Source organism: Hyla sarda, chromosome 2 (assembly GCF_029499605.1).
Source record: "Hyla sarda isolate aHylSar1 chromosome 2, aHylSar1.hap1, whole genome shotgun sequence".
NCBI classification, from domain to species: domain Eukaryota; kingdom Metazoa; phylum Chordata; class Amphibia; order Anura; family Hylidae; genus Hyla; species Hyla sarda.
This window is the reverse complement of record NC_079190.1, coordinates 317,812,744-318,074,699: the sequence shown is the minus strand read 5'-3', so window position 1 is coordinate 318,074,699 and position 261,956 is coordinate 317,812,744. Positions and strand designations below refer to the sequence as shown.

Genomic DNA, 261,956 nt, shown 5'->3' with positions numbered 1-261,956 from the left:
GGATAGTGCGGGAGACGCTGATTCCTATGATCTCTACCTTGGCCTGCCCAAGCCTTTAATCTTAGTTTTATTATGCCTGTAAATCTGGCTGTAACTGGCACAGGCAGGGTTTCTTAAGCTTAACTTTCACTGACGTCAGCGCCGCCTGTCCGCAGCGCCGCCGGCTTATGTGTATTCATCCCCCCTCCCTCCAGTTAGGAGCGGCGAAGAGAGGGAGAGCTGGAGGGAGGGGGGATGAATATTCATAAGCAGGCAGCGCTGCGGATGGGCGGCGCTGACGTCAGTGCCAGTTAAGCGTCAGTGCCAGATGGGTTTTTGTTTCAAGTCCCATGCAAGGATATGCGACTTCCAGTACGCCGCCGGCTTATGTGTATTCATCCCCCCTCCCTCCAGTTAGGAGCGGCAAAGAGAGGGAGAGCTGGAGGGAGGGGGGATGAATATTCATAAGCAGGCAGCGCTGCGGATGGGCGGCGCTGACGTCAGTGCCAGTTAAGCGTCAGTGCCAGATGGGTTTTTGTTTCAAGTCCCATGCAAGGATATGCGACTTCCAGTACCTTACTCCACAAGCTCCACTCTGCATCTCCTGGTGAATGGGGCAATCTGGCTTGCAAGCCACATCCCATCTCACAAAAACATGCACACATTTCAAGCCCCACCCCTTTTATTATCTACCCTTTTTGTGAATCGGTCTGACTTCCAAATCATGCCCAGTCCCACAAAGCCATACCCTTTCTATTTTCAGCTTACAATATCTTCATTAAAAATCATGAGGTCGGATATGAGGAAGGGATATGAGGAAGGGATATAAGGAAGGTAAATGAGGTCGGGATATGAAGACGGGGGACTTGGAAAGAGGTCGAGATAGGAGGTCGGGATATGAGGTCGACATAGGAGGATGGGAAATGAGGTCAAGATAGGAGGTCGGGATATGAGGACGGGATATGAGGATGGGATAGGAGGACGGGATAGGAGGTCGGGATATGAGGACAGGATAGGAGGTTAGGATAGGAGGTCGAGATATGAGGTCGGGATATGAGGATGGGATAGGATGACGGGATAGGAGAATGGGATAGGAGGTCGAGATATGAGGACGGGATAGGAGGTCAGGATATGAGGTCGAGATATGATGATGGGATATGAGGTCGGGATATGAGGTTGAGATATGAGGTTGAGATATTAGGACGGGATATGAGGTCGAGATATGAGGAAGGGATATGAGGTTGAGATATGAGGATGGGTTTTGGGGTTGGCATATGGCAACATTATATGAGGTCGGGATATGAGGATGGGATATGAGGATAGGATATAAGGACGGTAAATGAGGTCGGGATATGAAGACGGGATGTGAAGAGGGGATATGAAGTCGAGATAGGAGGATGGGAAATGAGGTCGAGATAGTAGGTTGGGATATGAGGACGGGATATGAGGACGGGATAGGAGGTCGAGATATGAGGATGGGATATGAGGTTGGGATGTGAGGACAGGATATGAGGACGGGATATGAGGTCGAGATAGGAGGATGGCATAGGAGGTCAGGATATAAGGACAGGATATGAGGTCGAGATAGGAGGACAGGATAGGAGGTCAGGATATGAGGACGGTATATGAGATCAAGAGAGGAGGACAGGATAATTGGATGGGATATGAGGTTGAGATATGAGGACGGGATAGAAGGTCAGGATATGAGGTCAAGATATGATGACGGGATATGAGGAAGTGAAATGGGGACGGGATATGACAACAATATGGGATATGAAGTCAAAAGCTTCCTCCTTTGTTGATTTTCCTCCCCAACAAGGATTAGGAAGGAAAAACCGGGCAACACCAGGTACTCAGCTAGTAGTTGTTATGAAATGATGCCACCATAAAGTAGGTGTATAATACATGTTAATTAGTATCTAATTTATGTGACATGGCATCTTTTTAATGAGTAGAGAATTTCTAATCCAGATAAGTTAATTTTCTAAAATCTTTGTACAATTTTGTTGTTCTTTTTTATAGATTTCAGACTCATGCTGGAGTCCTAAATCTCAGACTGCAGCTGGGACACAGACAAGCTCAGCACTCCTCCCTGTCTGTGAATCAGACAGGCAGGAGCCAGCACTGTGCTCTAGAACAGCAGGGCATACTCCTGACTCTGCCTTACTGCATACCCTCATTCATTTTACTATCTTTCTTCTCTCTGCACATGCAGTTGTAAACAGAGAGGAGAAGATTCAGAGCTGCCAGCTGCTGTGTTCACAGCCTTTATGCTGGGCCACGCCCCCTTCCTCTCTTACACTAGGACGGCTGAATGAGCAGCCAAGAAGACAATAAATCAGGTAGAAAGAGGGGTTTTGAATGAAAAGAAACACAGGGATAGTGTCAGTGAGAGTCAGGGACAGATGGGGGGGGGGGGGGGGCGATTAGGGAGAGTTTAGATCATGATAGGTACTCTTTAACATAATTGGGTACAAAATGATTAATTAACCCAACAATAAATTCTTCCTCCTCCAGGTCTGAGGTCATTCCTCGATCAAGCTTGCCAAGTGCACGACCGTGCTCACCAAAATTGCCGCAATGGGTATTCGGAGATGAGCCGGAGCTGATCGAGTACATGCACAGAGTACTTCAACCATTACCTGGGAAGCCACTCCCACCAATCCCAACTGCAGAAAGGGAAAGGGCCCGTCAAGAAGCCGAGCTGGCCGAATTGAGGGAAAAGTTAAAGGCCCATCACAAGGAACTCTATGCCCCCAAGCACGTGCATTTGCCTTATGAAGAAAAAGTGCAGTATCAAGAATATACCAAAGAAATGGATGCATTGTACATACGTAAATGGGATCACCCCCGAGAAGGGGAGGAGCCATTAGAAAGAAGAAAAGCAACTGTGGCCAAGTTCGACAAGGTCAGAGGTTATGGAACAATCCTTGACTGCCACACTGGGCAGACCATCCTCGTAAACCAGCGAGCAGTGCAAAGGCCATATCTCCATAAGAAGTTCTACACCTTGGAGGTGGGTGAAATTGTAGAGTACACCCCCATCCAGAGCCTTCGTGGAGAATGGGCTGCAGCGGTCACCAGACCAACAGCCCCAACACAGCTTCCCATCAAATATTTTCCGTCAACTGATTGGGAGTCCGATCTCTTCAACTTGAGGCAGAAAAGGTCTGCTCCTAAAGCCTCCACCAGCGTACCCAAGGAGGAGGAGCTTCAACAGTCAAGATCATCATCTTCTATGTACAGCAAAGAGTCAAGTTCTTCATTTTCTACAGATCGTCAAGAGTCAAGTCCTGCTCAAGTTCAGGAAAGTAAGCCCAAATTGCGGGCACCAAAGACCGTGCCTAGACCCTCTCGGAGCAATGAGAGTTTGTCTGTTCCAGAGGCACCAACGCACGTACCTAGGCCCTCTCGGAGCAATGAGAGTTTGCCTCCTGCACAGGTACCAGTGTATGTACCAAGGCCCTCTTCTGACATGGAGAGTTTGCCTGCTTCCAGGGTACCAACGAAAGAGTTTGGAGATGGTACTCAAGCCCTATTGCCCGACTTTGATCCTGGCTAGTAAGCCTAAAACCCCTTCTCAAGCTGCCATCCACAACTCCATCCTCACAAATGTGGTGTGGCAAAGCTATGTCAATTCCAATCCTGCCCCTGATGTTGGCAGATATAGGGGAGCCAAGAGAGGCACTACAAAAGTAAAGAAGAACATCTTCTAATGAGACTCTAAAGTAATGTCATATTGTTTTCTGTCTAACCATTTTTGTCTTACAGCAACTATGTTCAAGAATTGTGCCTAGCAGGACTGTGCTAAGATTGTTCCAGTTCAAAGTTCAGCAACGTAACCACTAAGCTTGTGCCTGACTATTAAGTCAAGAGACTCCTAGCCTGTAGGAGATTCATCCCGTACCCGGCTGAGTTGTGGTTAAGGCCGTGTTTACCTTTCCCTTCCATGAACTCCTAGTGTAGGTGGACTGCTGATTCTATACATGCCAATTTGTATATTTTCCATGAACTCCTAGTGTAGCTGGACTGCTGATCCTTACACGTCTATTTTATGTATATACCAGCAGCTTCATAAGAACTCTTAAGTTAAATGTTGCACTTATCAGGTGAATGCGCCTGAACCATGTTGGAGTGTTGATAAATGCATAGTATAAATGTATATGATTCTTGTACACAAGAAAGTATCCTCGTGTCTGTGTACATAAAAAATAAGTAAGGTTTGTACATAGAAAAATAGTCTAATGTCTATGTACATAAAAAGTAAGTCAGAGCTGTACACAGAAAATATCGATGTGCTGCACGTGTACACTCAACACTAAAAATATAAATAATTCTTGTACATATAAATGTATAGAATGCTAAAGGTGTTTAGTAGGTAACTCAACAGGGGACACCTCGGCTCCTCCGAGGGTAGTATTATTGCTGTCGCCCATCGCTAGCATCTGTCTCAATAAAAACAATAGGGAACATTGCCCCTTAAAATAGTACTTGCACACATAGTACCCTAGATTTCTGACTTAAATGTACTACCTCAAGTTTCTCTAGTACATACATCAAAATAAATATCTCACTTAAGAAAACACTTGGGAATTGTAGCATATTGATACCCAATTCCTGCCACTGTTAGGTACACTTCTTCTTCTCTTTCATTGCGTGTGTGAGATGCTCTGCCTGGCCAGTAGGTGCTCTGGCTAATACAGAATTGAACACATAATTCTAAGAATAACCTAGTTAAGTTGTTTTGAAAGTGCTCTAGGGGTAAGTAGCGTGTAGCCGATAGACCCTAGCAGCCATCCTTGCTGTGACCTAGCTTCCGGCTAGCCAGTATAACCTTATATGTACTAACAGGTAACTTATTGTTGGCAAAGAAATAAAATGTGTGAGATAATAAAATTGTCTAGTCAGCTTGACGCTAAAGGTATAGAGAGCTGAACTAATGTCTAGATAGTCTCATGTATGGAGAGTTATGCTAATGTTCAGTTTAGCCTCCAAGAATGTGCAGAGAGCTACTAAAATGTCTTAGGAGCTATAAACTACATGTCAGATAGCTGCCTAATTGTCTAGTAAGCTTAGAATGTATAGTAATTAATGAAAATGTCTAAGAAGCTAGAAACTAAAGGATAGATAGCTTCGTTAATGTCTAGATAGCATTTATGTCTAGATAGCACCAATGTCTAGATAGATTTCTATTGTCTAGTCCAGATACTTGTAAGAGTATGTAATGTAAATGTGTTCAATGTTTACTTAGGATGTATAGCAAATTTGTAGATCATCCTGTCCTAGTCCTGGTCCCTCTGTCTTAGGGGACAGGTGTCGAGGTCGACTTATTTTAAGTAAGGGGGTATGTGGTGTCCCGGTACCGTATCCTATCCGGTACCTGCGTATGTGGATCCCTTTAGCCAGAGTCCCTAGGATGTCGGGGTCCCCATTGTCTAGTTCACCCCTGGTCACCTCTCATCTAGATAGTTATTGAGCTAATGGTTTATTTAGGATGCATGTAAATATGATTGTATAAATGTTTATAAATGGTTAATTACCTGTATACAGCATAGCAGGACCTGCGGGTCACATGATCGGGAAAACTCTATGTTTTTTGCTTTAGGACCTTTGGAGGTCCCTGTGACGTATTCTACCCATCACTCCTTGTAACGGTGAGTGACAGTTACCGGGAACCAATCCAAAACGGCCCTGCCCCTGCCCATATAAGGGAGTGGCGGCCATTGCTCTCTCTCTTTGCTCCTGCGCTCCTGACAAGGAAGGACCTGTATAGCTATCTCCCGCAGTGAGTTAGACTTGAGCCTTGCGGCAACGTCTGATCGATTCTAAATTGAGAGTGTATCAATCCCTAAGCACTCTGCATGATCACCGGACCTTATCTATCCCCTAAATCCGGACGGATCTGCAAATATTACCGTAAATTCAGAGACTGTATCTAAAAGTCAAGGTCCGCAACAACTGTCAGTCATTGCACTATATAGAGACTGCGTTCCTGAGACTGTTATTGTGCATTGGATGTACTGCAAGCCTTTCAGTAAAGTTTGTTCAAGTTCAAGTACCTTGTGGACCTTCAGTCATTTTGTATATGCACCGATCGTTACTGGGAAGGGCGGCGATAGGCCGGAGAATTACCTCAACATACTAGCCCTCAGCCTGGCGTCACGAACTATAGGGTTAACATTAACCCCTCATTTACCGAAACAACACCCCAGCTACCATACATCCCCCAAGGGCTACCACACCTGCAATGCACCCATATGCCGGCCCCCTCAAGACCTGTATCCTCCAAGTGAGTCTACATGGTACATACTGCACCGTACAGTACAGAAAGGAGACACTCATTGAATATAGCAAACTCAGGATGCAACTTGGGATCAGTACAGGAAAAGTAATGTATGTACACAGTGGCTCCACCAGCAGAATAGTGAGTGCAGCTCTGGAGTATTAAACAGGATGGAACTCAGGATCAGTACAGGATAAGTGTAATGTAATGTATAACTACAAGGTGTCTACACAGGTCGTGGGGACCCCCTCCCCCATCCTAACCTCAAACACATACCTGCCTTGATCACTGTCTCCTGAATTCACGGCTCCCTGCGACACCTGTGTTTGGGAGCCTAATGTGAAGCGTCATGTGTTCTGCCTTTTTTGCTCCTCCCTTTTTGTGGCTCCGTCCTCATATAATGATATTCCATCCCCCAGATTTGTGGGGTTCATATGCCCATATCTCTAGTACTAAATCTATAATTTGTTTATGCATCCCAGTAAATATATTTCAGCCTAAAAAAGAGCAGCCATTTAGATCTTACAAAAGGAAATAAGGTGTGTGTTGAGGGGGTGGGGTTTATTAAAATCTGGAAGCAGATTAGTTGTTCTACTTTTCCTCTGCACTAGTATTGATCAGACAACCTTTTAAATACGAAAGAAGCAGTCTTATTGGTGAGCAAGTACTCCGTTTTTCCTTTACACCTGTTTCATTAATATCTCCCCAATGCATGGTTTCAGTAGGCTGCTTCAGGAGATGGAAATAATGTTATGTAGCACCAAAGGGACATGTCCATGCCTGTCAATGGACACAGATGTGAGGATGTAGATCGCAACATTCCAGTTCATACACTGCTGCTTCATGTGTATGTGAAATGTTACGGTATACAATACTGATACATATCTGTAATGATCATTCAACATGATTGCAGCATAACAGAACCTGTCCTATCCGAGGTGTCCATCATGCTATAGTCCATTATTGACAGTAGCTGATCACGGGGGTCCAACTGCTGGGGCCCCCCAAAATATCCAGGTCGGGACCCCAACGCTTTCAGTGAGGAGAGTGTGTTGTCTACTGGTAGACGGCATGCACTCCATTCATTTCTATGGGAGCGACAATGACACCCGAGAGCTGCACTCGGGTCTTTTTGGCGCTCCCATAGAAATGAATGGAGCGTGTGCCGGCTGCCAGTTCCCCTCCCATTGATCGCGGGGGTCCCCAGTGGTCAGACCCCCCACAATCAGCTACTTATCCCCTATCCACAACAAATTTTTGAAGGAGATCTCCTTTAATAACTTTAGGTAAAACACTGACTGGTGTTGCAGAGTAGGTACTTTAGGATTAACAATATACATTTATATTTTAGTTGTGAAATTTGTATTTATTGAATGATAATTTTTTTTATGCATTCTACTTTTGACTGGAAACAAGCCAGTGAAGTCTTCATAGTGTATGGTAATTACAGAGTTTATGACAAATTACTATATTATCAATTGCACATACTGCTGCACTAAAAGGCTGGTTGTTATGACAGGGAATACAAAATTAAGCTATTAGAAACACAATAAGAATCTTGGCCTATATACATCTTTGTCATACACAGTGGGGTAACATAGGCTGCCAGCACCTGAGCAAGGCAAGAATTTGTGACCCCTAAACTGTGCACTGTTAGCAAAGTGTGATTACTGTCCAGGTCTTGTCTTTTCAAAAAAACATAAAGATCTATAGCTGGAGCTGGGGACTAATTTTCCAGCTAAGCAGTCTGCAACATCACGCTGGCTGACGTAACAGCTAGAGAGGAATCGAAGCTGAGCGAACACGAATTTGTTACGAATTTCATGAAATATTCGATTCGCAATGAATGCGAATATCGCCGCGATTCTATCGCGCGAATCGCTTCATTAAACTCCATTTACTGCAGTCCAGGCTCCAGGGCATCTAAAATGGCGGATCCACATGTCAGTATATGGGGCAAGGAACGCTGGGAAGGCAAGGTGGGAAGGGAAGTAGGCGGGATGAGCCTGAATCACATGCAGGATGCAGCCCATCAGCAGCCAGTCACCCCTGTGATGTTACAGCCTTATATATTTGGCAGCCGTTTTGCGGCTCGTCATATCATTCATTACACTCCATAGAGATAGGACAGACATTGCTGTTTGTGTTACACAGAAAAGCTCATTCCAGCAGCGTTTCACATTCTAGTCACATCAGCATTCTGGTGGACAGAGAGCAGTGGTTTTTTTTCACTGAAAAGGATTTTTACTGCAGTCATTAACTTCCCAGTTACTTTCTTCGGCATTGTATTACAGAGAGAGGCAGATAGCTGTGTGTTGCCCCATACATTTCAACAAGCTGCCTCAACTTCATAAACCTTAGCAGAGGAGGCAGGAATAATTTTTCAGCGCATTTCTGTGTCTTTGTTCCACAACAAATCATCTGCTGGTTATACTAGTCTGCAGACGGTATCGTACCCAGCAGTCCATTCCTAATAGTCTTTGACAGAGTGCAATTTTGTGTTTAGTACACAGCTTTTTTGTGCTGCAGCACTGTTGTGTACTGCTGGTGTTGTGCAAAAAGTGTACTATACCGCATTTTTCTGCCCTCATAAGTGCATAACACATACGTACATCTAAGTAGTGTACTATTTTGTACCTGTTAATCTGTCAAGGGCCTACATACTGTTAAAGTCCAGGCAAAAGTAATCTCGGTTTTACTAAAATACGTTTTTTTAAAGCATACTGTACCACATTTTTCTGCCCTCATGAGTGCATACCACATACGTACATATAAGTAGTGTACTATTTTGTACCTGTTAATCTGTCAAGGGCCTAGATACTGTGAAAGGAAAGTCAAACGAACACATCTGCTGCTGCTCTAGACAAATACTGCTTTAAACGTAGTGAAACGTATTGTACTCCCCTCATATACGCACTAAGTATGTCGGGCAGAGAAGGGCCAGGACGTGCACAGAGGAGTGGCAGAGGCCTAAATTAATCAGGCAGAGGTCGCAGCAGACTAGGGGCAAGTGACAGCAGGAGTCGCAGCGAGAGGCCTGATTTCCCAGTATCAGTTAGCGGTCGTGTCTCGTCCAGCAACCCATCTGCTGTCATTGATTGGTTAACACGGTCATCCACTTCATCACAAGTTACATCTGATACCCCCAGTCAACAGTCGGTGGGTTCCTCAGACACAACCCTCAGTTGGCATGGCTCGGGAGCAGTCCCTGTCCTCCCATTGCCTCTGTCCTATGCTGTTCCCTCCCCTAAAGAAATATCTTATGCTGTGGGTTCAGCTCCACTTTTCAGTGAAGACGATCTAATAGTGGACAGTCAGCAGCTACTGCTCAGCCAAGAAGGGGAGGAGACATCTGCCGCTTCCCCCGCTAGGCGGGCAAGTAGTGATGAGGAGAGTGACATGGGAGGTGGTGTTGCCAGGGTCCTGAAGCAGGGTCCTGAAGCAGACACTGTTGAGGAACCTGAGGAGGACATAATTGACGTGCAGACACTTGTTGATGATGATGAAGCCGATTGCAATTGGGAGCTGGGTGCTGAGTGGCCTTTATCAGCATCAGGAGAAGAGAGTTGCAGGTTGCCCGAGAGGCAGCAGCTGAGCCAGCAAGGTGGTAGCATGGTTGTCAGTCAGCATGGTGGCAGAAGTGGAAATTCTGGAGCCAAACGTACCCAGGGGAGACCACCTGCTTCACGGCAGCCTACCTTCCCAGGAGGTAGTGGAACAGGGGTTCCTGGAGACGGCGGCAGTAGCAATCAATTAGTGTGGACTGTTGGTCTGAAAATCAGCTACTCGGCGGTGTGGCAGCTTTTTATCAAGCATCCGGAGGAGGTTCACATAGCCACATGCAAGATATGTTGGCAGAAGAGGAAGCGTGGCCAGGGTCCCAATGTTGGCACCACTGCCCTGCGTCAACATATGCTTTCATACCCTTCTTCTGTCGCTCCAGATACTACTGCTCCTCCTACTTTCAGTCAGCCATTCCTCCAACAATCCATCGGCGAAGCCATGTCTAAGAGACAACACTATGCTCCCACTCATCCAATAGCACAGAAGCTGAATGTGCTCCTGTCCAAGTTGCTGGTGCTGCAGTCCCTCCCTTTTCAAGTGGTGGACTCTGTACCTTTCAGAGAACTGATGGCTTGCGCTGAGCCGAAGTGGAGAGTGCCAAGCCATCATTTTAGTACCAGCCCTGCACAATTTTGTGGAAGAGAAGGTGGGCCAGTCCTTGAGCCTGCCAGTGTGTACTAAAGTGCACGGCAGTGCCGACATCTGGAGCTGTAACTATGGTAAGGGACAATACATGTCCTTTACGGCTCACTGGATGAATGTGGTTCCTGCACAGCCACAACATCAACACCGCTTCCTCCTCCACGCTTTCAGACCATTGGTCCTGTGACAGTGTGCGACTCCACATCCTCATCCTCCCCGTGTCCTCAGCCTCCACCGCCCAGACAAGTCTCAGTGGCCCTTCAGCATACCATGTGTGCAGGGCACGGTGGTGTCATGCTGTTCCTCACATGATTTGCCTTGGCGAACGGAGTCACACAGGGGAGGAAGTGCTAAAAGTCATTCGAAAAGAAATCGAAGCATGGATTACTCCACGAAAACTGGAAATCGGAACCATGGTGACTGACAATGGGAAGAACATCTTACATTCACTGCAACTGGGAAGGCTAAGCCATGCGGCCTGCATGGCACACGTGTTCAGTCTGGTTGTGAAGCAGTTCCTGAAGTGTTTCCCCCCCATTTGCTAGACATCATAACAATGGGAAGGAGACTTTGCATGCACTTCAGCCACTCGTACATGGCAAAGCACATCCTCCTTGAGCTGCAGCATCAGAACGGTATCCCCCAACATAGTCTAAGTTTGTGATGTTGCCACACATTGGAATTTCACCCTCCATATGTGGGACCAACTGTACGAACAGAGAAAAGCCATCACCGATTTCTTGATGATCCAATTGGATTTGTGTACTCCCCTTCAATGTGAACCAGTGGCAGCTAATACGTGACACCTGCCGTTTGCTCAGGCCCTTTGAGGAAGCCACATTACTAGTAAGTAATTACGAGATGAACGACAGGATTCCACTGCTTAATTTCTTACAACACGTATTGAAAACGATGGCTGGTCAGGGCACTGGAGACGTGGCGCCTACATTTCACGGCCACATGAACCCTGTGGAGGAGGGGGAGGGCCGCATGAGCAACTGGAGGAGGAGGGGCACAGTGGAGTACAGTTTAGGTTTGCCAAATGGGCGGTTTTACACTAGTAATCTGACAGGAGAAGAGGAGCAGGAGCAGCCAGAGGAGCTAGAGGGTTATTAGGAAGGCGAGACAGAGGACCCAGACACACCATGGCAGTATGAAGTGGTGATGGAGGCAGGGAGTCCCTCCGAGTCACTTGCACAAATGGCACGATGCATGCTCACTTGCTTGAGTAGTGACAGCCGAATTGTCACCAATCAGCAGCGGGATGACTTCTGGATCTCCACTTATTGGACCCTTGCTACCTCTACAAAATAGGGGCGTTTTTTTCACCCACTGAGTGGGAGGACAAACTGACCTACTACAGAGGCATCCTATGTAGTCAGTTGGCCGATGCCTATCGGCACCATCGTCCATCCTCTCACAGGTCTGAATCGGAGGGCTCACCTTCCACTGCAATGGCTCCTGGGGAGGGGTGGGGTGGCAGGAGCAGTACCAGCTCCATCAGCAGCAGCCTGAGTCTAGAGCCGCATAGTGAAGAAACTCATCAGCAGCAGGTACACCTGGCTCCTCATGCTTCAGCCACCTCCAGGATGTGCCATTCAGCCAATATATGGTTTATTGATGCTGCTGGGCCTGGGCCTGGGCCTAAAAAAAATTATGGTAGCACTAGCTACCAAAAATCTTCAATTTAAATTTCCAAATTAATCTTTTAATCTTAGGGATTGTGAAGCCCTAGTGTTTACTCATGCTCCTGCCAGCTCTAGGCTGTGTCATTCAGCAACTATATGGTCTCCTCATGCTGCCAACCCCTCCACACTGTGTCATTCACCCACTATATGGTCTCCTCATACTGATGCCACCTCCAAGCTCTGTCATTGTGCCGCACTGCGGCAGTGATTCTAAAATCGATGCCTGCAATCTACATGTCATAGTGAATAACAGTATTATTTCCATATCCCAGCACACTCCATATGTGTGTTAGAACAAAGCAAAGTGTTCTATACCCCTTGAGGCTCTCTGTAGTCCAGAAATAGCCGTTTTTAATATAGATTCGCTGTGAATAAATTAAGATTGAACCAATTTTTTTATTTTTTATTTGGTGAATCGGCCAAATAAAATTTTTCAAAAGTTCGCTCATCTATAGTAACAACATTATTGCACCACACCAGTAAGCTTGCGGCAAAGCAGTGCACTTTATAGGCTGCTGATCATAAGTGAAAACAGTTCCCAAGTGCCTCCACACACAGCTTATTCATGACTAGTGTTGAGCGGCATAGGCCATATTCGAATTCGCGAATATTCGCGAATATATGGACGAATATTCGTCATATATTCGCGAATATTCGCATTTTCGTTACATTCTCGTTTTATTTTCGCATATGCGAATATTCGCGTATGCGAAAATTATCATATGTGAATATTAGCATATACAAAATTTGCATATGTAAGAATTCGCATATGCGAAAATTAGCATGTGCTAATTTTCGCATATGCGAAGTTTCGCACGCCAGTCTCACACAGTAGTATTACAGCCTTCTTTACACCATACAAGCTGGAAGCAGAGAGGGGTGATCACTGTGATGTGTACTGTGAAGAAAAAATAAAAAATAAAAACGAATATTCGTAATTACGAATATATAGCGCTATATTCGCGAAATTCGCGAATTCGCGAATATGCGATATTCGCGAATAATATTCGAATTGCGAATATTCGCGAGCAACACTATTCATGACCACTAATGGACACCTTATATTCAATGGGTGAGGCAAAGGGCACCCAGCCTAGCTAATTTACAGTATACTTTACATTCTTAGGAGCTCAAAATCTCCCAGAATTTGGGCCCCTTAGGTTTTTGCTCCCAAAAGAAATAACCAGCCCCGAGCCCCCCTCTACACTACACCACTGGGCACATTAAATTTTCTTCAGCTTCATAAAGAAAATTTCTAGGTTTGACTGACTTATTTTATGATTGCTAACATGAAAGTTGAGTGAACTTACAGTAAATTGGCTCGTAACGAACCTCGCGGCTCGGCCATTGATTACTTTAGTCTGCATTAATTAGTTAAGCTTTCCAATTCCTCTAGTATACTGGAAAAGGTGAATACAGTACTAGGAGACCTAGGACTGTAGTCCCAAACTTTTTCACTTGGAAAGCTGAACTAATATATGCAGACTTAAGTAATCGATGGCCGAGCAGCGAGGTTAGTTACGAGCCAACTTACTGTAAGTTCGCTCAACTCTACTAAACATGATCTTGATCATAAAGTCTACTCTAAAAGAATTCAGAAAAATAATCCCAAATTACTGATGGCATATGGTTAGCATTGCATACTCAACTTTAAAAAAAAATTCTAAAATGTGTGCACGAAATGCAAACCAACAATGAGGTGGAAATGATGTGAAAGTAGTAAAGGGGTATTCCAGTTTCAGAAAATTGTATTTAAATAAGGCTGTGACCCCAAGATATATTACTTACTAATATAGTGTTATCACAGATTGTAGTGGCTCCATCATGCTTTTGCATGATTCACCACTGATGAGAAGTTGTGTAGTTCTTTCATTTTCAATATGTTATTGTCTCCAGCTTTTTGACTCTCCTAAGTCAATTCATGATCTGCTGCAGTCTTAGAATGCCTGGCTGGGTCTGGTTTCTGAGCTCCGGCCACATACCCCCAAGTGATGTCATTACCTACAGACCAGCCCTACAGCCTACATAACCATCTCCCTGTCATATATACTTAGAATGAGTTATGTTTACATCATGCTGCCTTGTGCTGAACAATGCCACAGGGAATGAGTGTAGGAGGTACTGGAACTTTACTGACCATGCGATAATCTGCTGTGAAATGAGATGTTCTGCAACAGCTTTCAGTCGGGAACTGGCAGGAGTGCTGTGGGAGGGCAGTAGGCTGAGTGGGAGAACTGTGAGGAAGAGCCAAAGAAAACCAATGCATATTGGAAATTGTAGTACTGAGCAACTGCAAGTTTTCATTTTTTTTTATAAGTGTAAAATGAAAAAAATTATCCAAGTTGGGTATCATTAGAATTGTACTGACCCATAAAAAGTTGGCATGTCAGTTGTACCATATTGTAAACTCCGAAAAAATTACTGCCCCACAAATTTGCACAATTCAATTTTTTTTTATTTTGCCCTACATATAATTTTTTCTGGCCTCATAATACCTTATTTGATACAATAAAGTGCATCAATGAAAATGACAAACTTGTCCTACAAAAAATAAGCTACAATTTTGTCAGTGGAAAAATAAAAAGTTATGGGTCCTAAAAGGTGAGAAGAAAGAAAAGTTAAGCCACAAATCAGAATTTGAAGGTTTGTAAAGGGGTTAATGGGCTTGTATAAGATTACAAAGTAGGAACTAATGCTATTCCTGTCCATAGGTTGTACCTAGTCCTGCAACTGAGGCCAATTAAATCTGCTATACCAGATATGGCCCATAGAATAATGAGGTGCTGTTTTTTGGTAACAAAAGTAGAAGTAGATGAAAGTATGTTTCGATATCTTAATTTGTTTTGATTCCCAAGAGACAGACAAATGCCCCAGAACAGCAATATTTATGCCTCCAGTTCTATTGTAATTTCATTAGCACTCAGCCCTATAATTGTTGGCGAGATTTTAAAGGTCAGTAAATGCACAAAATGTTTCTGTGCCTGAGGATGATATAGAATATTTTATTAGCAGACAAAGTAATTAAAATATTCTAATCGTCCGCTGTGTCTTAGTCCTTAGTGGTTTTTGCATCTGATTGGTTTGGGAAAAGCGGAATTCCACCTGTTATCTAGATTTAGATTATTTTCTTTTAATATCCACCACTTGAAAAAAAACATTTAATGGACTTAATTATTTGAAGGTAAAGTGCTCTGAAGGATGTTTACAATGTTGATTTTATTAGAGATTAAATTACATTTACTTTAGTTCATGAAATAGTACATATATTATTTGCTACCTGACTTTCACGTTCAAGACTCACCAAAGTGCGGCATCATGAGTGAATAGCAATGTTAACTCACCTATGTGTGCTATGAGATCACTTGTACCTCTTGTATGGCATTAAGAAGATATTACACAGTATCACTGTCATCCAGCCCCACATGTATGCAACATTGCATTTTCAATCTTCATAGGGAATGCTAATGAATTCCCGGTTTACACGAAACTAATTAGCTGCTTAATTACTTGGCATAACATAATTAGCAGGGTGCTTAACACTAATTAGTAATTCGTGAAATGACTACTGTTGCCAGTTTTGAATCAGGGAAAGCCGTATTGATGCTACATGCAGAGCTTGGTGTTGCTGTCCAACAAGAATAGCACTAACTAGCAGAGTGACAGCAGAAATGGATGTGTCCATTTGGGATAATGGTTTGGGATTGTAATCTGAATAAATAATCATGTTACACTTGTAATGATAGGAAAGGTTCGGTAATAATATTTTAGCAAGTGTAGAAGTACTATCACACAAAAAATGCTTAGGCACATAAGCCCTGATTTATCAAAGTGTGTGAGAAAAACTGGTAGGGCTCACTCACTGTGTGGAGGTCACACTTGATAACTGACCCTTGTCCCATGGGTTCCCTGCCTGACTGTACACTCTCATAGACCACAGACACTCAATACAGACCAATCAGGTTTAATGATGCCTCTATTGTAGATCATAGGCCAGAGGAGGCCAATAGTGTAAACTGCCTCGCTCATCATGGAAGCAAGGGATAGATGAGTATTTTTCTTTTTTTGGGGAAGACAGTTCAGTTTTAAAGGGGGTGCTCATGTATTAAGGCAACAAGAGGGCTATATCTTTGTTTAGGGACAGTAAAGGGTTCCTATTAATGTGCAGAGTGCACTGAAGGGGTACTTTGTCTGTGTGTGGTTACTTAGGAAACACTATTACTTTGAGAAGTACACTAAGGGGGAGGGCAAATAATAACAGCTACTTTGTGCCCCTTTCAACATTTTTACAGTGGTATGCACCAACATAGTGTGAGCATAGCCTTAACGTGAGGAGTACACTAAGGGTACAATTTGGCACTTCTTTTTGGGGGAATAACTATAGTTATGAGGGCACTGGAGGCAGTTGCAGGCAAAGTATTGGAGGAAAAATACTGTTCAATGTTCAGCTAGTTATGGTTAGTTTGTGTAACAATCACGGAACAGGTAGGATAGGGTGCTGGAAGCTAATTCTACAGTTGTGAATAGAATAAATCCTCAAGAAGGGTGAACAACTCAGGAAGGGTGATAAGAAGTGTTGAGCACGAATATTCAAAATGTGAATTTTTACCGTGAATATTAGTGTTGCTCGCGAATATTCGCAATGCGAATTTTATTTGCGAATATCACATATTTGTGAATTCGCGAATATTCGCGGATATAGCACTATATATTCGTAATTACGAATATTCTTTTTTTTCACAGTACACATCACAATGATCACCCCTCTCTGCTTCCAGCTTGTGTGGTGGTAATGAAGGCTCTAATACTACTGTGTGAGACTGGCGTGCGAATTTTCGAATATGCAAATTTTCGCATATGGGAATTTTGCTAATTTTTGCATATGTTAATTGTCGCATACGCGAATTTTCGCATATGCGAAAATAAAAGGAGAATATTACGAATATGTGAATTTTGCGAATATATGCAGCTCAACACTAGTGAATATCGGTGCTTCATTTTGAAATATTTAGAATATAATGATATATATTCGTAATGACGAATATAATTTTTTTTAATGTGAATTTATGCAAATATTTATGTGAATAATAGCACTTCCAGACTGGACACTGATCCCTCCCTTCTTTGAAGGGAAAGATATCATTCCGCATACGCACTTTGGGAATTTCATTACGAATTTTCGCATGGAAAACAAAAGAGAACGAACATAGTGAATATGCAAATTTCGCAAACATAGGATGAATATTAGTCCATATATTCACAAAATATTGCAAATTCGAATATGCCCCCTGCCGCTCATCACTAGTGAAAAGATGTCACCTGTGAGTCACTAAATATAACTGTACTATGTTAATTTATGTGCCCTTTAGATCTTCAGTTCAAAATGGATTAGGATGTGCCTCTCTAGTTATGCTCTTAATCCCTTAAAGACTGAGCATTTTTCCGTTTTTGCACTTTTGTTTATTTTTCCTCCTTACCTTTTAAAAATCCTAACTCTTTCAAATTTGCACTTAAAAATCCATATGATGGATTATTTTTTGTGCCACCAATTCTACTTTGTAACAACATGAGTCATTTTACCCAAAAATCTATGGTGAAACAAAAAAAAATCATTGTGTTACAAAATTTAAGAAAAAACACAATTTTTGAAATTTTGGGGGCTTCTGTTTCTACACAGTACATTTTTTGGTAAAAATGACACCTTCTATTTATTCTGTAGGTCCATACAATTAAAATGATACCATACTTATATAGGTTTGATTTTGTCGTACTTCTGGAAATAAAATCATAACTACATGCAGGAAAATTAATACGTTTAAAATTGTCACCTTCTGGCCCCAATAACTTTAAATTTTTCCGCGTACGGGGCTGTATGTGGGCTCACCTTTTGCCCCGTGATTTGAGGTTTTTATCGGTACCATTTTTGTATTGATTGGACTTTTTGATTGCTTTTTATTCATTTTTTTCATTATCTAAAAAGTGACCAAAAATACAATATTTTGGACTTTGGAATTTTTTTATGAGTACGCCATTGACCATGCGGTTTAATTAATTATATATTTTCATATTTTTGACATTTACGCATGTGGCGATACCACATATGTTTACATTTTTCATGGTTACATGTTTATATTTATGGAATTTGGGAAATGGGGGGTGATTTAAACTTTTAATAGGGAAGGGGTTAATGGGTGTTTTTTTTATTTACTTTTTATTTAACTTTTTTTTTTTTTTTTTTACACTTTTAGTCCCCTTAGGGGACATTTAGGAGGAATCATTAGATTCCTCATTCAGATCAATGTGGTTTCTTAGAACCACATTGATCTGTGTGCTCTGCGCTCGATTGATAAAGCCTTGCCCTGCCAGGTTTTATCATTCTCAGCGCAGCAGCCAGCATGGAAGGAGAGGTAAGCCCTCCAGCTACCTCAGCAGTTGATTGCGGTCGCGCTTTGGACCACTAGGGATGGTTTAAATGTCCCTTTAGACACCGCTGTCAACTTTGACAGCAGCGATCTAAAGGGTTAATAGCTGGTAAGGGCAATAACCGCATGTCGGCTATTAATGCTGGCTCCCAGCTACAGGAATCAGCTGGGGGCCGCCCCGCTATGACGCGGGCTCAAGTTGGAAACCCCGCGCCATACAATGGTTGCCGTCTCAGGACAAGCCAGCTCGTCCTTAGACAACAACCAATTAAAGAAGTAGTCTCGTGGAGAAAAAAAGATTGATTATCTTCCGCTCTCCCATAGAGCTATATGGAGGGGGCGTGGCGGCCACTCTGGGGGAGAGCTGGGGCTACATTTAGGAGATATCGGGGGACCACAATGCTCGGACCCCCCAGCGATCTAAGACCTATCCCCTATCCTTTGGATAGGGGATACGTTTTTCTACACGAGACCACTACTTTAATTTCATGATCTTTCCTAAAGGGGATCCATCTGGTACTTTAAAATTGATCCTTAGGACAATATTAGAACAGTGTGGGTTCAATTCTAGAGCACCCCTGCCATTCAGCTATTTGATGTGGTCAAATCCATACTGGTCTAATATTGGTGACCTATTCTAAAGTACCAAATAACCCCTTTGAACCTCATTCATACAAGTATTTTGTGTTCATTTCATATGGTACAGAGCCCTGATATGGTTTCAATAATAGATAATTACAGTTAGTATGGTTGAAAAAATCTTATATCCATTAAGTTCAACCAAGGAGATAAAGGGAGGGGGGAGGGTATGATTCTATATTTCTGCTTATACATTAAAGTTGTTTTGTTCTAAAGAATATATCCAATTCGGTTTTCAATCCCTCAACTAATTTTGCAGTAACCAGTTCCTCAGGTAGACTGTTCCATAAATTCACAGTACTTATATACTTAAAGGGGTACTCCACTGGAATGTACTGGAATATATATATATATATATATATATATATATATATATATATTTGTAATCAACTGGTACCAGAAAGTTAAACAGATTTATAAATTACTTATATGAAGAAATCTTAATCATTCCAGTACTTATCAGCTGCTGTATGATCGACGGGATGTTCTTTTCTTTTTGAATTTCCTTTCTGCCTGACCACAGTGTCTCTGCTGACACCTCTGTCCATTTTAGGAACTGTCCAAAGTAGGAGCCATTCCACATAGAAAACCTATCCTGTGCTAGACAGTTCCTAAAATGGACAGAGGGGTCAGCAGAGAGCACTGTGGTCAGACAGAAAGGAAATTCAAAAAGAAAAGAACTTCAGTGTATCATAACAGCAGCTGATAAATATTGGAATGATTAAGATGTTTTAATAGAAGTAATTTACAGATCTGTTTAACTTTCTGGCCCTAGTTGATTTAAAAAAAAATGTTTTCTAGTGGAGTACACCTGTAAATGGGCACTATTCAGATACCAAAAATGTTTAAGAACTAATCTGTGCTCTCTCCTGTTTGATTGGACTACTCTGTGCTCTCTCCTGTCCTATCAGACAGCACAGGGGAGTCCTGTCAGACAGGAGAAAGCATAGAGAAGTGCTAGGCCACCCTCACTGGACATTGTCCATGCCCGTGTTTAAGCTTGGACAATGATTTCTATAAAAAGGAAATAACATTTTTTATGAAGTGTGTTAGAAAGGTTAATGTTTTGCCAGGATGTACAACATATAAAAAGTTATTGAATCTGACAGTGCCCATTTAAATAAGTTGATCATATCCCCTCTTAAACGTCTCTTCTGGAAACTTAACAAATTATATTAATCTTTCCTCATAGCTAAGAAGTTTCCTGCTAAGTTCCATATAAAACCAAAAAGAACTACAGAAATGTAAAATCCATACATAGATGCAATTGCTTTAAAACAAAAATGAAATGCAGATAGAGAGAGATAAAAAAGGTAAAATAATCAGATAACAAAAATAACAAAAAACTAACTGTAAACAACAACAAAAATATATAGTATAGATTTGCATTGCAATTCAGACTACAATATAATCAAATTATTCAGCCATGAGCCATATTGGCATAGTGGCAGAATAGTTATGTACACAGCTGTGCCACTTTATCCTAAATTGCCTATATGGCTGTATCTACCCTAATTTAAATGTTATAGCATTCAGATAATTGTGCCGGTTTGTAAATAACAGAGTTGATACTAAGTAGTGTCAGTGCACCTTGATGGGGTGCAATACAAGAGTCCTGGTGTAATAGAGGATTCAGTTTGCCAGTCTAAAATAGTACAGACTAAAATCTGTGGTGCTAACCATATACAAGGTCCATGGCATGCAATTTAATTGCTGTTAATTGCACAAGCTGTTAATTGCACAAAGTAGAGGTAATGGTTGGCATATCCTGCGCCATCACTTTATACGTTTTTTTAATCGCTGGTTTCTCTTCATATTTTCACTGGCAAGACCACGACCCATGACAGAGTGCTCAAACCACTGTTTCCATACCACAATAGTTTTTCATGTAGTAGACATAAAAGACATTGCTACCAACCTTTTTGGCCTATTAACTTATCCTGACCTATTTAGCTGGCATATCCCCCCTTCATTTTATAGCTGCTTTGTTTGTTTATAATGTTGTTGATACAGGATAGGAGAGACCAGATGTATTTGGAAAGAAAAGTTTGTACCCTCTTTTGGATGAGGTCCATACAAACAATCAGCTTACAGTTATTGTCTTATAATATCCTAATATCTCAAATCCAGATCCATTTGTAACAGTGCACTGTCCTCTATTGTGTTTACCGCTTTACAGAGTTTAGTATCATCTGCAAAGATTGCTACTTTACTATTCAACCCCTCTATATTAAATAGGACAGGACCTAAGACAACCCCCTGTGGTACCCCACTAGTAACAGTCACCCAATCAGAATAAGTACGATTAAGAACCACCCTCTGTTTCCTATCACTGAGCCAGTTACTTACCCACTTACACACATTCTGCCTCAGCCCAATCCTTCTCATTTTATGCACCAAACTTTTATGTGGAACCATATCAAATGCTTTGGAAAAATCCAGATATAGGACATCCAGTGATTGCCCCTGGTCCAGTCTGGAGCTCATCTCCTCATAAAAGCTGATCATGTTAGTTTGACAGGACCGATCCGTCATAAAGCCATGCTCATATGGAGTCATACTTTTATTTGTATTAAAATAGCATCTCTTAGAAAAATATAGATAAATATAATGAAGAAAGTATATGACCAGTCCTCAAGGATATTGAAATAAGAAAAAATAAGTGAAAAGGAGAAAGAATAAAAAGGAAGAAGCAAAAAGATAGAGATAAAAGATATGGACAAATTAACAGATGGTAGATCACAAATAAAAGTGGGAAATAAATGGAAATGAAACTGACACTGACTACAGTAATCCTATATTGATTATAGTAATAATAAAAATACCTGCAAAATATAACTTAGGCTGGGTTCACACCACGTTTTCTTAAATACGGTTCCCGTATACGGTTTGGAGGCGGGGCTTAATCGCGGCGCCCGCACTCAGCCATATTCGGGAACCGTATTTAATGCAAGTCTATGAGCCGACCGGAGTGAACCGCAGCCTCCGGTCGGCTTCGTTTTCGGCCGTATGCGGTTTCCCGACCGCAGGCAAAAACGTGGCCCCTCCTCCAAACCGTATACGGGAACCGTATTTAAGAAAACGTGGTGTGAACCCAGCCTTAAACAATCATGTGCATTTATTGAGTAAAAATAATATTAAAACACCTGGGCAGGGCCCTTGCCCAGGTATTAGAAAATGTGCTTATTAAAAAAAAAAAAAAAAAAAATTATAGATTGCCAACCTTCTTATAAAAATAATTGTTCATAAAATATTTTGTATCAGATAGCAGCCAATGACCAAAGTGAATGTAATAGTTCTAATCTATTTTAGCAGCCACAGTAGTTGGAATTGTTCATCTCATGAAGCCAATGTACTGTATTGGCAACAAAGTAGATACAAAGTGTCCGTTAAATGTAGCAGATGAGATGAGCGATACAGTTATACCTTCCACTTTACTTCAAAGAGATCCGTTTAGTGTAAAAAAGAACGATCACAGTATTAGGACATTCAGAGCGGTACCTTACTTGTAGTCTTCACCGTATTGCACGGCAGCTGACCGTCTCCGGAACAGCAGACTCCTGGAGACTGTGATGAATCAGCACCCGCACGGACTAGAACGAGGGCAACCACCATGCTGGAAGTTGTAGTTTTGCAACAGCTGGAGGTATCAAATTTGTTGATTGGTTGATGCCGGCTCACAGCTGATTGCTACTCCTTAGGCCGATGGGCGAATAGTGCCCAGCAAAACTCCATTCACCCACCGCTTCATATTGGATGCCGGCTCTCTACACTACAGAGGACAACATCTCATCATTTGGGACCAACGTACCTCCACAAACGCCTTCCCGGAGGAACCCCTACACCTATGCTGCCGTGCAATACGGTGAAGACTACAAATAAGGTACCGCTCTGAATGTCCTAATACTGTGATTGTTCTTTTTTACACTAAACGGCTCTCTTTGAAGTAAAGTGGAAGGTATAACTGTATCGCTCATCTGCTACATTTAACGGACACTTTTATCTACTTTGTTGCCAATACAGTACATTGGCTCCATGAGATGAACAATTCCAACTACTGTGGCTGCTAAAATAGATTAGAACTATTACATTGACTTTGGTTATTGGCTGCTATCTGATACAAAATATTTTATGAACAATTATTTTTATAAGGAGGTTGGCAATCTATAATTTTTTTTACATTTTTTTTTAATAAGCACATTTTCTAATACCTGGGCAAGGGCCCTGCCCAGGTATTTAAATATTATTTTTACTCAATAAATGCACATGATTGTTTAAGTTACATTTTGCAGGTATTTTTATTATTACTATAATCAAGATAGGATTACTGTAGTCAGTATCAGTTTCATTTCCATTTATTTACCACTTTTATTTGTGATCTACCATCTGTTAATTTGTCCATATCTTTTATCTCTATCTTTTTGCTTCTTCCTTTCTATTCTTCCTCCTTTTCACTTATTTTTTCTTATTTCAAGATCCTTGAGGACTGGTCATACAATTTCTTCATTATATTTATCTATATATTTCTTGGTCTTGGGGTGATCAGACCTTACCAGTTAACCTCAGGCTATTTATTGATTGAGCTGCACTGCCCTTGATTTTATTCTACATCTCTTAGAAAACCCTCAAACTATTTACATACAACAGAGGTTAAACTAACAGGTCTATAATTCCCGGGGTCACCTTTTGGCCCCTTTTTAAATAAGGCACCACATTTGCCATGTGCCAGTCTTGGGGAACCTTCCCTGTCACTATAGAGTCCCTGAATATTAAAAATAGGGGTCTGTTTATTACATTACTTAATTTATTTAAAACACGGGGTGAATGCCATCTTTATCTGGCGATTTGTCAATTTAGATTTTTTGTAGGCGGCACTGTACTTCTTCCTGGGTTAGACAAGTGACCTTTACAAAAGAGTTTACCTTATCTCGCTTTATTTCACCTGGCATTTCATTTTACTCAGTGAATACAGTGGAGAAGAATTTGTTTAATATATTAGCTTTTTCCTGATCCCCGTTTATTATTTCTTCCTCATTATTTTTTAAAGGGCCTACACTTTAATTTTTAACCTTTTTGCTATTTATATAGTTAAAGAACATTTTGGGGTTAGTTTTATTCTCTTTGGCAATTAATCTTTCTGTCTTTATTTTTACATTTTTCTCTATAGCTTTTTAATGCTTCTTCACTGCCATCCTGTTTTAGTAGTTGAAATGCTTTATTTTTGTGGTGTATTGCCCCCTTAACATTTGAATTCATCCATATTGGTTTTCATTTATTTCTGACCCTTTTATTCCCATAAGGTATATACATCTGACAGTCGCCACGCCCCCTCCCATAGGCTTACATTGAGGGGGTGGAGTGTGATGTCACACAGGGGCGGAGTCGTGACGTCACGATACCCCGGCCCTGTGATTGGGATTCATCAGACCCGATGTTCGCTCCGGAGGCTGACGATAGCAGGGTGCTGCATGAAAGATTTCGGGGGTCCTCAGCGGCAGGACCCCCGCGATCAGGCATCTTATTCCCTATCCTTAGATAGGGGATAAGATGTCTTAGGGCCGGAGTACCCCTTTAAGTCCCTCTCACTTTTATACTTACACTCACTGTATACAGACACACAATCACTAGCTCAGACAATCACTTAGTATACTTTTTTTTATAGCTACCAGACACCACCACTCACTGCCTGGAAGTGAATGCAAAGGGCTAGCTGGCTGCAAACAGTTGCAATTTATCAGCTGCTAATTAATTAACTACTCCATCTACTCTCCACCTGTATTCCTCCCAAACAAAGAGAAAATAAAAAAAAAAACAGGCACAGAACTAGAGGCAAAATACAGGAAATAAACAGAGTAAAAACCATGATAGCATGGTAGTATCAAATTGGAAAGCAGAGGAAAGTCAGGTAACATGCCAAGGTCATAATACACAGGACCAGTATAGCAAAGAACAATACAAGAGCTAACACTGGCAATAGTTAGAAGCAGACTTCAGGCTTATAAAGATCAGCTCAGGAGGGTCCGGTCACTAAGGCCGGAGCCAATTGGCCTGGTGCCTGCAACTCCTTTGTAGTCAGAGCATGGTATAGGTGCAATTGTTACTATGTTCTATTCTTGCACCAAATTTTACTCATTGCCAAATGGGAACAACCAACATCTTTCCCCTCCCACTTTGTGTTAAATTTCCATCTTGCAGGAGTTATAAAATCCTTCTTATAGTTTCAAACAACAAATATCTTGTTGGGGCCATATTTTCCTTATATTAGCCCCATCTTTTAGTCTACAGCTTGTGCTAGAAATGGAAATTACAATGCAAATCCATATTTTTCCCTAACACTTACTGATCATTTTTTACTCTACTTGATCTGAAAAAAACATATGCCAATAACCCCTTAAAGGGGTTATCCAGGAAAAAAAATGTTTTTATATATCAACTGGCTCCAGAAAGTGAAACAGATTTGTAAATTACTTCTATTAAAAAATCTTAATCCTTTCAGTACTTCAGTCACCAGAGACCCGATCAGCCCGGAATAGCAGAAAATCGCATGTCTGAATTGACATCCGATTTTCTGCGATCGCCGACATGGGGGGGGTCTCAGGACCCCCCTCGGCGATGTGCCGGGATGCCTGCTGAATGATTCCAGCAGGCATCCCTGTCCGGTCCCCAACCGGCTAGTGTCGGGGACCGGGATTCCCACGGGCATGTGCATACGCCCTACGTCCTTAAGGACTCGGGATGCAGGGCGTATGCATACGCCCTTCATCCTGAAGAGGTTAAAAAATCATAACTCCTACAATTTTGCACCAAAAAATTCATATGATGGATTATTTTTTGTGCCACCAATTTTACTTCGTAATGACATCAGTCATTTTACCCAAATATCTACAGCGAAACGGAAAAAAAATTATTGTGAGACAAAATTGAAAAAAAAATGCCATTTTGTGGGGGCTTCTGTTTCTACGCCGTACATTTTTTGGTACGGCATCTGTAGGTCCATACAATTAAAATGATACCCTACTTATATAGGTTTGATTTTGTCGTACTTCTGAAAATAATCCTAACTACATGCAGGAAAATTTATACATTTAAAATTGTCCTCTTCTGACCCCTATAACTTTTTTATTTTTCCGCGCATGGGGCGGTAGGCGGTATGAGGGCTCATTTTTTGCGCCGTGATCTTTTAGCAGTTCCATTGTTGTATTGATCGGACTTATTGATCGCTTTTTATTCATTTTTTGATTACATAAAAAGTGACCAAAAATACACTATTTTGGACTTTGGAATTTTTTTGCGCGTACGCCATTGATTGTGCGGTTTAATTAATTATATATTTTTATATTTTAATTATATATTTTTATAATTTTATAATTTCCACACACGGCAATACCACATATTTTTATTTTTATTTACACAGTTTGTTTTTTAAATGGGAAAAGGGGGGTGATTCAAACTTTTATTAGGGGAGGGGTTTAATGATCTTTATTCTCTTTTCTTTTTCCCTTTTTTTTTTTGTAATGTTATAGCTCCCATGCCTGGATCTCAGGCACTGAGCAGTCATTCGGCGATCGGACACCAGGAGTCAAGGTAGGAGACCCTCCTCATGTCCCAGAGCTGTTCGGGATGCCGCGATTTTGCTGCGGACATCCAGAACAGCCCCCTGAGCAAACCGGCAGTGACTTACTGTTACGCCGAGCGCTCCGGGTCCCCGCTCCTCCCCGGAGCGCTCACGGCGTTCTCCTGTTCGCAGCGCCCCGGTCAGACCTGCTGACCGGGTGCGCTGCGATAATGTCCCCAGCCGGGATGCGATTTGCGATGCGGGACGCGCCCGCTCGCGATGCGCATCCCGACCCGCTTACCAGACTCGTTCCCCGTCTGTGCTGTCCCGGCGCGCGCGGCCCTGCTTCCTAGGGCGCGCGCACGCCGGGTCTTTGCGATTTAAAGGGCCGGTGCGCCACTGATTGGCGCATGGGTTTTAATTAGTGTCTTCACCTGTGCACTTCCCTATAATACCTCACTTCCCCTGCACTTCCTTGCCGGATCTTGTTGCCATTGTGCCAGTGAAAGCGTTCCTTGTGTGTTCCTAGCCTGTGTTCCAGACCTCTTGCCGTTGCCCCTGACTACGATCCTTGCTGCCTGCCCTGACCTTCTGCTACGTCCGACCCTGCTCTTGTCTAATCCCTTGTACCGCGCCTATCTCAGCAGTCAGAGAGGTTGAGCCGTTGCCGGTGGATACGACCTGGTTGCTACCGCCGCTGCAAGTCAATCCCGCTTTGCGGCGGGCTCTGGCGAAGACCAGTAGCAACTTGGAACTGGTCCACCGACACGGTCCACGCCAATCCCTCTCTGACACAGAGGATCCACCTCCAGCCTGCCGAATCCTGACACTTACTTTCACTTTAGACGCGGCGTTCAACTTTGAACGCCGTGTCTAAAGGGTTAATAGCGAGCGAGACTGCGATCAGTGCCGCGCGCTATTAGCCACGGGTTGCGGCCGTTGTTAGAGGCCGGGCCCGACCAGTGTTATAGAACGGGAGCGGACTCAGGGCGTACAGGTACACCCTTGGTCCTTAACAGGTTAAACATATGGGTACTCCACTGGAAAAAAAAAATTTTGTTTAAATCAACTGGTGCCAGAAAGTTAAACAGAGAATGTAAAAAACAGTTAAACGACTCTAGCACATACCAAAAACTAAAACATGATCCTACTCAGGAATACAGTCAACAATTACAGTTACTTTGTAAGGAGGCAGTGGAAGATGGTATCCTCAATGAGAAGGAACATCAATTTATAATAGGGACCCCAGATCGCTTGCCGATTTTTTACTGTCTCCCGAAGACACATAAGTGCCTGATCAACCCCCCCGGGTGTCCCATCGTGTCAGGGATAGGCTCAATCACTTCGAACCTGTCCCAATATGTAGACAGATTTCTCCAACCATTTGTGCAAAAAACTCACACATACCTTAAGGACACCACTCAAGTTGTTGACATCATCGAAAAATTTGAGTGGTCCGACAAATACATACTAGCCACTTTGGATGTCTCTTCACTGTATACGATTATTCGACATGATTTAGGGATAGCAGCAGTCGAACACTTTTTGAAACATGGGCACATCAAATTATCACAGATTAATTTCATCACTTCAGCCATCCGATTTATTTTGACACACAATTATTTTTATTTTGAAGGGGATTATTATTTACAATTAATTGGTACCGCTATGGGCACCAGGTTTGCGCCAAGTTATGCCAATTTATTTATGGCAGCTTGGGAGGAAAGTAACATCATACCCCATCTTGGCGCAGGCCTGGTGCTCTGGAAGCGGTACATCGATGATATTATTTTAATTTGGGAGGGAGACATGTTAAGTTTAGAGCACTTTATTCTAGGTTTAAACACACAAGATTATAATTTACACTTCACATCCACAATCAATAGGGAATCCATCAATTTTTTGGATATTGTTATCAGCGCTGATCGGGATGGTCTTACTTGCAAGACTTACTATAAACCAACGGCTAAAAATAGCTATATAGGGTTTTCGAGCTGCCACATACCTAGGTGGCTAATGAATGTCCCAAAGGGACAATATCGAAGGTTAAAAAGAAATTGTACCTCAGATGACCAATTTTTGGTCGAGGCCAGCCTCCTTACAAATCAATTTAAGGAGAAACACTATCCCGATCAGCTCCTTGAACAATCTCTTGAAAATATTAAACTATTAGACAGAACCACCTTTTTTGAAAACACTAGGGAAAAAAAAGAAGCCGATTTTGGAGGAAAATTAGTAATTCCCTTTAATAATTCATATAAAAAAGTTGAAAAAATAATACGGACACATTGGCATTTGCTACAACAAGACCGTGAGGTGGGGGCACTTTTACCATCACGTCCCCCGATAGTATATACTCGGGCCCCAAATTTGGGCCTTACGGTTGCACCATCCATAAAAGCTCCCCCAAGGAAACAGAATGCCACCTGGTTAAATACAAAGGGATTTGTGAGGTGTGGGACATGTGCTAATTGTATGAAAATCAAGGGCCCTAAAAAAGTTCTAGAGATCTGTTCTAAAACTAACACGTTTAAATGGAAAATAGAAGAGCTAATTACCTGTAACTCAAAAGGTGTGCTATATATAATCGAATGCGGCTGTAAAAAGCAGTATGTGGGTCGTACCAAAAGGGCCCTTAAGATGAGGATAGCTGAACACCTCAATAACATCACAAATAAAAACTTAAAACATCCGTTATCAGCTCACTTTTCTACCATCCATAACAGCGATATGTCTTCTCTCTCCTTCACTGGTTTCCAATTAGTCAAACAAGATTGGCGTGGTGGCAGTTATCTGCTCAAAATGTCCAAGGCTGAAAGTAAGAAGATCTTTGAATTTGCAATTTTAGAACCAGGGGGACTCAACTCCAGTTTCGAACTATTTGGATTTCTGTAGGGGATGCACTTGGCCCATGGGATCACCCCTGTAGTGTTTTGGGGGGGTGCCCCATGGACTGACTCCATCCTCTACACTGACATCTTACTTATACATCTTTATTTGATTTCGCATTTATCTATCTTTACTTCTATTTTTAGTTTATTTTATTATTTTATCTTTCATTTGTATTTTCTATATTTCTCTTTTTACACACTTACTCTTTTTACAAAAAATTTTGATTCTTATTTTTATTTTTATTTTCATATTCATTTATTTTTATTTTTATCTACATTTATTTTTATCTTTATCTCATTTTGTTTTAATTTTTCTTATTTTTCCGAGTTTTCTTTCTATTTTTCTTTTTCTTTTTCTTTTCATTTTTATTTTTATTTTTATTTTATCTTTTATTATATTTTTTCACATTTTTCCCTAACTTTTTTTCTCATTTTCATCACAATATTATTTTTAATTATAATTTTTATTATTTTTAATTTTTTTTTGCAATTTTTATTTCATTTCCTCCCCATTTTTATTTTTTATGTTCATTTTCATTTTTATTTTTATTTTTATTTTCATATTCATTATTTTTATTTTTACTTTCATTTTATTAATAGTGTTTACTTTTTCACTGTAATTGTGGGAAAGATATTTAATTATAAACGTTTTGCAATCCCACGGGTGGCTCAGTCGGTTTCACCCATGTACGTAATTCAAAACATCTATTTTCCGTCTTCTGACGGTATTCACATACACATTCATTTATTTTGCTCTCTAGGTAACTCTTTTGATTATCCATTTCATGTTTTTGTTATCACTTAGAATACTGTTGAATCATGGGATTCGTGCTCCTATAAATAGATAAACATTGTTATTAACCATCATGACTACTGAGGAAAGGGTCGTATCTGAGAACCCTGAAACGCGTCTAGTCCTGTACATTAATCCTGTTCACTGGCATTTATGCTCTTCATGAACTTAAGCTATTGCTCACGGAGCAAGTTCATCACATTGTGGATCTCCTACGCATTAGTCGATTTAGGCTAGTGTCCGGTCCTGATTTTACCTGGCCAGCTCCGGCTCAAGCTGACGTCACACGCCATCTACACGAGGCAAGTTCCATCTACCCAGCGTGTAGTCTCCGGCTTCCAGGTCCAGCGGTGAGGAGATCGATATCATCAGTGCCTGCCAGCGCTTGGTCTCCTGACAAATTTACCATCGGCGCTTGCCAGCGCACGGTCTCCCGGCGATTCCATCATCGGCGCCTGCCAGTGCCACCAGCCTGGGACGACCACCACCGCATAACACCTTGAGAGTTAAAGCCACAGCACCATCCAAGACCGCTGACTGTGATATCTAGGCAAGGGAGCTGACAGAGCTACATCATCCAGGACCGGTAACAGAGTATCCACTTTGATTTATAATTGCCACACAAAAGGACATTTATACTGCATCTTCACAATACCGTAAAGACGTTATATGAATTTGTCTACATAGAGCTATCTTATATGCCAGTGATACTTTTTAATATTTTTACATTTTAAGATCATTTAATCTTGTACATTTATTATAAGTGTTTTTCCTCACAAGGGCCCTGTGAGGAGTAATGCACTATACGTTTTAAATAAATAACCATTGAATTATTATTGGAGTACGACCCAGTCATCCATTGCCTATTTAATCAATCACACTACCTTGGAAGGTCCGGGCAATATTTTTCTATACATATTTCGTTATTTTTTGCAGCTGTGGTATAGTTGCATGCCCTGTTGACCTGAGGTAGGGTTTACACATTAATTGTGAGCTGCATTTGCACCTTTTTTCCTTTTCTTCAGATTTGGGAATTACTTCTATTAAAAAATCTTAATCCTTCCAGTATTTATCAGCTGCTGTTATGATCCGCAGGAAGTTCTTTTTGAATTTCCTTTCTGCCTGACCACAGTGCTCTCTGCAGACACCTCAGGAACTGTCCAGAGTAGGAGCAAATCCCAATAGAAAACCTCTCCTGCTCTGGACAGTTACTAAAATGGACAGAGGTGTCAGCAGAGAGCACTGTGGTCACTGTGGAAATTTAAAAAGAAGATAACTTCCTGTGGATCATAACAGCAGCTGATAAGTACTGGAAGGATTAAGATTTTATAATAAAGTAATTTACAAATTTGTTTAACTTTCTGGCACCAGTTGATTTAAAAAAAAATGTTTTCCAGGGGAGTACCCTTTTAAGTAAAACACTTGTGGGAAAATTAATTAACACCTTTGTAGATGTAAAGTTGAGTAGTTGCCCATAGCAGCCAATCAGATTGCTTTGTTAATTTTTAAAAAAGCCATTGAAAAAAGGAAAGATGCTATCTAATTCATTGCTACGGACAACTGGGCAACTTTTTATCTGTACAGGTTTTGATGAATTGCCCTCTTTAACTTTTGTGTTTGAGGGATGTTTCATGAATACAGAATGTTCAGCTATTTTACATACATTCTTTTGCTTCAAGTCTTAGATTTTTGTATTTGCTACGAAAAAAAAATATGGCTAAACATCCTCTAATAAAGGGGTAGGCAACCTTTTGGTAATCCTATGCCCAATTATTTTTTAGAAGTTGCTTGGTGTGCCAACAAATGGGTGTGGCTTATTGTGGGTGTGGCTTTATGTGGGTGGGTTTTGTGGGGGTGTGGCTTGTCACATGGTGGAGTTTTTTTCAGAATTGTCTCTATAGATTATTCTCGCTGCAAGGACCTTACAGTGAGAACAACCATTTTAACTCAGATCTGCATAATACAGACCCCAGAATCAGTCCCCACCCACCATACAATCCCCAGAATCAATTCGCACCTTAATACAGACCCCAGAATCACCACCCATCATAATACAGACCCCAGAATCAGTCCCCACCCACCATACAATCCCCAGAATCTATCCGCACCTTAATACAGACCTCAGAATCACCACCCACCATAATACAGACCCCCCAATCACCACCCACCATAATACAGACCCCAGAAACCCCACCCACCATAATACAGACCCCAGAATCCCCACCCACCATAAAACAGACCAGGGCCGGACTGGGACCAAAAATAGGCCCGGGCATTTTAGATTAAGCAGCCCATTTTGATTGTGGGAGTGGCTATGTGGAGGCAGAGCCAGAAACGGGAGAGGCCAAATGTTAATCACAACTGGGTACCTAACAGAAAATGTATACTATATAAACATTAGGCTAGAGTAAAGCAGTGTAGGTGTATTTCAGTGTGAATAATGCATTCACAAAAATGCACAAAGCTTGTGTCTGTATTTTTAACATTAATTTGCTTAATGTCTATGGGAAAGTAGTGTCTGTGCACATAGTATGTAAAAAAAAAGGGCATATTTTCTATAACTGTGTAAAAAAGTGACGGATGTAAAAAAATACATTTCCCCCATAAAATTATATAGAGCACATTAATGTTAAAAATACAAACTCAATCTTTCTGCAATGAAATAATGTATACTAAGACCAATATTACCAGTATACAAGGAGGAATATTATCACCATACATATTACTATCACACTGTTACTGACCAAATCCTGTATACTGGGACCAATATTACCAATAAGAGTATACATGGATGATTATGACCATACATATTGCCATCATATTGTTACTGAACAAATCCTGTATATTGAGACCAATATTAGCAATAATAGGAGTATACAATGAGGAATACGCTTCTAATAGTGGTACCTCCAAATCTGTATACAAGGAGCAATATGACCATACATATGATATATTACCATCATACTGTTACTTATCAAATCCTGTATACTGAGACCAATATTAGCAATAAGAGTATACATGGATGATTATGACCATACATATTGCCATCATATTGTTACTGAACAAATCCTGTATATTGAGACCAATATTAGCAATAATAGGAGTATACAATGAGGAATACGCTTCTAATAGTGGTACCTCCAAATCTGTGCTCGCTGCAGGCTCTCTCACCTTCCCTGTTACGTCAGTGGCAGCTCTGGCAGGCAGTGGTTAGCAGGCACATTGTAACAGCACAGCGGACCCACAGTGTAGCATATGTACACAGTGACCTCACCAGCAGAATAGTGAGTACAGCTCTGGAGTATAACACAGAATATAATTCAGGATCAGTACAGGATAAGTAATGTAATGTATGTACACAGTGATCTCACCAGCAGAATAGTGAGTGCAGCTCTGGAGTATAATACAGGATATAAATCAGACAGGATAAGTAATGTAATGTATGTACACAGTGACCTCACCAGCAGAATAGTGAGTACAGCTCTGGAGTCTGGCCACTAGAGGGAGCATCTTCCTGTTTGAGCTTCCTGTGAGCGTTTGGTGTGCTCGACCTTGAGAGTGATCCACCTCTCTCCCAGGAGCGACCTTCCTTTCCCCAGAAGGAGGGTTCGTTTCCTGGTATGAGCGAGGAGCGGAGAACCCCAACACCTGCCCCCCGAAGTAGGTCCGCGGGGGGCAGGGGGAGCCAGCGACCAGTTGCAGAGGGACCAGCATCAGGAACTGCACCAGAGGTCTCTGGGTTAAGGCGCTCTGCCAGGAGATGCAGCGATGTATCTCCAGCACCTCCTGAGCCCATGGAGACGAAGAGTAGCCGCAAGGCTGCTCCAACAAAAGGTACTACAGGTACTATGGACTGTGATACTCCTCCTGGAGCAAAGCCAAATGCCCATGGAGGTGTGGAGGAGGATTGGGCAATGCCCAGGGCCCAGGAGCCTGGAACCACCTATGGATCCCGTGTTGCAGAGATACTTCAGGGATATAAAGAAGCAAGGAGCAGCTTGTATAGGCTCCAGGAGGAGGTACAGGAGGCAAAAGCCTTAATGGAAACTGCGTCAAAACACCAGAAGGCTGAGCTGTCAGCAAGGATTAAACAGCTTAAAACCAGCATCAGCAATCTAAAGAAAAGGAAAACTTTTATTTTGGAGAACAGCGGGCCATTTAAAGAAAAGCTTCAGAATGAAGATCGCTTTGCAGAAAAGGAGAGGGAGAAGCAAAGAAAGCTGAGGGGGCATCAGCCACGGGTGGAGGAGGAAGGAGACGTTGCGGAGGCCGATAATGTTGAGCCAAATCCACCCGGGGGTCTGCAACATCTCACCCCATACAGTGGGCTCCCTGCAGGGCAAGTGGCAATGTCATCTGGCTGCGGCCCTGGCGGTTCGGGGGATGAGAGTAGCACCAGTCACCAGGGAGGGGTGCTGATGGCCCAGATCCAGCTCCTGGAGTCCCCAGGTCGCCTCCAGGACTTCACGTTTGGACATGAGTTACCAGAGGAGGCACCTGGGGGAAGGAAAAAGAAGAAGTCAAAGAAGACCAAGCTCCAGGAGCAGGTAACATTTGTATATACCCCCCTCCCTGAGCCCCCCGGACTGGCCGCAGGGTCAGCTCACTGTGTGAACCCCATTTCTCAGCCCAGCCTGAGTTCTGCTGTGGACTCAGTGCAGGAGAGTGGGGAGAGTATGGAGTCTAGTGTGGCGGTGAGCTCCATAGCTGTTTGCAGTAACAGTGGTGGAGCAGACAGTGTATCGGCTGTGAGGTCGGACAGTGATATTTGCCCAGCGATGGGCAGTAAAGGCTCTGGCACATTGGGTTGCTCCCTAACGGGAGGGGGGGGCGATTTTGTGCCAGAGTCGGCTGCGGGAGCTCCGGTGGCTCTGAGCGTTGGCACTGCTGTTCCTTTGGAGCAGCGGTGTCGTCGTGGAGGAGCTGCCGGGGCTAAGATGTCTTCGCCTCCCAGAAAGACTGGACTTAAACCCCTATTTTGTATTGGCGCCGCTGATCCAGATCAGCGGCGCCCAGGAGCAGGAAACTCCAGTACTGATGAGGCGGAGGGTACCAATAAAAACAGGGCTGGGGCCGCTAATAAGCAGGCTAGGCAGGCTTCCCGGTCCTTGTATAAGGGACCGGTGACCTGTCCTGTGGTGGTGGCTCCAGCTCTGGTACCCAGTGATGCTGATGGTACAAAATCTGCACCAGAACACACCGGTCCAGCCAGTATGAGTGAGAAAGTTAATGTAAAAGTGAATGAAGGAGTGAATGTATCTGTTAATAATCTGTCTGGGGCTTTGAATGGTGGTTTGGGCTGTAGCACGGGTGGAGGTATGGGGGGCACATTAGCTAAAACATGTGACAATGGTTTGGGTATGGATTATGTGGAGGAGGGTGGTGAAGGGGCGCAGATTAGTGGTGGGGATGTAGGGCCTGGTCCAGTTGCACCCCCAGCGGTGGCAGCACCGGTACGCAGCTACGCAAATGTCACCGCTGGGGGGAGGGGGGCACCTTCCTCGTCCTCTGGCTCTGGGGAGAGCAGTTTGCAGCAGCGTCTCCTGGGGGCCTTAAGGAGAGGGGAGAGATCGATCAATGTAGAGGGTAGGGAGGTTGATCTATCCTTCTGGATAGAGAGACATGGTCTTTCAGCCTTCCGAGAGGAAAGAGGGGGGGATAATGTGTGGTCCCTCCCTACAGCCGGGCCAGGTGGTCTCCGTAGGAATGTGGTCCGGCTGAGATGGAGAGGCAGTGATACATGTCCTCCAAGATCTAAAGTTGTTGAGCTTCTGCTGAAGTTGGGCTTTAAGGCAGCTGACATCTACGCCTTAATACATCCTTATGGTACCCCTGAGTTTGATATCAGCTTTGTTCGGCCGGAGGGGCTTGAGCTCTTCTGGTCGAATTATGAGCTGATAAAGAACGAACCCGGCTGGCGAGACTTTGCCATTCAGGCGGTGTCTCGCCAAAATAATGTCAAGAAAGTGACCGTTTTAACCCGTAACGAATCACTCTCTTGTATTGACATCATGACGTGGCTAGGTCGGTATGGAGAGGTGGTGGAGGTCCCAAAAAAGAACAGGGATGAATATGGCATCTGGTCAGGGGCCTGGACGTTTATGGTCAAACTGAGGCGTTCAGGAAACACAGTTACCCATATACCATCTGCAACCTTCCTCGGAAGAGATCGTATCCAGATCTTCTACCAGGGTCAGCCGAAGCTCTGTCACAGATGTGGTGACCCCACACATTTTAGTGCCAATTGCACTGTGCAGAAGTGCACTCTGTGTGGGGAAATAGGTCATCTCGCTGCATCTTGTGCGGAGATTAGGTGTCACCTGTGTGGTGACTTAGGTCACCCATTCAGTCGCTGCCCTCGTTCCTTTGTCAACGCGGTTGTTGCCCCGGTGGGAGTAAGCCTTGAAGTGGATTCTGCTGGGGCGATGGCCGTCGGGGATGAAGGGGTGCAGGGGCCAGGGAAGAAAAGTAAGCAGAAGACGCCTGCCCAACTGAGGCGTCTCAAGAAGCGCCAAAGGGATAGGGAGATTCAGGACTCACAGGAGCATCAACCAACTGGGGTGACTCCTGATCCTGTCCCTGCGGCCAGTCTTACTGCTGAGGCCCTGGGGGATAGTGAACTGGATGAGGAGATTGGGAGGATCCACAAAGAGGGGGGATGAGGACAGTGGGGGATGGGCAGAAACAAAGCGGGGTACTCGGAGGAATAAAAAAAGAGGAGATGTAATATCTTCTCCCACCTGCCAGATGCCAAAGGAAGGTACAACTGATCTCCCTCTGATTGGTCTCTCCAACCGGTTCCGAGCCCTCCGCGACATTTCCTCTTCGGAGGGGGAGGAGGCGGGGGGGGAGGTTCCGGATGTTGCGGTGGGGCTCACAGGAGACGCTGAGTCCTCTCTCCCTGGGGAATCTTTGTCTTCAGGGGGGGAGACTGGCCCAGAGTCAGGGGACGAGGAAAATGTATATAATGGGAAAATGGACACATCCATCTCACTAAAAAGGGGTAAACCATCATCTGATGAGGAGGGTGGTGGGGTGGATGGGAAGGATGGTGGGAAAAAGAAAGCTGTCTAACTCAATCACCCTCGATGGCGGCACCCTCTCCGTTGACTCTGGCATCCATTAATGTTGCCAGCATTAAGTCAGATACAGCTCGATTTGCGGCCTATGATTTTTTTGCCCATATTAATGCTGATATTTTATTTTTGCAGGAGACCAGGCTAACAGATATGTCATCTATCTACAAGGCTAAAAGAGAGTGGAGGAATGGGCCCTCCTACTGGTCTCTTGGGGCCGAGCCGTATAGCGGAGTGGCGGTCCTTTTTACTTCAGCGGTAGAATGCCGACGGGTTATCGAGTTAGAAATGGGGAGGTGCCTGATCTTAGATGTCCTCATGAAGGGACAAGAACTTCGCCTTATCAACATCTACGGCCCACAGTCTAAGTGGGACCGGAAGTGTCTCTTTATGAGGATCAAGCCCTATCTTTTTACAAGTCGGCAGGTGGTCTTTGGAGGGGACTTCAATGCTGTCACGAGGCCCCAAGATAGGGGAGGTTCCAGAGACAAGCTGACTTATGATAGCGTCGCCCTTAATAGCATAGCAAGTGAGGCTCGCCTGGTGGATGTTCACATCCGGTACACCCCAGGCCACGCGGGATTCACCTATCATAGGGGTAGTTGTAGGTCTAGGATAGACAGGTTTTATTTGAAGGAGGAAGCCGTCTCTTCAGCAGTATCTGTTGTTGAGGTGGAGTTCTCCGATCACTGTTTAATTTTGTTTTCTCTGAATGTCACAGAGACCCCCCGGATGGGCAGAGGCTATTGGAAGCTGAATTCGTCTCTCTTGGAAGAAGCGGAGATAAGACATTCCTTTGAGGATTTTCTTCAGAGCCAGGTACCATTGCTGGGCCTTTGTAGCAGTAAGTCAGAGTGGTGGGAGATCTTCAAGGAAAGGGTTGCGAGATTCTTCCGCCAGCTCTCGGGCCTCAGAAGCCTAAATAGGTACCGTTTGTACCAGGGCCTGAGGAAGAAACTTGAGAACCTTGTCTCGACTGGAGGTAGCCGAGAGGATATCTCCAGAGTGAAGTCCTTGCTGATGAAGTGCCAGTACGACAGACACGCATCTTTGGTTTTTGAGAGGGATTACGGGAAGTACCGCTCGCCCGACCCTTACAGAAACTGCAAGATGTCAGTGAATAGTAAAATAGTCTCAGGACTGATTGATAGTACGGGATCCTTGAAAAGGTCCAGATCAGGGATCCTGGAGGTCGTCAGATCCTTCTACTCGCACCTCTTGGGAAGGAAGGATCTAGATCGAGATAAGGTATCAGCTTTCTTGGCTGAAACCATCCCTGAACCAGGAGTAGACCCCTCTCTTGACATTTTGACAGAGATGATCCGGGAAGAGGAAGTCAGGATGGCGATTGATGGGCTTGCCCTCAAGAAGTCACCCGGTCCGGATGGCTTAACATCTGAGTTCTACAAAACCTTTAAGGACACTTTGGTTCCCCTCTTGACTGCGGTTTTTAATGAGTGTCTATCCTCGGGCACTCTGCCAAAGACAATGAGGAGGTCAGCGCTGATCATCTTGACAAAGGGTAAAGACCCGTCCCACATTGAGAATTGGCGTCCCATAGCTCTTCTCAATGCGGACAGAAAGATTCTGGCAAAAGTGCTGTTTAACCGGCTGGTGGAGTTTGCACCCCGGCTCCTTTCGGGGGCTCAGCATTGCTCTGTTCCGGGCCACAGTACATTTAGTGCTGTGCTCGGTGTCCGGGAGGCTGTGGAGCAGGGTAGGGCTGGCCACTGGAAGGGGTACTTGCTGTCCTTGGATCAGGCAAAAGCGTTTGATCGGGTTAACCATGAGTACCTCTGGTCTGTTCTTCTGAGATATGGCCTGCCGGGGGGGTTTGTTGATTGGCTTAAGACCTTGTATGCAGGGGCAGAGAGTTTCCCGCTTGTGAATGGTTGGATTGGTCGCTCCTTTGAGGTTGGGTCTGGTGTCCGTCAGGGTTGTCCTTTAAGCCCTTTGCTGTACGTGTTTGCAATTGATCCTTTCCTTAGGAGGATTGATTGTGGACCGTTGGCGGGGGTGAGAATGGACCTGGCGGTGCCGGATTCGGCTCTGAGGGCGGTAGCATATGCTGATGATGTCACTGTGTTTGTCTCCTCACAAGAGGAGGTCAGATGGGTGATGTCAGAGGTGGACCGCTACTCGGAGGCATCCGGGTCCAAGATCAACCAGGATAAGTGTGAGAGTCTCTGGCTGGGAGGGGGAGATCCTAGTTTTGATCTCCCGGACGCCCTTCCAGAGCCCCAGGAATCTGCAAAAGTTCTCGGCATTGAATTTGGCCAAGGGGATTACCCCAAACAAAACTGGGACAGCAGGCTTAAGATCGCCGCTCAGAAGGTGGATCAGTGGAAGGGTTGGTCTTTGACCCTCCGGGAAAGGGTTAACCTGATCAAAACATTCCTGCTCCCTTTGTTGATATATCTGGGCAGTGTATGTATGTTGCCAGAACCTCTCTGGACCCGGGCCTACAGTGTGTTCTTCCAGATGTTATGGGGGAATAGACTGAACCTAGTGAAGAGGGAGGTTACTTACCGTACAAGGAGACTAGGGGGGTTGTGTATGGTCAACCCTGTGGTGTTCCTAGTGAATACCTTTCTTAAGACCAATATAGCAAACCTCTGGTCAGAGAGGGCTCCTCCGTGGGTATCCTCCTGTAGGGGATGGTTTCGGCCTTTCTTCCAGGAATGGGAGACAGGAGGGCAAGTGAAGGATCTTCGCACACCACACGGGCATCTCCCGGCTTACGCTACCCCGGTTCTGAAGGTTATTCGTCGGTGGGGTCTGGGGATGGGGGAGATTAGGACTCTGTCGAGGAAATTCCTTGACAAGAGGGTCCTGTCTTCTCATTTCCAGAGGCCATTGGCGCTCAAGGACTGCCCAAGTCGGGATCTGGAGGTGGGTTTAGAGCTTTTGAATTCTATCAGGATCCCCTTGAAGTTTTGGGACTTGACTTGGCGCTGCTTCCATGGGAAACTGTGTGTGAGGGACAATCTGAAGTGCAGGAGCTCTGATGACCGGGGATGTCCCCGCGAAGAGTGTGGAGGCATGCTGGAAAGCATGGAGCATTTTCTGCTTCATTGTCCCTTTAACACAGAGGTTTACACCAGGGTGGGCGCTTCCATTGGTTGGCCTCGGCTGGCCAGTCTCTCCTATGCGGAATGGGCCTATGGGGCATTCAGAAACCTTGGAGGCTGGGACCAGTACACTTTATTCCTAGTCAGCTCAGTGGTCAGGTACTACACGTGGAACACACGGTGTTTAGTGTCGACGCAGCGTAAAATCCTCCCTGTGGATGTGGTGGTTAGGAACATTCTCAGTGACCTGGTGAAGGTGCGTTCTCTGGAGTACGAGAGGCTGGGTGCTGGCAGGGCCTCTCGTCTATGGAGGGGCTCTGCCTTTAAAGTGCCTTAGCCTGTTGTCTCCCCCTGGTGGTGGGCTGATGCTGGCACATTAGTCTTTTTGTTTTGAGCAGTTGGTTTATGGTAATATAGGGCTTGCAGGCGCTGAACTTGAGCTTTAGGGGTTTGTTGTTTGGCTTATATTGTTATATGTATTTGTTATTGTATTTATTGTTGTAGTCTATTTGTATACTTATGTATTGTATATATTGTTAGTCTGTGTATATTTTATGTAATGTATATATTGTATATATTGTGTGATGCCACCTGGGGTTTGGGTTTAGTTTAGGTTGGGTGGTGGGTTAAAAAGGGGGGAGGGGGTTTGTATGGGACTTTTATATATACAGAAAATCCTGGACTGGTTCATGGACGTCTGGTAACATGTACTGGGGGCATGGGATGCGGGACCAGCTCAGGGCCCAAAAAAAAAAAAAAAAAAAAAAATGTGGTGTTATTTTGTTTGTGTTGGTTTTTATTATTTTGTATATATTATTATTGTTGTTGTTGTTATTCTTTTTGGTATATTACTGGTATTGGGTTTTTGGTATTGCAACTGGGCCAGGAAATTCACATTTAGTATTAGTGTATATAGTTTATTAGTATGGTATGGGTATTATGGGTATTATAGGAATCTGTCTTTTGTAAATATTGTATATATTTGTTTGTGTGCAGGAATGAGTGTGGGGTGGACCGGTGTTGTATTTTATGCTATGGTGATGGTTTTATGATCGTTATATTGATTATGTTCTGTCGGATATGATATGTTTATGTTTTGTAATTTTTTTATTGTTATGTTTGAAATTTTAATAAAAGATCTACAGGATATAACTCAGGATCAGTACAGGATAAGTAATGTAATGTATGTACACAGTGACCTCAACAGCAGAATAGTGAGTACAGCTCTGGAGTATAAGGCTGGGTACACACCACGTTTTGTTAACTACGGTTCCCGTACACGGCTGGCAGGAGGGGGGCGGGGCTTAATCGCGGCGCCCACACTCAGCCGTATTCGGGAACCGTATTTAATGCATGTCTATGAGCCGACCGGAGTGAACCGCAGCCTCCGGTCGGCTTCGTTTTCGGCCGTATGCGGTTTCCCGGCCGTAAAAAAAAAACGCAGTCGACCGTGTAGTTGCAGCGCAAGCACCCAGCTCTGCCCGGGTAGCTCTGTGTGTCCGCTCATAGTGGTGGATTTCCTGCTGTAGAAATCATCCACTACAAGAGGAGACACAGTCTGCAGTCATTGCCGGCGGCAGGTCCATCCGCAACATGAAATAAGCTGCGGATGCGCCCTGTGTGACCCTGCACTTAACCCCTTAACGACACAGGACATATATTTACGTCCTGCGCCGGCTCCCGCGATATGAAGTGGGATCACGCTGCAACCCCGCTGCATATCGTGTTGGTCCAGGCGCTCATCAACGGCCGGGACCCGCGGCTAATACTGCACATCGCCGATCGCGGCGATGTGCGGTATTAACCCTTTAGACACGGCGGTCAAAGCTGACTGCCGTGTCTAAAGCAAAAGTAAAACTATCCCGGCTGCTCAGTCGGGCTGTTCCGGACCACCGCGGTGAAATCGTGGCGTCCCGAACAGCAAGCAGGACACCAGGAGGGCTCTTACCTTCCTCCACGGTGTCCGATCGCCGAATGACTGCTCCGTTCCTGAGATCCAGGCAGGAGCAGTCAACCGCCGATAACACTGATCGCTGCCGTGGTAACCCATGGCAGTGATCTGTGTATAGGATCTGTGTATGCAGTGATATAGCCCTCTGTATAAAAAAAAGTTAATTAATATGTATTAACCCTTTCCTGAGCAAAAGTTCAAAAAAATAAATAAATATAAACATATGTGGTATCGCCACATGCATAAATGTCCGAACTATAAAACTATATCATTATAATAACCGCAAGGTCAATGGCGTACGTGCAAAAAAATTCCAAAGTCCAAAATTGCATTTTTTGGGTCACTTTTCAAACCATAAAAAAATGTATACAAAGTGATCAAAAAGTCTGATCAAAACAAAAGTGGTATTGATAAAAACTTCAGATCACGGCACAAAAAATGAGCCCTCATACCTCCCCGTCTCCATAAAAATAAAAAAGTTATAGGGGTAAGAAAATGACAATTTATCTAGTTATGATTTTTTTCAGAAGTACAACAAAATCTAAAGTATATAAGTAGGGTATCATTTTAACCGTATGGCCCTACAGAATAAAGATAAGGTGTCATTTTTACCAAAAAATGTACTACGTAAAATGGAAGCCCCCAAAAGTGTCAAAATTGTGTTTTTTCTTCAACTTTGTCGCACAATGATTTTTTGGCATATCTGAGCTATCATAGACAGATATGCCATTCAGGAGCCCAGAAAGGCTAAGTGTCAATTCCTAATCTAGCTTTCCTATGCTCCTGAATGGCATGTCTGCTTATAATAGCTCAACTATTACAGATAGATTTACCTCTAACTTTTGGTCAAATCTGTCTATAATAGCTGAGCTTTTATAAGCAGACATGCAATTCAGGAGCATGGAAAAGCTATGTGAGGAATTGTCACCTAGCTTTTCTGGGCTCCTGAATGGCATATCTGCTTATCATAGCTCAGCTATTACAGACAGATTTACTATATGCTATAGGTAAATCTGTAAAATAGTTGGGCTATGATAAGCAGATATGGCATTAAGGAGCCCAGAAAAGCTGGGTGACAATTTCTCACCTAGCTTTTTCATGCTCCTGATTGCCATATCTGCTTATCATAGCCCAGCAATTATACAGATTTACCTATAACATATAGTCAAACCTGTCTTTAATAGCTGAGCTATTTTAAACACATATGTCATTCAGGAGGCCAGAAAAGCTGGGTGACAATTTCTCACCTAGCTTTTTCATGCTCCTGATTGCCATATCTGCTTATCATAGCCCAGCAATTATACAGATTTACCTATAACATATAGTCAAACCTGTCTTTAATAGCTGAGCTATTTGAAACACATATGTCATTCAGGAGGCCAGAAAAGCTGGGTGACAATTTCTCGCCTAGCTTTTCTCGGCTCCTGAATGGCATATCTGCTTATCATAGCTCAGCTATTATAGACAGATTTGACTATATGTTATAGGTAAATCTGTAAAATAGCTGGGCTATGATAAGCAAATATGGCCTTCAGGAGCCCAGAAAAGCTGGGTGACAATTTCTCACCTAGCTTTTTCATGCTCCTGAATGCCATATCTGCTTATCATAGCCCAGCAATTATACAGATTTACCTATAACATATAGTCAAACCTGTCTTTAATAGCTGAGCTATTTTAAACACATATGTCATTCAGGAGGCCAGAAAAGCTGGGTGACAATTTCTCACCTAGCTTTTCTCGGCTCCTGAATGGCATATCTGCTTATCATAGCTCATCTACTATAAGCAGACATACCATTCTGGAGCATGGAAAAGCTAGGTGACAAAATTGTCACCCAGCTTTTCTGGGCTCCTAAATGGCAAGTCAGTTCATGCCTAGTGGACTAGTGGTACCTTTGGGGGAAGACTGTCTCCAGGCCTTCTGTAATTTGCTCCAGCGGCAGGACCTCTTTTGGTGTGGCGGCACACAGCAGTTTGGGCGTGGGCCGGAGGGAGGAGGAGTCTTGTACGCTGGCCTGGTCATGTGTGGGATGCAGGTCAGCAGAGTACGCGTCGCAGCGCCAGCGACGTCCCCGAGAGGCCTAAGGTAAGCCAGTGGGCCGGTCTGGGACAACGCAGGGCCGGCCCACTTTAATAGTAATGCTGTGGCGGCCGCCGGGCGGCCTGTGCCTGCAGGCATGCAGGCGGCCTGTGCGTGCTTGTGCTGGCTGCCTGGTGACCGGCCTGTGCGGGCGGCTTTTGCGGGTGTGCGGGCGGCCTGTGCGGGCCGCTAGTGGGCCTTTTTTCGGCCTATTTTACGGCAGTCTGATGGCCCGGCCCACCGGGCATTTGCCCGCTATGCCCAATGCCCAGTCCGGCCCTGAAACAGACCCCAGAATCACCACCCACCATAATACAGACCCCAGAATCACCACCCACCATAATACAGACCCCAGAATCACTACCCACCATATACAGTCCCCAGAATCACCACCCACCATAATACAGACCCCAGAATCACCACCTACCATGAAACAGATCCCAGAATCACCACCCACCATAACACAGACCCCAGAATCACCACCCACCATAATACAGACCCCAGAATCAGACCCCACCATAATACAGACCTCAGAATCACCACCCACCATAATACAGACCCCAGAATCACCACCCACCATAATACAGACCCCAGAATCACCACCCACCATAATACAGACCCCAGAATCACCACCCACCACAATACAGACCCCAGAATCACCACCAACCATAATACAGACCCCAGAATCAGACCCCATCATAGGACAGACCCCAGAATCACCACCCGCTATAATACAGACCCCAGAATCACCACCCACCATAATACAGACCCCAGAATCACCACCCACCATAATACAGACCCCAGAATTACCACCCACCATAATACAGACTGCAGAATCAGACCCCACCATAATACAGACCCCAGAATCACCACCCACCATAATACAGACCCCAGAATAACCACCCACCATAATACAGAACCCAGAATCAGACCCCATCATAGGACAGACCCCAGAATCACCACCCGCTATAATACAGACCCCCAGAATCACCACCCACCATAATACAGACCCCAGAATTACCACCCACCATAATACAGACTGCAGAATCAGACCCCACCATAATACAGACCCCAGAATCACCACCCACCATAATACAGACTTCAGAATCAGACTCCACCATAATACAGACCCCAGAATCACCACCCATCATAATACAGATCCCAGAATCAGACCTCTCCATAATACAGACCCCAGAATCAGACCCCACCGTAATACAGACCCCAGAATCAGACCCCACCATAATACAGACCCAAGAAACAGGTCCCACCATAACACAGATGCCAGAATCAGACCTCTACATAATACAGACCCCAGAATCAGACCCCACCGTAATACAGACCTCAGAATCAGACATCTCCATAATACAGACCCCAGAATCAGACCCCACCATAATACCGACCCCAGAATCAGACCCCACCATAATACAGACCCAAGACCCAAGAAACAGACCTCCACCATAACACAGACCCCAGAATCAGACCCCACAAAAATACAGACCCCAGAATCAGACTACACCAAAATACAGACATCAGAATCACCACGCACCATAATATAGACCCCAGAATCAGACTCCACCATAATACAGACCTCAGAATCAGTTCCCACCATAATACAGACCCCAGAATCAGACCCCTCAATAATACAGACCTCAGAATCAGACTCCACCATAATACAGACCCCAGAATCAGACTCCACCATAATACAGTCCCCAGAATCAGACCCCACCATAATACAGTCCCCAGAATCAGACCCCACCATAATACAGACCCCAGAATCATCAGACTCCACCATAATACAGACCCCAGAATCAGACCCCACCATAATACAGTCCCCAGAATCAGACCCCACCATAATACAGACCCCAGAATCAGACCCCATCATAATACAGACTCCAGAATCAGACCCCACCTTAGTACAGACCCCAGAATCAGACCTCCATAATACAAACCCCACTACAATACAGATCCTCCCCCCTTTACATAATACAGACCCCAGAATCAGACCCCACCACAATACAGATCCTCCCCCTTTATATAATACAGACCCCAGAATCAGACCCCACCATAGCCCAGACTCCAGAATCAGACCCCAGTATCACCACCCTCCATAATACAGACCCCACTACAATACAGATCCTCCCCCTTTACATAATACAGACCCCAGAATCAGACCACACCACAATACAGATCCTCCCCCCTTACATAATACAGACCACAGGATCGGACCCCAGTCGAGTTGCACAATAATATACATACAGTTACATTAACTGACTCACAATCCACATCTTTTACAGTCGTCTTTCCTTCTGTTCTCCATCTGGCTCAGACCCCCATGATGACTTCTTCCAGCGAAAATCCATCACTGCAGTATCTACAGAACAAACATCTTAGTTTCTGCATTTTTTCAGTGCAGTCCCCAGGAGTGCAGAATTCGGTGCAGTTTATTCCATTTCAAACAGTGTTACAGAGCAGGCTACGTTTTAGCAACCTGTATTCACCTTTGTCAAGTATAAGAGGTGACGAAACGTAGCCTGCTCTGTAGCACTGTTTGAAATGGAATAAACTGCACTGAATTCTGCCCTTTATACTTTGGTGAGCTACGCATTTCCTTAAATATAAGTAGGTAGGTAGCTATGCAGGTAGGTAAGTAGATATGGAGGTAAGTTCATAGGTAGCTAGCAAGGTAGGTAAATGGGTAGTATGTAATGTATGTAGATAGGTACTTAGGTTGCTATGTAGGTAAGTAGCTATGTAGGTAGGTACAGAAAACAGATGTTGAGGCAGCACAGCCAAAATGAAATATGGAAAGCGGGTGCAGGCTGATGTTAAACAGTCCCAGTCACAGACTGTGTGAAGATATCCAGCAAAGAGGTTTAGCAGCACACCAGAGAGTTGCAAACAAAAGGTGATTTTAATTCTCCATATTCAGATACAATGTTTCAGCAGTATCTCACTGCCTTGAGAAACCTCTGAACCTCTTTGCTGGATATGTAGGTAGGTAGCTATGTAGTTAGCTAGCCAGGTGGCTAAGTAGGTGGGTATGTAACCAGAAAATGAATAAGGTAGGTAGCAAGGCAGGTAATTGTGTAGGTAGCCAGGTAGGGAAGTAGCCAGTGCTCCTTCCCATCCAAATCATCATCCCTCTCCCTGTCACCTGCATCCCCCTCCCCGTCACCTGCACCCCTTCCGCCCCGTCACCTGCACCCCCTTCCCCCCCATCACTTGCACCCCCCCATCATCACGTGCACCCCCATCATCACTTTGCACCCCCCATCTTCATGACTTTGCACCCCCCATCTTCATGACTTTGCACCCCCCTCTCATCATAATCACTTTGCACCCCCCTCATCATCATCATCATCATTACTTTGTACTCCCCTCATCATCATCACTTTGCACCCCCCTCATCATCATCATCATCACTTTGCACCCCCCTTCATCATCATCATCATCACTTTGCAACCCCCCTCACCATCATTACTTTGCACCCCCTCATCTTCATCACTTTGCACCCTCCTCTGATCATCACTTTGCACCCCCTCCCCTCTTCATCATCACTTTGCACCCCCCTCATCATCACTATGCACCCCCCATCATCATCATCATTTTTCCCCTCCTCTCATCATAATCACTTTGCACACCCCATCATTATCACTTTGCACCCCCCTCATCACTTTGCATCCCCCCTCATCATCATGACTTTGCTCCCCCACTCCCCTCATCATCATCACTTTGCACACCCCTCCCTCAACATCATCACTTTGCACCCCTCCCCTCATCATCATCAGTTTGCAAACCCCCATCCCCCCTCCCGTCACCTGCTCTGCTAATGCCAGGATGATTTAAAAAAAATAATAATTTTACTCACCTATTTCCCACGCAGGGATCTCCTGGGCAGCACAGGCTGGCTGCTATCTCCCGCTACACTGTGTGGAGGCAGAGTTCACAGGTCTTTTCTCAATGAAGCCGCAGCTCCTGCAGCTCACACTGAGAGGAGGCTTAAGCTGTGTGTGTGTGTGTGTGTGTGTGTGTGTGTGTGGTACGCTCACTCACCTGGGGATCCGGGACAAGTGTCCTTGATCCCCATTAGCTGAGTGAGCACCTCTCCGCCCGGAGCCAGCCTCGCATGCCACTCAAAAGTGGCTGCTGATCCCTGCTCTAAGTAGTATGATTCCATTATTTTTGCCAGTGGTTGTATATTCAGGAACAAAACAAAAACTTAAAACATTTTCTGTGACTTTAAAAGTAAATTTTTTTGGGAAATGCTAAATAATAATAATAATAATAATAATAATAATAATGAAAGGTTCAGTACATTTATGACAGAAGTTTGACCATGACAAAGTTTTGTATTTATGGCAGCATTGATGGTTTAGTTCCGTACAGCATTCCTATAGGCAGAAGAACAGTTTGCAAAGTCCCAGAGAGAGGAACTGAATAACCAGCTCATGTAAAATGGTCAGCTTATGATGTTTTTGTCCTAGGCCTTTACAAGAGTTATACATAAAACACAATTAATGGCTCAGGCAATTTATATGGCTCAGGTTCCCTCCATTCCGCTTAGATTTTTTTTCTCATTATAAATGTTCTAGTGTTGTATACGATAAATGCAATCTCTTCACTTCAATCTAATCCGGTGCCTTTTCACATTTAATGTCCCTTTTGTAGCTCTCATGTCTGTATCTCCTACGCTCAAGAAGAGAAGCATAGGCCACAACATTCCATACAAATCTCAAGGCAGTCGGCAGATTCACAGCAGGCATCTACTATGCCACAGTCAGTGCTGCAGGAGTCAGCACAGTCCGGACATCCACCCATGGAGCAGCACGAGCAGCAGAACCCAGCAGAATCGGCTGAACATGAACCGCATGTCAAGACATCCAGTAGCAAGTTACACAGAGAAAGAAATTGACAGAATAACAGGGCCAGGGTACAATGCACACAGCAATCTGGGGAAAAAGGAATTGTATGAAAAGTTAAACACTGAATGTTTCAGGTTAATACATATTAAAATTCAAATAAGGTGCATAATTTATCTATGAAGTTTCCAAGGTTGGGACACATCTGGTTGACACACTAGTAAACTATGCTTCAGGTAAGTCAATTTAAATGAGAAAAATGTGGTCACTGTTGTCCATAATGGCAGAAATGCAGAATGTAGAAAGAGCTAGGGGAAACAACTAGTTAAACATAAATGAAAAACACCCTAATGACAATATATGTCTAACCCCTGAGATTGCTAAAACATTGCACATTCACCAACACAGCTTGAATATAAAATCTAGAAAGAAAAGTTCACATAAAAATGTTTCCACAGTAAAATTCCATGCAAACACAAAGTGATACATAAAACCTCAGCAGACATAGATGTTATAACCGTTGTTGACTTACAGTATATTTTTAATCTTGTCTGCTTGAAAAACAACCTAAACCACAAATATGCAAAAGCATGAATAACAAAATTATGCTAAAACCATAGATTTGCTCTTACAGACCCCAAAATTTATAATTTTTAGTTGCAATGTTTGCTAAGCAGGGGCCTTAATACTTTACTCACCGTTAACACTGCTGGTTCATTTGGCAACAGATAACATGGCATTCAGGACTCATAAGGCTGGATGGCTAGGTAGGAATTGTATTAAAGTGTCCCAGTCATTTAAGAAAAAAAATAATAATAATTTTGACAATTCTTAGAGACATGTCAAAAGTTTTGATCAGTTGGAGTCGAGCGTGGATAAGTACAATATCATATTTTTTACTTTTTATACCATAAAAAATGAATGAAAGGGGATCAAAAAGTCTGATCAAAACAAAAATGATACCAATAAAAACTTCAGATCACGGCGCAAAAAATTAGCCCTCATACATCCCCATATGTGGAAAAATAAACTCTTTTATGAATACTCTTTTATGATGCTTTCATATGCACAATATACTTATTTGTAAAGTAACATACCCTCTTGGGCACCAGGGGGGAGGTATGGGGGTTCACTTCCATCATTACTTGTTCGACTAATTTGTTTCTTAATAGGTGGTTGGGAAGAGACCTTTTTCTTAGAACTGGTCTTGGGGTTGTGAGGGAAATTGACTTCTGGGAAAGGATTACACTGTGTTCCATTGGTGATTTGTGGAGCTTGGGTCACAGGAGATTGCACAGAAGATTGACCTGCAGGAAAAATACAATGTTATTCACCATTACATCTAGAGATGAGCGAATTTTTGAAAAATTTGATTCGAGCGATTCGCTGAATTAAAAAAAAAAAAAAAATGTGGTTTGGTACGAATTCATTCGTTGCAAATCGCTATTAAAAACGGCTATTCCTGGCCTACAGACAGCCTCAATAGGGGTGTAGAACACTTTGCCTAGCTGTAACATGCAAAGGGTGTGTGCTGGGTTAGTGAAATAATACTGTTATTCATTATGACATGCAGATCCGAGGCCTTGCTATTAGAATCAATGTCGCAGAGCGGCACAATGACAGAGCCTGGAGGTGGCATCAGTATGAGGAGAACATACAGTGGCTGAATAAGACAGCGTGTAGGTGGCGGAAGCATGAGGAGACCATATAGTCTCAATATGGGTGTAGAACACTTGTAGAAGCCTTGTCCTAACATGCATAGGGGGTGTGCTGTGTTAGTGAAATAATACTGTTATTCAGTATGACATGCAGATTACAGGCATCGCTATTAGAATCACTGCCGCAGAGCATCAGAATGTGGCAGCAGGGGGACCATATGGCGTCAAAATTGAAGAGAATAAAGAGAATTTTTATGTTATTTTTATTTCATTTAATTTGAATTTATTAACATTTTTTGAAATACCCATTCTGGTGAGCATTGAGCTGGCAGTCCTCTGCCAGGCAAGATACCCCCTGTTCCAGCCCGTGCCTCTCAGCGCCCCTCTGACTGTGAAAGTGCGAATGTTTCAGTTAATCAGTTATTGTCACGATGCCGGCTGGCAGGTAGTGGATCCTCTGTGCCAGAGAGGGATGACGTGGACCGTGCTAGTGGACCGGTTCTAAGCCACTACTGGTTTTCACCAGAGCCCGCCGCAAAGCGGGATGGTCTTGCTGCGGCGGTAGTGACCAGGTCGTATCCACTAGCAACGGCTAACCTCTCTGGCTGCTGAAGATAGGCGAGGTACAAGGGAGTAGGCAGAAGCAAAGTCGGACGTAGCAGAAGGTCGGGGGCAGGCGGCAAGGTTCGTAGTCAGGGGAGATAGCAAAGTTCTGGTACACAGGGTATAAACACACAAAAACGCTTTCACTAGGCTCTAGGGCAACAAGATCCGGCAAGGAAGTGCAAGGGAGGAGACTAGATATAGCCAGGAAACAGATGGGAACCAATTAAGCTAATTGGGCCAGGCACCAATCATTGGTGCACTGGCCCTTTAAGTCTCAGGGAGCTGGCGCGCGCGCGCCCTAGAGAGCGGAGCCGCGCGCGCCAGCACATGACCGCAGGAGACGGGAACGGGTAAGTGACCTGGGATGCGATTCGCGAGCGGGCGCGTCCCGCTGTGCGGATCGCATCCCCAACGGCCATGACAGGGCAGCGCTCCCGGTCAGCGCTGACCGGGGAGCTGCAGGGAGAAAGGCGCCGTGAGCGCTCCGGGGAGGAGCGGGGACCCGGAGCGCTAGGCGTAACAGTACCCCCCCCCTTAGGTCTCCCCTTCTCTTTATCGGGTAACTGCCTCCCCTGGGATGAGGACACCGGGAAAGGATGGAGGGATTCCTCAATGGCAGGCAGAACCGCAGGAGTAGGAATGGGGAGAGAGGGCAGAGGGCGAGACCTGGCACGGGGCAGTGTGACACCAGGACGAGGGCCATGAGGGGACACAGAAGCTTGCCTGGGAGGGGGGGAGGGGCATTTCCTGTGGCAGGCAGAGTCCTTAATGACCTTAGGGGGACCGGATACAGGAGGAACCACAGAGTTACGGCAAGGGATACTGGGAACCGGTTTTAGACAGTTCTTGGCACAAGAGGACCCCCAACTCTTGATCTCCCCAGTGGACCAATCCAGGGTTGGGGAATGAAGTTGAAGCCAGGGAAGTCCAAGGAGAATTTCCGAGGTGCAATTGGGGAGGACCAAAAGTTCAATCCTCTCGTGATGAGATCCGATGCTCATAAGAAGGGGCTCCGTGCGGAAACGTATGGTACAGTCCAACCTGGCTCCGTTGACCGCGGAGATGCGGAGTGGCTTGACAAGACGGGTCACCGGAATATGGAATTTATTCACAAAGGACTCCCGAATAAAATTTCCAGAAGCTCCAGAGTCCAGGCAGGCCACGGCTGAGAGGGGAGAGCTGGCTGAAGTGGAAATCCGAACAGGTACCGTTAGACGTGGAGAAGCCGACTTGGCATCAAGAGACGCCACACCCACGAGAGCTGAGTGTGAGCGTGCGTTTCCCAGACGTGGAGGACGGATTGGGCAATCCACCAGAAAATGTTCAGTACTGGCACAGTACAAACAAAGATTCTCTTCCTTACGGCGATTCCTCTCTTCCAGGGTCAGGCGAGACCGATCCACTTGCATGGCCTCCTCGGCGGAAGGCCTAGGCGCAGATTGCAGTGGAGACTGTGGGAGAGGTGGCCAGAGATCTAAGTCTTTTTCCTGGCGGAGCTCTTGATGCCTCTCAGAAAAACGCATGTCAATGCGAGTGGCTAGATGAATGAGTTCATGCAGGTTAGCAGGAGTCTCTCGTGCGGCCAGAACATCTTTAATGTTGCTGGATAGGCCTTTTTTAAAGGTCGCGCAGAGAGCCTCATTATTCCAGGAAAGTTCAGAAGCAAGAGTACGGAATTGTATGGCGTACTCGCCAACGGAAGAATTACCCTGGACCAGGTTCAGCAGGGCAGTCTCAGCAGAAGAGGCTCGGGCAGGTTCCTCAAAGACACTTCGAATTTCCGAGAAGAAGGAGTGTACAGAGGCAGTGACGGGGTCATTGCGGTCCCAGAGCGGTGTGGCCCATGACAGAGCTTTTCCAGACAGAAGGCTGACTACGAAAGCCACCTTAGACCTTTCAGTAGGAAACTGATCCGACATCATCTCCAGATGCAGGGAACATTGGGAAAGAAAGCCACGGCAAAACTTAGAGTCCCCATTAAATTTGTCCGGCAAAGACAGGCGGAGGCTAGGAGTGGCCACTCGCTGCGGAAGAGGTGCAGGAGCTGGCGGAGGAGATGGTTGCTGCTGCTGTAGCTGAGACTGAATCTGCTGTAGCTGCGACTGGAGTTGCTGAGTCATGGTGGTCAAGTACGACAGCTGGTGATCTTGTTGGGCAATCTGTCGGGCTTGCTGGGCGACCAGTGTGGGGAGGTCGGCGACAACAGGCAGAGGAACTTCAGCGGGATCCATGGCCGGATCTACTGTCACGATGCCGGCTGGCAGGTAGTGGATCCTCTGTGCCAGAGAGGGATGACGTGGACCGTGCTAGTGGACCGGTTCTAAGCCACTACTGGTTTTCACCAGAGCCCGCCGCAAAGCGGGATGGTCTTGCTGCGGCGGTAGTGACCAGGTCGTATCCACTAGCAACGGCTAACCTCTCTGGCTGCTGAAGATAGGCGAGGTACAAGGGAGTAGGCAGAAGCAAAGTCGGACGTAGCAGAAGGTCGGGGGCAGGCGGCAAGGTTCGTAGTCAGGGGAGATAGCAAAGTTCTGGTACACAGGGTATAAACACACAAAAACGCTTTCACTAGGCTCTAGGGCAACAAGATCCGGCAAGGAAGTGCAAGGGAGGAGACTAGATATAGCCAGGAAACAGATGGGAACCAATTAAGCTAATTGGGCCAGGCACCAATCATTGGTGCACTGGCCCTTTAAGTCTCAGGGAGCTGGCGCGCGCGCGCCCTAGAGAGCGGAGCCGCGCGCGCCAGCACATGACCGCAGGAGACGGGAACGGGTAAGTGACCTGGGATGCGATTCGCGAGCGGGCGCGTCCCGCTGTGCGGATCGCATCCCCAACGGCCATGACAGGGCAGCGCTCCCGGTCAGCGCTGACCGGGGAGCTGCAGGGAGAAAGGCGCCGTGAGCGCTCCGGGGAGGAGCGGGGACCCGGAGCGCTAGGCGTAACAGTTATGGTTTATTGTTATTGCTCTATCAATTTTTTTTAAATTTAAATTTAGAATAAAAAGTGTGGTTACAAAAAAACTAATCCAACAAGGAGTCACATGTCACATGGCGAAATAATGACAGAGCCTAGAGGTGGCAGAAGCATGAGGAGACCATAATCTGGCAGAGTGACACAGCCTGGAATTGGCAGAAGCAAGAGGAAAGCATATAGTAGCTGAATGACACAGCCTGAAGTGGCAGCAGCATGAGGAGACCCATAGGGCCTCACAATCCATAAGATAAAAATATGAATTTTCTAATTTAAATTGAATATTTATGGTAGCTAGTGCTACCATAAAAATGTTTAGGTAATGTCCCAGCAGCATGAAGAGACAATATAGTGGCTGAATGACACAGCCTGGAGCTGGCAGCAGCATGAAGAGACCATATAGTGGCTGAATGACACGGCCTGGAGTTTGCGGCAGCATGAGGAGGAGACCATAGGTCCTCACAATCCCTAAGATAAAAAGAGGAATTTACAAATTTAAATTGAAGATTTATGGTAGCTAATACCACCATAAAAATGTTTAGGTAATGTCCCAGTAGCATGAGGAGACCATATAGTGGCTGAATGACACAGCCTGGAGGTAGCGACAGCATGAGGAGACCATAGGGCTTCACAATCCCTAAGATTAAAAGATTAGTTTTCAAATAGAAATTCAAGATTTATGGTAGATAGTGCTACCTTAAAATGTTTTCAGTAATCTACAAGCAGCATGAGGAGACCATATAGTGGCTGAATGACACAGCCAGGAGGTGGCGACAGCATGAGAAGACAATAGGGCTTCACAATCCCTAAGATTAAAAGATGAATTTTCAAATTTTTATGGAATATTTATGGTAGCTAGTGCTACCATAAAAATATTTAGGTAATGTCCCAGCAGCATGAGGAGACCATATAGTGGCTGAATGACACAGCCTGGAGCTGGCGGCAGCATGAGGAGCCCATATAGTGGCTGAATGACATGGCCAGGAGTTGGTGGCAGTATGAGGAGGAGACCATAGGGCCTCACAATCCCTAAGATAAAAAGTTGAATTTTCAAATTTAAATTGAAGATTTATGGTAGCTAGTGCTACCATAAAAATGTTTAGGTAATGTCCCAGCAGCATGAGCAGACCATATAGTGGCTGAATGATAAAGCCTGGAGCTGGTGGCAGCATGAGAAGACCATATAGTGGCTGAATGACACAGCCTGGAGGTGGCGACAGCATGAGGAGCTTCACAATCACTAAGAGGGCTTCACAATCCCTAAGATTAAAAGATTAATTTTTAAATTTAAATTGAAGATTTATGGTAGCTAGTGTACAAGCAGCATGATGAGACAATATGGAGCATGGAGTTTGTGGCAGCATGAGGAGACAATATAGTGGCTGAATGACAAAGCCTGGAGTTTGCGGCAGCATGAGGAGTCCATATGGTGGCTGACTGACACAGCCTGGAGTTTGCGGCAGCATGAGGAGACAATATGGTGACTGAATGAGAGTCCATTTTGCGATGGTGACATTTTATGAAATGTACAGAGCAGCATATGTTTGCTATGGGAAATTTCTCCTGATCTGGACAGTTCCTAGAATGGGCAGAGGTGTCATCAGAGAGCACTGTGGTCGTGACAGAAAAGAAATCCAAAAAGAAAAGAATTTCCTCTGTAGTATACAGCCACTAATAAGTACTGGAAGGATTACAATTTGTTAAAAGAAGTAATTTACAAATCTGTTTAACTTTCTGGCATCAGTTGATTTTCCACCAGAGTTTCACCGCTCACTACATGATGGCACAGTCAGATATATAACGCATATCTCTGACTGTGCCATCATATAGTGAGCGGTGAAAGGCAGGTAGAAAATAGCAACTAGTCCATTCATAAGCCACACACTACCTTTTTTGCCCCCTGCTTGGGTGAGGCCTCTTAGATTAAATACAGAAATAGCACAGCAGCACAGAGTATTTCTGAAGGGAACTGTAGTGATGCAGGCTGTGTGCTTCACTACAGTTCCTAACAGAAATACTCTGTGCTGCTGTTAACCTCCTCCGAATGCTTGATGAAAAACTGCCACACCACCAAGTAGCCGATTTTCCCACCAACAGTCTGCACTAATTGGCTGCTACTGCCGCTGTCTCCAGGAACCCCTGTTACACTACCTCCCGAGAAGGTAGGCTGCCACGAAGCAGGTGGTCTCCCACGGGCACGTTTGGCTCCAGAATTTCCACTTCTGCCACCATGCTGACTGCCAACCATGCTACCACCATGGCTCAGCTGCTGCCTCACGGGCAACCTGCAACCCTCCAACTCTTCTCCTGATGATGATGAAGCCCCTTCTGCACCTGGCTCCCAATTGCGATCGGCATTATCATCATCAACAAGTGTCTGCACGTCACTGATGTCCTCCTCAGGTTCCCCAACAGTGTCTGCTTCAGGACCCTGAACGCTGGCAACACCACCTTCCATATCACTCTCCTCATCACTACTTGCCCGCCTGGCGGAGGAAGCAGCGGATGTCTCTTCCACTTCTTGGCTGGGCAGTAGCTGCTGACTGTCCTCTATAAGATTGTCCTCACTGAATAGTGGAGCTGGACCCCATAGCATAAGATACTTCTGTAGGGGTGGGAACAGCATGGGACTGAGGCAAAGGCAGGACAGGGACTGCTGCCGGGCCATGCCAACTGAGTGCTGTGTCTGAGGAACCCACGGACTGTTGACTGGGGGTATCACATGTCACTTGTGATGAAGTCGATGACCGTGTTAACCAATAGATGATGGCAGATGGGTTGCTGGTCGAGACACGACCGCTAACAGATACAGGAGATCAGGCCTCTCGCTGTGACTCCTGCTGCTACTCGCCCCTATTCTGCTGCAACCTCTGTCTGCGCCTGATGAATTTATGCCTCTGCCACTCCTCTCTGCACGTCCTGACACTTCTCTGCCTGACATACTTAGTGCGTATATGAGGGGAGTACAATACGTTTCACTACACTTAAAACAGTATTTGTCTAGAACAGCAGCAGATGTGTACTTTTGACTGGCCTTTTATAGTAACCCTTAAGACTTTATCAGGAACAAAATGGTACAACACTTAGATGTACGTATGTGGTATGCACTTATGAGGGCAGTAGAATGCGCTCCACTATGCTTAACAGTATTTCTCTAAAACAGCAGCAGGTGTGTACTTTTGGCTGTCCTTTCACAGTATCTAGGCCCTTGAGGCTTTAACAGAAACAAAATAGTACACCACTTGTATGTAAGTATGTGCTATGCACTTATGAGGGAAGAAAAATGTGCTACAGTACGCTTAAAATAGTATTTGTGTACAACACCAGCCAGTGAGTACTTTTGCCTGGCCTTTCACAGTATCTAGGCCCTTGAGACTTTAACAGTAACAAAATAGTCCACCATTTAGATGTACGTATGTGCTATGCACTTATGAGGGCAGAAAAAGTGCTACAGTACACTTAAAAGCTTTTCTGTTCAAAACACAGCGCTGTCTGTCCCTATCTGTCTCTCTGTAGGCAAAGGCTGAATTGACTGGCTGCAATATGGCTGCCTATTATATAGGGCTGGGACATCATAGGGGTGATTGGCTGCTAATAGACTGCATCCTGCATGTGATTCAGGGTCATCCCGCCTACCCTTGTTCCTGCCCCCCAGGATACCTTGCCCCATGTCCTCACATGTGGATCCGCCATTTTAGATGTCGTGGAGCCTAAACCACACTAAATGGAGTTTAATGGAGCGATTTGCGGCAATATTCGCATTCGTTGCAAATCAAATTTTTCCTGAAATTCGGAATGATGTCGGATTTGTCACTTTCGATTCGTTCATCCCTAGTTACATTTATATGTGGACAATGTTTTGTTTTTTTTAAACACACATGGGCATTACTAATCTTAATACAAAAACACAACCAACTGCTGTCTTAACAATTTAAAGGGGTTGTCCAGTTTTCACCTTTTTCTTTTTAACCTCTTAAGGACCAGGCACGTATGAGTACGTCCCTGCACCCTGGGTCTTAAGGACCAGGCACGTACTCATACGTCTGTGGGAATTTCGGTCCCCGCCGTGCGCCGGGCAGGGACCGGACCGGGGTGACTGCTGATATCTATCAGCAGGCACCCCGCGCAAATGCCCAGGGGGGTCATCATGAATTCACACTTGCGATTTGCGCGATTCCGGGTCATTCCGGGTCTATGGTGACCCGGTGACCCGGAATATAAGGGGGATCGCGGGTGTCTACGACACCCACGATCCCCCTGAAGAGACAGGAGTGAGGTGGTCTAGACGCGACCATCAAAAGCAGATCGGGGGCGGGGGGGTTGACTTTCGTTTTCCCCGTCCTGCCCACCCACAATAGGTGGGGCAGAATGGGGAAACCGAAGAGGGCCGGCGCCGGAGTCCACTTACCGATCTGCGGAGGCTGCGGGCGACGATCGGCATTGGAGATTGGCGGGCGACGATGTCGTGCAGCAGGCTCCCTGGATCCGACGGAAGCCGGTAAGTTGCCTAGCAACATCTGGAGGGCTGCAGTCCGAGACCACTATATAGTGGTCTCTATACTGTAGCACTCCAAATGTTGCAAAACTACAACTCCCAGCATGCCCAGACAGCTGCTTGGGCATGCTGGAAGTTGTAGTTTTGCAACAGCTGGAGGGCTACAGTTTGAGACCACTATATGGTAGTCTCTGAACTATAGCCCTCCAGATCTTGCAAAACTACAACTCCTAGCATGCCCACACAACTGTTTGCTGTCTGGGCAAGCTGGGATTTGTAGTTTTGCAGCATCTGGAGGGCCACAGTTTGCAGTGGTCTCTATACTGTAGCTCTCCAGATGTTGCGCATCTGCAAATCCCAGCATGCTGGGAGTTGTAGTTGCGATCCCTCCAGCTGTTGCATAACTACATCTCCCAGCATGCCCTTCGGTGATCAGTACATGCTGGGAATTGTAGTTTTGCAACAGCTGGAGGCACACTGGTTGGAAAATATTGAGTTAGATAACAGAACCTAACAAAGTTTTCCAACCAGTGTGCCTCCAGCTATGTCAAAAGTACAACTCCCAGCCTGCATGGTTTGTCAGTACATGCTGGGAGTTGTAGTTTTGAAACAGCTGGAGGTATGCCCCCCCCATGTGAACATACAGGGTACATTCACACGGGCAGGCTTACAGTAAGTTTTCTGCTTCAAGTAAATTTTTCGCCGCAGCGCAAACTCCTAGCAGGGAACTCACTGTAAACCTCCGCCAGTGTGAATGTACCCTAAAAACACTACACTACACTAACACATAATAAAGGGTAAAACACTACATATACACCCCCTTACACTGTCCCTCCCCCCCCCCCCAATAAAAATTAAAAACATATTGTACAGCAGTGTTTCCGAAACGGAGCCTCCAGCTGTTGCAAAACAACAACTCCCAGCATTTCTGGACAGCCACTGACTGTCCAGGCATGCAGGGAGTTTAGCAACAGCTGGAGGCACCCTGTTTGGGAATCACTGGCGTACAATACCCCTATGTCCACCCCTGTGCAATCCCTAATTTAGTCCTCAAATGCGCATTGGCGCTCTCTCACTTCGAAGCCCTGTCATATTTCAAGGAAACAGTTTAGGGCCACAAATGGCTTATCTCCGAACTCGGGAGAAATTACACTACAAATTTTCGGGGGCTTTTTCTTCTTTTACCCCTTATGAAAAGGAAAAGTTGGGGTCTACACCAGCCTGTTAGTGTAAAAAAAAAAATATTTTTACACTAACATGCTGGTGTTGCCCTTTACTTTTTATTTTCACAAGAGGTAAAAGGAAAAAAAGACCCCCAAAATTTGTAACGCAATTTCTCCTGAGTACGGAAATACCCCATATGTGGGCGTAAAATGATCTGCAGGCGCATAACAAGGCTCAAGAGTGAGAGCACACTATGTACATTTGAAGCCTAGATTGGTGATTTGCACAGGGGTGGCTAATTTTACAGCGGTTCTGACATAAACGCAAAAAAATAAATACCGACATGTTACCCCATTTTGGAAACTACACCCCTCACAGATTGTAACAAGGGATATAGTGAGCCTTAACACCCCACAGGTGTTTGACAAATTTTCGTTAAAGTTGGATGGGAAAATGAAAAAAATTATTTTTTTTCACTAAAATGCTGGTGTTACCCTAAATTTTTTATTTTCACAAGGGAAAATTGGAAAAAAAGCCCCCCAAAATTTGTAACCCCATTTCCTCTGAGTAAGAAAATACTCCAAATGTGGATGTAAAGTGCTCTGCGGGCGAACTACAATGCTCAGGAGCGCCATTGGGATTTTGAAGAGAAAATGTGTCCGGAATTTAAGGCCACGTGTGTTTACAAAGCCCCCATAGTGCCAGAACAATGGACCCCCAAACATGTGACCCCATTTTGGAAACTACACCCCTCACTTAATGTAATAAGGGGTACAGTGAGCACTTTCACCCCACAGGTGTCTGACAGATTTTTGGAAAAGTGGTCCGTGAAAATGAAAAATTAAATTTTTCATTTGCTCAGCTCACTGTTCCAAAGATCTGTCAAATGCCAGTGGGGTGTAAATACTCATTGCACCCCTTATTAAATTCTGTGAGGGGTGTAGTTTCCAAAATGAGGTCACATGTGGGGGGTCCACTGTTCTGGCACCACGGGGGGCTTTGTAAACGCACATGGCCCCTGACTACTATTCCAAACAAATTCACTCTTCAAAAGCTCAATGGCGCTCCTCCTCTTCTGAGCATTGTAGTTCGACCGCAGGGCACTTGACGTTCACACATGGGGTATTTCCATACTCAGAAGAAATGGGGTTACACATTTTGGGGGGTATTTTCTGCTATTAACCCTTGCAAAAATGTAACACACACATTTTAGTGAAAAAAATATATTTTTTTTACATATGCAAAAGTCGTGAAACCCCTGTGGGGTATTAAGGCTCACTTTATTCCTTGTTATGCTCCTCAAGGGGTCTAGTTTCCAAAATGGTATGGCATGTGTTTGTTTTTTTTTGCTGTTCTGGCACCATAGGGACTTCCTAAATGCGACATACCCCCCAACCAAAATTTGCTCTCAAAAAGCCAAATATGACTCCTTCTCTTCTGAGCATTGTAGTTCACCCGTAGTGCACTTCAAGTCAACTTATGGGGTACCTCCATACTCAGAAGAGATGGGGTTACAAATTTTGGAGGGTATTGTCTGCTATTAACCCTTGCAAAAATGTGAAATTTGGGGGGAAACACACATTTTAGTGAAATATATTTTTTTTTTACATATGCAAAAGTCGTGAAACACCTGTGGGGTATTAAGGCTCACTTAATTCCTTGTTACGTTACTCAAGGGGTCTAGTTTGCAAAATAGTATGCCATGTGGTTTTGTTTTGCTGTTCTGGCACCATAGGGGCTTCCTAAATGCAACATGCCCCCCAAAAAACATTTCAGAAAAACGTACTCTCCAAAATCCCCTTGTCGCTCCTTCGCTTCTGAGCCCTCTACTGCGCCCGCCGAACACTTTACATACTTTACATAGACATATGATGATATGTGCTTACTCGAGAGAAATTGGCCTACAAATACAAGTATACATTTTCTCCTTTTACCCCTTGAAAAATTCAAAAATTGGGTCTACAAGAACATGCAAGTGTAAAAAATGAAGATTGTGAATTTTCTCCTTCACATTGCTGCTATTCCTGTGAAACACCTAAAGGGTTAAAACACTGACTGAATGTCATTTTGAATACTTTGGGGGGGGGGATGCAGTTTTTATAATGGGGTTTTTTATGGGGTATTTCTAATATGAAGACCCTTTAAATCCACTTCAAAACTGAACTGGTCCCTGAAAAATAGTGAGTTTGAAAATGTTGTGAAAAATTGGAAAATTGCTGCTGAACTTTGAAGCCCTCTGGTGTCTTCCAAAAGTAAAAACTTGTCAATTTTATGATGCAAACATAAAGTAGACATATTGTATATGTGAATAAAATTTTTTTTGGGGGAATATCCATTTTCCTTACAAGCAGAGAGCTTCAAAGTTAGAAAAATACAAAATTTTCAATTTTTTCATCAAATTTTGGGATTTTGCATCCAAGAAAGGATGCAAGTTACCACAAAAATTTACCACCATGTTAAAGTAGAATAGGTCACGAAAAAACTGTCTCGGAATCAGAATGATAACTAAAAGTATTCCAGAGTTATTAATGTTTAAAGTGACAGTGGTCAGATGTTCAAAAAACGCTCTGGTCCTAAGGTGTAAAATGGCCTGGTCCTTAAGGGGTTAAAGGGTCCAAAACACTGTGAAACAAGAAAATAATGGTTACTTACCAAGATGATCCAGTGGCAATCCCCTTTACAAGCTAAATTTTTTCTTTTTAAAGATGCATGTGTGTGTGTGTGTGTGTGTGGGGGGGGGGGGGGGGGGGTTAAGGGGAAAAAATTGAATCTGCCCTGGGTGACAATACTCTAGGTATTCCCTTGGCTGTTTTTAACTTGGATGCTGACTGCAAGCAGGAGCTTGGGCTCAACACTGTCAAAAATCAAGTGACCATGGAAGCAAAACAGAGGTAGAAAGGCGCTTATTTTAAGTTTAGAAAAAATTTCGCAACCCCAATCCTGCAAATGCAAAAAATAGTGGCGATGGAGTCCATGGAATAATAGTAGAGATCGGGAGAATCTGCTCTCTACACAGCAGCACCTACTCTCTTCTTCAAGTATATGAGAGTGTATTCAAACTTAGCAAACAGAGAGCTATTAAAATGACACTAACCCCTAATATAGCAAAGAATTCATCAAGGGGAAAAAAAAACTGATGTTTCTTGACTGGCCTCATGAAAAGTCAGATCTAAATCCCATCACGGTTCTGTAGGGTGTTAGTAATATTTTGCTACCTGTGCACAGGCCAAATAGCACATCTGTAAAGTTTATATTGCAAAGTCTGCTTATGAGTGTTTCTTTTTTAGTTACATCACCTTTATTTTTATTTATATATAGAACAAGGTTGAAAGCAAGAATTCTGCTTCAAAAAATCTACAGTGTATCCGCTCTGTGTGAACATATCCTTTTGGTATGTTTGGAATTGTACATCTGCCCTATGTTTGAATAAAGCCAGTCATTCTACAAAAAAATTAATAAAATAGTCTTCCCCAAAATGTTGTTACAAAGGTGGCATGTAGTTGTCTACCTACAAATGTCTTCTTACGTTGTTCATCCCCCATTAAGACTGCTTCTTCATACAACGTGTGCACTGACGGCTGCTTTTTCATAGACTTCCATGCAATTTTACGGCTGTATTTGTGTAAAAAATATGCTTTGTTTTACACAGTGTAAACATGCAGCATTTCAAAAGGTCACATTTTTCTCTAGGCATCAAAGCTCAAAAACATCACTAGACATTCACCATAAAAGAGTTAAAGGTTTTTAATGATGGGGGTATGCTAAAACATTATCAAACTGTTATATCATATGGGAAGAACTTTAGGGACCATGCACACTATGGATAATTTGCCTGAAAAAGCCCATTAGTCAAATGGAGTTTAAGTTGCAGGGTGCAATATGTGCTGAAAATTCTGTGTGAAATTAAAGGGTTTATCCAGTCCCTTTAGCATACCTTGTGTGCAGGGCACGGCGGTGTCACGCTGTTCTTCACAGGGTTTGCCTTGGCAAAGGGAGTCCCACAGGGGAGGAAATGCCAAAAGTCATTCATGAAGAAATCGAATAATGGTTTACTCCACGAAAACTGGAAATGGTAACCATGGTGACGACAACCGGGAAGAACATCTTGTCTGCTCTGGGACAAGGAAGGCCGAGCCATGCGCCCTGCATGGCACGTGTTCAATCTGGTTGCCAAGCGGTTCCTGAAGTGTTCCCTCCATCTGCAAGCCATCCTAACAGTGGGAAGGAAACATTGCATGCACTTCAGCCACTCGTACACCTCAAAGTACACCCTCTTTGAGCCGCAGCATCAGAACGGCATACCCTAACATAGTCTGATTTGCAGCGTTTCCACACGTGAGACTTCCACCCTCCATATGGTGGACCGACTATGCGAACAGAGAAAAGCCATCACCGATTACGTGATGATCCAAGCGGATAGGGGGACTCCCCTGTGTAACTTCAATGTCAACCAGTGGCAGCTCATACGTGACATCTGCCGTTTACAAGTGTTGGAAACAATGGCTGGTCAGGGCACTGGAGACATGGTGCGTACATCTCATGGCCACATGATCCCTGTGGGGGCTGAACTGGAGGAGGAGGGGGAGGGGCACCGTGGAGCACAGTTTAGGTTTCATGAGAAGGGCGGTTTTTCGAAGCATCTGACAGCAGAGGAGGAGCAGGAGCAGCTAGAGGAGCTAGAGGGTTATATGGAAGGTGAGATAGAGGACCCAGACACACCGTGGCAGTATGCAGTGGAGATGGAGGCAGGGAGTCCCTCCGAGTCAGTTGCACAAATGGCATGATGCATGCTCACTTGCTTGTGTTTTGACCACCAAATTGTCACCATTTGGCAGCGGGATGACTTCTGAATCTCCACCTTATTGGACCCCTGCTTCCGGCACAAAATGGGGGCCTTTTTTACACCCACTGAGAGGGAGGACAAACTGACCTAATATAGAGACATCCTACGTAGTCAGTTGGCAGATGCCTATCTGCGCCATCGTTCATCCTCTTGAAGGTCTGACTCTGGGGGCCCTTTGCACTCACCTTCCACTGCCATGGCTGCGCCTGAGTATACAGTCGCTGACCCGTATAGTGAAGCAACTCATCAGCAGCAGGTAGACCTGGAGCAGGACCTGAACCAGCAGGTGGTGGCATACCTTGACATGACCATGCCAACACGCCTTGAAGATCCGCTGGACTTCTGGGCAGCCAAACTTCATTTGTGGCCGCAACTAGCAGAGTTTGCCCTTGAAAAGCTGTCCTGCCATCAGAGAGGGGATTTAGTGGCGGGGGCCATAGTCACCCCAAGTCTGTCCATGAAAAATGTGGAGAGACTGACCTTTGTGAAGATGAATCAGGCATGTATCAGCCAGGATTTCCCCCCACCAATGCCTGATGCATCAAAGTAGATTGACCATGGTGCCACACCAACACTTCACAAATATGGATAGTGCTAAACATATTTAAGGCGCTGCTCCCCAGTTACATTATCAAAAACCAAGAATACGGGGGTTTTAATCAAGTCACAATTGTGTGGGTGCTAAATGTACCAATGAGCATAAACCAGAAAAGAGAGAAAAGTGTAACACTGAAAGAATATCAGCACACCAATATTATAATGCAATAAGACAAATCTTTATTAAATGGACACATATCCCCTGTAAACAATTACACATCTGTGATGGGGAGGGAAAGTTGCACCCTGGGAAATGGCAGTGTTTGTAGGTGGAAATAGGGAGAGGTTCCTGTGTGGAGCCACCCTTTTTAGGGCGAGTAACACTTGCCAAGACGGGAATTAATATTGGCCTTATTAATAGGGCCTTACAGGGGAATTTTTACCCCACCGATTACAATGGACCATATATTGTTCCACCTTTTAGAGCACATGGTGTTTTTTGCACACCTTTCCTTTTGTTTGATTTAGAAAAAAACATTTGGGTACATATATTTTATCCTAAGCATATTATTAAAAGTTAAGTTTTAAGTAATGCATATCCTCAATACTTACTTACTGCACACTAACTCTTTTACAAAAGAGATAATTTTCTTCTGCCTACCGGCCTCAGCTACTATTCTGATCCTGCCACCCGCCTGATGCCACACATCTGATGCCAAGTTCTCCTTTTTTCATCCTCCCTTGTCACGGGGTACTGGGATTGGCACCCACCACACCACTCTGTCAGCGGGTCAGATTCAGGACTCCTGATGCTGCTGCTGTCACCTCCAGGCTGTCTCATTCTTCCACCATATGTTCTCTCCATGCTTCTGCCACCTCCAGGCTTTGTCATTCAGCCACTATATGGTCTCCTCATGCTTCCACCACTTCCAGGCTATGTCATTCAGCCACTATATGTTCTCCTCATGCTGCCGCCAACTCCAGGCTGCGTCATTAAGCCACTATATGTCCTCGTCATGCTGCTGCCACCTCCATGCTTTGTCATTCAAGCACTCAATGGTCTCGTCATGCTGCTGCCACCTCCACGCTGGGTGATTCAGCCATTATATGGTCTTCTCATGCTGCCGCCACCTCCATGGTGTGTCATTCAGCCACTATATGTTCTTCTCCTGCTGCTGCCACCTCCACGCTGTGTCATTCTGCCACTATATTGTTTCCTCATGCTGCCGCGACTTCCAAGCTGTGTCCTTCAGCCACTATAATTTCTCCTCATGCTGCCGCCAACTTCAGGCTGTGTCATTAAGCCACTTTATGGTCTCCTCATGCTGATGCCACCTCCAGGCTCTGTCATTGTGCCGCTCTGCGACAGTGATTCTAATAGCGATGCCTCTGATCTGCATGCCATACTGAATAACAGTATTATTTTACTAATCCAGCACCCTATGCCTGTTAAAGCAAGGCAAAGTGATCTATACCCCTATTGAGGCTCTCTGTAGGCCAGAAATAGCCGTTTTTAATAGCGAATCCCCACAAATAAATTCGGGCTGAAATTCATTTTTGGGGAAAATTCGGTGAATCGGCCGAATCAAATTTTTCATCTCTAATGAAAGCTCCTGAGAACTGACTTTTTTGCCATTTGTTATAATCTGAACCTGTAAATAAAAAGGGAATATGAAAAATTTTCATACTTGATAGTTGTAGGGGCTCCACACATTCTGTTGAATCAGAGGTCACATTTATTGATTCTTTTTGTTTTATTTGTTCCATTTTCACTCCATTAGTAGGTCACTGGGAAAACAAAGAAACAAACAAACCATAACATTTAGGACAGTCAGACAAGATTATAAGGACACAACTAATATAATTAATTTTGGAATTTTACAATCTAGGGTATGGGGGTAGAGTGGAAACAGGACACATTTCTATTCCCAAAGAGGGTGGGGGTATAATCTGTGCACATTGCTTTGGGGATGTAGGGGTTGGTTGTTGGTGGAATTAGTGCACATTACTATCCATGTGTGTGTGTGTGTGTGTGTGTGTGTGTGGGGGGGGGGGGGGGGGTTCTGGAATCAGTACAGATTGATATGCACATGGTGGGTGCATGGGGATGGTAGTGTAATTGGAGAATTGGGGGGGGTTGAACAGCATGATTTCTAATGTCCTCTGCTTCATGACTTCACAACTCCATCTCCATCACTACTCGAGCTATAGAGTAAAATGATGGTAATACTGACAGTTGATGGGGGTTTGTGTGCGAATTCTCACAGCATGTGTAAGTGTGCACAATAATTTATGTTTGTTACAGCGTGTCACCCCAGTAGTAAGTAGATTACATAAGGTGTGTTACAAAGTTTCAACCCAGAAGTAAGAAGATTACACAAGGAGGAGGTTGTTATAGTGTGTCACCCCAGTACTAAGGTGATTACATGAGAAGGAGGTTTGTTACAGTCAAAAGGTGACCCCGGAAATAATAGGACTGTTAGTTTAACCTCTATTGTATGTAAATTGTTTGAGGGTTTTTTAAGAGGTCCTATTTTGGAGTACAGTGCCACATAAAAGGTTGGTGCATAAAATGAGAAGGATGTGGCTGTGGGAGAATGTGTGCAAGTGGGTAAGTAACTGGCTCAGTGATAGGAAACAGAGGGTGGTTATTAATGGTACTTATTCTGATTGGGTGACTGTTACTATTGGGGCACCACAGGGGTACGCCTTGGGTCCTGTTCTATTTAATACATTCAATAATGACCTTGTCGAGGGATCGTATAGTAAAGTAGCAATCTTTGCAGATGAAACTAAACTCTGAAAAGTGGTTAACACAATAGAGGACTGTGCACTGTTACAAATGGATCTGGATAGGTTGGAGGTTTGGGCCAGGAAATTGCAGATGAGGTTCAACACTGATAAATGTAAGGTAATGCACATGGGGAGGAAAAATCCAGGCTGGGATTATGTATTAAATGGGAGAACACTTGGGATGACTGACGTGGAAAACGGACTTGGGAGTCTTAGTTAACAGTAAATTTAGCTGTAGTGACCAGTGTCGGGCAGCTGCTGCCAAGGCAAATAAAATCATGGGGTTCATCAATAGGGGCATAGATGCCCAGGACAAGGAAAGACTTCTACCGCTGTGCAAATCACTATTCAGACCACACATAGAATACTGTGTACAGTACTGGGCACCAGTGTACAGGAAAGATATTGTGGAGCTGGAGAGGGTTCAAAGTAAAGGCAACCAGAGTAATACGGGGAATGGGAGGACTACAGTGCCCAGAAAGATTATCAGAATTAGGGTTATTTAGTTTAGAAAAAAGAAGGCTTAGGGGCGACCTAATAACTATGTATAAATATATCAGGGCACAGGACAGAGATCTCTCTCATGATATATTTATACCCAGGACTGTATCTATAACAAGGGGGCAACCTTTTCGTTTAGAGGAAAGAAGGTTTCTACACCAGCACAGACGGGGGTTCTTTACTGTAAGAGCAGTGAGACTGTGGAACTCTCTCCCGGAGGAGGTGGTCATAGTGAATAACATTACAGTTTATGGATATTAGATTTATAGGGGTTGATCCACAGATTTATTCTGACTGCCATATTTGGAGTCGGGAAGGAATTTTTACCTCTAAGATGAGGGTTTTTTGCCTTCCTCTGGATCAACTCAGTAGGGACTCATTAGGGATATAGGTTGAACTTGATGGACTCAGGTCTTTTTTCAACCTTATGAAATATGATACTATGTCACCCGAGTAATAAGGTGATTACATAAGAAGGAGGTTTGTTACAGTGCGTCACCCCAGTAGTAAGGTGGTGCATGTCAAACGGTAGGCCAATGGGAGGGGTCAAGGGATGGCAAAATTAGCTTTTGCCTAGGGTGGCAAAAATCTTTGCACCAGTCCTGTTGTGATGTCTGACTCAATGAGCAAGTGCAATAGATGTTTTTCATAAAAAATACAATATAACAATTTATGGATAATAGATTTATGTGGGGATCTTTGATCCAGGGACTTGTTTTCATTACCATATTGGAGTTGCCTGTCTTTACTGCTCAATAATGCCCTGTCTTGATTGCCCTATAATGTCCCATCCTGACTGCTCTACAATGCCCTGTCCTGACTGCCCTATAATACCTTGGCAATAGCAGTATGTGGAGGGGCATGTTAACATTAAAAGGGTACTCCGCCCCTAGACATCTTATCCCCTATCCAAGGATAGGGGATAAGATGTCTGATCGCAGGGATCCCACTGCTGGGGACCCGTGCGATCTCTCCTGCAGTCCCCCGAGTCATCAGCTCTCCGGAGCTAAGTTTGCTCCATGGCTGATGACAGGGGCCGGCAATTCGTGACGCCATGGCTCCACCCCTTGTGATGTTGTGTTCCACCCTCTTAATGCAAGTCTATGGGAGGGGGCGTGGCAACAGTCATGCCCCCTCCCATAGACTTGCATTAACTCTTTAAGGACTCAGCCCATTTTCAGCCAATTTTATTTTTGCATTTTTGCTTTTCCTCCTCGCCTTCTAAAATTCATAAAACTCTTTTATATTTCCATTTCCAGACACATATGAGGGCTTGTTTTTTGCGTGACCAGTTGTTCTTTGTAATGACATCACTCATTTTACCCTAAAATGTATGGTAAATCCCCCCAAAAAAATTTTGTGTAGAGAAATTTAAAACGAAAATAATAATTTTGCAAATTTGGGGGGTTTCGTTTCGAGCTGTACACTTTACGGTAAAATATACATGTTTTCTTTATTCTCTGGGACAATACGATTAAAATGATACCCATGGTTACATACATTTCTATTATTGTACTGCTTTAAAAAAAATCTCAAACTTTTTTTTACAAAATCAGTCTGTTAATAATTGCCCTATTTTGACCACCTCTAACTTTCCTATTTTTCCATATTCAGGGATTTGTGAGGGCTCGTTTTTTGCACCAAGATATTTTGCGCATTTTCTTTTATCTGTGATCTTCTGCTCTGGTCTGCTGGAAGGCAGATCAGTGCAGAAGACCCCGAGAGACGTACGGAGGAGGGTGAGGGGACCTGCGTCCGCCATCTTGGCTGATCTGATCCCCGCGACAGTGGCGCGGGTAATCAGATCAGCCATTATAAGTGCTGCACTGCAGCAGATGCCGTGATCTGTATTGATCACGGCACCTGAGGGGTTAATGGCAGACATCAGCGCGATCGCTGATGTCCCCCATTACCGGCGGGTCCACAGCTGCCGGAACCCGCCGGGAATGAAGCAAGCGCATCTCCTGCCCTCATATCACAGCCGCGCCATAAATGTACAGCGCTGTGCGCTAAGAGGCGCTATGCAGCGCCGTACATTTATGGCGCATGTCCTTAAGGGGTGGGGCATGATATCATGAGGGGGTGGAGCCATTACGTCATGTCCCTCTGTTCCCGGCATCATGAGTCATCAGCCACAGAGCTGGAGAGCTGATGACTCGGGATGCTGCAGGAGAGATCGGGGGTGACCCCAGCGGGACCCGTGCGATCAGACATCTTATCCCCTATCCTTGGATAGGGGATAAAATGTCTAGGGGTGGAGTACCTCTTTAAGTCACTCAGCCTCCTCCATAAGAACACGCTGCAAGCTAGAAACTAGCGTCGGTGCAGTGAGGATGAATGATGTTGTGCAGTCAAATGTCCCCACATATACCACCATGATATGAACAAAATCACTGCAAGGATGGCACAGAAGCACTAATTGAGGGGACATGCACCAGAACGAGCAGCAATGTACACCAGACAGAAGTATTGTTAGGTGGTGCATCAGGCTATAAGATCTGGGGCTTCAGGTCTCCCTCCCATGTGTGCCATCATTTTTGCATGGAGAAGTAGAAGAAATTCAGTGAGGAAATCCACTGCGACTTTCACTACCATTTACTTCAATAGGGCCTGGGGACATCTGCAAATCTATCGCACATTTTTCAGGGATCCGTTGAAGGGAATTGTAACGAAAGTTGCAACAATTTTCCTGCAATGGGAAACCAAATTTGAGTTTATCACTGCATGAATGTACCCCAAAACAGGACACTTAAGGCAGGGTTCAGGTGCAGTGGTAGTTTTACCACAATTCGGCATAATACTGCGATGCGGTTACTTCCTCCATAATTTGCCCATAACAGCCAAACAGATAGTTTTTTAGTTTTTTTTTCAGAAACCTTATTAAAAATGAAAGAAACAATCTGATGCTATGGGCAAGTTTTCCTCCGCACACATTTTGATAAAAGGTACCACAAAAGCAAGGAAATCTGAGGTAAATTGTGGGTTTTACTGGACAGTGATTGGCACCTGCATACTAGATCCATGCAAACCCAGCAGGACATGTGGACTGTACCTCACTGGAACAATCTAAACGTCCGCTTCAGTAGAGCCAAAAGCTACATTTGTTGAGGCTAAAATAAAAGTACTAAAATGTTACTTAAAGTAGACATTTTATGTAGATCTTTATCAAGAATCAGGTCTCAGAATATATTCATGGTGTTATATAATAAATGTAAGAGAATATAGTAGCGCACAGAATAGTAAATTACTTTCATACTTCTCTTTTCCTAAAAAATTCTTCGGAGCTGTGGAAACATGTGCCAATCATTAAAGGAGCAGCAATTGTTTGCTCTTTATAGCATCACTCACCTATTTGGCGCTAAGCCTTTACACAGCACTCTTTTATATCTTCTTATTCAGCCACCTTTGTACAATCTTCTGCCTGTCTTCCACATTTTGTTTAGCATGTCAATCCTTTTATATGTATCCTCTCATTCCTGTGCTGTATCCCCTTCTTACGCCCATCTGCATAGTCTGGGCTCTTCCCTGCCCCCTAGTTCTCTGAATTCCAATTAGTTAATTTCTTACAGACTATTCTACTCGACTCCCCTTCCACATACCTCTACTTCTCTTGGTTCTCCATTCAAAAGGAACGTTTTTCCCTGAGTCCTTTTCCTCTTCTGCAGACCTCTTTACTCAGGAGAGGTCTACTTACTTTTACTGTTCATTCTCTCTCTTTACTTAGTTTTGGAAGTCTCACTGGAGTCTGTCTGTGAGTTTCCTCTCTGGGGACAATGTGGGAGTTTATGTGACCTTAATAAGCAGGTTCTGCAAACTAGATCCATAAATATACACTTGTATTTACAAATGTAAGGTGCTATTTTAAATCCCTTGCTCTAAGCCTAAGGTTTTCACAAACTTTATCGAACACGCTTTTTTTTCTCAAAAGTAACATTTTTTGAAGTTTAAATGTAAATACGTCGTTCATTTTGAGATCTTATTTATGCAAGAGTTTAACCCCTTAAGGACTCACTCAGCCCATTTTGGCCTTAAAGGATATATGCAGTAAAAACAAACTTTATTTCCCTGTGCCCGGGCTGCAAAAAGAAAAAAAAAACACATTTTACAGGCACCTGTAAAGGCAGCATAAAGTGGTCCTTCAGCAGCAGATCCGCAGCGTAATACGATAATGTGAACGTACCCTAAGGCGTTACATATACATCAGCATTGTGCTCTGCTCTGTTCCATGCTTTTTTCTGCCGAATGGACCCTGAATGGGTCAGAGCATAACAGCTCTGGTTCTTGAGGGGTCCCATTGACTTTGAATGGGGTCCGTTGGTTTGGCAGAGAAAAAATGACTGCTTGCAACTTAGATGAACTCAGCAAAGGAGCTCTTCACAACAAAGAACAACACTGATGGGAATGAGGTCTAACATTCTAGCTGTTCTGTGTCTTTGGTTTAGTTTTATACTGCACAGGTACAGTTCTTTGGTGTCATCGTTGCTTCTGGTTCTTCCTCCTTTGCCTGCAGATCTGGAGTTTAGACTATATCCTGGCTGTGTATTTTGAGACTTTCACAAACCCCTCTTTGTTCCCCGTGCTGCACCCGATCACATGACTTAATTGCTACCAACTCTGTATTTGTTTTTTAAAGTTTTCAGAAATTATTATTCTTTTCTTTTATAAATGAATTTCTCTGTGAGAGATCCTGTATGAGACATTAAGTGGGGGTAGAGGTTGATCATTTCAGTAAGTTACTTTCCAGTATGAAATGTATGTGTGTTTTATGAAAGTACTATTCACTGTAGGTAATGTTGTGCAGGATGTAGCTTTAACCCTAAATTCAGTGACAAATCTACATAACATGCTAAGAAGTATAATTCTGTTTATTTTCCTGAGTGAGCTCAAAATGAGGAAAAATGAATCACCTGTATCAGTGACCCAAGGGTCTTGTCTGTTACCATAATTAACAGTGATGGTCAAAGTCAATATTTATTTAAATAACACATATTAGTGCTATATTAATTTGTACATATGCTAATGTGCACAAATATTCAACTTAAAGGGGTACTCCGGTGAAAAACTTTTTTTTTTTAAATCAACTGGTTCCAGAAAGTTAAACAGATTTGTAAATTACTTCTATTAAAAAATCTTAATCCTTCCTGTACTTATTAGCTGCTGAATACTACAGTGGAAATTATTTTCCGTTTGAAACACAGAGCTGTCTGCTGACATCATGAGCACAGTGCTCTCTGCTGACATTTCTGTCCATTTTAGGTACTGTCCAGGGTAAAAGGAAATCCCCATAGCAAACATATGCTGTTCTGGGCAGTTCATAAAATGGACAGAGATGTCAGCAGAGAGCACTGTGCTTGTGATGTCAGAAGACAGTTCTGTGTTTCAAAAAGAAAATAATTTCCGCTGTAGTATCCAGCAGCTAATAAGTACAGGAAGGATTAAGATGTTTTAATAGAAGTAATTTACAAATCTGTTTAACTTTCTGGCACCAGTTGATTTAAAAAAAAAAAAAAAAAAAAGGTTTTCACCGGAGTACCCCTTTAACCCCTTAAGGACTCAGCCCATTTTGGCCTTAAGGACTCAGACAATTTAATTTTTACATTTTCATTTTTTCCTCCTCGCCTTCTAAAAATCATAACTCTTTTATATTTTCATCCACAGACTAGTATGAGGGCTTGTTTTTTGCGTGACCAGTTGTCCTTTGTAATGACATCACTCATTATACCATAAAATGTATGGCGCAACCAAAAAACACTATTTTTGTGGGAAAATTAAAACGAAAAACGCAATTTTGCTAATTTTGGAAGGTTTTGTTTTCACGCCGTACAATTTATGGAAAAAATTACATGTGTTCTTTATTCTTATTGTCAATACGATTAAAATGATACCCATTATTATATACTTTTATATTATTGTTGCGCTTAAAAAAAATCACAAACTTTTTAACCAAATTAGTACGTTTATAATCCCTTTATTTTGATGACCTCTAACTTTTTTATTTTTCCGTATAAGCGGCGGTATGGGGGCTCATTTTTTGCGCCATGATCTGTACTTTTTTTTGATACCACATTTGCATATAAAAAACTTTTAATACACTTTTTATAATTTTTTTTTTAATAAAATGTATTAAAAAAGTAGGAATTTTGGACTTTTTTTTATTTTTTTTCGTTCACGCCGTTCACCGTACGGGATCATTAACATTTTATTTTAATAGTTCGGACATTTACGCACGCGGCGATACCAAATATGTCTATAAAAAAGTTTTTTACGCTTTTTGGTGGTAAAATAGGAAAAAACGGACGTTTTACTTTTTTATTGGGGGAGGGGATTTTTCACTTTTTTTTTACTTTTACTTTTACATTTTTTTACATTTTTTTTTTACACTTGAATAGTCCCCATAGGGGACTATTCATAGCAATACCATGATTGCTAATACTGATCTGTTCTATGTATAGGACATAGAACAGATCAGTGTTTTCGGTGATCTTCTGCTCTGGTCTGCTCGATCACAGACCAGAGCAGGAGACGCCGGGAGCCGCACGGAGGCAGGAGAGGGGACCTCCGTGCGGCGTTATGAATGATCGGATCCCCGCAGCAGCGCTGCGGGCGATCCGATCGTTCATTTAAATCGCGAACTCCCGCAGATGCCGGGATCTGTATTGATCCCGGCACCTGAGGGGTTAATGGCGGACGCCCGCGAGATCGCGGGCGTCGGCCATTGCCGGCGGGTCCCTGGCTGCGATCAGCAGCCGGGATCAGCCGCGCATGACACGGGCATCGCTCCGATGCCCGCGGTTATGCTTAGGACGTAAATGTACGTCCTGGTGCGTTAAGTACCACCTCACCAGGAGAAACATTTACGTCCTGCGTCCTTAAGGGGTTAAAGCGCTGCTGTTGTTAGAAACAACTTTTTTTTTCCATTTAATACTTCCTTAAAAACTAAGCATTTGTGGTCTCTCTCTGTCTCTTTAATTTTGAAAACAAACCCTGGTATCTAGGACTTTTTGGTCCTGGTTACTAAGAGAAGGACAGAAATTCATAAGGGAGGGAGAGTGGGGGTGTGGTTTTCTCTCTCTCCTCTGCTTACTCAGTAGAGTGTATAAGGCCCCTTTCACACTACCGTTATGCACCTGCAAAAACTCCCGTCATGAACTCCCGTCAGAAAGTCCATAAAACTGCCGTCAGAAAATCCCATTCATGTCAATGGAACTTTTTTACCATCCTTTAGCATCAGTTATGTTCTGTTATGACTAACGTCCATTATTTTTGCCTGTGTAAATAAGGCTCCTTTCACACTGAGCATTCATCCGTTATTAAACGTCCGTTTTCTGTGTAAAAACGGATGTATAATAACGGTTGAAATAACAGGGTCTAACGGCTGAATAAATGTTCATCCATTAAGACCGGTTATAACATCCCTCATGTATGGCCGAACACCTCTGTCTGCAGATTCCCACAGCCGGGACTACTACTACTCCCATCATGGAACAGACTTCTTTCCATGATGGGAGTAGTAATTCCCCAGCTGCGGGAGTCTGCAGACAGCTGGGGAGGCTACATTAGTGTTTGTACTACTACCGCCATCATGGAACAGAGTCTGTTCTATGATGGGGGTTGTAGTACAGGGGCTGAGGGATTGATCGCACCAGGTCTCAGAAGATGTGATCAGAAGTTATTAAGCAGGGGAGCGGGCGGCATGGTCAGCAACCCTGCGATGTATCGTATAACTTTCATTTTTGAATCCCCCCGCAGGGAGCCCAGGAAGGCCGGTACTGAGGAGCCATTCAGGGCTCCTGCCGGGGGATTTAAAAATGAATGTTGTGAGTAGCGGGGGGGGGGGGGGGGGGGGGCATATCTATATTAAAAGTGCTGTGGGGGGCAAGATATATAGCACTGCAGGGGGGGGGCAGACATACAGCCAATATATCTAGCCTCCCAGCGCCTTTATAATATGCCCCCTGCAGCGCGGCTGGCCCGTTGCTGCAGATAGAAATACATTTCATACGTAGCGCTGCGGGGGGCAGTGGGGGGGGCAGATAACGCTATATGTCTGCCCCCCCCCAGCGCATCTATATACATATACACCTGCAGCGCTATGAATGAAAAGTATATCTATTAGCAGCGCATAGTGCCTGTCACTGGCACTATGCCACTATGCGAATCATTCAGCAGGCATCCCATGCAAATGCCTGGGGGGGAAGGGGGGTCCTGAGACCCCCCCCCCCCCCATGTTGGCAATTGCCGCAAATTGCCGATCAATTCAGATTCCGGGCTGATCGGGTCTCTGATCTCTGATCGGATAGCCCAGAAAATAGGAATGATCAGAGCTGTCAGCGACAGCTCCGACCATCCTTCAGGATAGGAGTGAGGTGGCAGGTGTGCAATTGGCCGATGGATGTCGGGGCAGAGAGGGGGGAGATGGCGGCGAGGTGCGGGGGCCGTGGATGCGGCGGGGACCGGCTAAGGCTACCTCCGATCACGTGGGGACCAGGGACTGGCGGCAGGCAAGTGGTGCAGTGGCGGTGTTAGATGCTCCAGTGAAGATCACCGTAAAGTGATCTTCAATGCAGCTTCTAAGAGTTTAAAACTACAACTCCCAGCATGCCCAGACAGCCTTTGGCTATCCGGGCATGCTGGGAGTTGTAGTTTTGCAACATCTGGAGGGCCACAGTTTGGAGACCACTGTGCCGCGGTCTCCAAACTGTGTCTTTCCAGATTTTTCAGAACTACAACTCCCAGCATGCCTGAACAGTCTCAGCATGCTGGGAGTTGTAGTTTTGCAACATCTGGAAGGGCACGGTTTGGAGACCACTATACAGTGGTGTCCAGACTGTAGTGCTCCAGATGTCAATTCAAAGAATGCTGAGACTGTCCAGGCATGCTGGGAGTTGTAGTTCAGCAACATCTGGCCCTTCAGATGTTGCCGAACTACAGCTCCCAGCATGCCACGGCAGTCTGGGCATGCTTGGAGTTGAAGTTTTGCAACATCTAGAGGGCTACAGTTTGGAGACCACTAAACAGTGATCTCCAAACTGTTATCCTCCAGTTGTTGCATAACTACAACTCCCAACATGTCCTTCGGCTTCTCTGGGCATGCTGGGAGTTGTAGTATTGCAACAACTGGAGGTACACTGGTTGGGAAACATTGTCTTTTTCCTAACTCAGTGTTTCCCAACCAGTGTACCTCCAGTACACTAACTCAGGGTATCTCTGTACTCGGGAGAAATTGCGCTACAAATTTATGGTGCCTTTTATCCTTTTACCCCTTATGAAAAGGTAAAGTTGGGGTCTACACCAGCATGTTAGTGTAAATTTTTAAATTTTTTACATTAACATGCTGGTGTTGCCCCATACTTTTCATTTTCATAAGAGGTAAAAGAAAAAAAAAAGCCCCCCAAAATTTGTAACACACTTTCTCACAAGTACGGAAATACCCCATATGTGGACGTAAAATGCTCTGTGGGCGAACAACAAGGCTGAGGAGTGAGAGCGCACTATGTACATTTGAGGCCTAAACTGGAAATTTGCACAGGGGTGGCTGCTGGTTACAGCGGTTCTGACATAAACGCAAAAAAATAAACTCCCACATTTGACCCCATTTCAGAAACTACCCCCCTCACAGAACGTAACAAGGGGTACAGTGAGCATTTACACCCCACAGGTGTCTGACAGATTTTTGGAACAGTGGTCCGTGAAAATGAAAAATTTACTTTTTCATTTGCACAGCCCACTGTTCCAAAGATCTGTCAAACGCCAGTGGGGTGTAAATTTTAACTGCACCCCTTGTTATGTTCCTTGAGGGGGGTAGTTTCCTAAATAGTATTCCATGTGGGGTGTTTTTTTTTTTTTTTTTTGCTGTTCTGGCTCCATGTGGGCTTCCCAAATGAGACATGCCCCCCAAAAACCATTTCAGCTAAATTCGCTTTCCAAAAGCCCAATGTTGCTCCTTCCCTTCTGAGCCCTCTAATGCACCTGCAGAGCACTTTACATCCACATATGAGGTATTTCCTTACTCAAGAGAAATGGGGTTTCAAATTTTGGGGGACATTTTCTCCTATTACCCCTTGTGAAAATGAAAAATTTGGGGTAACATTAGCATTTTAGTAAAAAAAAAAAAAGTTTCGTTTTCACGTTCAACTTCAACGCAAAGTCGTCAAACACCTGTGGGGTGTTAAGGCTCATTGTACCCCTTGTTATGTTTCTTGAGGGGTGTAGTTTCCCAAATAGTGTGCCATGTGGGGTGTTTTTCGCTGTTCTGGCACCATGGGGGCTTCCTAAATGAGACATGCCCCACAAACACCATTTCAGCAAAATTCCCTTTCCAAAAGCCCAATGTTGCTCCTTCCCTTCTGAGCCCTCTAGTGCACCCGCAAATCACTTAACATCCACATATGATATATTTCCTTACTTGAGAGAAATGGTGTTTCAAATTCTGGGGGACATTTTCACCTATTACCTCTTTTGAAAATGAAAAATTTGGGATAACATCAGCATGACAATTCGTCAAACACCTTGTAAAAATTAAAAGTATGGGTCTGCAAGAACATAGTGTAAAAAATGCAGATTTAGATTTATGAGTTATTTCCCACAGAAAGGCCCCTCAAATCTACTTCAAACTTAACTAGTCCCTGAAAAATTCAGATTTAGAAATTTGTGTGAAAATGTTGAAAATTGCTGCTATACTTTGGAGCCCTCTAATGTCTTCAAAAAGTAAAAACATGTCAACTTTATGATGTCAACATAAAGTAGACATATTGTATTTGTGAATGAATATATAATTTATTTGGAATATCCATTTTCCTTACAAGCAGAGAGTTTAAAAGTTAGAAATATGCAAAATTTTCATGACATTTTGGGAATTTTCACCAAAAAAGGATGCAAGTAACGACAAAAATTTACAATGCAAGTAACGAAAAAAGTAGAATATGTCATGAAAAAACTACCTCGGAATCAGAATGAAAGGTAAAAGCATCCCATAGTTATTAATGCTTAAAGTGACAGTGGTCAGATTTGCAAAAAAGGGCTGCGTCCTTAAGGTGAAAATGAGCTGCGTCATCAAGGGGTTAATAATTCATTCATTAGCTTTATTATAGTGTTTCCGAACCTGGGGTTTGATCGGAGTAGTAAGGGAAAACTGTGCTTTATAGGGTATCGGAGTAGTGGGAAATTGTGCTTTATAGGGTATCCAAAAGATTGGGCCTTATAGAGACTAGGGCCCAGATTTATCAAACCGTGTGAGAGAAAAAATTTAGGGATTTTCCCACAGCAACCAATCACAGCTCAGGTTTCACTTGACCAGAGCTCATTAGCTGAGCTGTGATTGGTTGCTGTGGGAAAATCACTCCATTTTTTTCTCACTCCACAAGTTTTTCTCTCATACAGTTTGATAAATCTGGGCCTATGACCTTGCTAGTGGGAGAGACAGAGAGGTTTGGGGGGAGGATAGAGGAGTTGGGGGGGGGGAGTCTGTAAGGGGGAGACAGAAGAATCTAGGGGGAAATATGGATGTAGAGGGAAAAGGGGTCTGGGTATGTCAGAGAAGATGTCACCTGGGAGTTACTATCATCTTGTATTCTGTGTTCCATCAGTGCTGTAGTCACTTGTAAGGCCTTTAGCAAACGTGTGAAAGATAACTCCCAGCATACCCTTATCATTACTTAAAGTGGTACTCTGGCCCTAATACATCTTATCCCTTATCCAAAGGATAGGGATAATTTGTATGATCGCGGGGTCCTGCCGCAGGGGACCCTCGCAATCTGTCATTCCGCACCCACCTTTGTGAGCTTGCTGCAGTGCTGGAGGCTCAGAGTGTGTAGCGTGACAACCACGGGACCGAAGTATCATGATGTCATGACTCCACCCCGTGTGACGTCACTCTCTGCCCCCTCAATGCAAGTCTATGGGAGGGGGCATGATGGCTGTCATGCCCCCTCCTATAGACTTGCATTGATGGGGCGGAGCGTGAAATCACACAGGGGCGGAGTAGTGACGTCACGATACTTCGGCCCTGTGGTCGTCACTCTACACACTCGGAGCCTCCAGCCTCCAGAAAAAAATAAAATGCCAACTTTTGGGGGCTTCGGCTTCTACTCAGTCCATACAGTCCCAACGATACCAAACTTATATAGGTTTGATTTTGTTTTACTTCTTTAAAAAAATTATTACTTTTTGTACGGAAATTAGTACGATTAAAATTGCCCTATTCTGAACCCTATAACTTTTTTGTTTTTCCCGATTCAAAGAAGGCACTGCGCTCACCGGAAAGTCCATGGAGGTTTTCTTTATTCCATACAAAAGTGAAAAGGAGTGAACACGGCCATACCAGGCAGTGGGCTAAGACGCCGGAGGCATTTACAGGTGTGACAGCTGTTTAATCTGTGAATGCCTCCAGTGTCTTAGCTCACTGCTTGGTATGGCCGTGTTCACCCCTCTTCACTTTTGTACAGAATAAAGAAAACCTGCATGGACTTTCCGGTGAGTATGGTGCCTTCTTTGTATCGATTTATGCCTAGCGTTGTGTGCTTTTCTACCTTGCACCACTGGACCCCAGCAGTATACGTTGTCTCAGCTAGACCTGATGCATTATGCTTCACCTGTGACTGTTGCACCCTTGCAGTTATTTTTGTTTACATTTTTTTTATTAGGAAAATGGGGGTGATTTAAACTTTTATTAGGGAAGGGGTTAAATCACATTTATAAATTTATTTATTTATTTTTTACATTTTTACACTTTTTCTTGGTCCACATATCGGACTATGATATACAATCATTAGATTGCATACATGGAACATAGTAACATAGTTCATAAGGTTGAAAAAAGACCAGAGTCCATCAAGTTCAACCTATAACCCTGATGAGTCCCTACTGAGTTGAATTGATCCAGAGGAAGGCAAAAAAAAACCTCATACTAGAGGTAATAGCATAGCATTGATCAGTGTTATTGGTACTCCATTGCTCTAGCCTGTGGAGGCTGACTGGAGCCTTGGAGAACAGATTGAACAGCGAGGAAGCAGGTAGGGGCCCTCCCGCCATCCTCTCAGCTGATCGAGACCGATCAGCAACTTGGATCGCGATGTCTAAGGGGTTAATGTCAGGCATCAGTGATGTCCAGCATTAGACACCGGAACGGTGGCTGATAGCCGCCAAGACCACCCCACTATGACGTGTGCTCAGCTTCTGAGCTTGCGTCATAGAAGGGAAGCCGGCGCAAAGGCATACATGTACGCCCTGCATCCTCAAGGGGTTAAATCCTCAATGATCTTACGCATGTTGCGTATACGATGCAACATATGTAGTAGGAAAATCGTGTAAATCTTTGGCTCCTTCAGACAGCTCCCTCAGACAGCTTCCTCAGTAGTATGTATGAAAAAATAATTTGCGAGGGAGGAGATGACACAATTTTCTACCGCCCGAGTGACACCAACCCTAGATACGCCACTGAGCATATTAGCTAAATCCTGTACACATTTGCACTGTATACATTTGCTATTGATTTTCGAGGACATAAATATATATAACACAGGGGATAGTTGACTACTCGTTCCATAAATTCATTATAGCTTATGGATATCCATAAATTTTTTATGGCTTACCCCTTAAAAGGTGTTTTGCTACCATAGTCGCTTATGCCCTATGCACAGTGAATGAAGCTTGCTGCTTTGCCAAAGTTGCAGTAAATGTGCGTAAATCTGAAAAAAGTTGCATCTGTACTCTCAGATGCTAGCCACTTAAAGGACAACTGCAGCGGCATTACACTTATCCCCTATCCACAGGATAGGGGATAAGTGTTTGATCGCGGGGGGTCCGACCTCTGGGACCCCCCCCATCTCCCTAAAGGGGCGCCGCCATAAACGCTCATGGTGAGCACTAAGGCGCGTAGCGTCGACCTGGACGGTGACACCCTGTCTCCTCCCTGTCCCCATACAGTTCTATGGGGGATGTGGGGAGGCACGAATGCCTCTCCCATAGAGATGTATGGAGGATGCGGATGGAGAAGACTCATGGGAAATGTATTGAAGAGAGAAAGAAATCACAAAGCAATTTTTGCGTTTGCCTTCTGGCCAAATTTCCAAGAATTACAAACAATAATCACCCCAAGTGCTCACTGATATCCGCGACAGTCCATAAGAGCTCCATTCAATCTTCACCCTTTCTCGGGCATGTGGAGTTCAGAGGACCTTCCTTCCTCTCACGAAGGAGAACCGCTGAATGAGCGCCGGACACTTCCAACTTTTCGGAGGTCACGCCCCCTTTCTCAAGCATCCCTATCGTGCAACCACCACCCCATACATAGTCATCAAATCTCGCAAGAAATTTTCTCTGCAACGAGAAGGTAAGTGTTAAAAAGATATAACAATCATAAAAACTATGTATCTAAAATAGCAGTAATATATTAAGATGTTAGAATTTACAGAAAAGCCGTAAAGTTACAGATTTCATTCATTCCATTCGGTATCAAAGAGTTTAAGGTTTCAATCCAAAACACCTCTCTCTGTAATAATTTCTTTTTAATTTCTAGTTCAGTTACGCCCTCAATTTCTTCTATTACCATCCATCTTAATTCACATGGTTGATGTCCATGTTCCAAAAAATGTTTAGCAACACCAGTTTCCCCATATTTCTTTCTGATTCTTTTTCTACTGTGCAGGTTGCCATTTTCCGGATCAGCGAGCGATGTTCGCTAATCCGGCACTTGATGTTTCTCATTGCTTGGCCAACATATACACGTCCACACGGACACTTCAACAGATAAATAACTTGCTTGGAATTGCAGGTATAATACCCCTGTACAGGATATTTATTTCCCTGTAGTGGGTGGCTGATAAAATCACACCTGATTATACTGCTGCAATTCTGACAATTCAGACAAGGAAAAGTTCCCTTCTTTTTAGTTTGTAAAAATGTTTGTTTTGCCATCTTCTTTTTCTTTATATCCGCTCTTATCAGATAGTTTGCCAACGCCTTTCCTTTCTTATAAATAAACCTTGGGGGTCTCACGAACATTTTCCCAAACTTCGGATCTGCTCGGAGTAACCCCAGTATTTATTTATTGTTTTTTTAAATAATTGAGCATGATTATCAAATGTAGACAAAAATTTTACATTATCCTCTCTTTTCTTTTTTGTCTTTTTAGTTTTCAATTTCTCTCTTGGAATTTCCTGTACTTCATTAGCAATTTTTCTCACCCACTCTTCATCATAACCCCGTTCTGTGAATTTCTTGATCAATATTTCTTTATTTATGACATATTCATCAAGACTACTGCAAATGCGTCTAGTTCTGATGAATTGTCCACAGGGATCCCTTTAAATGTTTGGGGGGCATGCTGGCTCTGTCTCAAAAGCAAATTATTCCTGTCCGCTTCTTTTTTATACAGCGTGGTACTTAAACGTGTACCCTCTTTATATACTTTGACATCTAAGTAGTGTATCTGCTGGAGATGGGCATCAAATTCCCTTAACTGCTCATATGAGCCTGACCATACTAAGAACACGTCATCCACGTAACGTACCCACTTCTCCACATAGGAGCTTGTGGGCAGTGACGGGATGAAGCGCTCCTCAAATTTAGCCATAAAAATATTTGCTACACTAGGTACGACAGGGGACCCCATCGAGGTCCCCTGTATCTGCAAAGAGAAGTCATTCCCAAACCGAAAGTAGTTTCTGGTCAATACCATCTCCAGCAGATCCATTAAAAATTAAATTTTAGAATTGCTCAGTGTCGAATTTTTAGACAATTCTTCTCTAATGATCATCATTGCCTCATCTGTAGGAATATTCATATATAGACTTTTAATGTCTAAGGTGCATAACCATGTATCTTTAGTAACATGAAGATCATGGGAAATGTAGTCTTCAGTTGATAAGCAGTGAATACTGTGGGAGCAAGGGGGCATAGTTTACCTGAGTATCATTATCAAAAATCAATATAAACGGATCCACGAGGCACAGTGACTATATATTAGTGCTCCACATGCCTTATCTTAGGAATGGTGAAAGTCGGATAACCCTTTTAAGGGTGGGGTAGGCTTGTTATTTACAGGTATGTTGGATAAAAGGAGGTGATGTTATTTACATGGGACTGTATGTTGGAGGGAGGGATGTGGGCAATATTTTTACATAAGACTGTAGAAACCCTTCTAAACACTTCTAGTCTTTTTTAGACTGTAAAATCCCTTCTAAACACTGTATTCTTTATGTTATGAGCTATCCTTAATCCTTCTGAGAAATTACAATTTTAAAACATTTTATCTAATAAGCAAATGTCAGGTAGTGGACGAGTAAAGTGCAGGCATGAGCTCACCTACAACCACTTTCCCTGCCTACTTGACAATCAACCTATGTGACCAATCCAAAACTAGGCCTTACTCTGAACAAGTACAGGGCGTAGTGATGTCAAACACAAAAACACACCAGTATGTAGGTCAAGAAGAAATTTATGACACAAAGGGTTACCAAGAAACAGACCAGGGAGCAAAGAAAAGGTGAAAAGCAACCAGGCAAAAAAGACACAAAGAGCAGGGTGAGATAGGCCAAGTCAGAACCAGGAAGTCTCGCAGTGCCACTAAGCAAAGGGGTAGTCAGGAAACAAGCCAAAAGGTTGAGAGAACAAGAAGACAGTATAATAAATATAGTTATAAGAAGCTAGTGCAAGAACAAACCTCTATCACAAGCAACTAAATGAAGCAAATCTGTGATTTAAAAAGCCTGCTCCAGCAGGGTGCGGATACCATGGGTCATCAAGCAATGTGCAGCGCTGCAGCTGAACACAAGGGGGTTGGAGCTCCTGCCAGAACCAGACACGCCTGTTTGTACTGGGGTAAAGCTGTGGATGTTGTGTATAAGATAATGCTGACAATAAGGGAGGATATGTAAATGGATTAGCAACTGGCTCAGTGAAAGGAAGCAGCGGGTGGGTATCAATGGAACTTACCCTGGCTGGGTGACAGTTACAAGTGGGGTACCACAGGGGTAACCACTAGGTCCACTTCTATTCAATGTGTTTCTTAATGACCTTGTAGAAGTATTACAGAGTAGAATTTCAATATTTTTAGATGATACTAAATTGGGTAAGGTGATCAGCACACCGGAGGATAACATAATATTACAGAGAGATCTGGGGAAGCTGGAGGATTGGGCAGATACATAACAAATTAAGTTTAATGTGGTTATGCACTTGGGCCATAAAACAAAACGTACAGTTACGTGCTAAAAATTAAAACATCAGGTAAAACTACTACTAGACTTGGGGGTACTGGTGGAAGTAAACTTAAAGGGGTAGTCCAGTGGTGAAAAACGTATCCCCTATCCTAAGGATAGGGGATAAATTTCAGATCGCGGGGGGTCTGACCGCTGGGCCCCCGTGCAATCTCCTGTACGGTGCCCCGGCTCTCTGGCCAGATAGCTTAGGATAGGGGATACATTTTTCACCACTGGATATCACCTTTAAAGGGGTATTCCAGGCCAAAACTTTTTTTTATATATCAACTGGCTCCAGAAAGTTAAACAGATTTGTAAATTACTTCTATTTAAAAATCTTAATCCTTCCAATAGTTATTAGCTTCTGAAGTTGAGTTGTTGTTTTCTGTCTAACTGCTCTCTGATGACTCACGTCCCGGGAGCTGTGCAGTTCCTATGGGGATATTCTCCCATCATGCACAGCTCCCGGGACGTGACATCATCATTGAGCAGTTAGACAGAAAACTTCAGAAGCTAATAACTATTAACTAACTATAGAGATCTGTGACAGGCAGCGGCTGCCAAGGCTAACAAAGTCATGAGATATATCAAGAGAGGCATTGAGGCTCGTGACAAAGACAGGGTTTTGCCTCTGTATAAATCATTAGTCAGACCACATATGGAGTATTGTGTCCAATTCTGGGCACCTGTATGTAAGAAGGACATGACTGAAATGGAGAGGGTGCAGAGGAGGGCGACAAAGATAATACTGGTATGGGAGGATAACAGTACCATAACGGGTTATCAAACTTGGGGTTATTTAGTTTTGAAAAAAGACATATTAGGGACAGTCTGATCACAATGTACAAATATATGAATGGACAGTACAGAGATCTTTGTAGTGATTTTTATATAACTTGGCCGGTAACCATGGCAAGGGGGCATCCTCTCCGTCTAGAGGAAAGAAGGTTTCACTATCATCATAGACAGAGTTTCTTTCCTGTAGGAGCAGTGAGACTATGGAACTCTCTGTCACATGATGTTGTGACACAGTAGGGCTTAATGTTGAACTTGATGGACTCTTGTCTTTTTTTAACCTTATAAACTATGTAAAAAGAAGGGACTACTGACTCTGCGCCTTCCGATTAGACAGAACATGTTTTGAGTCCTTCATGTGCTCGATAAGGTTGGGGTGACTGACCTCCCCACTGAAGTGTAAAGTAGCCTCATTGCCAAACACTAGCCTGTCGGCAAAATTGTCTCTTCAATTGACTCTGAAAGTAAATGCAAAAATCATGGCATTTCAGTTTGTCATCTAGCTTCAACTGCTGAAGAAGAAGTAATCTGTATGGCGTACAATCGTACAACTGTGTTTTTGTAAGATATGCTATACAGTGGTCCCTTAACATACGATGGTAATTCGTTCCAAACGACCCATTGTTTGTCGAATCCATCGTATGTTGAGGGATCCGTGCAAGGTAAAGTATTGGAAGCTGTACTCACCTGTCCCCGCCACTCCGGACCAGGTCCTCACCGCTCCCGATGCTGTCCAAGGGGCTCCCGATGCTGTCCCGCTGCTCCGGTATCTTCTTCGCGATCCTCCGGCTTCTTCCGCATCTTCTTCAGGGTCCGAGCCTCGCTTTCTGGTGACGTTATTATGCTTCTGCATCCCTGGAGAAGATGCAGAAGATGCCGGAGGATCACGAAGTGGACCCGGAGCAGCGGGAATAGGTAAGCAAACCTGTCCGGGATGCTTAAACTGCTATCCGACCGCAGCTTAAGCATTTTGCGCTGTCGGATAGCAGTTAATGCGATGGCCCCGACATATAAAAGCATTGTATGTCGATGCTGACATGGACATGCGATGGCCTCTGAGAGGCCATCGTATGTCGATTTTATCATATGTCAGGGCCATCGCAGGTCGGGGGGTTACTGTACTGTGGTTTGTGTCACCAGTATTTCCATCCTAGTCGGTCTGTTCAACTTTCCAGTACAATGGTAGTATACAGCTCAAATCATGTTCACTGTTCTTTCGGCATCTTTGGGCAGCCAAGACTTTTCCCATGATCCAGTGGTTCAAATAGCTTTACCCAACATGAAATGCAGTTACTATGCGGAGCTCATTTCCAAATTTTTCTTAAAGTTTCGCTGTACTGTCACAACAGACCCTGTTATTGCAAAGTCAAACATGTGCCTCAGTATCGCCATCTTAGGTCACACTATGGAAGCACAATTCAAATTTAGCTCTTGAAAATTAAACTTGTGCAGTACTGTGATAAGTAGCTATGCGCAACTAAGCCAGTTTTGCCTTGAGTCACTATTTACCACCGATGTTACTTTGACTATAAGCCTTTACTTTTGTACCATCCTTTTGTAATTACCTAGTATAATAAATTAATTGTATGATATTATAATATTTGGGGGAAAAAATTGGCACAAAGTAATAACATTCTGACCTTTATGATAAAGTCACATAGTATGTTATAATATCTGGTAGATGCTGACCTCCATTTTTTGGGAAGACAGTGTCCTGCATCTGTTTCTTAGTCTAAAGCAGACGGCAGCAGTAACAAATACACAAAACAGCCATGACAGTCTTTGGATTTGCTTAATTCAGGCCTTATAATTAGAATGTTTTCACGGAAGTGATTATATATATTTTGCTGTGTTATGTTTTATTGTTTTGTACCTGTAGCTTTAATAAGACTAAGTGGAAATTTCAGCCATGATACTAGGAGGACACTTAAAAAAATTGAAGTTATCACATTACAATAGACCTCTTCATAAACATGATAGACAGGGGATTGCTGACCATGTGATCAGACATGAGAATCTCTCCTCCCATGCTAATGTTATGTGCTGGGTGTTCTGAATAGATGGAGATGCTGTTTCCTATGAGACTTCTATTGCTGGAACATGAACTTCCAGTCATCTATATAATACTGAAAGGTTATTTTAAGAATGATAGGGAGAGGGAAATCTGAATTTAAACTAATAACTACATTCCAATCACTTAAAAAAAGGCTCGGTCTAACATCTGGAATTGTGACCCATTACATGGATATACTTCACAACTGACTGACAGACCACCGATCTCTGGACTTCTAAATGATCAGATGCCCTTCCATTGTAGAAAAATAAATTTTTTTCTACTTTGGCTTATCTTAGTGAGCATCCCTTCCCCCTGTATTTAGATGTGTTGATGTAACATCTTTTGTGCTGTTCTTTTAGTGATTCATTTGTAAATGCACCTGATGTAGGAGTCTTTGTACCTTCAAAACTCCCAAACATAATGGTTTCAGACAAGGGTCAATCCTGGGGAAAAAAGTGTGAGAACTCTCCCAAAATTTCCAGCCACACCCATAACCACACCCACAGTCACGCCGAAGCACACCTATCCTCCTTCACATATTCAATGTTCTCCACCTGCTCTGCATAACACACCGCACATGGGGCTAACACTCCATTCAATGTTCATGGAGCAGTCTCTTAAGAATGAATGAAGCGCTGGTCCACTTCCTTTAATTCGGGAAACATTTATCCTCCATTCTGGTAATTAGTGGTGGTCCCATCAATAACCATTTGTAGGAATACTTATTTAGCACCAATAATATCATTGCCACGACAGACCATATAAATGATTTCAGTGAAGTTATATCCAGTGATTCCCCTATCTGCCTAAATAATACCACCACACCATAATTACTATCATTACAACTGCAGACCATATATGAGATTTCAGTGTAGTTACATTGGGTGACTCATGTGCTGTGTTTTCTGATCTTACCATCTTAGATAGTTCTGGTAACCCATATTTTGATCCAGTACATGTCAAGCATTCACGCTCAGGAGATTGGGTACCACATTTTAACGTGGCTAAATATGTGCAATCATGTTTTTTTAAAAAAACCCTGGACAAAAAAGATAGAAATAAACTCAGAGCAGAATGTCCAAGACATCACTACCATGACCCCTGAAATTGACCTGACCTTAGTAAAGTTTTTGGCTACATCAGGGAAGAATCCTAAAAAAGGTCTAGACCGTTCACTGAAGTCTTGCCAGGACAAACTTATTGACATTTTAGGTCCTTTGACCAAGATTATGACTCTTTCTGAGGAAGCCCTTGCCTCCAATACTCCAATTGACCCGCACATCCTTCATGGATGGATTCAGAGGGTGCAATGCTTTTTTGGCAATGCCAACTCGGCTCTATCTTCAGAAAGAAGACGCTCCATATTACTTAAGTTGGATCCCCAACTCACTCATTTAGCCCCAACAGAGCCGGGACCCTCGAAAGAGGGATTCTTTTTTGGAGATTCTTTTATTAAAGAACTTAACAAATATGTAGGTTTATTCTCCAGTCTCGACAAAGCACAGACTTCTCTTAAGAAAGTCTTTCATTCCAAGGTTTTCTCTAGGGCTGGGAAAGGAAGGGGCCGCTTTCCCAGCCGTAACAATCAAGACCGGCAACAACACCAAGGCCCCTCTCCTTTCAGAACATCTCTACCTACAGGATCCTATTCCTCAGGATATTATTATTCATCCCCTTCTTCCCTTATCGTGGAAGACCATGGCGTGCCAGAGGTTCCAGAGGTTTCCAAAAGACCAGACCCTCTTCAGGTAAGCTCATCTCTCTTTTCTCTCTCTCAGATTCCTCTAGGAGGCAGACTAACCCATTTCTTCCAGATTTGGTCTATGATCACAGACTCTTGGATCTTAAATACAGTAAAAGGTTATCAAATAGAGTTTCGATCTCCTCCCAAACTCATCTTCCTCATCCTATCCATTCTTTGATACAAGACCAAATCCTTATAGATCTAGAGATTCAGGATCTTCATGCCAAAAATGCCATAATTCCCATAGATACCCCTGCACATGGATTCCTCTGCAATTTATTCCTTGTCAAAAAGAAGGATGTCGGTCACAGACCAGTCATAAATCTAAGATCCCTCAATACTTTTGTGAAATATCCCCATTTCAAGATGGAGGGCATCCATCTTCTAAGAGATCTTCTCCTTCACGGAGATTGGCTGATCAAGATAGATCTCAAAGATGCTTATCTGACAGTTCCTATTCATCCCTCTTTTCAACCTTATCTCCAATTCTCTTGGAAAAAACTAATATGGCAATTCACTTGCCTCCCTTTTGGACTAGCATCTGCGCCATGGTGCTTCACCAAATTCATGAAGCCAGTAGTCGCTCTTCTCCGGAGCCGAGGTCTTTGTCTGATCATATACTTGGGGGACATCCTGATCATGGCTCAATCTCTTCATCTCATCCATCTACATTCAATGGACTCTTTCTCTCCTTCCAGATCTAGGGTTTGTAATAAATTTCATAAAATCTATATTGACCCCTTCAAGGGAAGTGGAATTTCTAGGATTTATGGTGAACACTGACCTAGATATTTTAAGTCTCCCGTCGAAACGATTCGACGAGAAATTATTTCGGTCCTGAACAAGAATCTTATTTCTTTGAGGAACATTGCCAGAATTGTGGACCTATTAGCCGCTATTATAAGCTATTTTTCCAGCCCCCTTACATTACAGGGCCTTACAATGTCTCAAGATCCAACATCTTCAGAATGGTCTGAGTTATTCGGACTCGATTTCCCTCACTCCAGAGACGAGAGAGGAATTAATTTGATGGCTCCATCATTTGCAATCATGGAATGGGAAAGACATTTTTCATCCATATCCAGATTTTTCCATAAAATCGGATGCGAGCCTTTTAGGCTGGGGAGCCCGTTGTGGCCCTCTCTCCACCGGTGGGAAATGGTCCTCGGACGAATCAATTGCATACAATCACATCAATTGCCTGGAACTTTTAGCCGGTTCTTGGTTCTCAAGAGCTTTGCCAAAGACAAATCCGATTGTTGTATTCTTCTTCGGATGGACAATGTTTCAGAAGTTCAACACGTCAATCGTTTAGGGGTTACGAAATCGAAAATCTTAGCAGATATCACCAAGGATTTTTGCCATTTCTGTCTGGACAGGAACATTGTCCTCAAGGCAGAGTACCTTCCTGGTCTTTCCAACAGTATTACAGGTTGGAATTCTCGGTATCTCCTAGATGCCAGCGATTGGCGTCTGGATCCTTCCATCTTCTCTTTCCTCAATATTCTTTGGGGTCCTTTATATTTAGACCTCTTTGCTTCTCGTCTAAATCGTCAACTTCCACGGTTCTTCAGTTGGCGTCATGATCCAGAAGCATTAGGCGTAGACGCCCTTGTTCAATCTTGGCCTTCAGAAACTCTTTATGCCTTTCCTCCCTTTTCTCTGATTCCCAGAGTTCTCCTACACATTATTTCCCAGAAATCGAAAGTAGTGTTGATAACTCCTTGGTGGCCATCCCAAGCGTGGTTTCCTCAACTTCTAGGAATGAAGATAGATCTTCCACGTATCATTTCCATGTCTCCTTCAATACTTCTAGATCCTTCCGGGAATCCCCATCCTCTAGTTCTTTCAGAAATCCTATATCACATAACTTGGCTTGTGTCAGGGGATTATCGTCTGATCAAGGACTTTCACAAACATCTAGAGACATCCTTTCAGATGCATGGGCACCAGGCACCAAATCTGCTTATAGATCTGCCTGGAAAATTTGGTCTCATTGGTGCACACAACGGGATTTGGATCCCATACACTCATCTTTAAATGATATTTTGAATTTCCTTTCCTTTTCTTGCGACATGGGAAAAGCGTATTGCACGATTAATGTTTATCATTCGGCCATTTCTTTCAATCATTCACTAATTGATTCTTTACCAGTAGGTAGACATCCTTTAGTTTGTAGACTTCTATAAGACATTCGTTTCCGAAGACCACCTCTTCCTAGATATAAGTCTACTTGGGATGTTAACATAGTATTATCTTTTCTTGACAATTTGGGTCCTAATGAAAATTTTTCTCTGAAATTTCTTTCATTCAAACTTTTTATGCTCTTATGTTTAATCTCTTGTATAAGAGTCTTTGATGTTAAGGCTTTAGATATATCTCATAGATCCTTTTCTCCTCATGGAGTTTTATTTAAAATTTATAGATGTACTAAAACAAATCTACATTCAGTATTTTATCCTTCTTTTCCTCATAATATCAATCTTTGTGTTATCAATTGTTTACAATCTTATGAAAATAAAACAAACACCTTACGTCATTCTTCTTCTTCTCAATTGTTAATTTCTTACTGTAAGCCTCATCTCCCGGTTTCTTCGGCCACTATTGCCAGATGGATAAAACAAACCATGTCTCTGGCGGGTGTTGACACCTCTATTTTTGGTGCCCACTCCATCAGGGGTGCTATGTCTACCAAAATCATTCAATCCGGAGGTTCACTTTCAGATCTAATGAAAGCTGCAAATTGGTCATCAGATTCTACTTTTAATACCTTTTATTTCCGTCCTTCTCCTCATGTTTCTATGTCAGTAATTTAAATTGATTGTATAGCTTTAAACATGCATAATGTGAGCCTCCGTCTTTAAATAAAATTGGAGATTTTCCTAGTCTTGATGACAGATTTTATTAAAGACAGGAGGCGAATATTATCCCTCCGTTAACCCTTCCTATTCATTATGATGTGTTTTCTTATATTTTCTTTAGCCTAACTTGATGGTGCACGGAATTCTACGTGGTCAAGCCGTCAGTTTCCTACTTCTGCTCTAAGTTTGAAGATACAGTTCTTCGTTTGAAAATTAATTGGGTTTTTTCCTTCTCTTCACCTCCTCGCAACAAGAAAGAGGATTAACAGTTGCACAGTGTGGAATATATGTCCTATGATACTTGTTGATTGGCTGTTACACTAAAGTTTTCTGCACTTTTTTCTTCATAATTAACCTTGCTGCTGTGAGTTATATTAAAAGAAAGAATAGCATAATATTCGCCTCCTGTCTTTATATATTCTAAAATCTATATTTTCCGTTATCAAGACTAGGAAAATCTCCAATTATGTCACCTGGTGACTGCAGATTATATCAAGGATATCTGTAGCCTCTCACTTCTTCAGCCATCCCACTCCCTATAGCAACAGAATCCTCATTCATATTTTGCTGCAGCACATTTTGCTACCTATTGGCGTAAAGGGGTATTCCGGCCAAAGACATCTTATCCTCTATCCAAAGCCCCTGGATAAAACCTCTTTTGGCGAATCGCGTCAGAGGTTTGGTGTGGGGCTGGGGGCAGTCCTGGGTACTGCATCAATCCACTGCTGCTATCTGTGTTTTAACCTGTGTTCATTGTTCACAGTTGTTTATATTTCTGCAGGTATTCCTACATGTTCTCTGTGCACTTTATAGTGATTGCTTACCATAGTATTTTTGTATGCACTGATCACTTTATTTCTTATTTGGCATACTTTGGCACCTTGCACTTTTTTTTTTTTAAACAATTGCAGCAGCAAATTTCGCCAGATACATTGAGTACTTACCTATACAAGATTTTCACCCCAGCATCCATTTTTGTATTGGTCTTATTCATATATATGCATATTATTATTTTCTTGTGTATATCCTAATTTTATTTGTATGCATACTTTTTATCACATATATCTTTAAAAAAAGATATAAAATAAATATAAATTTTTTATATTATTTATGTTCCATTACTTCTTTCGGGGTTACTTTTTGGTGTGCTTGGCGCACCGTTAGGTGGTATATTGTTAAGAGTCGTGAAACACTGGCACTTTATCCTACAATTTAAAGAAGACCTCAAAGCACCAGGAAAGAAAACATACATTGTATGATAAAGTGCCATTATTTGTATGATCCTTTTCCCAGACCAAAAGATATGACATGCCCCCTATCATTTTATGGCCATTAGTATACTAATGCACACCACTGCATTCTGTTGGGCAGAAGATTGACCAATACAAGTGCCAATTGACGATATACAAGTCAATCAGCTCATTTTGAAGGACAATTTACACAGGGCAATTGTTGGGAGTCAACAGTTGGATTTTTTGTTCAGTTGTTCCCCCCCTATTGTTACATAGTTAGTATGGTTGAAAAAAGACATACGTCCATCAAGTCCAACCAGGGAATTGAAGTGAAGGGTGTAAGGGGATAAGGGATGTAGTTTTATCATTCTGCATAAGCATTAATGTTATTTTGTTCCAGGAATGTATCTAACCCTGTTTTAAAGCTGTTAATTGTTCCTGCTGTGACCAGTTCCTGAGGTAGACCGTTCCATAAATTCACAGTCCTCACGGTAAAGAAGGCCCCTTTAGACTAAACCTTTTCTTCTCCAGACGGAGGGAGTGCCCCCTCGTCCTTTGGGGGGGTTTAACCTGGAACAATTTTTCTCCATATTTTTTGTATGGGCCATTTATATACTTATATACGTTTATCATATCCCCCCTTAAACGTCTCTTCTCAAGACTAAATAATTGTAACTCCTTTAATCGTTCCTCATGGTGGTTTTATTTGTTAACTTGACCATTCACATAAAAGTTTGCCTCTTCACTGAACAAAATCTTCTGTGTAAACTGAGGGTCATGTTTCAATTTTTGTTTTGCCCATTCTACAGCACCTGAAATTACGAATACTGGAAGCCTGTGCTAGCATTTCTCCTGCGGTGTTGATATCAGTGGGTGAAGAGTGGGAGAAGAGGGTTGCATTGACAATCCAACATAATGGGCAGAACAATGAACACATTTTATAAGTTGTCAGAAACTTGTAAATAACTCATGAAAGAATAAAGTTATGTTAAAACCAAGCACATCATTGTTTTTCTTGTGAAATTCCCAATAAGTTTGATGTGACATGACCCTCTTCCTATTGAAAAAACAAAAGTTGGATTCAAAATGTCCGACTTCAAAATGGCCACCATGGTCACCACCCATCTTGAAAAGTTTCCCCCCTCACATATACTAATGTGCCACAAACAGGAAGTTAATATCACCAACCATTCCCATTTTATTAAGGTGTATCCATATAAATGGCCCACCCTGTAGATTACGTGGATAGAAAATTGAGAGATTTATTATGATTGCCGTATTGGAATACTAATTTTTCCTCTGTTATGGGACAGACTGGCATCAGCCTTATAGGGTTTTTTTTTTTTTGCTTTCTTTTGGATCAACACAGTAGTGACAGAGTAGTGATATAGGTTGAACTTGATGGATGCATGTCTTTTTTTCAGCCATAGAAACTATGTAACGTAAGAAAGCAGTTACAGCTGTTGACACAGCTTCCCTGTGGTAACCACTGCGGGGAACATTTAATATGTGATATTGACTATTCAAGTGTAATACATGTACAGGCTGTTTGCAGATAATCTCTGCTCTGAGGTCCTTAAAGGGGTCATCCACCGCAACGTGATTTTACCATGTACCTGGCAGACAGTAATGGACATGCTTAGGAAGGATCTGCGCTTGTCTTGGGGCTAAATGGCTATGTTGTGAGATTACCATAACACTGTGGCTAGCTTTTTGTGAACTGGTATTTCCTGCTTGAGTTTTCTTTTTTTGACTACAAATCCCATAATTCCATTTTCCTCCCTCCCACACATCAGCCACCCCACCAATTGAAACATAAATGAGCTGCATCCATTCAAAGACCTGTGGTTTTCAATCAGGGTGCCTACAGCTGTTGTAGATTGATCTCTCTCCCACCAAGCGATCACTCCACCCATTGAAGCAGACAGGCTCCCTGTCATCAGCTGACTAGTGAGGTCAGGTCTCGGCCGCATTGCAGCCTGGGAAAAATCCGAGACAACAGTCATTTTGTATGCTGTTAAAAATAAATACTGGGGTGAAAATCACAGAAGAATTGTGAGAAAACTGTCACACACAGATACAGACACACAAAAAAAATTTAACAGGGGATCCATCTATATATGAGCATGTGAAAAGGGGTTGTCTTAGTGAGAAATAGGTATTTTGGTGCAGTAGTTATAACTGCTGCCAGAAGTAGGATACTTTGTTCGAATACAACTGAGGATGTAAATGATCCCATTTTTTTTTTGCCACTGTGTTTCTGCAGATTATGTTAAAAAATATACGTGGAAAAATAAAGTATGCTGTATTTACACACCCTTTTACTAATTCATGGACTCTTCTATTTTTTATTCCTTTATCCAGTCTCTCTGCATCACATTCCCTCCTTTTTTCTGTCTTATTTGCTTCTCATGTGGTCATCTTGAGTATTGCTAGTTACATTGATGAACTGAATGTTTGTTGTGTATATATTCATTCCAGGAAGATATAAAGCCATATTCTTCAATAAAAAACAAGTATGAGATATAAAAGAATTGGAAGTGTACCATGTTTCTTTGCTTACACAAGTAACAGATGTGTGACAGAATTATATTTATTGCATTTTATATGCCAATGTCCATACATATTTGTTTCATGCACCTAGAACCTATTGTACACGAGGATTCTGTACCAGGCGCACACGTGATGCTGGCACAGTGTTGGATCCTTTATACAAAGACCCCTGCACTGATGAGGTAACAATTCTTGCCTTTTCTCTCCTCTTTCTCCTCCCACCAACCAGCAGCATAGTGAGACAACATATGGGCACTACCATGGGAAAGGACACGGGGTCTGGGCTGCAGTGTGTATGTCCTCCCACTCATGGCTGTACACACACAATACCAAAAAAATTTAAACACTGCGCATATATACCTCTTAAATGTAAAAAAACAAAAACAAAGGATTTGCACACATTCATCATCAACTTGCATACATAGTGTATCTGGGCACAACATTATCAGTGTGTAACACACATTCAAACTATGATATGACTTCTACATGATTAAAATTAATACTTTTCTAGCCTTGCTCTCTACAAACAAACACAAATGTTACCACAATCGATCAAGGCTTGCACAGTATGGCAGCAACTTATGCAACACCAAACCTCTTAATGTAGATATGCAGGTCAATGACATAAAGCGTTAAGTGAGATTGGACTCCGGCATGGAGAGGGAAGGGGGTGCGATATAGAGTCCCGTTAACTGTTGCCGATACACAAGTACCTTTGGCATGTGGTAACCTCCATACTTGTACCATGACCATAAAAGCCAAAGTAAGAGGTGATTTTGGTTTGTTTGGCATGAAGAGGTATCTTTGGTCAGGGAGGCATTGGAGGGTGCAGCACACAGGAGGAACGATCATACTGGTCCTTCACTTGTTCAGGAGCTGTGGGAAATTCTGTGACAGGGTCACATGCACATTAAACAAGGTAACAATACTTCAAATTTTTTAACAGACTATGTAAGTATGTGATGTAATAGAAAAAAAATGTGTGTCAAAGAAATATCAATGGCAGAGTTTGCACAACATAATTGGTCCCAAATAAAATAACCTTCTTAGCCATAGCCATATTTTACAAGTCTGATGTTTCTGATCATGACATGACACTATATGTAAATTCAGCAAAGGAGAAAGTTCTACTGTGTTAGCCAGTGCTAGCAACTGTATGAGGCAAGATACCTGTTTGCCACAAATCTCACAGTTGTTATTCTTCTAGTCAGCCAATGGAGTCAGGCAATGTTATAACAGACAGCTATATAAGCTGTTAAGTGCTGTATGTGCAGCTTATGTAAGGAGACTATCGGTACTATGGTAAAAGGGCAATAACAGCTGATTTGCAGCAGAAATGATGTAATCTCTTTTGCACCATTCCTGGAGCATTATAACTAGTATAAAAAAATTTGGAACGTTTTTGAAGCAATGATAAGGTGTTCATGTGGGTTGTTGTTTTTTGTTTTTTTTTGTAGACAGACGAAGCAGCATTTGTCCTATTTTATGGTGCACATGTTCCCTCCAAGGCACAAGTAACGCTGCTCTTGATATCCTCCACATGTACATTTGTCTACAAGTGAAGCGTGAATTCTGTGTGCATTAAGTTGGTATTTTGGATGTGTCTGGATTCATCTGTTAGTGTACGTACCATATGCTCACATGTTTGTGTGAGGAATGCCAGCAGTAACATTGATCCAAAACAAGCAAAGAAAATAAATAAAGAAGTCTGGGTTTTTGGTACCTTCAGAAGTGATCAGACATAAGAGCTAGAAAAGGTCATTTGAGGAGGGACACCCAGTCCTGCATGCTTAGTGGGACAGAGAGAGAAGTCCAGGCATGCTCCTCTGAGCCATCTATAAAAGTAGTCCATGCTTCCCATAATGTGCAGAGGGGGGTAAGAACACTGTAGAGCCCCTTTGCTATTAATATCTGGCTGTGTAGAATCAGTGCCCATTCCATATCTGCTTGGTGAGATTGAGGGATATCCCTCTTCTGTCCATTAGTCACTGAAGTGCTGCCAGACTGAGGAAGACCCAAGGGGTAGGAAATAGTCATGTTTCAAGTCTCATTCATTTTGAACTGAAAAAGTTTGGGTTAAAAGGGTCAACTTGGTATCTGATGGAAGTGCTGGACTTTGGGGCACAGGAGGTAACACTTGGGCACTAACGCTATTAGGGCATGTCTTCCATAGCTGTCTCTGGTTCCAAGTCATGGTCTTCCGGTAGCACTGTGTTCTGGTTGGTAACTGAGAGAGAGGCAGGTCTAACGTCCTCTTCAGCTGGCTCTTCTTTTACATGAACAGACTGACTACAATGACAAAAGATTAATATTTACTAAAGATCAAACTGTTGTCCTCTACTAGCACAACTTCCAAAAAATGTCAACATGATGGCAGATATGTCAACATGAACTTTGGGAGAGGTTAACGTAATTATTACCTGTATTGTGGAGAAAGGCGAGGACTGCTCCCGTTACTGTTTCCAGGTTCCCCGGTGCTGGTGACATCATCATGTCCACCATGAAGTCCACTGCCTGAACTGTTGTGCAGTGGTGGGCTGTTCAGCAGAGGGAAACTACTTTCTGCAAGTGCAGCCTGATTTGGATCAAAGACAAAGCATTTGTGAAGTAATGTAACACAATATTTACAATGACTGAATATATCCATTGTTTAACTGTATAAATATTGAGTATTAAAGTTGAGTAATAAAAGTCATGTTTCTGTAAACCCTCAATATTTCGACTAGAGAGGCGCACATCGCCAAATCTATATCGCGAGCAGTAGTGGTCGATTCATTTTGTTTTAATTTAGTCGCTCCAAGTAGGGATTGACCAATATCTATTTTTAAGGGCCGATACCAATAATCTGTGACCTTTCAGGCCGATAGCCGATAACTTATACCGGAATATCGGTATAAGTTATCGGCTATTATAAGTTATCGGCTATTTCCCGCCCGCTTCTCTCCCCCTGCCTGTCCTGGGGTCCTCCCTAGTCCAACCACCACTGTCGCTGCCCCATTGCCTCCATCATCCCCGGTTTTATAATGACCTGTTCCCGGGGGCCCGGGTCCGCGCTACTTCTGGCTACTACTGTGCGCAACCGTCGCGTTGAGGACATCACTCGTCATTGCGCTGGGCAGCGTGCAGGATGTCGCAGGAGCCAGAAGTAGCGCAGGCCCTGGGAACAGGTCATTATAAAACCGGGGATGGGGGAGGCAATGAGGCAGCAGCGGCGGTCTCTGGCCAGGGAGGCGGGGCATTATCGGCATGGTAATTGCAGATACCGATAATGTCCAAAATCGTGAATATCGGCCGATAATATCGGCCAAACTGATAATCGGTCGATCCCTAGCTCCAAGTGCTCTGATTCCTTCGAAACATCTGGTATGACACTGTGGCATTGCACAGACTTTCTAGGCTTTGTAATGAAGGGCCCCACAAGATGTGCATAACATGAAAGTGTCAGACTGGCTAATTTTTTTAAATATACAATATCTAGCAGTCCTTCAATATACAGTTAATAGCTTTGTAGTTTACAGAAAAATTACTTGTAATCCTTGTAATAAAAAAAACATACATTTAAACAACAGGTCATTTTCTTAGGACATGCTCCCTTTAAAAGAAAAGTGTATTCCCTGTAACTATATTACAGACAATGACCTATTGCTTAAAACAAGTTTTGATGTTAAATGTATTTTTTCTAATTTAGCATTTTACCATATTATAAAATAATTCTGAAATCGTGCAGTTTCCAGTCTGGCCACTAGGCCTCATATTAAGCTAAGACTTCCTGTTTTGTACAGATCACATTCAGGCAGTACCCTTAGTATCATCACAGTGAAAGCTGACATTAGTGTACAGTATAGATAACAGAAAATGTACCACCATTCACAACAGCCGAAGCACAGCCTCACCCCTCACTGTGGAATGACCTCTACACAGGTCTCAGAGCATGCCTAGTAAACAATCCCATTCATATTAACAGGGTCTAGGCTAGTCTATTGTATTCTTTCCCATGGAGATTGCCATATAGCATATCTCCAAATGCTAACACAGCAGGATAGACGTTAAGGCAATATGACAACCCTCATAATAATGTACAAAATATTACTTATCAGTATCTGGTGTTAGCAAAAAATACAAATAAAATAAAAAAAAACACCCAACCACACACATTCCCTCTTAAACATACACTTTTGTTCTGTGTTTTTTCTCTTGTAAAAGACACATCAAGTGCTCTTGTCGCAGGGTAATTGGCAGTGTGCCACACTATTGGTGACATTTGACAAGTGAGAATACATCCTTAGATCCCTAAAATCACTGAGGACCACCTGCATAGTCAACAGGATCACAAAGCTTTTATCACAAATGTGTCATCTCACCTGGTAGCTTGCATTTAAAGCTCCATAGCCAAGGCCTGAAATCATATTCTTAACAAGGGTTGGGCTCCTGCAATAATTAAAAGTAGTAAAAAAAAACAATCAATATAAAATCTTTAAAATCTTTCAATCTACTCTGGAAGCAGACATGTACACCTGCCAACGAGACTATCTTTTATAGAGTGATATGGTTGTGATTTCCCAAACTTTCTCGAATACAAGAACGTGGCCAAATTTAAACTACACTTTTCGATGTGCAAGGTGTATCTCTGGTGCCATCTGCTGGAAATGCCTGGTGCTACATAGGACCTCTGCCTCCTGCTGAAGCAGCTCAGTAAATTGGGTCATGGAAGTATTTCTTACTGAAGTAACTCCTATCCATGCTGAAGCTCATCAGGTGACTTCTTAATGTTTGTTGAGTTGGTGTGTTGATTCCTAGTGTTTTTTTGTTGATTCCTAGTGTTTTTTTGTTGATTCCTAGTGTTTCTTTTTTTGTTTTAGTTTTTTTAGAGAATGCCAGCTAAGTGCCTGCTAGGAACATTCAGGAATGTGCAGGAGGGGATTGAAAATGACTTAAAAGGTTGCTCGAATTCTGTCTTCTAGGTAAGTATGTGTCTAAACCACACTCTGTAGCTACACTGAACTACAGAACATGTTGACGCTATATACAGTTAATAAATTTGAATTTACACCTTAACACGTACAATTTGAAGCTATAGATTTTATGCTGAAGATTTCAATGTAAAGTAAAGGACTGAACACAGCTTCAAATCTGCAGCTTCAAATTCTGCACATCAAATATGCGGAGGATACAGTATGTGTGAATAGACTCTAAGGGGGAGATTTATCAAAACCTGTCCAGAAGAAAAGCTGCTGAGTTGCCCATAGCAACCAATCAAATCACTTCTTTCATTTTTGAAAAGGCCTCTGAAAAATGAAAGAAGCAATCTGATTGGTTGCTATGGGCAACTCAGCGACTTTTCCTCTGGACAAGTATTGATAAATCTTGGCCTAAAAGTGCATTTGTATGTACCATTCGAATAGTTTTAAGCAGCTTTTGAAGATAAAACTAAGAATGGATAAAAAAAAGAGAAGTAGAATCTTTACTTTTTAATACCCCGCTTTTTACAGCCTGAAAACTCATTGTGAATGCACCCTTAAAATTTTAGAACAATGGTCTAATCGGTCTTCTGTGCATAGAGAATTATTTGGTAAAGTTTCTTTATATACACTTGTATAGCATAACACAACACCTTGTCCATTGATATACGTTTTCATTGTCCGAGTGTCATATGTTTCAGTACCTACCACAGTTTTTGCTTTATCCAACAGAAAACACAATTTTAATGGGACACTTTCATCTTGTATAATGATAAAAGAAACCAAACAGCTAAAGACAATGCTGTGTAACATGAGGTGCACATTTTCACAGATGTTACAATTAAAGGGGTATTCAAGGTTTTTCTTTTATTTGACTATGCTACAGGGGCTGTAAAGTTAGTGTAGTTCATAATATAGTGTCTGTACCTGTGTGTGACAGTTTTCTCACAATTCTTCTGTGATTTTCACTCCAATATTTATTTTTAACAGTATACAAAATGACTGTAGTCTCAGATTTTTCCCACCTTGCAATGTGGCCAAGACCTGACTCACTAGTCAGCTGATGACAGGGAGCCTGTCTGCTTCAATGGGTGGAGGGATCGCTTGGTGGAAGAGAGATCAATCTGCAACTAATGCAACAACTGTAGGCACCCTGATTGAAAACCACAGGTCTTTTGAATGGATGCAGCTCAATTGTGTTTCAGTGGGTGGGGTGGCTGATGTGTGGGAGGGAGGAAAATGGAAATGTGGGATTTGCAGTCAAAAAAAGAAAAGCCAAACAGGAAATACCAGTTCACAAAAAGCTAGCCACAGTGTTATGGTAATCTTACAACATAGCCATTTAGCCCCAAGACAAGCGCAGATCTGTCCTATGCATACCGATTACTGTCTGCCAGGTACGTACTAAAATCACCTTATGTTGGATAACCCCTTAAAACTCTCGGCGCTCTCTGTAAGACAGCTACATTAGGGTATAGAGTAAAAGAGCACCCAAAATTTCATGAAAAAAATTTATTGGGGGGGGGGGGGGGGTTCTTCTCAAAGAAAGTATGTGGACTAAAAAATCTGTCACACAGAATCTGGTCTGCATAGGGGTGGCCTTCTCGTTGATGTGTTAATTACACTACAAACATTTACCAGCACAGACCTGGCTAGCAAAACAGGCTGTAGACAGTGAAGGGAAATCTCAAAAAAATGATATGTGTATTAGCACCATATTTATCACATGTTCTGCGCCATTTAATAAATTTGATGATTTTACACTCCATCAGCGCCATCAAAACATGTGTATAACACCAGTGCACATACACTGATTTTGATAAATGTCCCCCAATAAGTCACACACTTTTAGATGTTTTTTCTGCATTTGAATATCCCCAAAAACTGCTCAAAATTTTTCCTGAGGTTTTTTCAGACCAATTTTTTTTTTACACTAGCAAACTAGCCTTTTTTTTTTTTTTACATGAAAATGGCCCAAGAGAAGTCCCTTGCACCTAATTTTATGTCTGATAATTATGAGGCATAAACTACACATGAACTGACAAAAGTTCATAATTCAATTCAATGGAATTATTCTGAGAAGTAAAACTGTATGTGAACATAACCTTATTGCTTGCTCCAACAGATTTGTATAAAAAATATAGACCAAAATACTGCCATTTAAAAGTGGCCTTAAGACTAGCGTATTGGTAACTGGACATATACTGATGACATATATAAGTAGTATTGTTCATAATGTCATCATCATTACGGACAGGCTGTCTTCATGAGAGGACACTGAGCCATGAGATAGCTGCCTTCAATATACATGAAATACTGATACTATACAGAGCCATACTGATCACATACAGCTGGATCCAGTTTTATATTTTCCATTCCCAAAATGGAATGCTGCTTTTTATTATATTAATATTAGCTCCATACAGGGTGATCCAATAAAGGCCTGTATTTAAAGGTTTTATTTTTTTATGGGTCCCAAATGCATTAAAATAACAAATAATCGTTATTACCTATCAGATCCCACACTGATCCCCATTAAGGCACCCGTCGGCACTCTGGTTTTCTTTTAGTATTGGATGTCACATGACGTCAGAGGAAGGGATAAGTAACTGTTATTTTGTTAATTTAATGGATTTGGGGCCCCAAAAAATAAAACCTTACAAAGCTTACATAGTATGACATGGTAAAATTGAAGCAGCCATAATCTCTCAGCATGTTGGAATTTGCAAAAATATGGTATCTGTTGTGACAGTACAGCCAAATTTATAGAATATGGTAAATGTTCTCCGCATAGAAACTGCTTTTCACATTGGGTAGACCACTAGACCACTGGATGTTTATGACTTGGCTATAATACCTGACCACCTCAAAGATTTCAAATGAGAACAGGATTTTAGCCGTGTATGAGTTTAGTTCTAGAAAGTTACATAGTTTCATAACTACATAGTTAGTATGGTCAAAAAAAGACATAGGTCCATCAAGTTCAACCAAGGAATTGAAGGGAAGGGGTACAGTGGGGTGAAGGAGAAGGGATGTAATTATATCTTAAGTTGACCACGCAGACTAGTATTAGGGCTCATTCACACAAGCTGATGTATTTGCGGGTTTCCCGCTGTGAGTTTGAAAGGGGACGGGTTCTCTGTGGCTGTCCGCAGCCGATTTTTGGTTGCGGAATTTACTGCTGTGGAAAATCCACCACATAACCTTTTGACTTCAATGGGGCTTGCATAGTGCTGGGCGGTATGACCAAAAAATGTGTATCACAGTATTTTTCAAACTTATGGCGGTTCCACGGTACTTGACAGCATTTTTTTTAAACTCATCTCACCGCCCCCCCCCCCTCCGAATGAATTATCAGCCATTGTGCGCTGGAGAAATAATCATATATGACCAGCAGGTGCTTTTCCTCTACCACCCCCCCCCCCCCACCCCCACCGAATGAACTCAGCTGCAGCGATGTCCCTACATCGGGGGAATAATCATGTTAATCATGTTACCTGTAGGCGCTGCTCTCCTTCTCTGATCAGAAGTTCTACAGCGCCCGCGGCCCACTGGCTTTCAGCGCTTGCAGCGGGAGGTGACAGCTTCTGTTCTGCGTCCTGCGCCCGCACAACTCATTCATTTCCAGCGCCGCGGCTCACAGGAAGAGAAGGAGAGCAGCGCCTGCCGTTAACATGATTAGTCCCCTGATGTGGGGACAGCGCTGCGGCTGATAATTCATTTGGCGGGGGGGGGGGGGGGGGAGAGCAGAGCAGCGCCCTCAGTTCATATATGATTAGTTCCCCAGCGCACTGTGGCTGATAATTCATTCATTCATTCGAGGGGGGGAGGAGTTACCCGACCTGTATTGCAGTATAGGGAAAAATTCATATCGTACAGAAAAAAACACACCGGTATTCGGTATGTACCGGGATATCGCCCAGCACTAGGCTTGCAGTGTATTTTCCGCATCCGAAATTCGCCAGCCAAACATCTTCTGCAGACAGCCGCAAAGAGGGAAGGTCATTCACCACAACATTAGAATATATCCTTATCGAGCACATGAGGGACTCTCAGCTAAAGTAAACATGTTGTGTGCAATGAGCAGGCACAATGTTGTGCTACCCTTCACGATCGCCAGATTTAACATCAAGAAGGACACATCACTGAAACAGTGAAGTCCATATCAGATGACATGCTGGCATGTGTCTGAACAATAAATATATACATCAGAAAACACAGTCTGGGTACTGATCTCTGTCCCACAGTAAACAATAATGAAAAAACTGCAAATACTGGGGTCCCCCTTTTGTCTGATTAGTAAGCAAAAAATACTAAAACTTAACCTTTATTAAGCCAATTAAAATATAGTAATAAAATAACAATGTGCACAAGGACTGACAAACATATAGTAACAAAAATGCTCAATGCACAGCAGCAACTGTATTGGGTATGATAAAGCCAGTAGATATTATTAGTAGGTAAGACAACTGGCAATAGCCAGTGAATGTTAGGGTGTATAGTACCAGTAAGTCCTATACTACCAACTATGACCCTTAGGGGGTTTAGGATGTGGGCCTCCAATGGCTGGCCCTACTTCTTATCTTCCCCTAGCTGTTTGATACGTCACTGGGGCACTCACCCTAAAAAGGGCGACCCCCGTATCTCTGGTACCTGGCCCCTACTCTGTCAAGCAAGTCTATGGATATAGATGCATAATTCATAAACCCACAAGGTGCAAATAAAAGACAGAGTTAAAATCAATAGACTGCCATACCCTTTGTAGAGTTAGAAAGGTGCTGACAAAAGTGCATGAACAGTAGTCGAAAACATATTAATGAGTACAAGACCGTGTCTCGTACTCATTAATATGTTTTAGACTACTAATCACTGTGGTTATTTGTAGTGGATAGATAAAGGGTGTCTTTTCATGTTAACCCGTTAACGACCACGGACGTAAATGTATGTCCTGGTTTGGCGGTACTTTGTGCACCAGGACGTACATGTACGTCCTGTGTATGACCGAGAGCATCGGAGCGGTGCTTGCGTCATACACGGCAGGTTCTGGCTGCTATCAGCAGCCGGGGACCCGCCGGTAAAGGCCGACATCGGCGATCATGCGGATGTCCGCCATTAAACCTTCAGATGCCATGATCTGTACAGATCACGGCATCTGCGGCAATGCGCACGGTAAAATAGATGATCGGATCGTCCGCAGCGCTGCCGCGGAGATCCAATCATCTGTAATGGCGGACAGAGGTCCCCTCACCTTCCTCCGTCCGTCTCCCCGGCGTCTCCTGCTCTGGTCTGAGATCGAGCAGACCAGAGCAGGAGATAGCCGATAATACTGATCAGTGCTATGTCCTATGCATAGCACTGAACAGTATTAGCAATCAAATGATTGCTATAGATAGTCCTATGGGGACATAAAACGTGTAAAAAAAAAAATATGTAAAAATATAAGAATAAAAAAAAAAAAGTGAAAAATCCCTTCCCCCAATAAAAATTGTCTGTTTTTCCCATTTTGCCCCCCAAAAAGCGTAATTTTTTTTAAAATAAACATATTTGGTATCGCTGCATGCGTAAATGTCCGAACTATCAAAATATAATGTTAATGATCCTGTACGGGGAATGGCGTAAACGTAATTTTTTTTTTTTAAAGTAAAAAAATGCTGCTTTTTTGTCACATTTTATTCAAAACATTTTTATAAAAAATGTGGTATCAATAAAAAGTACAGATGACGGCGCAAAAAATAAGCCCTCATACCGCCCTATATATGGAAAAATGAAAAAGTTATAGGTGGTCAAATTAGGGCGATTTTAGATGACTGATTTTGAACAAAAAGTTTTCGATTTTTTTTAAGCGGTACAAAAATATAAAAGTATCTAGCCATGAGTATCACTTTAATCGTATTGACCCACAGAATAAAGAATACATGTCATTTTTACTGTAAATTGTACAGTGCGAAAACGAAACCCTCCAAAATGTGCAAAATTGTGGTTTTCATTAAAATTTCCTCCCTAAAAAAATATTTTTTTGGGTTCGCCTACATTTTATGGTAAAATCAGTGGTTTCATTACAAAGTACAATTGGTCACGCAAAAAACAAGCCCTTATATGGGTCTGTAGATGGAAATATAAAAGAGTTATGGATTTTAGAATTCCAGGAGGAAAAAATGAAAATGCAAAAATAAAATTGGCCTGGTCCTTAAGGTGAAAATGGGCTTGGTCCTTAAAGGGGTACTCCCACCCTAGACATCTTATCCCCTATCCAAAGGATAGGGGATAAGATGTCTGATCATGGGGGTCCCGCCGCTGGGGACCCCCGCATTATTGCATGCAGCACCCACCTGTGTTCTCACCAGAACCGCTGGAGGGTCTGAGTCGCGACTTCGGGAATGGAAGTCTGTGACGTCATGACTCCGCCCCCGTGTGACGTCACACCTGTCCCCTCAATGCAAGTCTATGGGAGGGGGCGTTCTGGTGAGAACACAGGTGGGTGCCGCATGCAATAATGTGGGGGTCCCCAGCGGCGGGACCCCCGCGATCAGACATCTTATCCCCTATCCTTTGGATAGGGGATAAGATGTCTAGGGTGGGAGTACCCCTTTAAGGGGTTAAAGGGGTATTCCAGGAAAAAATACTTTTTAAATATATATCAACTGGCTCCAGAAAGTTAGACAGATTTGTAAATTACTTCTATTAAAAAATCTTAATCCTTCCAAAAATTAAGTAGAGTTGTTCTTTTCTGTTTCAAAACAGTGCTCTCTGCTGACATCTCTGCTTTTCCCGGGAACTGCACAGAGTAGAAGAGATTTGCTATGGGGATTGCTTCTACTCTGGACAGTTCCTGAGACAGGTGTCATCAGAGAGCACTTAGACAGTAAAGAACAACTCAACTTCATCAGCTCATAAGTACTGAAAGGAATAAGATTTTTTAATAGAAGTAATTTACAAATCTGTTTAACTTTCTGGAGCCAATTGATATAATATATATATATATATATATATATATATATATATATATATATATAATGTTTTTCCTGGATAACCCCTTTAATACATTTGTGTTATGTTCTGTCAGGAATAGCAAGGTTATAATTTTGCACCATCCTTTTTGAATCACCCTGTATTACAGACAGGAAAAAATTGACTAATGATAAAAAATCTGCTCATGTGAAAGCAGCCTTAGGGCACATTAGGAATCAGTATGAATTTTTTTTTTTTTTTTACTCTCCGACATTTGCAATAAAATTTTTAGGCCATGGAGGTTGATAAGTTTCCTATTCTGTATTTGACTACATTTTTACAACATTTTTAAAACAGCAAAAATAGCTAATCCTTTAAGAAATTTTTTTTTTTTTAAATATACATTTAAAAAAAACAGACAACTCAGAACACAAATATAGTACAAAAACAAAATTAACGCAATTGGTAAGAAGAACAAGTCGTATTTGATCTGCAGTTTCATACCCAATGAGAATGAGCCTTACTATCTGAGATGTGTTTCACAGAAATGAATGAAGGCAAATGGATATTAGCAACAACCATCATGTCCATAGAAAATAACAGACAGTTTGAGAGACTTACTAATATCATTTTAAAGAGGTGGTTAGAACTCGACTAGCTGTGTCAGATTTATCACATTAAATTTGTTGTATCTTTTTGTTTAAATTTAAGCCACATCTTGGCTCACTTAGTTGTTTCCTCTAAGCTACAACCCAACATCTTATAGGGCAAAAAGTCTGGCGCTTGCCTCTTGAGCCAGAATTCCGGTGCATGTTGAATAGTACATCTCCCCTAATGTGTACACCAAGAAGATTGGTAGAAAACAAAATCTCATAACTCCATTTACTCACAGCTTGCACAAATCATAAATAAGCTTTTATAGTATAACCATCTACCGAAAACTAAAACTAGTTAGTAAATAAGTTAACTTACCCTGTCATCTTTGGTGGTCTCCTCTTTTGGTATTCCAACTCATCTACCGTCCACACAGCACCTTTCACGTTCTCCACTCGCACAAAGCACTTATGCAAGCTAAGGTTGTGTCGAACTGCATTCTGCAGGAGAGTGAAACATATTGTGATATTTATGCCACCTATGTATTTGTCATTTACACAACAGAAGCAGATCTACAGTTCTGTGCTGGTCCTGTGCTTACTCCGGTGTAAAAGAGTTCAACAACTCTTTTCTATAGTATAGACATCCAATGGAAAATGTCATAAAACATCAAAGAGCTTGTGCATGTGCCTGATGTTTTGCAAAAATACCCAAAAAGATGATTCCTTACAAAGGACAATTGCACAGCTTGGCAGGCACATAGGTTAATCTGTAAAAGTATGCATCACGCCTTAGAAACAAACAGAGCGAGTCGCTGATATAAAATATTCAGCTTTACTAACTCAGACTAATTTTCTTCTAATCAAACCTGCAGATTGTAAAGAGTCTCGTACGCTGCCATTTCTGATTACCAAGGAGTTAATAGCAGGGCAAGGATGGCAACACGTGCATATCACCACCCTTTCCTGACACTCCCACACTCAAATGATATGACCCCAATTTCAAAGCAGAGCCCCTTCTCTCATTCTAAGCCCTGGCTGGAGATGAGAGACTAATTTGTTAGGCTAAAACATTAACAGCAATTTGAGAGGTCAGAAGGGGGTCAGGCAACCAGAGCTCAGACAGACGGAAGGGGGTGGGCTACGCCGAGAACGAGAACCAGAAAGAGAAGGAAGAGATATGAACATGCAGCCAAATGAAAGACAACATAAGAATCTCACCGAAACACCGTAGTAAATAAAACTCTGCTACAGAAAGTAATTAAAACGTTAATTTTACATATACAGTTATGTGATTTATAAAGCCTCTGCTACTGCTGGGAGATAGAAAGTACTAGGTGTCTGTAGACTAAGTGGTAAATGTGTTTAATTTATGAGGATTCATTAGTACGGCACTCACTGCTTAGTCTTCCTCAACTATTAATATACATAGATCGGCAATGAAATCTTTCTGCTGGCTCACAAACACAGCCATATTAGGGATGCCAGGGCCTCTGCTGCACCTCCTACTTCTCAGATTTCATACAGAGGGATACAGAAGATTTTTCTGCCAGGTTCTTTATGAATCTGACAGTAAGGAATTGTGGCCTGCCACATCTGGCTCTGTATGTTCATAGGAATTCTCCCCTAGAAACACAGACTGTATAGCAGCAGAAGAAACCCTGTGGACGCATGCGCACATTCATGTTCCGGGTATGTACAACATTTAGGTTGTAAAGAAATAACATTAATAATAGCCTATAGTTAATCTATATAGATTTTGCATGTGCAACTATCCAGACACAATACTTTTAAAGAGTACCTGTCATCAAATACAACTTTTAATATAGTGTTCCTTGTGTAATTAGCAGACACTTTCCCATTCACTTGCTTTTAAAATGATCAACATAAATATGTATAAAATGTTATTAAAAAAACGTCCACTAGGTGGCTCTGTTCTGTTCCCTGCCATATTTAATACAGTGAGTTTGGTCTCCTCCCAGCCTGTGAAAGCTCCACAGATTCTCCCAGAAAGCCACACAGACTGAAAGCTGAACAGACTGAAACATGAAACATGCACAGAGCATGAGGTCTTCAATTCATCACAGCACTGCAACCATGTGAGGGCAGAAGTTGTCCCCAAGCAGGCTTCAGTGATGTCATGCCTGCTGGGAAATGCCCACTTTCTCCTGCTGGCAAATTGCACTATGTGAGAAAGAATAAAAGGTAAGATACAGAGCTTTTTAAAGCTCTGAAATTTTTTTAAGGGCTGCAGGGGTGTTAGGAGTAGCTAGGGAACATAGCCGGAGTTAGTCTAGAAGAGTTTATTTGGTGACAGGTAATTTTTAACATGGTACTACTCAGAACACCATAGGGCAGCACACAAAGTTTTCTGCAGAAACTATTGGGGAGATTTATCAAAACTTTTGTAGAGGAAATATTGACCAGTTGCCCATTGCAACCAACCAGATTGCTTCTTTCATTGCTAAACAGGCCTCTGAAAAATGAAAGAAGCGATGATTGGTTGCTATGGGTAACTGGTCAACCTCTGCAGAGGTTATGATAAACCTCCCCCTATGTATCCCAGTACATCCTTCATGCTGTGTGTATCATGTCTTAGACATGGGCTACATGACATTTGGTTGTACACAAGTCATTATATAACTGCAGGTCAGACTTTCCGTGATGGTTACAATATATCAGTGACACTGGGATTCAACTCTATACTAAAACATACAACAAGTAAAGGAAGATCTTAAACTTGCGAAGAGTTATTAAAATGGGCAAAGTATGTATATATATATATATATATATATATATATATATATATATATACTGAATCATAGATATACTTTATACAATAACACTCAATGCAGATGTTTTCAATACCTTCCAAGTAGCTGTGTTTCTTCTGAAGTACGCAAACATGCGAGTAAACCAATTGTAGATCTCATTTAAAGTCAGCTGCCTGTCTGGAGTATCTAGAATAGCCTGTTAAAAAAAAAAAGAAAGTTGGGGGCTTTAAGCATGCTTACAGATATTTGCTTTCTACCTCCCTTTTGCTTTGCTGCAGTTTCCATTCTCTTACCTGTCGGATAAGGGAGGCATATGTGAATGGTGGGCGGACCTCAGCATTTTTATAAAACTCGTGGTTCTGAGCGAGCTCTAAAATGAGAGAGAGCAGGACACATATGTCGCTATGTAACTGCACATATTGGGAAAGTTGGGAATGTATAAAAATTGTAACTACAAGGTAAAAATGTATGAATATTCTTTAGCACACTTTCAATCAACCTTAAAATTCCAGTATGACTGTATAAACATCATATCCCACACCCATGTTACACTCACCGGGGTCCAGGATGCTGTGGAAAGTGGAGATGTATGCTGGGGTCCTCACACTGTACAGCTGTTTCTGGGCCTGCAGAACTGACATGGATGGAACAAGCTAGTCCCAGTGAATTTATTTTCTGACTAACAAAAGGACGACGCTCAGGGCCGTATTTACCCCTAGGCATGTGTCTAGGACAGCAGATTTAAGGGGGGGGGGGGGGGGGGCAGCACTTAAGTGAGTTAGAAAATGTATAACAATTTGTAGCTGCTGCTGTCATGCTGTTGCCTAGGGAACATATATCACAGCTGCTGCAAAATTTTCCTGCAGATTTACAGCCACAGCTGCTTATTGTGATGTGGATTTGTGATTCATTTCACCCCTTTCTCTGTATAGGGGGGGAGATCCACAGTGAATCTGCATGTATTGCAACGTATTTTGCTGTGTATTTGGGAAAATTTAAATATAAACCTACATGTGGATTGATCTCGGATTATCTGGACATAAAATATATATATATATATATATATATATTTATTATATTTTGACAGGAGTGTCATGAATGACAAAAAAAAAAAAACACATACACTCACCTGCCTCATTCCTCTGAAACTCCTGCTGTGATGTCATCCAGGCCCCCACAACTTCCACTACATACTACTTCTGACAAAGTGCTCACAGCAGTGCCTGCCTGCTTAGCTAGTCGCTCAGTAAAGTAAGACACCAATGCAATCAACCAATGTCTCAGCGGGCTGTCATTGCTGTGAGCACTCAGTCTCGGAAGTAGTAAGTAGTGAAAGCTGTGGTAGACTGAATGACATCACAGTGGAAGTTTCAGGCATGTGTTTTTTTTTTTTTCTTGTTTGTTTTTTTCTTAATTTCATGCCACGCCCTCTGCAAAATATGTATAAATATATTTTTCATGCCTGGATAACCTCTATATAACCGAGTGTCTAGAGCAGCACGAGCTGTTAATATGGCCCTGATGACTCTGTATAGTATGCAGGAGCTTTATGAATAAAGGATAATGATAACATTACATTTTTAACTACTTAGCAATGCAGAGTCAATATGATAGTCAGGGAAAGCAATTCACTGGTGACTATTGCCCTCCATGTAACAGGGAGGCTAAAAGACAGATAAAGCAGCATGCAAACACCCTGCATACAACAGCTCAGATTTCAGCTTCTAAGACTCAGGTGAGGTGTGGGAGATTGGGGTTAACTGCAGTAAAAACTGAAATCTTAGCTTATGGTTAGAAGTGTGCTTAGTGAAAATGTCCATCATCTTCTACTATGTAGCGCTCGCAGATCAGAAGACAGTGTGCCACTAAGTGGTATTGATGAGAAATTTGTCTATACTCAGAGTATACTAAATACAAGGAAGACTTCTGAATTCTAGACAAATTGTTAAAAGATGGCATTCAATACAAATTTAGAGCATGCACAGCAAAAAAAAAAAAAGTAAAGTAAAAGATGAACAATGGTGTGGTAGTGATGGGCTGAATTAATGTGGCATTCACCTGAGGATATTGGAGTGCAGAACTTATCCACTATTCTTCTCCGTACAGGACCCATGCTAGGTAGACTCGATGAGCTGATCACAGAAGTGCCTGCTCTCATTGGAGTGATAGGAGCAGTTGCAGAGGTTGGAGGTTGAGGTAAGCCATCTGGGTAGTTGTCTGGAGACATTTTGTTGTGGGTTGCACTGGAGACCAAGTTGAGCTGGTAAAACATTAAAACAGAAGTGCAAGGACATGAGTACCTAGCTAGAGGAAGAGATAAAACAGGTGCTGGCTTGGTGTATGAGGATTACTTACTGGTTGACTGAAGGGCTTTGGTTCGGATGGTCTCATGTGCAGATGTGTCATCATTGCTTGTAACCGTTCACTCTCTTTTGCCAGCTAACGTAAAAAAAATGAAACTATAGTAAAAGCTTGTGACATAAAGCTGCACAAAGAAAATGATCAATAACTGCATGGTGCCGTAGCCAGTTTTGGAAGTGACTTTTTTGTTTTTATTCCTGCTTTCCAAAAGCCATAACTTTTTTTTTCTTTTTCTATTGACATAGCTACATGAGGGATTTTTTTTCTTCATGAGGGTATTTTTAGTGAACCATTTAATATACTATATAAAAATTATGTTTAAAAGAGAAATCTGTGGAGAGAAATGGGAAAAAAACTAAAATGTCACTGTGCCATAAAAATTACACTTTTTTTTATCCTAAAGAGAGTGGAATCACATCAATATTTATTTGGTATATATAAAGCTAGTTTTTGTTGTGTTTTACTACCTAAGAAAATGTCTATATTTTATTTAATTTGCTTTGTGTCGCTATATTCTAACACCCAACATTTTTTTATGACCTTTTAATCACCTTTTGTTCCAATTTTTTTGAAAGATGAAAGATAAGGTGTTAAATATTATTAATTTATTAGTTATAGAAAAAAATGTTTTCAGATCAACTGGTGCCAGAAAGTTAAACAGATTTGTAAATTACTTATATTTAAAAACCTTAACCCTCCCAGTACTTATCAGCTGCTGTATATTACAGATATACTACAGAGAAATTTGTGAAGTTCTTTCCAGTCTGACAACAGTGCTCTATGCTGACACCTCTGTCCGTGTCACAAACTGTCCAGAGCAGGAGGTTTTTTCTATGGGGATATGCTTCTAATTTGAACGGTTCCTGACACACAGAGGTGTCAGCAGAGAGCACTGTTGTCAGACTGGAAAGAACTTCACAATTTTCTTTGTAGTATACAGCAGCTGATAAGTACTTGAAGGCTTCAGATTTTGAAATAGAAATAATTTACAAATCTGTTTAACTTTCTGGCACCAGTTGATTTGAAAACATTTGTTTTTCACTTGTTTCCACTGGAGTTCCCCTTTTACACCTTAATGACGCAGGACATATATTTACGTCCGGCGCCGGCTCCCGAGATATAACGCGGGGTCACACGGCGACCCCGCATCATATCGGGTCGGTCCTGGAGGCTATCAATGGCCGGGACCCATGGCTAATAACGGACATCACCGATCGCAATGATGCCTGGTATTAACCCTTCAGATCAACTTTGATCGCCGCGTCTAAAGTGAAAGTAAAACCTTCCCGGCAGATCAGTCAGGCTGATTGGGACCACCGCAGTGAAACCGCTGTGTCCCGATCAGCTGTTAGGATTCAAGGAGGATCCCTACCTGCCTTTTCGTTGTCCGATTGTCTATTCACTGCTCCGTGCCAGAGATCCAGGCAGGAGCAGTGGAGTGTCGATAACACTGATCAAAGCAATGCTATGGTATAGCATTGATCATTGTCTGCAATCAATGTACTGCATGTTATAGTCCCCTACAACATTGCAAAAAAAAAAAAGGGTACAAAAAATAGTTAAGAAATGTGATTAACTTCCTTCCCTAATAAGTTTGAATCACCCCCCTTTTCCCATTTAAAAAAAAAAACCTGTAAATAAAAATAATCATATGTGGTATCACCGCGTGCATAAATGTCCGAACTATAAAAATATATAATTAATTAAACCGCACGGTCAATGGCGTACATGTAAAAAAATTCTAAATTCCATTATAGAGTATTTTCGGTCACTTTTTATACCATAAAAAAATGAATAAATATCAAAAAGATCAAAAAGTCAGATCAAAACAAAAATGGTACCGATAAAAACTTGAGATCACGGCACAAAAAAATGAGCCCTCATACTCAGCCCTGTATGCGTAAAAATAAAAAAGTGGACACTTTTAAACGTATAAATTTTCCTGCATATAGTTATGATTTTTTCCAGAAGTAAGACAAAATCAAACCTATATAAGTAGGGTATCATTTTCATTGTATGGACCGAATAAAGAGAAGGTGTAATTTTTATCGAAAAATGCACTGCGTAGAAACGGAAGCCCCCAAAAGTTACAAAATGGCGTTTTTGGTTTTTTTCAATTTTGTCACACAATGATTTTTTGGGGTTTTACCGTAGTTTTTTTTGGGTAAAATGACTGATGTCATTAAAAGTAGAATTGGTGGCGCAAAAAAAAAAAATAAAAAAAAAGACATCATATGAGTATGTAGGTGCAAAATTGAAAAAGAGTTATGATTTTTAAAAGGCGAGGAAGAAAAAACAAAAGAAGTGCAAAAACAAAAAAAAACCTGAGTCCTTAAGGGGTTTCCATTTTGTCCTTCAGTGGCATGCAAAGGGTTAACATCTTTCTTTTTTTCCTACTGGACAGAAGATATGAACATCATAGGATTAATTAAACAATAAATTAATCCAAGACACCTAGACCAGGGACCTCCTCTGGCTACAAAAAACCCCAAGAAACAGTGACACACGTGTTTTTTCTTCTGTCCTGCGGACACTATGATCTCTGGCATACTGCTGAACCAGCTAAGCCGTCCCCTTTGGGGTCAATTTAACCATTGGCTCTGTCTGTGAGTTCAAAGGCTTCCGGCGTTGTCATGGGGCTCATGTTACCATCCCAGAGTTCTGGGAAGCGCCTGTGGGGCAGCAACAGGTGGGTTGATGATATGGGGGCCTGGTATCGGGACCTCCTTTGCACTCACCATATTTTCATCTGCCCGTGTCACTGCCTCTGTACCTGCGGAGCATCTCCTGCTTGCTGCGGCAAGGAACTTCCGGGTTCTCTCGCTGTTAGTATGCGGACGAACTTCCAGCTTCAAGACAGTGTGGGCGCTGGGGTCCATTGGCGGTGATGTACTTCCAGAGTCCAGCCGTAGAGACATCTGTAGCCCATCACAAATAGATGAAACATACCTGGAAACTAGCAGAGCATCGCACCTGGCAGAGGATGGACTGTTTATCAGGCACAGCCTGACTTAAATAGCCAAACGCCGGGATAACGGAAGTGGCGTAATCTTCGCCACTAGAGCGATTCTAGTCCAGAGAAAACCCCAATACCACTAACTAACGAGGTTTTTCATCTCCCTTGAAAAAAACTAGATTCTGTCCTAGAAAGAAACAGTTCCGATCTTCTCAGCTACATAGGAGATTTGTGGCACAGAAAGGCAGACAGAGGCGTCAATATCACCCACAATCTTCTTCTTACAAGAAGAAGTTGCCCCCAAGGTGGGGAAAAGGCCAAGGGTTTTTGACACCAGCTCCTTGTTACCCTGAGTTGGTGCCAGGCTTTCCCATTTTGCCTCTCTATGTTGTCAAACATCCTCAGACTAGTGGGTAAACTCTGTAGTTTCAAGGGGCTATGCAATAGAGTTGATAAAAATCCCTCCCAAAAATTCATGAACAGACAAGATCCTCTCCCATTAATCTCAGAATTCCTGCAAAAAGGAGCTTTAGAGCCTGTCCCAGTCCCTCAAAGAGGTTTTGGAGTATACTCCAGGGTCTTCGCAGTCCCCAAGAAAGGCAGATCTTGGAGACTCTTCATAGACCTCACCTTCCTGAACAAATATATAATCAAGAAGCGTTTCCAGATGGAAACCATCAGATCAGTGCTGGCGCTACTCGAGGAGGGCAACCTGATGGCGACTATCAACATGAAGGACGCCTACCTTCATGTCCCAATCCTGAAGTCTCACAGGAGATTTCTCAGATTGGTGGTAGTCATGGACCAAAAAGTATTACACTTCCAATTTACATGTCTTCCCTGTGGTCTGTCATCAGCACCTTGAGTTTTTAACGTCTACAAGAAGTGAATCTAATTCCCTATTTGGACAACTGGCTGATCCTAGCACACTCTGAGGAGTCTCTTATTCATCATGTTCATCTCACCATTTCAGTTCAGCAAGATCACAGGTTTCTCCTCAACTTTCAGAAATCTCATCTGGCCCCAACCTTGCAAGGGAAGTATCTCGGTTTCAGGATCGACTCGGTAGGCACAAAGTTGTTCCTTTCAGAAGACAGGCTCATCAAGTTGAAGTCGGAGGTAAACGGTCTTTTGAATTGCACAGAGTTCTCGGTCCAGTCCGCCATGAGTGTCTTAGGCTTGATGACATCGGCTCTGGTTGCAGTTCTTTGGGGAAGAGCGCACATGAGATCCCTACAGCTCAACATTTTGAACCAGTGGAACAGGAGATCCTGGGGCTTGGACAAAATCATGTCCCTATAGAGGTCCACGAAACAGGATCTAGCCTGGTGGTTGCGTCCAGACAAGGTGCGGACAGATCCTTGCGAGTTGTTCCTCAGGTTCTCCTTACTACAGATGCCTCTGCCAGTGGTTGGGGAGCACATCAAGGGTTCGAATGGGTGCAAGGTACATGGAGCAAGTAAGTGGCGTCTCTGTCTTCCAACCGTAAGGAGCTTAGAGCGGTATGCCTTGCCTTAACTCATTTGTCTTCTCTGTTACAGGGCTGCTGAGTCCTGGTTCAATCAGACAACCTCCCATCAGTTTTTTTTTACCTGAACAAACAGGGCGGGACAAGGTCATCCCAGATGGAGGAGAAATGTTGTCCCCTCATGGCTTTGGCAGAAGATCATCTTGTGGATCTCCATGCAGTAGATATTTGAGGCTCTCTGAATTTCCAGGTGGATTTTCTGAGCAAGAAGAATCCGGCAGAATGGAGTCTCAACACCAAGATTTTACTTCCAATAGTCAGGAAGTTTGGACAACCAGAGATGGACATTATGGCAAGAAGAGCAAAGCGGAAGACCGCTTCATTTGCTCCATTTATCGCAGGGACCACCCTGATCATCTGGATGGCCTTTCATTTCCATGGAGCAACAGGTTCCTTTATGCGTTCCCTCCTTTTCCTCTAATTTCACGAATGCTGTCAAAAATCAAGGAGGATCATGCCAAAGTGCTAGCAATACTACAGTTCTGGCCCAGAAGGGCATGGTTCCAGCTCGCGTGGAAGCTTTTGAAAGGCTGTCTTTGGGAATTACCGGACCTGATCAAGAAGGTTTATGCCATCCATCTCTCCACAAACTGAAGCTTACGGCTTGGCTCCTGAGAGGATGATACCAAGTTCTCAAGGTTTCTCAGAAGAGGTAATCAATTTACTAGTGGCTTCAAGAAAACCTTCCACACAAGGTTTACTCCAGGGTCATGACATTATTCAATTACTGGTGTGAATCACCATACTGAATCTCCCTCTCTGTCACGTTTTGGAGTTCTTGAAGGATGGGTTCAACAAAGGCCTGAAGCCAAATATGCTACGAGTGCATTTCTCGGCTATTAATAACATTTTCCAAGCTTCTTTTTCAAAAAGTACCCTGGTCTCCAGTTTTTTTTTAAAGCAGTATCTAACCTCAGACCAGCTGTGGTCCCTCCAGTTCCATCATGGGACTTACCTACAGTTCTCCAGGCTCTTGTGAGTCACCCCTTTCAGCCTATAGAAGATTCAGATCTGAAACTGCTTTCCTGGAGAGTTATTTTTCTGGTGGCCATTACATGGGCAAAAAGGGTCTCTGAACTTCAAGCTTTATCTATTCGGCCTCCTTATCTGTAGATTCAGCAGGATTGCTTAATTCTACATTTAGATCCATCCTTCAGACCTAAAGTTTGTTCGGTTTCCAATCTTAACCAAGATACTTTCTTACCTGATTTCTACCCGAATCCTCTGGATGATGTACAGTCTTCACTTCATACTCTGGATGTCAAAAGAGCAGTTATTTGCTATATCAAACAAAGGGAAAACAGCCTCCAAGGTGTTAGGAATCGCGGCAGGTGGACAGCAGGTGGTGGATCCTCTGAGCCTGTGTGGAAGTAGACTTGAGCTGTGCCAGGGAGTGGGGTCTAAGGTGCCACTGGTTTTCACCAGAGCCCGCCGCAAAGCGAGATGGTCTTGCTGAGGCAGGTGACACCCAGTTCACTACCCCTGGCGTGACTCGTCCACACAGGTAGCTGGGGGGGGTGACGTGGCACAGACAGAGACTGGCAGGACGTGACGGGCAGGACGTGGCTGGCAGGGCAGAAGGACAGGGCAGGAACACAGGTACAGGACAGGCCGGAACTAGGAACAGGTACACAGACTCGGGAACAGGACTTGATTCAGGAACAGGACTTGACTCAGGCATAGGACTATCACAGACAAAGACAGACAACCATGATCTGGCCCAGGGAGCAGGGAGGAGCAGATACTTATGGACCAGAGAACAGGTGCAGACACTTAGACTAATAGGGTACTGGCCCTTTAAGAAACAGAGCTCCGGCACGCACGCCCAAAGGGGCCATAGGCACACACGCCGGAGCTGCAGGTAAGCGATGTGCTGAGACTCGCATGCGGGCACGTCCCGTACTGCGAATCACAGCCCCGCCGACAGCTCTGACAGAAAGCACTAACGGCCGGCGAGTCCGACCGGAGCGCAACTGTAACACAAGGCTTCTCTAGCCCGTTGGATTAAGGAAGTCATTTGTTTCTGCTATTCCATCCATGGGGAAGACTGCCCAATTGCTGTCCATGCTCATTCCACCAGAGCTGCGTCTATATCCTGGGCGAACCTAGAACAAGTCTCTCTTGATTAGATATGTCGAGCTGCTACATGGGCCCCTCCGGAAACCTTCATCAACCATTACAAGCTGAATCTCACAGCTAGCAGGGAGGTGTCCTTTGGCAGACATGTGCTGGAAATAGCATCTTCTTTACCCCCCCCCCCCTTTTATTTAATGCTTTGCATTCCCCTTTGTGTGCCACCGAGGGATGAAATGGAAGGTTAATGTACTTGACGTAAATGTACGTCATGGTATGTTGAGTCCCACTGCACCATGACATACATTTACGTCCGATGTCATTAGGGGGTTAAGAAAGGTAGGCATTTCCAGGTGCCAACTATCTTTATTTTTTTTATTGTTTAGATTTTTTGTACCTGATAAATAGAAAAAGGTGGTGTTTTAACCTTCTTTTATAGATATATTGTTGTTGCTTCCTTAAACTTTTTCTTTAGGCTCACAAGGGGAAATGTACATGTACAATATACTGCTATACTTCTGTATTACCATGCAATGTAATTTTACCAATTTTTCTGTGACACTGACTCTAAGTAGCCCTCTGGAAAAAAGCAGTAGACCTTAGGATCTTTACTAGGTTTCCAACTCCCATGATAACCACTCAGAACACAGAGGGCACCTTACACATATGTCTAGCCCTTCAGATGCCATGGACACTATTATTCACAGCACCTGACGGGTTGAAAGGATTGGAACATAGTTATCTCCCATTCTGCAGGCAGGTGTCAGTTGTATAATAAACCCAGCACCCATGGCAAATTGAGCATGCTCAGCTCAAGCCTGCACCATACTGTCTCCATTCACTTTCCCAGTTTAAATACACAGGATGGTGCTAAGGGGTTAAACAAATATGAACCATAAAGCTTCCAGTTACCTGTATCTCCAGCTGCTGGACCACCTGCATCTGTACCCTGCACTGAGCTGTACTGCGGTCATCCAACGCATGTTCTGTATTTAGATGCCTTTACAAAATATAAATGGTAAGTATATACAATAGTATCTAACAATGAATAAAACTTACTTGACACAGCATGTGATGTACACTTGTATATAGGCTTAAACAACATTAAAGAAGGACAAATTCTTAGACTGACTGAATTTCTTAAATTTTGAAATGTAGCTTCCCATTTCCAGACTACCCACGCAGGACTAATTTGTTCTTTAGACATCAAACTGCAGCTTGGTTAGTAACAGAATGACGGTTTGTAGTCTGTTGCCAAGGAGCAAATATGAAAGTTTTTAAAGAGGAAGGGTCTGTCAAAGATGTGGGGGTTAATAGCTAATTTATTAATTATTATTTATGGTCAACAAAAATATAAGAAATATGACCGTTATGAATTGCCAAAAATATACAAACAATGCAATTCACCATATCTGGGCCCAACTATTTTCCCAGATACAAGTTCTATGAAGTAATGGTGGAAGTAGGGCTGGGCAGTATGACCAAAAATGCATATCATGGTATTGGCGGTTCCACGGTATTTAACGGTATTTCCCCCCCCATTCCCCGAGGAACTAATCATATATGACCCCCAGGTGCTGCTATATTTCTCTAAATCTCCCCCCCCCTCCCCTCTCCTCCAGACCGTGGCGATTTAAATTAATGAAATGCGGGCCGCGGCGCTTTAAATTAATAAAATGCGGGCCGTGGTGCTTTAAATTAATTAAATGCGGGCCGCTGCACTTTAAATGAATGACTTGCGGGCCGCCGGCGCTTTAAATGAATGAGATGGAAACAATTAAGGGAAAACTGTCAGATATTTTCTCCCGCACTATACTGGTGGATAGTGCGGGATATGCCGATTAAAACTAGCCCTACCTTACCCGGATCCGCCCGGCCGTTCGCCCACAATTGTAGTTATATTCTATGTGTATATCTTGCTGTAACTGGCACGGCCAAGGCTTCTGCAGGTTAACTGTCACGGACGTCAGCGCTGCTTATGAATATTCATTCCCCCTCCCTCCAGTTCTCCCTCTCTTTGCTGCTCCTAACTGGAGAGAGGGGGATGAATATTTATAAGCGGCGCTGACGTCAGTGCCAGTTAACCTGCAGAAACCCCGCCCATGCCAGTTACAGCAAGATATACACATAGAATAAAACTACAATTGCGAGCGAACGGCCGGGCAGATCCAGGTAAGGTAGGGCTCGTTTTAATCAGCGTCTCCCGCACTATACTGTGGATAGTGCGGGAGAAAATATCTGACAGTTTTCCTTTAAGTTGCGAGCTGGAAGTTGTCACCTCCCCTGCAAGCACTAAAAGCCAGGCTTTTAGCGCTTGCACAGGGAGGTGACAGCTTGCCGGCGGCCCGCAAGTCATTCATTTAAAGCACCGCGCCCGCAAGTCGTTCATTTAAAGCGCCGGCGTCCTGCAAGTCATTCATTTAAAGCGCTGGCGGTCCACAAGTCATTCATTTAAAGCGCCGGCGTCCTGCAAGTCATTCATTTAAAGCACTGGCGGTCCACAAGTCATTCATTTAAAGCGCCGCCGCAACTCATCTGCAAGTGATAATTCATTCATTCGAGGGGGGGGGGGGGGAGCCCAACCGGTATTGCAATATGGGAAAAATTCATATCGTGCAGGGAAAAAATGTCAGTATTCGGTATGAACAGATATACCACCCAGCCCTAGGTAGAAGTAACTTTTGCAATATAATAAAATAATAACACAGTTATTATAAAAATGATATGTACATTTATTGGTTACAATTGTTTAAAATTAACCCTTTCCCGAGCCGTGACATACATGTACGTCATGGGTCAGCTCCCATTCTATAACGCGGGAGCAAAGTTGAATGCCGCGTCTAAAGTGAAAGTAAACTAATGCCGGTTAGCTCAGGGAGCTGTTCGGGATCGCTGCAAAGAAATCGCGGCATCCCGAACAGCTTACAGGACAGCCGGAGGGTCCCTACCTCCATGCTGTCCGATCGCCGAATGACTGCTCAGTGCCTGAGATCCAGGCATGAGCAGTCAAGCTGTAGAATCATTGATCATTGTTATCCTATGAGAAACCATTGAACAATGTAAAAGATCAGTGTGTGCAGTGTTATAGGTCCCTATGGGAGCTATAACATTGCAAAAAAAAAAGTGGAAAAAAAAAGTGAATAAAGATCATTTAACCCCTTCCCTAATAAAAGTTTGAATCACCCCCCTTTTCCCATTTAAAAAAAAACAAACTGTGTAAATAAAAATAAACATATGTGGTATCGCCAAATGCGGAAATGTCCGAGTTATAAAAATATATCATTAATTAAACCGCACGGTCAATGGCGTACGCGCCAAAAAAATTCCAAAGTCCAAAATAGTGTATTTTTTGTCACTTTTTATATCATGAAAACATTTATAAAAAGCGATCAAAAAGTCTGATCATTACAAAAATGGTACCGATAAAAACTTCACATCACGTCGCCAAAAAATTAGCCCTAGTACCGCCCCATATGCAGAAGAATAAAAAAGTTATAGTGGTCAGAAGATGACAATTTTAAACGTATTAATTTTCCTGCATGTAGTTAGGATTTTTTCCAGAAGTACGACAAAATCAAACCTATATAAGTAGGGTATCATTTTAATCGTCTGGACCTACAGGTTAAAGATAAGGTGTCATTTTCACCAAAAAAATTCTCTGTATAGAAACGGAAGCCCCCAAAAGTTACAAAATTTTGTTTTTGCTTCAATTTTGTCGCACAACGATTTTTTTTTCTTCTGCTGTAGACTTTTGGGTAAAATGACTGATGTCATTACAAAGTAGAATTGGTGGTGAAAAAAATAAGCCATCATATGGATTTTTAGGTGCAAAATTTAAAGAGTTATGATTTTTTAAAGGTAAGGAGGAGAAAACAATAGTGCAAAAAACAGAAAACCCCCGGGTCATGAAGGGGTAAAAGAGTAATAAAAACAGACCATAATATAAATGAAATTATATAAAGAATATCAATGACATAAGGTCAGATATAAATCAATGATGTATTATATTAGTATGTTATTTAACAAATATGAGCTTGGTACACTGTAGGCTATATGACAAAATGTAATTTAAATGGAAATTCTCCAATAATCACATAATGCATATGTGTCCCATTACAAGTGCACACATTGTAATGGATTATACAGTCCATACTTACTTAATAAATTGTCCCATATCCTCACATAAAGCCTCACAGCCTGGCCACCGACATTCACCATGTCCATAAAGTGGGTGTGAACTGGGAGGAACCTCATAATGTGATGAGCTGCGGGAAAAATAAGGTTTACAATTGAAACATACATAGATACTGTGGATAGATTAAATCCTTACTGTCATTTAATTTTACGTTTGAGATGTCAACAGTTAAGATCAGTCAGGGTCTTAGTGCTTAGAAGTTTGGGGTAGCACACTTCACTCCCCGGCTCTGCTCAATACAGGAGACGGGATTCATAGACTATAACTGATCCAGTCTGCTGTAAATCAGTTGGACTGCAGGCCTAGCCAAGGAGCGAGGCACACAGCTTCACTAAGCTATATCTAAAGATCGGAGGGAATCTCAGCACTGATCTTAACTTTTGACTTGTGTAATGTTTAAAGATGACAACAGAAAACAGTAGTGGATATGTTTTACATAATGAATCTGCTTTTGTTGACATGCTTCATATGCCAATTAACTAGTTGCTAAAAACTGACAGACAAGATTGAAAACCCTTCGAGAGAAGCTGACCACAGGTATGAACAGTCTTACACTTATACCGCTCATGCTGCCATTACCTGTCCCGCCGTGGATTCTGTAGGGCACTTTGACCATTAGGTAAAGAAGGGTGAACTGTGGGAGGAGACACCTTGTTGCTTGAGAATGAGGTAGAGATTGTGCTGCTCAGTTCAACATTGTCTTTGCTGGAATCCTCTTGATTGTTACTCATCTCCTTCAGGAGCTGCTGAAGATCTGATGGGGACACAGCTAGGAGGAGATTCCAAAATGATGTGTAAGGAAACATTAAAGCTTCATATACTCTACAAATAGTCCTTTTCTGCTATTTGCTTAAAGACTGGACACTGCAGGCTTCAGCATTCATGTCAGTGTTATAATATCAGATAAAGAATAATACCTATTTTACCCCTATTTTTTGCATGCAGACAACTATTAATTCTCACCTTGTGGCAGGCCTGGCAATGTCACTTGTCCTTGGCCTGGCTGCAGTCCTACCAGGCTTTGTCTCTGTAGATTTAACAAGTGCTGCTGTTGTAGCTGCTGCATCTGTAATAGCTGTTGTTGGAATGCTAGCTGTTTATTCCCCAGTGCTGCCTGGAAATCAGATAGCTCAGTAAGAAATACACAAGCAATAACAAGAGTTTATACAATGCTATGCCAACATATGGAAAACAGACAGGTATTTAGAGGGTTGTACACAGAACATCCAGTCCTGCAAACAGTGACTAATACAAGAAAGATTTATGCTTTCCTGCTAATTAAACCTAGTATATTCACGAGATCACAAGAATGATCCCTATTACAAAGGGTAAGCTATCGGCACCCCCAGGTATTGTAGAAGCAGGTCAATGATGTATGGATGGAACTGATCACCCCACAGTGTATTTGGTAACAGGAATGGACTTTCCTTTTCATGCTACATATTATAGCTGAGGAAATGAACAGATATAGCTATCGTAGTACAGAAATGCAGAGTTTGTGTTGCTTTTTGTTTTAGGCCATGTACCTGTTTTTCTTTTGTTTTCTGTATTTTTTTTTTTTTTTAAACAGCCTTTTTAGCTTTAGCAGTTTCGTCTGAATTAACTTGATAAATGTCCCTTAGCTCCCAAATGGTTTGCTATTGCATCTGTAATTGTTACAGATGTAAAAGGTACTTCTTTTTGGACAATTACATCTTAAAATACGGGCTAAAATTTTGCCAGTTATGTGCTAAAATATGTCTGTATTGTGAAAGATATTTCAATATGTATTTTGGGACATAAACATCCCAAAGAGACTTTTTTTTAATTAAGTCCAGATGGTATTCACCCCCAAGTTCTAAGGGAGTTCAGTAATGTACTAAATAGACCCCTAATTGCATTATTTAAGGACTTTATTGTAACAAGGTCTGTTCCCCAGGATTGGTGCATAGTAAATATGGTGGCAATATTAAAAGTAAAAAAAATGTATATACAAACTATAAGCATGTTAGGTTAAAGGGGTGTCGTATATCTGGATTTTTCCAAAGCAGTTGATACGGTGCCACATAAAGGATTGTTACATTAAATGAGAAGGATTGGGCTGGGGGAAAATATGTGTAATTGTATTAGTAATTGGCTCAGTGATAGGAAACAGAGAGTGGTTATAAATGGTACTTATTCTGATTTGGTGACTGTTACTAGTGGGGTACCACAGCGGTCAGTTCTAGGCCATATTTTTTCATATATTTATTAATGACCTTGTAAAAGGATTGTATAGTAAAGTGTCAATCTTTGCAGATGATACTAAACTGTGTAAAGTGTAAACACTATAGAGAAAAGTGTAGAGGATCGTAGGAGTAGCTTTAACTGTAGCAACCAGTGTCAGTTGCTACAAAGGCAAATAAAATCAGATGGTACATCAAAAGGGGCATAGATGAACAATTAAATAGTTTTACCATTGTACAAATAACTAGTCAGACAACACACCATCACAATGAACAAGACAGATAAAGCGGAGCTGGATAGGGTTCAAAGACAGGCAACAAGAGCGATAAATAGAATTGGAGGACTAAAATACCCAGAAAGATTTTCAAAATTAGGGGCAACCTAATAACTATGTATAATTCTGTCGAAGTGTAGTACAGATATTTCTCCCATGATCTATTTATGCCCAGGACTTCATCAATAGCAAGGGGGCATCCTCTACTTCTAAAGAAAAAAAGAGTTTTGACACTAGCACAGACAGGGTTTTTTACTGTAAGAGCAGTGAGACCATGGAACTCTCTGCCAGAGGAAGTGGTCACGGTGAACTAATTAAAAAGAGGGGCCTGGATGCATTTCTGAAGAAAATTTATATTACAAGTTACAGCAACCAGATTCTGAAGACGGGTGTTGAACAAGGGATTTATTCTGATTTGGAGTCAGGAAGGAACTCTCTAAAATGAGGAAATTTGGCTTCTGCCTCATGTTTTTTTTTTTTTTTTTTGCCTTCCTTCCAGTACTTGGAGAATAGGCTGAACTGGACAGACTTATGTTTTTTTTTTTTTTTTAAGCCTTACAGCCTATGTAAGTATATAAATCCCCTTAAAAGTAACTATGTCAACCTTATTTAAGCTTATATGCACCCTGAAAAGACATCTGACATGACAGTGAAAATTATTAGTAGGATATTGTTAGTTCAGTGGAACTAATTCTTGGTGGTCAGTTTCACTCCCTTAATATAACATCAAGTGAGAAGATGTAACTGTAGCTATGCAAGTCCATTCACTATGGTATAAATAGTAGGGGCATAATTATTGATTGTAGGCTGGCATGACTGGCACCCTATAGATTAGAGCCCTGCGCAAAACTGTTTCTTATTCCTGTTCCCGCTGGATTTCTGACCAGTACCGCTCGCTCCTGCAAGGTGTGAGTGCCACCCCTTTAACATGTGTGTCCAATCCTGCCTGCTCCTGCTAAAATTCTGTCACTGCTTACTGCCCCTGAGTGCCATTTCATTACCCCCTTGTGCCATTTCATCACTCCCCTGTGCCGCTATATAGGTTTGTTGGACTGTGCAGGATTTGGCGGGACCTACTGTAAGTTCACAGGTTTTTTTATTGGGTCCTGCGGGATCCCAATCCCATTGTAGTCTTGCACTATAGATGCTTTCTCTATATGCAAATATAATGCTAAGCAACCACCCTCTCATGTATCGGTGCATGTGAACAGATGTTTATCAGTATTTTGCTCCTGTGCAGCCTTCCCCATATAACATTGTGGCGGGTCTCAATAATGCTGCCGCTTTTTTTGTAAGAAAAGCTTCTTTTAAGTAAATGTGATCTATATTTCTACGTTGCTGAAATGACCTCATCTTATAATGTCTAGTTCCTCCAGGCATGCTATCTCATCCATTCTTGAAGAAAATTAATTGTGAATGTTACTTTAAGAGTCAGAAATTTTTTGGGGAGGATTAGGAGCAAGATTGGAGTATTCAGATGGAAACTGCTAACCTCTTTATGCTGCTGTTTCCCTGCCTGTTGCTGGGAAAGTAACTGGAGGTGTAGCTGTTCTTGTTGTTTCTTGTAATATTCCTGAAGCTGCCAAGATAAAAAGGAGACACAATAACTGAAAGGAAGCTGTGACTGGAAGCATACAAAGCTTCTTGTTTACAGGCCAAGTATAGTAAAGACATATTGAATCTAATACAGTAAAAATACTATCATCTGCTGTGATGTCAAAATTTTAAGAATACAATAATTAGAAATTATCTATAAAAAAATATACCCTGTATAAAGAACCTATCAATTCTTTCATGATGCCTGAACCAGGAGTTATTGGTGGCTTCCGCTTGCCCTACCGGTCTTTAATAGATAGATCTCTCCCAATACCTAAACAGGAAGATATCCATCAGTCAAGGCTGGAGGGTGGGGAAAAGCTTCTAGGGACCACCCCAATAACTTGGGATTCAGACGGCATTAGTTGGCATGAAAGTGATGACAAGTTCCCTTTAAGGCTATGTTCACACTACGGAATTCTCGTGGAATTCCATGAGCGGAACTCCGAGAGCAGAATTCCGCGGTGTGAACTTAACATTAGTGTGAATGGGTCTCCGCGAGACCCGTTCACACTGCGGAATTTCCGCGGCGCCGCTGACATTGTTCCACGCAAAGAAAGAACATGTTCATTCTTTGCGTGGATTCCGCGAGCACTGCATAGCCGTCAATGGTGACGGCTCAGTGCCCCGCGGCCCTAGCGCCGAAGCTCCTACGGCGGCGGCCGCCAGGCGGAATCTCTGCTCGCGGAATTCAGCGAGCGGAGATTCCGTAGTGTGAACGGGGCCTAATAATGAACAATTCTCATTAGCTATGTCATGAATGTGGCAATGCAAAAAAAAATGTATTTGCATATGGAAGTAGAGGAAATTCTGTAGTGTGAATGGACCAAAATATAGGTCAAAATGGAGCAGCATGCAGTGCTGTTTTGTCCAGTAAAATACCGGACATCATGACAAAATTCCAACAAAATCCTATTAAGGTACATGGGGTCCATCAGGCACTATCAGGGTCTCTCATGCAATGGATCTGGAACCACTATTACGCTTAACATTCTCTTTCTGTGATGAAGCAGAACAGAAATACTCGCAGAAACATGAACAATGCCTTATATATCCCCAAAGTGGTACCATATAATAAAAGCTTCATTTTTAAGACCCAAAATAGGCTCGGATTTGAATTTCTAAATGTAGAAGACAACTTACTTGCTGTAACATAAGAGCTTGCTGCTGCTGCATGACAGCTTGTAGTTGGGCTGGAGACAAGATCTGCTGCATCTGTTGCTGCGTGATCATCTGTGGTGTCATCATAGCAACTGAAACTGGAACCTGTGGTACCAATACAAAAAAGTTCTGATCTTTCTAGCCTTATGAAAAGACCTCTCCTCCACAATGCACTTGTGCAATGGTCTCACCTGAACTGAAGGTTGCTTGTTATCAGTACTGCTAGGAGTGCTCAGTCCTGTTGCCTGCTGGAGCAAAAGCTGCCTGGCCATCTGTAGTGCCTATAGGAAAAATCATTTAAGCATCCTCAGCGTGAATACAGAAGACAAACAATTTATCTGCTGTAAATTGTACCTAATAGTCACAGTTTTATTAAATGAAAAACTCATCTACTTTAGTAGCTGTTCATTCCTTTACCTCCATTTTTGTTATGTCTCTCCATTTTATTTCCACATTCAGAGAGCTCAATGGCCGACATTTATCATTGTCTTTAGACAGTTTTTTGTGTCTACAAGAGGCGCAAAAAGGCGCAAGCAGGGTTTATTTGCGCCTTTTTTGCGCCTTTTTGTTTACACATTTCTGCTGATTTTGAGTTGCAATCCACTGATTTTGGCAATACACATGATATAGAAGGGATTTATGAACTGCGCCTTTTGTAAAAAGGTGCAAAAAAGACGAAAAGCCACTGAAAAGTCTCTAAAACTACACCATCCCAGACCTGGCGTAACTTTTTGGTGTATGTAAAGAGAGAAATTTTAGAAAATGTGACCTGCACAAAATTTATCAAGTGCTCGGTGAACATTTAATAAATTTGGTGCTCCTACACATTACCAGCACACAAAAAAAGGTGTAGAAAAATGCTTCACTTACACTACAATAATAAATGTGGGCCAATGTCTTTAAATATCTGGCTGGTCCATATAAATACCTTTGCACAGAAGTGTCTGAACATTCTGGAAGAGTCTACAGCAAAAAGGTTGAGATGTTTTTTCCTGATACCTATCCTCCTGATAAGTGTAAGCACTTCCTGCCACAGTCCCAGCTCTGCAGGAAGTGTCAGGCCTATTTTCCAAATAAATGTGGCTAATAATTCAGCCCTAGCCATATGGGAAATCAGCAATAAAAAAAATGTTATGTAATTTTATTGTAATGTTCATTAACCTGATGGAAAGCAAGATGTATATAAAATAAATAAATAAGTACATAGCTACAAAATAAAAATATCAAAAAGCCCACATAAGAACGCCACCATTAGCACAAACAACAGCTATGAACCTATTGCCCGACAGTCCAAAACTGTACACTTTTTACATAAAAATGACAGTGGGGACACAACCTAAATATTTTTTAATGGCACCAATATGTAATTTCAAAGCACTTATTATTTTTTCTCACCCTTATTTCACAAAAATACTACTATAACACTGTATAAAAAGCCCCATGTTTTAGGAAAAGAGAACTGCTGAATCGCTTAATTACATGATCTATGAGGCCGCTATAAAATCTTGTGAATGTGAAAAATCAAAAAATCTTGTGCATGCGCAATAACTTGACAGAGGAATACAGAGAAGATGTTGTTAATGCACAGGTGAAAAAGTGGCGTCTTTTCAATGTCAGGACTGAGGGGCAGCTCCTACCTCTAGGACTCTTGTAACATAAGGAGTTAAGGTAAGAGGTCCGAGTGGCCATACTAATGCTCCAACATGTGCACAAACTAACGTACCTCATTTAAGTTTTAGGCAGATAAATCTGGGACATTAATTTTTTTGTATGACCACCCTAAAACTATGGTCAAATGTATTTGCTGTGGACGTTCTGCTTAAAATCTGCAGCATTTACAGTACCAGCAAAGTGGCTGAGATAAAAAACGAATTCAGACAAAATGGATTTTTGTTTGCTGCACGTAAATTTTGCCACTGGAAATGCTGCAGATTTATTGTAGATTTTCTCGATAGATTTTGTCTTCAATTAGGAAAGCTAAATCTGCAATAAATCTGCAGCATAGGAGATTTATAAACAATGGCCCAGGTTTGTCAATCTGTCTAGGCAAAAAATGGTCTGGCTTTCTCTGTAACAACCAACCAATCACAGCTCAGCTTTTATATTTAAGCTTTAATCAAATGAAATTAAATAATGTGATTATTTACTGTGAGCAACATTGTAGCTTTTTTTGGGGGGGGATCCTCCCAATCAAAAACACTGTATGCCTAATAGGCCATCCTGTCACTGCTGTATTTTAGGCAAAATAAAATTAAAGGGGTTTTCCAGGACTTTATTGATGCCCTATCCTCGAGATCCATCTCTAACTCCTGATTAAAGTGAATAGGATGGACTACGGTACCAGGAACTTCTATTGAATATATATAGTGTTTTGCCTGCTATCGAAGTGAAAAGTCAGTAGTGCACATACAAGTGCAGCAACCCCTTTAACCCCTTAAGGACCCAGCCAATTTTCACTGTAGGACCCGGCCATTTTTTGCACATCTGACCACTGTCACATTAAGTATTAATGCTGATGAATTAATGGGATGCTTTTACCTTTCATTCTAATTCAGAGTTTGTTTTTTCGTGACATATTCTACTTTATGTTAGTGGTAAATTTTCGCCGATACTTTGTTGGTGAAAAATTCTAAAATTTCATGAAAAAATTGAAAATGTAGCATTTTTTTTAACTTTGAAGCTCTCTGCTTTTAAGGAAAATAGACATTCCAAATAAATGATATATTGATTCACATATACAATATGTCTACTTTATGTTGGCATCATAAAGTTGACATGTTTTTAATTTTGGAAGACATCAGAGGGCTTCAAAGTTCAGCAGCAATTTTCCAATTTTTCACAAAATTTTCAAAATCTGAATTTTTCAGGGACCAGTTCAGGTTTGAAGTGGATTTGAGGGGCCTTCATATTAGAAATACCCCACAAATTACCCCATTATAAAAACTGCACCCCTCAAAGTATTCAAAATGACATTCAGTAAGTGTGTTAACCCTTTAGGTGTTTCACAGGAATAGCAGCAAAATGAAGAAAATGAGAAAATTCAAAATCTTCATTTTTTACACTCGCATGTTCTTGTACATCCAGTTTTTGATTTTTTGCAAGGGGTAATAGGAGAAAAAGTCCCCCAAAATTTGTAACCCAATTTCTCTTGAGTAAGGAAATACCTCATATGTGTATGTCAAGTGTTCGGCCGGCGAAGTAGAGGGCTCAGAAGGGAAGGAGCAACAATGAGATTTTGGAGAGTGAATTTTGATGAAATGGTTTTTGGGGGGCATGTCACATTTAGGAAGCCTCCTTGGTGCCAGAACAGCAAAAAAACAAACAAAAAAAAAAAACACATGGCATACTATTTTGGAAACTCCACCCTTCAATGCACGTAACAAGGGGTCCAGTGAGCCTTAACACCCCACAGGTGTCTGACGACTTTTCGTTAAAGTCGGATGTGTAAAATAAAAAAAAATTTTCACTAAAGTGCAGGTTTTTCCCCCCAAATTTACCATTTTTACAAAAGGTAATGGGAGAAAATGCCCCCCAAAATTTGTAACCCTATCTCTTTTAAGTATGACAATAACCCCATGTGTGGACGTAAAATGCTCTGTGGGCGAACTACAATGCTCAGAAAAGAAGTCACATTTTACTTTTGGAAAGCAAATATTGCTGAAATGGTTTTTGGTGGGCATGTTGCATTTAGGAAGCCCCTATGGTGCGAGCACAGCAAAAAACAACCCACATGGTATAATATTTTGGAAACTAAACCCCTCAAGGAATGTAACAAGGGGTACAGTGAGCCTTAACACCTCACAGGTTTTCTACGACTTTTTGCTAAATTTGGATGTGTAAATGAAAAAAATAATTTTTTTCAGTAAAATACAGTTTTTCCCTAAATTTTACATTTTTACAAGGGGTAATAGGAGAAAATGACCCCCAAAATTTGTAACTCCATTTCTTTTGAGTATGGAAATACCCCATGTGTGCACATCAAGTGCTCTGCTGGCGAACTAAAATGCTCAGAAGAAAGGAGCGCCATTGAGCTTTTGGAGAGTGAATTTGTTTGGAATGGAAGTCAGGGGCCATGTGCGTTTACAAAGCCCCCTGTGGTGACAGAACAGTGGACCCCCCCATATGTGACCCCATTTTGGAAACTACATCCCTCACAGAATTTAATAAGGGGTTCAGTGAGTATTTACACCCCACTGGCGTTTGACAGATCTTTGGAACAGTGGGCTGTGCAAATGAAAAATTCCATTTTTCATTTTCACGGACCAATGTTCCAAAAATCTGTAAGACATTTGTGGGGTGTAAATTCTCACTGTACCCCTTATTACATTACATGAGGGGAGTAGTTTCCAAAATGGGGTCACATGTGGGGGGGGGTCCATTGTTCTGGCACTATGGGGGCCTTGTAAACGCACGGGGCCTTCAATTCCAGACAAATTTTCTCTTCAAAAGCCCAATGTCACTGCTTCTCTTCTGAGCATTGTAGTTCAGCCGCAGAGCACTTTACATCCACATATGGGGTATGTTCTTACTCAGAAGAAATGGGGTTACAAATTTTGGGGGGCTTTTTTCCTATTTTCCCTTGTGAAAATGAAAAATGTAGGGTCACCAAGCATTTTAGTGAAAACATTTTTTTTTTCCATTTTCCCATCCAACTTTAACAACAATTCGTCAAACACCTGTGGGGTGTTAAGGCTCACTATACCCCTTGTTATATTCTGTGAGGGGTGTAGTTTCCAAAATGGGGTCACATGTGGGTATTTATTTTTTTGTGTTTATGTCAGAACCGCTGTAAAATCAGCCACCCCTGTGCAAATCACCAATTTAGGCCTCAAATGTACATGGTGCGCTCTCACTCCTGAGCCTTGTTGTGCGCCCGCAGAGCATTTTACGCCCACATATGGGGTATTTTCGTACTCAAGAGAAATTGTGTTACAAATTTCGGGGGTCTTTTTTCCTTTTACCGCTTGTGAAAATAAGAAGTATGGGGTAACACTAGCATGTTAGTGTAAAAAAGGAAAAAAAATTGCACTAATAGGCTGGTGTAGCCCCCAACTTTTCCTTTTCATAAGGGGTAAAAGGAGAAAAAGACCCCCATAATTAGCAGTGCAATTTCTCTCGAGTACGGAAATACCCCATATGTGGCCCTAAACTGTTTCCTTGAAATACGACAGGGCTCCGAAGTGAAAGAGCGCCATGCGCATTTGAGGACTAAATTAGGGATTGCATAGGTGTGGACATAGGGGTATTCTGCACCAGTGATTCCCAAACAGGGTGCCACCAGCTGTTGCTAAACTCCCAGCATGCCTGGACATTAAGTGGCTGTCCAGAAATGCTGGGAGGTGTTGTTTTGCAAAAGCTGGAGGCTCCGTTTTGGAAACACTGCCGTACAATACATTTTTCATTTTTATTGGGGGGGGGAGAGTGTAAGGGGGTGTATATGTAGTGTTTTACCATTCATTATTTGTTAGTGTAGTGTAGTGTAGTGTTTTTAGGGTACATTCACACTGGCGCAGGTCTATGGTGAGTTTCCCGCTAGGAGTTTGCGCTGTGGTGAAAAATTTGCCGCAGCTCAAACTTCAAGCAGGAAACTTACTGTAGACCCGCCCGTGTGAATGTACCCTGTACATTCACATTGGGGGGGGGGGGGGGCAAACCTCCAGTTGTTTCAAAACTACAACTCCCAGCATGCACTGATAGACCGTGCATGCTGGGAGTTGTATTTTGCAACAGCTGGAAGCACACTGGTTGGAAAACCTTCAGTGTGCCTCCAGCTGTTGCAAAACTACAACTCCCAGCATGCACTGATCGCCGACGGGCATGCTGGGAGATGTAGTTATGCAACAGCTGGAGGTACGCAACTACAACTCCCAGCATGCCGAGACAGCTGTTGGGCATGCTGGGATTTGCAGTTTTGCAACATCTGGAGAGCTACAGTTTAGAGACCACTGCACAGTGATCTCCAAACTGTGCCCCTCCAGATGTTGCAAAACTACAAATCCCACCATGGCCAGACAGCAAACAGTTTTGCAAGATCTGGAGGGCTACAGTTTAGAGACCACTGTATAGTGATCTCAAACTGTAGCCCTCCAGCTGTTGCAAAACTACAAATCCCAGCATGCCCAAACAACTGTCTGGGCCTGCTGGGTGTTGTAGTTTTGCAACATCTGGAGGGCTACTGTTTAGAGACTACTGCATAGTGGTCTCAAACTGTAGCCCTCCAGATGTTGCTAGGCAACTCACCGGCTTCCGTAGGATCCAGGGAGCCAGCCTCACGTCATCGCTGCCCGCTGATCTCCACTGTCTATCGTCGCCTCCGCTGCCACCGGATGGGTAAGTGGATTACAGCGTCGGTCCTCCCCGTTTCCCCTATTGTGGGTGGGCAGAACGGGGAAACCGAAAGTTAACCCCTCCGCCCCCGATCTGCTATTGGTCATCGCGTCTATACGACAAATAGCAGGGATAGGAGGGGTGGCACCCCTCTCACCTCACTCCTATCCCTTCAGGGGGATCGTGGGTGTTTTGGGCGGGGTGCCTACTGATCAATATCAGCAGTCACCCCAGTCCGCTGCGCGGCAGGGAACAAAATTCCCACGGCCGTACATGTACATTATGGGTCCTTAACTACCGCGGGTCCCATGCGACATGAGTCCTGAACAGGTTAATAAGCCGATTGGCAGTGGTGGAGAGGGTGGGCCACATTCATCAGATATTGATGCCTCTCCTGGGAATAAGCCATCAATAAAATAATTCAACAAAACCTCTTTGAAAGCCGCCTTCTATAAATTATGCACACAGGTATTACAGTGCTACTTTTATTTCACTAGCAAAGAACAGATCTAGTAGAGGCAAAGGTAACGTAGGGTGCTATTACTTTCCTGTGTTTTCTATGAAAACTAGAATAGCTTTAAAATGATAAATGTGAAACGGCTTGGGATGCCAATATTTGTGTTATGTAAAGCTCTGATTCCAGTAGCTCAATAATGTAAATCAGTTCATCTACATAGAAAAGATTTAACAAATACAATCCATATGCTCAAGTTTTTTTTAGAAAATGCCTTTTGTTTTTCTTTACCTGTTGCTGCTGAAAATGTAGGAGATCTGCGGTGCTTAACTCTCCATTAGTCTCACCACTGGCACTGCCTTCCCTTGCTCCCCCTCCATCTGATTGGTTAGGAATACTGCCAACACCATTTTGATTGGTTGGAGTTGATCGAATCGATTCAGATGCAGATTCTACCATCATGACGTTTTTTACAACCTGTGTAAAACCAAGAGAGGTCAATCACATGTACAACAAACACATACATAAGGAATATATAAAGTCATAAATTAACTACTCATTTCTTCTCTCAAATACTCAAAGTACAATCAAACTACAATCTGACACAAACTTAACAAGTCTTTACTTTTTCAACTTGCTGAACGAAGAATTTTTCATTGCAGTTTATATTGGGCAAATTTTTTGTCACTGAAAGGGACTATAATTACTATGACTACAGGCCCTTTTACACCAGCAAATTATTGGGAAAATTAGGGTAAAAGGGCTGACCATTAGCCATAGAAGGAGTAAACACAACGCTTTTATAAGGAGTTGATCTTAAGACTGGACTAAGGGGAATAGCTGGATGTCATATATCTTGATTTCCCCATAGCATTTGATACTGTGTCACAAAAGATTGGTACATAAAATGTGAATGCTTGGGCTAGAGTAGAATGTGTGTAAGTGGGTATGTAACTGGCTCAGTGATAGGAAATAGAGGGTGGTTATTAATGGAACATACTCTGATTGGGTGACTGTTACTAGTGGGATACCACAGGGGTCAGTTTAGGGTCCTATTATTTTTAATATATTTATTAATGACCTTGCATATGTGGTTTTTATACTGAAGATTTTGTACCGGAAGATTAATATGAATGTATGAATTGTCAGTGTTGAAAATACCAATATAATATTTAAATAATAAATAAAAAAAGTGTCAACCTTTGTGGATGATACTAAACTGTGTAAAGAGGTTAACACAATAGGGGTACAAATGGATCTGGATAGGTTGAAGACTTGGGCTGGGAAGTTCAACCCTGATAAATATAAGGTTATGCACATGGGGAGGAAAAATCCAGGCTGGGATTATGTATTAAATTGGAAAATACTGGGGACTACTAACATGGAAAATGATTTAGGAGTTTTATAGAATAAATTTAACAGTAGCAACCTGAGTCAGGCAACTAATGCCAAGGCAAATAAAATAATAGGGTGCATGAAAAGGGGCACAGATACACATGAAAAGGAAATAATTCTACCACTGTACAAATTACTAAAGGCCACACATGGAATACTGTGTACAGTACTGGCCAATAGTGTACAAGAAAGAAATAGTGGAGCCGGAGACGGTTCAGAGATGGGCAACTAGGGTAGAGGTTTTTTTTTTTGTCTCCCTCTGGATCAACACTATAGGTTTAGGCAGGGTTCATACTCGAGATTCTGAGAGTGCCCTGCGCCATCTGAATCTGGCGGTGCTAGGACTGCACGGACATTGCTGTCCCCATACAAGGCAATGTATTCTGTGTCGATTATTCTGAAAGAATGAGCAAGGTCATTCTTTCGGGGGAGGAAAAAGAAAAAAAAGCTTTACAACCCATGCCTGGAGAAGTATTAGTCCCATATTTTCCATTTTTTTAATCCACTTCTGGCTTTATCTAAAAAAAAAAAAAAAAAATCCTGAATGAATAACTGTAGCAAAAAGCCCCCCTTAGGGCTCCATAACATGCACACTTTCCAAGTTTTTTAAAATGCATGACTAAGGGTGCTTTCACACCACGTTTTCAGCCTACGACTGCTGGATCTGGCTGGGGTACAGGAGCGCACGGTTTTCCTCTCCCCCAGCCGGATCTGGCAGCCGTAGGCTAAAAACAAGGTGTGAAAGCAACCTTAGGCAGGCATTTTAAAACACTGGAAAATTGTGGACCGGCGCTGAAATCCATTGACTTTAATGAGCCGACTGGAGTAACTATTTGACTCCGGTCGGCTCACTTCTGCCCTGTATCTGGTCAGAAAACCGGATACGGGTCAAAAATGAGCCAACCAGAGTCAAACTGTGACTCCAGTCGGCTCATTAAAGTCAATGGATTTCAGCACCGGTCCCCTACCCCAGCCGGATCTGGCAGCCACAGGCTGAAACCATGGTGAAAAAAAGCACCCTAAGAAAAAAAGGAAAGAAAATGCATCTGAAGGTTTTTAGTGGGGGTTTCTACAGGGTTTTTTTTTGGGGGGGGTGTTTTCCTACAGGTGTTTTTTTTTTTTTTTTTTTTTTAAACCATTATTTATTGAGTAACATTTTGTACATGTGTATTTTGATGGTATTCTTCAAGCGCTATAGAGAAAGCCTAAGGAAAAAAAACACCATACCTAGATCAAACAGCATATTGGAGAAATAAAAAGACACAACATCATTTTGATCTTAAGGTACATTTAGACTAGACAAAAATCATGACACCTGCTATATAAAAAGGGGCCTTAGCAACACTTTTACAGTTGAAAACACATGACCCAGTTGTGTTACGGTAATCTGCATACAGGCCGCATGTAACGGCTGTCAAATTACTAAATAGCAAAAAATACTAGCCAGTTTTTGTTGTTTAGTAATTAAAAAAAATAATAATAATAATAAAAAAGGTGCAGCCTTGTTGCAGTTTCCTAGTGTACAGCCAGAAGATGTAAACATCTGAGTTTTCTAAACGCAAGAGAAATATAAAATGTACCAAGACTGTGGTAGAGCACTGAACTGTAATTGTTAGGCTATGCTTCTGCACGGGTTTTATTCTGGCATTTTTATTAATTTTTTTGCTAAATGCCACTGCAGTTTTTGAGCCAAAGTCAGAAGTGGGTCTTCCATAAGGAAGAACAAGTATAAGCCTTTCCTTTATATGTCCTATTCCTTTTGAATACACTTCTGGCTTTGGCTCAAAAACTGAAGTGGCAGTTTTTCCAAAAAATGCCAGAAAAAAAACCAAAAACATGTGGAAACCTAGCCTTATACTTAACAGATGTTAAGTGAGCTGCAATACAACATTTATTACTACTTCTACTAGTTCTACAGCAGTGTTCACATTAACCCATAATAAACTAATGATATTCTTAAACAATTACGTCTACACACTGTCAGAGTTCCTAGAATTGAAAAATAATCTGATCAGCCTGTGCTTAAGAAATTTATTGGTATGTGACGTAAAGTTGGTATAAGACCTCATTCTGAACATTGCCAAGCCACATGCAGTTCATTACTGCAGGAACCAGACGTGCTGCACTAATGAATAGCATTTTATAAGATTCCATTCACACTAAGCAACATAGAGCCCTGCAGTTTCAAAGGTTTTGCCAAACCCCTGTGTACCTAAGACTAGGTTCCCTTTGTGTTTTTGGTATATGTTTAATGTATATAATAGTAGAGGCTCTTGACATATATGTGAGAGGCTGTGATGAAGCCATAGGGTACGTTCACACGAGCGGATCCCCAGCGTATTTTACGCTGCAGATCCATCACTGAAGGACCGCTGTATGGTGCCTTTACAAGTGCCTGCTCGGAGTGGCAATACGCCGCTTCGAGCAGACACACTGCAATGTGCGAGTCGCAGCCCGCATGCTCAGTATACTCGCACATCGCGGTGGCTCTCGGCCTAGCTCATAGAGCAGGTGGAGCAGCCACGATATGTGCGAGTATTGCCGCTCTGAGCAGGCACTTGTAAAGGCACCATACAGCGGTCCTTCAGCGGCGGATCCGCATCGTAAAATACGCTGGGGATCCGTTCGTGTGAACTTACCTTTAAGGTGGATGCTTTCTCTCCCCTCCTTCCCACACACATGAATGTTCATTTGGCTAACAGTTAGCTTACCTGTCCTCCTCATGCAGATAACTATTCGGCAAAGCTGAACGTTCATGTGTTCTCTATGGGAAGGGGTAAGCTGAAGCCAAAAAGCAAGTGTAGGGTGGTGAAAATCCAGTACATTTGACCTTACTTTCCACTGACCTCATTTGTCAATAGTGTTGGGAGGCCGCCTTATGCCAGGCAGGTTCAGCAGAATTTAGTCTAAGGTGTATGGGCACCTTAACAGTGGCATCCATCACACCGAGGCTAATATGGCATCCATTGAATGGATACATTGTGAGCTTTCTCATGACATATCTACAGTCTTGGCACCCCTGAAATTTTTCAAGAAAATGAAGTACACATGATTAATCCCTTTGCGTTTATTGGAAATAAACCAAAAAAGGGAGGGAAAAAAGCAATTTGGACATAACGTCAAACCAAACTCCAAAAATGGTCTGGATAAAATTAATGGCACCCTTAACTTAATATTTGGTTGCACACCCTTTGGAAAAAATAACTGATATCAGTCGCTTCCTACAACCATCAATAAGCTTCTTACACCTCTCAGACGGAATGATGAACCACTCTTCCTTTGCAAACTGCTCCAGGTCTCTCTTATTGGAAGGGCGCCTTTTCCCCACAGCAATTTTAAAATCTCTCCACAGGTGTTCAATGGGATTTAGATCCAGACTCATTGCTGGCAACTTCAGAACTCTACAGCGCTTTGTTGCCATCCATTTCTGGGTGCTTTTTGACATACGTTTGGGGTCATTGTCCTGCTGGAAGACCCAAGATCTCGGAAGCAAACCTAGATTTCTGACACTGGGCTGTACAGTGCGACCCAAAATCCGTTGGTAATCCTCAGATTTCATGATGCCTTGCACACATTAAAGGCACCCAGTGCCAGAGGCAGCAAAACAACCCCAAAACATAATTGAACCTCCACCATATTTCACTGTATGTACTGTGTTCTTCTCTTTGTAGCCCTCATTCTGTTTTCAGTAAACAGTAGAATGATGTGCTTTACCAAAAAGCTCTATCTTGGTCTCATCTGTCCACAAGACATTTTCACAGAAGGATTTTGGCTTACTCAAGTTCATTTTGGCAAAATGTAGTCTTGCATTTTTATTTCTCTGTGTCAGCAGTGGGATCCTCCTGGGTCTCCAGCCATAGCGTTTCATTTCATTTAAATGTCAACGGATAGTTCGCGCTAACACTGATGCTCCCTGAGCCTGCAGGACAGCTTTAATATCTTTGGAACTTGTTTGGGGCTGCTTATCCACCATCCGGACTATCCTGCGTTGACACTTCCATCCACGCCAAGGGAGATTAGCTACAGTGCCATGGGTTGCAAACTTCTTTAATGTTGTGCACTGTGGACAAAGGCAAATCTAGATCTGTGGAGATGGACTTCTAACCTTGAGATTGATGCAACAATTTTGGGTCTCAAGTTCTCAGACAGTTCTCTTTTCCGCTTTCTGTTGTCCATGCTTAGTGTGGCACACACAGACACACAATGCAAAGACTAAGTGAACTTCTCTCCTTTTTATCTGCTTTCAGGTGGGATTTTTACATTGCCCACACCTATTACTTGCCCCAGGTGAGTTTAAAGGAGCATCACATGCTTGAAACAATCTTATTTATCCACAGTTTTGAAAGGGTGCCAATAATTTTGTCCAGACCATTTTTGGAGTTTGGTGTGACATTATGTCCAATTTGCTTTTTTTCCCTCCCTTTTTTGATTTAGTTCCAATACACACAAAGGGAATAAACATGTGTATAGCAAAACATGTGTTACTGCAATCCTTTTCTGTGAGAAATGTTTAATTTTCTTGAAAAATTTCAGGGATGCCAACATTTACGGCATTGACTGTGGCATTAAATGGATACTTAACAGTGGCATCTGTCATCCATAATCTAATATATCGAACATATAAATATATATATATATATATATATATATATATATATATATATTCTTTTTTAACAGGATCGTATCTACTATACTTAAAGGGGTACTCTGATCGCGGGGGTCTTGCCGCTGGGGACCCCTGCAATCTCTCATGCAGCACCCACCTATCTCAGCTGCATGAATCGACCATAGCTCCGTGTCTGAAAATTCACGACCACTGGGCCGGAGTATCATGACGTCAGGATTGCGCCCCCTTGTGATGTCACTCCCCGCCCCCTCAATGCAAGCCTATGGGAGGGGGCGTGACGTGGTTGTGAGTCTTCAGACATGGAGCTATGGTCGATCGTGCAGCTGTGACTGATGGGTGCCGCATGAGAGATTGTGGGGGTCCCCAGCAATGGGCTCCCGCGATCAGACATCTTATCCCCTATCCTTTGGATAGGGGATAAGATGTCTTAGGGCCGGAGTACCCCTTTAAGGTTTTCATACACTTTAGACAAAACTTAAGAAGAAGGTCTCCCAATGTTCACAGACCGATGATGTTAGGGGAGAGAAGAGTTGGGCATGTTGTATTTCAACTGCACTATCCTATAGTTCTAGTACAGTTAAGCTGCCATCAGAGCTGTCTGGCTGTGGCTTACCCCTTCTCCTCTTTATAGAGGACACACAAACTTTTTTTTTTAGCCATGCTGAAAGTTTGTGTGTGGGAAGGTTGGAAGAGATAGTTGTCAGCTGAACAATGTTCAGCTGAAAGCTATTGAAAGCGTATGGCCACCCTAATTCCATACTAGGTTTTCACAGTATACTCATGAATACCAGACAGACAGGAAAGAAATTATGAAGATGTTCAGTAGCTTTTGAAATGTCCACAGAAATTGTAGGAGAAAAAAGGAGTGTGAATTCAGCCTTATCTGTAGAATTTCTAGGACCCCCTTACTGATATAAACATTCTCATTTTAACAGAAACAAATACATTCAGAAACATTTTCGACAACTAAACTTTTAAATACAACAACATTGCTAACTGTGGCACCATATGTGAATTAAAGAAAAACAGCTATATCTGAGTTTGGCCTAAAGGAAAGCAGTTATGGTAACTAGATAAGTCAAAGTTTCAATAGAAAGGGTTTGGCTGGTTCTAGCTTTACATTATGTTTGAGGACAAAAGTATAACTGATGGAAAAACTGACTATTACAAGAAAGTAGTATAATACTTACACATGGAGTGCAAAACCCGGAACCATAAGTAACCTGCAGGCGGCCTCAAATAAGGAATCCATGTGAACTCTGTGAACACACTGCTCTGCCCAATAATACTGGAGCTGGTGGGGGCAGCTCAAGGTATCAGTGCCCCTTTATGCAGGTAAACATTACAGGGCATTAGTTTACAGCCGACATTCAGAAGTGGCCAATCCACATTCTGCTGCACAGGGTGAATGTGATAAGAAAAGGACAAGGAGGAGACACATTGTTTTACCTGCACACCTGACACAGGTAGCTGAGTAAAGGGTCTTGGACTCTGCCCTCCCACACCCAACTCTCATAGGAAAAACCTGCTCAGCCCATTACTTGTGTTAACAACTTAACAAGAGACCTTAACAAATCAACCTAACTGTATCAGCAGAAAAAGTGTATATATATATATATATATATATATATATATGTATATATACATATATATATATATAGCCTGTTGGCTTCAATCTTTCTATGCATTATATTAGGGAGTGTTCTGATTACAGATTTACGTTTACCATGTACACTGGGAAAACGCTTCCTGTGTACACCTCTGACATAGGACTGCCATATATTCCACTGTTTCGGCACACTGTGGGATATGTCACATAATCTGTGTGCTGTACTTGTAGCGTAAATGTCAAGGCTTTTCAACTCTTTAGCTATATATACAATTATATACTGTCTTGACGAGAGGTACTCCGGTGGAAAACCCTTTATTTTAAATCAACTGGTGCCAGTAAGTTATACCTATTTTTAAATTACTTCTATTAAAAAAATCTTCCAGTACTTATCAGCTGCTGTATTCTACAGAGAAAGTTTTTTTCTTTTTGAATTTATTTTCTGTCTGACCACAGTGCTCTCTGCTGACACCTCTGTCCATGTCACAAACTGTCCAGAGTAGGAGCAAATCCCCATAGCAAAACTATCCTGCTCTGGACAGTTCCTGACATGGACAGAGGTGTCAGCACAGAGCACTGAGGTCAGACAGAAAAGAAATTCAAAAAGAAAACAACTTTCTCTGTAGTATACAGCAGCTGATAAGTACTGGAAGGATTAAGATTTTTTAATAGAAGTAATTTGAGAAATCTGTATAACTTTCTGGCATTAGTTGATTTGAAATAAATTGTTTTCCACCGGAGTACCCCTTTAATGCATGTCGGCAGCAGATCTGCGTGAGGAAAATATGCAACCTATTTCAGTACCGGCAATGTGATTGAGATTTTAGAATACCCTTTCCCATGTTGCAAAAAAAATATCTAAACAGCATTCATGTGCAAATTGGCCAGTGGTGAGGATTTTATATCATAGCATATCAATTTAAGCGGAGGATTTTTGGCTCAGACATTGCACCAACCAACATGTACGTAGTTGTTCTATTAGATGGTACAGGGTGCCATTGCTGCAGTCAGGGTCATGTGATTAAACAGCGGGATATCAGTGAGGTACCAATGACTTGGTGGGAGACCAGAAAGAGAGCACAGTGGACCAGTGGATAAGTTAATATAGAACAATTTCAGCCATCAGTAAATCGCTGAGAACCCAATTACGTTTCTACGCAATTGTCTATCATCTGCAAGCAGATAACATAGGATTACACTATTGGAAATAGGCAACAGACGGAGTTCCGCTATTCCTCCCTACTTGTCCATTTCACAGAGCTGAATAAAACATATTCCCACAGAAGTACTAATGTTGTTTTCTGATGTGTCTAGGTGCCTGCTATAAAGCAAATCTCTGTAGCTGCTGTTGTGTATTGAACTGTAACATATACATGATTGTTCTCCTAGTGTACTGTGCTACTAGTCTGCTTAAAATCTGTGAAAGAACAAATGTTGTAATGGTGTAAACATTCATCTTATGGTCACAACGATTTAAGAAAAATCAGCCGCACTGAAAACGAAAAAGTATATTCATAGCTGAAATTCCGCTTGGGGATTTTGTTGCTACCAATTGATGTCAAGTGGAATTTCAGATGTGGGAAAGCGGATTATTTACATGCGAACGTAGGTAGTAACTCCCAGCTAGCAGTCTTTTGCTTAGCATCAATTTGTCCAAATATGAAACTACATGTGACAAATGTCAGCAAGTCTGAAACTATGCTATAACATAAATTCATCGTAGGGTTGCCTATAGCACACAGTCACCGTTCATCTTTAAGCATCATTGTGAAAAGATAAGATCACACTGGGTGTCACTCCAGCTGCAATCACCATGGAAGTGCGAGCAGCGCTCTTCACTCCCCATCTGGCAGCTCCGTCTAACCTTTTCTCTCTATAGACCTGCAGTAAAAGTGAAAGGGTCGCATTTAAAGGGGTATTCAAGGAAAAAAAAACTTTTTTCTATAAATATCAACTGGCTCCAGAAAGTTAAACAACTTCCAATAATTATCAGCTGCTGAAGTTGAGTTGTTGTTTTCTGTCTGTCAACAGTGCTCTCTGCTGACATCTCTGCTTGTCTCGAGTAGAAGAGGTTTGATATGGGGATTTGCTTTTACTCTAGACAGTTCCTGAGACAGGTCTCATCAGAGAGCATTTAGACAGAAAAGAACAACTCAACTTCAGCAGCTCATAAGTACTGAAAAGATTACGATTTTTCAATAGAAGTAATTTACAAATCTGTAATTTTCTGGAGTCAGTTGATATATATATAAAAAAAAGTTTTTTCCTGGATAACCTCTTTAAGTCACAGCCGGGGAGTGAGGGGCACTGTAACTCACAATTGCAGTGGGTCTCAGGAGACCTGGTGCGATCTAAACATTTCACATGTTTGTTCAAATAAAAGTGACTTGTTAAGGCGTATTTACCTCAAGGTGTGACATAGTTTACAACTTCAGGTGCGCTTGACCAAAGAATAATAGTCTGTTACTTATTTAGAAGTGGGTAAAAAGGCTCCCTAAGAAACTAGAAAAAAGTCATTGGGATATGCACTACAAATACATCTTTTACATAACTGCTGTGTTTCGGGTAATATCACCCTAATGCTATGACTAAGGGTGATACTACCCAAAACATATCAGTTATGTGTCAGTTCCATGTCAGATGTACCCTTTAAGAACAACCTACTGTGCTGCGTATCCTTTTCTGAGAAAATTCATGCTTGAGCCACTGTACCCCTGATGATCCATGATGCACATCAGGCGGTATGTTGTCTATTTTCTGTCCCTTAATCTGTATTGGCATGGCTTTTATTGGCCTCATTTCCTGTAGAATATATCAATTAATCTATCTTAATTATCTATTAACTGTAGTTGGCAAAGGATTTTACCAAGCCTCTATCCTGGCAGGCAGATAAGCTCATGCTATATTATACAGGTCAAATACGTTGGTAGTCCGCGAGCTCTTGTTTTGCCTATAATGAATGGCCTGCATTGCCTTATACTACCAGATCTTGAAAGTTAAGTAGTGCTGTACTAGATGAGGAAGCTTCTCTTCTCCATCTCATTAAAAAGGTAAACATGAGAGCCGGCTAAGTGTCTAATTAAGCTTCTAATTAGTCCCTGCTTGTTACTAATGCAAATTAGATTACGGCGCTTAACTACAGCATGTCCACAACACCCTTGTTAATTGTGGCCTTTGAAATTAAATTACTCCCTAATTAGCATATCAAAGCCATTGATTCTAAGCTAGAAAAGACAAGGGCAGGAGAGAGGCGAGTGCCAAGTTTTGTTAATTAGGGTCGCCTAATTAAATTGTGACGTGTGACTGCATGGTGAGGCCCCGAGTAATATGATGGCACGTGTTTGCAGAGTGCCAGCTTATGGGCCTAACAAATGGTTGGCATTACACCCATTCACCTGCCACCACCATGCTGAGAAACTCCCACTGTTAGCAAAGTGTCCCATGCTGTGGAAATGCTGCAGATTTTCTGCAGCTTACCACAGAGACAAATCCGCACGCTTGGATTTGTGGCTGCAGATTTGGGAACGACTTCTTATTTTTTCAGTGGGGCAGATTTAGAAAGACACTGCTGTATTTACTTTTAGCAACCATTGACAGCTTTCATTTTTCATTTAGGTCTGGTAAAATAAAAGCAGAGCTGTGATTGGTGGGCAAATAAGACAGACCGTTTTGACAAATCTGCCCCAATGATGTACTTAAAATCAACACCACAGCGCAAACTATCACTTTATTGCTCATGCGCCATTTTTCCTCCATCATATGTCAGTCACACCCCTATTACATGGGTTGGTGTGCAGGTAAGGAAAGATGATGTTTTTCCATAGCAAAATGAAGGGATTAGCATCTGCTGCATGATCGCTGGCCCTATTAGACAGGGTGATATTGGCCTGTTCGGCCCATAAACGATCTGTGTAATAGGGCTTTGAGAGCTTCAGAATTATTCACCACCTGTTCAAAGATGGTTACTTAGGGGCAGGCAAGCAGTTAAAGTAAATCTGTCCCCTTAATATGCTGCCATATTACAGCTACAGGCCCATACTCATTGGAGGTAAAATGGCATATAAAAGTTTTTGTTTGCCTGATAGGGGCACTGAAATGCAGTAGGCTCATAGTATATATAAGTATTTATAAGGGGAGTAATCCCTCAAGCTCTGCAGTGACTGACAGGCTGCAATATATGTTATGATACATGGCAGTCTGTCAAATCACTGGCCTTAAGGGCAGAAGGGGCGCTCCCTCACAATTACAGTAGACTCTAAACTAGAAGTCTTATGTATTCGAGTACATTTATCAGTCAAAGTCATTTATTTCTGTTGTTTTGGCTAGTGGAAGTACCTTACATAGGACAGAATATTCAGCAGACAGAACCACTATAAGGGTACGTTCACACGAGTGCATTCACAGCGAACTTTACGCTGCGGATCCGCTGCTGAAGGATCCTCTGTATTCTGCCTTCACATGTGCCTGCTCGTAGCGGCATATTACACTGAAATGATGTGCGAGTTGCCGCGCATGCGCGGTATACTCGCACACATCGCGACCGCTCCCCCTGCTCAATGAGCCAGGCTGAGAGCTGCCGCGATGTGCGAGTATACTGCGCATGCGGGAGGGGACTCGCACATCGCACTGTGTCTGCTCGTAGCGGTGTATTGCCACTACGAGCAGGCACATGTGAAGGCAGAATACAGATGGTCCTTCAGCGGCGGATCCGCAGTGAAATACGTTGCGAAAAATCCACTCTTGTGAACGTACCCTTAAGGTAGGGTAACATGTCGTATTTTGTTGTGTATTTGCTGCAGCTGATTTTGCTAACCATTGACTTCAATTGGTAGGAAAATTTCCATCAGCAAATACACAGCAAAATACGCAGCAGCAATTATGCAGCACATAACAGCACATGTGACCCTACCCTAAGGCAATGCTTAAACTATAGAATGCGCCATCTCATAGACAGCTGTGCATTCCATGCGGAGTCTGCAGAAAGAATGAACGTGCTCATTCTTTCTGGGAACATGAAAAAACTAAACATCCGTGCCGGAAACATTTGGCACGGAAATTCCGCCATATGCACAGCGCAGCAGAGTCCTGTTGAATTCAACGGGACTCTTCTGCAGTGGGATCTCCATGCCAAACTCCAATGTGGAATCCGGCACAGAAATTCCAACGTGTGAACATGTCCTCAGGGTATATTCACGTGTACTACATCCGCTGCAGATTTAGTAAATAAAAAGTAGCTGAAATCCACAGAAGATGCAGTACATGTGAGTGTACCCTAAGGGTCAGTTCACACTTGCATACTTTCTGGCAGATTTGCTGCAGCGGATTTTGCTGCCCATTGACTTCAATGAGTAACAAAATCTGCTAAAGCAAATCCGCAGCAACTCTGCAGCAAAAAAAAATACGCACATGTATACTGATCCTCAAGCTGGGTTTAAACCGTATATATGGGGAGATTTATTATTGCCTTCCTGAGATTTTATTGGCTGAAATTAGGTGCAAAATGTTTTTGCAGTTAGTTTTAGGGCAATTTTTTTGGCAATTTTAAAATAGACAACTTTGGCAAAAGTGACTGTGAGATGTAGTGCTTTTTTCTTTGCGGTGGACGAGTCTTTTTTTAAATGATGCAAAAATATTGAACAAATGTTCAAAAAAATGCAAATTCCTACCAATTCTGCCAATGCTTAGAAATATGACATTCTACAGTCATAGGATGAGGTGATTTTTCATTTGTGCAAAATTTATCAAAGTCTTGCACCGTTTTGATAAATTTGGTGCACAGAAGCCAAAAACACAGCAAAAAAAAAAAAAAAAGACTATGAAGTGGCTGCACACAAACACATTGATAAATCTTCCCATTTGTGACTTGCATTTTGGCAAATATGTGCAGAGAATTTCATGCAATCTGTATTTTGAAAATGCAGGTGGCTCATCCAAGGCTGCCGATAAAAATGCGCTTATATGAGAAATACATAAAAAAAAATCTAAAGGCTGCACTTATTGTGCAGCATATTTATCCATAACTTTTAGTTCTCACACACTTAACCCATTATATAGTGCACCGGTAACCATATATATCATACTGGTACTGAAACTGTGCTTATAGGAGAAAATACAGTCCTAGACATTAAATGGTCCACGCAAGCAATGTATTTAATCTCACTGCATTAACTTTATGTTGTAAAGGGTGACATTTCCAGATTCTCAAAATCACCAGCAGAAAAACTTTTGAATCCTCTTTTACTAATGTGCAAAAAGAGCATAATCTGGATGTGTGTAAAGGAAGCCTTAAAGGGGTACTCCCGTGGAAAACTTTTTTTTTTTTTAAATCAACTGGTGCCAGAAAGTTAAACAGATTTGTAAATCACTTCTATAAAAAAAATCTTAATCCTTCCAGTACTTTTTAGGGGCTATATACTAAAGAGAAATCCAAAAAAGAAATGCATTTCCTCTGATGTCATGACCACAGTGCTCTCTGCTGACCTCTGCTGTCCATTTTAGGAATTGTCCAGAGCAGGAGAAAATCTCCATAGCAAACATATGCTGCTCTGGACAGTTCCTAAAATGGACAGCAGAGGTCAGCAGAGAGCACTGTGGTCATGACATCAGAGGAAATGCATTTATTTTTTGGATTTCTCTTTAGTATACAGCCCCACAAAAGTACAGGAAGGATTAAAATGTTTTAATAGAAGTGATTTACAAATCTGTTTAACTTTCTGGCATCAGTTGATTTAAAAAAAAAAAAAGTTTTTCATGGGAATACCCCTTTAAAGGCTTACTGGAAGGTGATCAATCACACTAACCTGAATATACAGGTGGCTAGTGTGGATGATCCTAAGTAAAAAACATTTATTCCTTACCACAATCTGTTAAGCTGTTCCCACGATATAGCACAATCTTGCGATATGCAAATTAACTCTTAACTGCATGAGGGCTGGAGCTGATGACTTTCTGCACCCCTGACACTGTCCCCCGGGCCCACTTCGCACTGCCCCGCTCATCAAGGAGATGAAAGAGATGACTATTGGTGAGCGGGCGGTACAAACAGGACCCAGGGGACAGCGTTAGAGGTGCAGATAGTCATCAAACCCGCCTCCAGTGCAGCTAAGAATTAATTTGCATATTACAAAGATTATGCTATAGCTCAGAAATGGCTGAACAAATTGGAGTAAGGAATACATCATTTTACTCAGGATCCCCCACACTATCCCCTGTATATTCGGGTTAGTGGGGTTGATCCATCTGTCAAATTCCCTTTAAGTGTTACCGTCTGATTTCGATACATAGCACAAGCAGATTATCACACCTTCTGACATTTTTCCACTCGCTAGCTTAACTGTGGAGGCAAAATGCAAATGTCTTAAAGTGTACCTTTCTACCCAAATTTCTGACTAAAGGCCATGATATCTAAATATAGATTAAGTTATGTTGTTTTCTGTTTACTGGCAGACTGGCTGGATACAGATATTCTACAACACAGATAAACTCCTTAAAATGCAGTGGCCTCATGGACACCTCCGAAACTACAGGACTTTTCTGTTCCTGAAGCCTGGAAGACAAGAGACAATCCATATTCATCTCTCATTCTAGTGAAAATGTGTAAAAATAGAAAAATAAAAGGAAGGTTTCATAATGTTGCAGTGTTTGAAATAAGAAAGGGAAAAGAAAGCCCAGAGAGAGGCCGCTTTTAATCACCCTCCACACAAACCTCGTCCCTGAGCTGATTCAATTAACTGATAACAGAAGCATCAAATTAATTTTTCAAGGATGTTAGATTTTGATGAAGAAAATCTTTCTGATTTTAATCGGCATGGTGTTTAAAAGGCATAAATGAATATCCTTTTTGAATCATCAGGGGTACGAAAGGACACTGGCGCCTCGCTTAACGTGTACATTCCAACCATTTAATTGGGGAGGGGGTGAGATAAGTAGCAAGTCTGTATAAAGAAAAAAAATCCCTATTTAATTATTAAACACTGGATGGCAAAACTTCTCTCAATAAGATTTCCCAAAGTAAAATTGGAGAGAGCATGCATGTAGCAAGTAGAAAAAAAGACATTCAATAAAATAGAAAAAATAAAATAAAAAAAACTCATGAGGACGCCTTTTGAAGGCTCTAATAACATTGTCTGCATTTATCTTAGAATGGCAGTTTTGCCTGGTGTCTTGTTAAGACAAAGGCAGTGGTAGTAGTTGCACCCAGACCCTAGTGCCTAGGAGGGCCCACAGGATCATCTGCCATATAAGAAGCCTCTAGTATTGTAAATGGTAGGTGGAGGCCTGGTACAGATTTTGTATTGGGACCCACCTGTCCTGTCCTTTTGGAACGTAGTTTTATGATTTCATTCACAAAAGTGCTGATGGTCCAGCTAGAGTACTAAGACACAGTATCACTTGCACCATGTCACTGGAATGAGATTTCATTGCTAAAATATAAGTGCCAAAAACAACAACCGTATTTATACAGAGGCAACATATTTTACATGTTAGTACACACAAATTCCCACAGATATAAGGCTATATTCACATCATATTTGTGACTTATGTTTAGTGCGAACTCCACAGATCCCGACTAGGGTTGAAAGCCTGATTATTTATGTATCCTGGACAAGTTGGAAAACCATGTCCACAGCTTAGAATACTCATGTACTCCTCAGCGGCATTCCCTATAAACTGTAAAATGAGAATTGCAATCAGAATAGTCTTTACACGTTCCTTCAGCTTTAAGATCACATTTTTACATGGACACTGGATAAAAGTTCTCTATTTTTAAAGACTGTCCAGGAATTTACAGCCGATTGGCAACCCTGCTTTTGAGGTGCAGGCTAAATGTTTTCAAAGAGTAACATCTGCCTGTCAGAGGCCAAAAGTCTTTTTTATCTCCATGCAGTTAGCAAGAAAAGTATGTAATAGTGTAATAAGTTTTTGCATACAACAGTATCCATTAAAAGAAAATCTGTATGTTTTTTTAATAATGGGACCAGTGCGTGATGGACGCCATATCTCAGAATTGGAGCCTGTATTTATCAGCAATCTTCCCCTCCCATTGTAGCCTTACGGGGGATTTATCAATCGTTTTGAACTGTGTTTTTTTATTTGCGCACATGTATTTTCATATCTATAATTTTTTTGCAATTTTTAAAAAATTTTTACTGGATGTGCATGCAGTGGTAATGCATTTATCATGTGTGAAATTCACAAAAAAAACTAAACACAGAAGTACAGCGCAAACCCACCATAAATTCACAAATCTACACTACTACAAGCAGAGCTTTCGAAAAATGCTTTCTTACATGTTTTTAATCTCACAGTCTTCTTTAGTGTGCGAAATCTACCACAAATCTACCTGCAAGCTTTTAATAAACATCTCTCAACTTCACACATTCCGACGCAAAACAAAAAATGCAGAACAAAACAACTACACATAGACCAATCATAAATTCTCTCAGTTTACCATGAGCTTAGCTCCAGCAAGGTCTACCATGCACAACACATAGGAGGGGAGATCTGGCGTTCCTGTCTTTCTGTATCTTACCCTCAGAAACCGCAGCAGCATGGATGATATTATGTGGAAGTACATAGCAGTGTTAGGCTATGTTCACATGTAAAAATCATTTTGCAGAACTCCAAAGCATTTGTGCTTTTGAGTCCTGCAAAATACCAATATATGCCTAGAAATGCAACCAACATAGTCAACTTACCCAGCAATGGTACACTGTGGTGTATGTCAATATACTGTCGGTATGTAGTGTCATTTTAGATAGATACTGTACATATAATTAATAATCTTACTCTAGCTGGGATAAAGCAGTAAAATACCTGAAGCAGCAGTGTCTCTGTATGTGTGTCTTTCTCTATCACTGTAACTGCTTCATCCTTTTCCACCCTCATTATTGACCTCTATGGGAAGCAGCTGTAACCTGATCTCTCAGCAAGCTTCACCTTTACTTCTAATTTATTTGTAAATTCCATCTTCTTAGGAGTGACCAGTGCAGGATGGAGAAGGATGAAAGGGTAAGGAAAAGAGTCTGATACATGCAGACAGAGAAATTGTTCTGCAAGACAATATATTAGGCTGTGTTGACATCAGTTTTTTAAATAACAGCAAAATTGCCACAGATTTTTAAATTGCAATTTTTTTGAAATAACAGCAAAAATACCATAGATTTACTGCAGTAAAAAAATTGCTACATGTAAGTACTGTGTAAATACTGCTTTAGGCTAGCTTTCCACACAGGTTTTTTTTTTTCTAGCGTTTGTTTAAAAAAATAAAAAACAAAAAAAACTGGCAGCTATTTTTCCTCTCTTCCCATAAAGATGCCCATTTAGTATGTTCAAACAGACGTGTGGAGATAATTGTCTTGTAAATACTATTGGTGCTCTTTATCTAGGCTATGTTCACACAATGGCATTTCCGTGCGACCAAAGAAATGAAAAGGCTAAATTCCGACCTGATTCCCCTGAAAAAAAGGATAATCATGGCTTTCTACACTTCCACATATCCTAAGGATCTGCAGAAACGGGTCGGATTTGAGGTGAATATTGGTAAGAATACTGTGCCAAAAAGCACATAGTCTAATACAATGACATCTACGTCCTATGCATGTGAACCTGATTTCCACATCTCCATTCATATGTAGTGACAAAGAATTACCCATGGAACTAAAGATGTCACTTGTTTCCTGTGGAAATGAAGAGAATTTTCCCCACTTAAATGGGTTTTGTCACCTACAATGACACTGTCGAACATTGAGCAGGTGACACTTCAGGCAATCTGTGGCCTTAGCAGTTACGTGTACCTGTGTCATTTTTTGAGAAGGCGGACAACACCTTTGATAGGAATAAGTTAACCCTTGTCAGAGTCTGCTGTATATTTGCTGCACAACCGCAGCAGAACTCTGAAGCTCAGCCTTGGATTTCTATCCTCAAAATCCATAATGGATTGTAAGCTTGATGTGTGAACTGTGTTCTTTGCTTTGTTGACCATTTGCCATATTTTTCAGGCTATTTAGACAAACTTCTTTTGCTAAAAACCAACAAGCCATGTGGCAATCTATTGGTAAGTATAACCGTTTGAACGCACGCAGTATAAGAATCTGAGCTTTGCGTGTATTTAATGTCCTGGCAGTGCAGTTGTGTGGAAGCAGCATGCACTGTATAGTATATACAGAATGTCTCCGTTTTCTGCTCACTTAACAACCAGATTTTACCCAGAGACTTGTGCAAAATCTAAAAGTTCAGTAAGCAGATAAAGACATTTGCACTCACAAGGCTCACTGCTGTGAATAGTACTGTGTAAGTCTGCAGATAAACTGTCCTGTGTGAATCTACTCTAAATCTGCGCAGTGTCTGATCTGCCTGTAAGTTGTAGCCATTTTCCTCATACTTATAACAGATGCAGTTAAAGGAGTACTCCGGTTGAAAAAATGTTTATATATATATATTATTTTTTTTATCAACTGGAAAAAGTTAAACAGATTTCTAAACTACTTCTATTTAAAAATCTTAATCCTTCCAGTACTTATCAGCTGCTGTATGCTCCACAGGAATTTATTTTTTGTCTGACCACAGTGCTCACTGCTGACACCCCTGTCCATGTCAGGACAGAAGTGTCAGCAGACAGCACTGTGGTCAGACAGAAAAGAAATTCAAAAAGAAAAGAACTTCCTGTGAAGCATACAGCAGCTGATAACTACTGGAAGGATTAAGATTTTTTTAATAGAAGTAATTTACAAATCTGTTTAACCTTCTGGCACCAGTTTAATTTAAAAAGTAATTGTTTTCCACCGGAGTACCCCTTTAAGGCCCTATTACGGACAGTGATTATTGGCCAAACATGATTGTTTAGTTTTGCTCTGCTGATAAATCATTTTTCGTCCACCGCATGTATCCTCTGAAAAATTCCAAGGTGGATAAAGAATACAGTGTGGCTGGCAAATGCCATGAAGCACTGTAGATGGTAATTTGTTTGGGCACTGTAGACGGTAATGTGACAAGGCACAGCAGATAGTAAGGTGGTGAGGGACTGTAGATGGTAATCTGATGGGTCACTGTAAATGGTAATGTAATCGAGCACTGTAGATGGTAATTTGATTGGGGACTATAGAGGGCAATGTAAAAAGGGAGTACAGATAGTAAGGTGAGGAGGTACAGTAAATGGTAAGGTGATAAGGCATTGTAGAGGGTTATCTAATGGGACACTGTATATTGTAATGTAAAAGAGCACTGTAGATGGTAATTACATTTTGCATTATAGAGGGTAATATAACCATGGTGTGCCAGTACAGCAGTTGTTGAGTGGCTGAGATTCTAAAAGTTTCCTGGACATATATTGTCTATTTTAGATACTGGAGGATCTTGCAGATGTATTACTGAGGAAACCAGAGTGCAAAGGGTTCATTTGTCTTGCATGCCTTGCACTGAATGCACAGCTCACATGTCAGCTCCTTACCAATAAAGTCCTAGGTCACACCTTCCTCTCCGGAAAAGTGGAAGAACCTAAATCTGTTCTAGTTCCTCTGGCCCTGGGCATAGCCAAAGTCAGGTGTGTGTCCCTTAGCTATGCTGAGAAGACCATGCACAAGGGTCTCTCTGTTATACACTGATCACCGATCAGGGGTGTCTGTCAGGTCAAAGGAACTTCCCAGGACGTGCCTTTCCGAGTCTCATGTCACAGATTACTGTCAAAGAATGAGTAAAGTGGAGTTCTAATTTGCACCTTGCAGCATGGTAAACTTAACAGTGAAGCTCCTCGTCCAGAAGTTTCAGTAATATTGACTGTAAACAAAAGTGGCAGAGACCTGTAACACCTGCACATACATCCTAAATTTCAGCTAAGCTGCCAAAAAAGCAATAGTTTGAGGAATGGTGACTTAATTTGTTTTCTATATGGGTTTACCACTGTGCCACAGGGATTACTATACCTAAAATCACCCTCTACGTTGCCCGTAGATGATAATGTGATAGGGCACTGTAACGAGTTTGTCTGGCTTCATAGATTAGTGTGTTTGCACCATATCAAATAAATATACAGTGAAAATCTTTATTTATTTTATGTTTCAGTGTGCTAAACAACACCTAACACATAATGGTCAGGAAATATATAGGTCTTGCCATAGTCAGAACCTAGGTCGTATCGCCTAAATTTAAAGGTCATACACATCACACATCATGTGAATTTACCATAAAAATGGCAATGCCACCTTTTGAAAGACAAATTTGAAGATGTCTTAGGTGTAGTCATGTTGGTGTAGAAAATACTGTAAAGCATATAAACGAGATTTAAAAAATTTCCTTCACGTATTGGTAAAAAAAAAATCTGTGTTATTTTTGGACGTTGTGAGGATTTCTAACACAGTTCATCTAAAGTAGTTATAAGTCAACTGTATTTGTGAGAAGAGAGCTGCCCTCCTAAATGGCCATGACTAATGTCGGACACTGTAATACAGTGGTTGCTGTCCTTCAATGAATAAAGCAGACTCATAAGCTGGAGTTCGCTGTATTCTGTATATGGGGCTGTCAGACAAATGGCACAATCATTTTTATGAATTTCCTTTCGGTAGTCCCTAGTCTTGGACTTTCTGCTCTTAAAGATTGCAATACAAAGTCTGCTTGTTTTTTGCAAAAACACCATCTCTCTTGATCACAGATTTTGTCTGATATTACAGCTTGACCCCCATTCACTTCAACGGCTTCTTTTTCTAATCTTGGACGATCTTTTATAGGAAAGGCAGGGAAACAGTGTTATTTTAAAGCTGACACTTATTAAAAGTGAAAACCGTAGTTCTCCAGAGTGATTATACATTGTGAGTTGTTTCACTAAGCATTAACAAATGCCACAGGGAGCAGCAAAGGCTTTGTGTACATCATATTTTTACAATATGTCAGACTTATGTTTGGCTAACAAAAAATTGGCTTTTATGGGTCACATGGATGCCAAAAGTGTGTCCTTTTGACACATTTGGCAGCTTACATTTGTTTTTGTTTTTATTTCTATGGTTATTGAAAAGTCTTTCTGGCCAATGTATGGGTATATGCTTGTCCATCATATCTTTAGGTCCACATAAAGAAGTCAACGAACTGTATGCCAACAGTATACAACAGAATATGCCTGGATCCCTTTTTACAGACCACCCTTCTCTTGCAGACTTTAAGCAGGGTCCTCTCCTCCCCTCTACCAGCTTGTCACTTGTGCAGTTTATGTTTATTGTCGTATGTTATGCACACCCTTTTTGTACATGTAAAGTGTCCTGGAATAAATAATAACTTTTTTTTTTTTTGTAAAGGCATTTATCTGAAATAAAATGCTAAACAGTACATGCTATACATTGTGTTAGGCTGAAACTGAAATATAGATTCAAAGAAAGAAAAGTTAAGTATAGATAACCAGGTTAAATGAAGAAATTCTTGGAATGAGTGTCCTAAGAGGGAAAACAAACAGTGCAGAGAGCACATTCTCCATCTACTCTTTTCCCCTCCCCTCCCCACTTCCCCACAATCTCTCCTATATGAGCACAGAGTCTGGAAAAATGGGTTAGTTAGCATATGAAGGCTTTGTTGGAAGTTGGAATTTAGCCAGTAAAATTATCTAATTTGAACGGCCCAGCATCCATAACGTTCAATGAAAGCCAACAGAGAACTCTTCCATAGCTACCAAAGACTCTCCTCCAGAATAATAAACAATGCCAATGGCTGCCAATTTAGTGTAGCTTTTTCATGTAGTCCTATTACATTAACCAACTTTGTATTGTCACTTTGTTTTGCAAAAATACTACAGGCAACATAACATTTTAACAAAGTACTAGAATAATAGGAGTATATTTTCTTTAGTAATGCCTAGCTAAAATACCTTGACTGTGCCCAAAAAATATATACGACTAGACTTAGTGATATACTGGGCCTGACAGGAAACCCACACGTTTTCTAGAATTTTTTACACTGGGTTCTAACATACAATGATCACTTTTATCTTTTGTTATTGTAACTTTTACCCTGGAAAATGAATGGGGGAGGAAGGATGAACAAGAGGCTATAATGAAAATTGTTATTTATTTTAACAAAAGTGCAGGATCCAAGGAGTTGTGCTAGATCCCCAGCCAGAACTATTTATGATAAAAAAAAAACTGCTAGGAACAATAATAATAATAAGAAGAAGAAGAAGATGGACATTAACTATAATTCAAAATCTGTATTTCTTATTCTAAGAAAGCAATAATACTACAATGGTAGATATGCAGGTACATGGTAAGAATATGTATTCATGTTTATAAGAGGCAGAACATAAGTACAGTAAAATGCCATGCTGTACAAAATAAAGTTGCATTAGTTTAAAATAAAGCCTATATTCAACATATGGCATATTCTTATTTCTAGCTAGTTCTTATTTAACTGTGTTTTAGAACTATGTTGTTAGAAACTATTTGTATAGCTGTTTGTCCTACAATCTGACTAAACCCGTTTTCAATTGATGGCAACCAGGTAAATAAATGATAAAATCTATACATGTTATAGCAATGATTAATTATTAACTATTGATTGTTGGGAAATTTACAATAGGAGGAGGAGTTACTGTCACTAAGGCTTGATTCACATTTTAAAGTGCCCATACATATAGATGAATATTGTCCGAAACAACTAATTTTGAAGAACATCTAATGTTTATAGTGTCCTGACTCTTCCCTTACACCAAAAGATTTGAACAAACTGGATTTCAACAAAACCGATCCTTTGTTCTTAAAAGGATAAAAGCCACCCCATAGAGGATGCTGTCAGTGGCCTATTCCCCGTCCCCCTTGAGAACAAGTGCCCATGTGTAGGGTGGCAGTTGAGAGAATGAGTGTTTGCCAGGTAGCTATGCAAGTTATATAGGCTCTGTATTATAGCTGCAGCAAACACACCATTCCCTTTTCCCTTCAGTTTTTTGTATCTTGTTTTTACGGTAGACAAACTATACTGTTGTTGTTGTTTTTGTGTTTTTTTTTACAAAAATTGATTTACAAAAATTCACATTTGTCATTTAAAAACTGTCAAGTATTTTTACGCAATTACAACATCTGTTGTGACTATACCCTATACTTTACTTAAGCTACTGCTACTACTGTTGCAGTTGCTATTACTGTTGCTATTACTGTTGTTATGTCTGTGGCAAAAACATGCAACGCCTGTAGTTCTTGCAGCTTTTTATACAGTTATTGTAGACCCCAGTGCCACACCACAATGAAAAGTGTTAACAATGTCTAAATATCACACTGTAGCATTATCTTTACATAAGATGTATTTGTTGTAATAAATGTTTCCTCATGTTATTGGACCAGATGATTCCTTAAACATGTGGTGTATGTGTACGTTACATTTAAAGATGTTCACCCAATGGGATCCTGGGAATAAAAAGCTAACCCTACCTATAAATCCTTTTACTAACCCTTACCATCCTTTCAACTGTGGTCTTCTCCTAAGAAAAAAAAACTAAGATCCATGAGCATAAGTAGCAATACAGCCCACAGTTTTAACAAAAGGTCTGCAGAGCTGAAGGGGGAATTCACACGCGCAACATTCTTCTATACGTTCCATTCAGATGATTAGGATAGTCACAGACAGTAGTGAAAAAAAAGTCCCACTTAGTTCTAGGCAGTTCTTTTTTCGATGAAACAATTCTAATACCTCCCAAGCTTATGACAAAACAATGTAAAAGTAACTGAATGTATCTATAGTACCTGTTCTCCCGGACATTGGTAACTTGTGGCTCTCTACTTGTTATATTATGACTTGCATGGACTTGCAGTTCACCTACAGACTGCCCAATCTAGTTCTCCCTAGCACCAAATAGTATTACACGAATCAAGACAATTTGAATTTGGTGTTAGTTTTCAGTTTATACTGCCCTTAACCACAGACTAATAACAATCTCTCTTTTATTTTGTTAGTTCTTCCCTATTTGGGCTGAAACATCAAGATGTGCAAGTAAAAGATAAAAAGTAACTGCTTTACTTTTCAATGGTAATTCTAGTAGGTTTTATGTTTTTATCATTATAATAGATAAACTCTATCCTTTACACTTTCCCTCTCTTTAGCATCCAAAATACATTTCAAAAAATGCACCAAGCTGTCCGTCGTGAAGCAGGCCAATGTGACTAAGGGTTTATCATCCTGAAAGTCTCAGAACAGTCACACTTTCCATTTGTTAGAAGTAACACATATTTTCTAGATAATTTTCTCATACATAATATAAAGGGTCCATTGATCCTATTACTTTAAAGGTTTGTGTATTAATCATACATCTGATCCCCAGTACAGGCCTGGAAGTTCACTGAATGCACAAAAAAGAGGCAGTATATGAAGTGAAGAGTGATATAGATTATAAGTGGTATGTTAGGTATCTGCTCCAGAGAAGCCGCATGTATTTATGAGGCACAAGACAAGTTAGAAAAGTAGACAAGACAGGGATCCACAGACACAACATACAGATATAATAGGCACATGCATAATACACAGAGGGATGATGTACAAGGACACTGGAGAATGCAGAGATGAGAAACAGATGTGCAGCTGGTATACACAGACAAAATACAAGAAGCAATGATAAGAGATGTATAGATACTATATGGAAGGAAATATAACACAGCACAAAGGGTTCAGTAAAGGTTTATATATTGCTATAGAATAGGTTTCCTTCACTGGTGCTATGTGATGTCTACTTCAGACGCACTGAAGGGCCACTTCAGCCAAATAAAAGAAAATCAAAGTTTTTCACATTACTAAAATATGTGAAATATCTGAGAGATAATCTTTAAAGAGAGACTTAACAGGCTACATTGTTTAACCATGTGTTTGTTCTTCTGATGTATAGCTTATACTTGTTGATATCAGTTATCAGATGAGAAAGTTCAGCTGTCTGTGGTTTCTGATAAACATTAAAAAGATTTTTTTTTTTTTTTTATATTTTAACTAACCTTTAACTATTCCTATAAGTATGATGTTCATTAAGAAGAGATGGCCCTACAAAGTCTTGGGCACTGACATGGATGACTATATATCAGTGTTACTCTGCCAGGTGATCAGAACTTACCTCAGACTGCCTACGCCTATGCCCCTTCCTCCTTATAATGATACTACAATACAGTAGGTGTCTTTTTATGTCAAATGTGAGTTGTCCAAAATAAGTAAAACCCTTTAGAAATAAAAGAAAATAAAAAACGTACAAGTGAGCATTATTTTTAGCGTATTTTCATGTTAGCGTATTTCCTTGTAGTCTTACTATGTGGTACCAAAAGACTTATTCCAGCTATAATAAAATAGAAAGAATAGGCAAATAAGCCGATGCACAGTATAATAGTATACAGCCAGTTTAAAAGAGAAAAGAACACAGTGACAATACTCAGGTTATCATTTTTTTTTTTATGATTATCATAATAAAACTAGCCTCTTCATCTGACTGTCTCTACTTTTGCCCCAAAAAAGGAAAATATTTAAACAGGGTGCTCCAAAATTAAGATTTATGCCCTGTCTACAGATTAGGAAATACGTGTATGATCCTGGGGGGGGGTTCTGAATGTTGGGACCTCCTTAGATCAAGAGAGCGGGGACTCATGTTTGCCCCTGGAACAGAGCAGCAGTCACACATGCGCACCGCCACTTTATTCACTCTTTATGAGAGCTGGCAGAGATAGCCAAGGACAGTTGGACCCCCCACAATCATACACTTATCCCTTATGCTGTGGATAGGCGATAAGTCGTAATGGCAGGACAATCCCTTTAATTTATAGCAATATGTTATCATAGATGGACAGCTCTCACTTCTATTGTATGAATTGTAGTTAGTTTGCTACTCTCAAAAGTCTGGTTACATCTATATGTGTAGCCTCAGATTTCTTAAGGGCTGCGGAATATGTCGGTACTATATAAATAAAGATGATTAATATTATCCTGATGGGATGAGAGATTTATTTCCAGAGGGTGCATGTTATTCCAGACCAATAGAAGCCAGGTTATTAGAATGGCCTGGAGGACAAAGCAGCAGAGGCCCAACAAATATTCACGAACATACAACACAGAGAAACAGATGTACAAGGACATCTGTCGGTGTTCTGTGCAGAAATAAAGATACGTTTTCACCTTAGTATCACACTTGCTAAAACCATCAGACCTATTATTGGAAATATCTGTTATTGTATTGCCATAAATTGGTTTCTGCTGAAGATGCTGTTTAAACCAACTATATCAGCAGTATTTAGTGAGTACATGTATATGGTGTCCGTAAATTTGTGCAAACACAATGTTGTTCCTTGTTTCCTATAGCCACTACCTATGTCGTGACCTAGACCACTGAGATAGGTAATGACTTGGGTGTATGCACGGCTGCATTTACATCTGGTGCTGCCCTAGGCTCTCAGACTAAATACATCCCATTTGGGTAATTCCCCGTTTCAGAATTTTTTTTATGCAGATCTGTAGCAAATACACAGCAAAATATGTGTGGGGGGTTCACTGTGGATCTCACCCCTACATATAGAAAGGAGTTAAATCAATCACAAAGCAACAACATACTGAGCACACTGCAGCTGCAAATTTGCAGGTACATCTGGGTTCTGACCCACGTGGTTTCAACCAATGAAGGAAATTATTTTCTTCTTCAGGCCACAACATGGTGGCAGTATCTAGATCAAAAGTATTTAGCATTTTTTTTACTCAAGTGCAGCCCCCCCCCCCCCCCTACATACTGCTGCCTGAGGCACAGGCCCTCGAGTGCCTGAAGACAAATACAGCCCTGAGCGTATGAATGTAATGTTACAAATTGTAAGTTTATTAGAGGTTGTGATTCTATAAAGGAGTATAAGACAATCACATTTTGCTTGGTCACCACTACTAGACAAATCCTTGAACAGACCCCAAGTGGACATGAAAATTAAAATATTGCTGCATAATTCGAAACAGTACAAAGTTATTAGTATACAGTAAAGGAATCCAATATGTAGAAACATCTTATTGCTGCTTTAGGAACACGCTGTGGGCAGCGTATACTCCGCTGTCTAGCTGGACACTGGATAGGAATGAAAATATGATGTCATACTTTTACGTAGGGACTCTCACAGTGTAAAGATCCGCACACAATGTGCCACACAGTAGTACAAAACAATCAGTGTCACAAAGTCTTCCAGGAAACAGTGTATATAGAACTGACAAGATAACCCACTGAATTTCACCCAGGGCAGCAGAAGACACGACTGTGGTGGCCTCCCTGCTCCCTTGGATTTTAATGGCACATTTCCTGCTTCATTACACACCAAAGTTATGGGGTCTGAGAGCCGCTGTAGGGTGATTGTGCAGTATCATGGCCCCCTCCCTGCAGTCCTACTGATCTCAGCTGTGTAAACATCCCATCTTCACCCCCTAAAATTCCTCCAGGTTCCGAAAGGGATATGTAACTGGTCACTTTGGTCTTGTAAAGCTCTTTTCAACTCACGTACTGCTGTCCTGTATTCCAAGGACAGCTTTAATATAGATACACATACATTTGCAAGATGCTCAGATTACTACTGATGAAAAAAGTGGAGGTAAAATACTGAAGGTAAATCATCTGTGACTAAAGACGGAGCAAGCACATGTGCCGCATTTCTGAATATATGCAATGATCTGTAACAAATGGCAATTTTCTTTATGGTAAAATTATCCCTAATATTTAGTAGTAAGTACTAAAAAAGTCTCTGTGCTCACTTTGCTTCTATAAAACACTTTTAAGGAAACTTTCAGACAAAGCTCCCGCAACGCAAAATATAAATAAATAAATGTATTTATGTGGGGAAAATAAATAACACCTGTTGGCTACAACGATCCGCTTTATACATAAAGTAGACCATTGTAGCCAACAGGTGTTATTTATTTTCCCCACATAAATATATTTATCCTTACAACTAAGCAGGTGTCTCAGATATATGTGCTGCATGCACTTCTGCAATCCAAGATACAAACATTGAAAACTCAACCAAAAAAGTGTTAACTTGAAAATACACTGCGCTTTTCGATGCCCCAAAACTCTTCTAACTCTCTAAATGCCAACCTAGCCAAGGCTCTTTCGTATACCGTATAGATGTAGATGCTAGAAGCCTGCTATAGTTACTCGCTCAAAATAAATTAGAGGTGCCCTCTTTTCTATAAGTTTGGAGAAATTTAGGGAAAGTAAGAAAAACACACTAAAATGCTTCACCCGTAAATAGCAAGGTAACATTTCTGCCGGAGCAATGAGATCACCAAAATATCAATAGTACTACAAAAGCACAATGTAAAAATACAGACAGTCATCATTTATAAGATATTAGGAAACAAATAAGAAAACAGAAATAGCAAAGCAGTGAAATAAAGACCTGTACTACAACTAGATCAAATGTCTAAGCCTCACAGAAGAGAACAATAAATGAGTGACAGGGCGGAAACTAGAGGTTTAACTAAATATTTCGCATAATACTGGAAATGTTAATGCAGTATAGCTCCTCTGTTGCACATCTATAAATATAGGTAAGCACAAAATATTTCCACCTACTGTATTTTATAAATCACTATAAAAAGGCAACAAAGACACCTGTGCTGTTTGCAACAAAGGAAAATCCCAGGTCCTAAGTTTAATTTCATCCCCGATCTATAGCATAACATAAAGTGCACGCAGATTTTCTGTCTACATGTATACTTTTAGGTACACATGGTGGATGCTCTCAGCCCTGAGGAGGATCATAAGATAAAGGGAATACCAGACAGATAACTCGCCAGGAACATTATACTGTACACAACTTCCGGAGAACATTACTATCCTGTAAAGAAGACTTCTAAAATATTGGTCTAGAAAAGTGATTTGTAGCTATTCTGCATTCAGACAAGCATGAAATTTTACGTCATGCTACATTTTCACAGCAAAACAAGTTTGGAAAGCACATGAGCCAATAAATAACTATACAGTAAGTTACATGATGACTTCTCTGTCATGATGACTTCTCTGTTCAGACATAATACAAATCCAATAAATATTATTAGAAACACAACAGCTGATAAATTATGTTACATATAAAATAATAATATTTAATTAAAAAAATTATAAAAAGTATGGATTTCTAGTTTCTAGTTCAAATGAAACCTGTAAGGAGAACATAGAGGCTCAACAAGTTTTAGAGTTTTTCAGGTCTCATACATGATAGAGGGTTAAAGCCTCCAAAATCAGAGCACAAAGCTCTGTATTGTTATATATGGAAACAAGTGCATGGATTCAAATCCCAGGAATAGATACATATACATATATATATATATATATATATATATATGTATATATATATGTTCAAGGCAAAATAGGAAGCTCTCCACCTGCACGCTGCTCATCTCATCTCCCAATATTTTGTGAATTTATAGTATCCACACAACTTTGGTCACCTCAGCTTTGCGCAAACTACCAATTTCAAGTATATGTGTGTGTGGGAATATATATATATATATATATATATATATATATATATTCACTATATTATATATATATTATATATTCATATTTTCATACTTTAAGAGACAGATTTATATAGATGTGTTTTTGTGTAAAATTTTTTTTTATAATTTTGAAAATCGTAAAACAATTATTCTGGTAAGTAAAATATTTTGTATACAACTTTATGTATGTTTTAGGGCCGAGCCATTGTTTTATTGTATTTCCATATATAAGAAAAATGAATTTAAAAAAAAGTCTTTTTTATCCAAGAAACTGTCTCACGCTGTGTCCACTTTAACAGCAATATTTCCTATGTTACTTATGCATGTAATCATTAACCTATATCCAAACAGAGGTGCGTATACTAGCCATCCTGACGACAGTACACAAACAAAAACCCCACACAAGAGGCTTTCTAGGAAGAAACAGTCACTTCAATCCCAGGATCATAAAGGAAGCTTGAGCCTTTAGAGGTCACGCAGAGGTGGCCAGGAAAAATGTCCCCAGATGAATGAGTGACTAGTCCAGATTTTACCCTCTAGAAGGCTATAAAGTAGAATTTATCCTGGGAGGATAGTCTCTACAAAAACTTTTTGTTTCTGGAAGAAAGTTCAGGGGTACACTGGTAAGATGCCACTCCCAAGACAGCACTCACTATCACAGAAGTTATGTTGGAGGAGGGCAACACAAAAGAGCCATGTGGGAAAGAAGATCCTGATAATAGGGGCCTTAAAGGGCACCCCACCCCAACTACATGAATAATAAAAGACATCACTTCTCCCTACACAGAAAAGAGGGTTATTGCAAATGATGTTGCCACTTGGACTAATAAGCAGGCACATTTTGGCATCTATATTCCCAATCTATCTCCATATATTTCCATCCCAAGCACACGCTTAGATACACCCACACAGATAATGGGAGCAATCATTCCTTGATTACTGTCACCTCGTTAGTATGGAGGGGATCTGACAGCCGCCATAGTCAGGGGAAGGCGACCCGACTGACAACAGAAAGAGAGAGGAGAATGTGACATAAAGGAGGAGGCGGCGGCGAGGTGACCAACCATCTACAGTACATTGATTTTTTTTTAGCTTTGTTTACAATTCTCTCCAAGGTGTTTATAAATAAACTTTACAACTTCACAACAACAGTTTATACAGCCTGGTAGAGTCAGATGCCATCTATAGAAAGGAATCCCCCCCCCCCCCCAATCACGCAGTCTGTGCCAGGGTGGGCACCCAGCATATGTTCGGTCCCTCCATAGCAGGGACACGTTTAACAAACTTGTGGAAGTAGAAAGCTGCCCATACACTGGCACGCTCCATACCCCATCGGAGTCATTGGAACCAACGTGCCTAGAGTTTGCCCTGCGATCAGTCATTGTATAGTGTGGCACAGATAACTTCTGTCTATGGACTGGTTCCATTGTCCTGGGTATGGAGGAGTCACATAAGGTAGTGTGTAAAGCAGTGTATCCCAGCCAGGGTGCCTCCAGCTGTTGCCAAACTACAACTTCCAGTATGCCCGGACAGCCTTCGGCTGTCCGGGCATACTGGAAGTTGTAGTTTGGCAACAGCTGTAGGCACCCTGGTTGGGAAACACTGGTATAAAGCGACCCTGGAGCCTGTAAGGAGCGGACAGTGTGAACTTACCTCTAGATTGGTCCGGAGCGGCTTCCCTCCAGTGTTCCGCCACAATCCATCCAGATAAAAGGGAAGGATCAGCACAACTTATGGGAGAAGTTTTGGTTGGAGCCACAGTCCGGGCTCGTCCCTGTCCTGTCCCACCACAAGGAGCAGGTGGAAGACACTAGAGGAGGAAACGAAGAAAAGAATAATATCCCCGAGATCGGGGGGGAAGGAAAACTTAAGAGAAACGAGATCTTGTCCCTGCTTCTCCCGAGGCGCACACACTGACTGGACTGAGGAACAGTAATAAAAAAAAAAAAAAAAATGAAAAAAGAAAAAAAAAGCAACAAAAAATACTCCTTCCTCGCCCCCCCACTGTGACACTACAAAGACAAGAGCGGAGCTGCACCTCTGTGTATCTGCTCACAGCCCCCTCCCCTCCCAAAACCCAGTCAGACAATCCAGTGCCGGCCCCCTCCTCCCCTCCCCCGCCCGCTCTGCAAGACACCAGAGGCTGAGAGCAAAGAAAGCTGAAGAAAAGCTCGGCGCTTCTCTCCAGGCCCGAAATCCGAGCCGCCTCTTCACAAGTCAGTGCACACAGCGCGCTCAACCGGTTCCGCCATCTACCCGCCCGCCCGAACAACAAACTTCTGCAAATCAACACCACACATTTCATGGCAGAGGAAAGGGGGTGGAAACAGCATGGGCACCAGACTGGGCACTGTTACAGGGTAAAGGGGGCTTTGGGTCACTCATCTCCCATTGCAGTGACACACAGGAGGGAAAGCATGGAGGTTATCTGCCCCAATGTGGCTATAGGGCAGTGTTTTCCGAGCAGGGTGCCACCAGTAGTTACCCCTCCCAGCATGTCCGGACAGGTAGTTTTGCAACAGCTGGAGGACCCCTGCTTGGAAAACACTTCTCTAGAGTTTTTTTTTTTAAACTGGCAAGTCAATGGGCACAAAGGGGCTTTCTGGGCATGCTGGAAGTTGTAGCTTTGCAACAGCTGGAGGCACCCTTCTTGAGAAACACTTCTCTAGGGGTTATTAAAACTGACAAGCCAGTGGGCACAGAGAGGCTTTCAGGGCATCCTGGGAGTTGTAGCTTTGCAACAGCTGGAGGCACCCTTCTTGGGAAACACTGTCCTAGGGGTTATTAAAACTGGCAAGCCAGTGGGCACAGAGAGGCTTTCAGGGCATCCTGGGAGTTGTAGCTTTGCAACAGCTGGAGGCACCCTTCTTGGGAAACACTGTCCTATGGGTTATTAAAACTGGCAAGCCAGTGAGCACAGAAGGGTTTTATGGGCATGCTGGGAGTTGTAGCTTTGTAACATCAAGCCAGTGGGCACAGAGGGGCTTTCCGGGCATGCTGGGAGTTGTAACTTTGCAACAGCTGAAGGCACCCTTCTTGGAAAACACTGTTCTAGGGATTATTAAAACCAGCAAGCCAGTGGGCACAGAGGGGTTGTCTGGGCATGCTGGAAGTTGTAGCTTTATAACAGCTGGAGGCATCCTTCTTGGGAAACACTTCTAGGAATTATTTAAACCAGCAAGCCAATGGGCACAGAGGGGTTTTCCAGGCATGCTGGGAGTTGTAGTTTTCCAACACCTGGAGGCATCCTACTTAGGAAACACTGTGGGGGGCTTTCCAGGCATGCTGGGAGTTGTAGTTTTGCAACAGTTGGAGGCATCCTGCTTGGGAAACACTGCTCTAGGGATTATTTAAACTGGCAAGCCTGTGGGCACAGGTGCTTTTCGGGCATGCTGGGAGTTGTAGTTTTGCAACAGCTGGAGGCATCCTGCTTGGGAAACACTACTCTAGGGGTTATTTAAATTTGCAAGCCCGTGGAAATACACAGATAAAAGGGCCAAGTGTACAGTATGGTTTGTGATCTAATAACTGGTATCACAATGTTCACTCAAGGTCTATTAACACGTACAGTATCCTGCACATATTTGATGCTTCAGATTTAAAGATGTATTCAATTATATAGTTTACATTGAAATCTGGAGTTTCAAATCCTGTGCATCAAATACATGCAGAATACTGTACGTAGGAACACACCGTAAGGGTAGGGTCGCATGTGCCGTATTTTGCTGCTCTGGATTTTCCTATCCATTGAAGTCCAAGGGTAGCAAAATCAGCTGCTGATTTACCCATTGACTTTAATGGGTAGGAAAATATGCAGCAAGATATAGCATGTGTGACCCTGCACTTAAAGGGTTAAATGACTTCTGACTTGAAGCTGGAAATCATCCTATGTAGAATGTGACTGATTTCCGACCACATTGATTGTACAAATACCGTTAGAGTGTTCAATGATTTACAGCAGACTCTACATATGATGCCACATGATGCCAGCACAGACAGGGGGCACTCAGGATAGAATGGAAACCAGGGCCTAGGTGTTTCTGAGTATGCCATCTGGTGTCAAAGTGGGAATCTCTATACAGTGCTGTGGAATATGTTGCTGCTATATGGATGAATAGAATAAATAGGTCATTTCTATTCAAGTGAAAGCCATTTTTCTTCAATGGGCTGCAGACTTCTGTAAACAGACAAATAGTACAGCGTTCCATCGTTTCCAGACACTTTATCTGTATAACTTGAAGACAATACAGTGGATCGAAACATATGTAACCTTTAGTTACTTATATGGCCTCTGTCATGTTTGATGGCAGGATGAAAGGGCAGGTGATAGGGTTCTGTGTCTGAGTGTATAGGCACAGTGGCCGACACTAACTTGGGCACTTTATATGGGTTCCTTATGAAAACACTGTGACTGGCACTGAACTGAGGCACTGAGGTTTTATGACTTATTAGGGCACTCTTAGCACCCTCATCCCTCTACACATTCAATAAAGCAGGGAAACAACAATATATCAAGCTGGGCACTTCCCCAGAAGCAAACTGGTGCCTTTAAAATAAGGGCATTGCAGTTCTGGATGCTTCACATGTTACTTTGTGGCTGTCCCAGCTATCCCCCCCCCCCCCCCCCACAGGTCACCACATGCTGGTTTTTACCACTTGAAACAGAACACCTATCTATCCTACCTTGTGGACACTAAGGCCAAGCTCATACACCATGAAAATCGGCTGTTTTGTTTAGTCCCAAATGTCTTAAAAAAGAATGTTATATGCTTTAGGTCCGCTCTCCACCCTACACCAGAAACCATGTGCTGAATATTTACACCTCTCTTGCAATAGATTAATGCCCCAATGAATAGTTAAAAAACGAACAAAAATACACCTTGCTGGAGATGCTGTGTACATTCTAAAATGTTTAACCTGTCTTAAATGTATTGCTTATTATGGCTAAGTTGAATACGTTTTATTACCAGTTTACCCTTACAGTATCACACGTACAGTATCCTGTGCATATTTGATGCTGCAGATTAGAATCTGTGTTGATTTTTCTTCTAGTTTACATTGAAATCTTGCAGCATCAAATATGCGCAGGATACTGTACATCATTGAAAAGTCCAGTTTAACTGCTAAATATACCCTCTGTGATACCGGATAAATAGGCAACCATTGTGGATCAAACTAAATTCTATGCAAATTCCTCCAGTATGTTTGCAGTGTGAGTACAGTGATTTAGAATTGATTAACCCTTAAAACATCACAGAAAATATTCACCATGAAAAAAGCCTAGAACCACTGTGGGACTGGCTGTAATAAATTGATTTGTGTCTATTCAGTGATATAACCCATTATAAATACACTTTAGGCCGCACTGGTAATAACTACCTTGTTTTTGCTTTATTACAATGTGTTTTCATCTTTTACTAAACTACAGAAAATTAGAAGTTTGTTTTATGTGAAAAAAAATCTGGGCAAATAAAAAAACAACTTCAGAAAATTCACAGCCAGCTCCTGTGGAAGGCGCTTCTCCCGCTTTTCTTCTTGTGTTCTTTTCTTGTGTCCTGGCCTCCTACTGCTCCACATTTAAAAGAGAAGGGAAGGGGGAGAGTGAGAGAAACTTTCTGCTTGCTTTTTTCTTTTTTGTTTTCACTAAGGTTTTGTGTGTGTAAAATCTTAGAGAAACCAGAACCCCCAAAGTAATGGGGGGCAGCCACAGGCATTGTTGTAGCTTTTTTCCTCTGGAAACAATGTAAGGAATAGAAACCTGGATTCTGATTTTCAATTCATCTCACATAAGAAACTACAAGTATTGCTATGGATTGCTACTTGGTAGAATAACGGTGACAATTCTGACTAATAATAATATGATGACCTCCTTAAAAGTCATTTGAATGACTCAACAATATGGCAGATCTGATTAAGAACTGGCATAAGCTGTTTATTATATTGTGATATGTCATCTTCTATATATCTTTTCATCATGTATTTATAGAACTCAAAATATACAAATAAGGCAAAACACTTGGACTAGTTATACGAAGTTTACGTTTTTCTTTGTTGTCAAACATAGCTGCTTATATATAGTAAGCACATACTGTCCCTCATTTACTATTGCAAACCCGACATGTTTTGTTGGGTCATGCACCAGATTCTGGCAATGCGCCAAGAATAAAAAAAAAAAAAAAAACCTGACTAACTCAATTTTACTAAGAAATCCTCAAAAAGGGGCGTAACCATCCGGAAAATGGGGCGTGATCTCCAGAAAGGAGTGTTTACCCGACATTTTCACAAAAACCCAACATATTTACTAAAGTTTCCACAGAAAATGTGGTGGATTTCAGCTGAGGAAAACCCTACAGGTCAGAGCATGTGTAAAAAAACTAAAGTATAGGGAAAGTGGAAAATGTAGGGAAACCTTAGTAAATACAGAGGAAATAAAATTGTAGGGAATTAAAACCCACAAAGAAACCTACACAACACTCTTAGTAAATCAGGGCCACAGTCCTCATTTTTCTATGATACATTTGGTTAGACTATTCATTTGCTTCAGTGCTTTTCATGTAGTCTTTTTTGTCATTTCTTTTTGCATAGTGTACAAAGTTACTTAAGATTATGGGCATATAAACTATTTTAATAAACCCATCTAAAGGTTTCAACTTTAATCATCAATGAAGTAACTGGAGCTTAGTGTATACATATGAGTTTGGTGATGATTTGTAGCCTTCGTGATGTGATACATAAAACCACACTGGATTAAGCTGTGAAGACTAATGAGTTCACACATAATGAGTTAAATAGATATGATTTACAGTAAACAATGCATCATTTGCATTTCTAACACCACAACAAAGAACTCACCCTAAATGAGAAGTGTAATGATGGAGCAGAGGTCGAGGTTACTGAGGAGTCTTTTAAGTGGTTAGGAGAGATGGTACCACACAGAGTCAAGAGCAGCCAAAGAGAAGTGCTGTGGTTGGGTGATGTTGAAGAAGTTGTTTTAGTTACACTGAACAGCCAATGATCAGACCAGTAACACATGTTCCCTCAAGTACTGCACAGAGAGGTGAACTGGAGGCCCTGAAAGAAATGTCCATCCTAAAATACATTGAAATAAATAGCTCCGCAGGCCTGTAGCAATGAGATGCCAAAGAGGAATCCTGGAAAAAAAGTCATTGTGTATCTTTTGTTGTGCATTGGGGGCTTCAATAACATGCCTCACACTTACTTTAATTAGCAAGTAATTTAAATTGCCCCTAAGCCGTGTTCAGCGGAAATCCTTACTAGAAACAGATCCCACCATGTCATTCAAGCAGCTTGACATTCTCAGGGCTCTGCTCGCATACTACATTCAGTCCTGCTGATAAAAAAAGGGAAAACAACGATCTTAAGTCAAGACACACTCTCTCTAAATGATATATTGGAGGGAAATCTGTTTGTGGGAAATAGTCCTTAAAATGGAGCACATTTGTCTGAACAGCTGGTAGTGGAAAATAATGGAAAAGATCCAGATTCCAAATTTTGTAGTTATACACCTACAGTCATGAGAACAATAAAGACACATCAGGCTTATTTGATAAAAATGTGACGCGTTACACCACCGAGCCCGGTGAAACACATCGCGTTTTTCTCAAATAAACCTTCCTCTTCTTACCTGATGTGTCTCTTCTGGTCAACACCATTGAACCCAGTTCCATTCCGTGAAGTTGCTATCTTCCATTGTCTATTTGATTGGGGAGGCTGTGGACCAGACATTACTCACTCACGCTGATCATTGTGTGTGAGTTCACACAACCACCTATGGTAAGAGTTCCTCACACATTTGGTGGATTACCTATAGGTGGTTTTACACTGGAGCGCTCTCCTTTTTGGATGAGAACAATAAAGTGCACCTTTTTTGATTTTTACGGCTTTAGCGATCAGGACCTACAAAAAAAATTTTTTTTTGAAATTCTTAAAATTAAGTAAATGTAACCTCATATAAACAACACCATGCCCCCTAAGGAAGGAGACAAAACAGATGTAGGGGTAGTGAGGCACCACTGTGCAGACCTAATATGGGTAAGATACTTCTGTAGGCCTGATATCTTTATATATGGCAATATTATACATAGGAGCATAGTCTGTTTGATTTGCTGCTGAGACTCATATGTTTGGGATATAAAATAGCTGAGATATACTGAAAACACTGAGCCATATAATAGCTATATCCTGTAGCCATAGGTTATAATATTAATAAGCAGTTTAGTAATTGTGGTCTCTATGTTGTTTATGTGATCATTGTATGCATATTCACCTAATCGTGTCTGCACATTTTTGCCCCTCAACTAGTGGGAATTCCTGCCTGTAATATTTTATTAAGTGTTGTTTTTGTATTTTAAACAATAAAAATGTGTATAATTGGTAGAATCATACATTCTATAAAAGTTTTTTGCAAATGTCAGGTACACTTTAAAGGGGTACTTCGCCACACACATCTTATCCCCTATCTAAAGGATAGAGGATAAGTTGTTAGATCGCGGGAGTCCCACCGCTAGGGACCCACGCGATCTCTGGGCCGGCAGCTTCGGCATCCAGAACATGGAAGCTTGCAGCTTCCACGTTTGTGTTGTCACGCCACGCCCCCTCCATTCATGTCTATGCCGTCACTCCTCCTCCGATAGACTTGAATGGAGGGGGCATGGCGGCCTGCATAGCCAGTCATCGGGTACGGAGCGGAGTTCGCTCCGTGACCCTAGTGACAAGGGTGCCGGCCTGGAGATCGTGGGGGTCCCCAGCAGCGGGCCCCCTGTGATCTAACATCTTATCCCCTATCCTTTGGATAGGGGATAAGATGTGTGTGGTGGAGTACCCATTTAAGGTCCCACCAAAACATTTCAATTGGGTTGAGGTTTGGACTTTGACTGGGCCATTGTAGCACCATGATTCTTTTCTCCTTTAGCCATTCTGTTGTAAATTTGCTGCTGTACTTCTGATCATTGTCATCAAAATAAGACCAAATCCTCACCTCTCCACTACCATGCTGGACATTTGGTGGGAGGTGTTTGTACTGATATTCTTGGTTTTGTTTTCACCACGCTGTGCATTACGGTCAAACATCTCTACTTAGGTCTCGTCTGTTCAAAGGACATTAGCCAAGATTTATCAAAACTGTCTGAGACAAGAACTGTCTCATTTGCCCAAAGTATTAGTGACCAAACACAGTTCCGCTTTCATTTCTCAAATTGCTCCAATAAAATGGAAAGGTGAGCTATGATTGGTTGCTATGGACAAATCACACAGTTTTTGTCTCAGTGACTGTTGATATATTTGGGCCATTCTAGAAATCTTGTGGATTGTTCAAATGCAACTTTGAAAACTTAAAGGGGTTATTCAGGAATAGAAAAATAGCTACTTCCTATCAAAAAACACTCCCCGTCTGTCTCCAGATTGGGTGTGGTTCTGGAGCTCAGTTCCATTGAGGTGAAGTTATAAAACCAAGTTATAAAAAGAGCCAAGTTATAAAACCACACCCAACCTGGAGACAGACATGGAACTGGTTATGAAAGAAATTGGCTGTGTTTTTCTTTTCCTGGATAACCTCTTTAAACCATGCTTTCATGTTTATATTTAGAAAGAAGAGGCTTCCTCCTGACAACCCTTCCAAACAAGCCAAACCCAGAATCTGCGCAGTCAGGGAGTGTGATGTTCCATGCCTACTTATTCAGTCAGAGCCTGCATCAGTGTCCCACCTCAGCCACTCATTCACTGAGCAGGCATGTGCCATCACGTCCTCAAACCCGGAAGCATCCAATAGTGGGGAGCAGAGTTCCATTATACTGGTGATGCCGTGGCATGGGAAGCGAGGAAGGTAAGAGAGTGTTTTTTTTTTTTTTTTTTTAGTTACCCCTTCTCTGACCACATTTTAAAAAGAACATTTTAAATGGAAACCCTTTAAGTACACAAGTGCATTTGAGTATAGAAGACTTAAGTAACTACGACCATGAAAGTCAACTGGGGAGCTTTATCAAAACCTGTGTACAATCTGGTTGGTTTGAGCAACTGCAGCACTCTTAATCCAGGTTTTTATCTACACAGAATTTTTCCATCAACAATCCAGCATCATGTTGAGAAACTGACTGGAGGAAAACATTGTGTCAGACATAAAGATATAACTGCTATTTCACAGCAAATTTTGTCAGCAAAATTCAGATACATTTTATCAGAAAATGTGATAATTCTAGCAATGAACATTTCCTTAAATGTTATGAAAAAGGGATGCACAGCTTAATTTGACACATTTGCAAAACTTTTTTTTTATATAATGTAGATAACATTATATTTGTAATATCGATTGGTTAAAAATGTGTTTATTTTGGGTTGAAAACATGCTCTATATTTCTTACCATAGGGGTCCCTCTACTATCCAGAACACTGTCTTGTCCCTGCAGCTATTACCTGGTTGTCTTGGCTGGTAAAATCCAGAACATTGTTAAAACACTTAACATCATCACTTCTCCCATTTGATCAGCTGGTCCACAAAAAGTCTTGTGCACACCCCCATTTCTGCGTAGGTGCACAAATGTGCTGGACCTCACAGGCACAAGCAAGAGATTGCAGTGGGACGGCTCTGCTCATCACTATGCTTGCTGCAGAAGCCCATTCCCTGCATATGCCTCACAGTCCCCCACATCACTGAGATCCCCCCATTCCCTGTGCATGTGTCTTCCCGTCCTCCAAATCACTAAGATCCTCCCACTACACATCACCCCCTTCACAGAAATGAAACTGTTCACTGCTTGTCAGAGCACATGTGCTATCACAGTAGCAGTGGGACAGCAAGACAAATGCACAGGAAAAAGGGGGATCTCGGTAATGTGGGGGATGGTGATACAAAACTCAAAATGTGGACTAAAACCTAACATTTATTGAGTACCTTAAAAATGTCCTCACAAAACTGGACATAAAACTAGATACAAACCACAGGTGCATGACAAAGTAATACAATCAAAAACACAAATAGAAATAATGCTAGGCACTAGTATAGCGTTAAAGGGGTACTCCCGTGGAAAACTTTTTTTTAAAATCAACTGGTGCCAGAAAGTTAAACAGATTTGTAAATTACTTCTATTAAAAAATCTTAATCCTTCCAGTACTTTTTAGGGGCTATATACTACAGAGGAAATGCTTATCTTTTTAGATGTCTCTGATGTCATGACCACAGTGCTCTCTGCTGACCTCTGCTGTCCATTTTAGGAACTGTCCAGAGCAGCGTATGTTTGCTATGAGGATTTTCTCCTGCTCGGGACAGTTCCTAAAATGGACAGCAAAGGTCAGCAGAGAGCACTGTGGTCATGACATCAGAGAAATCTAAAAAGATAAGCATTTCCTCTGTAGTATATAGCCCCTAAAAAGTACTGAAAGGATTAAGATTTTAAATCTGTTTAACTTTCTGGCACCAGTTGATGAAAAAAAAAAAAAGTTTTCCATGGGAGTACCCCTTTAACACAATAGGTTAATGTCACTAAAAAGATAGAAATAAGTGAGCATCAGCATGGCTAACTCGTGCCCTATCCCGGTGATTCAGGGAGGGACTCGGGGTTGGACAACAGGGGGGATTGGTCCGGAGCCTACAATTCCCTGCAATATCCCTTATATAGCCTAATCCTAGGTGAAGTTTGTGTCCTGAATCCGCGCCGGAACCTCCCCTATTCAGCTGTTCCCTGTCTCAAACTCCCTCTCACTAAAATAAGTTACTGTCTCTCTAGCAGGGCCAATACCCTAACAGCTTATCCTTAAGGTATAGTATACACATAGGTAAGTACACAATGTCTAGAAATGGATAGTGTGGAGACAACTATAAGAGAGAGATAGTGAACTCTATGTATAGTAGGGTCCACGATGATTAGAAATCATATTGTATTCTTTCCATAGGTATAATACATGCACCCCAACAGATAAACATAAAAATAAATGGTAGGTAATATAACTATGCACAGGTGTGACAATCTGTTGTCATATGCGCAATAGTGCACGTCATACATTGGCCCATAAAGGCATAATTATACTCTGCCCATATGTGTAGCACAGTTTTATCAAAGTATAGGATTTACCTGAAATAGGCAATTGAATACAAGTAATAAACAGGCCAACTTCACCGTAACCCCTGTTAAGGTAGCAGCACTGTCAATGGATAATTTTATACTCCAGCTGCTCACAACAGTAAACTATAATGATGTATTACAAAAAAATTGTGAGATGCCATAATCGGCTGATACTTAGACTTTCTGATGATAATGATGTTTCAATCTCGACTCGTTTCCTGTACCTATATCATACAGCCCTAGCAGGCTGCAGGGTGTTTTATAAATAATTTGGAATACCCCTTTATTGAGGAGATATTCTACCCTAAAAGAATATGTTTGTAATACACCATTTAAGAGAGCTTGCCACATGGCAGGTCTATGTGCACCAGTAGGGCGGTACATTGTAGTGTAGGCTGTCATATCCCACCATACCTAGGAGGTTTTCTTTATAAGTAACAGTTGTATGCATGATACGTTTTGCTCATAGTGTGCATGTTTTGATGCTTAATGTATTGAGCTGAAAGGACCCTCTACACTACAGTAGAAAAATATGTGTAAAATACAATTAAAGAGGTTGTCCGGTAAGAGGAAAAAAAAAGTGCTCTGTGGTCTTATAAAAAAAAGAGTTACACGCTCAATTTTCAACAGCTTTCTTCCTGGTGGTGTCCAGGTTTGCACTGTTCAGTGCTTTCAGGACCAACTCATTGTGCCGGAAACACCTTTTCAGCCAGTGACTAGCAGCTGCAGTGACCTGCCTCAGCAAGTGACTGGCTGACCCACCATACCCTTGTATTGAACGAGGACCAGGAAATGCTGATCAGCAGGCACCCAGACATTGTTCGGATGACAGCAGTGGGGGTTTTTACAGGTGAGTAGCCCTTTTTTCAGAAATATTCTATCAACGGTACCCCCTTTATATCTAAAAACAGCTGTCACAGTATCTATATTTTTTTAAACTTCATTTACACTCTACAGAAAAGTTCATGTGCATTTTTAAATTCACAGTATGCCTTTTATGTCATGTGTGTTTTGGTGATTTGTTTCTATGGCCTTCATTCATTGATAAGGGAGAAACTTGTGGAACAATCTGCAGAAAAAATTCACATTTTTCACATGTAGATTTTTCTTTGGAGTTGCTGTACATTTGCAGGCCACAATTACAGTGGGAAATTGTCCTTATAGGTCAGAGTAACGTTTCTTCCTACATTTGAAACAGGTATTTACTTATTTCCTAATACTAGACCACCCACTCTATACATATATATATATATATATATTGACTGCCACACATGTCATTTTACTGGTACAATAACTATACAACTGGCTAGTTTGAATATGTTCTTCTGTCTCTGTGGTACTATTTAATTTTACATTTTTATAGAAATCATGGCTTATAAAATCATGTCTTTGTCCAAGCTGAAGCACAGGCATGGACAAAGTCCAGTAAGTGAGGGTGGGCTAGCACTCCTCTGTGCTCTCTCCTGTCTGATAGTCCAATCAGACAGGAGAGAGCACAGAGGAGTGCTGGCGGACCATCACTTACTGGACTTTGTCCATGCCTTTGCTTCAGCTTTGACATAGCCATGATTTCTATAAAAAAACAAAAAAATCCTATGAAGTATATTAGAAAAGTTAATGTGTTGACAATATGTTTAACATATAGAAAGTTTTTGAATCTGACAGTGCCCATTTAAAGGAAAACTAATGTTAAACAATATTGGTAATACTTTCTGTTAAATACTTCTATTCCTAGACCATGTTTTCCTACAAAATAAAATCCTCAGGACAAAAAAGCACCCATTTTAGCTTTTTCCTCCTTCTAAGGCATAGAGAAAGTGAACATTAGGTTTGAAATTTTTTTTTAGGACTTAGTCCCTGGCTGGGAGGTAGCTTTCTTGTACAAAAACCTTAGCCACTGTGATGTGACTAAGGAATTCTGAGCTCTGTCCCTTAGCTAAATTCTGCCTGTTTAGTGGATAATGGAGAAATATAGTAAGTATAAAAATAGTTCTTGAATTTAAGAAATTCTGCAGTAATTTATATATTTTTAGGAAAGCACAGAAATTTTGGCCTCCGAAAACTTTCGGCCAAAAAAGTGCCCCTTTCGGCATTTTCAACTGAGGGAATTTTCCTCCAAGAGGACACTGAGTCCGGCCGTGGCTATGACATGAGTGCAGAAACTGCGCTTTCTTCATAGACCGTGGGTTTACTTCAGCAGCCAGGGACCCGCCAGTAATAGCAGACATCAGCGATCGCGCTGATGTTCACCATTAACCCCTCAAATGCGGTGATCATTACTGATCACGGCATCTGTGACGGTTCCGGTGGCTGATCCGATCGCCCACAGCACGGCTACGGGGATCAGATAAGATCGTTGCTGGAGGTCCCCTCACCTGGCTTCTCCTGTCATCATGGGGTCTTCTTCTCTGGTCTGCCATCGAGCAGACCAGAGAAGTAGATCACAGATAACACTGACCAGTGCTATGCATAGTACTAATCTGTATGGAGACTATAAAGTGGGGACTATAAAGTGTAAGAAAAAAAAGTAAAATAAAAAGTTTTGATAATAGTAAATGTGCCCCTCCCACAATAGAAAAAAATTCCCCTCACTTCCTTAAAAAAAAAAAAAAGTTTAAAATATTTCAATAAATACACATTTTGTATCACCGGGTCTGGTACATAAAAACATAATATTAATGATCCTGTACGGGTAATGGCGTAAACATAAAAAAAAAACACCAAAGTCCAAAAATATCAATTTTTAATCACATCATATATGAGAAAAAAATTAATTAAAAGCAATAAAAAAAAAAAAAACATTAAAACAAGAAAGGTACCAATACAAACAACAGATCACGGTGCAAAAAAAGTTATAGGGCTCAGAAGAGGACAATTTTAAATATACTAATTTTGTTCAATAAAGTTTGACTTATTATAAAAGTAGAGCAATATTAGAAAAACTATATAAATTGGGTATTATTTTAATTGCATTGTCCTACATAATAAAGACCTAATATTTTAACCATAAAGTTCACTGCTTAAAAACAAAACCCCCCAAATAATACTTTTTTTTTGTTACATCGTACATTTACATTTTATGGTAAAATGAAAGGTGTCATTACAGAGAACAATTGGTCATGGAAATAACAAGCCCTCATGGGTCTGTAGGGAGAAAAATAAAAAAAAGTAATGGCTCTTAGAAAGTGAGGAGGAAAAAGCGAAAATGCTAAATTGGAATTTTCCTGTGTCAAAAAGGACAAAATGGGATGTGTCCTTGAGGGGTTAAAGAAGGGGCGTGGCTTGGAATTCCGGCAGAAGAAGCGCAGTTGGTGCCAAATACCAACAGGATCACCACATCTTCCTCAGGATCGGCACATCTGAAGCAGGGCCAAGATGTAATGCTTGCTGCATTTTTCTCACGTTGGCCCATAGTTTATAAGGGGGCCAGGGCCTGTTTAGTGTACATGGCATGATGTTTATTTTATTATTATCAGCATGGAGTTTTTAATTTCAGATTACTTAAATTCACAAATGTATTTAACTAAAAACTTCTGATAATACGATTTTACAGTTTCGGCCTAAAATTTCCCTTTCGGTGCCTCCCTAATTTTTTTTATATAAACTATATATATATATATATATATATCTATATATATATATATATATATATATATATATCTATATATATATATATATATATACACACAGTTGAAACTGGAAGTTTACATACACTATATAAAAAGACACATATGCAAGTTTTTCTCACTACCTGACATGAAGTCAGAATAAACCTTACCTGTTTTAGGTCAATTAGGATTCCCAAAATTATTTATACTTGCCAAATGACAGAATAATGAGAGAGAGAATTTCTTAAGGCATTTTTATTTCTTTCTGCAAAGTCAAAAGTTTACATACACTAGGATTACTATGCCTTTATATAATTTGTGACAGCCCATATGATGATGTCATGTCTTTGGAAGCTTTTGATTCTGGTTTATTGGAAACATCTGAGTTAATTAGAGACACACCTGTGGATGTATGTTAATGGATACCAGAAACACACTGTTTGTGTGTAACATCAAAGGAAAGTCTAAAGAAATCAGCCAAGATATCAGGAAGAGATAAGATATCAGGGTAAGATTGTGTCATTATCCACAGTGAAACGAGTAATGTATCAACATGGGCTGAAAGGCCACTTTGCCAGGAATAAGTCATTACTCCAAAAGAAACATACAAAAGCCAGATTAATGTTTGCAAATGCACACAGGAACAAAGGGCTACATTTTTGGAGATGTACTGTGGTACTAAAATTAATTTGTTTGGGCATTATGACAATCTTTACGTTTGGAGGAAAAAGAGAGAAGCTTGGAAGCCTAAGAACATCATCCGAACTGTGTAACACAGGGGTGACGGCATGATGCTGTGGGGTTGTTTTGCTGCAGGAGGGACTGGTACACTTCATAAAATAGATGGCATCCTGGCCGGCCCTCAGGGAACTTTCCTGGTAGGCCAGTCCGGCCCTTGTAACAATATTCAAAAAAGGATCCTGGGAACTTTAGGCCTGTAAGTTTAAAGGGGTACTCTGGCCCTAAGACATCTTATCCCCTATCCAAAGGATAGGGTATAAGATGTCTGATGGCGGGGGTCCCACCGCTGGAGACCCCTGCAATCTCTCATGCAGCACCCACCTGTCTCAGCAGCACGCAGCACTGAAGGCTTAGTGTCTGAAGCCTCATGACCACGGGGCCGGAGTATTGTGACATCACGACTCCGCCCCTTGTGACATCACACCACACCCCTCAATGCAAGCCTATGGGAGGGGCGTGATGGCTGGGACTAGGGGAGGATATATGTAAATAGTTTAGCACCTGGTTCAGTGATAGGAAGTAGAGGGTGAGTATTAATGGAACTTACTCTGGTTTGGTGAAAGTTAAAAGTGGGGTACCAGTGGTATCGAAAGTGGAAGGCCAGGTGGACATGAGCCCCTTGAGCCTACCGTTGACGTTTGTTCAAGCTTCCATACGGGATATAGACCTGTCAAACTGGATCAAAGAAAATATTAACACAATTGGACAGCTATATGAGGGGTATGGACTAATGACATTTGGGGACATACAGAAGAAGTACAATCTACCTAGCACTGATTTTTATAAATTTCTTAGAATTCGTCATTTTCTGGGATCATTAAAACCGACTCAGATCTCCATGAATCCTGCCACCCTTACATATCTAGCTTCTCAGATAAAGGGGCTCTCACCACTATATTTACTATACACTCAAATGAACACTTGCAATAAATCTTATCTGCTTAGACTGTGGGAGAGAGACTTGAGCATTGCTATACCAATTGGGGAATGGCAGAGGGCTTTCCGAGGTGTTCACAGGGCTCTGCAGTGTTCCTCACACATAGAATCAGCTTACAAAACCATTTTAAGATGTTATTTCACGCCGGACAAAGTAGCGCTAGCCTATCCGGGCTCTACTAATACATGTTGGAGGGGCTGCGACCAGAAAGGAACATTGGTCCACATACTGTGGAAATGCCCTCTCATAAAACCATTCTGGGAGGACTGCAGAGTGTTACGCCTAGCGCTCCGGGTCCCCGCTCCTCCCCGGAGCGCTCACGGCGTCCTTCTCCCTGCAGCTCCCCGGTCAGCGCTGACCGGGAGCGCTGCTCTGCCATGGCCGTTGGGGATGCGATTCGCACAGCGGGACGCGCCCGCTTGCGAGTCGCATCCCAGGTCACTTACCCGTTCCCGTCTCCTGCGGTCATGTGCTGGCGCGCGCGGCTCCGCTCTCTAGGGCGCGCGCGCGCCAGCTCCCTGAGACTTAAAGGGCCAGTGCACCAATGATTGGTGCCTGGCCCAATTAGCTTAATTGGTTCCCACCTGTTCCCTGCTTATATCTAGTCTCCTCCCTTGCACTCCCTGGCCGGATCTTGTTGCCTTAGTGCCAGTGAAAGCGTTCTTTGTGTGTTTATACCCTGTGTACCAGAACTATTGCTATCTCCCCTGACTACGAACCTTGCCGCCTGCCCCCGACCTTCTGCTACGTCCGACTTTGCTTCTGCCTACTCCCTTGTACCTCGCCTATCTTCAGCAGCCAGAGAGGTGCCGTTGCTAGTGGATACGACCTGGTCACTACCGCCGCAGCAAGACCATCCCGCTTTGCGGCGGGCTCTGGTGAAAACCAGTAGTGTCTTAGAACCGGTCCACTAGCACGGTCCTCGCCATCCCTCTCTGGCACAGAGGATCCACCTCCTGCCAGCCGGCATCGTGACAGTAGATCCGGCCATGGATCCCGCTGAAGTTCCTCTGCCTGTTGTCGCCGACCTCCCCACACTGGTCGCCCAGCAAGCCCGACAGATTGCCCAACAAGATCACCAGCTGTCGTACTTGACCACCATGACTCAGCAACTCCAGTCGCAGCTACAGCAGATTCAGTCTCAGCTACAGCAGCAGCAACCATCTCCTCCGCCAGCTCCTGCACCTCTTCCGCAGCGAGTGGCCACTCCTAGCCTCCGCCTGTCTTTGCCGGACAAATTTAATGGGGACTCTAAGTTTTGCCGTGGCTTCCTTTCCCAATGTTCCCTGCATCTGGAGATGATGTCGGATCAGTTTCCTACTGAAAGGTCTAAGGTGGCTTTCGTAGTCAGCCTTCTGTCTGGAAAAGCCCTGTCATGGGCCACACCGCTCTGGGACCGCGATGACCCTGTCACTGCCTCTGTACACTCCTTCTTCTCGGAAATTCGAAGTGTCTTTGAGGAACCTGCCCGAGCCTCTTCTGCTGAGACTGCCCTGCTGAACCTGGTCCAGGGTAATTCCTCCGTTGGCGAGTACGCCATACAATTCCGTACTCTTGCTTCTGAACTATCCTGGAATAATGAGGCTCTCTGCGCGACCTTTAAAAAAGGCCTATCCAGCAACATTAAGGATGTTCTGGCCGCACGAGAGACTCCTGCTAACCTGCATGAACTCATTCATCTAGCCACTCGCATTGACATGCGTTTTTCTGAGAGGCATCAAGAGCTCCGCCAGGAAAAGGACTTAGATCTCTGGACACCTCTCCCACAGTCTCCACTGCAATCTGCGCCTAGGCCTCCCGCCGAGGAGGCCATGCAAGTGGATCGGTCTCGCCTGACCCTGGAAGAGAGGAATCGCCGTAAGGAAGAGAATCTTTGTTTGTACTGTGCCAGTACTGAACATTTTCTGGTGGATTGCCCAATCCGTCCTCCATGTCTGGGAAACGCACGCTCGCACTCAGCTCTCGTGGGTGTGGCGTCTCTTGATGCCAAGTCGGCTTCTCCACGTCTCACGGTACCTGTTCGGATTTCCACTTCAGCCAGCTCTCCCCTCTCAGCCGTGGCCTGCCTGGACTCTGGAGCTTCTGGGAATTTTATTCGGGACTCCTTTGTGAATAAATTCCGGATTCCGGTGACCCGTCTTGTCAAGCCACTCCACATTTCCGCGGTCAACGGAGCCAGGGTGGACTGTACCATACGTTTCCGCACGGAGCCCCTTCTTATGAGCATCGGATCTCACCACGAGAGGATTGAACTTTTGGTCCTCCCCAATTGCACCTCGGAAATTCTCCTTGGACTTCCCTGGCTTCAACTTCATTCCCCAACCCTGGATTGGTCCACTGGGGAGATCAAGAGTTGGGGGTCCTCTTGTTCCAAGAACTGTCTAAAACCGGTTCCCAGTAACCCTTGCCGTAACTCTGTGGTTCCTCCTGTATCTGGTCCCCCTAAGGTCATTAAGGACTCTGCCTGCCACAGGAAATGCCCCTCCCCCCCTCCCAGTTCCATCAGGCAAGCTTCTGTGTCCCCTCATGGCCCTCGTCCTGGTGTCACACTGCCCCGTGCCAGGTCCCGCCCTCTGCCCTCTCTCCCCATTCCTACTCCTGCGGTTCTGCCTGCCGTTGAGGAATCCCTCCATCCTTTCCCGGTATCCTCATCCCAGGGGAGGCAGTTACCCGATAAAGAGAAGGGGAGACCTAAGGGGGGGGGTACTGTTACGCCTAGCGCTCCGGGTCCCCGCTCCTCCCCGGAGCGCTCACGGCGTCCTTCTCCCTGCAGCTCCCCGGTCAGCGCTGACCGGGAGCGCTGCTCTGCCATGGCCGTTGGGGATGCGATTCGCACAGCGGGACGCGCCCGCTTGCGAGTCGCATCCCAGGTCACTTACCCGTTCCCGTCTCCTGCGGTCATGTGCTGGCGCGCGCGGCTCCGCTCTCTAGGGCGCGCGCGCGCCAGCTCCCTGAGACTTAAAGGGCCAGTGCACCAATGATTGGTGCCTGGCCCAATTAGCTTAATTGGTTCCCACCTGTTCCCTGCTTATATCTAGTCTCCTCCCTTGCACTCCCTGGCCGGATCTTGTTGCCTTAGTGCCAGTGAAAGCGTTCTTTGTGTGTTTATACCCTGTGTACCAGAACTATTGCTATCTCCCCTGACTACGAACCTTGCCGCCTGCCCCCGACCTTCTGCTACGTCCGACTTTGCTTCTGCCTACTCCCTTGTAACTCGCCTATCTTCAGCAGCCAGAGAGGTGCCGTTGCTAGTGGATACGACCTGGTCACTACCGCCGCAGCAAGACCATCCCGCTTTGCGGCGGGCTCTGGTGAAAACCAGTAGTGTCTTAGAACCGGTCCACTAGCACGGTCCTCGCCATCCCTCTCTGGCACAGAGGATCCACCTCCTGCCAGCCGGCATCGTGACACAGAGCACTGTTGACAGAGATTCAGAGAGCTAGGGTGCATTGGTCTCCACAGCTGGTACTCCTTTTTATAGGTGTGCATGAAATACCGCATGCAATGAGGGATTTCTTTTGTATTTTTTGTGTAATAGCAAAAATAGCACTGACTAGATGCTGGAAGACTGCCTCGATACCTACACGCACAATGGTAGTAGATAGACTTAATATGACATATGCGTTTGAATACACACTGGCCAGAGGTTCGGGATCGTTAGCTAAATTCCATATCAGATGGTCGGGTTGGGCAGCATCTGCTTACAGCATAAAAGTTGATTGAGGGAGTTTTTCTAGCATAAGGGGCAGGGAGAGACCACATCCCTCATCATCAGGAGCGGTGGTCATGTGCATTGGTGGTCGCTAGGACAAGTGGGACCTGTTGTGGAGGAGAGTGTCCCTAGAGTGCAGCTGGTTGGGACTGTTTGCGGCTATCTGTTTATGCTAAAGGATTATCTTTGACTTCTGGATATAAGGCTTAGATGGTGGAACCTTTAACCAAGGAGGAGTGATAGAGTATTTGAATTGTCTTTTGTTTCTCGGGCATTTTTGTACAACTAATGATAGTCCTGCTCCCTAGTTTTGGCTCTTAGTTGGATAGCTCTACCCTTATCTATGTATAATCATACTACAACAGCGACATCTCTGGAGAACATATTGTTTTGAGTTTACCCTCCATACATCTATGAGGACGGCTATCTAAAGGGACATTATTTTGGAACAATAATGAAGGTCTGAAAACACATCACGGCAGTTTTCATCGACAATAAGAAGAGCCGAGCTCTTTCTGTGCATTACTATGTATATGTTCTATATGTACCCATTATGTGTATGTGTATTTTTCATTGAAGTGAATAAAGCCAAGTTTTAATACCACACAAAACTTATGTACAGGTATGGTGCTGTTTTTGAAAAACATTAGCTTCTTTTGCTCTTGTTGGATAATCTCTTTTATGACCTTGTAGGGGATTACAGAGTAAAATTTATATATTTGCAGATGATGCTAAACTAGGTAAGGGATCTGGGGAATCTGGAGGTTTGGGCACAGACATGGCAAATGAAGTTTAATGTGGATAAATTTAAGGTTAGGCACAATTATGTGCTAAATAATAAAACATTAGATAAAACTACTACCAAAAAAGGACTTGGAGATATTGGTGGAGAGTATTTTTTCCACCAATAGATCACCTGCGAGGGCAATCCAAAAGAACATTTTTTCAATATACATTTTAAAAACACCCATATGCTTTATTTTGTTTTTACTACACACTATGTGGGAGATTTATCGAAATCTGTGCAGAGGAAAACTTGCCTAGTTGCCCATAGCAAGCAATCAGCTCGCTTCTTTCATTTTCAGGAAGGCCTGTGAAATATAAAAGAAGCAATCTGATTGGTTGGACAACTTTTCCTCTGGAAAGGTTTTGATAAATCTCCCCCATATCTTTAAAACCAGTGCTATAGCCCCTTTTGTGTATTTGACTTTCCTGTATACTGTACTTTCCCTGGTGAGCTGACCCTGTGTATAATACATAACGGTACACTCTCTGTATGCGCCTGCAGAACACACACAGTTAATATTGAGGGTTATCCAAAACCTTTTAAAAGCTATCACTCAGCCCCCCAGACATGTTTCGCTACAAACATAGCTTTATTAAGAGACAGCTGGCTCTGAGTTAAGAAGGCCGTGTTGGAGGTTATTAAACCTTACATTGTGACATCACAGTGGGAGTGTACGATGTTCAGCACCAATAAGATTCTACTTTCTAGTCTCTCAACCAATGTGGATTCTCAATCCAAGACTGTGAACAGGAAAGGCCAATCGTAAACTGTATTGTATTCACCAGTCAGAGCGAACTCAGTAGTAACAGTAGTAGAAGACTTAGTCCATTATCTGCCGTTACAGAGTTCCGAGGTTACTGTTTGTGTCCAGCAAGTGGACACCTGAAAATGGCTGTCCATTGACAGTCCACATCCAACCTGACAGAGCTTGAAAGAATCTGCACAGAAGAATGGCAGTAGACCCCAAAATCCAGGTTTGCAAACATACCCAAGAAGACTGGAGGCTAATTGCTGCCAAATGTGCTTTAACTAAGTAAAGGGTTTGGATGCTTATGTCTATTTTAATAAAAATGCAAAAAATGTCTAAAATTTAGTTTTCACATTAACATAGTAACATGGTTTATAGGGTTCAGAAAAGAACGTAATTTCCTACTGTGTCTTGTGTTGATCCTGAGAAAAGCAAAAAAAACCTTATGAGGCTGATGCCAATTGCCACATACCAGTGGGAAATATTCCTTCCCGACTTAAATTATGGCATTCAGAATAAATCCCTATAAATCTAGTATCAATAGCCTGTAATGTTATTACTCTTCAGAAATGCATCCATATACCTTTTAATGGGGTACTCCAATTTTTTTTTATTAACTGGTGCCAGAAAGTTAAATAGATTTGTAAATTACTTCTATTTAAAAATCTTAATCCTTCCAGTACAGAGTAGGAGCAAATCCCCATAGCAAACCTATCCTGCTCCGGACAGTTCCTAAAATGGACAGAGGTGTCAGCAGAGAGATAATTATTGGTAAAGGAGTCACATAGTTAGTACGGTCGAAAAAGACATATGTCCATCAAGTTCAACCAGGGAATTAAGGGGTAGGGGTGTGGCGTGATATTGGGGAAGGGATGGGATTTTATATTTCTTCATAAGCATTAATGTTATTTTGTTCCATAAATGTATCTAATCCTGTTTTAAAGCTGTTAATTGTTCCTACTGTGACCAGTTCCTGAGGTAGACCGTTCCATAAATTCACAGTCCTCACGGTAAAGAAGGCGTGTCGCCCCTTGAGACTAAACTTTTTCTTCTCCAGACGGAGGGAGTGTCCCCTCGTCCTTTGGGGGGGTTTAACCTGGAACAGTTTTTCTCCATATTTTTTGTATGGGCCATTAATATACTTATATACGTTTATCATATCCCCCCTTAAACGTCTCTTCTCAAGACTAAACAATTGTAACTCCTTTAATCGCTCCTCATAGCTAAGATGTTCCATGCCCCATATTAGTTTAGTCGCGCGTCTCTGCACCCTTTCCAACTCCGCAGTGTCCATTTTATGGACAGGTGCCCAAAACTGAACAGCATATTCCAGGTGAGGCCGTACCAATGCTTTATAAAGGGGGAGTATTATGTCCCTGCCCCTCGAGTCCATGCCTCTTTTTATACATGACAATATCCTGCCGGCTTTGGAAGCAGCAGCCTGACATTGCATGCTATTCTGTAGTCTGTGATCTACAAGTACACCCAGATCCTTCTCTACCATTGACTCTGCCAGTTTAATCCCCCCTAAGACATACGATGCATGCAGGTTATTAGTACCCAGATGCATAACGATGCATAATGAGTATTAGAGCACCAAGACAGGTCATCAAGCTTGGGGTTATTTAGTTTTGAGAAAAAACATCTTAGGGACAATTTGATCACAACATACAAATATATGAATGGACAGTACAGAGATCTTATGAACTTTTATACCTAGACCGGTAACCATGACAAGGGGGCATCCTCTATGTCTAGAGGAAAGAAGATTTCACCATCTTTACAGACAGGGATTCTTTACTGTAAGAGCAGTGAGACTGTAAGAGCAGGGGCCTATATGTTGTGATGTCTGACTCAAACAAGTTCAAGGGGCCTGGATGTTTTTCTGGAAAAATATAATATTACAGGTTATGCATACTAGATTTATGGGAATAGAATGTGCATGTTACGCCGAGTGCTCCGGGTCCCTGCTCGTCCCCGGAGCGCTCGCGGCGTTCACCTTCTTGCAGCGCCCCGGTCAGACCCACTGACCGGGAGCGCTGCATCAGTGTTACCGGCGGGGATGCGACCTGCATAGCGGGACGCGCCCGCTCGCGGCTCGCATCCCAGTCACCTCACCCATCCTGTTCCCCGACGGCTAAGTCCCGGCGTGCGCGGCCCCGCTCCCTAGGGTGCGCGCGCGCCGGCTCTCTGCGATTTAAAGGGCCAGTGCGCCACTGATTGGCACCTGGCTCAATCAGTGCTCACACCTGTGCCCTCACTATATAACCTCCCTTCCCCTTCCCAGCATTGCCGGATCTTGTTGCCTCAGTGCCAGTGAAAACGTTCCTGTGTATGTCCCAAGCCAGTGTTCCAGACCCTCTGCCGTTGCTCCTGACTACGATCCTTGCTGCCTGCCCTGACCTTCTGCTACGTCCGACCTTGCTCTTGCCTAATCCCTTGTACCGCGCCTGTCTCAGCCGTCAGTTGGGGTTGAGTCGCTATCGGGTGGAACGACCTGGGGGTTACCTGCTGCTGCAAGTCCATCCCGCTTTGCGGCGGGCTCTGGTGAAAACCAGTAACCCCTTAGACTCCGTTCCCATGGTACGGCCCACGTCATCACCCCACTGACACAGAGGATCCACCACCAGTATCCTCACAGTATTCCAATCCGGATCCTGACAATGCATCCATGGATTTATTCTGATTGCCATATTAGAATTGGGAAGGAATTTTTTCTCTGTATTTTTCTCTGGCAATTGGCATCAGCCTCATGGATTTTTTGCCTTCCTCTGGATCAACACATTAGAGTTTTGGGTTGAACTTGATGATCTCTTGTAAAAAGTGACATCTGATTGTAGCCATTCACTTTCCTTTTTCTTATTCATCTGGCTCAAGCCATCGTGAAGAATTCTCCAGCCACAAATTGTCTTTGCAGAATCTACTGGACAAACATTTTAGACAACTCGATCCAGCATAATTCTCACCTCTATATAAACTACCCATGTTTATTAATTCACACGCTAATAGTGCCAACTTTGTGCCCCCTCACATTACCCCTATGTAGCAAGCCCTTTAGATTGTCCCCATATTAATAGGTTGCCATCTAGGGACACGCCGACTCTTCCTGAGATGGCATTCGGTGTATGACGTGGACTCCTGACTCAAGCCCACGTCATACCGGCCGGCCCTTGATTCTTGTAGCTGAGGGCCGGCGTTAATAGACGACATGCAGTGATCGCTGCGGCCGGCTATTAACCCATTAGATCGCCGCTGTCAAAGTTGACAGCAGCATTTAAAGGGACATTTAAGCCATCCCTGGTGGTCCAGTGGAGTGGATCGCCACCTGCAGCGCCATCCCGAGGGGGAGATCCACTGCTGAAGTAACCGGAGGGCTTACCTCAGGTCCTGTGCTGGCTTCTGTGCTGTGAAAAGGCTTTATCAGGACCAGGCTTTATCAATCGAGCGCAGAGCACACAGGTTCTATGGAATCACATTTATCTGTATGAGGAATCTACTGATTCCTCCTAAAAGTCCCCTAAGGGAATTAAAAGTGTAAAAAAAAAAGTTGAATAAAAGTTTAAAAACACTCACATTAACCCCTTCCATATTAAAAGTGTGAATCACCCCCCTTTTCCCAAATTCCATATAAAAAATATGTAAACATAATAAAAATAAACATGTGGCATTGTAAATGTACGAACAATAAAAATATCATGTTAATTAAACCGCACAATCAATGGCGTACACAAAAAAAAAAGTTCAAAATTGTGTATTTTTGTTCACTTTGTATACCCCAAATTTTTTTTATAAAAAACCATCAAAAAGTCCCATCAAAACAAAAGTGGTACTGATAAAAACTTCAGATCACGGTGCAAAGAATAAGCCCTCATATAGCCCCGTATATGGAAAAATAAAGTTATAGGGGTCAGAAGATGAAAATTTTACACATACTAATTTGATGATCTTGTGTTTTTTTGCAACTACCAAATAAAGAAAGAAGATAGAATGTCCAGCACAGGATAGGTCCAACGTATCGACTTTATTGATTAAAACCCAGGAAACATGGATACAGCAAACACAGGTGACGCGTTTCGGCTCAAGGGATGAGCCTTAGTCATACAAAGTGTATACATCAGCACCAGTCTTTTATAGGGCAGACCACGTCAGGTACCTCCCCAGGAAATAGGGGGGAGGGTCCAGGTGTGGCCCGTCTGCCTCATTTGCACAGGTGAACGCTACAGAAATAAAGCTGTGTTCAGACTTGACAAATCGAGGTAATAAAGATTTAAAAAAAATTATACAACATAAATATAAAATATTAGTACAGCAATCAAAAAGGTAAATATAATAAAGTGGAACATGACATGTATTAAATGCAAAAAGCTGAAAAAACAGTATAATAATAATGGACAAAAATATGCTCAATGACATATAATGCCCAATATATACAACAAAACATGTCATGTTAAAAGACTGAGTTGCATCTCTTATTAACTCCAAAGCATGTAAAGAAAGTTATAATATTCCTTATATACAAACTGCAAATTAATGTCCATAAAAGGAATATGCATCTAGGTATAATCTTCATAGACATGCATGGAGAAAAAAAGGGAAGAAGAAAAGGTGATGCAACAAACAGAACTATAATACACATGAAGATGATGGTAATGTAAATTATATGATGCTTATATATGAGGGCATAAAGTATAAAAAAGAGAGGTAAAGGCAGGGTGAAGACTACGACCAAATAAGTGATGGTAACATACACATTGACAGGAGGGGTCACCTAGTGGATGGACACCCTCTGAGAGGTATGTAAATGAATACTCAGTGATGTAGGATGTTGTCCATTCTCTTGTTGAGTCCCTTAGGGACACGGCTGTGTAGCCTCAAAATCCAGTACACCTCCCGATCTAAAAGCTTCTGTCTGGCATCCCCCCCTCTCACGGGTGGTGTAACCCGTTCTAGTCCCTGTAATATGAGGGAGAAGGTGTTGCTTTGGTGCACTTCAGCACAGTGTCGCGATACCATTGAGACATGTCTTGTGCTGAAGTGCTTAACATCTGAACTGGTTGAACTTGATGGACGTATGTCTTTTTTCAACCGTACTAACTATGTAACTATGAAAGATGTTTCCGAACACGCACCTTAAATGGGGTGGTGGTGCACCCCACGTACTGCACTTGACACTCTCCACACATAAAGACATATACAACGTTAGAGGTGTTGCAGTTAATATATTGTCTGTTGGTGTGAGTTTCTCCAGTAGATGTGGACACCACAGAATGAGAATTATTCATGTATTTACAACATGTACAAACTGTGTGTCCACATCTAAAAGAGCCAGAATGACTAAGCCAGGTGGGTTGTTGAATGGAGGTATTTTCCACAAACAAACTGGGAGATATGTCCTGTGATATAGTTGGGGCTCTTCTAGAAACACACCTATACCCTTGTGAAAATACTCCTTGAAATGCGGGGTCACAAGTTATAATGGGCATGTACCTGTGTATGATTTTACAGATTTGAGAATATTCATTGCTATATTTAGTTAAAAATACCACAGGTGATACATGAATAATTCTCTTTCTGTGGTGTCTTCACCCTGCCTTTACCTCTCTTTTTTTTATACTTTATGCCCTCATATATAAGCATTATATAATTTACGTTACCGTCATCTTCATGTGTATTATTATCTTCCCTTTTTTTCTCCATGCATGTCTATGCAGATTATACCTAGATGCATATTCCTTTTATGGACATCAATTTGCAGTTTGTATATAAGGAATATTATAACTTTCTTTACATGCTTTGGAGTTAATAAGAGATGCAACTCAGTCTTAACATGACATGTTTTGTTGTATATATTGGGCATTATATGTCATTGAGCATATTTTTGTCCATTATTATTATACAGTTTTTTCAACTTTTTGCATTTAATACATGTCATGTTCCACTTTATTATATTTACCTTTATGATTGCTGTACTAATATTTTATATTTATGTTGTATAATATTTTTAACTTCGTTACCTCGATTTGTCAAGTCTGAACACGGCTTTATTTCTGTAGTGTTCACCTGTGCACACCTGGACCCTCCCCCCTATTCCCGGGGGAGAGGCCTGACGTGGTCTGCCCTATAAAAACTGGCGCTGATGTGTACACTTTGTATGACTAAGGCTCATCCCTTGAGCCGAAACACATCACCTGTGTTTTCTGTATCCATGTTTCCTGGGTTTTAATCAATAAAGTCGATATGTTGGACATATCCTGCGCTGGACATTCTATCTTCTTTCTGTACCTGTTTGGCGCTGCCCACGCCAGTCCATGCGCATGGTGCTAGAGGAAGAGAGCTGGACCTACATCCATACACCTGTTACCAAATAAAGAAGCCACAAATTTACACACTGAAACTAGATGTTGGTATATAACACTTTATTTGCTTTAAATTTTATCTAGTAAAGGCTAAGTTTCCAGTTTTTGAGCCAAAGTCAGAAGTGGATCCATAAGGGAGGAGAAGTCTTTCCTTTATATGTTCTATTCCTTTGGATTACATTTCTGGCTTTGGCTCAAAAACTGCAGTGGCAGTATTCCAAAAACTGCCAGAAAAGTGGAAACTTAGCCTTAATGTTTTTGTTTTTTTGGTATGGGTTTTAAGAACATGAATTTTTGCATAGTACATAAAGTTTTGCAAACAGTAGTTTAACTTTAGGCTCCAGTCTGAATGTGGTCTTTTCCTTGTTCTATATTTTTAGCATAATTGAGAGAGTATTAAACTGATTTGATTTGTTCTGGTATACAGAGATATTTAAATTAGGCACAGCAGGCTAAAAGTTAGGTTAAAAAGTAACTCTGTTTTTGCACAGCATATATGTCATTATTACTTTTATTCACTTGAAAATTTAAAGTAAATGAAAGAATGAAACTGTGATATCTAGTATGGGATCATTCTTTTTGTGTTTATAATGGGCCTACCGACTTCAGTAATGTCAACATATATTCAGATAGTTATCTGAAACTGGGGAAAAAAATTTCAACTGTATGTAAAATAAAAAAGTTGGGCCTGTATTACTCTTGCCGATGCTCGCTATTAACAAGCATCAATCTCCTAGATCGGCTCCCATTTAAAGAGGCTATTTGCTTATGCAATTGTCTAGTTTCTCTAAGAAAGCTGGATGTCCTGATGACATAATAAGTATAATATATACAAACATTTGTGCAGTTCTAGGCCTTAATCCTGCACTGTATCAAACCCCTAGCAACCCATGGCATTTATTTATATCATGGGGCTGTTAAGAGAGAATGGAGAGGGCTTAATACTCAAGCCCGCTACCACCCGGTGTCTCGCAGCTACTTTCAGACGCTGAGGGGGCTGCCGTTAATAGCTGACAGGATCGACTAACTGTTTAGATGCCACTGTTAGAACTGTACTTTAACATTGGTGTTCAGTGGGTGTAACGGCTTCCTGCAACGTGATCACGAGGAGCTAATCCATTGTCATTGCAGCCCGAGATCCTTTAAGGGCAGGCTGTACTAACAGATCCTAGGTGATTTGCAATGCATTGAACTGAATGGGCAATCTAATGACTGCTTTTGGAACCCCCTAAAAAAAAAAGGCTTAAAAAAGTAAAAAATCCCCCCATAATAAAAATTCGAATTTAAGTCAGATCTATACAAAATCGCACAGATAAAAACCACCTGTACCAATGAGCCCCCATACAGTTAAGTAGAGAGGAAAGCAAAAAAGATAAGGGGGTCAGATATATATGTTTAGATTCCCCCATTTCCCTTTATTCCAGCAAATGTTAAAAGGTATTGTGTACCCGAGTCTCCCACTGTTCTCCTAGGTAACCGTATCAGCATGACACCCTGAGCCAAATAATGTAATGCCTCTTGGTCTTGCGCTGGTATGGTACCTAAGAGAACAGTAGGAGGCTCCGAGACACTGTTGCGTCCGGGGAAAATGTCCACTTACAAAAGATATTTAGAATGCAACTTTTTAAAGCATCTCAACAGATTGCTATCATGTTGTGGGCTGAACAATAGTAAAAAAAAAAAAGGAGAGTTACCTTTACAAAGTAGTAAAACATACAAATTGGTATTTTGGTATTGTTACAATTGTACCCACCAGACAAATACATAAAACATGTCAATTTTACCAGGCAGTGGGGGAGTTGTACCAAAATCTGTGCAGAGGAGTAGTTGCCCATAGCAACCAATCAGATTGCTTCTTTAATTTTTAAAAAGACCTCTTAAAGATAAAAAGACGTCTAGTTGTTATGGGCAATTGGTCAACTTTTCCTTGCCACAGGAATCAATAAATCTCTCTTAGTGAAGGAAATGAAATGTCACCTTATAAACATTCTTTCTATTTTTTGTTTTACAATATATATTATGGTAAAATGGAGGGTATTGTTAAAAAAAAAAGTACAATTGGTCTGACGAAAACAAGCCATCATATATCTCGGTAGAGGAAACAATAAGTCTTAAAAGGAGAGGAAAAAAACATGAAAAAGCTAAATTTGATATTTTCTAGGTCATAAAGGGGTTAATTGGTCTGACAGCTGGCCACCCAGGAGAGATTACATAGAAATGGTATATTACTGCTTTTCGTCTTCTCTTATTTAAGATGCACAATCCTCACTTATTAGTCAGTACCTGAGTCAGGGATTATTGAGGAGGGAGCTGGTCTGTCTAACTAGACCAAGTACAGGGGTGCAAATTATTATTTAGACTTAATATCTGTTCCAGCTGCAATCTATAAGAAGTTGTCCTGTAACAGAGGAAAACTTTCTGCAAACTGCATATATGTGTTTGGGGCACTGTGAGTTTGAAAAAGTGTGAAAAAGTGTTTTTTACACATTGCGCCAAAGTAAGGGCATTCATCATTGAGGTAACACAAGAAGTGTAAAAGGTTAACATTTGCATTATTATTTCAGATGAATGATGCCTTGGCCACATGATCGTTCCTAAGCTGGTGGTTGCCAGTTAGGTCAGAGTCTCTCCCAGACCAGCAAAGTGGGATCCTGCTCTTTCTAGACATACCTACACCCAAGCCAAGTGTTATGTGGAATCCTGTTCTACAGTTAAGTTCCAGTCCACACTGTGAGGACAACTTGATTCAAGGCTTCATCTCCAAAAAGTTTTTTTTTTCTTCCAGTTTTGTGAGTAGTAAGCCACCACAGTAAGCCATCCTGTGCAGTTCCACATCAATGGAGGCCAAGCTAATTGCACTGTGAACATCTGTCTCCATTGCATCTGCATTAGTCACTACATGTACACCTGCTAAGAGTACACCAGAGATTCTCTTTATTCAGTAACAATGCTGGAACAGTGAGCGAATATCCATTCATCTGGCCTAATACCTGTAACATCCTATGTTTTGATAAATAGACTGGGACAAAGTCCAGGAAGTAAGAGCAGGAATACCACTCCTCTATGCTCCCTACTGTTTTGTCTATTGGACTCCTGTCTGAAAACAGAGATAGGTTACAGAGAAACCTACCGTGATTGAATGCAGAGACCGAGCACAAAATAACAGACTCAGGGAGAGAGTAAATGCATAGTGAGTGGACAAGCTCCTTCCTGAGCAGTGGATGTCAGAATGATTAAGCAGCAATATGGAGGGATTTGTGAGCCAAATACAGAAGTTAGACACATAAGAAGACATGGAGAGCATCTGCATGACCTAGTGAGTTACATATGTAAGCACAATTTTTTTCTGTGATATGACATATATGCTTTAAGTAAACTGCTGTCACATAAGGCAGCAATAAGTGCAGCCCTTAGGTAACCTACAGCCACTTTCCCTGCCAACTTGAGTATCAGTCCTAAGCGACAGATCCTCAACTAGGCTGTTGTCCTTGTTCTGAGAAAGTGCAGGGGCATAAAGTCCAAAACAATAAACCAAACACTACAAATGATGCAGGGCAGGATACAAAGGGTTAACAATCAAAGCATATTACAAAACAGGGAATAACCAAACAAGCAAAGAAAGCGAAGTCAGAACCTTAAGTCAGAACCAAATCCTGCTTATTGCACTTTGGTAACAACTTAAAAAAAAGGATAGTTGGGTTCACAGAGAGCATCTGGCTAGCTACACTACCTTGCCACTTGACATAAAAACATCCTTGGTACTGTTACTCAAAGCTGACCTGCAGCACAATGGTTAAACAAAACAACTTGCAACATACATCAAAGTATCCCTATTACTGAGGGCAGTGGCGTACCTCCCATAGAGGCAGGGTACGCCACTGCTATGGGGCCCCCTGGCCTGGTCAGGAACCAAATGGCCATGCCTCCCCATCCACCTGACCCCAGCAATTAGAATGTGTTTTTTTGGCAGTTGTCCAAAACACCCACTTCATAATCCGCTCTCTAGCTGGGAAACCAGGCCACCATGTGCCACTTTGGTGTTGGCTGCAGACAGCTTCAGGCTGTGCAGGTGGTAATGTCACTTATCATTGCCACCCACACCAGAGGGGAGGAGGAAAGACAGGGCTTGCCTGCTGTTCTGTGTAGGAGAGGAGGAATAATATGATTATTTCCTTTTTTGGCGGGGGGGGGCACAACCTGCCTACAGGGGGGCTAAACTGGGGACTGCCTGCCTACTGGAGGGACTATCTTCCTACAGGAAAGAATTGCCTGCCTGCTGGGGAGGTCTACCTTGCTCTTTGTGGGGGACTATCTTTTACTGTGCAGGACACCAAGGAGGGCATTATCACCATTTGGGGACTGTGACTGTGATGTTTGTATAAAATTTGGGAAGTTGGTTAAGGAGTTAACTTTTTCTACAGGATTAAGTTATGGATGAGGGAAGTTGTCATGGTGGTTTGGACCAGATAGAAAAAATAAAGAATTACTTTGCAGTGCAGTTACATCCAGTGAATCACAGATGTCTTCTGTAATCATTGTAACTACTGTTGGTCTGACAACAGACCCATGTAAGTGGTAGACCTTTTCTGAAAGTACAGGGTGGGCCATTTATATGGATACACCTTAATAAAATGGGAATGGTTGGTGATATTAACTTCCTGTTTGTGGCACATAAGTATATGTGAGGGGGGAAACTTTTCAAGATGGGTGGTGACCATGGCGGCCATTTTGAAGTCGGCCATTTTTAATCCAACTTTAGTTTTTTCAATAGGAAGCACCTGAAACTATGGATACTGAAAGCCTGTGCTAGCATTTCTCCTGCGGTGTTGCTATCAGTGTGTGAAGAGTGGGAGAAGATTGTTGCATTGACAATCCAACACAATGGGCAGCACATTGAACACATTTTATAAAGTGGTCAGAAACTTGTCAATAACTCATGAAAGAATAAAGTTACGTTAAAACCAAGCACATCATTGTTTTTCTTGTGAAATCCCCAATAAGTTTGATGTGTCACATGACCCTCTTCCTATTGAAAAAACAAAAGTTGGATTCAAAATAGCCGACTACAAAATGGCCACCATGGTCATCACCCATCTTGAAAAGTTTCCCCCCCCTCACATATACTAATGTGCCACAAACAGGAAGTTAATATCACTAACCATTCCCATTTTATTAAGGTGTATCCATATAAATGGCCCACCCTGTACAGTAGTTCAGTATCTCTACCCTATACTGAAAGTACAATAATATATGAATTTTACTGCACAGTAAGTGGTGTAAAAACTATGTAACTGCACAAATATATAATATATTTATAAACAAACAACAAAAACGTGGTCTCAAATGGCTGGAGGTGCTCAACCCCAAATGCGGTTGTGCATTTATACTGGGGGAGCAGATCCTGCCCTTGTAGTCCGTTGCTAGGGGTAATCCCCAGCATAAAAATGCATACAATGGGGGATGCCTGCAGCGGACTACAAGTGCCACAATAGAATACTACACCAGATAGACGGTGTGGATGTGTAACAATTAGAATAATTGGGGTTGAGCACCTCCAGCCCTTTGAGACCACGTTTTTGTTGTTTGTTTAAAATTTATACTTGGAGGTGTGTAAACTCCATATGTTAATGCGCCTTGAACATCTTCCAGGCAGCATTAGGGTAGCACCTGTGAGGCCATGCACCTATATTAGCCAACTCAGGTGGGGCTTGCAGCTTGCCTCTTTCCTCCCATTGTATGTGTATGCTTGTAGCCACTCTGGAGGGTACCTGGGAGGACGCTGTGAGTCGACCGAATGCTGCCGTAATTGCCCACTGGCCCCTGTTTTGCTTACCACGCACAGGTAGGTTTAGCGTTAGGTCCCGCGCCATTTGAGAAACCTTGGCGTTGGTGTGCGGGCTCTGGTATGTATTTCATATAAGGATATACTGGCGAATGTCTCAATTTTAACATCAGTGTTGAGGGATAGCCAATGTCATTGTATACATCTACCACAGTAGTGTACCCATATTCCTGTATTGTATATATATATATATATATATTTTTTGAGGGGGCAATACATTTAGTGTTAAAATGAAAGGTGTCATTACAAACTTCAATTAGTCCTGCAAAAAAAAAAAATGTCAAAATCAATGTAGATAGAAAATGGAGGAGAAAGAAATAAAAATGTAAAAATGACAAAAAAAATGACTGTCTTTCAAGGGATAAAGGAGTAATTGTGAATTACTTTTGCAGGAAAAAAAATCCTATGCAAATGGCTCAAAATAAAATGATGAGAGGTGAGTGCGAGCTGAGAGAATGAGAGGTGAGTCTGTGCTGAGAGATTGAGAGGTGTGTGTATGATAGGTGAGTCTGTGCTCAGAGAATCATAGGTGTGTGTATAATAGGTGAGTCTGTGCTCAGAGAATCATAGGTGTGTGTATGATAGGTGAGTCTGTGCTCAGAGAATGAGAGGGGAGTGTATAAGAGGAGAGTTTGTGCTGAGAAAATAAAAAAGTTGAATGTATGAGTGGCGAGTCTGTGTTTACAGAATTAGTGGGGAGTGTACTAGATAAATCTGAGGTGACGTACACTAACCTCATTTTGATGGCCCAAAATAAAATGATGAGAGTTGAGTCCGAGCTGATAGAAGGAGAGATGAGTCTGTGCTGAGAAAATGAGAGGTGTGTGTATGAGAGGTGAGTCTGTACTGTGAGAATGATAGGTGAGTGTATGAGAGGTGAGTGTATGAGAGGTGAGAATAAGCTGAAAGTACGAGAGAAGAGAATGAGTGTGAGGGGTGGCTGTGATCTGAGAGTAGGATAAATAACTGTAAGCTCAGTGAATGTGTAGAGTGTGAGCTGAGAATAGGAGAGGTGATTGTGAATAGAGAGGATGTGAGTATGAGCTAAAAGCATGAGAGATAAGTGTGAGCTGAGTGTATGAGAATTGTGAAATATGAGAGTTTAAGTAAAGAAGTTACAAGACCCTTGCAGATGCAGATTTACAAATAAACTCCACTAAATATTGCCATTGGGACACCGTTTCTACCTAGATTTTTAATTGCATTTTGTATCAGAATCAACACATATTTTCTCCCATGTGAGCATACCCTAAATAGGTTTTAAATGCATAAAGATTTGATTGCGGCTTCTCTCCAGCACTGCATATCTGACCAATAATTACAGTAAATCCAAGCATCACACACATCGCCTGTTCAAAGGGCCTTGTGCACATTTCTATTTGTGTTCTAATTCACATGAATCCCACATAGGTGACAAGACATGTTATTATGGATTCCTCTTACTATCTGATATCATATATAATGGCGCTCCATTGATAATAATGTGGGGAAAGTACTATCTTAGTTATTGTATTTAGTACTTTCCCATATTAGGAGTGTTTGTATTTCATCCTGTACAAGACTTTTACTCCACTGCTTCCCCACCTATCTATCTCCAGTGGCAGAACATCTCTCCAGTCTCACAGTACTAAGAACTGTTCTTTCAGTCTAGAGATGACAGAAATGGGGACAGGAATCGAAGCAGGAGGGGTGTCTCTCTTTCTTCTCCCTGAAGGTCACCTGCAAAGGTCCAAAGCCTTAATTACCCTTTTTTGAATGCGGGGGCACACAATGCTCTGTTTTAAGAGCGTGCTTGCAATGGCTCCCTCTTAAAGCTTTAGGGACAGCGCTGTGCCTGCCTCGCTCGCTTCTCCCTGCACAGAATAGCTGCAGATCAATGAATATTTTAACAAAGAAATATTTCATTAAAAGAGCTGATTGCTTAATGAAGTGTCCCTGGGAGCCATCGGGCCGCCTGCCTCCTTCTCTTAATGCAGGCAAGATTCATATCACGGCTAGCTGATTTATCAAATTACCGTAATCACCTGTATATACATACGGTTTTACTGAGGAGAAGACCACAGAGACATTTTTAATCCTTTAGAAATGTATTTCTGTTTTGCAAGTATAGGTTTATTAGCAACATCTTAACAAGAAGGACAATTATAACTTCTATGATAATGGTCCTAATGTATATGTTAGACTTGGAAATGTGTTGTGTAATGTCAGGTATTTGTGTCAAAGCTGTTAGAATGTATAGCATATATATATGTGTGTGTGTGTGTGTGGCTCTCATTTTCTAATAGCTTTCCTTATCTTACCTATTGAAGATTTTCCATATAGAACATCCTTGTGGCTTAAAATAAATATCACTGTCCATATTTATGATACAATATACTGTCAAAGTCCTGTCACTGTTTAGGGCACCATGTGTGCATGAGCAAAGGCCTTTTATGGTTATTTGAAGGTTTAATGATAAAATTGTTAATATGTAAAAAAAAAAATAGGATATCCTATTTTATGAAGTATATTTGCTTTTTATCATGGCCACCTGTAATGGTCACCTCATGTGTATGAAAAACATGATCACTTTTGGTCAGCACAGTTTCCAAACTGTTTGTTAATGGGCAAACTAATATGCAGGTATATCGCCGTTTTCCCAGCAAAACCGTGTACCCTTATGAATTGTTGCACTAAAATAATAAATAGATAGAAAAAAAAAGGAATCACTGTTTGTGAGGTCAAAATTAATCTTTTTCTACATGAAAGAAGAGAAGAGAAAACTTGATCATAAATATAGAAATAATTCATAAAAGGTAAACTCTCACATATCAGATTTGCTGAGGATTTTCCATCTAGATTTGTTGATACAGTAGCAGAAAAATTGCTATAAAAAATTCCATTAATTAATCATTGGGAGCAATTTCATTTGGAGAACTGTCATAAATTTGTTGCAGATTTTTCCCATTAAGTTGAATGGAGAACTCAAAATGTGTAACAAAACGAATAAATTGTGATTATTCCTTGGATTAACTGCGTTCCTTGTGGTTGCTTCCCACCCCACTGGCCCTGAGTGCCATGTTTTTCCATATCTGTATATAGGGAAAGACACTTCACACATGGCTGGCAGAGCGCCAGAGTAGTTTTGCAACATCTGAAGGTCCGCAGGTTGTAGATCACTGTCCTATACTTTACATTGCACGGATCCCTCAACATACGATGGTTTCAACAAACGATGGTCCATTTGGAACGGATTACCATCGTATGTTGAGGGACCACTGTATGTCTATTTTTTATATTTTCTTACTTAAAAAAAATAAAATTAGAAAAAGGGGATGACATTATTTTTATTGGTGGAGAGGCTAACTTGGTGGAGTTTAATGAAAAGTTTAATTTTTGCAATTTAGTTTTTTGCACTTTTATTCCCCCCCCCCCCTTCACCTTCTAAAAATCTTTAAAATAATGCTTTCAATTTTCCACCTACAGACCTATATAAAGGCTTGTTTTTTGTGCCACCAATTTTGGTTTGTAATGACATCAATCATTTAAACACAAAATATATGGCAAAAAAATAAAAAAAATATATACATTATTGTGGGGCACAATTGAAAATCCCCCCACCATTTTGTAACTTTTGGGGGCTTTCGCTTCTACGCAATGCACTTTTCGGTAAAAATGATAGCTTATCTTTATTCTGTAGGTCCATACAATTACAGTGATACCTAAAATATAGGGTTTATTTTATTTTACTTCTTTAAAAAAAATATATTACTTTTTGTACATAAATTAGTATGTTTAAAAATGTCCTCTTCTGACTCCTATAACTTTTTTATTTTTTTGCGTCATGATCAGTCATTTTTATTGGTACCATTATAGTTTGGATGGGACCTTTTGATGCCCTTTTTATACATTTTTTTGAGGTAACTGAACCAAAAATCTGCAATTCTGTACTTTGGTATTTTCTTTTTAACGTATACGCCATTGACCTTGCGGTTTAATTAACATTATATTTTTATAGTTCAAACATTTATGCAGGTGGCCATACCACATTTGTTTATATTTATTTTTGTTAACTTTTTTTATACACTCTTTTTTAGTTCCCATAGGGGACTATTACATGCAATCCTTAGATTGCATACACTGTTCAATGATATGCCATAGCACAGCATTGATCAGTGTTATCGGTGCTCCATTGTTCCAGCCTGACTACTCCAGCTGAGCAGTCGGGATTAGTTTTTTGTTTTTTTTTACATTTCAGACACCACAATCAACTTTGATTGTGCGTCTAAAGGGTTAATGCCAAGCATCACTGTGATTGGTGATGTCCGGCATTAGCCATGGGTCCAGGCAGCTGCTCCTGAGTGCGCATCATAGAAGGGAAGCAGCCACAGAGCTTACCATGTATGCCCTGCGTCCTTAAGCAGTAAAGTCCCCACAGAGGACTATTTATAGCAATCTTTTGATTGCTTTTACTGTTCAGTGTTATGCATAGGCCTAGCACTGATAATTTATATCGGAGATCGACTTTTATGGTCTGCCAGAAGGCAAACTATAGAAGATCATCAGAGCCTGCCGTGGAGGGTGGTCCGATGAGTCTCCACATGGACCACAACTGCTTTTGGTGCAGTGATCAGAATTGGATGAGGATAATGGTAGACATCTGCGGGATATCTAATAATCACTATTACCAGTCTCCTGCTGCTGATAAAAGCTCCTGCAGTAGCTTCATGTGAAGGAAAATAAATGAACGTCCTGGTGCGTTAAATACAAGGGCACAAGGACATACATTTATATTGTTAAGTTCTAATAATCCATTTTCTGTTCACAATCTGTAAATGAGGTTCTAGAAAGAAAAAAAGTATTGTCAGTAAGTAATGTATTTACTCAGCATGCAATTTTGTGTCAGGCAAAAATGTAAGTGATTACAGGTGTGGTCTGATTAGGCATTGGTTGTTGCCACATGAGGGTGTAAACTTACTTCCCACACTGCCCTATACAAATGCTTCCAGAGGCTACTTTTAGTAGAGTACCTGGTAAGAGATCATTGACTGCTAGACATGCCTTTGCGATGCATTTGAAGACATAATGAACAGTTGATAGATTTTCAGAGGGAGTTAATAATTTGATGAAAGGGGTTAATAATTTGAGAAAAGCAGGATGGTCATTTTGACTAATTGCCTGGCATCTAGGCCATTCTGACAAAGCTGTTTTGGAATATGAACTATTGGAAGCAATGGTAACGTGAAGGCATATTCCCATGATAAACAGGCTTCAGATGGCCCAGATAGGCCACCAGTAGAGAGGATTGTTGAATCTGCTAACAAGCACAAACAGATCCCACAGTTTTATTGTCCACTATCGAGACACTGGTGGCATCTTTATTTATTACCCCCCTCTGTCTCTGCTTGTTCCATTTCTAATCACTTAGCAGATCAAAATGCGGTGTCACTTTGCCCATTATTTGTCCTGCTATTGAAAGTAAGCCACTGTTATCTTTGACTGCAGTGATGTGGTGACCAAGAAATCTGGAATGCTATGGACTGAAACCGTACAGTCTTAAGTGACAGTTCCACTTCCGGCGACAATCAGGTTTAAGTATGAAGACCTCATGATTAGCACTTCAATCTAGTCTTTGCTGTGGAGAGATACATTGTCTTACCTGCTGGTGTGATGATCTGTGGAGAAATCATGTATGACAGTCAGTGAACTCTAGTAGTGATACGGAGGACACTAACATCTCAGCGATATGTGCAGGACATTCTGCGGCCAGATGTGTTACCATTCATGGGAGAACTTAAAGTTGCCTTTTTTTTAAGGAGAATAATGATGGCCACACAGAGCAAAGGTTTTCGAGAAACACCAGTTTAATTGCCAATCAAGCTTTTATACGACAGGATGGGATGCCATCTTCATGCAGGATCTACACGCCCAGCTGCAACATCTATGCCATACGAAACCTGTATGCCTTTATGCCCAACCATATATCTTCTTGTATCCATCTTGTATAGAGATAACAAATCAAAACTAGAGCCACCTTTACCCAATAAAGTTTAATTTTACTATAAAACTGTAATCACTTTCATATATCATTATTATATTGACATATATAATGTTTCATTCAATTCCAACAACTTCTTCTTGGTGCATTTATTTATGTCAAAAAAGGCAAAAACATTTGAACATGTGAAAAATGATTTACATTTGTTTTTCATTTTTCATTTGAAATTCATAGATAAAAGGATGATGTGGGGAAGAGAAAAAGTGACACTTACAAACAAGGGATCCTGGGACTCGGAGGGAGGAATCTCCAACAGGAAATAACCATTTCACTAAAAGAAACCAGCAGCGTTATGGTGGACTCACAACACTTTAGCCCCAAGACAAGCATGGATTCTTCCTAAACATGTTCTTTACTGTCTGGCAGGTAATTACTAAAGTCACCTTATGGTGGATAACCCCTATTGAGACAATGGGTTAAATGTCTCCAGTGGATAGGGGATAAGATAATTTAACTCAAAATTCATTTTTAAACTTTAAACATATTTTAATATATATACAATAGTCACTATTTATTTGTTTATAATTTATGCAACAAATATATTGAAAAAAAAACTATAATGAAAGAATGTCCGACTATATCTGCAAAGAAGCGAAAAAATATATTTTATCCTAAATATAAACTGAATATATAATGTGTCCCTGAATTTGGAAAATCTGACTAGATATAAAAGTGAATACATCCGTCACGCAATCTATTTCAAGAGAAACTATCAAAATCTGAAGTCATGGTCTGTAACAATGAAACTTAATATTTTAATACTGCAAATATTTCTTTTAGTTCTCAGCATACAAGCTGGAGTAGTAAACTAATTCCTAAGCAACCTTCTTACACAATCACGCCATCATTAACACTTTTTCTATTGGCTTTTGACATTTAATAGTGTCCTCCATTTTGTGCAATAATCTCTTTTTAATATTCATGAATCACTCCAAAGGGGGTAAGTGACTGAAACAGGAACAAGTGCAAAGGACACCTCCACCCTTTTAACATGGAAGCTATAAAAAGCTCACTGACAAAAAAAACCCTTCCAGCTAAACTCCCTCATTTAGAAGTGCCTTCATCTAACATATTGAGCCTTCTATACAACAGGGAATTCCAAAGTCAGAAGATTTCAATCTGGTAGTTGAAACATTTGGCTCAGTTCATCTACCAATTACCACTTATGTTATAGTCTGTAAAAATCCCATTTGCAGCTTATTTTGCCTACTGGTGATTACACTGAATCCCAAATCATAATGTGGTCTGTATCGCCAGGGATTTCACCTTTATCAATCACTTCTTCTATTTGTTCTGTGTATATTATATGAGATGAACATAAGGGATGGTGTCGCACACAGAAGCTTCTGGAAAATGGACACTGATGCAGCTGGAAGTTGACCTAGCAGGATATTTTTCCTTTACATTTCCCAATCTTTTTTAATGCAATTTTGGCTTTGACTTTAAAAGCTGGAAAAAAAAACTGACACAAAAACCAGTGTTTTTCCAAACAAAGCTATGTGTGACAGTAGCCATAAGGGCAACCTGTCACCACAATTGGAGTCACTAACCCACTCTCATGCGGCTGGGGTTTATCGTTTCAAAATTGTCTTTGATTCTAAACATTTACTTTACCAGAAATAAGTGCAGAACTCATGTCCAGTGGCTTTAGGCACATGAGCGTTGTACTCATGGATGAAATCATGGATAATACACTTCAATTCACTGTGACTCAATAGTGAGGTGTACTGTCTTAATTGGTGCAATGTACATACCAAAACCTAATCGAGATGGCTTACAGACACCAAGCTGTGCAAAACTCATTCTTGTTCCCAAACGTAGTGACAGGTTCCCACTCTAGGAACATTTCTTTCTTTCACTCCCTGGCATTACCATAGTGCAGTACAACAACCATCCTGATTTCTCTATTTCCTGGTGGCTTTAGTTCCAAAATACCACGCTGGGTACCTGCCCTCTCTTCACTGCTCTCCAGTAGCCCCCAGTGTCAGGCAGCTGCTGCCAAAGCTAATAAAATCATAGGATGCATCAAAGGGAGCATAGATGCCCATGACAAGGAAATATTTCTACCGCTGTACAAATCACTAGTCAGACCACACTAACAACCTGGTAGTTTTTGAAATTATGCTGAGAAGTAATTAGATCAAAATACAAAATTGTGGATGTGCGGCCATGTCTGTTTTTTTTTCTACCTGGATTCACATTGTGTATTCTATTCCCTCCTTTTTTGTTTTTTTCACTTGGCCTGCACTCCCTACCCCCTCAGCCCAACCCTATATAAGTAGCAGGTAGCTACACAAGGCCCTTTAATTTTCTAGCAGCCTCCCAGTCTGACTAGGAGCACATGGTAAGTGAGCTTTTACACCTTGTTCACACTGGTGTAGTGCTGTGCAGCCCAGAGACTGGTTTGAGTAGTATTGGGGCCGCGCTGCCAGTGTGTTATTCCCCCTGTGGCACTGGTGTCGCCGCAGTGGTGGACGCCGCCTAGTGCTACGCCATTTTATGCTAGGGACGTTAGGGACCCATTCTTAATAGGTGGCCTTGACGAGGCGAGTGGGCTTGTACCTTTTGATCAAAATGTATACTGACAACCTGTTAGTTTTTGAAATTATGCTGAGAAGCAATTAGATCAAAATACAATAAAATTGTGGATGTGCAGCCATGTCTGTTTTTTTCTACCTTGATTCACATAATAAAATCGTAGGATACATCAAAGGGGGCATAGATGCCCACAACAAGGAAATATTTCTACCACTGTACAAATCACTAGTCAAACCACACATGGAATACCGTGTACAGTACTTGGCACCAGTGTACAAGAAAGATATAGTGGAGCTGGGGAGGGTTCAGAGATAGGCAACCAGAGCAATAAGTGGAATGGGAGGAATACAGTATCCAGAAAGATTATCAGAATTAGGGTTTATGGACGGCCTTATAACTATGTATCTCAGATCATGCTCACAATCTATTATACCCAGGACTGTATCTATAACAAGGGGACATCCTCTACATTTAGAGAAAAGAAGGTTACTGTAAGAGTTCTGAGACTATATGGAACTCTCTGCCAGAGGACGTGCTCATGATGAAGATCAAAAGGGGCCTGGATGCATTTCTGAAGTGTAATAATATTACAGATTACGGATACTAGATTTAAAAGGATAGAACGTTGATCCATGAATTTATTCTGATCGCCAAATTTGGTGTCGGGAGGTAATTTTTCCCTTGGTATGGGGCAATTGGCATCAACCTCATAAGGGATTTTTGCCTCCTCAATATCAACATAGTAGGGTTGTAGGTTGAACTTGAAGAACCCATGTCTTTTCCAACCTTATAATCTATGTACAAAACAAAATAAAAAATATCTGAGGAAGGAGACCCATGATCTTTGAAAATGCATTTTTAGTTTGAACAATAAATTTTATGTTCTTTTTTCTATTTATCCCATTGTCGGGTCCCAGTTCATTTTGAGCAACTTGGAGACACTCTGCTTTTATTTATTTTGAATTTTATTTGTTGCAATTATGTGTACATTTATTGACTTGGGTGTGTCAGTATAATTTTGTGCTTCAAGTTCTGGGACTCTCCCCGTAGTGGGATTGATCTGGTTACATTGGTGTTGTGGCTATTTCACAACTCTTTTAGGTTGGTACCCTGTTGCTATATGACCGAAGTATATTTAGGATTGTCTCACAATATTACCCTATGGTGCTCAGTGTTTCTTTTTCTCTCCACATTTTATGTAAATATTATATATATATATATATATATATATATATATATATATTGGAATTAATTATGTTAATTATGTATAACTATCATCCAATATATGTCCTTATAAATTTACTAGTAATACCTTCATTAGACCAGGACCAGGCCAGAAAGCAAGAGACCCCCACAAAACAGGCCACAGCTAATCTAAATGCTACGAGCAGTTTCTCTGGATTCCCATTAAAATCATTGTTAACATTTGGATCTGTTGCACCCAATATCTGGAGGTCTCTGTAACACTCACGTTTCAGTAGACAGGAACACCAGTGGTAGTGGATCCGCTGGACCTGTGTGGCAGATGACATGGACCATACCAGGGAGCAGAGTCTAAGGTGCCACTGGTTTTTACCAGAGCCCGCCGCAAAGCGGGATGGACTTGCTGCAGCAGGTGGCACCCAGGTCGCTACCCTGGCATGGCTCGACCACACAGGAGGCTGAGGAATTTCGAGGCACAGGCAACTCATAGTCAGGATACCAGGAGGTCAGGGCAGGTGGCACAGTAGCGTAGTCAGGAACGTAGCAAGTGGTCAGTAGGCAGGCAGCAAAGGAGTAAGGTCAGGTCACAAAACAAAGGTAAGATACACAGCAAGGCAAAACTCAGGAGCGCTTTCTCTCAGGCACTAGGGCAACAAAGATCTGGCAGGGAAGTGAGGGAGGTGGAGGAATTTATTAACTGGCCACAGGTGTTAATTAATGGGTGCACTGGCTCTTTAAATCTCAGATCTCCGGTGTGCGCACGCCCTAAGAGATGGGGACACACGCACTGGAGCATAGAGGCCGAGGAGGAGGCAGGAGGAACAGTAGGTGAGTGACGGGCTGGGATTCGCATGTGGGCGCGTCCCGCTAAAACTGGGCCATGCGCTCTTGTCATAACAGTACCCCCCCATTTGGCCTCCCCCTCCTTTTACAGTTCAGAAACTTCCTGAGAAGGTCACGGTCCAAGATATTCTCCTCTGGCTCCCAAGATCTCTCCTCAGGACCATAACCCTCCCAGTCAACCAGAAAAACTTGCTTACCTCTCACTGTTTTTGTGGCAAGAATCTCTTTAACCTTGTAGACATCAGAAGAGACGGAGACAGGCGTGGGGGCAAGATTCTTTTGAAAAAAACATTTTATGACAAGAGGCTTAAGGAGAGAGACATAGAAGGAATTGGGAATACGTAAGGTAGGAGGCAGACGGAGTTTGTATGAGACATGTTTGTATGAGTTGTTTGAGACATGGTTCATTTTTTTCAGAACCTGAAAGGGAACAAGGTAGTCAGGACTAAGCTTATAATTGGGGATCTTGAAGCGAATGTATTTGGAGGAAAGCCACACCATATCATCAGGAGAGAAGGACGGAGAAGGTCTTCTACTCTTGTCAGTCTGTGCCATCATGCGTGAGGAAGCCTGAGATAAAGACTGTCTGGTTTGTTGCCAGATGGTGGAGAAGTCACGGACCAGCTCATCAACAGCAGGCACACCGGAGGAAACTGGGAGTGAAAGAGGAGAACAGAGATGGAGTCCATAACAACAAAGAAGGGAGATGACCTTGTGGACTCGGAATCCTTATGATTATGAGAATTCAGCCCAACAAAATGCCGTAGATAAGTCTCAAGAATTTGATTCACCCTCACCACCTGACCGTTGGACTGAGGGTGGGAGGCAGAGGAGAAGTCCAGATTGATGTCTAGATGGGTACAAAGGGCTCGCCAGAACTTAGAGACAAACTGCACTCCACAATCCGTAATGATATGCTGAGGAAGACCATGTAAATGAAAGATGTGCAGCCAGAAGTACTTCGACAGCTGTGGGGCAGAAGGAAGACCAGGTAAAGGAATGAAATGAGCCATCTTGGAAAATCGATCTACAACGACCCAAATGACAGTATTACAAGATTGTGGCAGATCAGTGATAAAATCCATAGCGATATGGTACCAGGGAGTCTCCGGAATGGGCAAAGGCTGTAAGAGTCCTACAGGTCTCTGCTGAGGAGTTTTGTCACGGGCACAAGTATCACAGGAACGGACAAAATCAGAAACATCACGTTCAAGATGTGGCCACCAGTAGTGCAGAGATATTAAGAGTAGAGTCTTACGTATTCCAGGATGACATGCAGTCAAGGAAGAATTACCCCATTTCAGTACCTTGCGTCTCAGTCTGGCGGGCACAAATGATTTTCCCAAAAGAACTTGCTGAATTAAAGCAGGAGCGGCTGCAATCAAACTGTCAGGAGGAATAATATGCCTACGTGTGGAATCCAAAACTATGACATCAGAGGACCTGGAGAGAGCATCTGCCCTGATGTTTTTGTCTGCTGGACAGAAGTGAATGAAGAAGTTGAACCTAGAAAAGAACAGTGACCATCTTCCTGGCAGGGGTTCAAACGCTGAGCAGACTGAAGGTATAGAAGATTCTTATGGTCATAGTAGATGCTGACCAGATGAGGAGATCCTTCCAATAAATGTCGCCATTCCTCCAAAGCTAGCTTGATAGTGAGAAGTTCACGATCTTCAATGGAGTAATTCCTCTCATCAGGAGAGAAGGTCTTGGAGAAGAACCCACAAGTTACAGTCTTACCCTTGGTGTTTTTCTGAGTAAGAACTGCACCGGTACCAACTGATGAGGCATCAACTTCTAAAGCAAAGGGTCTCTCCAGAGCAGGTCTTGTAAGCATGGGAACCAAGGCAAACTCAGATTTTAAACAGAAGAAGGCCAATTTGGCCTCATGAGGCCAAGACTTAGAGTTAGAAGACTTTGTCGTAAGAGCCACAATTGGAGCAACCAAGGCAGAAAAATGGGGGATAAATTCACGATAATAGTTGGCGAATCCCAGAAAGGGTTGTATAGCACGTAGGCCAGAAGGACAAGGCCAATCCAATACCACAGACACTTTATCTGGATCCATCTGCAGGCCTTGATGAGAGACAATGTAGCAAAGAAATAGAAGACTAGATTTCTCGAAAAAGCATTTCTCCATTTTGGCGTAGAGATGATTCTTCCGTATATGCTGAAGAACCAGAGGAAGGGGAGTTCAATGCTCCTCTAAGTTGGAAGAGAAGATCAGAATGTCATCTAGGTATACGACTACACAGGTGTAGAGTAGATCACGGAAGATATCATTGACAAACTCTTGAAAAACGGCTGGAGCATTGCAGAAGCCGAAAGGCATTACAAGATACTCAAAATGTCCATCACGAGTATTGAAGACTGTTTTCCATTCATCTCCCTTGCGAATACGAATGAGGTTATAAGCTCCTCGTAAGTCCAACTTGGAGAAGACCTTGGCACCACGGAGACAGTCAAAAAGTTATGAGATAAGAGGTAGTGGGTAACACATTTTGACCGTGATTTTGTTAAGTCCCCTGTAGTCAATGCATGGACATCCTTCTTTCCTACAAAGAAGAAACCTGCTCCGGCAGGAGAAGAGGACTTACGGATAAACCCTTTTTGGAGATTCTCCTGGACATACTGGGCCATGGCTTTGGTCTCAGGAACCGATAAAGGGTAAATCCTTCCACGAGGAGGAGTGGTGCCAGGCAGAACATCTATAGGTTAGTCGTAAGGATGATGTGGAGGCAGAAATTCAGCCTGCTTCTTGCAGAAAATGTCAGAAAAATCTTGGTAAGGTAGCGGAAGGCCAGGTGGAGGAGGAGGACGAGAAACAACTTTAGGCTGAAATGGTTGGAGACAATGATTTTTACAGAATTGCCCTAGTGAATAATTTCTCCAGTTCTCCAATCCAGATGTGGAGAATGACGTTAAAGCCAGGGAAGGCCAAGAAGAAGCTCAGAAGTACAGTGTGGCAGTACATAGAATTCAATGTTTTCTTTATGCAACACTCACTTGCATGAGGAGAGATTCGGTACGGAGGTGCACCATACAGTCCAAATTTTGTCCATTAACTGAGGAGATTAACAAAGGCTTGGCAAGCCGAGTAACAGGAAGATAATATTTGTGGACCAAAGAAGCATCGATAACGTCACCTGCGGATCCAGAAATGCTGTAGCGCAGAAGGAAGACTTGGCAGAAGCGAAGACTTGTACAGTTATGATTAAGCGCGGAGAGGAAGTATTCACACCTAGAGTCGCCTCTACCACGTACCCTAGGTGCAAGCGTTTTCTGGATGTTGTGGACGAACAGTACAGTCCTTGAGGAAGTGCTCCGGGCTAGCACTATACAGGCACAAATTCTCACTGCGACGTCAAGATCTCTCTAGCGATGTCAAGCGAGATTGATCCACTTGCATAGCCTCTTCAGCAGGAGGCACAGGAGATTCTAGAGATGGACGTTGGAACACAGGAGCCAAGCGAGGAAATCGCTGGGTACAAGTAGGTTCCCTCTCCAAGCGTAGCTCTTCCTGCCTTTCGGCAAAACGCACATCAATACGAGTAGCAGGATGGATTAAATTACACAAGGCAGACGGAGGATCACGGGCAGCGAGGGCATCTTTAATTCTGCTAGACAATCCTTTTTTGAAAGTGGCACACAAGGCCTCATCATTTCATGTCAACTCGGAGGCCAGAGTGCAGAATTGAACCACATAGTCACCAACAGAGGAGTTCCCCTAGCTGAGATTCAGTAGAGCCATCTCGGCAGAAGAAGCACTTGCGGGTTCCTCAAAAACACTGCAAAATTCGGCCAGAAACTATGTCAAGTTGGAGGTAACCAGGTAGCCACGGTCCCAAAGAGACTGAGCCCAGGCCAAGGCTTTTCCGGATAGCAGACTGACCACAAAGGCCCCCTTAGCTTGTTCCGTAGGTAATTGGTCCGACACGACCTCCAGATGCATGGAGCATTATGTAACGAATCCTCTACACAGCATAGGATCATCGTCATACTTGGAGGGTAGACGTAAACGTAGCTTGGAACCAGAAGACGCAGCTGGAACAGGTGGAGACGCTGGAGCAGGTTGCTGCTGCTTTGTTTGCTGCATAGCTAGAAGTTGCTGCATCATTGCAGACAATTGAATGAGCTGCAGCGCTTGTCGGGAAAACTGCTGAGACTGTCGAACCACAACAGAGGGGAGATCCGCAACTTCAGGCACGGACCGTACCAGGGATCGGAGTATAAGGTGCCACTGGTTTTCACCAGAGCCCGCCGCAAAGCGGGACGGACTTGCTGCGGCAGGCAGCACCTAGGTCTCTACCCCTGGCACGGCTCAACCACACAGGCAGCTGAGGAATTTCGAGGCACAGGTGGAATAAGGCAACCTCTAGTCAGGATAGCAGAAGGTCAGGGCAGGCGGCACAGTAGCATAGTCAGGAACGTAGTAAGTGGTCAGTAGGCAGGCGGCAAAGGAGCAAGGTCAGGTCAAAAAACAAAGGGTACAATATACAGCAAGGCAATACTCAGGAACGCTTTCGCTCAGGCACTAGGGCAACAAAGATCCGGCAGGGAAGTGAGGGAGGTGGAGGAATTTATTAACTGGCCAAAGGTGTTACATAATTAATGGGTGCACCGGCCCTTTAAATCTCAGAGCTCTGGTGCGCGCGCCCTAGGGGACGGGGACACGCGTGCCGGAGCATAGAGACCAAGGAGGAACAGTAGGTGAGTGACAGGCTGGCATTTGCATGCAGGCGCGTCCCACGATGCAAATCCCAGCCCTGCTGGCAGCAAAGGAAAATGGGGCCATGCGCTCAAGGCCAGCGTGTGCGGCCGGAGCGCATATCGTAACAGTCTCTTGCTCTCTGGCCTGGTTCTGGTTTAGTAAGAGTTTTGCCTTACATCCTGGTGGTTATACATGGTGTTTCCACATGATGCTGCATTGATCTATTAATACACACCAGCCAAGATTTACTATAGCAAATCTTCTAGAATTGTGGTGCAGTATTAGCAAAACTAGTGCCAAAAACTGCCTAAAAGGACTTCCGCCACAATTATGCATTCTCCATACTTTTTGGACACCTCTTCCATTAAAAGGGGCATGCCCTTGGTAAAAATAAAAAAATAAAAAAAAGAGTGTGTGGCTTCCCGTAAAATGGGTGTGGCATTAGAAACACCATAAATTACACTGTAGTTTACACAATGTTTCAGCAAAAAATTCTTGGTGTAAATTTACACTTGAATGTCTTCAGATTCCCCAGGTTCATCATTCTTAGACACCGTGATGAATCTGATGGATTTATAGTCTGTCCATTAAAGTTTTCTCTGCAGATTGGTAGATCTGGGCCTCCATCTACAGTCATGGCCGTGAATGTTGGCACCCTTGAAATTTTTCAAGAAAATTAAGTATTTCTCACAGAAAAGGATTGCAGTAACACATGTTTTGCTATACACATGTTTATTCCCTTTGTGTGTATTGGAACTAAACCAAAAAAGGGAGGGAAAAAAAGCAAATTGGACATAATGTCACACCAAACTCCAAAAAAAGGACTGGACAAAATTATTGGCACCCTTTCCAAAATTGTGGAAAAATAAGATTGTTTCAAGCTTGTGATGTTCCTTTAAACTCACCTGGGGCAAGTAACAGTTGGGGGCAATATAAAAATCACACCTGAAAGCAGATAAAAGGGAGTAAAGTACACTTAGTCTTTGCATTGTGTGTCTGTGTGTGCCACACTGAGCATGGACAACAGAAAGAGGAGAAGAGAACTGTCTGAGGACATTAGAACGAAAATTGTGGAAAAATATCAACAATCTCAAAGTTACAAATCCATCTCCAGAGATCTAGATTTGCCTTTGTCCACAGTGTACAACATTATCAAGAAGTTTACAACCCATGGCACTGTAGCTAATCTCCCTGGGTGTGGACGGAAGAGAAAAATTGATCAAAAGGTGTCAACGCAGGATAGTCCAGATGGTGGATAAGCAGCCCCAAACAAGTTCCAAAGAAATTCAAGCTGTCCTGCAGGCTCAGGGAGCATCAGTGTCAGCATGAACTATCTGTCGTCATTTAAATGAAATGAAACGCTATGGCAGGAGACCCAGGAGGACCCCACTGCTGACACAGACATAAAAAGCAAGACTACATTTTGCCAAAATGAACTTGAGTAAAGCTGTTTACCGAAAATGGAATGAGGCCTACAAAGAAGAGAAAACAGTACCTACAGTGAAATATGGTGGAGGTTTAATTATGTTTTGGGGTTGTTCTGCTGCCTCTGGCACTGGGTGCCTTGAATGAGTGCAGGGAGGGAGAAAAAAGGACACTTTCTCCGGCGCTTGCTGGAAGTAAATTTCTAATGATTATTTCAGACTCCAAAGAGGTGGAAGAAATAGGCGATTTATTCATACAAAAACAGGATGACAACGCGTTTCGAGGGGATGGCACCCCTCTTCCTCAGGTCATGGGGGGGACACTTAACAAAGCTTCCTTTTATACATGCAAACTGTGATGAAAAGCCTGTGAAGACTGCAGGGCACGGGGGCAGGACCAGATGACGTCACCACTGCCCCATGTGGAGGCTCACAGAAATGTAAACAAACTTGTGCACTTGTTATTAAAAAGTTCATTTGTGACAGAAACATTAAACGATATTGTGGATTGCAGGTGTAGTTAAAATGCATTGTGGTTACAACAAATCGAGTTACATTTTGAGGACAATTTGTAGCGGGAGGGCAGCCTGCATCACTCAGTTACGCTCCGGTGATGCTGGTCAGCGGTGGTTTGCTGTCCTCCGTGACTGTCGGCAGCGGAGAGGGAAGCTGGCATAGGCGAAATGCTGCGGTACAGCTAGTGGGACACATGTAAGTGGATGTTTCATTCATTGGTTATCGGTTGTAGCAGTGCGGCGGGTGGCTGTTGTCACGATTCGGCTACAGGTTGTGGATCCACTGTGTCAGCGAGGGATTGGCGTGGACCGTGCCGGTGGACTGGTTCTAAGAGGCTACTGGTGTTCACCAGAGCCCGCCGCAAAGCGGGATGGTCTTGCTGCGGCGGTAGCAACCAGGTCGTATCCACTAGCAACGGCTCAACATCGCTGACTGCTGAGAAGGCGTGGGACAGAATGACTAGGCAGAGGCAAGGTCAGACGTAGCAGAAGGTCGGGGCAGGCGGCAAGGTTCGTAGTCAATATGGATAGCAGAAGATCTGGAAACACAGGCTTAGGACAACACTAAACGCTTTCACTGGCACAAGGCAACAAGATTCGGCAAGGAAGTGCAGGGGAAGTGAGGTGATATAGCCAGGGAGCAGGTGGAAGCTAATTAGGCTAATTGGGCCAGGCACCAATCATTGGTGCACTGGCCCTTTAAGTCTCAGAGAGCTGGCGCGCGCCCTAGAGAGCGGAGCCGCGCGCGCCAGCACATGACAGCCGGGGACCGGGACGGGTAAGTGACTTGGGATGCGATTCGCGAGCGGGCGCGTCCCGCTATGCGAAATCGCATCCCCGCCAGCAATGTCAGTGCAGCGCTCCCGGTCAGCGGGTCTGACCGGGGCGCTGCAGGGAGAGAGACGCCGTGAGCGCTCCGGGGAGGAGCAGGGACCCGGAGCGCTCGGCGTAACAGTACCCCCCCCCTTAGGTCTCCCCCTTTTTTTGTCCGGCAACTGCTTCACATGGGACGAGGACACCGGGAGTGATTGTAGGGTTTCCTCAAAGGCAGGCAGTACAGCAGGAGTGGGAATGGAGAGGGAGGGCAGAGGGTGAAGCTTGGCACGGGGCAGGGTGTCACCAGGACGGGGGCCACGAGGAGGCAAGGCACAGTCCTGATAAGCCTTGGGGAGACCAGGTGTAGGAGGAGGCACTGAGACTTGCCTGACGGGACTGGGAGGGGAGGAGAGGCATTTCTTGTGGCAAGCAGAGCCCCAATTCTTGATCTCCCCGGTGGTCCAGTCAAGGGTGGGAGAATGAAGCTGGAGCCATGGCAGACCGAGGAGGACTTCAGAGGTGCAGTTGGGAAGGACGAAAAATTCAATCTTTTCGTGATGGGGTCCAATGCACATTAAGAGGGATTTTGTGCAGTAACGCACGGTGCAATCCAATCTAACTCCGTTGACCGCGGAAATGTAGAGCGGCTTGACGAGACGGGTCACCGGGATGCAGAACTTATTCACCAAAGAATCCAGAATAAAATTCCCAGAGGCACCAGAGTCCAAGCAGGCCACGGCTGAGAGGGAGGAGTTGGCAGAAGGAGAAATCCGCACGGGCACCGTGAGACGTGGAGAAGCAGACTTCATCCAAGAGACGCCACACCCACGTGAGCTGGGTGCGTGCGTGTGTTTCCTAGACGTGGAGGACGAATAGGGCAATCCACCAAGAAATGTTCGGTACTGGCGCAGTACAGACAAAGATTTTTATCCCTACGGCGAGACCTCTCTTCCTGGGTCAGGCGAGACCGATCCACTTGCATGGCCTCCTCGGCGGGAGGCACAGGCGTAGATTGCAAAGGATACTGTGGGAGAGGTGCCCAGAGATCTAGGTCTTTTTCCCGGCCAAATGGATAAGTTCTTGCAGGTTGGCAGGAATCTCAAGTGCGGCCAGCACATCCTTGATGTTACTGGATAGGCCTTTTTTAAAGGTCGCGCAGAGAGCCTCGTTATTCCAAGATAATTCGGAAGCGAGAGTACGAAATTGGATGGCGTACTCGCCTACTGAAGAATTACCCTGGACCAGGTTCAGCAGGGCAGTCTCGGCAGAAGAAGCTCGGGCTGGTTCCTCGAAGACACTACGGACTTCAGCGAAGAAGGACTGGACTGTGGCTGTGGCAGGATCATTGCGGTCCCAGAGCGGTGTGGCCCAAGACAAGGCCTTTCCAGAAAGAAGGCTCACTACGAACGCCACCTTAGACCGTTCTGTAGGAAACAAGTCCGACAACATCTCCATATGCAGGGAACACTGAGACAAAAATCCACGGCAGAGTCTAGAGTCCCCATCAAATTTGTCCGGCAGGGACAAGCGGAGGCTAGGAGCGGCCACTCGCTGCGGAGGAGGTGCAGGAGCTGGCGGAGGAGATGGTTGCTGCTGTAGCAGAAGTTGCTGTAACATGGCGGTCAACTGCGACAGCTGCTGTCCTTGTTGGGCAATTTGCTGCGATTGCTGAGCGACCACTGTGGTAAGGTCAGCGAGACTTGGCAGCGGCATCTCAGCGGGATCCATGGCCGGATCTACTGTCACGATTCGGCTACAGGTTGTGGATCCACTGTGTCAGCGAGGGATTGGCGTGGACCGTGCCGGTGGACCGGTTCTAAAAGGCTACTGGTGTTCACCAGAGCCCGCCGCAAAGCGGGATGGTCTTGCTGCGGCGGTAGCAACCAGGTCGTATCCACTAGCAACGGCTCAACCTCGCTGACTGCTGAGAAGGCGTGGGACAGAAGGACTAGGCAGAGGCAAGGTCAGACGTAGCAGAAGGTCGGGGCAGGCGGCAAGGTTCGTAGTCAATATGGATAGCAGAAGATCTGGAAACACAGGCTTAGGACAACACTAAACGCTTTCACTGGCACAAGGCAACAAGATCCGGCAAGGAAGTGCAGGGGAAGTGAGGTGATATAGCCAGGGAGCAGGTGGAAGCTAATTAGGCTAATTGGGCCAGGCACCAATCATTGGTGCACTGGCCCTTTAAGTCTCAGAGAGCTGGCGCGCGCGCGCCCTAGAGAGCGGAGCCGCGCGCGCCAGCACATGACAGCCGGGGACCGGGACGGGTAAGTGACCGCCGGCAATGTCAGTGCAGCGCTCCCGGACAGCGGGTCTGACCGGGGCGCTGCAGGGAGAGAGACGCCGTGAGCGCTCCGGGGAGGAGCAGGGACCCAGAGCGCTCGGCGTAACAGCTGTGCTGTAACAGTGTGGGAGAACAATGCGCAGCTGTCTGGATGCTGCGAGAAGTGCAGCAGCCGAGGCAGTGTGTGGATAATAGTATTGGTGAAAGGGGACCAGTGCCATCGTAATGGATGGTGGGGGGCAAGAACTTATCAGTGGATATTCTGGCAGTTGCGCTGATGGTTGAGGGACATTGATGCAGGTGGTGGTGAGTGGTATAGATTATACTGTGTATGGTTGTTGGGGGGGTGGGAGGGTCAGGTTGGACATATGGCCAACAGGTTTAAAGCACAGTTTGAAGTCATTACAACCCCATCGTCTGAATGAAATTACTGAACTCATCCACTAACACACTGAACCCCCCCCCCAACAATGCAGTCCTTACCCAGTCCCCTGCCTCCGGTCCCCCTCTCCCCCTACGTCCACCCCCGCCCGTCCATGTACCTGCCCATTACCATGCCTCACCACTACCCCATCCATATCCCCTCCATGTCCACCCCAACCAGCCCTGCCTGCATCACCCTATCCCTCCTACATCACCTCCAAGCATATACATACACACGTGAATCAGTCCTGTTTGCTATACCCCATTCACATGTATACATTCAAACATGTCCAGCAACAAGCCCTCCATAGCTGCACAAGTTAGCGCTCCACACAATATGCATGCTCACACCATTAGTTCCTTCCTTTCACCTCCATACTCTAAGTGGCCCCACACCTGTGACTCCTCACACAGCGCTCCACCTTTCATCCTTGCACCCTCCTGACCCTCTCACCCCCCATACACAGTATAATTTATACCACACCCCAACACCTGCATCAATGTCCCTCAACCATTAGCGCAACTGCCAGAATATCCACTGATAAGGATATTTCATCATCCATTACGATGGCACTGGTCCCCTCTCGCCAATACTATTAGCCACACACTGCCTCGGCTGCTGCCCTTCTCACAGCATCCAGACAGCTGCGCACCATTCTTCCTCGCTGTTACAGCACAGCCACCCGCCGCACTGATACAACCGATAACCAATTGATTAAACATCCACTTACGTGTCCCACTAGCTGTACCGCAGCATTTCGTCTACGCCAGCTGCCCTCCGCTGCTGACAGTCACGGAGCACAGCAAACCACCGCTGTACAGCATCGCCGGAGCATGACTGCAGAGTGATGCAGGCTGCGCTCCCACTACAAATTGTCCTCAAAATGAAACTCCATATGTTGTTACCACAATGTATTTTAACTACAACTGCCCTGCCGTCTTCACAGGCTTTTCATCACAGTTTGCATGTATAAAAAAGAAGCTTTGTTAAGTGTCCCCCAACATGACCTGAAGAAGAGGGGTGCTCTCCCCTCGAAATGCATTGTCATCCCGTTTTTGTACTAATAAAACGCCTATTTCTTCCACCTCTTTGGAGTCTGAAATCATCATTACAGAGTTACTTTCAGCAAGCGCCAGAGAAAGTGTCCTTTTTTTCTCCCCACACCACCGCAAGTTGTGGTTCCCTCTAGTTCTATGACCATTCCAGGATTGCAGGCATGGACGGACACGGGCTGCTGCTGTTACCCATGCCCGCCCCCCCCCAGGCAATTTTCGGTGTTGTGCCTGGAGCGCAACCCAACAAGGTGAGCAGTTCACTTGCACACTCACACACTCTTGTAGACACGAGATAAAAGGCCACAATGTGCACTGGTATATGTCCCCTTTTTTTCCCCCATATCAAGTTGAATGTGTGCATGGCATCATAAAATCTGAGGATTACCAATGGATTTTGGGTCACACTGTACAGCCAGTGTCAGAAAGCTGGGTTTGCGTCCGAGATTTTGGGTCTTCCAGCAGGACAATGACCCTAAACACACATCAAAAAAAGCACCCATAAATGGATGGCAACAAAGCGCTGGAGAGTTCTAAAGTGGAAAATATAGGGAAAAAAAATATGTAGGGGTGTCACTAAAATATACTTTCTATTGAATATTCATTTAAAATTCACCAGGTAGGAAAAAGTGGAACCCTAAATTGTGTGTAGGGAATACAAAAGTTTTTAGTGTCCAGCAATAGGGAGATGTTTGATGTACAATATATCCACAAATCGGCCCCCCTATGGCCGTGTCACTTAATACATCCCTGAAAGGGAACCAATCATCAGATTTTACCCTATATAATGCTTGGCAAAGCGTTATATAGGGTAAAATTGTTGTCCTCACCATCCCCGGGGGATGCTCCTGCCCCCAGGGATGGTGAAGATATGAAGTTATAAACTAGTCACCGCTGCAGCCGTAAGTAGTCACCTGGGCGGGGAGCTCTTCTCACCAACTCCCGTTCTTCGGCCGGGAGCGACGCCCCCTCCGCTTGATTGATGGGCCGCGTAATTGTTCCGCTCACTGAACAGACGGAGCAGAGCGATGACGCTGCCCGTCAATCAAGCGGAGGGGGCGTCGCTGCCGGCAGAAGAACGGGAGTTGGTGAGAAGAGCTCCCCGCCCAGGTGACTACTTACGGCGGCGGTGGTGACTAGTTTATAACTTCATATCTTCACCATCCCTGGGGGCAGGAGCGTCCCCTGGGAATGGTGAAAATAAAGATGTTACCCTATATAACGCTTTGCCAAGCGTTATATAGGGTAAAATCTGATGATTGGTTCCCTTTAAAGATGTGCAGGATAGTATTATACAATTGGGCTCGGTATAATCAGGGTAGGGATGTTATAAACACTCCCTCATGATTACTAAGCTCCAAGATAGAAAAGATAAACATTCCAGCTGAGAGGTGTAAGAAGCTTATTGATGGTTATATGTAGTGACTGATTTCAGTAATTTTTTCCAAAGGGTGTGCAACCAATTAAGTTAAAGGGGTATTCCAGGAAAAACCTTTTTTTTATATATCAACTGGTTCCAGAAAGTTAAACAGATTTGTAAATTACTTCTATTAAAAAATCTTAATCCTTTCAGTACTTTTGAGCTTCTGAAGTTAAGGTTGTTCTTTTCTGTCTCAGTAATCTCTGATGACATGTGTCTCGGGAAACGCCCAGTTTAGAAGCAAATTCCCATAGCAAACCTCTTCTAAACTGGGCGTTTCCCGAGACACGTGTCATCAGAGATTACTTAGACAGAAAAGAACAACCTAAACTTCAGAAGCTCATAAGTACTGAAATGATTAAGATTTTTTAATAGAAGTAATTTACAAATCTGTTTAACTTTCTGGAGCCAGTTGATATATAAAAAAAAGTTTTTTCCTGGATAACCCCTTTAAGGGTGCCAATAATTTTGTCTAGCCAATTTTTGGAGTTTGGTGTGACATTATATCCAATTTGCATTTTTTCCTCCCTTTTTTGGTTTAGTTCCAATACACACAAAGGGAATAAACATGTGTATAGCAAAACATGTGTTACTGCAGTCCTTTTCTGTGAGAAATACTTCATTTTCTAGGAAAGTTTCAGGGGTGCCAACATTTACGGCCATGACTGTATTAGTGTTGGTCCTACTGGCACAAACTTATAGGGTTAGTGGTCATCTGATTGCTCTTTTGTGCTTACCACATTATCTATTGCCCCTGTTTTCTTTATGGGCACTTCAAGAATTACATTGCATTTGGTGTTAACCCAAACAGCTATCATAGCTAAACTGCAGAAGTGCTGTAATCATTAACAATTTGAGTTGAAATGTAAATATAAACTACAGTATTGCAAATACTAACTCATAATATCAACATGATATAAAATACAAAGTGAAAAACAAATGCAGTTACGTTATATATTAAGTAAAGTTGAAAGATAAATTAAAATATGTGGTACCATAACAATTATTTGACAGGTAAATACAGTGCATTTCATTATTTACCGAAAATACATATGTAAGTAAATATAAAACAATAAAATACAATAAATTATAGCAAAAAAGCATGATAAATAAAAAGATTTAAAAAAATAAACAGTTCTTATTGACTCGTCATGTCACCATCCTTCAATTTCTGATTAGGTGCAGGCGTTGATATCACACAGGACAAATTCAAACATAGCTGAAGTAGACTTGAAGTCAGGTAAATAACTGTGTAGCAAAAAGTAGCAATAAGTTGTAGATCTGATGAATAAGTTATAGTTCTAATGATCCTTTTTCCAAAATAAAGAACTGCATGCATTAGCCCCATTGTGCAGCACTTTTATATACAGCATTTTCTCCTACCTGTCATGCAATGGCGTTTGCCATTGTTAGAGGGGTTGCAGCCAATGGAGTTTTTTTTCTGTGCCTACACTAGTGTTGTGCCCAGTCAGCTCAGTCAGCTAAATACAATCAGATGAGTGGCTTACATCTAACCGCCCCCCCCCATCCTTCTAGTACTTGGTGACATCCTATGGCAGTGATGGCAAACCTTTTTGAGCCCGAGTGCCTAAACCGTAATGCACACCAACTTTTTTCCCCTCACAGTGCCAGCGCAGCAATTAAATCAGAATACTGGGGTTTAAGTTTAGAAAAAACAACTCATACAGTTGCCATAACTAATGAACATCTTTTGTTTTAACTAATTAGCATCTTTTGTTGTGTGTGTGTTTGAGGGGTGCTGTGTGTGTGAGTGGCTGTGTTTGAGGGGTGCTGTGTGTGTCTGAGGGGTGCTGTGCGTCTAAAAGGTGCTGTGTGTGAGGTGCTGTGTGTGAGGGGCTGTGTGTTTGAGGGGTGTTGTGTGTGTGGGGATTAGGGGTGCTGCAGATTATTTTTAATACATTTAGAAATGGTCATTTATTTATTTTTAACAGTTATCCCCCCACCCCCCTCCTCTCTTCTTCTTACCTTTGGAGAAGGAGGACACAGTCAGCCCTGGCAGTCCAGTGGAAGTATGGTGTCTTTCCGCGCAGAATGCTCCACACAGCCTGCTGGCAGGAGGACGGATCTTTTCAGATCCCTCTTCCTGCCTTTCCAGTAGAAAGCAGAGTATGCTATGTGGCGCAGCGATGCTCCACACAGCCTGCTCACAGGAGAACGGATCTTTTCCAATTCCTCCTCCAGTCTTCCGCGTAGCATAGCGGAAGTCCGGCGCCGGTGTGAGGGTGAAACTTGTGACCCGTGCAGACTTGCGACCGCTCAGCTCTCCGAAGGTTTCCAAAGCTAGAGCTGGGTGGAGCGAAAGCAGAGCAGAGGACTAGGGGGTCTGCATGGGAGAAAGAAGGCAGAGCAGGGGAGAGAGGACGTACATGGCTTCTCATCTTCCCTCCCTAATGATTTCAATGTGTGAAGGGGGACATACTGCACGGGCTGGGGATAAGGGGTGGGGGGGGGGGGACATCACAGATTGCGGATGATGTCCACCCATGCAGTGTCCCTCTTTACACATAGAAATCATCCCCAGTCTGTGATGTCCCCCCCCTCCTTATCCCCAGCCCCTGCAGTATGTCCCCCTTTACACAGAAATCATCCCCAGTCTGTGGTGTCCCCCCCATCCCCAGCCAATGCAGTATGTTGCCCTTCACACATAGAAATCATTAGGGAGGGGAGATGAGGAGCAGTGTACGTCCTCTCTCCCCTGCTCTGCCTTCTTTCTCCTATGCAGACCTGTGTCCTTTGGGAGGGGGAGATGAGGGGGGCGTGGCTTCTTTCTCCCGTGCAGACCTGCGTCCTCTGCTCTGCCTTCGCTCCACCCAACTCTAGCTTCGGAAACCTTTGGAGAGCTGAGGGGAGGATCAGTTGCAAGTCTGCACAGGTTGCAAGTTTCCACCTCACACCAGCGGATTGCATCAAAAGGAATCCATGGCAAACTATGGCCGCGTGCCCACAGAGGGTGCCATAGGTTCGCCATGGATGCCCTTTTCTTATACATACTGAGCTCCCTAAAGAATATCTGCGTAAAGTGACACTGTGCATGCATCGATCTGTGATTCAGCGAGCATGCCCTGTGGTAAATGCCTTGAATGGCAGCAGAGAGTGAAATGAGCCACTGTATGAAAGAGAAATAAACCGCTTCTCCAGAAACAAATTACAGACCAAACGACCCTCACTCAGCTGTGACATCTGGTTACAAAAACAGAAACCGCAGAGGGGAAAACACACTTTCTGTTTCACTATTTATCGCCCTGTAACCAGCCCCAGATGGGCAAGTAAACAGCCTTATTGCCCTGTAATCAGAACAGGCTGTCTGTGTGCTCTGCATTTCATCCTACTTGTTACTGTGCAACATATGCTTGTTCTTGTTCCACAGAGTTTTGGCTTGAGATGTGGGTACAATTGAAATTACGTAGACAAACATGTAATACAAATATTTCTGAATCATAATTGTTTCTTCTTTTTCAACACACTATAAACTCTCTGTGATGGTCACAAACCTATGAATGGACATTATAGGGTAAGTTAAATCACATATTCAGTACTTCCGGTACAGAGGAAGGCTTCCTGGATGAGAGTTTGTAAAATAACACCTTAACATTTAATTTTATTATTCATTTTTCTAAAATATTTTCTTAATATGCATTTAAGGGACGGAACATCACAAAAACTGGGTATCTGGTTAAAATTCCTTGAGGTGACAATATTATACCTTTATTTAAATGAAAACTTTCAGCCTGTCCGCCCACACTAAACCCAATAAAGTGGGTTATAGTGTGGGTGAACAGGAGTCCAACGAGGGGTCACTTAAATATGTCCAGTAGGTCCTGAGATTTGTCCTCCAGAAAATCCTCTGCTGAATTAAGTAAATCGCGTGCATGGGTGGGGCTTTGCGGCTCAATTTACATATTCATTGTCTGTGACTTCCCTTCACTAGGATGTGGAGTCACAGACAATGAATATGTAAATTGAGCCGCAAAGCCCCACCCCTGCGCGCGATTCACTTAATTCAGCAGAGGATTTTCTGGAGGACAAATCTCAGGACCTACTGGACATATTTAAGTAAGTGACCCCTCGTTGGACTCCTGTTCACCCACACTATACCCAGTGTATTGGGTTTAGTATTGGTGAACAGGTAGACAGTTTTCCTTTAATGTTATCTTCCATTCTGGCTGGCACATGCAGCCAGTAGTGTTGATCACGAATATTCACAATTAGAATTTTAATCGCGAATATTGCATATTCGCGAATATTACACTATATATTCGTAATTACGAATATTCGTTTTTTGTTTTTTTTCCGCATATGCGAAAATGTATGCGCATATGCGCGAATATTGAGCCCTCCATTCTTTAATGGTATAGGGAACTATGACTAGTGCATTAACTCAGATTTTTTGCCCATTGAAACTAATAGGCCCATTGTGGTCTATGGGGATCTCACGGCAGCACAGTGGAATGGGAGACCACCACTGGTTCGAGTCCTGGGGTGGGACAGAGTGTTACAGTGTTGTGGTTAAACTTTACTTTCCTGGAAAAGCTGCTGAGTTGCCCATAGCAACCAATCAGATTGCTTCTTTTATTTTTCACAAGGCCTCTGCAAAATGAAAGAAGCGATCTGATTGATTGCTATGGGCAACTCAGCAGCTTTTCCTGGAAAAGTTTCTGAGTTGCCCATAGCAACCAGATTGCTTCCTTCATTTTTCAGAGGCCTTTTCAAAAATGAAAAAAGCAATCTGATTAGTTGCTATGGGCAGCTGCATAACTCTTCCTCTACACTGGTTTTGATGAATCTCCCCCATAGAGGGAGATTTATCAAAACCTGTCCAGAGGAAAAGTTTCTGAGTTGCCCATAGAAACCAATCAGATTGCTTCCTTCAGATTGCTTATCTTACTATTTTACATGCCGTGAGATCCCCATAGATCACAATGGGTCTATTGGCTTCACTGGGCAAAAATTCACAGAGTTAATGCACTAGTCATAGTTCCCTATACCATTAAAGAAGGGAGGGCTCAATATTCACAATATGCATCATGTTCTAAAAATCCTCTAGAGCAAAAGTCGCAAAAAAGTTGCACATATTTAGACTGAGACTTTCTGTGCGACAAATTTAGAATTTAGGAAAAACCAGTGTAAATCCTTTGATAAATATCCCCCATAGTGGCTGAATGAAACAGCCTGGAGTTGGCGGCAGCATGACAAGACCACATAGTGGCTGAATGACACAGCCTAGCATTTGCGGCAGCATATAGTAGATGAATGACACAGTCTGGAGTTTGCGGCAGCACGAGGAGACCATATAGTGGCTTAATGACACAGCCTGGAGGTGGCGGAAGCATGAGGAGGCCATATAGCTTCAATAGTGGTGTAGAACACTTTGCCTTGTCTTAACACGCATTTGCCGAGTTAGTGAAATAATACTGTTATTCAGTATGACATGCAGATGACAGGCATCGCTATTAGAATCACTGCCGCAGAGCATCTGGATGTAGCAGCAGGGAGACCATATGGCATCAAAACTGAAGAGAATAAAGAGATTTTTTTATGTAATTTTTATTTTATTTTATTTGAATTTATTTACATTTTTTGAGTACCCATTCTGGTGAGCATTGAGCTGACGGTCCCCTACCAGGCAAGATATCACCTGTTCCAGCCCCTGCCTCTCAGTGCCCTCCTGACTGAAAATGCAAATGTTTCATTTAATCAATCAGTTATGGTTGATTGTTATCGCTCCAAGCTGTTTCATTGGATTCTTGTGGTAATTCCACAGGTAATAGATGATGTTGACAACCATAGGGCATTAGTCTTGAAAAGATTACATCTATTTTTTTTATTTTATTAAAATTTAAGATTTATATTAGAGTCCCAAGTTTAATGTCCTGGTGTTTACATTGAACTAATACTGCATGACCACAAAACTCAATCTAACAAGGAGTCACATGGCAGCACAATGACAGAGCCTAGAGGTGGCATCAGCCTGACTAGACCATGGGGCCTCCCAATAGAAAATATTAAAGATATTTAGTAAAATTGAAATTGAAGATTTTAGATCCATGAACATTTTTAAAGTTTAATCTAAGGAGCCAACAGCATAAGGAGTGTTACGCTCTGCACTCCAGCTGCAAGCACCGTCCGGGAGCGCAGAGTCCCTGTATCCCCGTCTCCCGGCGGAGCCGGGATTCGCATCGCGGGGCTCGCCCGCATGCGAGTCCCAGCCCGTCCATTACCTTGCTCCGCTCCTGCTTCTTCCTCTCAGCCTCGGTGCGCGCGGCCCCGTCCCTTAGGGCGCGTGCGCCAGTGCTTTGAGATTTAAAGGGCCAGTGCGCCCATAATTAGTATGCACCTGAACAGCACATTATAAATTGTTTGCACCTCCCACACACCCTTGCTGGATCGTCAGTGCTCATTGCCTAAGAGAAAGCGTTCCCATAGCCTGTTTTTGTCATACCCGTGTTCCAGACCTTCCTGCTACGTTTACTGACTCCGAACCTTTGCCGCCTGCCTTGACCTTCTGCTACATTGACCACGCCTCTGCCTCATCCTCCTGTACCTCGCCTTGCCTATTTACATGTGTGGTCGTGCCGTGTTGGGGGTTGCAACCTTGGTCCTGCCTGCCGCTGCAAATCCATCCTGCTTTGCGACGGGCTCTGGTGAAGACCAGCGGCACCTTAGACTCCGTTCCTCGATACGGTTCGAGTCATCATCCACACAGGTGAAGGATCCACATCCAGTTCGTGACAGCCCTGCATACAGGTGCATAACAAGGAGACCATATGGTGGCACAATGACACATCCTGGAGGTGGCAGCAGAATGAGGAGACCATAGAGCCTCACAATTTCAAAGATTAAAAGATACATTTTCACATTTTAAATTGAAGATTTATGGTTGCAAATAGTAGTTGAATGATTCAGCCTGGAGTTGGCGGCAGCATGAGGAGAACAGGTTGAGGAGAACGGGTTGACAGGTTGCTGGGTGGGGCTGGAGAGGACCCAGCAGTCGTAGTACATATTGGCACCAATGACAAACTAAGAAGTAGGTGGAGTGTCCTTAAAAATGATTTCTAGGACTTAGGCTGCAAGCTTGAGGCAAGGACCTCCAAGGTAATATTTTATGAAATATTATCTGTACCACGAGCCTCACCAGAGAGGCAGCGGGAGATTAGGGAGGTAAACAAGTGTCTCAGAAGCTGGTGTAGGAAGGAGGGGTTTGGGTTCATGGAGAACTTTGCCGACTTCGCTGTCGGATACCGGCTCTACCGTAGGGACAGGCTGCACCTCAATGGGGAGGGTGCAGCTGTGTTTGGGAAGAAGATGGCTAGAAGGGTGAGGGAGTGTTTAACCCCTTAAGGACACAGCCCATTTTGACCTTAAGAACACAGCCAATTCTTTTTTTGCACTTTCGTTTTTCCCTCCTCACCTTCTAAAATTCATAACTCTTTTATATTTCCATTCCCAGACCCATATGAGGGCTTGTGTTTTGTGTGACCAGAAGTACTTTGTAATGACATTGCTCATTTTACCCTAAAATGTATGGAAAACCCCAAAAATATTTTGTGTGTAAGGAAGCTTAAACGAAAATCAAATTTAGCAAATTTGGGGGGGGGGGGGGGGTTAGTTTTCCCGCTGTACTCTTTGCGGTAAAAATTACATGTTTTATTTATTCTCTGGGTCAATACGATAAAAATGATACCCTTGGTTACATACTTTTCTATTATGGCACTGCAGTTAAAAAAAAATTTTTTTTAAACAAAATTAGTATGTTTAAAATTGCCCTATTTTGACCACCTCTAACTTTCTTATTTTTCTGTATTCAGGGACGTGTGAGGGCTAATTTTTTGTGCCATGACCTATAGTTTGTTTTGATACCACATTTGCATACATATGATTTTTTGATGGTTTTTTTATTTAAAAAAATTGCAATTTGATGTGACAAAAAAGCATACATTTGACTTTTTTTTTACGTTAACGCCGTTCGCCGTACGGGATCATTAACATTATATATTTATTGTTTGGACATTTACGCACAGGGCGATACCAAATATGTTTATTATTTATATATTTTTTTTTACTTTTTTTGTATTAATATGGGGAAAAGGGGTGATTTAAAGTTGGGGGGAGGGGATTTTTCCAAAAATGTTTCACTTATTTTAAAAACTTTTTTTTACATTTATTTTACACTTTTTTTTAGTCCCCATAGGGGACTACTTATAGCAATCATTAGATTGCTAATACTGTTTAGTGCTATGCATAGGGCACAGTATTATCGGCGATCCTCTGCTCAGGTCTGTTGAAAGGCAGATCAGTGCAGAAGACCCCGGAAGACGGACGGAGGCAGGTGAGGGGATCTCCATCCACCATCATGGCTGATCTGATCCCCGCAGGAGTTCCATGGGCGATCAGATCAACCATTATAAATGCCGCATTGCTGCAGATGCCGTGATCTGTATTGATCACGGCATCTGAGGGGTTAATGACAGACATTAGCATGATCGCTGATGTCCCCATTACCGACAGTCTCCTGCGCTCGCATCACAGCCGCACCGTAAATGTACGGTGCTGTGCGCTAAGTGACACTATGCAGCGCCATACATTTCCGGCGCATGTCGTTAAGGGGTTAAACTAGGGACTGGGGGGTACCTACAACATAGAGGGGGAAGATAGCGTAGATAGAGAAGGAGGACTTATTAATGTACCTGGGGGTGGAGCGGAGGGAGGGGTTAGAATAGTTAATAGGGATAGGCTTCATAGGAAAAAAAAAAAACATGCACCATTGAATTGCATGATGACTAATGCCAGAAGTCTGACCAATAATACTGACAAACTTGAGTGGTTGATGTCTGAGGAGAATTAAGATATAGTTGGAATAACAGAGACTTGGTTGGATGACACCTGTGACTGGGCGGTCAACATACAGGGTTATAGTCTATTCAGGAAGGATTAGACTAAACGGAAATTGGAAGGAGTTTGTCTTTATGTAAAGTCCAGTCTGAAGACCGCACTGCGGGAGGATATATGGGAGGGAAACAATAATGTGGAGTCATTATGGGTAGAAATATATGGAGAAAAAAATTAAAAATTTCTGATAGGGGTTTGCTATAAGCCACCAAACATAATGGAAGAGCCAGAAGATCAATTACCGAGGCAAATAAACAAGGCAGCAAATCAAACTGATGTGATAATAATGGGGGACTTTAACTATCCTGATATATACTGGGAGACTGAGTCCTGAGAATCTCATAAAGGAAACAGGTTTCTGACTATAACTAAAGACAATTATCTGTCCCAAATGGTACAGGGCCCTACCAGAGGGGGTGCCCTACTAGACTTAATATTAACCAACAGACCTGACATAGTAAATAATTTGCAGGTAGAAGGATACCTAGGAAATAGTGATCATAACATAATACATTATAACTTGTTCTTCAATAAGAGTATCTCTCGAGGGGCCACAAAAACAATGAACTTTAGGAAGGCAAAATTCGATCAACTCAGAGAAGCCCTTAACAATATAAAATGGAATAATGTCCTCAGAAACAAGAATAATGACACTAAATGGGAGACTTTTAAAAATATCTTAAATTCTCACTGTAAGATGTGTGAGGCTCTTGCAGTGAGGTGCGGTTAAGCAGTATAGAGGTAAGGAGACAGAATTTTAAACCAAAGTCCAGTGGTTTATTCACACTTGAGCACACAGCAAAACAGTCTTTAACATGGAACAAAGGAAAAACACAACAAAGTCCACCTGTATTTCCTTAGGCGTTTGTTCACACCTGCATTCACACCTGCGTTCACACCACGCAGCAACAGCACGGCCCAAGCCAGGCTGTCCAGCAGCTCCCTCTCTTGGAGCTATCACGGGGAGACTCCACACACAGCCCTCCTGGCCCTGTGTGCTAGAACTAACAAGTTTCAATCCACTTCCATTCCAATCCCCTTTGAATGCCTTTCAAACCTCTTCCAATCCACCTGCAGCTGGTGAGCAGCCTAGCTTTAAGGCAAACAAGAAGCCCGGCCTGGATTGTGGGGAATGACCCCCATCCTGCACTTGGTCATTCCAGGTAAGAGCTGTCCCGGATCGGACTTCGAGCCATACTACTGGCACAGTATCTGGCTGCACCGAAGCACAGATACTGGAAAATACCGGCTCTGGCCTCACCAAGGCCAGGAACCTTGGTGACACACACAGTCCATCAATGATCACATCTTTCACCTTATCACAGATGTATACACCTCATGGGAATAAAAGGATCAAAAAAAAAAAAAAAAACAATATGGATGAATAAAAATGTTAAGGGGGCAGTAAATGACAAAAAATAAGCATTTAAATATTAAAACAGGACGGCAGTAAAGAAGCATTAAAAAGCTATAGAGAAAAATGTAGAACATGTAAAAACAGATAAAAGCCGCAAAAATAGAGACAGAAAGACTAATTGCCAAAGAGAGTAAAATTAACCCCAAAATGTTCTTTAACTATATAAATAGCAAAAAGGTTAAAAATGAAAGTGGAATCATGTAAAGAAGGAAGCGGAGCAACTCTGGTGGCGAGGAATGTCTGTAACTGGGAGCAATACCTTAAACATGCTTGGCACTATCCATATTTGTGAAGTGTTGGTGTGGCACCATGGTCAATCTACTCTGATGCATCAGGCATTGGTGGCTGGAAATCTTTGCTGATCCATGCCTGATTCATCTTCACAAAGGTCCGTCTCTCCACATTTTCCGTGAACAGACGAGTTCTCCTTGGGGTTACTATGGCCCCCGCCACACTAAACACCCGCTCTGATGGCACACTATTGGGTGGGCAGGACAGCTTTTCCAGGTCAAACTCTGCTGGTTGCGGCCACAAATCAAGTTTGGCTGTCCAGAAGTTTAGCGGATCTTCAAGGTGTGTTGGCATGATCATGTCAAGGTATGCCATGACCTGCTGGTTCATGAAGGTCCTGTTCCAGGTCTACCTGCTGCTGATGAGTTGCTTCACTATGCGGGTGAAGAAAGCTACTCATCAGCCATGGCAGTGCTCCTGCCACCCCACCCCTCCCCAGCAGCCATGGCAGTGGAAGGTGCGAGAGGATGGGTAATGGCACAGATAGGCATCGGCCAACTGACTATGTAGGATGTCTCTGTAGTAGGTCAGTTTATCCTCCCTCTCAGTGGGTGTGAAAAAGGCCCCTAACATTTTGTGCCGGTAGCGAGCGTCCAATAAGGTGTAGAGCCAGAAGTCATCCCGCTGCCGAATGGTGACAATTCGGCAGTCACTACGCAAGCAAGTGAGCATGCATCTTGCCATTTGTGCAAGTGACTCGGAGGAACTCCCTGCCTCCCTCTCAATACTGTCACGGTGTGTCTGGGTCCTGTGTCTTGCCTTCCCCATAACCCTCTAGCTCCTCTAGCTGCTCCTGCTCTTCCTCCTTTCCTGTCCGATGACTAGAAAAACCGCCCATCTCGCGAAACCTAAACTGTGCTCCACTGTGCCCCTCCCCCTCCTCCTCCAGTTCAGCCCCCACAGGGCTCATGTGGGCGTGAGATGTAGGCACCACGTCTTCAGTGCCCTTACCAGCCATCATTTCCAACATGTACTGTAATAGATGAAGCAGTGGAATTACATCATTCATCCCATAATCCTGGCGTCTGACTAATAATGTGGCTTCCTCAAAGGGCCTGAGCAAACGGCAGGTGTCAAGTATGATTTGATTTGCCACTGGTTGACATTGAAGTTACACAGGTACCCCTATCTGCTTGGATCATCAGGAAATCGGTGATGTCTTTTCTCTGTTCATAAAGTCAGCCCAACATATGGAGGGTGGAATTCCAAAGTGTGGAAACATCGCAAATCAGGGGATGGCCTTCTGACGCTGCAGTTCAAGGAGGGTGTGTTTTATGGTGTACGAGTGGCTGAAGTGCTCAAAGTTTTCTTCCAATTGTTAGGATGTCTTTTAGATGGGAACACTTCAGGAACCACATGAGAACCAGATTGAACATGTGTGCCATGCAGGGCACATGGCTCAAACTTCCTTGTCGCAGCGCAGACAAGATGTTCTTCCCATTGTCGGTCACTATGGTTCCCATTTCCAGTTTTCGTGGAGTAAGCCATTATTCAATTTTGTTTATGAATGAGTTTTAGCAGTTCCTCCCCTGTGTGACTCCATTTGCCAAGGCAAACCATGTGAGGAAAAGCGTGACACCGTCGTGCCCTGTACACATGGTAGGCTGGAGGGACACCGAGACTTGTCCATGCAGTGGAGGCTGAGGAAACGGTGGAGGATGAGGAGGCGGAGTCGCACACTGTCACAGAACCAACGGCCTGAGAGCTTGAAGGTGGAAGCGGTACGACCTGTCCAAGTTGGTGTTGTGGCTGTGTAGGAACCACATTCACCCAGTGGGTCGTAAAGGACATATATTTTCCCTGACTGTAGTTACAGCTCCACACATTGGCACTGCCATACACTTTGGTACACACCGACAGGCTCAAGGACTGGCCCACCTTCTGTTCCACAAAATTGCGCAGGGCTGGTACTACCTTCCTCGCAAAGAAATGACGTCTTGGGACTCTCCACTTCGGCTCGGCACAAGCCATCAGTTCTCTGAAAGGTGCAGAGTCCACCACTTGAAAAGGTAGGGATTGCAACACCAGCAACATGGATAGGAGCACATTCAGCTTCTGTGCCGTTGGATGAGTGGGCGCTGGATTGCTGGTGGAATGACTGATTCGAAGTAGGAGGAGCAGGAGCATCTTGAGCGACAGAAGATGGGTATGACACACAGCTCCCTTCGGCTAAGGTGGTGGAGCCTTGGTTGGCTGAAACAGTGAGTGGCATGCCGCTGTATATGTTGACGCAGGGTCGTGGTGCCAACATTGGGACCCTGGCCACACTTCACCTTCTGCTGACACATCTTGCATGTGGCCATGTTAACCTCCTCTAGATGCTTGATGAAACACTGTCACACAGCCGAGTAGCTGATTTTCCCACCAACAGTCCATACTGTTTGACTGCTTCTATCACTGACCCCAGGAACCCATGTTCCACTACCTCCCGGGAAGGTAGGCTGCCACAAAGCAGGTGATCTACCCCAGACATGTTTGGTTCCAGACTTTCCTCTTCTGCCACCATGCTGACTGCCAACCATTGCTACCACCTTTCTGGCTCAGCTGCTGCCTCACGGGCAACCTGCAACCCTCTTCTCCTGATGAAGCCCCTTCTGCACCTGGCTCCCAAGTGCAATCGGCTTCGTCATCATGGAGTTGTGTCTGCACGTCACTGATGTCCTCCTCAGATTCCTCAACAGTGCCTGCTTCAGGAGACTCCCACGCCACTCTCCTCATTACTTCTTGCCCGCTTAGCGGAGGAAGCAGCAGATGTCTCCTCCACTTCTTGGCTGGGCAGTAACTGCTGACTGTCCTTTAGATCGTCCTCACTAAATAGTGGAGCTGAACCCACAGCATAAGATACTTCTGTAGGGGAGGGAACAGCATAGGACAGAGGCAATGGGAGGACAGGGACTGCTCCCGGGCCATGCCAACTGAGGGTTGTGACTGAGGAACCCACCGACTGTTGACTGGGGGTGTCAGATGTCACTTGTTACGAAGTTGCACGACCGCTAGCTGATACCGGTAGCTCAGGCCTCTCGCTTCAACTCCTGCTGCCTATTGCCCCTAGTCTGCTGCGACCTCTGCCTGATGATTTTAGGCCTCTGCCACTCCTCTGTGCACGTACTGGCACTTCTCTGCCTGACATACTTAGTGCGTATATGAGGGGAGTACAATAAGATCCACTACGCTTAAAACAGTATTTGTCTACAACACCAGCAGGTGTGTAATTTTGCCTTACCTTTCACAGTAAATAGGCCCTTAAGACTTTAACAGGAACAAAATAGTACACCACTTAGATGTATGTATGTGGTATGCACTTATGGGGGGAGGATAATGCGCTACGGTATGCTTAAAAATCTATTCGTGTACAACAACAGCCGTTGAGTACTTTTGCCAGGCCTTTCACAGTATCTAGGGCTTGAGACTTTAACAGGAAAAAAATTGTGCACCACTTAGATGTACATATGATGTATGCACTTATGAGGGGAGGACAATGCGCTCCAGTTCGCTATAAAAAGTATTTGTATACAACACCAGCAGTACACACCAGTACTACACCCAAAATTGCACTTCCTCTCTCAATCGCACTCCCCTATCAGTGCTTCTAGGCAGGATTTGTGCTTGAGCTGAATCGCTGCTGTTCTGTGCAACACACTGCTCTCTGTCCCTCTGTGCAACAGAACGCTGATGTGACTAGGAAGTGTATCGCTGCTGGGAAAAAAAGTTTTCTGGCCAACACACAGCGCTGTCTGTCCCTATCTTTCTCTCTTCAATGAAATGCTGAAGTGACTGGCCGCAATATGGCTGCCTATTTTACAGGGCTGTGACATCACAGGGGTGACTGGCTGCTGAGAGGCTGCATGCTGCATGTCATTCAGGGTCATCCCGCCTACCCTTGTTCCCGCCTTCCCAGGGTTCCTTGCCCCATGTCCACACATGTGGATCTGCCATTTTAGGTGCCCTGGAGCCTGGACCACACAAAATGGAGTTTAATGAAGCGATTCACTGGATCGAATCGCGACGATATTCGCATTAGTTGCAAATCAAATTTTTCCTGAAATTTGAAACAAATTCGAATTCGTCAGATTCGATTAGCTGATCCCTATTTGTAATGTCTAATTTTGTACATTATCCCTGAATTAGAAATTGCAGTGGAATCTGTAGCCACTGTATAACTGAAGATTGTTATTATATGTAATAAAAGATTATAAATATATGTGAAACATTAGGCCGGTCTCTAGTAGTAGAACAGTAACATATTCATCTAATGAAAAAGTTGGGGAAGTATTAATGGCACATTAGCACACTACTAGTATAGCACAGAAAAGTGGACACTTTTCCAGGTCTACTGGTCTCCAATTTGTAAGAAGATGGCAGTAATCCCAATTGAATAATTGACTCCCTCAAGGCGCTCAGGCAGTAAATAGTCTTCTACCATTTCAAATATTAGAAATTTCAAAGGGGGACGTTTATCATTGTTTGCTTTGGTAAGCAAGTTCTGTAGGCTTTTTTTTTTTTTTTTTTGCTTTGGGTTTGCTTATGTGTGACATTACACTATCACAGGGGGTTGATAAATTTGGCTCACATAAGCAAAAACCAATAAAATCACTTTGGAATACCATTTTCTTAGCACACTTAAGCAAAAAAAAAAAAGTATGTGTGTTTATTACATTTTCATTTTTTTACCACTTTTTACCCCTAAATGTATTTTTGTTGTTTTTATTTTATTTTCATTTCAGATCCATCTATCCAGTGGGCTACTTCAGATTTGGTGGACTATGATGATCACCGTTTAATATTAACAACAGTTTGTAACGAGGTGTTGTAGTGGAGTGTTTTTTGGAATACATTTTTTTCATTTACTTTACGAGGCTTAGCGATAGCCCCAAAAACAGCTATCGTTAACCCCCGATTATTACTCTGATTCCCAGCGCCACAGGCCTGGAGCACAAAAAATGGCGCTCCTGGACCTAGGCGGTAACAGGCTGACATTATTTTGGCTGGGGAGGGCCAGTAACAATGGTCCTCGCCCACCCTGGTAACATTAGGCTGTTGCTGTTTGGTTGGTATCTGGCTGAGAATAAAAATACAGGGAACCCTATGTGTTTTTTATTTTATTATTTCCATATTTATGGGGGGGAAAAAACGCATAGGGTTCCCCATATTTTCTTTCTCAGCCAAATACCAACCAAGCAGCAACATCCTGACGTTACCAAGGTGGGCGAGGACCATTGTTACTGGCCCTCCCCAGCCTAAATAATGCCAGCCTTTTACCGCCTAGGCCAAGGAGCACCATATTTGATGCTCCGGGCCTGTTGGTAGCAGCTTTTCCCAACACCCCTGTGGTGGTGGGTATCAGGGTAATAATAGGGGGTTAGTGCTAGCTGTTTTTGATGCTAACACTAAGCCCTGGCTTAGTAATGGATTCAGTCTATAAGTCAGCTTACACTATTAAGCCTGTAAAGTAAATAAAAAAACAACAAAAAAACAAGAACACATGTTTAACTCCTTAACGACACAGGACGTATATTTACGTCCTGCGCCGGCTCCCACGATATAACCTGGGGTCACGCGGTGTCCCCGCATCATATGTGGTTAATAAATGTGATAAATGTGATTTAACCCCTTCCCTAATAAAAGTTTGAATAAACCTTTTCTCATAAAAAAAAAACTGTAAATAAAAATAAACATATGTGGTATCGCCACGTGCGTAAATGTCTGAACTATAACAATATATCGTTAATTAAACCGCACAGTCAATGGCGTACATGTAAAAAAAATTCAAAGTCCAAAATAGCGCATTTGTGGTCACTTTTTATACCATTAAAAAAATTAATAAAAAGCGATCAAAAAGTCCGATCAAAACAAAAATGGTACTGATAAAAACTTCAGATCACAGTGCCAAAAATGAGCCCTCACACCGCCCCATATGCAGAAAAATTTAAAGTTATAGGGATCAGAAGAGGACATTTTTAAACGCAATACATTTTCCTGCGACAAAAGAAGTACGACAAAATCAAATTGATATAAGTAGGGTATCATTTTAACCATATGGACATACAGAATAATGATAAGGTGTCATTTTTACCAAAAATGCACTGCTTAGAAACGGAAGCCCCCAAAAGTTACAAATTGGCGTTGTTTCTTCAATTTTGTCGCACAATAATTTTTTTTCCATTTCGCTGTGGATTTTTGGGTAAAATTACTAATGTCACTGCAAAAGTAGAATTGGAGGCGCAAAAAATAAGCCATAATATGCATTTTTAGGTGGAAAATTTAAAGGGTTATGGTTTTTAAAAGGTATAGAGTAAAAAACGAAAATACAAAAACTGAAAAACGCTGAGTCCTTAGGGGTTAATAAACAACACTCCCTCACAAGCCCTCATTAACCATTTTATTAACATTAAACAAAAAAAAACTAAAAAAAAAAATCACTGGTCATCATTGTAGTCCACATGATACATGGATCTGAAATGAGGAGGGAAAAAAAAACTAGGAAAATAGGTTAGTACATTTATTGTACCCTGCCGCACATTTCCCGCCCACACTGCACCTCTTACAGTAAGGACATGCTGGAAGTTGTAGTCATGCGGCATGGATGGGTGACAAGCTTGTCATCCGTCCACCCATCTAACACACTCCCCCTGTGCCGCACAACGACAATTCCCAGCATGTTCTTACAGTATGGACATGCTGGCAATTGTAGTAGTGTTGCGTGTGCGGGAGATATGCGGGCAGGTGACAAGCTTGTCACTTTCCTGTACATCTCCTACTCGATCGTCCCACTGTGCCTGTGAAAATGAACGTAAAAAAGATGCACAAGTCTCACTTTTGACTTTTTATGTAACTTCTTGCACAGCTTCGCTCCCCACCCACATCTATCACCCACCTGTTAGCTAATGCAGGACTACAACTCCCAGCATGCCCTTACAGTGAGGACATGCTGGGAGTTGTAGTTCCAACACCTTGCAGGCAGGTGGTAGATGCGAGTGGGTGCTGGGGAGCGGAGCTGTGCAAAAAGTAACACAAAAAGTCTCACATGCAGGTTTTTGTGTGAAAACACTGTCATAGGCAAGTTTGTAAGCCAGATCTGACTTTGCTTACACGTGCGACTTTTTGAAGGGGCTTTGTGACTTTTATTTGCTTGAGTGCGATTTTTGCAATAATAAAGCCAGGACCACTGCACAGTAAAAATTGCTTAGGTAGGGCAGATTGGTATTTTTTACAAAAAATTGATTACAAAGTCCAAAGTGGATACAGCACCAAACAGCTGGGGCACAAGCTTTTAGATGGAGTGAGACTTTATTTGCTATCCAATGTGCAACGTTTCGGCAACAAACTGCCTTTTTCAAAAAATTGCTTAGGCGCACGTCCAACTTCCCCCTAAAAAAGCTGCTTAAATCCCTTGATAAATCTCCCTCAAAGAGAGTACTTGTGCTGATAAGCAAACTAACTCTACCAACTTTTCTTAAAGGGGTACTCCGCCCCTAGACATCTTATCCCCTATCCAAAGGATAGGGGATAAGATGTCAGATCGCCGCGGTGCCGCTGCTGGAGATCCCTGGGATCCCCGCTGCAGCACCCCGCTATCATTACTGCACAGAGCGAGATCGCTTTGCACGTAATGACGGGCAATACAGGGGCTGGAGCATCGTTACGTCATGGCTACGCCTCTCGTGACGTCACGGCCCGCCCCATCAATACAAGTCTATGGGAGGCGGCGTGGCGGTCGTAATGCTCCCTGCCATAGACTTGCATTAAGGGGACGGCTGTGATGTCATGAGGGGCGGAGCCATGATGTCACGCTGCTCCGGCCCCTGTATCGCCCGTCATTATGCACAGAGCGAACTCGCTCTGTGCAGTAATGATGGCGGGGTGCCGCAGTGGCGATCCCCGGGGTCCCCAGCATCTTTGGATAAAATGCCAGGGGCGGAGTACCCCTTTAAGTCCCTGTTTTGTGATAAAAAAAAACATGGAGAGACATGCATTAAGTCCCATCTTTGGGTAAGCACATGTTACTTGTACTCATTCCATGCATGCCACTACAAAAGGAGCTTCTGTATTCTGTACACACTGGCATAACAGTCATTATAAAAAAAAGTCCTTTTTGAAAACTTCTGTGCCCAATAGCAACATTTTAAGGAGGGAAATGCTCTGGCAAAGATGCTAATACCATCTAGTGACAAACTACAAGCCCTTCTTTACCAGTATGAAGCCTTCACAGCTAACTCCTAGAAATGTGTTTTTGCATGGGTAGGGAATCTCAGAGGAAGCACAATGAAATGGGGGCACTGAACATGTCAATTTCAAACAATCTTGTGCAATAACAACCAACAATCGGAGAGCTTGCATTTAGTGCGCCTCCCTCCCCTGTCAGAGTGCTGTTCTCCTTTCTTCCCCCGGGATCCTGCGATTTGCTTCAGGGCACAGAGTGAATGATCCAGTAACACAGAAATCTCAGAGTCCTCTTTAGAAGTCCCAGGAGGAGACAGATCTGAGAGCGCAGAAGATGCCTGCAGCAAAGTCAGTGCTAGTACAGGAACCTGACAGTGCTGTGAGGTGAGATTAGGGCCATGACACCCTTATTTTAGTATTTTCATTAGATTACAGGTTTGTATATTTTGATATGATGGGAATATGAACATGCAAAGTTTTGCTCATTTGAATTTTAACCTGCTGGGAATAGAAACCATTTTAGAGAAGTATGTCAAGTTCAGTCCAAAACATCCCGCAGAAAATGAGATCTTCTTAATGTATAAAAGAATCAGTTCACAAGGCAGACCCCCTTGGATACATGAGCTAAACAGGCTCATTCATAGTCTTCTTTAGATGAATGACTCTTGCCCCTTGCTAGCAAACAATGCCTAGTTGGAGTATATTGGAGATTGTTGTACATTTACTAAATATAAAACGCTGTTAAAAAGATGAATTAGGGTCAGTTCACACAGCACATCTGGGATGCTTGTGTAATAGACATGTCAGTATACAATCATAGCCACTTTTAATCCAGGAGTAGTAAAGGCCTAGGTGTGACTTCTGGCCGAATGATACTGAAGCGGTGTTCACATTAACACACACAATCACACAGTACTAGTCTACAACAATAAACTGAACATTACCAATTGAAGAGGTATTCTATCCTAACGCTTATCCCCATCCATGGCCCGGATATCTCCAGCAGTTCCGATAATAAATACAGCATTGATGCAAACTGGAGTTCCCTTTTCCTAAGATTGCAGGCTGTCTCAGTGGTCAGATATCCCATATATACACCCTGTTCCAAATTATTATGCAAATGATATTTAACTCTCACAAAGATTAAATATTTAGTTTTTCACTTTAACTCATTGATGGCATTGTGTCTCAGGGCTCTTTTGATCACTGAAAACAATCTCGGACTCCTGTGATTTAATTAGATTGCCAGGTGAGCCCAATTTAAGGAAAAACTATTAACGGTGGTTGTTCCACATTATTAAGCAGAGCACCATTTTCAAGTAATATGGGGAAAAAATAAAAGGATCTCTCTGCTGCCGAAAAGAGTGAAATAGTTCAATGACTTGGAGGAGGTATGAAAACATTAGATATTTTATGAAAACTTGGGCTACTTTCACACTATAAGGCTAGGTTTCCACTTGTTTTTTTTATACACCTAAAAAAATGCCAGCAAAAACGCCAGAAAAACTGCCACAGGTTTTTCCTGAGTTTAGGCAGTTTTTCTGGCATTTTTTTCTGGCGTTTTCCCTGGTGTGTGGAAACAAATTTGTCCCCTGTGGCAGTTTTCTCACTGCCTTCTGGGTACCACTCTGTGGGTCGGATTCTGCCCGGTCCACAGAGTGTTAGGAGATGAGTAATGATGTATAGCATCACTACTCACCTCCCCGGCTGTATAGTATACAGGGGGGCATAGTGTACCCGTGTATACTATACAGAAGCCAGGAATCCTGTAACCAGACTGATAGGACTCCCTGCTCCTATAGCCCCTTTGGGCGGTAAACAGAATATACAGCTATCTATAGATAGCTGTATATAGTGTATACAGAACAGGAGGTCCACTTACCTCCCTCGTTTCTGTCACCGGTGGTCCATGTAGCCCCGCCCCCTAGTGATGACGTCAGTAGGGGGCGGAGCTACAGACAGGATTCATGCTAGTCTGAAGCTCTGTTCACATTGTCCGTTTTGGATAATGGGAACAGACCCTTCTGCCAGTGTCTACCCAGACTGGGAGACTCCAGCTGTTGCTAAACTACAACTCCCAGCATGCCCAGACAGCCAAAGGCTGTCTGGGCATGTTGGAGTTGTAGTTTTGCACCAATTGGAGGCTCACTGTTTAGGTAGACATTGTATTATGGGCGCTCTCCCCTGCAGAGAGCGCAAAAAATGTCCTAACCCATTTTTTTGGGTGTTTTTTTCTCTTCTCTTTTCAGATCCGTGTATGCAGAGGATTACGACGGATTCGATGGATTATGACGGATGAACTTGATTTTTTTTATTTTAATAAAATGGTTAACGAGGGCTGTTGGGGGTGTTTTTTAAAATAAAATAATTTTTCCAATGTGTTGTGTATTTTTTTAATTGAATATTCAGGCTTAGTAATGGAGGCTGTCTAATAGACGGAATCCATTACTAAGCCGGGGCTTAGCGTTAGCTCCAAAAACAGCTGGTGCTAACCCCCAATTATTACCCCGGTTCCCACCTGGGCCTAGGTGGTAACAGGCTCGCGTTATTTAGGCTAGGGAGGGCCAGTAACAATGGTCCTCGCCCACCCTGGTAATGTCAGGCTGTTGCTGGTATCTGGCTGATACTGAATATACAGGGAACCCTATGCGTTTTTTTTCATAAATAAATAAAAAATAAAAAACGCATAGATACCAACCAAGCAGCAACAGCCTGACGTTACCAGGGTAGACGAGGATCATTGTTACTGGCCCTCCCCAGCCTAAATAACGCCAGCCTGTTACCGCCTAGGCCCAGGAGTGCCATTTTTGACCTGTTGGTACCGGCTCTTCCCGACACCCCTGGCGGAGGGTACCGGGGTAATAATTGGGGGTTAGCGCCAGCTGTTTTTGGGGCTAACGCTAATCCCTGACTTAGTAATGGTTTCCGTCTTTTAGACAGCCTCCAGTACTAAGCCTGAATATTCAAGAAAAAAAAACACAACACATTGGAAAAAACACTCCCCCACAGCCCTCGTTAAACATTTTATTAAAATGCGTTATCCGTCGTAATCCATCAAATCCGTCGTAATCCACTGCATACACGGATCTGAAACGAGAAAAAAAAAACACAAAAAAATTAGTTAGGACATTTTTTGCGCTCTCTGCAGGGGAGAGCGCCCATAATGCAATGTCTACCTAAACAGTGAGCCTCCAATTGGCTGTCTGGGCATGCTGGGAGTTATAGTTTAGCAACAGCTGGAGTCTCCCTGTATGAGTAGACACTGGCAGAAGGGTCTGTTTCCATTGTCCAAAACGGACAAAGTGAACAGAGCTTCAGACTTACTAGCCTGGATCTCGTCTGTAGCTCCACCCCTAATTATGTCATCACTAGGGGGCGGAGCTACACAGACCCGCGGGGACGGAACGGAGGTAAGGGGACTTCTCCATCTTCTGTATACACTATATACAGCTATCTATAGATAGCTGTATATAGTGTATACCGCCCAAACGGTTAACCTACACTATCCAACAGTGTAAGTTAACTCTTTCCTTGCCAGGCTGGCTTAGCGCACAGCTCAGCAAGGGGTTAAGTGAGCCAGCAATGTGAATACTGTATACAGATTGCAGGCTCACTGTAAGTTCTTGCCGGGCAGTAGGTATACGATGTATATCTACTGCTCAGCATCAGCTGATCTCCCGGCTCTGCTGCCTTGAGAACAGCTGATCCCGACAGTCACTTCAGGAGGATCGCAGCGGGTGTCAGGAGAAGTGACATCCACTGTGATCTGTCCCTTACTGCAGGTACTACTGCTCCCAACATGGAGCACACTCTGCACACTCTGCTCCATGCTGGGAGCTGTAGTATCTGCATTAATAGACAGATCGCAGGGAGTGTAACTCCTCCTGACACCCGCTGTGATCCTCCTGTATAATGTATAGATGCGGGCGGCTGCTCTTCTATGGTCCCCTGCACTGCCATATATATACACATATATTGGAACCATCTGACCAATCACAACTCTCTGTGGGAAATATGAATATGTGTATATATACGTGAGTGCAGGGGACCATAGAAGAGCGGCCGCATCTATACATTATACAACAGGATTGCAACGGACCCCGGCGATCTGTCAATTAGTGCAGGTAACGACTACTCCTATCATGGAACAGTGAGTTCCATGCTGGGAGTAGTAGGAATACCTAAAAAATGTAAAAAAAATAAAAAGTGAAACACACACACACACTACATTTTTATTATTGTCGGCTACATTTTTAGTGCCCTACCCGCGCACATAAATTGATCCCTGTTTAAAAATTAATTAAAATTTTGTTATAAAAAGATAAATTTCGTTAAATACAATTTTTTCCATCACTACTGTATCTTTTTTTATTATTATTCTTTAATGGTACCCTACTAAATTTTAATAAAAAAGGTATCTCCAACACTTTTTTGGATCGCTAAAGTCCAAAAGAGAATGGGGTTACAAATTTAGGGGGGCTTTTTTCCTATTTTCCCTTGTGAAAATGAAAAATTTAGGGTAACACCAGCATTTTAGTGTAACAAGTTTTTCTTTTTTTTTTTTAATTTTTTCATTCAACTTTGAAGAATTTTCATTAAACACCTGTGGGGTGTTAAGGCTCACTATACCCCTTGTTACGTTCCATGAGGGGTGTTGTTTCCAAAATGGGGTCACATGTGGGTATTTCTTTTTTTGCATTTATGTCAGAACCGCTGTAAAATCAGCCACCCCTGTGCAAATCACCAATTTAGGCCTCAAATGTACATAGTGCACTCTCTTGTTGTGCGCCCGCAGAGCATTTTACGCCCACATATGCGGCATTACTGTACTCAGGAGAAATTGCGTTGAAAATTTTGGGGGTCTTTTTTTCCTTTTAACGCTTGAGAAAATAAAAAGTATGGGGCAACACCAGCATGTTAGTGTAACATTTTTAATTTTTTTACACTAACATGCTGGTGTAGCCCCCAACTTTTCCTTTTTCATAAGGGGTAAAAGGAGAAAAAGCCCCCAAAATTTGTAGTGCAATTTCGGAATTTCGAGTACGGAAATACCCCATATGTGGCCCTAAAGTGTTTCTTTGAAATACGACAGGGCTCCGAAGTGAGAGAGCGCCATGCGCATTTGAGGACTAAATTAGGGATTGCATAGGGGTGGACATAAGGGTATTCTACGCCAGTGATTCCCAAACAGGGTGCCTCCAGCTGTTGCTAAACTCCCAGCATGCCTTGACAGTCAGTGGCTGTCCGGAAATGCTGGGAGTTGTTGTTTTGCAACAGCTGGAGACTTCGTTTTGGAAACACTGCCATACAATACGTTTTTCATTTTTATTGAGGGGGACAGTGTAAGGGGGTGTATATGTAGTGTTTTACCCTTTATTATGTGTTAGTGTAGTGTAGTGTTTTTAGAATACATTCGCACTGGCGGGTTACAGTGAATTTGCCGCTAGGAGTTTGCACTGCGGCAAAAAATTTGCGGCAGCTCAAACTTCAAGCAGGAAACTTACTGTAATCCTGCCTGTGTGAATGTACCCTGTACATTCACATGGGGGGGGGGGGCAAACCTCCAGCTGTTTCAAAATGACAACTCCCAGCACGTACTGACAGACCGTGCATGCTGGGAGTTGTACTTTTGCAACAGCTGGAGGCACACTGGTTGGAAAACCTTCAGTTAGGTTCTGTTACCTAGATCAGTATTTTCCAACCAGTGTGTCTCCAGCTGTTGCAAAACCACAAATCTCAGCATGTACTGATCGCCGAAGGGCATGCTGGGAGATGTAGTTATGCAACAGCTGGAGGTACGCAACTACAACTCCCAGCATGCCGAGACAGCTGTTTGGGCATGCTGGGATTTGCAGTTTTGCAACATCTGGAGGGCTACAGTTTAGAGACCAGTGCACAGTGATCTCCAAACTGTGGCCTTCCAGATGTTGCAAAACTACAAATCCCAGCATGCCCGGACAGCAAACTGCTTTGTGGGCATGCTAGGAGTTGTATTTTTGCAAGATTTAGAGGGCCAAAGTTTGGAGATCACTGTGCAGTGGTCTTTAAATTGTAGACCTCCAGCTGTTGCAAAACCACAAATCCCAGCATGTACTGATCGCCGAAAGGCATGCTGGGAGATGTAGTTATGCAACAGCTGGAGGTACGCAACTACAGCTCCTAGCATGCCGAGACAGCTGTTTGGGCATGCTGGGATTTGCAGTTTTGCAACATCTGGAGGGCTACAGTTTAGAGACCAGTGGACAGTGATCTCCAAACTGTGGCCTTCCAGATGTTGCAAAACTACAAATCCCAGCATGCCCGGACAGCAAACTGCTTTGTGGGCATGCTGGTAGTTGTAGTTTTGCAACATCTGGAGGGCAACAGTTAGAGACCACTGTATAGTGGTCTCAAACTGTAGCCCTCCAGATGATGTTAGGCAACTTACCGGCTTCCGTAAGATCCAAGGAACCAGCCGCACGTCATCGCCGATCACCGTCGCCCGCAGCCTCCGCAGATTGGTAAGTGACCTTCGGTGCTGGTCCCTGTCGGTTTCCCCGTCCTGCCCCGCCTATTGTGGGTGGGCAGAATGGGGAAAACAAAAGTAACTCCCCCCCCCCGCCCCTGATCTGCTATTGGTCTATATGACCAATAGCAGGGATAGGAGGGGTGGCACCCCTACCACCTCACTCCTATCCCTTCAGGGGGATCGTCGGTGTCTTGAACAACCGCGATCCCCCTTATATTCTGGGTCACCCTAGACCCGTAATGACCCGGAATCACTCACATCGCAAGTGTGAATTCACTTGTGATATGCCGCGATCGCCGACATGGGGGGGGTCTGATGACCCTCCTGAGCATTTGCGCGGGGTGCCTGCTAATCGATATCAGCAGTCACCCCGGTCCGGTCCCCGCCCGGGGACTGGAATTCCCACGGGGGTACCTGTATGCCCTGGGTCCTTAAGACCCAGGTACACAGGGCGTATCCATACGCCCTGGGTCCTGTACGTGTTAAACAGCCATTTTCTGTGTAAAAACAGATGTATGATAACGGGTGCTAATGGCTGAATAACATCCGTCAAAATAACGGGCATATTCATCGGTTAAGACACGTTATAACATCCGTCATGTACGGCCTTTTTAACACCTCTGCCTACAGACTCCCACAGCTGGGACTACTATTACTTCCATCATGGAACAGACTTGTTTCCATGATGGGAGTAGTAGTTTCCCGGCTGCTGGAGTCTGCTGGCTGGGGTGGCTATATTAGTGTTTGACCTACTACCCCCATTATGGAACTGACTCTGTTCCAAGATGGGGGTTGTAGTACATGGGCTGACGAAATGATTGAACTGGGTTTCACTTCTGAGACCCGATGTGATTAGTTATTAAACAGGGGAGCGGGCGCCATTCTCCACTCCCCTGCAATGTATGATGTATTTTACGCTCTGATTGCTGCCCTGCTCCAAGCGCAATTAGAGCGCACAGCGGGGACATGTCAGTCTATTCCCCACTGCTAATCTCCATCGGGTATGGAGATGAGCAGTGGGGAATAGACTAACATGTCCCCGCTGTGCACTCTGATTGCCCTTGGAGCAGGGCAGCAGTGAGGACATGTCAGGCGGCGGTGGGGAATATATGAATGATGCAGCACATAGGGGGTACAGGTCAGGTACCGTCAGTGGGGAATGGAGCGCTATAACAGCGCACAGGGGGGACAGGTCCTCCATTCTCTGCTGCTCCTCTGTCAGATACGGAGATGAGCAGCAGGGAATGGAATGGCATGTCCCTGCTGTGCACTGTGACAGCGCTAGAAGATGACCGGGCAGCAGGCAGGGGGGAATAATACATATACACATGGGGGGAATAAAATTAATATACTTAAGGGGGAATGTGATTATACAGTTAGGCACACTGAAGTTTAAAAACCCTGCTGGGAGGCCTGGGTGGCTCATCCATACCAGCCATTCAGGGCTCCCGGCGGGGAATTTAAAAATTAAAGTAAAATACATTTTACATCGCAGAGGAGCGCAGCATGCCGCCCGTTCCCCTGTTTAATAACTTCTGATCGCATCGGGTCTCAGAAGTAAGACCTGGTGCGATCAATCCCTCAGCCTCTGTACTACATCCCCCATCATGGAATAGAGTCTGTTCTATGATGGGGGTTGTAGTACAAACACTAATGTAGCCTCCGCAGCCACTGGCAGACTCCCGCAGCCAGGGAACTACTACTCCCATCATGGAAACAAGTCTGTTCCATGATGGGAGTAGTGGTATTCCCTCAGCACTGCAGGAGTCTGCTGATGTCACCTCTTCTGAGCATGCTCAGAAGTAATAACGTATATTATAAACCAGGTGCAAACGGATGACATAAAGGCTTATCCGTTTGCCATAAACTTCAATGTTAAAAATAACGGCCGTTAATTTACCCGTTTCGGACGGAAGAAAAATTAGTGCATGTCACGTTTTTTCTTCCGTCACAAATAACGTCCATTATTCATGACGGGCTGTCACGATTCGGCTGGCAGGAGGTGGATCCTCTGTGCCAGAGAGGGATTGGCGTGGACCGTGCTAGTGGACCGGTTCTAAGTTACTACTGGTATTCACCAGAGCCCGCCGCAAAGCGGGATGGTCTTGCAGCGGCGGTAGTAACCAGGTCGTATCCACTAGCAACAGCTCAACCTCTCTGACTGCTGAAGATAGGCGCGGTACAAGGGAGTAGACAAGAGCAAGGTCGGACGTAGCAGAAGGTCGGGGCAGGCAGCAAGGATCGTAGTCAGGGGCAACGGCAGGAGGTCTGGAACACAGGCTAGAAACACACAAGGAACGCTTTCACTGGCACAATGGCAACAAGATCCGGCGAGGGAGTGCAGGGGAAGTGAGGTATACATAGGGAGTGCACAGGTGAACACACTAATTAGACCAACTGCGCCAATCAGTGGCGCAGTGGCCCTTTAAATCGCAGAGACCCGGCGCGCGCGCGCCCTAGGGAGCGGGGCCGCGCGCGCCGGGACAGGACCGACGGAGAGCGAGTCAGGTACGGGAGCCGGGATGCGCATCGCGAGCGGGCGCCACCCGCATCGCAAATCGCATCCCGGCTGGGGGCGGAATCGCAGCGCACCCGGTCAGTGGATCTGACCGGGGCACTGCAGTAGCGAGGGTGTTGCGAGCGCTCCGGGGAGGAGTGGGGACCCGGAGCGCTCGGCGTAACAGTACCCCCCCCTTGGGTCTCCCCCTCTTCTTGGAGCCTGAGAACCTGAGGAGCAGACTTTTGTCAAGGATGTTGTCCTCAGGTTCCCAGGATCTCTCTTCAGGACCACAGCCCTCCCAATCAACCAAAAAATTTTTTTTTCCTCTGACCGTCTTGGAGGCCAGTATCTCCTTTACGGAGAAGATGTCAGAAGAACCGGAAACAGGAGTGGGAGAAACAAGTTTGGGAGAGAAACGGTTGATGATGAGTGGTTTAAGGAGAGAGACATGAAAGGCATTAGGGATACGAAGAGAAGGAGGAAGAAGAAGTTTGTAAGAGACAGGATTAATTTGGCACAAGACTTTGAAAGGACCTAGATAGCGTGGTCCCAGTTTGTAACTGGGGACACGAAAGCGGACATATTTAGCGGAGAGCCATACCTTGTCTCCGGGAGCAAAAATGGGGGGAGCTCTTCTTTTCTTATCGGCAAACTTTTTCATGCGAGATGAAGCCTGTAAAAGAGAATTTTGGGTCTCTTTCCATATGGTGGAAAGATTACGAGACACTTCATTCACAGCAGGCAAACCAGAGGACAAGGGAATAGGGAGGGGGAGAAGAGGGTGACGGCCGTACACCACGAAAAATGGGGATTTAGCAGAAGATTCAGAGACTCTGAAGTTGTACGAGAATTCGGCCCAAGGTAGAAGATCTGCCCAGTCATCCTGGCGGGAGGAAACAAAATGCCATAAATAGTCACCCAGGACCTGGTTAATTCTTTCTACTTGCCCATTGGATTGAGGATGATAAGCAGAAGAGAAGTTTAATTTAATCTTGAGTTGTTTACAGAGAGCCCTCCAGAATTTTGACACGAATTGGACACCTCTATCCGAGACGATCTGCGTGGGCAAACCGTGAAGACGAAAAATGTGTACAAAAAATTGTTTTGCCAACTGAGGCGCTGAAGGAAGACCAGGAAGAGGAATAAAATGTGCCATCTTGGAAAATCGATCAACGACCACCCAAACAACAGTGTTGCCACGGGATGGGGGTAGGTCTGTAATAAAGTCCATACCAATCAGAGACCAAGGCTGTTCGGGGACAGGCAGAGGGTGAAGGAGACCAGCAGGCTTCTGGCGAGGAGTCTTATCCCGGGCACAGACGGTACAGGCCCGCACAAAATCAACAACATCCGTTTCCAGAGTCGGCCACCAATAGAAACGAGAGATGAGTTGCAAGGACTTTTTGATGCCCGCATGGCCTGCGAGGTGGGAGGAGTGACCCCATTTGAGAATCCCGAGACGTTGGCGTGGAGAAACGAAGGTCTTCCCTGGAGGAGTTTGCCTGATGGAGGCTGGAGAAGTGGAGATCAGACAGTCAGGAGGAATGATGTGTTGCGGAGAGACCTCTACTTCCGAGGCATCCGAGGAACGAGAGAGAGCATCGGCCCTAATGTTCTTGTCGGCAGGGCGAAAATGAATTTCAAAGTTAAAACGGGCAAAGAACAATGACCACCTGGCCTGGCGAGGATTCAGCCGTTGGGCAGACTGGAGATAGGAGAGATTCTTGTGATCGGTGTAAATGATAACTGGAAATTTTGATCCCTCCAGCAGATGCCTCCATTCCTCAAGTGCCAATTTAATGGCCAGTAGTTCTCGATCCCCGATGGAGTAGTTCCTCTCCGCCGGAGAGAAGGTCCTAGAAAAAAAACCACAAGTAACAGCATGCCCGGAAGAATTTTTTTGTAGAAGGACCGCTCCAGCTCCCACTGAGGAGGCATCAACCTCCAATAGGAAGGGTTTAGATGGGTCAGGTCTGGAGAGCACGGGAGCAGAAGAAAAGGCAGACTTGAGCCGTTTAAATGCGTCTTCCGCTTGGGGAGACCAGGACTTAGGATTGGCATTCTTCTTGGTTAAAGCCACGATAGGAGCCACAATAGTGGAAAAATGTGGAATAAATTGTCTGTAATAATTGGCGAACCCCAAAAAACGTTGGATAGCACGGAGTCCGGAGGGGCGTGGCCAATCTAAGACGGCAGAGAGTTTATCTGGGTCCATTTGTAGTCCCTGGCCAGAGACCAAGTATCCTAGGAAAGGAAGAGATTGACATTCAAACAGACATTTCTCCATTTTGGCATAGAGTTGGTTGTCTCGAAGTCTCTGAAGAACCATGCGGACATGCTGGCGATGTTCTTCTAAGTTGGCAGAAAAAATCAGAATATCGTCCAGATACACAACAACACAGGAATATAAGAGATCACGAAAAATTTCATTAACAAAGTCTTGGAAGACGGCAGGGGCGTTGCACAGGCCAAAGGGCATGACCAGATACTCAAAGTGTCCATCTCTGGTGTTAAATGCAGTTTTCCATTCGTCCCCCTCCCTGATGCGGATGAGATTATATGCACCTCTTAAGTCCAGTTTGGTAAAGATGTGGGCACCTTGAAGGCGATCAAAGAGTTCAGAGATAAGAGGTAGGGGGTAGCGGTTCTTTACCGTGATTTTATTAAGTCCGCGGTAATCAATGCAAGGACGTAGGGAGCCATCTTTTTTGGACACAAAGAAAAATCCAGCTCCGGCAGGAGAGGAGGATTTGCGGATAAACCCCTTTTTTAAATTTTCCTGGATGTATTCAGACATAGCAAGAGTCTCTGGGGCGGACAGAGGATAAATTCTGCCCCGGGGTGGAGTAGTGCCCGGGAGGAGGTCAATAGGACAGTCATAAGGCCTGTGAGGAGGTAGAGTCTCAGCTTGCTTTTTGCAAAATACGTCAGCATAGTCCATATAAGCCTTGGGAAGACCGGTTACAGGGGGAACCACAGGGTCACGGCAGGGAGTACTGGGAACCGGTTTAAGACAGTCCTTGAAACAAGAAGTACCCCAGCTCTTGATTTCTCCTGTGGACCAATCTAGGGTTGGGGAATGGCTTTGAAGCCACGGTAGTCCAAGGAGAATTTCGGAAGTGCAATTGGAGAGGACCAAAAACTCAATTTTTTCGTGATGAGGTCCGATGCACATTAGGAGGGGTTCTGTGCGGTAACGCACGGTACAGTCCAATCTTTCATTGTTAATACAATTGATGTAGAGGGGTCTGGCGAGACTGGTCACCGGGATGTTGAACCTGTTGATGAGAGAGGCCAAAATAAAATTTCCTGCAGATCCGGAATCCAAGAAGGCCATGGCTGAGAAGGAGAAGGTAGAGGCAGATATCCGCACAGGCACAGTAAGGCTTGGAGAAGCAGAGTTGACATCAAGAACTGTCTCACCTTTGTGCGGAGTCAACGTACGTCTTTCCAGGCGGGGAGGACGGATAGGACAATCCTTCAGGAAGTGTTCGGTACCGGCACAGTACAGGCAAAGATTCTCCATGTGGCGTCGTGTCCTCTCTTGAGGTGTCAAGCGAGACCGGTCAACTTGCATAGCCTCCACGGCGGGAGGCACAGGAACGGATTGCAGAGGGCCAGAGGAGAGAGGAGCCGGGGAGAAAAAACGCCTCGTGTGAACAAAGTCCATATCCCGGCGGAGCTCCTGACGCCTTTCGGAAAAACGCATGTCAATGCGAGTGGCTAGATGAATGAGTTCATGCAGGTTAGCAGGAATTTCTCGTGCGGCCAGAACATCTTTAATGTTGCTGGATAGGCCTTTTTTAAAGGTCGCGCAGAGGGCCTCATTATTCCAGGATAATTCGGAAGCAAGAGTACGGAATTGGATTGCGTACTCGCCAACGGAAGAATTACCCTGGACCAGGTTCAGCAGGGCAGTCTCAGCAGAAGAGGCTCGGGCAGGTTCCTCAAAGACACTTCGAATTTCCGAGAAGAAGGAGTGTACCGAGGCAGTGACGGGGTCATTGCGGTCCCAGAGCGGTGTGGCCCATGACAGAGCTTTCCCAGACAGAAGGCTGACTACGAAAGCCACCTTAGACCTTTCAGTAGGAAACTGGTCCGACATCATCTCCAAGTGCAGGGAACATTGTGAAAGAAAGCCACGGCAAAACTTAGAGTCCCCATCAAATTTATCCGGCAAGGATAGACGTAGGCCGGAAGCGGCCACTCGCTGCGGAGGAGGTGCAGGAGCTGGCGGAGGAGATGATTGCTGAAGCTGTGATAGTAGCTGCTGTAGCATCACGGTCAGTTGAGACAGCTGGTGGCTTTGTTGCGCTATCTGTTGCGACTGCTGGGCGACCACCGTGGTGAGGTCGGCGACAACTGGCAGTGGAACTTCAGCGGGATCCATGGCCGGATCTACTGTCACGATTCGGCTGGCAGGAGGTGGATCCTCTGTGCCAGAGAGGGATTGGCGTGGACCGTGCTAGTGGACCGGTTCTAAGTTACTACTGGTATTCACCAGAGCCCGCCGCAAAGCGGGATGGTCTTGCAGCGGCGGTAGTAACCAGGTCGTATCCACTAGCAACGGCTCAACCTCTCTGACTGCTGAAGATAGGCGCGGTACAAGGGAGTAGACAAGAGCAAGGTCGGACGTAGCAGAAGGTCGGGGCAGGCAGCAAGGATCGTAGTCAGGGGCAACGGCAGGAGGTCTGGAACACAGGCTAGAAACACACAAGGAACGCTTTCACTGGCACAATGGCAACAAGATCCGGCGAGGGAGTGCAGGGGAAGTGAGGTATACATAGGGAGTGCACAGGTGAACACACTAATTAGACCAACTGCGCCAATCAGTGGCGCAGTGGCCCTTTAAATCGCAGAGACCCGGCGCGCGCGCGCCCTAGGGAGCGGGGCCGCGCGCGCCGGGACAGGACCGACGGAGAGCGAGTCAGGTACGGGAGCCGGGATGCGCATCGCGAGCGGGCGCCACCCGCATCGCGAATCGCATCCCGGCTGGGGGCGGAATCGCAGCGCACCCGGTCAGTAGATCTGACCGGGTCGCTGCAGTAGCGAGGGTGTTGCGAGCGCTCCGGGGAGGAGTGGGGACCCGGAGCGCTCGGCGTAACACGGGCTATAACGGGTCATAACGGATAATCAAAAAATCCTATAGACTTTAATGGGATTTTGTAACGGCTGTTTAACATTCGTTTTTAAGACTTTTTTAACGGAAGTTTATAACGTGTCTTTTAACGGAGCAACTTTATAGTGTGAAAGGGGCCTTAAGCATAATCATCGCACTATTAACCTCTTAAGGACACAGGGCGTACCTGTACGCCCTGCGCCCGGTCCCGGTATATAACACGGTGTCCTGCCGTGACCCCGCGTCATACCGGGTCAGTCCCGGCAGCTAATGATAGCCGGGACCCTGGGCTAATAGCGTGCGGCACCGATCGTTGTGCCGCGTGCTATTAATCCTTTAGACGCGGCGATCAAAGTTGATCGCCGTGTCTAAAATTAAAGTAAAAGCTTCCTGGCAACTCAGTCAGGCTGATCGGGACCATCGCGATAAAATCGCCATGTCCCGATCAGCTAGCACGCGAGCGGAGGTCCCCTCAGCTGTCTCCATGGCGTCCGTTCGGCGATTGATTGCTCCAAGCCTGAGATTGAGGCTTGAGCAATCGACCGCCTATAACACTAATCAATGCAAAGCTATGGCTTTGCAGTGAACAGTTTAAAAGATCAGTGTGTGCAGTGTTATAGCCCCCTATGGGAACACTGCAAAAAAAAAAAAAGGGAAAAAAAAAAGTTAATAAAGGTCATTTAACCCCTTTCCTAGTAAAAGTAAAAAATAAATAAATAATAGGCCCTCATATAGCAAAAAATAAGCCCTCATATTGGCCCTTATGCGGAAAAATAAAAAAGTTATAGGGGTCAGAAGATGAGAATTTTTCACATATAAATTTTCCTACATGTATTTATGATTTTTTCAGAAGTGCGACAAAATCAAACCTATATAAGTAGGGTATCATTTTAACCGTATGGACCTACAGAATAAAGATAAGTTTTCATTTGTTCCCAAAAAAGTCACTGCGTAGAAACGGAAGCCCCCAAAAGTTACAAAATGGCACTTTTTCTTCAATTTTGTCACATAATGAATTTTTTTTCCGCTTCGCTGTGGATTTTTGGGTAAAATGACTAATGTCACTGCAAAGTAGAATTGGTGGCGCAAAAAATAAGCCATCACATGGATTTTTATGTGCAAAATTGAAAATGTTATGATTTTTAGAAGGTGATGAGGAAAAAATGAAAATGCAAAAACTGAAAAAAGTTTAGTCCTTAATCCCTTAAGGACTCAGCCCATTTGGGCCTTAAGAACTCTTATTTTTACATTTTCGTTTTTTCCTCCTTGCCTTCAAAATATCATAACTCTTTTATATTTTCATCCACAGACTAGTATGAGGGCTTGTTTTTTGCATGGCCAGTTGTCTGTTATAATGCCATTCCTCACTTTACCATAAAATGTATGGCACAACCAAAAAATACTATTTGTGTGGGGAAATTAAAAAGAAAACCGCAAGTTTGACAATTTTGGAAGGTTTCGTTTTTGCGCCATACAATTACGGTAAAAATTACATGTGTTCTTTATTCTTTGGGTCAATACGATTAAAATGATACCCATGATAACATACTTTTCTATTACTGTTGCACTTAAAACCAATCGCAAACTGTTTAACCAAATGAGTACGTTTAAAATCCCCCTATTTGAAGACCAATAACTTTTTAATTTTTCCGTATAAGCGACGGTATGAGGGCTCATTTTTTGCACCGTGATCTATACTTTTTATTGATACCCTATTTGCTTATATAAAACTTTTAATACTTTTAAAAAAAAATTTTGGGAATAACATTTTATAAAAAGCAGCTATTTTGGATTTTTTTTTTTTACGTTCACTACGTTCGTAAAGAGGTTAAGAGATTTGTGGCTGATTCAGAATACAGACGGGCTTGTGCAGATAAAGGCACATTGAAGATTTCTGCCAGATCCATGCATTGGATCAAGAGAGCAGCTGCTAAAATACCATTACATAGCAGCAAACAGATATTTGAAGCTGCTGGTGCCTCTGGAGTCCCATGGATATCAAGGTGTATAGTCCCCCAGAGTCTTGCAACTGTGCATAAACCTTCTATTCGGCAACAAGCAGACATGTCTTCATTGGGCAGAAAAATACATGGAGACTAATTTTCAAACAGTGCAGTGCAACCCACGGTGGTCCAGATGGATTGAGTAGTGGATGTTGGTGGACGGCCACTCTGTTCCAACAAGGCTGCGATGTCAGTAAGTCAATGGTGGAGTCATGTTTTGGTCTGGAATCATGGGAACAGAGCTGGTCGGCCCCTTTAGGGTCCCCAAAGGTGTAAAGATAACCTCTGCAAAGTATGTGGAGTTTCTGACTGACCACTTTCTTCCCTGGTACAGAAGGAAGAACTATGCTTTCCGTAATAAAATCATCTTCATGCATGTCAATGCACCATCTCATGCTGCAAAGAATACCTCTGCATCAGTATGTGGCCTCCATCCTCCCCTGACCTCAATCCAATTGAGAACCTTTGGAGCATCCTCAAGCAAAAGATCTATGAGGATGGGAGGCAGTTTACACCCAAACAGTAGCTCTGGGAGGCTATTCTGACATCTGTCCAAAAACGCACATGTTCAATGAAAGCAAGACTTGTGAAGCTGCTATCAAATAAGGGGTCCTATGTTAAAATGTAACGTGACCTGTTAAAATGTTTAAAAAGTTAAAATGTTGTTAAAAGTTTGATTAAAATAGCTTTTATTTCAGTAAATATGCTGCAAACATAACAATCTATAAAGTGTTTTGAAACTTAATGGCCCTGATTTACTTAGAGTGGAGTGTTTATTTGGAGTGATTTCAATATCACTCGTCTTTTTTTTCAGGCTTATTTACTATTCTGTCGCACATGTCGGTTATTTTTCTGTCGGACATTTTTTTGTGTCGCACTAGTCAGTTGTGTCGCACAAACTCCGAGCTAATTAAATTAGTTGTGTGAGTCAAAATGGTTTAGACGTGTTTGTTTAAAAATGTTTCCATTAATCAAAAGTATTCATGTGT

General features: G+C 42.8%; 2 protein-coding genes and 2 long non-coding RNA genes across 9 annotated transcripts; 2 read left to right on the top strand and 2 right to left on the bottom strand.

The window, feature by feature from the left end:
• Positions 1 to 48,944: 48,944 nt before the first annotated feature.
• On the bottom strand, positions 48,945 to 83,510 carry LOC130357916 (myoD family inhibitor-like). 3 transcript variants are annotated; one of them, XM_056560668.1, is made up of 4 exons: positions 83,149 to 83,510; positions 67,454 to 67,553; positions 50,587 to 50,796; positions 48,945 to 49,579 (listed from the first exon to the last, which is right to left on the bottom strand). In XM_056560668.1, exons 2-4 carry the CDS (start codon positions 67,530 to 67,532, stop codon positions 49,323 to 49,325), a joined length of 546 nt encoding a protein of 181 aa, XP_056416643.1. In that variant the 5' UTR covers positions 67,533 to 67,553; positions 83,149 to 83,510; the 3' UTR covers positions 48,945 to 49,322. The 3 variants fall into 3 exon arrangements, with proteins under 3 accessions (XP_056416643.1, XP_056416644.1, XP_056416642.1); XM_056560669.1 differs by lacking the exon at positions 83,149 to 83,510 and adding an exon at positions 72,659 to 72,699; XM_056560667.1 differs by lacking the exon at positions 83,149 to 83,510 and adding an exon at positions 72,408 to 72,554.
• Positions 83,511 to 97,522: 14,012 nt separating this feature from the next.
• FOXP4 (forkhead box P4) lies at positions 97,523 to 169,930 on the bottom strand. 2 transcript variants are annotated; one of them, XM_056557746.1, is made up of 18 exons: positions 169,641 to 169,930; positions 138,193 to 138,378; positions 131,312 to 131,401; positions 131,103 to 131,225; positions 129,856 to 129,942; positions 126,848 to 126,998; positions 126,464 to 126,653; positions 125,847 to 125,954; positions 122,602 to 122,689; positions 115,127 to 115,210; positions 114,830 to 115,031; positions 113,328 to 113,405; positions 113,065 to 113,141; positions 112,866 to 112,967; positions 110,377 to 110,498; positions 101,860 to 101,926; positions 99,919 to 100,073; positions 97,523 to 99,787 (listed from the first exon to the last, which is right to left on the bottom strand). In XM_056557746.1, the coding sequence occupies exons 2-18, from the start codon at positions 138,361 to 138,363 to the stop codon at positions 99,652 to 99,654; spliced, it is 2,031 nt and encodes a 676-aa protein (XP_056413721.1). In that variant the 5' UTR covers positions 138,364 to 138,378; positions 169,641 to 169,930; the 3' UTR covers positions 97,523 to 99,651. The 2 variants fall into 2 exon arrangements, with proteins under 2 accessions (XP_056413721.1, XP_056413722.1); XM_056557747.1 differs by lacking the exon at positions 113,328 to 113,405 and having other exon boundaries at positions 169,641 to 169,929.
• LOC130356356 (uncharacterized) lies at positions 101,936 to 114,967 on the top strand. The gene is made up of 3 exons (XR_008888866.1): positions 101,936 to 102,253; positions 102,358 to 102,459; positions 114,878 to 114,967. It is a non-coding gene; the product is annotated as an uncharacterized LOC130356356 (long non-coding RNA).
• A 179-nt stretch (positions 169,931 to 170,109) lies between the features above and the next one.
• LOC130356354 (uncharacterized) lies at positions 170,110 to 201,939 on the top strand. Of its 3 annotated transcripts, XR_008888863.1 has the most exons (4): positions 170,110 to 170,203; positions 177,592 to 177,828; positions 180,692 to 180,911; positions 199,515 to 201,939. It is a non-coding gene; the product is annotated as an uncharacterized LOC130356354 (long non-coding RNA). The 3 variants fall into 3 exon arrangements; XR_008888864.1 differs by lacking the exon at positions 180,692 to 180,911; XR_008888865.1 differs by lacking the exons at positions 180,692 to 180,911; positions 199,515 to 201,939 and adding an exon at positions 190,691 to 190,881.
• Positions 201,940 to 261,956: the final 60,017 nt, after the last annotated feature.

What these genes read in the sequence shown, in the direction of transcription:
- LOC130357916 (XM_056560668.1), bottom strand. Translation starts at nt 67,532, where the DNA reads ATGGAACAAATAAAACAAAAAGAATCAATAAATGTGACCTCTGATTCA. An exon ending in GGAGCCCCTACAACTATCAA is followed by an intron (nt 50,797 to 67,453) that starts GTATGAAAATTT and finishes TTTTTCCTGCAG; the next exon opens with GTCAATCTTCTGTGCAATCT. An exon ending in CCCCCCTGGTGCCCAAGAGG is followed by an intron (nt 49,580 to 50,586) that starts GTATGTTACTTT and finishes CTTTTTCCCCAG; the next exon opens with ATTGCTGTGTGCATTGTACC.
- FOXP4 (XM_056557746.1), bottom strand. Translation starts at nt 138,363, where the DNA reads ATGATGGTAGAATCTGCATCTGAATCGATTCGATCAACTCCAACCAAT. An exon ending in AAGCTCTTATGTTACAGCAA is followed by an intron (nt 129,943 to 131,102) that starts GTAAGTTGTCTT and finishes TTATCTTGGCAG; the next exon opens with CTTCAGGAATATTACAAGAA. An exon ending in AGACCACCAAAGATGACAGG is followed by an intron (nt 101,927 to 110,376) that starts GTAAGTTAACTT and finishes TAATTATTGCAG; the next exon opens with GAGCCCAACCCTTGTTAAGA.